The sequence below is a fragment of the Oncorhynchus clarkii genome, chromosome 2 (genome assembly GCF_045791955.1).
Source record: "Oncorhynchus clarkii lewisi isolate Uvic-CL-2024 chromosome 2, UVic_Ocla_1.0, whole genome shotgun sequence".
In the NCBI taxonomy this organism is placed as follows: domain Eukaryota; kingdom Metazoa; phylum Chordata; class Actinopteri; order Salmoniformes; family Salmonidae; genus Oncorhynchus; species Oncorhynchus clarkii.
In genome coordinates, this window is record NC_092148.1 from 78,576,114 (window position 1) to 78,864,471 (window position 288,358).

A 288,358-nucleotide genomic window follows, 5' to 3' on the forward strand; every position below is an offset into this window, starting at 1 on the left:
ATTTGTCAAGGGGCCCTTTTCACCCCCTCTAGCTATAGGAATATGGCCATGTCTATGAACTGTACATGCAGTATGCATCTTCCCAACTTGGCCCACAGCCAACTGACATACTTCTCTCTTCTGTGTTTCAGGAGACCAATGAACAGAAGCTGCACAAGATTGCCAAGGAGCTCCTGAAGACGGAGAGAGCCTACGTCACACGGCTCAACCTGCTGGACCAGGTGAGTGTGTCCCACTGTCCGTCCAGGGTTCTGTCATTTCAGGGTTCTGTTCAGTAGGTAGAAAACGTTTTGATACTGTGAGAAACAGGGAGGTTTTACCTTAACTTATCACACCGACATTCTGTTGTTGGACATGGTGTGTCCTACTGAACACTGACCCGGGTCTACCTCAGCATGAATAGAAGGCAGTGTTCATTATTATGATCAATTCAATGTGTTTAACTCACCTGGCCATGTTGTGCCACCATGCAGGTGTTCTGTGCCAAGCTGATGGAGGAGGCTCTGAAGGGCACGTTCCCTGTTGACGTGGTGAAGAACATCTTCTCCAACATCTCCTCCATCAACACCTTCCACAGCCAGTTCCTGCTGCCTGACCTGGAGAAACGCATGGGAGAATGGTAAGCTCCTCATGACTGACTGGCCACACAGTTATAGACTCTGAACACAGACCCTTTCAAGTGCATGCGCTCACAGATTTCACCCCTGAGAATGCATGAAAATACGATAAAAAATAATATTACTAAGATGAGTAACAATTCAGCCTGTGACTCATTCAGATTCACTCAGACACAGATGTAATAAAGGGAAGTTGTGGTTTTGAAATGGTCTGTCCATTGAAAAATCATGGTTGAGTCATCCTCCACTTGGAGTTTCAGGGTTAAGGGATGGTTACCTTGAGGTCCCTATCTAACGGTCACCCCTCCCTACAGGGAGTCCACCCCTCGCTTGGGGGACATCCTGCAGAAGCTCACACCCTTCCTGAAGATGTACGCAGAGTACGTGAAGAACTTTGACAAGGCCATGGAGCTGCTTAAACAGTGGACGGACCGCTCTCCACAGTTTAAAGCCATCATCCAGGACATACAGGTACGAGTGTAGATTCTAAACACAAGGCCTGATTCAAAAGTGCACAGGTCTGCTGTTGTGGATTAACCATATATAGGAATTATATAACTCCATAGCAATTCTAGGAATTATATGATCTGAGTTTGGGACTACAGCGCTGCGATAATTTACCTGTGTATATACAGATTTCTGCTGCAAGGGGTCTCATTTGGTTTGCAAGGAGAAAGAAATCTATTGATATCTCACTATTGATTTGTACTATGAATAGTCATCATGGAATGGAACAATTGAATCATTTATGGTTGTGTCAACTGGTCCTGTTTGATGGATATTCATCTAACAATTTGTGTGGTTTTACTTTTAAGCCTTGAACCTTGAAGTGACAGTGGACTGTTTTATTTTGTGTGTTTCAGAGTCAGGAGGCATGTGGTTGTTTGACGTTGCAGCACCACATGTTGGAGCCGGTACAGAGAGTTCCCCGTTACGAGATGCTGCTCAAAGACTACCTGAAGAAACTGCCTCAGGACGACCCCGACCACCGAGACGCAGAGAGTGAGTACACTGGAGTGCTTTTACTAGTCCTAATCTGAACACTATAGAGCAGGAGTACATAGAATTTGACAAGACTTTCTTGTGATTATAATCATGTAATTACTTCACACACACATTTTTTTTTTTAAAGTAGAAACATTTGCCTTACATTGAAAACACACAAAACTGTTTATAGTTATAGAACATTTTTATTACACCATTAATTTCATTTTCATAAGGTCAAAGTTCATCATTCCTTCTTTCCATGTTCCTCAGAGTCATTGAACATCATCGCCATGGCAGCCACACACTCCAACAGTGCCATACGAAAATCTGTGAGTATCTGCAGCACACCACTCTTAAAATCTTAAATAAAATCTGGACCCGTATTCAAAAAGTTTCTCAGAGTAGGAGTGCTAATCTAGGATCAATTATGCCTCTATGATTTTTACGAATAAGACAATATGGACGAGGGGGACCTGATCCTAGATCAGCATTTCTACTCATTTGCTTTTTGGCTAGTGCTTGAACCCAACCAAGATTTTTGAATACAACTAAAACCCCTTCCCTGCTCAGGAGAATATGAAGAAGCTGCTGGAGATCTATGAGATGTTAGGGGAGGAAGAGGATATTGTCAATGCCTCCAATGAGTTCATCAAGGAGGGACACATCCTGAAGCTGGCTGCCAGGAACACCTCGGCTATGGAGAGATACCTCTTCCTGGTGAGAAATCCACACACACATTTCACTTTCTCTGTACTCAACCAAGTCTGGAGCAATATATTAGCAAAACAAGCATTAATCATGGGTCTTTCTTTGTTCCCCGTCAGTTCAACAACATGCTGTTGTACTGCGTGCCCAAGTTCAGCCTGGGAGGGCCCAAGTACACAGTACGCACCCGCATCGGCATCGAGGGCATGAAGGTTCTAGGGACAACCAACGAGGACTACCCCCACACCTTCCAGGTGTCTGGCAAGGAGAGGACCCTGGAGCTGCAGGCCAGGTAAGCTGTTACATCCACACTTAATGCACCCTATAGAGCCATACATCCAGGTAACTGCCAAAATAAAGGAAACACCAACATAACAAGCGTCTTAATAGGGTGTTGAGCCACCACAAGCCACCAGAACAGCTTCACGGCACCTTGGTATAGATTCTACGTGTCTGGAACTCTATTGGAGGGATGCGACACAATTTTTACACAATAAATTCTATAATTGGTGATTTGTTGATGGTGATGGAAAACGCTGTTTCAGGCACCACTCCAGAATCTCCCATAAGTGTTCAATTGTGTTGAGATCTGGTGACTGAGACACACACGGTATTTTGAAACCCCTCTTTCAAAGTCACTGATCTCTTCTTCTGGCCATGGTAGGCGACTGGGTGTTAATCAAGCATGTTCATTGCTTAATTAACTCAGGGACCACACCTGTGTGGAACCACATGCTTTTAATATACTTTGTATCCCTCATTTACTCAAGTGTTATTTTGGTAGTTAGCTGTAGATAACAGCCCTAGGTTTACTCCACCCTATAGCCAAATGTATTAAAGAAAAACATTTGTTGCCATGATTCTCAAAATAACGGTTAACTGTATACTACAGTCCCACACCCTATTGCTAACTATTTTCACTTTGCACAACCAGAACAGGACGGCCACCTCTCAGAGCCTGGTTCCTGCCTTGTTAGGGAGTTTTTCCTGCATTGCTTGCTCTCTGGGGTTTTAGGCTGGATTTCTGTATAAGCATTTTGTAACAACTGCTGTTGTAAAAAGGGCTTTCTAAGTACATTTGATTGATTTGATTGACTATGGATAACCGGCCTCCCGGGTGGCGCAGTGGTTAAGGGCGCTGTACTGCAGCGCCAGCTGTGCCATCAGAGTCCCTGGGTTCGCGCCCAGGCTCTGTCGTAACCGGCCGCGACTGGGAGGTCTTTGGGGCGTCGCACAATTGGCCTAGCGTCGTCCGGGTTAGGGTCGGTAGGGATCTCCTTGTCTCATCGTGCACCAGCGACTCCTGTGGCGGGCCGGGCGCAGTGCGCGCTAGCCAAGGTTGCCAGGTGCACGGTGTAGCCTCCGACACATTGGTGCGGCTGGCTTCCGGGTTGGATGCGCGCTGTGTTAAGAAGCAGTACGGCTGGTTGGGTTGTGTATCGGAGGACGCAGCCTTCGTCTCTCCCGAGCCCGTACGGGAGTTGTAGCAATGAGACAAGATAGTAGCTACTACAACAATTGGATACCACGAAATTGGGGAGAAAAAGGGGTAAATTTTTTTAACAAAAAATAAAAAATAAAAATGGATAACCAACCAAATTCTTATGATAATTTGACCACATCCTTCTACTAATCCTATGGGGGTTTAAGTACACTACTACAGCTCATCATAGTCCCGTGTGACTCAGTTGGTAGAGCATGGTGCTTGTGGTTTCGATTCCTATGGGGGACCAGTACAAAAAAAAGTATGAAAATGATTGCACCCACTGCTGTAGTTTGCTCTGGATAAGAGCGTCTGCTAAATGGCGTAAATGTAAATGATAAACAGTAGTGTAACATTCCATACAGATATAGGATCTTCATTTGCACCGCAGGAACTGCAGATGAGCTTTGTGATGTACATACATTTCCTGAAAACCCACACGGTTATATTAGTGTTACACTTTTCATGTAGCCTACTTTTGGCCAGCTAATAGCCTAACCATGTTTTTCATTTTTCAGCTCTGAACCAGACAAGGATAATTGGATAAAGGTACATAAACACGTTCTTATTGATTTACACTTATTTCCTGTATGTTCAGCAGATTTGGGTGTGTATTGCTGACCATGTTTCTGTCTGTATATGTGTTCTGTCTGTGTTTGTGTTACTGGTTGTGTTTGTGTTACTGGTTGTGTTTGTGTTACTGTCTGTATGTGTTTCTGTCTGTGTATGTGTTTCTGTCTGTGTTTGTGTTACTGGTTGTGTTTGTGTTACTGGTTGTGTTTGTGTTACTGTCTGTGTATGTGTTTCTGTCTGTGTTTGTGTTACTGGTTGTGTTTGTGTTACTGGTTGTGTTTGTGTTACTGTCTGTGTTGGTGTTACTGTCTGTGTATGTGTTTCTGTCTGTGTATGTGTTTCTGTCTGTGTATGTGTGGCCTACAGGCTTTTCAGAAGACCATTGAGATCTTCCATCAGAAGAATGAGACGTTCAAGTCAGCCTCCAAAGACGTGTTGGTGAGTGTCATCACAGTGAACATGACCGCTGACTCTTCTTGTGCACTGTATGTGTCTAAGACCCTCCTGTGTCTGAGCTACGTGCGTCGATGTGTATTGTTCTCTAGACGGCAGAGCTGGGGAAACGTGCCCCTCGCTGGATACGGGACAATGAGGTGACAATGTGTATGAAGTGTAAAGAGTCCTTCAATGCTCTGACACGACGGAGACACCATTGTCGAGCCTGTGGCTATGTGAGTGAAACGTCCGCTCGACACCATGCTCTCCCTCCCTCTAATCCAGCACCCATTATAACATGTTAATTCTATTTGTGATGCTCAACCCATTTGACTGTTGGCTGTTTGTAAACTAGCCACTGTGTTGTTCGTTCAGTGTTAGACTGATGTCTTCTGTTCCTGTATCAGGTTGTGTGTTGGAAGTGCTCAGACAACAAGGTGGCCCTGGAGTACGACAGCAACAAGATCAACAAGGTCTGTAAGGACTGCTACTCCATCCTGACTGGAGAGGAGAAGTCCGAGGGCAAGAAGAAGGGTATTCTGGAGGTGAGGGACACACACACACACACACACACCTGCATCGGCATGTCTTCTGTGTCTAAACAGCACTCCTCTGTCCCCAGATCGAGGCGGCCCAGTTCTCCGGCAGCAGCATCATGTGTGGCTTCCTGCAGTACTGTGAGAAGAACAAGCCCTGGGGGAAGGTGTGGTGTCTCATCCCAGAGAAGGAGGCATTAGTTCTCTACCTCTACGGAGCGCCACAGGTCAGTCAAGCACCATGTGGACGGCTCATAATAGTGGCTGGAACGACATAACACCATGTTGTTTGATGTATTTGATACCATTCCACTCATTACGCTCCAGCCATTACCACGAGCCCATCCTCCCCAATTAAGGTGCCACCAACCTCCTGTGATGTGGACATTCTCTATAACCACATTTGTTATGAATGAGGACAGGATTTCCTTCACCCTGTGACCTGATTAGCTGAATAGGAGAAACTCCTCTCCCGAGTTCCGATATAAATGATCTCTACCTTTGCATCTCCCCCTCCTCTCAGGATGTGAAGGCCCAGTCCACTATCCCTCTGCTGGGTTACTCTGTGGAAGACAGCCCCCGGCCTGCTGACCTTCCAGCCAGCTTCCGTTTGTCACAGTCCAAATCAGTCCACAGCTTCGCGGCTGAGAGCGACGAGCTGAAACAGCGCTGGCTCAAGGTGATCCGGGTGGCCGTGACTGGGGAGGTGCCCGAGTGCCCCCCTCCCAACGATGCCAACACCATGGCCATGGATGGCGCCCAGGAGATGAGCTCAGACAGCTGAAGATTGCCAGAGACCTATGTGCATTTATGCACACACCACTCCCATGCTACCCTCATGGACACACAGTGTGGAAACTCAGTGCTAGATAAGCTGCCTTCCCTTGCCAATCCACACCTCTCTTCATTCCCTGAGTGGATTCTACCAATCGAGCTGTGCATTCCAATCATCATTAGAGTGGAGCAGGGAGGAGGGGACCTCAGGACGGTCTCTGCTTCACTCAGACAGACAGGCACTATTCAGGACAACCTGCCTGGGGCATCTTGTACACTGAGGACACTAAGGTCCCCAGGCTTTACTGGGGATGCCTGCAGGCCCAACAGATATCCTCCAGCTTCATAGACATGAGTCTAATGATGTGAATCAAGAGACTGGCTGTCTGGACCAGGGTTGGGGTCAATTCCAGAAGTACACTGAAATTCCATTAGGGAATATTTGGAATTGGACGAACCCTGGTCGGTACATTGCATCAGCCCTGTGTACCTGTACATATGTGTTACTCAGTTTTCCCTGACAGGGGCAAATGCATTTGTATGTACAGAGAAGCAATGCTCTCCATATGTTTTGATATCTGAGATGTTGATCCTGTACAATGTGTACATTGAAGTATTTGCAGTGTTTATGCTTTTCATTTTTTTTAATTTAACTTAGAGACATGGGTTAAGTGTTTCAAACTAAAAAGGGTCCTTGGACAGTATCACTAGGAAAGTTATCAGTCCTCACTTCTCCAATCATGTAGTTTCACATCACAGTAGCCAGGAGCCATGTTCTACTGGCAAGAATAGAATGAGTTCCTCTAGAGCCTGGGTCAATGTCCCAGAAAGACTTCAGCAATTAGCCAGAATAGCAATCGAGAGGATCACTCTACACTTTAATTGCTGTAAGTAACCCCATAAGCAAACAGGAAATGATGCAGAAGTGCTCACCCATCCAGAACAGGCTTCAATCCAAACAGGCTGAGGGATGGCCTCTCCAGCCAGGCTAGGCAGTCGGGGTACTCTGCTGCACTCATTCTAAGCTGGATCAACCTTCCTCGCCTTGGAATCCAAGAGAGTCACAAAGTAACCTCTTAAGCAACCACATCCTGGTCACAATAATGTGTTGAAAAGTGAAAAGTGAAGTTGAAAACTTTTACTACTGCTGTGATCATTAGAGGGGCCTTTCTACTCTAATGCTGTATAGTATGAATGAAGACCGACATACACACACCCATAGGGCAGTATTGCGGATGAGAATTAATGGTTGTACAGCTGTAGTTACCTAGCCCCACAGCCCTTTTGTAGACATGTATATATCGGAATATAGAATATACGGTGGGGTTTTCTATGTAACTGACCCATAGGGATGACAGACTACCACTGACCCAGATCCTGTCTTCTACATAGGGAAATCACCCCTCGAAGCGGCACAGAGGTAAACATTATGACCAGGTGGGGAAAGAAATGGAAATGTTTTAAATACTGTACCTAATTTTATTTAAAAAAGTAATTTATCAAATATGCACATGATGATTTAAAATAATTAGCACAAAAGTAATATCCCTCAAATTTCCATGTGTTCTGTCCGACACAGCCAAGCCAGGTAGACTAACAGATTCACTAAGGTTTTCTGTCTTGTCCCTCAATGCAAACCATAGATAGCTGTCCCTCACTCTAGTAAGGTGTCACTCACTCCATCCTGTGATTGCAGAATCCTTTGTATAGAATGGAAGCGGGTAATGTGCCTATAACCTCTGTTCATAGGTTCTACTGTTCCAATTCTCTATTCATGGTCTGAGTGTGACATGGCCTCACTGCACCTCTCCAATCGCAGTTCTGATACAGACAATGCAGAAGAGCACAACAATCCTGTCTTATGAGATCTGAACGTAAAACCAGGTTTTGGACATTTGTCCACTCTCCCGATCCCCCTCCAAGGTTTGAGAATCTACGCACTTTAACGGTCTTAATATAAAGTGTACCTTGTAAGAAAATAAAGTAAGTTTAAGTATTATGGAAGTGTGTCACTGGTTGCTTTGTGAACCAATTCTACTTTCACTACTGGGCATGTTGACCTTTGCAGAAAGTGCAGAGGCCTGTTTTGGTTACCTTTCCTGCTTCCTCTGATCATAAGTCACTCAAATGAGTCCTGTTACAAAAGATGAGACGAACCCTTTGACCTCAAAGCCAGTTCCACTTTTTTTATCGTTCCCCTCTAATCATGGACTGATTTACACCAGGTGGGTGCAATTAAGTATCAGGGAGAACAAAACAAAAAAACAGGCTCCAGACCACGAAGAGTTGAATAGCCCTGCAATAAAATCAATAAATCATTGGAAAATCATTACATTATAGAAAAAAAATCCATTATACCAAAAGGTGTGTTTTGTGAAGAAAATTTAAAAATATTGGGCAAACTACATCAGTCAGACTAACATTGCACAGCGCCCGTCTTAGGAGAGACGGAGGACAGTAGAGGCCAGTAGAATAGACTGTGAATAGGGGAAGTCGAGTTTGGTTTAAATAGAATTCTCAAGATCAGGTGTGTCTGGTTCTGGAATGTCCATATCCTTGGCCTGGTGTACTCTTTAGGTGAACATTGTTCCACAGGTTTTTAGGTCTTGTTCATTGTATTGGTCGTTGACTGTTTCAGCTCTTGGGCTGGTGGAACAGGCCTTGTATCCTGCGTACCAGGGCCTGGATGAAGGTGGAATGGGAGCGGACCTGGCTGTTCAGTCCCTCCACCTCCTGCAGCTTCCTCTGTAGAGCCTGCCCCCATGTCACTCTGCAGCTTCCTCTGTAGAGCCTGCCCCCATGTCACTCTGCAGCTTCCTCTGTAGAGCCTCCCCAAAGCCGGACCCCCATGTCACTCTGCAGCTGGAGACACAGGGTCTTACTGAAAACGAACTCACACATATACAACAATTAAACGGTTTGCCACTGAGGCTAACACAAATCCTACCCTTATAAACTAATCCCTGCAGATTTTCAAAGAACTGTCTTTCTCCCCACTGTTAGTGTAATCTAGTCTCTTACCTGCTCTTGCTGGCTGACTGGCCAGACCCAGGGCACGTCCAAATGAGTCTGGGGAATTCGAGAAACACCACTAACATCACATTTCCTGCAGTCATCTGGAGTTGGACGATGCCCACTGAAACAGGGTCAGATTTTTAATTCCCCTCATGATCAAGGTTAGGCTAGAGGGTAGCGTTATCGCATTCTAGATCTGTGATTAAGGGTGACTTCTACCAAAAGCCAGTCCGATCTCAATCTCCAGACAGGGTTAGCCTGGGGAGAACCTCGCTGGCTCCAGGCATCAGGGAGTCCTTGGGGTCGGTGGGGGTGCAGTACAACAGGTCGAACTCCAGGTGACGCCAAAGTACAAACAGGCAGGTCTCAATCACATCGGAGGTGTGGTTAGGTCAAGGTATTTCTCATTCTCACATGAACTAGCTACAGCTCAGGGCACGTCATTAATCATACATACCCAACAGCACATCATCATCCTACAAAATCCCTAAAATCAAAACCACCCTGAGATGAACCCTAAACCATTAGATCAGTCCCTTTACCTAACCCCTGCACAGAAGTCTGGTGTGACTTCATCTGGTTTATTTTAATATGGTAGGATACAGGAGCAGAAGGTCAGCAGCTTGGCCCTGTTGTTGATAAGCTGGATCAGGAGGCTCCTCTGGACCAAAGAGATTCTCTACTCCAGTACCAGACACAGACACAGCTACACACCAAACAGAGAGACAGGGATAGAGGAGGGTTAGGGCTGAGGCACTATCACCTTGTCAATAGGTTGACTGTGTGTTTCCTCTTTGAGCTCCTCAGGGGTGGCTGCTCCAGGCACTGCAGCTTTCCCAGAGCTTGTCTGGCTCTGGTGGAAGAAGTATGCAGCAATGTTCTTCAGTAGGAACAGCACCAGGCCCAGGCTGGGCACACGAGAGTACAGGCCCGAGGGCAGGGACAGGTCTTGAGTCAGGGCAGGAGAGGGGCTCTAAGCTTTTGCAACTGCTAATACAGAGGCTCTGTAGCCCTCAAACTCAACTCCAGTTCCCCTGCATTTTCTCATTATTCCCCTCTAATATCAGGGACCGATTTAGACCTGGAACCCTAGGTGTGTGCAATTAATGATCAGGTAGAAGAGAAAACCAGCAGGCTCCTGACCTCGAAGGGTCCGAGATGAGTACCCCTGCTCTATTGTCACAGAATGCATATGATTCATACCAGGATTATTACAGACAGAATGACAGAACGCATTATGATTCACAAATATGTGAAGACTGAAGAACTAGACATAACCTTTGAGGACTGTGTCAAAGTTCAGGAATCAGCTGACAGATTTGGACTCCTCCTCCATGCCCATCTCCTCATCAGCTAATCAAAGAGACTAACTGTAAAGGATTTTGCTTTTTGCACATTTCCTCGTATCCCATTTACATTAGTGAATGACAATACATCCAATGCATCCAACTTTCATAGTGTGTGGGTGCATAGTGAGTGAGTAGTAGGTCTTATCTGCGTGCCGAGTGTGAGGCTAGTCGTCCAGCAGAAGGTGGAGGAGGCGCTGGGTGTGTGAGTGCTGGCGGTTGAGTGATGTCACTCTGAGCTCGATGCCCGTTGTCTTCATAAGCCAGGATATCTGGGACAGGGTGGAGATCTCATCACATGAGAGCGTAGGGGGAGAGACACGGTTTAGAGAGAAGATTGACACCCGGAGTAGTTTCCATTCTCTCTGGCAGGTCTGTTAAAAAAGACGACTGGGTTTTTGTAGGAGTATAAATGCTCTGGTTGGCATCTGCCATATTTCTACCACCTATCCTGTGTTTTCAGATCAGTGCAGATGACGGAGAGAAGACCAGGATAGGAGCACACTGTATCGATATGACAGTGAAGAGCTCACTTGGTAGAATGAAGGGCAGGTGCTGCAGATGAGAACAGGAAGTCTTGGCTGGTCCTCAGGTATCGCATGGTGGGGCCTGATGTGTCCGAGCACGCACACAGCTGGTAGATGACCTGGTAACAGCGCTCAGCCAGGTGTGGTGCCTGGATGGTGAGCACGGAACCCAAGCGTATCTCACTGCCTCTTTGCAGCAGACTCAGGATGGCATGCAGGCAGCTTTGTGGGCACCTCAGCACACCTGACAGAGAGAGAAGATTTCCTTAGCATCACACAGCCAAATATCAATTAAAAATTCTGTTTCACAGGGGCAAGTTGAAGGAGTCATGAAAGCCACCAAACAGAAGAAAATTAACTGAAACAGGGAGGGACTACCTGAACCTGTCCAAAAACTAACGCTTGTTTTCATTTTCCATTGCAAAAAGTTTTGCTCAGGGCCAGTCCTGGCTGTTCTGCCACCTTAGGCAAGACAATAATAGAATAGTCCCAGTAAGCAAATACGTATTTTCCAGATGTTGAAGTTCAATTTAGGTTCTGAATGAAAAGTGAAGAGATGCCTTTTTGGCCTCCAGTGTGGCACAGCGGTCTAAGGCACTGCATCAGTGTGGCAGCGTCACTACAGCCTGGGGTTCGATCCCAGGCTGTGTCATTACCAGCCGTGACCGGGAGTCCCATAGGGAGGCACACAATTGAGCCAGCATCGTCCGGGTTAGGAGAGGGTTTGGCCAGTGGGGCTTTACTTGGCTCATTGCGCTCTTGTGACTCCTTGTGGCGGGCCAGGCGCCTGCAGGCTGACTTCGGTCGTCAGTTGAGCAATGTTTCCTCCGACACATTGGTGTAACTGGCTTCCGGATTAAGCGAGCAGGTGTTAAGAAGCGCGGTTAGGCGGGTCATGTTTCGGAGGACGCATAACTCGACCCTAGCCACTCCCCAAGCCTGTTAGGGAGTTACAGCTAATCACAAAATTGTGGTCGAAAAATAAATCAAGTTAATTTTTCTTGTTATGAATGAAAGTTTAAAATATGTATTTTCTGGACGGTGAAATCAGGTTCATTTTCGGTTCTGAATGAAAGTTGAAAGGACTTAATTTATATGTTTGGACCAAATCAAAGCCGGTCCCGAATGGTCCGGAGAGGACTAAAAACCAACGTCTGTGGAAATGAAAGCCAGTCCGGACTACACCATCAGCGTTGGTCCATGCTTACTGATGTGTAACCTAGTGTCACCTAAAGTGACATTTTATGAATGTCCATCTATGTGGTAGGCCTACCATTTGTAAAACACACAAAAAAAGACGTCAGGTCCGGAAAGGAGTGGGGTGGGGTGTACCCTACCATGTCGTCCCGCAATGGAATTTTATGAATGCCCATACATGTGGTAGGCCCACCATTAGTCCTGTGACTAATCAATTTGGTAATTTAAGCTCTGAATATCAGCCAATCAACATTGTCAGGAGTTATCCTGAACCTATTTGCAATGGGAAATCATAAGTATTATATTTTTTGCCATGATCAGATTGTCAATATTTTACAGCTACAAACTTGAAACTGCTAATCATGACAATTTACCCCACGGGGTGCAACTCCTGGACAGCAGTTGTGAGTAGCCTGATGTCCATTCCATATTGCCCATTTTACTTTTACCTGTCCTGTTTTTAGGATATGTCAGCGCATTTTTTATTTGATTGGGAGCCATTTAGGTTTGGATATTTGTGCCGAGAAACCTGCATGATGTAAAATATAATACTTCTGATTTGTTTGTTTTTGCTACTGTGAATGCCCTAATGAATACAACCCAGCATGTAAGAGAAGGAGCAGCTGGTGCCAACCTGCAGGTTGGTGGAGGAGATGGGCTTCTTGACCTCGTAGCCCACCAGATAGATGGCCAGGTTGGGGGCCTTTAGCTCCAGGGAAGTGATCAGAAGGTTCAGGATCTGGGTCTCGTGGCGGATCCTCGCCTCCTTCTTAGCCAGCTGAAAGTCTGGCAGGCAGCGAATGAAAGGAGTGGTGGTGAGTTGGAGTGACTAGCCTGGTCATGTGTGAAGTCTCCCACCAGCCAGTTGTAGATGTTGGGGTAGCGGGCGACGCGTCAGAGGATCTTAGTGCTCTGGAAGGCCGCCTCTGGATTGGTGCTGCTGTGATACAGGTACCTGCCAGGGACAAACACAACCAGGGAATAGGAAGTGGAGGTTTAGGAGGTGTATGCCCTGAATTTAACCTCTTGAAGCTAGGGGGCACTAGTTTTATGTTTGGAAAAATAACATTCCCAAAGTAAACTGCCTATTTCTCAGGACCAGATGCTAGAATATGCATATAATTGACAGATTAGGATAGAAAACTCTAAAGTTTCCAAAACTGTCCAAATTTTGTCTGTGAGTTAAACAGAACTGATATTGCAGGCTAAAACCTGAGGAAAATCCAATCAGGAAGTGCCCCTGTTTTTGAAACCTCTCTGTTGTTATGCATCCCTATTGCCTATTTAAAGGGATATCAACCTTTTTCTATGGCTTCCCTAAGGTGTCAACAGTCTTTAGACATAGTTTCAGGCTTTTATTTTGAAGAATGAGCGTGAACGACCACATTGCGTAAGTGGATAGGTGGGGGCTCTCAGAGTGAGTTGTGCTCAAAAGAGAAAGGCGGCCATTGTTACTCCCGGTACTAGTGAAAAGCTAACTGTCCCGGTTGATATACACTGCTCAAAAAAATAAAGGGAACACTAAAATAACACATCCTAGATCTGAATGAATGAAATATTCTTATTAAATACTTTTTTCTTTACATAGTTGAATGTGCTGACAACAAAATCACACAAAAATTATCAATGGAAATCAAATTTATCAACCCATGGAGGTCTGGATTTGGAGTCACACTCAAAATTAAAGTGGAAAACCACACTACAGGCTGATCCAACTTTGATGTAATGTCCTTAAAAAACAAGTCAAAATGAGGCTCAGTAGTGTGTGTGGCCTCCACGTGCCTGTATGACCTCCCTACAACGCCTGGGCATGCTCCTGATGAGGTGGCGGATGGTCTCCTGAGGGATCTCCTCCCAAACCTGGACTAAAGCATCCGCCAACTCCTGGACAATCTGTGGTCCAATGTGACGTTGGTGGATGGAGCGAGACATAATGTCCCAGATGTGCTCAATTGGATTCAGGTCTGGGGAACGGGCGGGCCAGTCCATAGCATCAATGCCTTCCTCTTGCAGGAACTGCTGACACACTCCAGCCACATGAGGTCTAGCATTGTCTTGCATTAGGAGGAACCCAGGGCCAACCGCACCAGCATATGGTCTCACAAGGAGTATGAGGATCTCATCTCGGTACCTAATGGCAGTCAGGCTACCTCTGGCGAGCACATGGAGGGCTGTGCGGCCCCCCAAAGAAATGCCACCCCACACCATGACTGACCCACCGCCAAACGGGTCATGCTGGAGGATGTTGCAGGCAGCAGAACGTTCTCCACGGCGTCTCCAGACTGTCACGTCTGTCACATGTGCTCAGTGTGAACCTGCTTTCGTCTGTGAAGAGCACAGGGCGCCAGTGGCGAATTTGCCAATCTTGGTGTTCTCTGGCAAATGAAAAACGTCCTGCACGGTGTTGGGCTGTAAGCACAACCCCCACCTGTGGACGTCGGGTCCTCATACCACCCTCATGGAGTCTGTTTCTGACCGTTTGAGCAGACACATGCACATTTGTGGCCTGCTGGAGGTAATTTTGCAGGGCTCTGGCAGTGCTCCTCCTGCTCCTCCTTGCACAAAGGCGGAGGTAGCGGTCCTGCTGCTGGGTTGTTGCCCTCCTACGGCCTCCTCCACGTCTCCTGATGTACTGGTCTGTTTCCTGGTAGCGCCTCCATGCTCTGGACACTACCCTGACAGACACAGCAAACCTTCTTGCCACAGCTCGCATTGATGTGCCATCCTGGATGAGCTGCACTACCTGAGCCACTTGTGTGGGTTGTAGACTCCGTCTCATGCTACCACTAGAGTGAAAGCACCGCCAGCATTCAAAAGTGACCAAAACATCAGCCAGGAAGCATAGGAACTGAGAAGTGGTCTGTGGTCCCCACCTGCAGAACCACTCCTTTATTGGGGGTGTCTTGCTAATTGCCTATAATTTCCACCTGTTGTCTATTCCATTTGCACAACAGCATGTGAAATGTATTGTCAATGTTGCTTCCTAAGTGGACAGTTTGATTTCACAGAAGTGTGATTGACTTGGAGTTACATTGTGTTGTTTAAGTGTTCCCTTTATTTTTTGAGCAGTGTATTATCTAATAGATATTTGAAAAACACCCTGAGGATTGATTATAAAAAACGTTTGACATTTTTCTGTGGACATTATGGATATAATTTGGAATTTTTGTCTGCGTTGTCATGAACGCTCTTTCCGGTGGATTCCTGGGCATAACGCACCAAACTAACGGAGGTATTTGGATATAAAAAATATCTTTATGGAACAAAAGGAACATTTGTTGTCTAACTGGGAGTCTCGTGAGTTAAAACATCCGAAGATCAAAGGTAAACTATTAATTTGAATGCTTTTCTGATTTTCGTGACCAAGTTACCTGATGCTAAGTGTACTTATTGTTTTGTCGAGCGATCGATAAACTTACACAAACGCTTGTATTGCTTTCGCTGTAAAGCATAATTTCAAAATCTGAGACGACAGGTGGATTAACAAAAGGCTAAGCTGTGTTTTGCAATATTCCACTTGTGATTTCATGAATATTAATATTTTCTAGTAATATTATTTGACTCTGGTGCTATGCTATTCAGCGTTGCTGATGACAATTATACCGGATCCGGGATGGGTGGTTCAGAGGTTAAATCAGTGAATGAATGCTGCATTTATCTTTAGCTAGAGAACAAGAGAGGACCTTGTACCGAGCCCTGGAGAGCACCATTAGTGAGAACATGAGAAAATTCCTTTGTATATTTACAGATTCCTACAGGGCATTGCAGGTGAGAGTATGTATAGTAACCGTGTGAGGACCCGTTGGTCTTTAGCAGGCTGACGCAGTAGTGGGCACACTGGTGGCCGTTAGCCAGGCCCTTCAGCATGTGTAGGTAGGTATGGGATGTACAGGGTGGGGGCCGGCAGATCCCCCATCTGATGCACAAACTTAAACAGCACCACCTGTGGTACATCACACAAGCGGTTACAAAATGTCCTATTGAAGGATGAATTAAGTATCATGTTAGAGCTGGGCGATAGAGACAAAAATCTACATTGTAATAAATTGATAGCAATAAATCTGGGGGAGCGCTAGAGCTGGGCGAGCAATATGAACAAAGGGGCATATCGTGATGAATGTAACTATTTTGCTTGATAAATACAATGATTTAAAAAATGGCTTAACTTTACATTAGCAGCAGGGCTCTAGACAATTTTCCAGTGTCAAGTAAGACAATTGAGATGGTAGCCTATGATTAAAGTCAGCTATTTCATATAACATATCCAGGGAATGCATGATTGATATTTTGATGTGCAACCTGTCAAAATAGGATCCAGTATTACCAGCTTTATTTTTGGCTCTTCAGAGAATTTGCCCACATCTTTGTGCATATTGGCCTATAGTAGGGTTTACATTAGCCGGTAATAGCAGACTTTTGTTAGATAAAAAAAATTGAAAAGAAATAAAATTGCCCGCCGGCCAATTGTTGGGGAGAACAAGAAATCCCATTGTGAAATAATAATTTTTAGCCTATTCATTGATGGAAATACATTTGACTGGTCATGACAGCCTGACAGAGAGATCATCATAATATTTTTTTTTACAAAAGGATAGATTTGGAGTTAGATAAACTTGGACTTTCTGGCAGGTACATACAGTGCCTTGCGAAAGTATTCGGCCCCCTTGAACTTTGCGACCTTTTGCCACATTTCAGGCTTCAAACATAAAGATATAAAACTGTATTTTTTGTGAAGAATCAACAACAAGTGGGACACAATCATGAAGTGGAACGACATTTATTGGATATTTCAAACTTTAACAAATCGAAAACTGAAAAATTGGGCGTGCAAAATTATTCAGCCCCCTTAAGTTAATACTTTGTAGCGCCACCTTTTGCTGCGATTACAGCTGTAAGTCGCGTGGGTATGTCTCTATCAGTTTTGCACATCGAGAGACTGACATTTTTCCCATTCCTCCTTGCAAAACAGCTCGAGCTCAGTGAGGTTGGATGGAGAGCATTTGTGAACAGCAGTTTTCAGTTCTTTCCACAGATTCTCGATTGGAGAAAGTCTGGACTTTGACTTGGCCATTCTAACACCTGGATATGTTTATTTTTGAACCATTCCATTGTAGATTTTGCTTTATGTTTTGGATCATTGTCTTGTTGGAAGACAAATCTCTGTCCCAGTCTCAGATCTTTTGCAGACTCCATCAGGTTTTCTTCCAGAGTGGTCCTGTATTTGGCTCCATCCATCTTCCCATCAATTTTAACCATCTTCCCTGTCCCTGCTGAAGAAAAGCAGGCCCAAACCATGATGCTGCCACCACCATGTTTGACAGTGGGGATGGTGTGTTCAGCTGTGTTGCTTTTACGCCAAACATAACGTTTTGCATTGTTGCCAAAAAGTTCAATTTTGGTTTCATCTGACCAGAGCACCTTCTTCCACATGTTTGGTGTGTCTCCCAGGTGGCTTGTGGCAAACTTTAAACAACACTTTTTATGGATATCTTTAAGAAATGGCTTTCTTCTTGCCACTCTTCCATAAAGGCCAGATTTGTGCAATATACGACTGATTGTTGTCCTATGGACAGAGTCTCCCACCTCAGCTGTAGATCTCTGCAGTTCATCCAGAGTGATCATGGGCCTCTTGGCTGCATCTCTGATCAGTCTTCTCCTTGTATGAGCTGAAAGTTTAGAGGGACGGCCAGGTCTTTGCAGTGGTCTGATACTCCTTCCATTTCAATATTATCGCTTGCACAGTGCTCCTTGGGATGTTTAAAGCTTGGGAAATCTTTTTGTATCCAAATCCGGCTTTAAACTTCTTCACAACAGTATCTCGGACCTGTCTGGTGTGTTCCTTGTTCTTCATGATGCTCTCTGCGCTTTTAACGGACCGCTGAGACTATCACAGTGCAGGTGCATTTATACGGAGACTTGATTACACACAGGTGGATTGTATTTATCCTCATTAGTCATTTAGGTCAACATTGGATCATTCAGAGATCCTCACTGAACTTCTGGAGAGAGTTTGCTGCACTGAAAGTAAAGGGGCTGAATAATTTTGCACGCCCAATTTTTCAGTTTTTGATTTGTTAAAAAAGTTTGAAATATCCAATAAATGTTGTTCCACTTCATGATTGTGTCCCACTTGTTGTTGATTCTTCACAAAAAAATACAGTTTTATATCTTTATGTTTGAAGCCTGAAATGTGGCAAAAGGTCGCAAAGTTCAAGGGGGCCGAATACTTTCGCAAGGCACTGTATGCAGGATGCTAACCTGCACAGCATGGCCTTAGCTCCAGATCAAAACTCTAAACCTACAACCTAATTTTGACCAAAATTAACCAGAGAGATTACTGCTTTCAAGGTTTCCTTTTTCCAGGCTATACAGAGGATGCTCTAGCAAACAAACAGCTGAGGACACCATTCCAACCTGGAACTGAGTGAGTAGTGTTTGGTATGATGCTATTGTGAACGCCATAAAGAAAATAATAAATAAATAAAGTACATTACAATGATATATTTTTCTTTATGGGGACTGAATGCTGAGTTAAGGCTCCCATCTGGAGAGACCAGATACAAATTCAAATTGCTGGTTTTAAGCATTAAACTTTCAAATAGCTCTTTGTTGACTGTTGCTGGGTGCTATCGTACTCCATCAGCACCAGCCTGTTCCCTACCTGCTCTAAGCTCTCTCCTGGCCCTTTACACTAAATCTGAATTTGTCCTGCTAGGTGACCTAAACTTGGACATGCTTAAACCACCTGACCAAGTCCTAAAGCAGTGAGACTCCCTAAATCTCTCAGATTATTACCAATCCCACAAGGCATGACTCCAAACACCCAGAAAAGGCTACTCTCCTCAATGTTATCCTCCCAAATAATCCTGATAGGTATCAGTCCGGTGCTTTGTGTAATGACCTTAGTGATCACGGTTTTACAGCCTGTGTTCGTAATGGCTGCTCAGTGAAATGACCTGTCCTGATGTCATAGACACTTGCTAAAAAACTTTCATGAGCAAGCCTTCCTTCATGAACTGGCCTCTAAAATGGTATAGAATCAGCTTGATCCCCTCTGTCAAAGAAGCTTGGACCTTCTTTTTTTATATTTTCAGTGGTATTTTTAACAAACATGCCCCATAAAGAAAATGAGAATTAAAAACAGGTTCAGGCCCTGGTTCGACCGCGATCTTGCAGAGTTACTTTACCTCAAGAATTGCATTCGCCGAAAGGCTCGGCACACGCATACTCAGGCTGACTGGCTATCGTTCAGGCAAATGAAAAATATGTGCACTTGGGCTATCCGGAAGGCCAAAGTTAGTTACTTTAAGGAGCAGTTCTCTCTCTGTGGGTCTAACCCCAAGAAGTTCTGGAAAACGGTTAAAGACCTGGAGAATAAACCCTCCTCGCTACCCATGTCCCTTAAAGTTGATGATGTGGTTGTTACTGACTAGAAGCACATGGCTGAGCTCTTCAATCACCACTTCATTAAGTCAGGATTCCTATTTGACTCAGGCATGCCTCCTTGACGGTCCAACATTTCCTCATCTCCCACCGCTTCTAATGCGACTATTCTAAGCAATATTGTGCTGCTATTTTTTTTTTTACTTGGCCAAAGCTTTTGATATGATAGACCATTCCATTCTTGTGGGCCGGCTAAGGAGTATTGGTGTCTCCGAGGGGTCTTTGGCCTGGTTTGCTAACTACCTCTCTCAAAGGGTGTAGTGTATAAAGTCAGAAAATCTGCTGTCTTAGCCACTGCCTGTCACCAAGGGAGTACCCCATGGCGCGATCCTAGGCTCCACGCACTCCTCAATTTACATCAACAACATAGCTTCCTACTGCCTGAGCTATCTCATCCATTTATATGCAGATGATAGTATGGCTGGGCGGTATTCCGTATTTTATGATATACCGGTATTGATGCAGGGACTGGTTTGGTTTTTCACTTTACCTTCTATACCGGTATTTGAATGTTTGGTTTGTTAAAATGTGATAAGCCATGTGTAATGTCAATTTTTATAGTTTACTTCACTACTTGAGTCATCTCCCTCCGCTCTTTCTCTCCGTGCCACTTTCCACACAAACCTAGCCACGCCCCATCACTCGAAGAGCGCATTTGATGTTCCTCAACCAGGAGACACTCGCATTCAGTCTGCATGGTCAATGCAGCACATGCAACAATGTTGATGACAACAATGCTGTTTTCACTTTGTTTTCACTTTGCTTCTTAATATAAATCCACTACAGTTCTATAATGACACTATTAGTTTGTGTTTCTTACATCAGCAAACAAACTAGCAAACAGCTAGTTTGTATTTTCTTAGCAAGTTGCCCTAAATCTAGTGAGACGCTAATTGTTAGCTGCTAATGCTAATATCTAGTGTCACGGGAATTTCTATCCCAATGTTCTAACTGAACTATTTTATATCTATGTCTAATTCCTGAAGGTTGTGAATCTTCAGAGCAAATCGTTTATACACACACAAAAACAAGTAGAGGTCGACCGATTAATCGGAATGGCCGATTTCAAGTTTTCATAACAATCGCAAATCAGTATTTTTGCCAATTTTTTTTTTTTACACCTTTATTTAATCTTTATTTAACTTGGCAAGTCAGTTAAGAACAAATTCTTATTTTCAATGACGGCCTAGAAACGGTGGGTTAATTGCCTCGCTCAGGGGCAGAATGACAGATTTTCACCTTGTCAGCTCGGGGGATCCAATCTTGCAACCTTACAGTTAACTAGTCCAACGCAATAACGACCTGCCTCTCTCTCGTTGCACTCCACAAGGAGACTGCCTGTTACGCAAATGCAGTAAGCCAAGGTAAGTTGCTAGCTAGCATTAAACTTACCTTATAAAAAAACAATCAATCATAATCAGTAGTTAACTACACATGGTTGATGATATTACTAGATATTATCTAGCGTGTCCTGCATTGCATATAATCTGACTGAGCATACAAGTATCTAAGTATCTGACTGAGCGGTGGAAGGCAGAAGCAGGCGCGTAAACATTAATTCAAACAGCACTCTCGTGCATTTTGCCAGCAGCTCTTCGTTGTGCGTCAAGCATTGCACTGTTTATGACTTCAAGCCTATCAACTCCCAAGATGAGGCTGGTGTAACCGAAGTGAAATGCCTGGCTAGTTAGCGCGCAATAATAGCGTTTCAAACTTCACTCGCTCTGAGCCTTGGGGTGGTTGTTTCCCTTGCTCTGCATGGGTAACCCTGCTTCGATGTGGTGGCTGTTGTCGTTGTGTTGCTGGTTTGAGCCCAGGGAGGAGCGAGGAGAGGGACGGAAGCTATACTGTTACACTGGCAATACTAAAGTGACTATAAGAACATCCAATAGTCAACGGTTAATTAAATACAAATGGTATAGAGGGAAATAGTCCTATAATTCCTATAATAACTACAACCTAAAACTTCTTACCTGGGAATATTGAAGACTCATGTTAAAAGGAAGCACCAGCTTTCATATGTTCTCATGTTCTGAGCAAGGAACTGAAACGTTAGCTTTCTTACAAAGCACATATTGCACTTTTACTTTCTTCTCCAACACTTTTTTTTTGCATTATTTAAACCAAATTGAACATGTTTCATTATTTACTTGAGGCTAAATTGATTTTATTGATGTATTCTATTAAGTTAAAATAAGTGTTAATTCAGTATTGTTGTAATTGTCATTATTACAAATACATTTTATTTTATTATTTTAATATCGGCCGATTAAATCGGTATCGGCTTTTTTGGTCCTCAAATAATCGGTATCGGCGTTGAAAAATCATAATCGGTCGACCTCTACAAACAAGTTCAAATCTTAAATTACGCCTTGCTCAGACAGTTACTTTTCCACTACACACATATATTGTTTATCATATTCTGCAACATGTTTCATAATTTTCATAAATTTCTCACCTCCTCCTTTCTCACATATCTTATCTTATCTGTCGATAGCTCCTCTTATCCTTTGTTTCACACTTGCACCCTGCTTACATTTTTATTTTATTTTTTATTTTACCTTTATTTCACCAGGCAAGTCAGTTAAGAACAAATTCTTATTTTCAATGACGGCCTAGCCTGGGTTGTTCTGCCCCTGCCTGTTCAGGGGCAGAACGACAGCTTGGGGGTTTGAACTTGCAACCTTCCGGTTACTAGTCCAACGCTCTAACCACTAGGCTACCCTGCCGCCCCGGCAGCTAAACAGGAACAAAATGTCCTGGTTCTAAATCTGACAAACTACACACATCATCAGATTATAGTTTTATGATTCTAATACATTTCACAGAATTATATGGTTTCAGAGTGGAACACTTTAGGCATGATCTTAAACATACAAATTATTCTATCACTAGCTAACTAGCTAATAAATGTACTGAGGAAGAGCAAATGTAGCTAGCTAATACGGCCTGATAATACCAGTGATGGTGGAGACCTAAATCAGCATGTTGTTTGTGTGATGATACAATTCCTCTGAGAAGGGCTTCCTCTCACCTCTTTCCTATGTTTCTCGTTTCCCAGGCCACGCTCTTACTGAAAGCGCTCAAACTCCCGCATCACATTGATCTCTGATACCAGCGTCAGTAGGCACGTCGTCAGGCCCTGGCTCATCAGCTCATCTGTGAAATGTGTGGTGAGGGCCAACAGCTCCTCACTGAGGGAGAACACACATAACCAAGTCAACAGAGTGCACAAGAGAACACACAGTCCTCTGCGGTTTAATCATCAAGGCACAGAAATAAGAAAAATGAAAGCAGGAAGTAGATTATACCTTAGTTCCAAGGTGAAGGTCTTGCAGTGGAGGCACTGGATGAGCGAGCGCAGGGAGATGGCCACACAAAGCTTTCCATCCCAGTAGAGCAGCACTGCAACCAGCCCCCAACTCAGACCTGGGAAGTGGTGTTGCTGGTTCTCACCTGAATAAAAATACATATTTAGAAGCAAACATTCTACCAGTGTTTATCTCCATTGGTAACGTGATCCTCGACTTCGGCGATGTCATCTACAAAATAGCTTCCAATACTCTACTCAGCAAATTGGATGCAGTTTATCACAGTGCCATCCATTTTGTTACTAAAGCACCTTATACCACCCACCACTGCGACCTGTATGCTCTAGTCGGCTGGCCCTGGTTACATATTCGTCGCCAGACCCACTGGCTCCAGGTCATCTACAAGGCCATGCTAGGTAAAGCTCCGCCTTATCTCAGTTCACTGGTCACGATGGCAACACCCACCCGTAGCACGCGCTCCAGCAGGTGGATCTCACTGATCATCCCTAAAGCCAACACCTCATTTGGCCGCCTTTCCTTCCAGTTATCTGCTGCCTGTGACTGGAACGAATTGCAAAAAAAAAAAAAAAATTAAACATCTGCTAACTTTAAACATCTGCTATCTGAGCAGCTAACGATCGCTGCAGCTGTACATTGTCCATCGGTATATAGCCCACCCAATTTACCTACCTCATCCCCATTCTGTTTTTATTTATTTACTTTTCTGCTCTTTTGTACACCAGTATCTCTACCTGCACATGACCATCTGATCATTTATCACTCCAGTGTTAATCTGCAAAATTGTAATTATTCGCCTACCCCCTCATGCCTTTTGCACACAATGTATATAGACTCTTTTTTCTTTTTTTCTACTGTGTTATTGACTTGTTTATTGTTTACTCCATGTGTAACTGTGTTGTTGTCTGTTCACACTGCTATGCTTTATCTTGGCCAGGTCGCAGTTGTAAATGAGAACTTGTTCTCAACTAGCTTACCTGGTTAAATAAAGGTGAAATAAATAAAAACGTACGTTATTGTAACGATTGGCTAACATTGGCTAGCGTTCCTCCTGTCTGAACTTGACACAGTGTTATATAGAATTAAAGTGCTCTAGTAAACAAATATGGATTGTGTTGTAAATAGCCATAAACAACCTCTCACTGCTGTATTATTTGAAATGAAACCCATACCCGAATTTCCCGCCATCTGCGCCACCATGTTGATGTCGAATTCTAGAGAATTGGCCCTGGCTTAGCGCCAGAGTAAAAATACAATAATTAACGTTTAAAAAAATATTTGATTACATATCTCTTCTGTTCACCAGCCATTATACTATTCAGTATATAATGTGACCATTGATATTTTAAAAATGAAGTGACAAAGTAATAAAACATATATCTTTTTTTTAGACTATTCTTCGGGCGAGGTGTTCTTTTTAGACCTCAGCTAGTGTATGGGAAATGTAGTGTTTCGTCAATAAGCTCTGAGCTAATGACGATTACTTGTTTCTTGAAATTGTGTACCATTATCAATTAGTAAATTTCCCTTATTTTTGTTATTGTTGGTATGTTACGGGAGAACTTATTTCATAACATGTTTAATGAAACTCAACCGGAACTAATACTGAAAGTGTTTGTTTCATAAGACTATTAAGATAGCTGCACCAATGTGTCACATGCAAAATGCTTCTGACAGGGAAAGGACATTAATTGTTATGCTTACACAGATGATACATAGCGTTTTTAAACGGATATTCTGATAGTGTCGATAATGGCTCGGGTTGTGAAAGTATTTGTAACTCTGCGGAATCATTGGAAGAAGTCCACAGTCGCTGCGTGTGCCCTATCATACGGTGGACACTGGCTGTATGGTAAACACTGGTGCGTAACGTTTCCTTCAGAATTACCGGTATGGTTGTTAGATCAAGTACAGATCATCACTAGCATTAATATCATTGAGCACGCACACAGGAATTGGTAGCCATTGAGAAATCATCAAGGTCTTACAGAACGGTTTTTGTGATTTGAAATCCAACAACATTGAATAATAGGAGGATGTATTTTAATCAGTTGTTTTCTTTGTCAATTATTTTTTTTTATTTTGTATTTTATTCACAGCGATAATCTGCTACGAAGAGATGCTTGCCTGGCTGCAAGGGTGAGACATGGCTTATTGTGTACAATATGTGTCTGCATTCAAGGATTCTGCACTTGAATTTACTGTTTTCCTCTCTAATACAAAATACTCCATTCTCAATTGCAGGAATTTGGACGTCAGCAGATATCACCCCAGGAACAGCTGAAGAAAGCCACAGTCATTCTAAACCCAGCAGCTTGTAGTGGGTAAGTAAGAGATAATCGTCACATTCTCTAAAGTTAAGCAAAGAGAATAAGCATGAGATCCTGCTTATTGCACCACAGCCATTTCCCTTTTATATTGTAATTTGTGTTTGACTAATTTGTCTTGCTGTAATTTTGCAATTCTCTCTGATCATAGGAAAGCCAACAACTTATTTGAGAAGAATGCTGCGCCTATATTACACCTGGCTGGTATGGAGGTAACACTAGTAAAGGTAGGCTTACAATTTTGTTTCCCCATGGCATCTAAGGCCTTATATTTTATAGTTCTACACAGTGTAACCCTGTACATGTGTCTTCTCTCTTACAGACAGACTATGAGGGCCAAGCAAAGAAATTGATGGAGCTGATGGAGCAAACAGACATGCTGATTGTGGCTGGAGGGGATGGCACTCTGCAGGAGGTTATCACTGGCTTGCTGCGGAGGGCTGATCATGTAAGTTGTGTAGCATTGACTGTTGTATAATCCTTGTTTTACTAATTGTATGTTATAAGTGTTGTGTAATACTGTTTTAGCTAAGCTGTCTCTAACTACCCAGTCCTATGGGTGTTTCTCAAACCCAGGAGTCGTTCAGTAAAACCCCCATAGGATTTATCCCACTGGGCTCCCACAATTCCCTGAGTGAGAGTCTGCACATCCTCAGTGACAATCAGGTGAAGTAAGTATCCCATTGAAACACGGCACTCTTGTTCATCAGATACAAACCTATACCATCATCTTGTCGTTAGTGTCCTAAAATATCCTCCAATCTTTTTGTCATCCATATTGCTTCTTGTTTTTAGACACATCACATCAGCGACATTGTCTATCCTGCAAGGAGAAACGGTACCTCTGGATGTGCTGCAAATCAAGGTGAGACTAGAAGGGTCTGGGATTCAGGGAGGGGTCAAGATGACACAAACTGATATTACCTTAAATCGACATTGAATAACCATAACTCCATTGAGAGCAAGATAAAAAATGGTATTGTGTTTCTGGTTTTATGTATCCAGGGAGAGAAAGAACAGCCAGTGTTTGCCCTGATTGGTCTACGGTGGGGGGCCTTCAGAGATGTGGCTTCCACCATCAAAAAGTAAGAACCTCACAATTACTAGTCAAACTTCAGAGCTTATGGTAAACACGTTTCCCACATATTATACTTTTACGTGCATTACATTATAATAATATGAAGTTGTGTTTCTTCTCTAAAAATACATTTCTCATATTGCTGTGCTTTCTATCTTAGATATTGGTACCTTGGCCCATTGAAGATAAAAGCAGCTCATTGGTTCAGTACGTTACGGGTGAGAAACATGACTGTTTCCATTCAAAGTCCATGGTCTGCCGTTCCTCCATGCATTTGTACCATGTTGTCTTCTTGTATCTGCCAGGAATGGCCCCAGGTTCACGAGGCATCTGTGTCCTACATAGCCCCGACCCTTCGCCCTCCTGACCTGCCGGAACAAAAGCCCCAGCGCCCCAACCTAATGTACCGCATTGCCCGCAGATTGAAAAATTACTGGTACCCACCTATTCCAGGTAACACTATATTTGTGTTAGTGTTTGTTTGTTTGTCTGTCTACATAACACCCTTTTAAATGTCCTTGTGTATCTTCTATTTAACAAAGCATGATTGGCATTGGTTTTCTGTTTGTGCAGAGTCTCCCAAAGTGGAGGAGCCAGAGAGGTGGGATGAGAGAACGCTGTCTACTTTGGAGCTGTCAATCCAAACTCAGAACAAAAACCCTGTCCAGACGGTCAGCACATTTTATTTATTTTTTAATATATATACAGTGGGGCAAAAAAGTATTTAGTCAGCCACCAATTGTGCAAGTTCTCCCACTTAAAAAGATGAGAGGCCTGTAATTTTCATCATAGGTACACTTCAACTATGACATACAAAATGAGGGGGAAAAATCCAGAAAATCACATTGTAGGATTTTTAATGAATTTATTTGCAAATTATGGTGGAAAATAAGTATTTGGTCAATAACAAAAGTTAATCTCAATGCTTTGTTATATACCCTTTGCTGGTAATGACAGAGGTCAAATGACAGAGATTTTCACACACTGTTGCTGGTATTTTGGCCCATTCCTCCATGCAGATCTCCTCTAGAGCAGTGATGTTTTGGGGCTGTTGCTGGGCAACACGGACTTTCAACTCCCTCCAAAGATTTTCTATGGGGTTGAGATCTGGAGACTGGCTAGACCACTCCAGGACCTTGAAATGCTTCTTACGAAGCCACTCCTTCGTTGCCCGGGCGGTGTGTTTGGGATCATTGTCATGCTGAAAGACCCAGCCACGTTTCATCTTCAATGCCCTTGCTGATGGAAGGAGGTTTTCACTCAAAATCTCACGATACATGGCCCCATTCATTCTTTCCTTTACACGGATCAGTCGTCCTGGTCCCTTTGCAGAAAAACAGCCCCAAAGCATTATGTTTCCACCCCCCTGCTTCACAGTAGGTATGGTGTTCTTTGGATGCAACTCAGCATTCTTTGTCCTCCAAACACGACGAGTTGAGTTTTTACCAAAAAGTTATATTTTGGTTTCATCTGACCATATGACATTCTCCCAATCTTCTTCTGGATCATCCAAATGCTCTCTAGCAAACTTCAGACGGGCCTGGACATGTACTGGCTTAAGCAGGGGGACACGTCTGGCACTGCAGGATTTGAGTCCCTGGCGGCGTAGTGTGTTACTGATGGTAGGCTTTGTTACTTTGGTCCCAGCTCTCTGCAGGTCATTCACTAGGTCCCCCCCCCCCCCGTGTGGTTCTGGGATTTTTGCTCACCGTTCTTGTGATCATTTTGACCCCACAGGGTGAGATCTTGCGTGGAGCCCCAGATCGAGGGAGATTATCAGTGGTCTTGTATGTCTTCCATTTCCTAATAATTGCTCCCACAGTTGATTTCTTCAAACCAAGCTGCTTACCTATTGCAGATTCAGTCTTCCCAGCCTGATGCAGGTCTACAATTTTGTTTCTGGTGTCCTTTGACAGCTCTTTGACCAATTCCTTTTTTCCACCATAATTTGCAAATAAATTCATTAAAAATCCTACAATGTAATTTTCTGGATATTTTTTTTCTTCTCATTCTGTCTGTCATAGTTGAAGTGTACCTATGATGAAAATGGCAGGCCTCTCGTATTTTTAAGTGGGAGAACTTGCACAATTGGTGGCTGACTAAATACTTTTTTGCCCCACTGTATATATAGATTTTTATTTTTTTTACCTAGTAACTACTAAAACAAAAGTGACAGGATGTTTAAACTGCCTGTTGTCTTGTTTGTCCTTCAGCGTATTGATGACTCCCTGCTGGTGTGTGTGGAGCCGGACTCCTTCACTGTGGGAGATTTTATCACTGTTGGGTAAGTTGTGGAGATTTACAGTACCAGTCAACATTTGGACACCTACTCATTCAAGGGTTTTTCTTTATTTTTTACTATTTTCTACATTGTAGAATAATAGTGAAGACATCAAAACTATGAAATAACACACATGGAATCATGCAGTAACCAAAAATGTGTTAAACAAATTAAACTATAGATTCTTCAAATAGCCACCCTTTGCCTTGATGACAGCTTTGCACACGCTTGGCATTCTCTCAGCCAGCTTCACCTGGAATGCTTTTCCAAGCGTCATGAAGGAGTTCCCACATTTGCTGAGCTCTTGTTGGCTGCTTTTCTTTCACTCTGCGGTCCAACTCATCCCAAACCATCTCAATTGGGTTGAGGTCAGGTGATCGTTTAGGCCAGGTCATCTGATGCAGCACTCCATCACTCTCCTTGGTCAAATGCCCTTAAACAGCCTGGAGATGTTTTGGGTCATTGTCCGGTTGAAAAACAAATGATAGTTCCACTAATCCCAAACCAGATGGGATGGTGTATCGCTGCAGAAAGCTGTGGTAGCCATGCTGTTCTTGTCATAATATGGACTTGGTCTTTTACCAAATAGGGCTATCATCTGTATACCACCCCAACATAACTGATTGGCTCAAACGCATTAAGAAGAAAATAAATTCCACAAATTAACTTTTAACAAGGCACACCTGCTAATTGGAATGTATTCCAGGTGACTACCTCATGAAGCTGGGTGAGAGAAGCTGTCATCAAGGCAAAGTGTGGCTACTTGGAAGAATCTCATATAAAATATATTTTGATTTGTTTGGCACTTTTTTTGGTTACTACATGATTCCATATGTGTTATTTCATAGTTTTGATGTCTTCTCACATTATTAGTGTAATACCTGAGTAAAATTAATTATTGCTTACTCATGTAGCATGTGTCAAGGCTGTTGCATTTTCTGCATTGCAGAGAGAAGAAAGCGGCGGACTCAACTGCATTCACAAGACAATCACTGAAGCTGGAGGCTAGTGCATGTCGACTCAATCTGCCCGAGGTCTAATACTCCCTCATCTGTCTTAAGCCTATACATTTCAGAGACGAGACCAATGAGCCACCGTGCATCCATCTTGGCACTTCCCCACCGTTATGAAAAGATTTTGGAAGCTATGGAAATGCATTTCTTAATGTCTGCATATCTTTTTGCCACATGTATTTTTTTACAGACACCTTCATTTAGAAGAATGCATTATATTGTGAGCTAAACATAAAAATGAACAATTATTTTAAACAAAATTCCTTAAACTATAATTTCTGTCACCACTACAACAAAAAATACTTAAATATCTTGAAACATTTAATTTAAATACTGTAGAATTCCATTCATTCTTATTCTTACTGTGGAGTGTCAATATGGCCGACAATATGGCTTCAAAGCCTATCAATGACCAAAACATTGCATCAGCTATCCAAGGTTTACATAAATCATTGGACAAGATGCATTACGGTCTTTGATAATTACAACCTTTAAACAAATGACATGTATTCTTGTATAAATTGGTTTATTTTAGTATGTGTGCGATATTCTTTTTGCTCCATGACCTCTCCCTACTGTCCTGTCCCATTTCCTCTCCCACAGGAAGGTGCTGGCTTCTACAACATCGACAACGAGGAGTACGAGGCTATGTCGGTGGAGGTGAGGCTGTTGCCACGGAAACTGCGCTTCTTCTGCAGCGCTGAACGCAGAGAGCAGCTCCTCACACAAGTCCTGTAAGGGAAGCGCTGCAGTGACCATATGCAGGACACAGAAATAGGGAGGAGGGTCAAGGCTAGGGGTCATTAGTGGCTGTACTGGGACTATACCTCTACTGTATCTGGGTGTGTTTTTCTTTATTTCTGGAGTATGTCCTTAAACAGCCATAACACACAGCTGGACCAGTCTACAGTGAGGTCTCATTGTTACAGTACATTGACATGTTCAGTTGAAATATTTTCACAATTATGGAAGATGACAATATGATGCAGTAACAAGGACCAAGCATTTTGGTTGCTATTTTCAAACCAATTAGCTTATAGAAGTCTGCTCGGCAGGACTATTGGTGTAACTGACTGGTTTACTATTGTATATTGTCATGTGTTGCTAAATGTGTAATAAGAGTCTTATTCAATAATTCAGTTATGATGCACACAGTTCTGTCACTTTTTAATACCAATGAAAAGTGCAGACTGTCCTCCATGTACAGTACTCTATGATAAGATGATACATTGGTATGAGAATCACTCTCCCTTGGCAACACTTATCACAAATACAATCCAACAAGTATCAGAGAAAACCAATGTTTTATTGTTTTACAGTGGCAGTACTGTGTAATGTCACCAGCTTGAAAACAAGAGTGGCTCATGCGATCAAGTTACTAAATGTGTATTCATCACTAAAGTCTCTTTCCTTGTTTAATAGTAGTACAGGTACTGGATGTAGCTGTGTAGTTAACCAATGTTTTAAATATAGGTTTACATTACAGTTGCTGTGATCAAGGATTAACAGTTAGCTATATGAGTTGTTAAAGTACTTGAAGCATATTAGTGCCTCAGTAATACAGATTAAGCTTTCTGTTGACATTCAGTGGGGTGACATACTGTACAAATAAATTCAAATGAGCCAATGCTGGTACAGGTCTGAACAATTTCCACAAAGAAGGCATTTGATACATTTATTTGTGTGTCGTGTGCATTTTCTACTACGTTTACATGATACACCTGTAAAACAAACAGTTGCATGCCCAGGATGTGCTGAAAAGAACAGGGTGGGACAGGTCAAAACAAACAGAAGGGATAAGGGGCTAAGTCAACATGGGTGTGAACTACATTTAATCAGATTACCAAACACCAATATCAGTAGTGTCAATTGACATGTTGATAAAGTAGTTGGAAGTGTTTAAAATCTAAAACATTTCATCTATGCCTCTTCCTGTTGACAGGTATAATAATCCTGTGGTCTTAATTGAGTGCCTGCACTTAACACAAAGATTACCCACTAATTAGGCTTTATAACCCACACTGTAGGACAGAACTGTCCCCAGCTAAACCTCAATGAACAGTGCCACTATTGCCGACATCTACTGACCAGTCGAACCCAATGAAAGCAGTTCGCAATCTTCATACAAACTATTTGATGCGTCATTGAACTCACATCTATTGGATGACTGCTTCATACATTGATTTAAATCAGTCACCCAGGACTATTGAACAAAATAACATCTCCAGGGCCTGTTTTCAAAAAGGGTCTCACAGTAGGAGTGCTGATCTATGATCAAGTTCCCCTGTCCATGTTATCTTATTTTGATAAAAATCTAAATTTATCCTATATCAGGGTCTGTCTGTCTGTGCAGAGAGGGGAGTATTCCCTCTGTGAACCTCAAGCATACAAATGGAGTCATTGTAACAGTGACGGGCACAACGATCTCCTTCCTGCAGCTGACAAGCTCCAACAAGAAAGAAAGTTGTATCTGCCCTCTCATAGACCACCCGTGGATCTAATTAATCTGCAACAAATCTCATTGATAAATGGGCTGTACAGTTTGAAGTACACAACACACAAAGCTTCCTGCTGGCTCCGAGGCAGACAGACTGTTACATCACTGACTGCACTTTTAGTAATAGTGTCTCTGCTGACATTGGGCCATTAAATCAGAACACAAACAAGTTGACCCATAATCATGTGGTCATAAAACAAGAGTACAGAGGTTGTGGTGTGGTGCAGCATTCATGATAAGTTAGTGTCATAGAAACACATTAATTTAAGTTTCAGGTTCACAATTTTAAAACGTCTAAATTTGATAAAAAACTACACAAAACATTATCCAAAAGTCACCATACACATGTGCAATGTGACCAGGGAACAAGAAAAACATAAGTGACTGGAGTCTGCCTGTATGGGTGTCAGCATTGGACCAAGTCAGACAAACATGTGCAGTCTAATGAAATGTTACAGTATTTAACAAATATTCAACCTCAGCTCCATAATAAATACCTCCTTGGATGAGGGCATTATATCAAATAAATACATCTGGCATGACTCATCTTTCCCTTTTAATGTGTATGATTAGCTGACATCATGAAAAACACTGTATTCCTATTTGAACCAAAAGAGGTCTTCTTGTTTATGTGAAGCAGATTCATGGAATTAGTCTTGATGTGTGAATCTTTCTTGATTATTGACTTTTATCAAACACACAAATATTCACATTGCTCCCCTTTTTCATTCTGAAAAATACAAGTTTGATCAACTTCAGCACAATTTGCTTTTTAAGAGGAAATCCGAGTGAAAACACTTTACTCTCAGCTCTAGCAAACCTGATGTAGAAGTTTGGGAAACAACATCATGGTAAAGTTATTCAGCAGAAGGATTTAGATCCATAAAATAAAAGCCCTGACAATCACATGAATATTTAGTATTACACTATACATGGTTAGGTAGAATCCTCTGTAAAGACGTAAGAAAAAAGGGTTTGGTGCCATGGCTGAATTTGGAGTTAAGGTTCCAAGTGAGAGGAACAATCGATTATCCATCCCCAAACAGGATGCTACTGTAGATACATGGCGCTGTTGGTCAAAGTCAGCAGTGCTCCATAGTATTGGGAGCAGTACAACGAGGCACATTGATCAAAGGTTCCGTGGAACTTCCACTTCCAGTGACTAGGGCTGGTGATCCAAGCAGAAATCCAAGTGAGAAGAGAACAGATGCCAAGCGAAAAGACAAACAAGACGAGTGGTTGTTGAATGTGAAACGGACTTTAGCGAGAGAACTGCAGAGTCCAGGCAGTGTCTATTATCGTGGCCCAATTGGCCAAGTGAGCTGTCTCTAAGTTAACACTGGCCAAAGATGGCTGTATCCCGGAGCATGACGAGAGACCAAGATAAATCTGCAGGCATTTGACTGGGCAGGAGGCCAGGGGACGAAGAGTAGGAGGCAGTGTATTCAGGGGACAAGGAGAGAGGAGCACAGGCCACACAGGGCTCAGGGGCAGCAGGGGTTATCGATGACCAGCATGGCATCAATGCCATAGAGCTCCAGCAGGTCCACCAGGAAAGTGCGGTCTGCCTGAGGGTCCAGCCCCATGGCCCTCACGTGCTCTGCCGTCAGGGTGGGGTCCGCACTCGCCGCCACCTCCGATAGAGTCTGGAAAATACGGTTATTCTGCTCCATGAAAAATCTAGCGGAGAGAACAGAGGACATTCTGTAAGAAAGTTTGATAAACACTCCAGACTGAGCCCAACCAAAAGATACTGTTGTGTAAACAAACTCACAGGATAAAGAGGTCCTCCTCATTTGATGTGCAGTCTCCATCCACCTCCTGAGTGTAAAGTAGCAGTTGCCTGAAAAGACAGTAACATAATCATCATCATCATCATCTCTTCAAAATGGCTTCCACCATTTATCAGTTTCTGTGTACCTCTGTTCGCTGAGTTTCCTATACTTCTCCCGGTCCACCCCATTCAGCCGGAGTAGTGGCTGAAGGCTATCTCTGTGTGTCTTCACATTCTGGTTGTCAACATACACATCATACAGCTCCTTCTTCTCCTCAAAGATCTTCTCTGTCGTACCTAAACACACACACACGCCCCTTTATCAATCTTAGCATAATGTATTGTGAACCAAAATATAAACGCAACATGCAATCATTTCAAAGATTGTACTGAGTTACAGTTCATACAAATTCATTAGGCCTTAATCTATGGATTTCACATGACTAGGAATACAGATATGCATCTGTTGGTCACAGATGGGGAGTAACGGATTACATGTAATCCGCTACATGTAAGGGAATACAAAAACCGGTAACTGTAATCCGTTACCAGCAACAATATTGTAATCAGATTACAGATACTTTTGAAAAACTAGATGATTACTTTTAAATTCAGAAAGGATGCTCAAGAAGAAAAATACATGTTTGACACTTCTGTTCTCAATGACATCCAAATAAGCATTGAAAAAAGGCACAAGTTTAAATTTGTTGCACCTGAGCGTCTGACCACAAGTCAGAGACCACTATGATGACACACCAAATGTGTTTGATGGATCGCGGGAAAAGAGCAGGAATAGGGTTTTGTCGGCTACAGTCTAAGCTTTGTCTTCCAATGGTGCCACTGCTGTCGGCATCCAAAGATTATCCAACTTGAATAAACACTTGGAGGTAAGGATGCCGGCAGTGGTCTAGTTTACGGCTACACGGATATCACGTATTATTGATATCCACAAAGCGCATTGATGTGAATCACACTGCTGCTCTCTCATTTAGCTATTTGTGCCTTATGGATTGTGGTTGTTGTGGATGGCTGTTCACAAATCTAAATGTGTATTTGAATCCAATAATGGTTGAATTCAAGAAGTTTAAACTGCCTATCAATCATTGTTTTTGAAACAGCCAGTGAAAAATGTGCTCTTGCAACAGCTGCATAGTGCGGATCCCAGCCTATGGAATAAAAGTGGGGCATTTATTGCTCAGTCTAATTTGTGCTGATAAAAAATAAATAAAAACATAGGCCTAATGGACACATGCTCAAACTCTCACACTTTTGATAGACTTAAAGAGGAAATCTGTAGTTGCTACATCCATTTTTGGACTTGTTTTTTCTTGTTTTTTCCCAACGTTTGTAAACATTGTAAATGTAAAACACTGTAAAGCCTCTAACATGGTTAAAACAATAATGTTGATATCATGGATGGTCAGTCCTTGCATCCATAGCTCTGTCTATTTATCTGAGAGTGGTTACATTTCTCCAGGCCCATCCCTCAGCTTTTTTACCAAAACAGGGGTGGGGTGACCATTTTATCTGTGGATTTGCCTTTAAAAACCATTGCATATTATCAAGATATCAAAGTGTCACCAATAACAAAGTAAACAATAGGCCTATAGCAAATGCCGCATATGGCATTCATTTTTAACATGTAAATAGCACTTTTCAGTAGTGCTCAAAGCATGCCATTCAATGAGCACAGCATTTATTTTTCAACTCGAATCAATGAGCCCACTCAGTCCTTATTGACTCACAAACAAAGTAGGGCTGGCTAATAAGTGCTTCATTTTGGGGTTATGCTCAGGTAAAACAATTTGGCTAATCTATTCTTCCATATTTCCTATTCTTGAAGATCAATGGGTGTATCATTTATTGGAATTCTGATACACTTTGGTTTTTAATGTAAAGATATAATTTTATCGTATTATATGTAGTAGAAAGCGATGGGTTAGAAGAAGCCTACATAACCAACCCATAAAGTCACATTTGACATCCATATACAGTCAGCTATGTAAACTTTAACATTAATTTATCCTGCAATAGATGTTATTTAATTGGTAACATACATTTTTATATTCTTCTAATGCATCTTAAGGGGAAAGTAATCTAAAAGTAACTGAAAGTAATCAAATTATGTTACTGAGTTTGGGTAATCCAAAAGTTACGTTACTGATTACAAATTTGGGAAGGTAACTAGTAACTGTAACGGATTGCTTTTAGGAAGTAACCTACCCTGACTATATATACAAAGGTATGTGGAGACCACTTCAAATTAGTGGATTCGGCTACTTCAGCCACACCCATTGCTGACATGTGTATAAAATCGAGCACACAGCCATGCAATCTCCATAGACAAAAATTGGCAGTAGAATGGCCTTAAGAGCTCAGTGACTTTCAATGTGGAGTTCCAAACTGCCTCTGCAAGCAACGTCAGCACAAAAACTGTTAATCGGGAGCATAATAAGCAGCTGCACAAAAGCCTAAGTTCACCATGCGCAGTGTCAAGCAACGGCTGGAGTGGTGTGAAGCTCGCCGCCATTGGACTCTGGAGCAGTGGAAATGTGTTCTCTGGATTGATGAATCACGCTTCACCATCTGGCAGTCCGACAGATGAATCTGTATTTGGCGGATGCCAGGAGAATGCTACCTGCCCCAATGCATAGTGCCAACTGTAAAGTTTGGTGTAGGAGGAATAATGGTCTGGGGCTGTTTTTCATGGTTTGGGCTAGGCCCCTTAGTTCCAGTGAAGGGGAATCTTAATGCTACAGCATACAATGACATTCTAGACGATTCTGTGTTTCCAACTTTGTGGCAACAGTTTCAGGAAGGCCCTTTCCTGTTCCAGCATGACAATGCCCCGTGCACAAAGCGAGGTCCATACAGAAATGGATTGTTGAGATCGGTGTGGAAGAACTTGACTGGCCTACACAGTGCCCTGACCACAACCCAATCGAACATCTTTGGGATGAATTGGAACGCCGACTGCGAGCCAGGCCTAATCATCCAACATCAGTGCCCAATCTCACTAATGCTCTTGTGGCTGAATGGAATCACAATGTTCCAACATCTAGTAGACGGCCTTCAAAGAGTGGAGACTGTTATAACGCGAAAAGGGGGGACCAAATCCATATCAATGCCCATGATTTTGAAATGAGATGTTCGACGAGCAGGTGTCAACATACTTTTTGTCATGTAGTGTACCTTAAAAAAAAAAAGTAGGGGCATGGATCAGAAAACCAGTCAGTATCTAGTGTGACTACCATTTGCCTCATGCAGCATGACACATAGTCCTTTGCAAAGAGTTGATCAGGCTGTTGATTGTGGCTTGTGGAATGTTGTCCCACTCCTCTTCAATAACTGTGTGAAGTTGCTGGATATTGGCGTGAACTGGAACACACTGTCATACACGTTGATCCAGAGCATACCAAACATGCTCAATGGGTGACATGTCTGGTGAATATGGAGGCCATGGAAAAATTGGGACATTTTCAGCTTCCTGGAATTGTGTACAGATCCTTGCAACATGGGGCTATGCATTATCATAATGAAACATAAGGTGATGGCGGCAAATGAATGGCACGACAATGGGTCTCAGGATCTCGTTATTGTATCTCTAGGCATTCAAATTGCCATCGATATAATGCAATTGTGTTCGTTGTCCATAGCTTATGCCTGTCCATACCATAACCTAAGCATGGGACACTCTGTTCACATCAGCAAACCGCTTGCCCACATAACGCCATACACGTGGTTAGACGTACTGCCAAATTCTCTAAAACGGCGTTGGAGGTGGCTTATTGTAGAGAAATGAAATCTGGCAACAGGTGGACATTCCTGCAGTCAGCATGCCAATTGCACGCTCCATCAAAACTTGAGACATCTGTGGCATTGTGTTGTGTGACAAAATTGCACATTTCAGTTTAACGATCATGCTGTTTAAAATCAGTTTCTTGATATGCCACATTTTGTCAAGTGGATGGATTATCTTGGCAAAGGAGAAATTCTCAGTAACAGAGATGTAAACATATTTGTGCACACAATGAGAGAAATATGCTTTTTGTGCGTATGGAAAATGTATGGGATATTTTATTTCAGCTCATGAAACCAACACTTTACATGTTGCATTTATATTTTTGTTCAGTGTATTAACTGTGGATTCAAAAGCCCCAGGTCAACACTCACAAGCCACGTATGACATCTCTGTTGCCAGGGCAGCAATGTCTGCCACATTGATGTAGAAGAAGGGGCGGAACTCAGGCACAGACACACCTATCCCAGGTATAGAGATGTTGGCCAGAGAGCAACAGCAGTACACTGTGGGGAGTACAGAGCAACATGAAAAACCACTACAGAGACAGGAGTACTCAGTGACAGAATTCTGTAATAAAATCTGAAAAACAAATATGTGGGGGTTTGTAAAGGTGACTGTGTGTGGGTGTGTGTCAGCTGCTCTCTCTCACCCCTGTAGCACACGACACCCACAGGTGGTGGGGAGAAGATAAGGATTCGTTTTCGGAGCAGGGCAAACTTCCACAGCACCATGATCTGCTCCCCAAAGAAGTGGATGAACTGGGACATGCAGCCGGCTGGGTGGGTGATCTGGAGGGGACAGAGATAGACTGTCAGGCTGTCTGATACGGTAAAGCATTTTCAGTCTGGATAAGCTTGCTCAGCATGGACCAAAAACAAACTTTTGCCCAAAATCTCTCCTTGACATCAGGAGTCTGAGTTACATGGACATACAGCACCTCGTCTTACCAGAAGCTACGTCTGGTAAGACGAAGGGTGGGGGTGTGTGTCTATTTGTCAATAACAGCTGGTGCTAATATTGTCTCATATTAAAGAGGTATTGCTCGCCTGAGGTAGTGTATCTTATGATAAGCTGTAGACCACACTATCTATATTATTCGTAGCCGTCTATTTACCACCATAGACCGATGCTGGCATTAAGACCGCACTCAACCAACTCGATAAGGCCATAAGCAAACAAGAAAATGCTCATCCAGAAGCGGCGCTCCTAGTGGCTGAGGACTTAAATGCAGGAAAACTTAAATCAGAAATAACCAAAGTTTTACCAGCTTGTCACATGTGCAACCAGAGGGGGAAAAACCTCTAGACCACCTTTAATCCACACACAGAGATGAATACAAAGCTCTCCCCCCACACTCCCTTTGGCAAATCTGACCATAATTATATCCTCCTGATTCCTGCTTATAAGCTAAATCTAAAGCAGGAAGTACCAGTGACTCGCTCAATATGCAACTGGTCAGATGACCCGGATGCTACGCAACAGGACTGTTTTGCTAGCACAGACTGGAATATGTTCCGGGATTCATCCAATGGCATTGAGGAGTATACCACTTCAGTCATTGGCTTCATCAATAAGTGCAACGACGGCATTGTACCTACAGTGACCGTACGTAGAGTGCCTTGCGAAAGTATTCGGCCCCCTTGAACTTTGCGACCTTTTGCCACATTTCAGGCTTCAAACATAAAGATATAAAACTGTATTTTTTTGTGAAGAATCAACAACAAGTGGGACACAATCATGAAGTGGAACGACATTTATTGGATATTTCAAACTTTTTTAACAAATCAAAAACTGAAAAATTGGGTGTGCAAAATTATTCAGCCCCCTTAAGTTAATACTTTGTAGCGCCACCTTTTGCTGCGATTACAGCTGTAAGTCGCTTGGGGTATGTCTCTATCAGTTTTGCACATCGAGAGACTGACATTTTTTCCCATTCCTCCTTGCAAAACAGCTCGAGCTCAGTGAGGTTGGATGGAGAGCATTTGTGAACAGCAGTTTTCAGTTCTTTCCACAGATTCTCGATTGAATTCATGTCTGGACTTTGACTTGGCCATTCTAACACCTGGATATGTTTATTTTTGAACCATTCCATTGTAGATTTAGCTTTATGTTTTGGATCATTGTCTTGTTGGAAGACAAATCTCCGTCCCAGTCTCAGGTCTTTTGCAGACTCCATCAGGTTTTCTTCCAGATGGTCCTGTATTTGGCTCCATCCATCTTCCCATCAATTTTAACCATCTTCCCTGTCCATGCTGAAGAAAAGCAGGCCCAAACCATGATGCTGCCACCACCATGTTTGACAGTGGGGATGGTGTGTTCAGCTGTGTTGCTTTTATGCCAAACATAACGTTTTGCATTGTTGCCAAAAAGTTCAATTTTGGTTTCATCTGACCAGAGCACCTTCTTCCACATGTTTGGTGTGTCTCCCAGGTGGCTTGTGGCAAACTTTAAACGACACTTTTTATGGATATCTTTAAGAAATGGCTTTCTTCTTGCCACTCTTCCATAAAGGCCAGATTTAATATATGACTGATTGTTGTCCTATGGACAGAGTCTCCCACCTCAGCTGTAGATCACTGCAGTTCATCCAGAGTGATCATGGGCCTCTTGGCTGCATCTCTGATCAGTCTTCCTTCTCCTTGTATGAGCTGAAAGTTTAGAGGGACGGCCAGGTCTTGGTAGATTTGCAGTGGTCTGATACTCCTTCCATTTCAATATTATCGCTTGCACAGTGCTCCTTGGGATGTTTAAAGCTTGGGAAATATTTTTGTATCCAAATCCGGCTTTAAACTTCTTCACAACAGTATCTCGGACCTGCCTGGTGTGTTCCTTGTTCTTCCTGATGCTCTCTGCGCTTTTAACAGACCTCTGAGACTATCACAGTGCAGGTGCATTTATACGGAGACTTGATTACACACAGGTGAATTGTATTTATCATCATTAGTCATTTAGGTCAACATTGGATCATTCAGAGATCCTCACTGAACTTCTGGAGAGAGTTTGCTGCACTGAAAGTAAAGGGGCTGAATAATTTTGCATGCCCAATTTTTCAGTTTTTGATTTGTTAAAAAAGTTTGAAATATCCAATAAATGTCGTTCCACTTCATGATTGTGTCCCACTTGTTGTTGATTCTTCACAAAAAAATACAGTTTTATATCTTTATGTTTGAAGCCTGAAATGTGGCAAAAGGTCGCAAAGTTCAAGGGGGCTGAATACTTTCGCAAGGCACCGTATATCCCAACCAGAAGCCATGGATTAAAGGCAACATCCGCATCGAGCTAAAAGGCTAGAGCTGCCACTTTCAAGGAGCGGGACATTAATCCAGACGCTTATAAGAAATCCCATTATGCCCTCTAGAGAACCATCAAACAAGCAAAGCGTCAATATAGGATTATGATTGAATCCCACCACACCTGCTCTGATGCTTGTCGGATGTGGCAGGGCTTGAAAACTATTACAGACAACAAAGGGAAACCCAGACGCAAGCTGCCCAGTGACACGAGCCTACCAGACAAGCCAAATGCCTTTTATGCTAGCTTTGAGGCAAGCAACACTGAAGCATGCACGAGAGCACCAGCAGTTCTGGATGACTGTGTTATTACGCTCTCGGTAGCCGATGTGAGCAAGACCTTTAAACAGGTCAACATTCACAAAGCCGCGGGCCCAGACGGATTACCAGGACGTGTACTCAAAGAATATGTGGACCAACTGACAAGTGTCTTCACTGACAATTTCAACCTGTCCCTGACTGAGTCTGTAACACCAACATGTTTCAAGCAGACCACCCTAATCCCTGTGCCCAAGTAAGCGAAGGTAACCCGCCTAAGTGATTACTGCCCCATAGCACTCACGTCAGTAGCCTTGAAGTGCTTTGAAAGGCTGGTCATGGCTCACATCAACAGCATCCTCCCTGATACCCTAGACCCACTCCAATTCACATACCGCCAACAGATCCACAGCTGATGCAATCTCAATCGCACTCCACACTGCCCATTCCCACCTGGACAAAAGGAACACCTATGTGAGAATGCTGTTCATTGACTACAGTTCAGCGTTCAAGACCATAGTGCCCACGAAGCTCATCACTAAGCTAAGGACCCTGGGACTAAACACCTCCCTCTGCAAATGGATCCCGGACTTCCTGATGGGCCGCCCCCAAGTGATCCTCAACACTGGGGCCCCTCAGGGGTGTGTACTGGGGCCCCTCAGGGGTGTGTACTTAGTCCCCTCCTGTACTCCCTGTTCACCCACGACTGCTTGTGGGTGAACTCCAACACCATCATTAAGTATGCTGACGACTACAGTGGTAGGCCTGATCGCCGACAACGATAAGACAGCCTATAGGGAGGAGGTCAGAGAACTGGAAGTGTGGTGCCAGGACAACAACCTCTCCCTCAATGTGAGCAAGACAAAGGAGCTGAGGGTGGACGACAGGAAAAAGTGGGCCAAACAGGCCCGCATTAGCATCGACAGGGCTGTAGTGGAGCAGGTCGAGAGTTAAGTTCCTTGGTGTCTACATCCCCAACGAACTATCATGGTCCAAACACACCAAGACAGCCGTTAAGAGGACACGACAAAACCTATTCCCCCTTAGGAGACTAAAAAGATTTGGTCTGACCGTAAGGCGCTACAGAGGGTAGTGCGTATGGCCCAGTACATCACTGGGGCCAAGCTTCCTGCCATCCAGGACATATAAAATAGACAGTGTCAGAGGAAAGCCCATAAAATTGACACCCCCATCCCCACATTGGTTTTGTACACCGGTGCTACTTCCTGTTTATTATCTATGCATAGTCACTTCACCCCTACCTACATGTACAAATTACCTCAACTAACCTGTACGCCCGCACACTGACTTGGTACCGGTACCCCCTGTATATAGCCTCGTTATTGAATTGTGCTACCATTTCGTAAATATATTCTTAACCTCTTCTTGAACTGCACTGTTAGTTAACGGCTAGTAAGTAAGCATTTCACAGTAAGGTCTACACTTGTTGTATTCGGCACATGTGACAAATAAAGTTTGATTTGAAGTTATCACATATCTCAAAATGAACAAACACACTTAAACCAAAACATTTAATTGCCAATTATCCACAACTAACACAAACAACAGCCACACAGTAACATTAGTGACTGGTGCAGGTGGCCATAGGTGCTCACCTTCATCTCTGGGTGCATGCAGCGGTTGATGGCTGGGACCCAAGCACTGGTCGGACAAGCAGTGACAAGGCCGTTCCCTGCTGGGGGCAGCACAGCTTTCTTATCTTCATAGAAGGCCTCCAGAGGAGAATACGAGCCAGGGCACTGGAGCTGGTGTCTGCATGGAGAGACACTATACACTTTCTATATGCTGACTGCAGTTGGCATCTCAGTGATAACACTGGTAAGAAAGAGACTGTTATCGAAGACTCATTACAGCATAGTTTGATTGGATTAAACCTGGGATAATCCCTCCCTGGGAACTGGAAGTGGAGTAGTACTTTCAATGGATCCACATAAAGTAGCTGTACTGTATACAGTCAAGATTAACCCCCCAAGCATACACCTCTACCATGAGCTGGATGTGTCAGTTCTTTATGCATAGTTAATGAGATAAGAGATAAGGCTCTGTTTGAAGATTCAAGCATAAAGACAAGATTTACTGAGGGAAACTGTTTGGGTTTCTTCAATTCCAATGATTACATACAAAAACTTAATGTGATATAAATGGCTTCTAGTGACGGTGGTGGCACTGACTCAGGGCTTATTTTTAATAGATGAGGAGACTGAAAATACAGACGAAGGAGAGGAGGAAGGAAATAAGGGGAGAAATGTGAAACAGGACGGAAAAGAAAGAGAGTGACAAAGAGAGAGAATGGACAGACCGTGACACAGACAGTGAGAGCGAGCGACAGACAGACCAGACAGTAGGGTTGAGTGGTATCCAGATATTCATATCGTCGTAACGTTTCTGTACCATACCAAGGTATACAATATTACCGAATGTGCACAGAAGGGGCACCATTTCTAAAATGTATATATTTAATGATTATTATTTATTTATTTACGCACAAAACAATTTAGGCAACAGGGATCTTGATCCAGGAGGGAATTGAATGGCTCTTCTGTAACCAAGAAGCTTGATCTTGACATCTTGCCATCGGGCCGATGCTAGCAAGTTAGCGAACCAAATGCATAGCTGGAGCCCTGAGCTGGATATAATTTATTTGGCATCTTAGATTTTTTTATAGTTGTACTTAACCTATGTAGGTAGAAGCAGTGGCATAGCTACCGTTAAATATATATATATATTTTTTTTAAATACTGTATTCAAAATCATACTGTCGGTATTTCAAAATATACCATTTATACCTGTGATGCACCGATATGACATGTTTGGTCAATACCGATATCCTATATTTTCCTTGCCAAAAAACAGATATCGATAACCAATATTTAACATTTTAGCAGCCTTTTAAGCATTCAAGTACAGTTAAATAGTTAACGCACGCACGGATGCAGAGGTCTAAGGCACTGCATCTCAGTGCAAGAGGCATCACTACAGTCCCTGGTTCGAATCCAGGCTGTATCACACACACACACACACACACACACACACATTATTTTGTTGGCATTTACGTATGTCCCCATTACCAGTAAAACATCATCAAAACCTATTTCTATCACTTACTTGCTGTGCTGTTTCGTTCATTTGTTCAGTCGTTCCATTCTCAACCAGGATTTCATCATACATATCAAGCAGTGAAGTTTCAGCTCTGTCTGCCCGTGGCCTCTCTTCCTCGGTGCGCACTGTCACTGTGTCTGTCACTGTGTACGTCACTGTGTCCATCTGTCTATGTAACATTTTACGTAAACCCTGTTTCTTGTCTGCATAGAAGTAGCGGTCCTTGTACTTAGCATCAAGCATGGCGGCGACACAGTAGAGAGAATGCCACCGAATCGCTTGTTCACAGTCTGTGTTGGCAGTTCTGTTGAGCAGGCGTTTCAATGCCATGACAAAGGGTATCACATCTGCTGCAGGCGCAGTTGATGAGCTTATTTCTCGAGCCAGTTGTTTGAATGGAGCTAGCATGTTCATGTTTCCAAGTTTCAAACATGTTCTCAAAAGCCATTGAAATGGCAGCAGCAGTATGGCAACCAGCATATTCATGAGCACGCAATACAACTTTCTTCAGTAAGAAATCCTTGACGACCCACTGTGCTGTCAGAGTCAGCATGCTCCTGGGGCTGATATCGCCGGTACAAATGTCAGTCGTGAAGCTAATAGCAGTGACGCTATTACTGTGTAACTCCGGTAGGGCAACATCTGAAAAATAGCTCACTTGGTAGTGTGTACCGGTGCTCGACCAGTCGGCGATGGCCAACATCACCTACGACAGAAAACGTTTGATTGTCAAGGGCAATGAATTCCATTATCTTGGCGTTAATGGATTTTGACTTGTTCTTACTCTTTCAAATGACTGCTCGACTTGTTGACTGCTCGATCCACACAGCAGACATTGGTATGCGCGTCAGCTTTGACATCAGTTTTGCACATCGGCGTTAAACTAGAAAATCGGGCCAATGCCGATGTCGGCATTTTTAGCTAATATCGTCCGATTCCGATATGTTCACCGATATATTGTGCATCCTTAGGGTATTGCCCAAGCCTAACTAACAAACAGACAAACAGACAGCCAGACAAGTACTTACCTAACCTGGTTCTCCAGGAAGTGCATGTAGCGATATAGGAGGGTGTAAGAGGGAGACAGAATACCCACAGATTTCATCCGCGCCCCTCTCTCCGATTCACTCTCAACAGGCATGTTAGCAAAACAAGCCAGCCCAAAGTAGCAGCCTTTACGGAAATATCTGCAAAAATGAAAGACATGGATGAATCTAGTGAATGTATACAACATCGTACATATTATTGATAGGGTTCTGATGGTCCTCTGCCAATAACACTGTGCATTCAGTTGGGGGAATAGTCTTACATGAAGTCCTTGGCGATTCTGTGTGATCCGCTCGCCATTGACTTGAATTCCACTCCGTCAAGATTCACGTCTTGGGGTAAGCACCATTCCACCATGTTACCTGCCATTGACACACACAAACACATACACTTGATTTTCCATACTGTTCACTTCACTGTGAGAGAATTAAATTCATCCACCATGTCCCTAGTTTTTTCCTTACACATTCTATCTTACTATAAAACTCTGCGTACCATAAAAGGGAAGTTGAGGAGGGTAAGTATTAACACTGGTTTTCCAGGACTCTCAGAAAGCTTTCCCTTCTTAGTGATACTGGTGTAACAGAGGAACACACAAACTGCCCCAGGTCAAGAGATGCTTGCAGTAACCAGAATATTATCCAAGCTGTACAAGGGGGGGGGGGGGGGGGGGGGTGGGGGTTGAATTATCAAATTAGAAAGTAATGTAACAGTAGGTTACTGCATTACTCTTATTATTCACATATAAAGAGAGCTTATTGAACCTTGCGATGGCAGAAGAAATTAATAATTTGACGAACTGCTTTCCCTGCTCAACAAATGCTTACCACAAATGATTTGGGTCTCTACATATTGGTTCATATTTTAATAGCGTAGATAAGCAATGCTAGCGGGAAGAAAAGAACAGTAGACATTTCTTGCAACGTCATCTTTCAGTGTGTGCGCACTTCCATGGAATGAGTCAGTCCCCCACTGTGCCCAGTAAGGTAAATGACACGGTCTCCATACTGTATTGCTCTTGCTCACCTGATCTTGTGTCAAAGGTTACCACAAACACAGCCACTATTTGGTCCTTTTCCTCCCATCCCAGTCGTTCTTTCAGAGATATTCTAGAGTCGGCATGGATTGGGCTGGGAACACCCCATGGGCCAGGGTGGTCAAGGTGAGGGCTCCTGTTCAAGCTGGGAATGGTTGTTACACTTACTGGACCCCCAGAGCTAGTGTTCCACTCGATGGCGAGCGCGGTGCTGCCCAGAGAGCGGCCGTCTGGCGGATTTGATTCCGATCCATTTTCTTTTGCTGGAGCGGGAACCGCCTGGGTCAGTTCGTTTGGTGGAATCTCCTCCCAGTCGAGCAGTGGAGCGCGATCCGACTGCTCGACCATATTGCTTCCTAAATAGAGATGAACAACGCGGAACTATGGATAAAATAATTCCACTAGATAAAGTCAGTAGGCTACTGCTTCAACAGACCCTTATGTGTTTCACTCCTCCCTGCCGTTGTCTTGCTATTTGTAAGCGTGTCACATGCGCCGATAAATAGTCTTCTGCCAGCTCCAGTGCCAGCGCACACAGTGTTTTGGTGATGATGTCACACACTTCCGCTCACGTGGATTGATCAATATTTGATAGGTGGCCTATTTACATACCGGTATTTGTGATAAAGTGTGTTCATAAAGCTCCCTTGCTTTTCATGAATGTTATATTTGTAATCTAATGATAGACTGGCCAGAAGTTGTGTTGTTGATGAGTCCATAAATCATTTTAATCGTTGAGAAATATGTTCATTAATAGGACACAGACATTATGTCATTATATGCATTATTTAGAATCATAAAATACATTGTTTACGCTAAAAATGTTCATGTGCCTTTAAAATAAGGTGTGTTTATTTATGACATACATTACATTCAGCCAATAGGATGCAGAGGTCAATTTGATAGATGACGTTTCTAATTAGTTTAAATATAATCTGCTTATTAACATACTCAGCTAAATTCAAACCTGGTGTTCTGGTAGGCAACTTGATCGTAAGTAATTCAGAAGTGTATTAATTCAAACTTTCAAAGCATTGGAAAATATTTAAAAGTAAGGAATACATTATACATTTAGTGCTAATGGAACTTTGTATGATCCAAGCGCCTGTCTCCCATTCCCAAACATTAATTTGTTAGTAGTCCATGCGTGTAACCATGTGAGAACTACAAGGGATTCGGGTGTTTTAGTTAAATTATCCCTTTAACAGAAATGAACACATTTTCAAAAAATAAATGTGTTACCTTGAAAGCAGCCTCCTCCATATTGCTTTCAAGGTAAGGAACAAGTCATTTTCACTAGGCTATCCCTTTATTGACCCTTTGTTTCATCATGGAAGAATCACTTTACTATCAATGCCTGTCTTCTAGAACTCCTTGAGTCAGGGATGGCCATGGGAAGTGACTGGACGGTGCAAAACTTGGACTTCTCAAGCTGTGGCGAGGAAGAGGGTAGTGACAGCAGTTTGGATGAATGGAGCTCCAGAAATCCTCAGATCTTAAGTCCCAACTCTGTGTGCAGGACACCCATAGTGCAGCGTCATTGCACCAGGAGCTTCACCATATCCCCATCCATCCCAGTTTCACCGACCACCCCCATTCCCTATGCCGCCTGGAGGAAACTGAGGCTCTGTGACTCCCCCAGTACTCCCAAGGTGTGTGGACATTTATCATATGTATAATATATGCCATTTAGCAGATGCTTTTATCCAAAGCGACTTAGTCATGTGTGCATACATTTTACGTCTGGGTATTCCAAGAATCAAACCTGCTATCCTGACGTTGCAAACGCCATGCTCTATCAACTTAGCTACAGAGGACCATGCCCTCGTGGATCACTTTCTTGATTTCTTTCATCTGAAACTATTCAAATCATCACACATTACAATGTGTAGCTACCTCCAATGTAAAATCCTGGAATTCAGTGCATTTTTACATGTCAGAAGGATTTATTTCTCCACATCCCCTCTTCACCCAAGAGTCTGCTGTCCAAGTCAGCTCTGCCCAGTTCCAGCACCAAGATATGCCGCAGTCAGAGGGCTCTGCGTTTCGCCACTTCCACTGACCCTGCCCAGTGCAGCCGCATGCCCTCTGTCAATGTGAACCCCTTCACCCCCGACACGTTCCGCAGGACCAGGGAGCACTACAAGAGGAAGAGTCGGAAGAGTGACGATGACGAATATGGATGCAGGTAACCCAACTAAGGGTTTGGTTGTGATTGTAAATGGTATTGTTTTCTGCGTTTTGGTGATTGTGTAATAGCACATGGTAGCAAGGCCATCTGAGTCTCTACAGTGTTTTGAGACTGAGTGGGTTTTGTGAAGTTATCATCTCATCTTTTAGAATGAAACCGAGCCATACGTCATCAGAGGAGGATGATGATGCATTTCTCCCGTCCAAGGTACAAACTATCTTTGTCCATTGAACAGTTGGCTCTCCCTCTCCCCTGCCTGTCCACGGCTCATTTAGTCACTAAGCTCATCTCTTTTGGCCGTTTCCTCTGTCCCTCCTAATTCTGCCATTCACACTCCCACTTCCTGCTTTTGTCCTCCGTCTGTCTGTGCAGAGGCAGGCTGTCCAGGCTTTCATGCTGTCTAGGTATGAGAGTGAATTTCTGGAGCTTGGACACATCGGTGCGGGGGAGTTTGGAGTGGTGTGCAAGTGTGTGAAGAGGCTGGACGGCTGCTTGTACGCCATCAAGCGCTCTCGCCGACCACTTGCCGGGTCTGCCAATGAGTGAGTCAGCACCAGCGGCCTCACACTGTTTAAGAATAGCCTGGGCCTTATGATCAGCGTGAGAATAGGAAAACGATAATCTACAACACATGTCAAACTCATTCCACGGAGGGCCGAGTGTCTGCAGGATTTCGCTCCTCCCTTGTACTTGATTGATGAATTTAAGGTCAATAATTAGTGAAGATCTCCCCTCACCTGGTTGTTTAAGTCTCTTAATTGAAAGGCGGAAAAACCTGCAGACGCTAGGCCCTCTATGGAATGAGTTTCAAACCCCTGATCTCAAATGTTGAGGGTCGTTGAGATGTTGTATTTTATTATTTGCAGTATGTAATGATGAAGTTTGTAAATGATGTCTCCTTTTGTCCCCAGGCAGCTGGCCTTAAAGGAGGTGTATGCACATGCTGTACTTGGGCATCACCCCCATGTCGTCCGCTATTACTCAGCATGGGCTGAAGATGATCACATGATCATACAGAATGAGTATTGTGATGGTAGACTGGATATTATTTTTTTTAAGTTTTGTTTCATTCTCACCTGCACAATTGGTGCATAAGTATTTCACTGTACACTGTAACTACATTTATGACCCTGTGCATGTGATTAAATAAATCTAATCTAAATGACTGAATATTGGCAGGGGGAAGGAACACTGACTTTTTGGTTGAATAAGTGTTTGTCAGTAAGATGGCTGGATTGATGTATGAGACTTTTTGTTTGTGCGCGCATCTCGATGTACTGTGTTGTAAACACTGCAGGTGGGAGTCTCCACGATGTCATATTAGAGAAGGAGGCAAGTGGAGAGCTGTTTCCAGAGCTGGAGTTGAGGGATCTACTTCTGCACGTTTCCATGGGTCTCAAGTATATTCACAGCTCTGGCCTTGTGCACCTAGACATTAAACCCAGTGAGTCTCCTCTTTATTTCTTCTCATTCTCAGCAATGTATACTCCTCACTTCCACCGTTTCTCACTCTGCTCTTATTTGTAGGTAATATCTTCATATGCCAATGCTCGAGCGCAGGTGGAGCGGGTGAGAGTGAGGAGGAAGAGGACGGAGGCCCTTCAACAGGGGTGGTTTATAAAATTGGTAGTAGTTTTTCACTAAATATCACATTTTCTCTCCTAGCTTTGGTGCACTGCGTTATTGAGATGCCATCTATGATTCCTGTTTGTTTTTGCAGGCGACCTGGGCCATGTGACGTCCAGCAGCAGTCCACAAGTAGAGGAGGGGGACAGCCGCTTCCTCGCCAGCGAGGTCCTGCATGAGGTACGGTAAAAGTTCTCTCTATTGACTACTTATGTTTGTTTGAATGTACACCTTGTATCCCCTGCTTCTCCCTGCTGCCCAGGACTACAGCAATCTGCCTAAGGCGGACATATTTGCACTAGGCCTGACTGTGCTGCTGGCAGCAGGGTCGCCCCCTCTCCCTCAGAATGGAGATGAATGGCACAGTCTCAGACGGGCACAGTTACCCAGCCTGCCCCAGGAGCTCTCCCCTGCTTTCAGAAGTCTCATTCAGGTACCACATATACCCATAATTTACTTAACTGTACTTGTTTTGGTCATGTCTGCACTCTTCTACCTTTTTCTTTTACACCATCTTGTTTTGTTTTTCTCCTTGGTGTGCTTTGTATGTGATCTATGGAGCTTCTTATGAAATGTCAGCTGAATATATTTTTTTGTAATCCAAATTAAATCACATTTTATTGATCATGTGCTGAATGCAGCTGGTGTAGACTTTATAGTGAAATAATTGCTTATGAACCTTTCCCAATAATGCAGAGTCTTTAAAATAGTAACTAACATGATGAATAAAATACAGAAGAATGGAGCTATGTACAGGGAGTACCAGATCAATGTAGGCCATCATTGTAAATAAGAAATTGTTCTTAATTGACTTGCCTAGTTAAAATAAATATGCAGAGGTATTCACAGTTTAGGAAGGGACAGATATTAACCAGTACCACACAAAGCTAAGTCAACACTGATTTTGCTTTTCATTCTAGATCGACAAATGTTCCAAGGTTTATCTCTTGCCTTTGCTACATTAACAGCTGTTTGGGATAAGCTGTCTTTGTGTATCTGTCAGACTCTGCTGGATCCGGAGCCATCTCAACGACCCTCTGCGTCAGCGCTATGCAGACAACCTGTTTTGAGGAAGGAGAGGACTGGGAAGCTTGCTGCTCAACTGCGCAGAGAGCTCAATGTGGAGAGGTTCAGGACAGCCACGCTGGAAAAGTGAGGGCAGAGATGTCGTTTGCATAGAAGTTGGTTGAACTCTCCATTAGGGGGCGCAGTTAATATGAAACAGAAAAAAATGTATTTCTCCCCTGTGGCACAAAAGCAGTGGAGGAAAAAGTACCCAATTGTCATACATTAGTAAAAGTAAAGATGGTTTAACAGAAAATTACTCAAGTAAAACTCACCCAGTAAAATACTACCTGAGTAAAAGTATTTGATTTTGAAATACATTTAAGTACCAAAAGTGTAAATAATTTCAAATTCCTTATGGCAAACCAGATGGCATGATTTTGTTTTTTGTTCACGGATAGTCTGGGGCACACTCCTACACGTGTTTAATGAGTGCCAAATCAGAGGCAGTAGGGATGATCAGGGATGTTCTCTTGATACGTATGTGAATTGGACCATTTTTCCTGTCCTGCTTAGTATTCAAAAAAGTACTTCTGGGTGTCAGGGGAAAATGTATGGAATAAAAATAATTTATTTTCTTTAGGAATGTAATGGCGTTAAGTTGTCAAATGTAAAGTATTGAACCCCAAAATGACTTAAGTAGTATTTGAAGTTCTTTACACCACTGCACAAAATTCCTGCTGGTTGTTTATATAATGACTTGATCAGTAAGGCTGGGGTACATAAAGTATGAGACTGAAGAAATTATTTATGCTTTCAAACTATTAAAGTGACTTATTCCATGTACATAAACACCCTCTCTCGATTCCTCCACAGAGAGCTGCAGGAGGCTCGTTTGTCAACACTGTCCCCACAGCAGGCTTTTCCCCCTAGTCTACAGCATCCCATTAATACAGGGTCTTTGCCCAAAGCTGGGCGGAGGCTGGTCGGTAGGAATGCTGCCCGGTCCATGAGCTTTGGATGCCCAGGGTATGGAGTGTGAAAGGTGATCACATGCTGGGCCTTATTGGAAGTACCAGAACACTGATTCTCCTTGCTGCAAAGTCTTGGACTTTCCCCTGACTCAAGGGACTTCTTAGACTGGCTCAATGTAACTTGGTGAGCAGCAGGGTAAAAAGTTACCTAGAAGAGCCTGTGGTGGTTTTATTTTGTGCATCAGTGTCGTAGAATCGCAGTATGTTGGACTAATTTATATCAAAGCGGGAAGGATTTGATGCAGAACTCCATTAATTCCTTGTGTAGCACTTCTGCCGTTCAGTGTTTAACTTTTGTGGAGAAGTAGGTTTTACTTTGCAATAATTTGGGCCATTGAGAACTGCTGCAGACACCAGTGAGTGCAATGCCAAGTCAGCAATGTTTTATTAACATCAGTGATTTGTTGCTTTTTACAATGTAAATAAACTTTTAAGGTCTTATGAAATGGCCCTCAGGCTTGAGTTCTTTGTAGTATGTTTGGCTTTGAAAGTGTAGACCACTGAAACATCTAAAGAGTATTTCATCATAAGGACACTAGAAACAAATGCAGTTTAGCTGCTTTACATGTTTGTCTTTCATTAAAGTCACACTTTAATTGTTTATCAAAGGGCATCGGAATTACAGAAACCACATTAACTGTGGGACTTTCCAGAGGATTAGAGGAGTTTATCTATTGGTACAGAACTGTGTTAATATAACTGGTGGAAGGACAGATTTTATTTCAAGGGGTAGCCACTTGCATGTTTATTACTCATATGCATGTTCATTTCTCTGACCGTAAACCACCATAGAGTTAACAATTTATATGATCAGACCTAAACCAATACCCTTGTTTGGGGTTAGTATTTTACATTTGACCTAAAATGTCGTTCAACATTAAATGCAAGGATAAAGCAGTCACTCATCACACTTAACCATATTTGCAATTGCTTTTTTTTTTTTGCGTAATTTTACAATTGAGACCAATGTTTTGCTCAGTAAAAAGTTTGGTCCCGACTCCTAGCATGACTTTACTTCCTTATCTTGCAGTCACAGGACTGGGTTGAAGGGAAAACCCCACAAGTATATCACGTGTGCGTATGGAAGATTCAAAACAATTTGGGTTACATCATCCTTCCATTAAAATCGAGTTTTTGTTAATTGGTCAGCGCTGGTCATGAAATGGGAGAAGTATGCTACTGTAAATCCTTGTTTTTGGACCAGCTATTTCGTGTGGTTAGGGCATGTCACTTTTTTATAACAGCATGCAAACTCGCGTATTTTTCTTGTTGAAAGAAACCTGGTATTATTGATCTGAGGATAGCCTGTATGTATGCAATCTGGTTTAGGATTTAGAAAACGTTGTCAGCAGGGCTGGAATGGTTCACAATCACGTTTTGCCCTATTTAATAAGTAGCCCATTTCAATGGAGTCTTCAAAAATTAGCTTCGCAATTAGTTTGGATCTTCCGAGAAATGGCGCACACACACTATAGTAGTTACAATGACGGAGTTCGGTTAATCCCGCCTGGACGCCGGTGTAGGCGTGTTTTGCATCGAAACTGAGGGTATTCGATTTGGAACCGGTTAGCCTCCCGGGGTAAATCAGTTGCCCCGTTTAAAGCCCACGGTGGCGTCGGCATAAAACAAAAGTGACTTAATTAAGCACATGTAATTAGTAGGATTCGGTGTTTTCCAATGCAAAAGTGATAACGCTTTATCTGCCTTCCCAATTAAAATAAAACATGTATTTAATAGAAAATAGATGTTTCTGGATAATGCACCATGCTTTGACAAATGACCAAGCGGCGCAGATAGTGTTATATTTGAGAAAGAGCGCCTCCCTCACCGTTTTTGATCTCATGTCACGGGCCATTGGCGGTACTCCACGACCCAGCGTAATCGAATCAACCCAATGTAGCCACACATGTAGTAAAAACCAGTCCGCGGCGGGGGGGGGGGGGATGTCCCAAACCCCCAATTTTCCCAAACTGATGGGGTGCGTGTGTGTTGTCTGGAAAGCAAGGCGAACAGCTCTGACTCGGCGGTGTCAATCAGCGTGTGTTGTTAGCTATTTCAAGTTGTAATAAGCAAGCTGAACTGTACCAGCTAATATATTTACTGTTTTTAGACGGTGAGTGAACAGAGAAAATGTTAGTATTGAGTGTATTGCTATTTGCTAGCATCAGCACGGGCAAACGTTACGTTAAATAGCTAGCTAACGTTAGCTATCTTGACTTGTTTTGTTCGCACACCATTGAATCGAATGTAGCGCGCTTCTACAGGTTAACTACTTAGCTGCTGACTGTGTCCTCATGGTAACGTTCAGCTAGCTAGTAAATACTTTGGTGAAAATGCATTCGTAGGAAACTCTAACTTTAGAGCTAGTTTATATCTGATGAAATTGCAATGGATATATTATGTTATGCTTTTCCCTGTAGAAGAACAGCGATGGACTGTGGGGATGTTCAGTGCACTCCCCTGGTCTTTCTGACTTTCCTTCAACAGCAGAGCTGCAGCAGTGCGGAGCTCCGCATAGAGTTGGACTCATTGGCCCGGGAGCTGAAGCTAACCCAGGACATAAACGGCAATGGTCTGGGTCTTAACATCCACGAGGAGGGCGAGCTTCAGACAGATGGACACTTCTGCAGCAGCAGTAGTATCTTACTGGAGGGGCTTGAGCCTCAGGCTGCGCCGGCATGGCCCGGTGAGTTGGTTTGTCTTCGTTTTTCTTTTTATAGTATGATTGAAATTCCATCAGTCACATTCACTTAGTTTTGACAAGTCAAGACCTGCAGACTGTAAGGTTCTGACATTTCTGTCAAAAAATAGTTAGTCACATATATTTGAACTTCATATGTATGTGAAGTAACTTTTAAAGCTGCGATATGTAACTGTCAGGCGGCTAGACCAAATTCACATAGAACAGTCTGTTATAGAGCTGTTATTCTCATTGAAAGCAAGTCTTAGAAGCGGTAAATCTGTTTTAGGTGTGCTATTTCTATACTTCCCGTTGTCAAGTTTCGTTTTTGCTTCTTTTACTTTTGTTTTTGTACTTTTGTAACAACTGAAAATACTATTTTTGGTTATGGGTAAGATCTCACAGCAGTTTAGATGGTACAATGATTCTCTACGCCAGGAAATGGCGGAGTGATTTCTGCATAGTACATCGTAAAGTGAAAAAAAACGGAAAGCTCTTTCTGTATAAACCAAGTTGAACTTGGTGCTTTTAGGTTCTATCTTTAATCACAAGCCTGTACAAATACACATGTATTTGCCATCTCTCTCTCTATGTATGGTCTAGGGCAGGCTAGTCAAGCCAGCAATAATGCCACTCAAGCAAAAAACAGTCAGTAATCTTAAAGTAAATGATGTTGTCACATCATTGTTCAGTGACCGTAATTCAGCTGATGATCATAATACATTTCTTAATGTATTTAATAGTGTTATTCTATTTTACTAAGATATACCACTATCATTTATGTATTCAAATAGCTATAGTTTTCTTAACTCAACATGTCTAATTCAGAAGTGTCAGAACCTCAAACCCAGACTGACATTTCAGAACCATAAGGTTCTATCTACAATTGCATCCCCTAAAAAACAGATTTACAAATGTCTCAGGATTTTGATACTCTGCACTTTAGGTAGTATCTTTTTAAAGTAAGGACCTTAATGGGTTATGAACAAGAAATTCTCTACAAAACAGTTCTGAGATGTGGGATGTGAAATCTTTGATGCTCAATATCTCAGAACTATGCTATGTGCAGATTGAACCTTAATCCCAAGGTCACAAAGTGTCTTTCTGAATGAATGACACTACTGGTGACAGGTTTCAAATGCACCTTGGTAAATGAGTTACCTTAACATGACTCAGGGAATAAGTATGGGCTTGATTGACCCATACAAGTTTGATTCTATATTGTTTTGTGCTTAAATCCAGATTAAACAAGCAGAATATAGGTAACTGGAAGGTCATGAGTTGTTGGTCTGTGTGCTTTGCAAACATGGTAGCAGAATTAATCCCTAGCTGGGTGCCTTACACTAATTTCAGACAGACGATGTAAGACAATGTTTTTATGACCCCCTACAAACAGACCCTTATTGATCACGTATTTGCTGGTATACCCCTTTTATACATTAAGTGCGTAACTGGCAAATTGGGAGGTTTGGCGGGTGTTGTTAAACGATGGGGTCTGTTTGCATTACAAATTAGGGAGGGGTTAAAGGCCCAATGCCGCTGTTTTTATATACATATCAAAACATTTATGGGTAACAATTGAGTACCTTACTATAATACATTAGCAGAGAGCTTAGGAACTCTTTTTGTTATTGGTCTATTAACCAATTTACCACATGGTGATGTCACCATGGAAAGCCAAAACTTCCGCCCATGCGAACCTGCTGATTAGAAGGTCCTGTGTAGATTGTATTTTCAACCAGCAACTATCAGGAAATAACACTGATACATTTATTTCACAATTTTATAGCTTTAGTTTAATCAGCTGTTGTACAATATGATACAAAACACGGGGAAACCTAATTTTGACTACACTGGACCTTTAAAAAATTGTATGTTAATGAGTTTACCTACAAAAAAGCAGAGAACCATTCACACAGACCTGATACCTGTATTTGGTTACAGGGCCTGTGAAAATGCAGATCATGACTAGATCTTTATGTGGGTTTTATTTTACCATGGGGCAATTTCATGGTAAAATAATGATTCCCGAGACTATGCCAAAAAAAAACAATGATTACAAAGTTCAACAAACCATACAACTCTATGCACAAGGATGACTTGTATGGTTTGTTTAACTTTGCAATCATTAGTTTTTGTTTGGCATACATTTTAAAGTGAAACATCTGAGTTCCAGCATTCTGTTACTGTGGAATTGCCCCATGGTTTTTGCCCCCTACCCCTTTCAGATATGGAAAAAATCTGGCATGGTAAAATAGTGGGATTTTTGTCTGTATATGAAAAGGATATTAGAAAAGGGGCAGTATATATACTGCTGTACATCTTAGCTTTATTGTACTATGTGACAGGGATCTGGCACATCTGGGTTGAACTGTTGTGTAAGTGATTGAAAATGATACGGTGTTGACATCAAATTGTGGATACTTTAGCTGTTCATATTCAATATGATTTTGACTAACATGCTCTTTGCCCTCCAGATAACCCTGCCAATGAAGAAGCCCTGAGAGGTGTCGCCGCAGGGCTGATTGAAATAGCTGATCAGCTTGAGCGTAGTGTGATGGCCCAGGCTGCTGAGAATCTGACCAAGAAACTGCAGAAGTATTCCATTGGGGTAAGTTTCTGGAATCCTTGTTGCTTGGATTGCTCAGAACTTTATTGAACAAAAATATAAGGGCAACATGTAAAGTGTTGGTTCCATGTTTCATGAGCTGAAATAAAAGATCCTAGATTTTTTCCATATGCACAGAAGGCTTATTTCTCTCACATTTTGTGCACAAATTTGATTACATTTTTGTTAGTGAGCATTTCTCATTTTCCAAGACAATCCATCCACCTAACAGGTATGGCATATCAAGAAGCTGGCTTACACCACCCCCCACCACCCCCCCTCAAAGGCTAACTTTCTAGCTAACCCGGTCTGCCAACTGCTAAACTGCCGGGCCCTGGTCTGCTAACTGCTAGCTTGCCTGCCCGGTCTGCTAACTGCTAGCCCTTGCTAAATGCTTGCTTGCTAACCCGGCCTGCTAACTGCCAGGCCCTGGTCTGCTAACTGCTAGCTTGCCTGCCCGGTCTGCTAACTGCTAGCCCTTGCTAAATGCTTGCTTGCTAACCCGGTCTGCTAACTGCTAGCTTGCCCTGGTCTACTAACTGCTAGCTTGCCCTGGTCTACTAACTGCTAGCTTGCCCTGGTCTACTAACTGCTAGCTTGCCCTGGTCTACTAACTGCTAGCCCATGCTAACTGCTTGCTTGCTAACCCGGCCTGCTAACTGCTAGCTTGTCCTGGTCTACTAGCTGCTAGCTTGTTTAGCTCCGGCCTACTAACTGTCAATTGCCGTGTCCCCAGCCAGCCCAACCACTCACTGGACCCATATGTTCACTTGCCTACGCATGCTTCTCTCTAATTAATATGCCTTATCCATTACTGTCCTGGTTAGCGATTGTTGTCTTATTTCACTGTAGAGCCTCTAGCCCTGCTCAATATGCCTTAACCAACCATGTTGTTCCACCTCCTACATATGCGATGACATTAAACATCTCTAGAGACTATCTCTCTTCATTACTCAATGCCTAGGTAATGTACTCACATCCTACCATACCTTTGTCTGTACACTATGCCTTGAATCTATGCTATCCTGCCCAGAACCCCAAACTCTCTGTTCTGAACGTGCTAGACGGCCAGTTCGTATAGACTTTAGCCGTACCCATATCCTACTTCTCCTCTGGTGATGTGGAGGTTAATCCAGGTCCTGCAGTGCCTAGCTCCACTCCCACCCCCCAGGTGCCCTCATTTGTTGACTTCTGTAAATGTAAAAGCCTTGGTTTCATGCATGTTAACATTAGAAGCCTACTCCCTAAGTTTGTTTTACTCTCTGCTTTAGAGCACTCTGCCAACCCAGATGTCTTAGCCGTGTCTGAATCCTGGCTTAGGAAAACCACCAAAAACCCTGAACTCCATTGCTAACTATAAGGTTTTCCGCCAAGATAGAACTGCAAAGATGTTCTGTATTACTTTCTAAGTCTGTACCCAAACAATTTGAGCTTCTACTTCTAAAAATTCACCTTTCCAAAAACACGTCTCTCACTGTTGCCGCTTGCTATAGACCTCCCTCTGCCCCCAGCTGTGCCCTCGATACTATATGTGAACTGATTGCCCCCCATCTATCTTCTGAGCTCGTGCTACTAGGTGACCTAAACTGGGACATGCTTAACACCCCGGCCATCCTACAAACTAAGCTTGATACCCTCAATCTCATACAAATTATCAATGAACCTACGAGGTACAACCCCAAATCAGTAAACACGGGCACCCTCATAGATGTCATCTTAACTAATTCGCCCTCCAAATACACCTCTGCTGTTTTCAATGAAGTCTCAGCGATCACTGCCTCATTGCCTGCATCCGTAATGGGTCTGCGACCAAACGACCACCCCTCATCACTGTCAAACACTCCCTGAAACACTTCTGCGAGCAGGCCTTTCTAATCAACCTGGCCGGGGTATCCTGGAATGACATTGATCTCATCCCGTCAGAAGATGATGCCTGGCTATTCTTTAAAAGTGCCTTCCTCACCATCTTAAATAAGCATGCCCCTCTCAAAAAATGTAGAACTAGGAATAGATAAAGTCCTTGGTTCACGCCAGACCTGTCTGCCCTTGACCAGCACAAAAACATCCTGTGGCGTTCTGCATTAGCATCGAATAGCCCCCGTGATATGCAACTTTTCAGGGAAGTTAGGAACAAATATACACCGGCAGTTAGAAAAGCTAAGGCAAGCTTTTTCAAACAAATTTGCATCCTGTAGTACTAACTCAAAAAAGTTCTGGGACACTAAAGTCCATGGAGAATAAGAGCACCTCCTCCCAGCTGCCCACTGCTCTGAGGCTAGGAAACATTGTCACCACCGATAAATCTACTATAAATGAAAATTTCAATAAGCATTTCTCTACGGCTGGCCATGCTTTCCACATGGCTACCCCTACCCTGGTCAACTGCCCGGGCACCCTCCACAGCAACCCGCCAAAGCCCCCACCATTTCTCCTTTACCCAAATCCAGATAGCCGATGTTCTGAAAGAGCTGCAAAATCTGGACCCCTACAAATCAGCCGGGCTAGACAATCTGGACCCTCTCTTTCTAAAATTATCTGCTGAAATTGTTGCAACCCCTATTACTAGCCTGTTCAACCTCTCTTTCGTATCTTCTGAGATTCCCAAAGATTGGAAAGCTGCCGCGGTCATCCCCCTTTTCAAAGGGGGTGACACTCTAAACCCAAACTGCTACATACCTATATCTATCCTACCCTGTCTTTCTAAGGTCTTCGAAAGCCAAGTTAACAGATTACTGACCATTTCGAATCCCACCATACCTTCTCCGCTATGCAATCTGGTTTCAGAGCTGGTCATGGGTGCACCTCAGCCACGCTCAAGGTTCTAAACGACATCATAACTGCCATCGATAAGAGACATTACTGTGCAGCCGTATTCATCGACCTGGCCACAACATTCTTATTGGCAGACTCGACAGCCTTGGTTTCTCAAATGATTGCCTCGCCTGGTTTACCAACTACTTCTCTGATAGAGTTCAGTGTGTCAAATCGGAGGGCCTGTTGTCTGGACCTCTGACAGTCTATGGGTGTGCCACAGGGTTCAATTCTCGGGCCGACTCTCTTTTCTGTATACATCAATGATGTTGCTCTTGCTGCTGGTGATTCTCTGATCCACCTATACGCAGACGACACCATTCTGTATACTTCTGGCCCCTCCTTGGACACTGTGTTAACTAACCTCCAGACGAGCTTCAATGCCATACAACTCTCCTTCCGTGGCCTCCAACTGCTCTTAAACGCAAGTAAAACTAAATGCATGCTTTTCAATCGATCGCTGCCCGCACCTGCTCGCCCGTCCAGCATCACTACCCTGGACGGCTCTGACTTAGAATACGTGGATAACTACAAACACTTGGGTGTCTGGTTAGACTGTAAACTCTCCTTCCAGACTCACATTAAGCATCTCCAATCCAAAATTAAATCTAGAATCGGCTTCCTAAGCATCCTTCACTCATGCTGCCAAACATACCCTCGTAAAACTGACCATCCTACCGATTCTCGACTTCGGTGATGTCATCTATAAAATAGCCTCCAACACTCTACTCAACAAACTGGATGCAGTCTATCACAGTGCCATCCGTTTTGTCACCAAAGCCCCATACACTACCCACCATTGCGACCTGTATGCTCTAGTTGGTAAAGCACCGCCTTATCTCAGCTCACTGGTCACCATAGCGGCACCCACTCGTAGCACGCGCTCCAGCAGGTATATCTCACTGGTCACCCCCAAAGCCAATTCCTCCTTTGGTCGTCTTTCCTTCCAGTTCTCTGCTGCCCATGACTGGAACGAATTGCAAAAATCTCTGAAGCTGGAGACTCACATCTCCCTCACTAGCTTTAAGCACCAGCTGTCAGAGCAGTTTACAGATCACTGCACCTGTACTTAGCCTATCTGTAAACAGCCCATTTATTTACCTCATCCCCATACTGGTATTTATTTATTTTGCTCCTTTGCACCCCAGTATCTCTACCTGCACATTCATCTTCTGCCGATCTACCATTCCAGTGTTTAATTGCTATATTGTAATTACTTCGCCACCATGGCCTATTTATTTCCTTAACTTGCCTCATTTGCACTCACTGTATATAGACTTTTTGTTTTCTTTTGTTCTACTGTATTATTGACTGTGTGTTTTGTTTATTCCATGTGTAACTCTGTGTTGTGTCGAATTGCTACGCTTTATCTTGGCCAGGTCACAGTTGCAAATGAGAACTTGTTCTCAACTAGCCTACCTGGTTAAATAAAGGTGAAATAAATACAATTTTAAAAATCCATTATTAAAGAATATGGCACCACAACAAACCTGCCAAGAGAGGGCCGCCCACCAAAACTCACAGACCAGGCACAGAGGGCATTAATCAGAGGCAACAAAGAGACCGAAGATAACCCTGAAGGAGCTCCACAGTGGAGATTGGAGTATCTGTACATAGGACCACTTTAAGCCATACACTCCACAGAGCTGGGCTTTACGGAAGAGTGGCCAGAAAAGCCATTGCTTGAAGAAAAAAATAAGCAAACATGTTTGGTGTTCACCAAAATACATGTGGGAGACTCCCCAAACATATGGAAGAAGGTACTCTGGTTAGATGAGCCTAAAATTTATATTTTTGGACATCAAGGAAAACGCTATGTCTGGCGCAAACCCAACACCTCTCATCACCCCAAGAACACCATCATGATGTGGGGATGTTTTTCATCGGCAGGGACTGGGAAACTGGTCAGAACTGAAGGAATGATGGATGGTGCTAAATACAGGAAAATTCTTTAGGGAAACCTATTTCAGTCTTCCAGAGATTTGAGACTGGGACGGACGGAGGTTCATCTTCCAGCAGGACAATGACCTTAAGCATACTGCTAAAGCAACACTCGAGTGGTTTAAGGGGAAACGTTTAAATGTCTTGGAATGGCCTAGTAAAAGCCCAGACCTCAGTCCAATTGAGAATCTGTGGTATGACTTAAAGATTGCTGTACACCAGCGGAACCAATCCAACTTGAAGGTGCCGGAGCAGTTTCGCTTTGAAGAATGGACAAAAATCCCAGTGGCTAGATGTGCCAAGCTTCTATTGACATACCTCAAGATACTTGCAGCTGTAATTGCTGCAAAAATTGGCTCAACAAAGTACTGACTTGGGGGGGGGGGGGGTCAGTACTTTTATAAGAGAGCGTGCAATTGGCATGCTGACTGCAGGAACGTCCACTAGAGCTGTTGCCAGAGAACTTAATGTTAATTTATCTACAATAAGCTACCTCCAATGTCATTTTTAGAGAATTTGGCAGTACATCCAACCATCTCAGACTACGTGTAACCATGCCAGCCCAGGATCTCAACATCCGGCTTCTTCTTGGGATTGTCTGAGACCAGCCACCTGGGCAGCTGATGAAACTGGAGTATTTCTGTCTGTAATAAAGCCCTTTTTGTGAGGGAATAACACATTGGCTGGGCCTGGCTCCCCAGTGGGTGACTGCTCCCGGCTCCCCTGCCTGGTCATGTGAAATCCAATTGACTGATTTCCTTATGAACTGTAACTCAGTAAAACCATTAATTTTTGCATGTTGCATTTAGATTTTTGTTCAGTGTAGATATATAATGTTTGTGTCTAGGAATGTATGTCAAAATCATGGTGTTGCTGCTGTGAATTGAAACCACAGGGGTTATAAAATATAAATCTAGTAACGGGTATAAATTCAATCCATAAGTATGTCACGAGTCTGTCTGTGTTTCCCCAGCTATGGAAGCACCACCTAGCCCTGGAAGTGGAGTGGGTGAAGAAGCAGGGCCTGGGCCCCGTGCTAGACTATCTACCCCAGGAGAAAGTGATCATGGCCCTCACTCTGACCCTGGTGAAGGGGGTGTGTGAGCACGCCCCCCTACTGCTCCGTAATCTGTTCAGCACAGCAGTTCAGTTCATAAACCCGACCGTGGCCAGGTGACTTCAAAACAGACCCCAAACTCTACGGACTCCCCACTCAGGACGTACACTGAGCCTGATGCTTGATTACCAATCAGTAGTGAGTGGGCCATTTAGTTTAGTTCAGGGGCACATTCATTTTCTTAACAAGCTGCTCCGTAAATGTATAACTTTCAATCATTTTTGTGAAAAGATGGTGTTTGCCGCTGGATTTGGAAACTTCAGTGCTTTATTTTACCAGTTCTGATACTGAAAGGGGTGTAGAAGTGTCATGCATCGTCTGCTGTTTTCACTTCCACATTGTGCTTGAAAATGATTTCTGTAACAAGTTTTTTTCTCGCCCAACAGTTTTGTAACAATACATGGCTTCCTCAAAGGGGATGAATCCCCTTTTGTTTCAAAGTCCATGTTAGTGTTTGTTAAATGCCTTTGTTTGTTGTATGCATAGAGATCCATTTAAAAATAAACTTAAGAGTAATAAAATGTAAGGGAGAACCATTTTATTAACTTGTTCATGTGTCCAAAACCACAATGCAGTTTACATGATGTATTCTGGTCTCGAACTGCACATATGGGGATTTGACATCCATACTGTACTTTCCAAATACATTTCAGACAATTTGCATACCTATTATCTAACTGACGTACATTTGCATTCAATGGAACGAGGAACAAAACCATTTATGGTCATTTGTCTCTCCCACACAACTACCCCAAACCCCACATGGTTGTATTTACACTTGGCTAAACAGAAGTGAGTTGTGTGCATCTTTAGTTTTGACATTGACCAAGTTAGCTGTGGGAATCCACTGACCAGTGAACACAAAGCTGGAACCACTACTACTTTTTAACTTGGATCAAGTGTTCGCATTTCATGCTCCAGACCTGAGTGCCCAGTAAAAAAATGTTATTTTTTGTACTCTTGACACCTGAGGCCTACAGTGTAGATTTTATTTTTAGATTCACATTGTACCCAACTAACAGGAAGATATGTTTCCCTTAGTGGGAATGTTGCATATGTTGATTGTCTGTGGCAGGGCTGGCATGTGTCATTCCTACTCTTCAAGTTGTGGACAGACCTCCACTCTGACTTGAGAAATGGAGGGACCCTTTAAGAAAAGGTTAGGTAGTAGTGGGAAGAAGCCAGCACACGCAGCTGTTAAGCTTTGTAAGTCTCTGTACTGTACAAGGTAGGCACGCTATGGGGTTACAGCGGAATGGGAAGGCAGTGCTGGGTGGGCCGTTTGGGCCAGCCGAGGGGACAAACGGTACCTGGCAAAACATAGGGGTCTGACAGGGTAGCTGAATAAAGGCAGTCCCTGTGAAGTTGGGAATGAGAGCATAAATTGATTCAAGCTTAAACTAATTTCTACTTTTGATTTGTCTCACAACATCAGATGAAAGATGACTAGTTGATTTCAAGTTTTATATTTAAATCTTGTATCCGTGTTGAACAAATTAATATAAAATTCTGTCTTGCTGCAGTCATTCCGAATCCTCCATTCCCTGTCACAGAACATGGGACAGTACATGGAACATGGTGCTATCATGGTTAAGCTGGCTTTAATTTCACTCACACAAACACAATAGTTAACACACACAAGGTTGATAGTGACCATTGACAGTTCTATACCAGATAATCTAAATGCCTATTTTCAAGGAGATAGTAATCAAACGCAACAGTGTATGCCACTGGCTGTGAACTGCGGTAGTCTTTATCCTCTTTTTTTACATTCAAAATCAATTGATTGACAAATCGTAACTGAGACACAGGAGTCTGTTTACTAAATGACTGAAATTAGTTAGTGAAAAATGAATTGAGTTATGGAATCCCTCAATTTCCAAAAACGTAACAAAATAACTTCGGTGATGTAAGTGACTGGAAAGAAGTAGATAAACATACACCATGTGGATTCGGGCACATCCGTTGCAATGCTAAGCGTTGGCTGGAGTGGTGTAAAGCTCGACGCCATTGGACACGAGCGATGAATCACGGTTCATCATCTGGCAGTCCTGACAGACAAATCTGGGTTTGGTTGATGGCAGGAGAACGCTACCTGCCCCAATGCATAGTGCCAACTGTAAAGTTAGGTGGAAGAGGAATAATGATCTGGGGCTGTATTTCATGGTTCGGACTAGGCCCCTTAGTTCCAGTGAAGCGAAATCTTAATGATAAAGCATACAATGACATTCTAGACAATTCTGTGTTTCTAACTTTGTGGCAACAGTTTGGGGAAGGCCCTTTCCTGTCTCAGCATGACCCCCGTGCACAAAGCAAGGTCCAAACAGAAATGGTTTGTCGAGATCGTTGTGGAAAAACTTGACTGGCTTGCACAGAGCCCTGAACTCAATCCCATCGAACACCTTTGGGATGTATTGGAACGCTGACTGCGAGCCAGGTCTAATCGCCCAACATCAGTGTCTGACCTCACAAATGCTCTTGTGACTGAATGGACGCATATCCTTGCAGCAATGTTCCAACATCTAGTGGAAAGCCTTCCCAGAAGAGTAGAGGCTGTTATAGCAGCAAAGAGGGGACCAACTCCATATTAATGCCCTTGATTTTGGAATGAGATGTTCGACAAGCATGTGTCCACATACTTTTGGTCATGTGTATCTACTTTCCATTTAAGTGCGATATTATTAATCCCTATCAAGTGCTCTATGAAAAATAGTCTCTTTATGGGGCTCAATTCTGCAGACAAATGTTATAGATACACAGTAGTGTCTCCAGTACAGTGAATTCTAAAAACAAATCAAGTCTAATCATGATTAGTTAATTGCCATAAAAAACAAACATGCTCATCTAATCCTTGAAGACAGGTTTGCTTTTCAGAGGACATAATGTAAATCAGAACTTACATTTTTGTATATGAAAATATTGGAATAGCTTCCCTTTTCCCTGCAATAGAACAGGGAATTCTGAGAGGTACCCCGAGCTCCAGCCGAGAGAGTAACATACAAACAGGGTGTGTCTGTGACGTGCATCCGCATGGCATCGAACAGAACCAAGCACCCGGAAAACATAGAAACCGCTAGAAAATTATACAAATGTCCTTTCCAGTTTGAGACGTGATGGGTTGGAGGAAACAACTGAAGAAAAACATATCAAATTGCCAGATGAGCAGAGAGGAGATTGGGGGAAAACAAAAATGGAGAGAAGGAAAATAAGTAATTGTTCACATGGTGTGTCCACCTGGTAATGGCAGGCCCAGCAGCCCAGACTAGCAGCAGGGACCAGGGAGGTGGTGAGGTCTGCAACCCGGTTCAGGAGCACTGCTAGCAGCAGGGACCAGGGAGGAGGTGAGGTCTGCAACCCGGTTCAGGAGCACTGCTAGGCTACTTCTTCCGGTGGGTCATGACTCCCCAGGTCACCACAGCAGCTAGAGCCACCAGAGCAGCTCCACCATACAGCAGCACTGGGATCTCTGACTTGGGTTCTGGTTCCGGGGGCTCCTCGGCTGGGGCCACAGGAGCTGGGAGTGCCTCCAGGAGGGGCGCTGCAGCCGTCTCCAGCACAGTCTCTGACTGAGGTTCAGGCTGGGACTCCTCTGGCTCTGGCGGTGCTGCGACTGGCTCTGGAACAGGCTCTGGTTCTAGAACTGGCTTTGCTGATGGGGGAGTAGAGGGTGCCTTGGCGGGGGATGGTGGTGCTGCCTCCACAACAGGGGCAGGCTCAGGCTCAATCATAGGGTCTGGAGCAGAGGGCTCGGGCTCTGACACGGGGACAGATGAATGCAGCTCTGATAGAACCGCCGACAGGGGAGCAGGCGTCTCTATGATGACCGGCTCCTCCAGATATACCACCACCGGCACTGGGGCTGCTGGGACAGGAAGAGGGGTGTCATCCCTAAACTCCGCCCTCAGCTCAGCCAGCTCGCTCTCCGTCCCCAGCACACTCAGCATGCTCTCCTGCAACTCGGCCCCGGCCTCACCCTCCTCTGCGTCCTCTCGCTCCACGTGCACAATGTCAGAGTTGGAGGAGTTGTTCTCACTGCGCTCCTCAGCCAGGGTGCCCTCGTTGCTGTCCAGACTCTTGACATCTTCGGGGTGGTCCATCATGCTCACCTGTGCCCAGGAATCGTTGCCTGCCAGAGACACGGGTAAGCTCTCTGTCTGCCAGCTGCCCGGCCCACTGCTGTCTCCGGTGCCCAGCAGCGACGCGGGGGGACTGAGCTGGCCAGGAAGCTGTTCTCCAGACAGGATGTAGATGTCGTTGCTGTCCTCGGCTATGGTCACGCCCTGCTCCTCCTCTTCCTCCAGGCTAAACACTGTACCCTAAAGAGAGGAGAGAGGTCAGTGTGGAACCAAACAATTACAAGTTAGTGCTTTATTAAAAGTGAAAATGGCTAATGGGTTATAATAAGCATATTACATTTCAATTAGTAAAAAAACGTATGCCAGTGGCACTACATAGCCCACTATTTAAAAAATAAAGTGTCAATCAAAATTCTACAATTTGTTGTAAATTTCCAAGCAACATTACAAAAAGGTGTGACGCACATCTGAGAAACATCCGTCACCACCTGAAACCCCAACATCAGCTCATCGGAGGCTACTGTACAGTTCTCTTGAAACTACAGAAGTAGCCAAACTGCATTATCGTAATTACCAAAGACCTGCTGTGTTGACTTCCTGCTGATCATTCTCAGGAAGACACAGAGGATATCACAACACTTCTTGTATATTTCTGTGGTTTCTTGTCAACTGCTTTGTGAAGAGGTAGAGTGTTACCCTCCCCTTGATGAATACAACTCCCATAAATAAAATACACACCCATGACAAGTTACATACATCAAACATACACCACTGACAAAGGGCCATAGCCCATGGGAGTGATCGACTAGTGTAAAACCTCAAGAGCAGCTGCATCTATTATTCACTGTGGCATAAATAATTCTGACAGTGGTGAAACAGACTTCTAAAAAGGTCTCAGAGAGGTGCAGGTCTGTAGCTGTTCTTGGGTGACTGACTATAGGGCAATGGAAACAAGCTAGAAGACAATCAAACCAAGCTTGTGTGTAGATATATATTTAAAAAAGAAACCCTTGGACCGCTGATGCTATGTATGGTTCAATTAGTACTCCCTTTAAATAAATAACCAGTCAAAAGTTTGGACACACCTACTCATGCAAGGGTTTTTCTTTATTTTTCCTATTTTCTACATTGTAGAATAAAAGTGAAGACATCAAAACTATTAAGTAACACATATGGAATCATGTAGCAAGCAAAAGTGTTAAACAAATCAAAATATATTTTATATTTGAGATTCTTCAAAGTAGCCACCCTTTGCCTTGATGACAGCTTTGCACACGCTTTGCATTCTCTCAACCAACTTCATGAGGTAGTCACCTGGAATGCATTTCAATTAACAGTAGTGCCTTGTTAAACGATTGTTTGTGGAATTTCTTTCCTCAATGAGTTTGAGCTAAATCAGATGTGTTGTGACAAGGTAGGGTGAGGGGTATACAGAAGATGGTCTTTTACCAAATAAGGCTAAGTCCATATTATGGCAAGAACAGCTCAAATAAGCAAGGAGAAATGACAGTCCATCATTACTTTAAGACACGGAGGTCAGTCAATCCGGAACATGTCAAGAAACTTGAATGTTTCTTCAAGTGCAGTCGCAAAAACCCATCAAGTACTATGAAACTGGCTCTCATGAAGACCGCCACAGGAAAGGAAGACCCAGAGTTACCTCTGCTGCAGAGGATAAGGTATTTAACAGACACGTCAACATCAACTGTTCAGAGGAGACTGTGTGAATCAGGCCTTCATGATTGCTGCAATTCAAAGAAACCACTACTAAAGGACACCAATAAGCAGAAGAGACTTGCTTGGGCCAACAACACGAACAAATGGACATTAGACCGGTGGAAATCTGTCCTTTGGTCTGATGAGTCCAAATTTGATAGTGAGACGCAGAGTAGGTGAACAGATGATCTCAGCATGTGTGGTTCCCACCATGAAGCAGGAGCTGTGATGGTACGAGGGTGCTTTGCTGGTGACACTGTCAGTGATTTATTTTAGAATTCAAGGCACACAACCAGCATGGCTACCACAGCATTCTGCAGCGATACACCATCACATCTGGTTTGCGCTTAGTGGGACTATCATTTGTTTTCAACAGGACAATAACGCAACACACCTCCAGGCTGTGTAAGGGCTATTTGACCAAGAAGGAGAGTGATGGAGTGCTGCATCAGATGACCTGACCTCAACCCAATTGAGATGGTTTGGGATGAGTTGGACAGCAGAGTGAAGGAAAAGCAGCCAACAAGTGCTCAGCATATGTGGAAACTCCTTCAAGACTGTTGGAAAAGCATTCCAGGTGAAGCTGGTTGAGAGAATGCCAAGTGTGCAAAGCTGTCATCAAGGCAAAGGATGGCTACTTTGAAGAATCTCAAATATAAAATATTTTGATTTGTTTAACACTGTTTTGGTTACTACATTATTGCATATATGTTATTTCATAGTTTTAATGTCTTCACTGTTATTCTACAATAGAATATAGTAAAAAATAAAGAAAAATCCTGGAATGAGTAGGTGTCCCCAAACTTTGACAACTACTGTATATATTTGTATGTTCAGTTCACATATAATTTATAAGTATGCATTAAGGTGACTGTAATAGAATATACTTTCTAAAAACTCATGTTGATGTTAAATTTCTATAGCTTCCGAAATATATTTTACAATGCAGGAGTACCAAAATGGCTGTGCGGTCACTTCAATACAGCACCCCCTGTCAGTCATCCAAGGTTTATACACATCATTGATGTGACAAGTATGTGTTTGTATGCACAACAACTCTATGGTTCATGCCACCTAGTGGTATGGATGAGAACTAACAGGGTCAAAAGCCTGACATTATGTAATCTGACACTCATATGGCTGTTGAGTGAATCTGGATATTAAAAATGTGTCATGGCTGTCCTGTGAGGATCAGAATGCATCAGATCAGACGGGTGGGGGGGCTGCTGGACCCGGTCGTGTAGAGACAGAGACACTCCCTCTTGCTCTTTAGTATCAACCAAACGCAGGCCTGGGAACCTCCAGCCCTCGGGGGCCTGATTGGTGTCACACTTTTGCTCCAGCTAACAAACCTAAACTAAATCATGATCTTCAGTTAAAAATGCTATTAGTTTAAAATCAGGTGAGTTTGCTAGGGATGGGGGGGAAAGTGCGACACCAATCAGGCCCCCGAGGACTGGAATTGCCCAGGCCTGAAGCAAAGGAATGACATTGTTCACAGACACTTTTGTCCGCCCAAAAAGTGAATAATAGAACAATATTTCTAACGTAACGATGTGGGAAATGGTCAGTGGGGAGATGTAGAAAACAAATGTCATATTGTTTTTCATTTTGTGATGTTATTAAACTGTGGACCAAATACTGTAACTTGGAAAGGATACCCCCTTTATCTGTCAAGTTTTCATCCAATATGTTGTGAATACAAAATGAAAAGTGATGAAGACGTGTGATTTTAGTTTTCTAATTAGATAGTTTTTGATATCCTTTGCACATTAAGTAGCCACGCCCCGAGTGAGGTCAGAGCTTGTCAGCATGACAGAACACCCCTTTTGACCAAGAGTGTATAAAGGCTTGGAAGAGGAATCAACCTTTAGACCAGGAAATGTGAGGCGAGAGCGATATGTTTTAAATGGTTGAAACTCTGAACCTCAGCACGAGGTGAAGAAATAAACTCACCTTCTTTTAGACCAGAGAGACGAAGAGCTGCAGCTCATGTCCATCATGGTCCGAATCCTGAAATACCAACACGAGGAAGAGGCGAGAAGCTCACTTCAGACCATCACTGGTACAGCTGATTAGCCGTCTTAAGTCAAGATATCGAGAAAAGCTAATCTAAGTGAGACTATCCTACTACGCTCATCACCGAATGGGAACCGTTGACATGGCTGGTTATCTTCCAGAGTGAACAACATTAGACAGGAAAGGGGAGACCCCTTTTGGACAATTAAAGCCAGCTGGAAGGACAACAACTTTCCGAGAAGGCTTGGTTCCGACCAAGATAAACGACGAACGAAGGCATTTCACACAAATACATTTTTGCAGATCCAAGGTTACGATCGTTCAGAATGAGTATTTGATAAGAGGTAATGATTAATAAGATGACTGTTTATTGATTAAATACATAAAAGACCTTAGAGTTTAATTCGGGAGATGGTAACTCTCTAAACAACTTCTTCAGTGATGCCCTAAAATACTAATGAGTGAATTGTTACATGATTAATACATTTTTTTTTTTAAAATCAGTTGGGTAACAATTTAACATAGTGGATTAAATAAATAAGTCACCAGATTAATGAAAGTAAAGTCACGACAAAGGGTATGAATGCCTACTACTCCACTAACACAGATCTACTCCAACTAGTCTACTCCAACTGAAACAAAATAAAACACTCCAACTCCTGCAGGCTAAAAACGTCCCTGAACGGTGTCTGTGTCTCAGTGCCAGTATTCCCATCTCCCCTTTCAACAAAATGATGCTCCCTCATTCCTACAGCCCCATAGGATCCCATATAGGAGAATTTAAGGTTAGGGAACTATGGCACATCCTTGGCATTCACACAACAGTACACCAGACTGCAAACTTCTACTTTAAAACACTTTCTGTAAGTTTCCTAGTATTAATCCATGAGTTCCCCTCTAGCGTCTCTCCAAGCCTCCCATCCTTTAATCCCAGTCATATCTGCCCTCAGATTTGAGCAAGCAGATGCAAAGAGATTAATATTTCAAATCTGTAATCCGCCAGGGCTTACTTGGATCCCTGTTCACATGTCATCCACGCTCAGATCCAGAGATCAGGGCAGAACAGTTGGATCTTCCATAGCTGCAGCTAGCACAGCAGAAGTGGCTAGGATCGGGTTGGGCTGGGTTGGGCTGGGTTAGGGTGGCTGGCTGCATCACATGTCAGATGGTGTGAAAATGGCTGCCTCAGGGATCAGACTGAACTCTTTCAGTAGGGGCAGCAGGTAGCCCTGGACCTGACAGCACTTGCTGACACAGCCTAAATCGCATCTCCCCCATGAAAAGAAAAAAGGTTAGACTTTTACAGTTCATTCAGGTAGGCTACATAACTGCTCTGGTTGACTCCTCTTCCATTCAAACATGGAAATGACTACTTATTTGCATCAGACTCACAGCCCATTTTCCTAACTAATGGGGCCCCTACTGTATCCATGTAAAATAGTTGTTTACCCTATTGGCCTACGGCGTCACTGAAGGTTATGTTCTCCTTACAAGGACATTCTGTCAGAGAGGCCAGGCTGCATCCCCGGAGGCCAGGCAGGGGATTAAAACGAACGCCAGCCCTTTGTAGCATTTACTCTGGCTGGCTATAAGCTGATTTGCGTGTGGGACAGTGGTTTAAATACATTTTCTAAAAACCCTCCTCTCTGGGTAGAGGTTGCAGTGGTTTGATAAAGCAGCCATGTTGTGTGAGAACCAAGGGGAAAGGTCTCGATCTGTTGGGAGTAACATCCGTTGGTTTTATACGCGAGTCAAGTCAATATGCATCTTAGGTTATAATATGTAGTAGACCCTCACTGGAGTTACTGAAGCCATACAACTCTTTTCATTCTACATCTATTTTCTCAAAATAACATATGGTAAAGCACTAATAAAAGCCATCTCCAGCATCAGGCTAAGTAGATCACCTTCAGAAGCTAGCAGCTAAAACACCTTGAAACGTTGTCATAAGACTAAGTGCATGACCAAAAGTGAACAGTGATTTCTGCAACTCACAAGAACAGAGCATCAGCAGACAACACTGAAATAGATATTTCTAGTCTAAATATTTAGGCTACTTCATATAAAAATACAAAAACACCAAACCTGAGACACCAAACTGTCCAAACCTGTAGTTCTCACCTTCACTCCCTGTGTGAAAACCGAAAACACCAATTTATCCTGTAGAGACCAGATCTCCCCAATAACCTGCACCCGTCACGTTGAAACTAAGACCATAGCTGTAGAGCTTTGAGGTGTTGTGATCTGTTGTCAGGCGTGTTATATAGCTCTTCACCCTCACCGCAGGACAAACACACCAACAGACACACCCACATTCCTCTGAGGGGAAGGCAGGCCTCCCCTCCTCACAGGAAAAGGGTGGAAAAGGTAGAACAGCTATTTAGCAACCCTTCCCTCTAGGTAGTTCCCATTATGCACTCAACAATGCGGTGCTAAAACCCCTGAACAAACCAAGAGGTAAGTGATACCACCACACCCACTGGGCTCCCTAGTGGCGTATCGGTCTAAGACACTGCATCTCAGTGCTAGAGGCGTCACTACAGACCCTGGTTCGATAAATACCTCTAACAGTGTCAGGTAGAGATGAGATCCTTCAGAAACGGAATCATGCATTTCTTGGACCAAGCTCGTACACTAGTGTAAAACACACATCTCTTCTTCTCCCTGCAGAGTCTCAGTCAAATGTGACTTGCTGCCACCCAACATTGTCTGTAGAGGTCAACATGACACAGCTCTTTGCCAATACAAATACTAGAACTAGGAACTCAAGTCATGTCACAGGCTGGCTGACTTTGCTTCATTTGTCTTTTTAGCGCCATAAAAGTGAAAGAATAATTGTTTTTTGTCCTCTTATCCAAAGTTAACGCTTTGCATAAATGTATGCACTGGCCTGTACAGATTTTCCAATATGTCCATGGACACTGGACTGGGTGTTCTGCAGATAGCCTAATAATGTAAAGTCTGCTTATGAAACATTAACAGAGAAGTTCCTGGTAGTCAAACACTGAAGGGTTCACACTGACATCAGGCTCCATGCTGAGCCAGCCAGCCCAGAGCTGCCTGAGGGATTGAGCCAGTTAATGACATTACTATTCATCACCTCTCCATTACCAAATGAAAAAGTCCTTCCTGACAAGAGAAAGACATTTACAGAAATCTGATGCATTTAGATTGTCACATTGAAAGTCTGTACGTAGAACACGTACTGTAGTAGTGTTACAGTTCTAATGTTCATCTAACCTTCCTCAGTCTACTCATTAGTTTCTGAAAAACAGAAGCTGACCTATAAAAAAAGAACACCTGCACTTTCCATGACCTATACTGACCAGGTAAATGCAATCATCTTGAACATATTGCACACACACATCACTTCCTGTTGAACGTGTGAGAGCTCGGTTTGTTGTTTTGGAAAGTTTTGAGTCTATTGAAACAGCTTAGTTAATAGCCAACTACCTTTTGAATTTGGTTACCGCGACGCGGTTGGTATCAGTTGCTGGGATCGCTACCATCTATCCAGTGATCCTGCTGACCAAAGCCGGGTCTGAGGAGCTGTTTGGCGTAGCAGCTAGCATAGCTGCGTTTTCTTGAGGGCTTGAATGCAGCCTGCGACACAGTTAGGCATTGTAGCTGGGACAGTGGATTGCCACGGGCTTGAGGCTGGCTGTCTAGATCCCTGCCATTTGTTGTTTCCAATTTTCCAGTGACCTTCCCTGTCTGGAACTATGAGGAGTAACAGCGTAACATACGTTGCTACCATGACAATGACCAAAGCAGGCGGGAGTAGCGGTGAGGACAGTGGCGTCTCACAGGTGAAGGATCTTTTTAAAAACAAAAATAGTTGCTGGTGACACTGTCAGTGATTTATTTAGAATTCAAGGCACTGTTAACCAGCATGGCAACCACAGCCTTCTGCAGTGATAGTCCCACTAAGCCTAAACCAGATGGAATGGCCTATCATTTGTTTATCAACAGGACAATGACCCAACACACCTCCAGGCTGTGTACGGGCTATTTGACCAAGAAGGATAGTGATGTAGTGCTGCATCAGATGACCTGGCCTCCACAATCACCCAACCTATACCCAATTGAGATGGTTTGTGATGAGTCGGACTGCAGATTGAAGGAAAAGCAGCCAACAAGTGCTCAGCATATGTGGGAACTCCTTCAAGACTGTTGGAAAAGCATTCCTGGTGAAGTTGGTTGAGAGAATGTCAAGAGTGTGCAAAGCTGTCATCAAGGCAAAGTGTGGCTACTTTGAAGAATCTCATGTATTTTGATTTGTTTAACTCTTTTTGATTACTACAGGATTCCATACGTGTTATTTCATATTTTTGTTATTCTACAATGTAGAAAATAGTTAAAATAAAGAAAAAGCCTTGAATGAGTAGGTGTCCAAACATTTGACTGGTTAACCTGCAAGTAGCAGGTAGCCTAGTGGTTAGAGCATTGGGCTAGTAACCGAAAGTTTCTAGATCGAATCCTCGGGCGAACAAGGTAAAAATCTGTCATTCTGCCCCTGAACAAGGCAGTTAGCACACTGTTCCCTGGTAGGCTGTCATTGTAAATAAGAATTTGTTCTTAACTTGCCTAGTTAGATAAAGGTTACATTTAAAAATATATATATAATTTTTTTTTTTTTTTTAAACACACCATACTTCAATAACACTTGACATAATATCTCCTCTAAGCATTACAGGGATAGTGCAAACAGTCCGTATCTAAATAATGTGTGAAATTCTTGATAGTGTATGTGATGTAAACAGAGGTCTACTTTCTTGGGGACCTGAATATTTACTTTTTTTAACTTTTTTTTTATCAAACTGTCCCCTCAAGAGGAAACTTCTCACTGTAACCCTATCGACATCGATGAGACTGCTGTAGAGAAGGTGGAAAGCTTCAAGTTCCTCGGTGTACACATCACGGACGATCTGAAATGGTCCACCACACAGACAGTGTGGTGAAGAAGGCACAACAGGAGGCTGAAGAAATTTGGCTTGGCCTCTAAGACCTTCAGAAACTTTTACAGATGCACAATTGTGGGTATCCTGTCGGGCTGAACAACCGCCTGGAACAGCAACTGCACCACGCGCAAGGCACTCCAGAGGGCGGTACGGTCTGCTCACATTTTTACTAATACTGTAACTTTGTTGTTAAGCTGTATCCGTATCCATTGGATGCAGTGGTCACAATAGAGTGGCTATATCCAAGAAATCCAAAGTTCTAAAAGCTGGGCCTAAAATAAGAATAAATACAAAAGATTTTGCTGTGACTTATGTGGATGATGTAAAAAAATATTTGTTGGTCTGATGTGATTAATGAGCATCCAGATGCTGTACTTGATGAATTTATGAAATTGCTTCTTCCAATTATTGATAAACATGCACATGTTAAGAAACTGACTGTTAAGGCTCCATGTATTGATAAAGAATTGAAAAACTATTGTTGAAAGATGGTGCAAAAGGAGTGGCTAATAAGACTGGCTGTAAATTGAGAAATGTGACTAAACTCAACAAAAAAATGAACTGTATTATGAAGCTGAGAAATTATATATTTTTTTTTTAAATGGGAAAAAATTTATTTTAAAGTATTGAAGTTATGGGCAGAAAGACAAATTTAACTCCATCTTTCATCGAATCAGATGGCTTATTGATCCCAAAACTGTTGCCAATTATTTTAATGATTCCTTCATTGGCAAAGTGGGCAAACTTAGGCAGGAAATGCAGACAATGAACAGTGAGCCATCATACTCATGCATTAAAAAAACAAATAAAGAAAAGCATTTTAAGTTTACATTTTGTGAAGTTAGTGTGGGCGACGTGGAAACATTATTGTTACCGATCAATAATGACAAACCTACTGGCATTAACAACTTAGATGGAAAGCTACTGAGGATGGTAGCTGACCTTTGCCACTCCCATCTGTCATATCTTTAATCTGAGCCTAGAGGAAAGTCTTTGTCCACAGGCCTGAAACCAAAGTCATTCCGCTACCCAAGAGCTGTAATGCGGCCTTTACTGGTTCTAACAGCAGACATATCAGCTTGTTCCCAGCGCTTTGCAAACTGTTGGGAAAAAATTGTGTTTGACCAAATTCAATGCTATTTCTCTGAACAAATTGACAGACTTTCAGCATGCTTATAGAGAAGGACACTATGTACTGCACCGACACAAATGACTGCTGATTGGTTGAAAGAAATTGATAAGAAGAATGTGGAAGCTGTACTGTTAGATTTCAGTGCAGCCTTTGATATTATTGACCATAACCGGTTGTTGAAAAAACGTGCGTTATGGCTTTTCAACTTCTGCCATATCGTGGATTCAGAGCTATCATTAATGGAAGCTTCTCTAATGTCAAACATGTAAAGTGTGGTGTACCACAAGGAAGCTCTCTAGGCACTCTTTTCTATTTTTACCAATGACCTGCCACTGGAATTAAACAAAGCATCTGTGTCTATATACAGTGCCTTGCGAAAGTATTCGGCCCCCTTGAACTTTGCGACCTTTTGCCACATTTCAGGCTTCAAACATAAAGATATAAAACTGTATTTTTTTGTGAAGAATCAACAACAAGTGGGACACAATCATGAAGTGGAACGACATTTATTGGATATTTCAAACTTTTTTAACAAATCAAAAACTGAAAAATTGGGCGTGCAAAATTATTCAGCCCCTTTACTTTCAGTGCAGCAAACTCTCTCCAGAAGTTCAGTGAGGATCTCTGAATGATCCAATGTTGACCTAAATGACTAATGATGATAAATACAATCCACCTGTGTGTAATCAAGTCTCCGTATAAATGCACCTGCACTGTGATAGTCTCAGAGGTCTGTTAAAAGCGCAGAGAGCATCATGAAGAACAAGGAACACACCAGGCAGGTCCGAGATACTGTTGTGAAGAAGTTTAAAGCCGGATTTGGATACAAAAAGATTTCCCAAGCTTTAAACATCCCAAGGAGCACTGTGCAAGCGATAATATTGAAATGGAAGGAGTATCAGACCACTGCAAATCTACCAAGACCTGGCCGTCCCTCTAAACTTTCAGCTCATACAAGGAGAAGACTGATCAGAGATGCAGCCAAGAGGCCCATGATCACTCTGGATGAACTGCAGAGATCTACAGCTGAGGTGGGAGACTCTGTCCATAGGACAACAATCAGTCGTATATTGCACAAATCTGGCCTTTATGGAAGAGTGGCAAGAAGAAAGCCATTTCTTAAAGATATCCATAAAAAGTGTTGTTTAAAGTTTGCCACAAGCCAACTGGGAGACACACCAAACATGTGGAAGAAGGTGCTCTGGTCAGATTAAACCAAAATTGAACTTTTTGGCAACAATGCAAAACGTTATGTTTGGCGTAAAAGCAACACACCATCCCCACTGTCAAACATGGTGGTGGCAGCATCATGGTTTGGGCCTGCTTTTCTTCAGCAGGGACAGGGAAGATGGTTAAAATTGATGGGAAGATGGATGGTGCCAAATACAGGACCATTCTGGAAGAAAACCTGATGGAGTCTGCAAAAGACCTGAGACTGGGACGGAGATTTGTCTTCCAACAAGACAATGATCCAAAACATAAAGCAAAATGGAATGGTTCAAAAATAAACATATCCAGGTGTTAGAATGGCCAAGTCAAAGTCCAGACCTGAATCCAATCGAGAATCTGTGGAAAGAACTGAAAACTGCTGTTCACAAATGCTCTCCATCCAACCTCACTGAGCTCGAGCTGTTTTGCAAGGAGGAATGGGGAAAAATTTCAGTCTCTCAATGTGCAAAACTGATAGAGACATACCCCAAGCGACTTACAGCTGTAATCGCAGCAAAAGGTGGCGCTACAAAGTATTAACTTAAGGGGGCTGAATAATTTTGCACGCCCAATTTTTCAGTTTTTGATTTGTTAAAAAAGTTTGAAATATCCAATAAAATGTCGTTCCACTTCATGATTGTGTCCCACTTGTTGTTGATTCTTCACAAAAAAATACAGTTTTATATCTTTATGTTTGAAGCCTGGAATGTGGCAAAAGGTTGCAAGGTTCAAGGGGGCCAAACACTTTCGCAAGGCACTGTATGTTGATGATTCAACCACATAAGCATCAGCAAATGAAGTCCCTGAAACCCTTAAAGAATTGCAGTCGGTTTTGGAATGGATGGCCTGTAATAAACTGGTCCTGAACATCTCTAAATCTAACTGCATTGTATTTGGTACAAATCATTCCCTAAGTTCTAGACCTCAGCTGAATCTGGTTGTTGAACAAGTTGAGGAGACTAAATTACTTGGTGTTACCTTAGATTGTAAACTGTCATGGTCAAAATATATAGATTCAATGGTTGTAAAGATGGGGAGAGGTCTGTCCGAAATAAAGATATGCTCTGCTTTTTTGACACCACACAAGTCCTGAAGGCTCTAGTTTTAACCCATCCAGTCATATGGTAAAGTGCTGCAGAGAAATACTTAGCTAAGCTGCAGCTGGCCCAGAAAAGAGCGGCACATTTGCTCTTCATTGTAATCAGAGGGCTAATATAAATACTCTGTATGCCTGTCTCTCTTGGCTAAGAGTTAAGGAAAGACTGACTGGCACTTCCTGTTTTTATAAGAAACATGGTGTTGGAAATTCCAAAATGTTTGCACAGTCAACTTACACACAGCACTCACATACACTTACCCCACCAGACATGCCACCTCGCCATCTTTTCATAGTCCCCAGGTCCAGAACAAATTCAAGGAAACACATTATAATACAGAGACATGAGTACATGGAACTTCACTTAAACACTGCACCTGCACATAGCCCATCTGTAAACAGCCCATCTACCTACCTCATCCCCATACTGGTATTTATTTATTTTGCTCCTTTGCACCCCAGTATCTCAACCGGCACATTCATCTTCTGCCGATCTACCATTCCAGTGTTTAATTCCTATATTGTAATTACTTCGCCACCATGGCCTATATATTTCCTTAACATCTCATTTGCACTCACTGTATATAGACTTTTTGTTTTCTTTTGTTCTACTGTATTATTGACAGTATGTTTTGTTTATTCCATGTGTAACTCTGTGTTGTTGTATGTGTTGAATTGCTACGCTTTATCTTGGCCAGGTCGCAGTTGCAAATGAGAACTTGTTCTCAACTAGCCTACCTGGTTAAATAAAGGTGAAATAAATAAAATAAATAAAGCAACAACAATAAGACCTCTCCCCATGTGATATACTTGTGTGTGTGTGTGTACTGACAAGTATGTGTAACAGATATGCACACACTACAATGTTAATGTTTTAAAATGTATGTAAATATATTTTTTGTTAAGTGTCGGATCACAGTAAGACTAGCTGTCGCCATAAATCAAATTGCCATAATAGTGAGTCTGGCTGAAACAGAGGAGCCCCATCCAAACAATACCTCTCATTTGGTGCCGTGTGATGAGGTGCAGACTGGGATTGACAAGAGTGCCTCACTGCCTGGAGTGACAATGGCCCACAGTAACACAACGACCATTCACTAATCAATGGATTAACCAATACGGTCGCAGAGAGAAGTGCAGGCTCCATGAGGACCAAACCCAGTGGTGAGACAGTTGTCAGTGACATAAGATCTCCCAGTCAGTATTCCCCCATTTCCTCCCTCATCCAATTCATCCACTACTGCTGAAGAGCAACAATGCAATTCTAATCTAAAGGAATAAGACCGTTTAAATGTAGTTTTCATTCAAATGTATAAAAAGGATCCAGATAGCGGGACTGTGCTTGGCCCTGAAGCATCTTACAGAGGTACTTCAGACCAGGCATCCAAAAGGTGTCCCGCACCAAAGGTAGTGTTACTCTGTCAGTGTATGTGACGCAGGTTGCATCAGACAGCAGCGGTAGACACTGACCTGGGTTCAGCCATTAGCAGCGACACCACAGAAGACTGACGCAGGGATGATATTGTAACCGTCTCTTTCCTCCACTGGGGGATCTGATCTGGGTTTAGTTTTTAGCAGGGGACAGAGGTGGCACTGCTCTGGGAGGCTATAAGTAGGCCAGTCTGGCCTCCGGTGATTTTTCAGAGGATTTATGAGGTTTATTTCAGGGCTTCCTCTGCTCTGCCGCACAGCCAGTCACTGTAGGACGAAGAGATGCACGCAGCATTCCAACACAACAGAAGAAAAACGTCTCTTACATAACATGGCGGAGGGCTGTCAAGCCTGACGTGTCCCGACTAAGACCAGAATGCTCTCAGCACCCCCACCCCCCGAATAGGGTTGCAAAATGACTTTCCTTAAATTCCCCAGTTTTCCAAAAATCCTGGTTGGCGTATTCCGGATTTCCAGTTTATTTCATCCCGATTCCGGGAAACTCCAAGCGAGATTTCTAGAAAACCAGGACATTTGGGGAAAGTTACCAGAATTTTGCAACCCTACCCCCAAATATGATTTGTGCCTGTGTTTCTATGCAAATTCTTACCAACATCAAACAGTAAAATGTGAAATTATATGGGCTTTAGCCTGACTGAGTTGCCCAGTTTGAGCATATTTGGCAAGCAACTTTACAATTGTGTGCTGTAACTAAGGTGTCAAGCACTATTTGGGTGAGCAACATAAAGAAACTAGTCATACTAGTCACATGAGCAGTTTGAGGTAGACACACCAAAATAAAAATACAACTTTAATATTACTGCATTCAGTGTCTGACCATTTTAGCCCCCGACAACCTTTTTTTGTCTTGTCACTTCCTAGCGACAGTTATATTAAACCGACGACAAGGTATGTAATACAACATGGCTGAAGTGCACCGTCAGAACACACACAGCAGTTTTCATTGTGCCCTGAAGGACAGCAGTTAGTGTAGTCTGAAGAACAGGACTGTGTCAGACAGAAGAGAACAAGAGAGACTGGGAGAGAGAGGGTAGGTGTGGGGTGGGGGGGGGTTCTCAAGGGCAAAGTTCAGATAGCGACCTTTCCACCAGCCAAGTTTAATACAGAAACACCCCCTCACTCTTTGACCAGCTACATAGGGTATTAAGCTCTCACACAGTCACAGCATGTCCCAGACTCAAACCCTTCATAGGGAACAGCTTCAAATGCAGTCATACCATGCTAGTTAATTTTGTGTTGGAAGCTGTCTTTATTCAAAATGTCTCCCTAGTGTATTGCATTTCCCTTACTTACTCAATCTTCCCCTCCCCCTCACATGGCTGGGTCAGATTTATGAGATGCTGGTGTTGTTGCCCAATGAAGTGAACACAACATAATCCTTTTTGTTTCCTCATGTAATTAAACAGAAGGCATGGTCAAGGTCAGAGACACCAATCACAGCAGGAGGGGCAACTGTCACAAGGAGGGCATGACGTACCTGTCCTCTATATCAAATCTACCTCCTATCAGATTTAGTGATAACTTCGACCAATCAATCGCTCAATAAGACTCAAGAGGCAGTTTGAGTTAGAGATGATTTCCTCTGAGTTATAAAAAGGTGCAAGATTGATGATTTTTTCCTCCATCTTTCGGACACTTTCTGTTCCAAGTACTCCGTCAGAGGACAGTGGATGGTTCTCGTGTTCTAGGCGCTGTGCTCAAAATGTCAACTCCGATGTCCACACACCCTTCACGGTCAAGCGAGCTGAAACCAGATCCAGAAACGGGAGCCCTTCTCTGCGGTCCAGAGTTCATCAATCCTCTGGACCACCTCTTACTATGATCAAATGTTCTATACAAACATGCACCACCAAAAACCACAAGATAAATGTCCTACCTGAAAGTGACTCAGCTCACGCAGCAACTACACAAGGACTGCTTCCCTGAGCACGGTAGAAGCGCAGACAGGGTCCAAAAGAGAGGAGAGAAAGAAGAGAAGGGAGGACCCAGCTGTCGAGAAGTGGACCCACACACCGCTGTCAGAGTAATGAAGCTTTATCTGCGCTGCACAGGAGATCTCACTGGCGTGTCATACAAACCCCCACCCCCCCCCCCCTCTTTTTCACTCCCCCTCTCCCTTGCTGCTGTCCCAGCCAATGGTCTATCCTTGACGTAACATTTCAATCATTTAGCAGATGCTCTTATCTAGAGCAACTTACAGGAGCAATTAGGATTGCGTGCCTTGCTCGAGGGGATTCGGCTCGGGGATTCGAACCAGCGACCTTTTCGGTTACTGGCCCAATGCTCTTAACCGCTAGGCAGACTGAACCCATATGGAAACAAGAGATAATGGTTACCCTAGCAGTTTATCATCATCAGGTCATGTGACCTTGCCACGGTGCCCTCATTCATGGTGGTAGAACGAAGCCATCTGTGGCGCAGTAGTGCTCTACTATAAGACACAAGCTCAGGCCTCCACAATATATAAACAGAAAATGTCTGTAAAACATATTTTTCCCCCCTTTCTGCTTCCTGATATTATGTTCAAATGATTACAATGAGGATGTCTTCAATTTCTTTCTTAAAGGAGATCGGTTCTACCAACCTTAGGTATTAGTATTGTTTACGATAGGACATCAAGAAATTAAATTTACTGTTGTTGACAGTACAATATGGAGAAAAACAGAGGGACATAGATAGGAAAGTGGCCAAGACTACTCAAACCCCCATCGCCAGGGGGATGTGGTCTGGAGTCGGGAGCTTTGTCTGCCACACAAGACTCTGGCACACGCTCTAAGGGTTTCTTAAAAGCCTGCACACGTCGCACTGAATGTGGATCTAGCGTTTATCTGTCGATCGTTTAGCGCGCTGTTTTAGGGACCACCCGCTGTAGACGTCTGAATTTAGACATTTTTAAAGCCATTCTACATGTAAAATCAGTGCGCACTCGGTTTGAAAATTATTAGGTGCTAAGTATTCTCAGATAGCAAACCCTATTGATGTGTAAGCCCTTAGATCTCAGTCAGCAAGTAAGACCGCCTAACACACACAATTACATTGTATTAACACAAAACTATGCATTTCTCCTGACAAATCATTACTCAGACTGGAAATGCTGCCATGTAGTCAAGTCATCAAAGGGTGTTTGAGTGAATGTTTATTTTCTGAGCAGAGTTGAGTCGGTATTGTAGTTAGAACTTTATCATCTTAGTTAACTACATTACCGACTCAACTGCCCTGTGTGTGACAAAAGCAAAGTGTTATTCATACACATAACGTTGACCGCAGTCATTTGGCTGACCAATAACAGTCATTCAAAATTCCATGACTGTCACAGCCCAAGTAAATCATCACACACACAGCTATTTGTATTGACAGCATAACTACTTTCTACAGGACTGGTCAGACTTCTGGGTTGTTTCATTTCATTCACTTTTTGACGGCACCCTTGATTTCGAACAAAACTTTTCATACATACACTACATAGCCAAAAGTATGTGGGCACCTGCTTGTAGAACATCTCATTTCAAAATCATTGGCATTAATATAGAGTTGGTCCCCTCTTTGCTGCGATCGCCTCTCAATCTTCTGGGAAGGTGTTCCACTAGATGTTGGAGCATTGCTGCGGGGACGTGGCTCGCAGTCTGCATTCCAATTCACCCCAAAGGTGTTCGATGGGGTTGAGGTCAGGCCTCTGTGCAGGCCAGTCAAGTTCGTGAGAATATTTCAAAGATAAATACACAACGCAGAGGACGAGAGTTCAATAGAGTACTAACGATTAATGGAAAGTGTTTTTTCTGTAATAGAGGATTCATGATCAATGGGTCAGAGACATAGGGGGAATTTCAGTCCAGGACTCATTGCAAGTTCTCCTTGGTCCAAATTGTTTATACATTGAACCTGAAATAGGATACTTGTTATTTGGCCAGTGGCCCAGTTCTATTGCAAGGAATTCTAATTGGTCACCCACAGGCTAGGGCTGGGTTATAAAGCACATCCTGTCCCTTTGTTCTGAGAGAGAATCACAGAAGAGAATCACTGAGGACAGGGAAGAATGGACATCTACCTCCCTGCATGATTTGTTCTCTTTGAATAAACCTATTTTCCTCCCCCTGATTTGCATTGGGGTTATTGAAGAGTAACATCAACTGCTAACAAGTTCTTCCATACCGATCTCAACAAACCATTTCTCTATGGACCTCGCTTGTGCATCGGGGCATTGTCATGTAAAACCGCAAAGGGACTTCCCCAACCTGTTGCCACAAAGATGGAATCACAGAATTGTGTTGAATGTTGTATGCTGTAGCGTGAAGATTTACCTTCACTGGAACTAAGGGGCGTAGCCCAAACCATAAAAAACAGCAGTCAGGCACCACTATGCAGTCGGGCAGGTAGTCTTCTCCTGGCTTCTCCAGAGTCCAATGGCAGCGAACTTCACACCACTGCAGCTGATGCTTGGTATGTTGCATGATGATCTTAGGCTTGTGTGCGGCTGCTCTGCCATGGAAACCTATTTCATGAAGCTCTCAACGAACAGTTGTTGTGCCGACGTTGCTTCCAGAGACAGTTTGGAACTCGGTAGTGAGTGTTGCAACTGAGGACAGGCGCTTCAGCAATCCCGTTCTGTGAGCTTGTGTGGCCTACCACTTCGCGGCTGAACCGCTGTTGCTCCTAGACGTTTCCACTTCACAATAACAGCACTTACAGTTACCCGGGAAACTAGCAGGGCAGAAATTTGGAGAACTGACTTGATGGAATGGTGCCATTCAATGATGGTGTTACATTCAAAGAAACAGAAAACTTCAGTAAGGCCAAAATTTAACTATGGAGATTCCGTCGCTGTGTGCTCTATTTTATACACCTGTCTGCAAAGGATGTGGCTGACACAGCCGAAATCCACCAATTTGAAAGGGTGTCCACATCCTTTTGGCCATGTATTGCATGGTCAGAAACTGAGTTTTTGGACCTGAATGCCAAAACATTTAGGAGATAGAGGGGCTTAAAGTCGATGCATTTTGCATACCTCACCCAACAATGAGACATCTATGTTTTCCCTCACTGGAAAAGATAAACGGTTGAGTTTAATATCATTTTAAAGTTTACAAAAGCAGGGTTGTCAAACCACTTAATTTCTTGGAGAATTTTATTTTATTTTCTTAATGTTGATCAGATATGTTGTAGTTTAGACCCTACTATACATAATCTGAGTTTTCCCGCCATCAGTTGAGACACAGCATACTCTTGAAATGCAGGGTGGGTGGCATTTCAAGCATAAAAATAGAATTCGTAGACTAGCCATATCCCTTCAGACCATAGTGTTAACTTCATATTACAGCCACAAAGATGGCCGCTGGTCCACCCAGCGTCGAATGTCAACTTAAATGGGGAAAGTATATTCCATCTATACTTCTATGATTTCAATAGATTTCCTATGTAAGATTTACAGAATAATTTAAAACTGATATTCCCATTAATGTCAACATTCTCTGATGTGTGTAACCATGTGAAAAATGGACATTTCAATTTTATGCCAAAACATGACACCCACCCTGTTTTCAAGAGTATTCTGAACAGCAGTTAAAACTGATGGGGGGTAGAACACAAAAACCTACGATTATGTAAAATAGGGTCTAAGTTTCAACATGTGCAAAAATACAAAAGTCGGATGACGTTTTTAGATAATGACTATTTGAGATCCCCATTTGTAAACTTTTAAAATGACAACTCAAACAGTTTATATTTCTATTGATAAAGACATGTCTCATAGTAGGGTATGTAAAATGGGTCAATTTTGAGAACCTCCATCTCCTAAATGTTTTGGCATTCTGACCACTTCTACCATGGGTGAATATGTATAGACCGTTTCGTTCAGAATATAAATGAAAGGGTGCATGCGGTCAAAAAGTGATTGAAATCAAATGGAACGACCCTTCTATCAGTTCAATTTACATAATGAGAAAATCTGGTGCATTTACAGAGGCAGCAATTATTACCTCGTCTTTTGACCAATCAGATAATATCTCTTGCCCATAATTGGGCAAAAGATGAGAATTGGGCTGCCTGTCTAAACACTGCATATTTAGACTACATTTCACTTACACTAGGTTCACTTAGGATTGCCGGAGTTTTAAATGAGTCCCGGGTTTATTAAATGCTGGGTGGATTAGAGGACAGGTGTCAAGCAGCCTCTCAGCACAGGGGCACTTCACAATTGTGAGCCCAATCTACACTGAACAAAAATATAAAAAAACACAACAATTTCAAAGATTTTACTGAGTTACAGTTCATATAAGGAAATCAGTCAATTTAAATAAATTCATTAGACCCTAATCTATGGATTTCACGACTGGGAATACAGACATGCATCCAATGGTCCCAGTCACATAGGGCGACGCACAATTGGCCCACTGTCGGCCGGGTTTGGCTGGGGTAGGCATTCATTGTCAATAAGAATTTTGTCTTAACGGACTTGCCTAGTTAAATAAAAAAAAGAAGGTAAAAAACAAATACGATTGCAAAAACATTTTCAAAGTAGGGCCGTGGATCAGAAACCCAGTCAGTATCTGGTGTTACCACCATTTGACTCATGCAGCGCAACATCTCCTTCACATAGAGTTGATCAGGCTGTTGATTGTGGCCTGTGGAACGTTGTCCCACTCCTCTTCAATGGCTGCGTGAAGTTGCTGGATATTGGCAGGAACTGGAACACGCTGTTGAACACGTCGATCCAGAGCATCCCAAACATGCTCAATGGGTGACATGTCTGGAAGAACTGGGGCATTTTCAGCTTCCAGGAATTGTGTACAGATCCTTGCAACATGCGGCCATGCATTATCATGCTGAAACATGACGTGATGGGCAGTGGATGAATGGCACGACAATGGGTCTCAGGATCTCGTCATGGTATCTCTGTGCAGTCAAATTGCCATCGATAAAATGCAATGGTGTTCGATGTCCGTAGCTTATGCCTGCCCATACCATAACCCCACCGTGGGACACTCTGTTCACAAAGTTGATATCAGCAAACCACTCACCCACATGATGTGTCCCCAGCACAAGGTGCACCTGTCTAATGATCTTGCGGTTTAATCAGCTTCTTTATATACCACACCTGTCAGGTGGATGGATTATCTTGGCAAAGGAGAAAATGCTCACTAACAGGGATGTAAACTAATTTGAGCACAATATTTGAGAGAAATAACCTATTTGTGCCAACCTTTTTTCTGGGATCTTTTATTTCAGCTCATGAAACATGGGACCAACACTTTACATGTTGCGTTTATATTTTTGTTCAGTGTAGAATGGTGATAAACCAAGCACCTTTACAACAATTCTTTACCTACAAGAACATTCACGTTAACATATTATGCACTTAGGTTTTATCGTTATGTTCTAGTTTATCAAAATTCATTACCAACAAAGACTAAATGTACAGTGCATATCTGGCGCCCTACTCTGGCTATACTGTGTACAGCAGCCAACAGGTCAAGGCTGAAACATTTATCTGCTTGAACTTCGTATGAGAAATTAATAAGTGGTTCATTCTTGGTCCGTCCCCTGTCCCATCCTACCAATATGTACCACCCATCCCCAGTCCAGTGTCCACTCACCCATCCTCCCTGCTGGATGATGTAGTCTGCCTCAGCCTCCTCCAGGAAACGGACCCCCAGAGGTAGCAGGTGGGCCAGGATCTGTCCTTCTCCCTGGAGGGCCTGCAGCAGCACCAATGGCACCAGCACCTGGGGACAGGGGAAGGCAGTGTCCCGTTCAAGACACTGTCCAAAAGCAACCAGGATAGGTAGCCACAAAGGTTTCCCGAGTGGCACAGCGGCACTGCATCTCAGTGCAAGAGGCATCACTATAGTCCCTGGTTCGAATCCAGGCTGTATCACATCCGGTCGTGATTGAGAGTCCCATAGTGCGGCGCACAATTGGCCCAGTGTCGTCCGGGTTTGGCCGGGGTAGACCGTCATTGTAAATAAGAATTTGTTCTTAACTGACTTTCCTGGTTAAATAAAATAATTTTAAATTTTAAAAAACAGGCAAAGGGGAGCTTCCACCATAACGTTTACACCTATCAGATTCTTCAGATCGGTAAATTCCATAGGCCAAAGAGCTAGGGGGAAAATCGTATGGGTTGTTTCTGAGCTAGACCTCATAGGTTGTTAGTCAGAGTCAGTAACTGCAGGTGAACAGTAGAGAGATCCCTCACCTTGCTCCAGCCACTCTGCGTGTGGCAGGAGATGTCTTGTACTGCTTCTCTGAAATGCTCGTAGTCCAGCGGGCTGTCAAACAAACACACAGGGGCTCAGGCTGGAAACATAACAGGGTTGGTTTATACAAGTTCACAACCTGCACGCACACAGAAACACCCCTCAGTGATCATTCACCAGTGACCTTGAAAGTAATTTGAGAAATTGAAATGCATGTGCCATTGAGAGCTGGTTTATAAATAAGACTAACCTAGATTAGACACACACCTAGCCTACGTGATATATGAGTAACGTCCTTGCATTTCTGTAACTTGAGAAAATGAATGGTAGCCTAGCCTATCTAATGGTTGTGTGCCATTGACTAAACCTATTTTAGGGATTCTTGGAATCGAATGTCATCATTAAAAAGATTGAAAATAAACCTCGGAGTAGTCATGCAATACAACCTTTCATAAGGTCTGTGTGCTGTTCTGAACTTGCTACACAGGAACATTTTCCCTACGGCGGTATGAAAGACACAATCAACCTTGAGTTTGACTTCAGGCCTACAGTACAGGTGAGCCACCCAGGACCTGCTGAGCAGACTGTATTTCAAGGACTGAAAGGGACTGAAACATATACCCTTTCACAACTCAGACATACACCGAGTTTACAAATTTGTTATCTTTTTAAAAGGGTGAATAGTGAACAACACTACAACTGGCTGCTCATTGACTGACACACACACACAATATTAGGCTGGGTGTACACTGCTGAACAGATACTCACGCACTGAGGAGTGTGTGTACAGTAGAGGCCAGGTGTGTGTCCAGGTCTCTGGCCACCCGGTCACCCAGAACAGCCAGGCAGTCCTCGATGGAGCTCTCTGGGTTGGCTGGGCTAAACACTGGAGACGTATGGCAGTCGAAGCCTGTACTGGAGAAGGCTGCACACAAACACACATATTTATTTGACAGTCCCAGACCCAGTTGTACAAGAACAGAGACCCAACTATTAGCATGGTCAGACTTGTCGGTGTTGTGATGGCATACAATATATGGTATGTATTTTTATTTTATTTTTAATTATTGCAGAAAAATACAAGAAGTATACAAACAGACTATATGGTATATGTGTTTGTGCTTCCTCTTACAGTCTGAGACCTCATCTTCCAGTTGCTTCAGCTCTTCCTCTATCTGTGCCTTCATTACTCTGTTCCTCTCTCTGTCCACAGCATAATGGCCATCTCCTGGAAGGGAACACAACATCCCATGATGCTCAGCTAACAGTCACACATGACATATTTAGAATCAATGACAATGTTTAAGTGGCTTTACAACTTTGAAGTGGATCAATTAGTGATTCACACAAGCATGAATAGCCTACACATTCTAAAGGGCTAGGTCATGACGACGAGGTGTGTAACCTACAGGGAAGATCACACATGACAAACTGGGGCGGCATAATTATTGTGTTTTATATTTTAAACTCTTAATTGATCGACACATTAGAACCAAGCCTCTTTAGCTCTAAGCTTCTTGACCAAAACATAATAGCTTCAACTTGGCAACCAGACAAGGCATTTCCCCTGAAGTAATCTCTAGGGACTCAGTCTAGTAATTCTCTGATCAGTACTAAATGAGAAGTAAAATCAACAGTTACACTATAAACCACGTTGGCAAATGTATTTCTAAATCAATTCTCCCAAAAGTGTCTTTACCTCTGATGTAACTGACTGTATGATGTAATAACTACAGGTCACAAATTTACACATACTGTATGTAAAGGTTTACAGGGAGGTTAGGTTAAGAAGGTAACAAAAAAAATAAAGTAAAGTGTGTAGCAGCCTTTAGAAGTCAAAGCAGCAGTAATGCACCCCAATTCCCGAGTGTAGGCCCCTCTTTTAATTTGCATTTACCCGGCATTCAGAAAGTATTTAGACCCCTTGACTACCTCCACATTGTTACTTTACAGCCTTATTCTAAAATGGATTAAATATTACACACTCAAATGTTTTATGTAATTATATTTAAAAAATAAATAAAAATGAAATATGACATTTACATAAGTATTCAGACCCTTTACTCAGTACTTTGTTGAAGCACCTTTGGCAGCGATTACAGCCTCAAGTCTTCTTGGGTATGACGCTACAAGCTTGGCACACCTGTATTTGTGGAGTTTCTCCAATTCTTCTCTGCAGATCCTATCAAGATCTGTCAGGTTGGATGGGGAGCGTCGCTGCACAGCTATTTTCAGGTCTTCAGAGATGTTTGATCGGGATCAAGTCCGGGCTCTGCCTGGGACACTCAATGACATTCAGAGACTTGTTGCGAAGCTACTCCTGCATTTTCTTGGCTGTGTGCTTAGGGTTGTTGTCCTGTTGGAAGGTGAAGCAGTGCCCAAGTCTGAGGTCCTGATTGCTCTGGAACAATTTATTTTATATCAAGGATCTCCCTGTACTTTGCTCCGTTTATCTTTCCCTTGATCCTGACTAGTCTCCCAGTCTCTGCCACTGAAAACTATTCCCACAGCATGATGCTGCCACCACAATGCTTAACCGTAGGGATGGTGCCAGATTTCCTCCAGACGTGACGCTTGGCATTCAGGCCAAAGAGTTTAATCTTGGCTTCATCAGACCAGAAAACTTTGTTTCCCATGGTCTAAGAGTCCTTTAGGTGACTTTTGGCAAACTACAAGCGGGCTGTCATGTGCCTTTTACTGAGGAGTGGCTTCCGTCTGGCTACTCTACCATAAAGGCCTGATTGGTGGAGTGCTGTAGAGATGGTTGTCCTTCTGGAAGGGTCTCCCATCTCCACAGAGAAACTCTGGAGCTCTATCAGAGTGACCATTGGGTTCTTGATCACCTCCCTGACCATGGCCCTTCTCCCTCGATTGCTCAGTTTGGCCGGGCGGCCAGCTCTAGGAAGAGTCTTGGTGGTTCCAAACTTCTTCCATTTAAAAATGATGGAGGCCACTGTGTTCATGGGGGACCTTCAGTGCTGCCAATATTTTTTGGTACCCTTCCCCAGATCTGTGCCTCGGCACAATCCTGTCTCAGAGCTCTACGGACAATTCCTTCAACCTCATGGCTTGGTTTTTGTTCTGACATGCACGGTCAACTGTGGGACCTTATATAGACAGTTATGTGCCTTCCAAATCATGTCCAAACAATTGAATTTGCCACAGGTGGACTCCAAGTTGAAGAAACATCTCAAGGATGATCAATGGACAGCATGCACCTGAGCTCAATTTTGAGCCTCATAGCAAAGGGTCTGAATATTTATGTCAATAAGGTATTTCAGTTTTTTTTATATCCACATTTGCAAACATTTCTAAAAACCTGTTTGTGCTTTGTCGTTATGGGGTAATGTGTGTCAATTGATGAGGGGAAAACTATATCTAATCAATTTTTGAATAAGGCTGTAACGTAACAAAATGTGGAAAAAGTCAAAGGGTCTGAATACTTTCCCAAAGCACTGTAACCTTTAGTTAACTAGGCAAGTCAATTAAGATACAATTCTTATTTACAAGGACGGCCTACCAAGAGGCAATAGGCCTCCTGCTGGAACGGGGGTTAGGATAATAATTATTATTTTTTGAATAGGAAAAAACACAAATCACAACAACAGGGTCACCAACACTACATAAAGAGAGACCTAAGACAACAACACAGCATGGTAGCAATACAATATGGCAGCAGCACAGCATGGTAGCAGCACAAACAAAGTGTCAATAAAACTGTCCAGTTTTTTTTGAGCGACCCAGGGATGTGTTTGCTTTGGGGATCTTTAACAGAATGTGACTGGCAGAACGGGTGTTGTATGTGGAGGATAAGGGCTGCAGTAGGTATCTCAGATAGGGGGAGTTAGGTTTAAGAGGGTTTTTATAAATAAACATCAACCAGTGGGCCTAGTGCCGGGTTTTCAGAAATGGCCAGTTTACAGAGGAGTAGAGTGCAGTGATGTGTCCTATAAGGAGCATTGGTGGCAAATCTGATGGCCGAATGGTAAAGAACATCTAGCCCCTCGACAGCAACAGAGGGATGGACTAATCTGTACCCAGGTAACGCCTAGTACAACAGCCAATTTCCACACATCAATCGCCTCACCCATAGACCCTCTCCTGGTCGTTCACACATTAACTCACTCAGTGAGACACAGTGAGGCTCAGTGCTGGTTCAGCAGGCTGTCCAGCCTGCCTGCGCCTGTCTTTGCTCTGGCCCAGTAACGTGTGAGTAATCCTACAGTGATTGCACACGACAGGCTGTCAGAACGAGGAGTGGGCCAAGCGGAAAGCAGGGATCAGGCATTTGTCTTTACTAGGGCTGTGACGATACCAGCGCCACAATATTTCAATATTTTTTCCATGGTAAAAATGAAAACACGAAGCAGATCAAACTATTTAGTCCTTTAAAAACCTGCTGTATGGAAAATATTGTGCTATAGCTTGGAAAAGAAATACATGTGACAACATGATGTTCATTTCCAACATTAGGGTTGTTTTCCTAATGAAGTTAAATCCTTTGCCTGCTTTGTATCTTTGCCACAATTCTAACAAGTTTTGTGACACTGGTCTCTACTCCCTTCACTTATCCCTTCACCCATTCCGGACCTACCCGATGGCAAAACAGTCTTGCTCTTCCTGTCTGAAAGCCAAAAGGCATTTTCCTTTCAAAAGCGGACAGTCAAAATCATTCATAGTCCATGGAAATCACATGGGACACATGTCAGACCTTGGAGAACCCCGGACTACTGCTCATACAAGACGGTCATGACCTCTCTAGTTAGGAGAGCAGGTCAGGCCATGCTAACATGAACTAGCTGGACTCCCTGGCATGGTGAGACACTGATAACCCTAAACCAATATAGGCTAGTGAATGGAGTCGTCCGGGTTAGGGTTGCCAGGTAGCCAAGGTTGCCAGGTGCACGGTGTTTCCTCCGACACATTGGTGCGGCTGGCTTCCGGGTTGGATGCGCGCTGTGTTAAGAAGCAGTGCGGCTTGGTTGGGTTGTGTATCGGAGGACACATCTACTTTCAACCTTCGTCTCTCCCGAGCCCGTACGGGAGTTGTAGAGATGAGACAAGATAGTAGCTACTAAAACAATTGGATACCACGAAATTGGGGAGAAAAAGGGGTAAAAAAATAAATTAAAACACACAAAAAACATTACTAGGCGCTGTTCAGCCTCTGCACAACTAGGTTAGAGATACCAACGCGCTTGGAGGTAGAGGGCTGCATTCCAGCGCGGTCTGCATTTTTCATGTTGCGATTGGGAGCAGGGGGTTAGACAGACAACTTTGGAATGAAAATATTTGTTGTCCTGCAGATTATTTGGAAACTGTCGTCTTTCTGATTTGCATGTATTAGCCTACATTTTGTATTAAAAGGACATCTGTCACATTACTCACACACTCTCATAATTCACTGCTTCAACTTAAGTAGCCTACTTCTCTTCTAGTTGGGCGTGTCAGATCAAGTGTGCCTAGTATGTGTGGTCTCATTGAAATAGAGTAGGCTGCCTATGCATGGGCGGAGAATCAGTTATCTTTCCAAGGAAATGGACTTCCTAAATAGGATATAGTTTACTACTTTGCCTTGAAATAAATATTGACCACCCATATTTGTCTCGGTCAGAAAATCGTCCCAGTCCTAAAAAGGTAGGCTATAAAAATAGCTCAAGAGAAAGTCTCTCCAACGCTGCTCTCTTCCACTACATTTTGGCTGATATAGCCCGTTAATACCACGTGAGAATCTCTGGCAATGTAACCTAGGCTATTTCTTTGGTTATTTTTGCGCATTTTGATATTGCCTATAGGGAGCAACATTGCTGGAACCATGGCTGGCAAGTGAGCTGCGTCACATACTCTTAAAATAACATTGCGGGACTGCGGTTGGGTTTGGGACCAGTTCTTGCGGTAGTTGGACAGAAAGCCAGCGGGTGCGGCATGTAAAGCTGAAGAAATCAGTCCACCGCAGACCTCTACTTGGAGGGGGTGCCAGCACAAGCTGCCCATACATTCTTTGATTGACACGTGGTTCTCACCATTTGCGTGAGAGCTTCCAGAAGTAGGAAAAGAAAAGACAAACAGTGCACTAGCTCAACCCAGGAACAACACAAAACAGCCTCTGGACTGCACTAAACCTACTGGGCAGGTTTTCATGCCAGGGACAAATACACTGCTCAAAAAAATAAAGGGAACACTTAAACAACACAATATAACTCCAAGTCAATCACACTTCTGTGAAATCAAACTGTCCACTTAGGAAGCAACACTGATTGACAATAAATTTCACATGCTGTTGTGCAAATGGAATAGACAACAGGTGGAAATTATAGGAAATTAGCAAGAGACCCCCAATAAAGGAGTGGTTCTGCAGGTGGTGACCACAGACCACTTCTCAGTTCCTATGCTTCCTGGCTGATGTTTTGGTCACTTTTGAATGCTGGCGGTGCTTTCACTCTAGTGGTAGCATGAGACGGAGTCTACAACCCACACAAGTGGCTCAGGTAGTGCAGCTCATCCAGGATGGAACATCAATGCGAGCTGTGGCAAGAAGGTTTGCTGTGTCTGTCAGGGTAGTGTCCAGAGCATGGAGGCGCTACCAGGAAACAGGCCAGTACATCAGGAGACGTGGAGGAGGCCGTAGGAGGGCAACAACCCAGCAGCAGGACCGCTACCTCCGACCTTTGTGCAAGGAGGAGCAGGAGGAGCACTGCCAGAGCCCTGCAAAATTACCTCCAGCAGGCCACAAATGTGCATGTGTCTGCTCAAACGGTCAGAAACAGACTCCATGAGGGTGGTATGAGGGCCCGACGTGCAGGACGTTTGGCATTTTCCAGAGAACACCAAGATTGGGAAATTCGCCACTGGCGCCCTGTGCTCTTCATAGGTGAAAGCAGGTTCACACTGAGCACATGTGACAGACGTGACAGTCTGGAGACGCCGTGGAGAACGTTCTGCTGCCTGCAACATCCTCCAGTATGACCGGTTTGGCGATGGGTCAGTCATGGTGTGGGGTGGCATTTCTTTGGGGGGCCGCACAACCCTCCATGTGCTCGCCAGAGGTAGCCTGACTACCATTAGGTACCGAGATGAGATCCTCAAACCCCTTGTGAGACCATATTCTGGTGCGGTAGGCCCTGGGTTCCTCCTAATGCAAGACAATGCTAGACCTCATGTGGCTGGAGTGTGTCAGCAGTTCCTGCAAGAGGAAGGCATTGATACTATGGACTGGCCCGCCCGTTCCCCAGACCTGAATCCAATTGAGCACATCTGGGACATCATGTCTCGCTCCATCCACCAACGCCACGTTGCAACACAGACTGTCCAGGAGTTCACCTCATCAGGAGCATGCCCAGGCATTGTAGGGAGGTCATATAGGCACGTGGAGGCCACACACACTACTGAGCCTCATTTTGACTTGTTTTAAGGACATTACATCAAAGTTGGATCAGCCTGTAGTGTGGTTTTCCACTTTAATTTTGAGTGTGACTCCAAATCCATACCTCCGTGGGTTGATAAATTTGATTTCCATTGATAATTTGTGTGATTTTGTTGTCAGCACATTCAACTATGTAAAGAAAAAAGTATTTAATAAGAATATTTCATTCATTCAGATCTAGGATGTGTTATTTTAGTGTTCCCTTTATTTTTTTGAGCAGTGTAGTAATCACAGCATAGTTCTATTGAGAGACGATGAAAGGGAGGATAGGCACCGGCAGGCAATCTGCCTAGACGCTGTCTGCACCCCAATTCTTTACCCTTAACCAGAAGTGTGCACCGGTACACTCTCGCATGGATTTAACTCTGTCCAGGCAATGGTTAAACCATTGGTGAGGAGTGTGCAGTGCTAGTGCTGACTTGGATGAGGGTGGAGAATCAGGAAAGGGAAGTGGCCGCTCTCTCCTCTCCATCTTCCTCCATCTCCATTTAGTGTGAGTTAAGGGGGTGCAGTTTCCCTTACCTCCGCCAGCGGTGGCCTGCAGCCGGGAGGGGGGCAGGAGTCCCAGGTAGTTGAGGACGATGTACTTGGTCTCGTAGTGGAAACCCTCAGGCACAGAGGTGGAGGAAGAGCCCGAGGCAGCCATTGAAGAGATGCAGCGTCAGACTCTCAGGCACATGCAGTCAAATGTGGAAAAAGTTCAAACTCCTGAAAGTATAAAGGAAAGCACACTGGTTATTACAGTTATCAAAGTACCTAGTAAGAGCATTGATGTGTGTACAGTGAGAAACAAAGTGTGAAATGTATGCTGAATACAAGCCTTACACACATTTATGCCATTTATGAACAGCACAGTCTGGCCACATTATCTCATCATTCCATTCATATCATGGTGCAATAGCAATGATGCACTGCAACTGCAAACTCTGTGGCAGCTGTTTCCATGAGTGATATCATAGCCAGCTACATTTTCAGTAGAGCATTTGAATAGAAAGCCATGTGCTAGTGGAAGGAGCAAGCCCCTTTTCACACAGGGTTGCCATGTTCACGGTTTTCCAGAAAAATTGGGCTACTTTGAAAATATTTTGAGTTGCAAGGTTTTTGGGCTACTTCTAAGTTGCACTGCGGCCACCATGCCTTTCCTCTTAAAAAAAAAATGCATGCATTTCACTATGACCTGTTGCTGACTATCAGGAAATGAGGCGGGCTTGTTGCTGAGTGAGTGAGTGGTGGGAAGGGCCAGAGGGGGAGTGTGTGAGTGTGTGTTGAGAAAGCACTGCCGCATGCAGTTTAGTCCACTATTGGCTTAGTCAAGTGAGTGAGGAGACAGAGCAGCACACATGCACATCGTGACATCTTTTAACCAGTTGTAGTAAGACTATTTAAATTGTCATTATGCAAGAGTGGAAATTTGAAATGGAAGTTATGGAACTCCCTCGCATGCTTCTGTTATGGGGGGGGGAAGTACTCAATGAAACTGACAAAATGTGGAGAATGATACATTTGCATCTGTTGGTCATCAAGTAGCCTATTAATGTATATGCCATTGTAGGCTACCATTTGGTACAATTAATATGTTGAAATTACTATCACTGGAGTCATTTCAAATAAATTTGTGCCAGTTGTGTAGCCTACCTGGAGCTGGCAAACGTATTTAATAAATAGCCTATAACTTCAGTGTAGTGTTGTTGCAGCCTTGTGTTATTATGCAATTATTATATGGCCATGTTTAGTTAATTAAATTTGAAGTTATCAAAGCTCTATAGCAATTGCCGATCAGTTGTTAGAACGCATTATATTGATGGTAACCGTCAGTCACATTAGGCTACAGTTAAAATAAACTTTCTGTTGTTGACAAGCATATTCAGTTAATACAAATATGATTCATATTTAATTCAGTGATTGAAATCCATCCTCAGTAGCCTATTCCAGCAGGCTATGGGGAAACAAGCACTTCTTACCTCGAAATCGCCAAACTATTCATGATGAATAAATTAGTCTTAATTTGAACTAAGCAAGTTGCTAAATTGTTCAATTTACATCTTGTCCACATTTAGCCTAGGCTACTGTAGACTATCTGAAATAAGATGTAGGCCTATCAGGGGCTATAGACTACCTGCATCTAGTGCCTTCGGAAAGTATTCAGACTAGAGGTCGACCGATTATGATTTTTCAACGCCGATACTGATTATTGGAGGACCAAAACAAGCAGATACCGATTAAATAAATAAATGTTTTAAAAAAAATGTTATATATATATATAAAATGACAAATACAACAATACTGAATGAACAATGAACACTTATTTTAACTTAATATAATACAGAACTAAAATCTATTTAGTCTCAAATAAATAATGAAACATGTTCAATTTGATTTAAATAATGCAAAAACAGTGTTGGAGAAGAAAGTAAAAGTGCAATATGTGCCATGTAAAAAAGCTAACGTTTAAGTTCCTTGCTCAGAACATGAGAACATATGAAAGCTGGTGGTTCAATATTCCCAGTTCGTCAATATTCCCAGTTAAGAAGTTTTAGGTTGTAGTTATTATAGGAATTATGACGCGTCGACTATTTCTCTCTATACCATTTGAATTTCATATACCTTTGACTATTGGATGTTCTTATAGGCACTTTAGTATTTCCAGCCTAATCTCGGGAGTTGATAGGCTTGAAGTCATAAAAAGCGCTGTGTTTCAAGCATTGCTAAGAGCTGCTGGCAAACACAGTAAAGTGCTGTTTGAATGAATGCTTACGAGCCAGCTGCTGCCTACCACCACTCAGTCAGACTGCTCTATCAAATCATAGACTTAATTATAATAAACAGACAGAAATACGAGCCTTTGATCATTTATATGGTCAAATCCGGAAAATATAATTTTGAAAACAAAACGTTAATTATTTCATTGAAATACGGAACCGTTCTGTATTTTATCGAATGGGTGGCAACCCGAAGTCTAAATATTGCTGTTACATTGCACAACCTTCAATGTTATGTCATAATTATGTAAAAATCTGGAAAATGAATTAGTCTTTGTTAGGAAGAAATGGTCTTAACACAGTTCGTACTGAGCTAGGTGGGCCAAACTGTTGAATATACCTTGACTGCTTGCACTGAACGCAAGATAAGTGACACAATTTTCCTAGTTAAAAGAAATTCATGTTAGCAGGCGATATTAACTAAATATGCAGGTTTAAAAATATATATACTTCTGTGTATTGATTTTAAGAAAGGCATTGAGGTTTATGGTTAGGTACATTTGTGCAACGATTGTGCTTTTTTCGCAAATGCGATTCTGTTAAATCATCACCCATATGGCAAAGTTGAAGTAGGCTGTGATTCGATGATAAATTAGCAGGCACAGCATTGATTATATGCAAACTCAGGACAAGCTAGTTAACATAGTAATATCATCAACCATGTGTAGTTAACTAGTGATTATGTGAAGATTGTTTTTTAGAAGATAAGTTTAATGCTAGCTAGCAACTTACCTTGGCTCCTTGCAGCCACAAGGTCCTATTGATGCTGCACTCGCATAACAGGTGGTTAGCCTGCCACCCAGTTTCCTCGTGGATTGCAATGTAATCGACCATAATCGGCATCCAAAAAGGACGATTACAGATTGTTACGAAAACTTGAAATCGGCCCTAATTAAATCGGCCATGCCGATTAATCGGTCGACCTCTAATTCAGACCCCTTGACTTTTTCCAAATTTCGTTATGTTACAGCCTTATCCTAAAATTGATTAAATATTATTATTTTTCAGCAATCTACACACAATACCCCATAATGATGTTAGTTTTTTGTATGTTTTTTTATTTAGAACCTAACGGACAACTATGAAAAACACAAACCAAGTTCATTCACCTAATGGGTCAGACAGCTGAACAGACAAAGACTTGTTCCCACCTGCACAAGTATATATGCCCTACTTTAGGTGAAGTCTCCTCCTTTTCCCAAACATTACATCTTTATTGCTAGGCAGGAAATTAAGTGATGTGGGTAATAAACTGTTCCTTCTCCCTTAATGTGACCTGACCTCGGCCCCCATTCCTCACTAATCCACAGCTCTCCTCACTAATCCACAGCTCTCCGCCCTTATCAGTGACTGCAACCATGAGATTGCCTTTCCCTTACTCAGTAACATTCCAAGCTTTCGGCTCATATTCAACCTTAATTGACTGATAACTCGTACTTGGCTGCCAAATGTATAGGTCTCCCCATAATTGTAAATATTATGAAGAGTGATCATAATCATTATTTTAGCAATTCATCCATGGTACAGATCCTTCCTAATAACAATGCCCCACATCCTGCTGATTTGAGCTGCTGAACTGTATTTGCACTTGATTGTGTTTATTATGGATGAGAAAGTAAACTTGCCATTTCCAAAAAGTTTAATGGGGATGCTGGTTTGCTATCTGTTGCCTAGGACAGGGCTTTCTTCGTGGAGAGCTACCATCCTGTAGGTTTTCACTCCTATAGGAACAGGGTTGGAGAGCCCTAACCTATGACATCAACAGCCAGCCAGGGTTTCATTAAATAAACTATAAGCAATACGTTTTATTGCACATTTAGGCCTAATTAAAATTATGCATTTGGCGATGTTCAACGAAATTCACTGGCACTATGAAGAACAGATTAGCCATACTCATACTCCTTACGCAATTTGCACACACTGTATACAGATTTTTATATTGTGTTATTGACTGTACTTTTGTTTATCCCACGTGTAACTCTGTGTTTTTTTTTTTGTCGCACTGCTTTGCTTTATCTTGGCCAGGTCGCAGTTGTAAATGAGAACTTGTTCTCAACTGGCCTACCGGGTTAAATAAAGGTGAAATAAAATTGCTTAATATATAGCCTACTTTTATATAATGTTGGTAAATTTACGAGGCATTACTAGATTACCAAAATATAGCCTATACGCACGGTTCTGACTGTCTCTCTGCCTGCAACGATCCTCCCTCGCCTGCTCCCCTTTCACTTCGCTATGAAAAACGCTAGTGTGTTTGCTCTTCGGTCTGTACTCACAGATAGCCCTTAATTTAGTGAACCTGCGAGAGACATTGCAAGACAGGAAATTGCGAAATCTAGTATTGCGATAGCCTACACATTTTGATTACCGATTAACGGTTCTGTCTGACTGGTGGCCGACATGCCTACCTATGGCTGGTTGTGCCCCTCCCATCTCTCTCACTGCTGTGAAAGATGCGAGAGTTTGTGTTCTCGAAGTAGACTACGGGAAATTGTTTGCTCCATTGCAAAAATACAGAATCTTAGGAGTCGATTCCGCAACCTTGACACCCAAAAATAGGAGTCGACATGCAAAGAGTCGAGGAATCGATTATTTTGGAGTCGACTCCACACCACTACATCCACTGATGTTAAATGATCTGGCGAGTTTAATAAGGGAGAATTATATTTTATATAGCGACATATCCAAATGTATTTAAGTAATCGCATAGTTCGCAATAATAATTGATGCTTCTAACGTAGTTAGTTACAAGTTACTCGATATTCCTTAATTGTGTTGATAACATTATCTCATGGGGGGTGGGGGTATTGTATAAATGTGGCAACTCCTTTCTTGGGCTAGTTTTCAGGCATTTTGTTCGGGTTTTGAGTTGTCATTGAACTAGACCTGGCAACCCTGCTTTCACCACATTATTACATAACACATCATCGGCATGAACCATGAAGTTGTTGGAGTAATCAACCAACATTTGAGTACTGTAACGTTAGTACTAACAGTGTACTAAACCACACAGGAAAATAGCGTCCGTTCATGATCAATATGCCACTACAACCGGAGAAACCAAGTTCATAACCGTAGAGATCCACATTGTTCAGTGGCATTACGCCATTGTACGCGATGTATTAACGTAGCTAGTTCAGTACAAGCTAGATCGATGAGATTGTCTAGCGTACACACCCCCTCAACTGTCCCTTTCGCCTCTACGATAAACGTTATAACTAGCTAGCCTGCTAACTCGTGCTACTAAATACTGTTAAGATAGTAATATTGGCTCATCCTGAAGATCGATTGTCAAATAGCAGCTAGCTAAGTGTAGGACACATGACGTACCCGTTTCCAGAGGCAAATTCGGTCCGGACGACGTTTTGCTGCGTGTTGAGAAGCAACACGTGAAACACGCTCCCCACACTAGTACCAGCAGCCGCAAACCAGTTGTCAGCAGGGTACCGTGTGTGTTTTATATCGACCCTTTCCAACCAAAGCCCACAAAACGTGTCCAATGTAGGGACTGGGCAGCCATCATGCGGAAGACATGCACCTCAGTTAGAGGAGTTTAAAGGACATTTTCATTTATTTAGCTAATTAATTAATTGCATAAGCACACCCACATCAAGGTGTAAAACGAATTGCATGTTGCATTTATATTATGTAATAAAAATGAGTATCATGCATTTTGATAACTGCTTGAATTCTAATTGTTTATTAATTTCGCAGTTAAAATTAAATTAAATTGTGCAAAACTACTAAATATAAAAAAAAATACAAATAATGTAGCTTGACAAATACAACATAAAGAACAATAGCAAGATACAGTTAACATCAATGAAACAATGCACGTGCTGCCACCACGCGGAGAAAAATAGTTGATTTAAAGACATTATATTGTGGTAATAATGTTTGGAAGAAGCAAGCAATCATAAACTATTATCATCTTAAACTGTTTATACATTAAGAAAACAAGTCAAACATCACAAATCGCATGCTTTCAAGGTCACGGGCACGTCCATTGACTGTATAGGGCACATCGGACACAAATTGGATGTACACTTATCACATGACGGGAAACACTATTTAAACGCCACTTGGATTACCGAAGTGACATTTACGCAGCAGGTTAGGAGACTGAGGTTAAGGTTATGAAAAGAGGTAGGGTTAGCGAAAATGCCCTTCTAACCTGCTAAGAAAATCACTTTGCATCGAAGTCGCGTGAAGAGTCTGTTCCATTACAGGTCTGTGCATGGTCATCGTGGTCAGCCCATGGCGCTGCACACATCTGATGTATATTTAAATCTGGTTACTATGGCTGCGTTTAGACAGCCTGTCCAATTCTAATAATTGTCTTTTGTCCAATCAGATCAGCTCTGATGTGAATTTTTTTTTTTTTTTTTGAAAAATAATTTTTATTTTCATTTCACATTCAAATACAAATTCAGTGCATAACGTTGTACATAACATGGATACTTACAAACAGTATCAACAAGTACCGTAACAATATAAGAATATCAAAACTCCTAAAAAAAGTGCTGTTCTGCAGAACCTGAGCAGTATTATTGGCCTATATTCAAGATTAACATGCCTCTAACAATCTCCAAAAACAATACAAACAATTCTATAAATAAAAATATATACATATGCCAAAATGCACTCTGGAAAAAACTGTGTATATCAAATATCTACAAAGGCTTAGATTACATTTCAATTGTACCTATGTAATACAATTATATATCGGTTATAAACACATTTACAATGACGGGTAAATCCCTTTCCATCTCTGTCTTACTGATGCAATGCCCCCCTTATCTATTTCAAATTGTATTCTTTTCCAAACTTCCTGTTTTATAAATTGAACCAATCCCGTCGGTGACCACTTGAGGGTGTCATTAACTGCACCACATCTGGCCTCCCAAAGTTTGGTCTTGATAAGGGACACCAGAGTCACTAATGCTAATAATTGCACCCTTTCCACATTTTTTATTTCAAGTTTGACAACCCCTTCATAATCAATGTTTTTTAAAATCTCAAAAAATTGTTTACTTTTTCCCCCAAACTGATTGAGCAAAGGAACATTCCCATAAAACATGTGGAATTGTTTCGATTGCGAAACAATTGTCCCTGGGACAGAATTTATTTAGGGTCAAATTATGATCGTATAAAGTTGAACGGACCGGAAGACGTCTGTGTAAAACAAGCCAATTAAAATCTTTCAGTCTGTTGTCTAACCCTTTTAATTGTGTCCGTATCCAGGTGGAAGGCGATATTGGTAATCCGTCTCTAGGACGACAATTTTCTATTAATTTGGCGTATAGCAATCTGTGGTTGATTACATTTTCCTTTACTTTGCAGACAGGGGTTTTCCTTGCCCATTCCACTATTTTCTTAAAATGTAACGGGATAATTTCAGCTTTTGGCTTACTATTATCCCACTTCACCATGAACCTTAACGGTACAGACAGCCAGAATTTTATTAAAATGTGACATTTGTGTACAGAAGACGACAAAAGACAACAAATGTTTGAGTAGAACAACGCATCTAGCTTGAGAGGAATATGAGGGAAATCCCTTCCACCAGCCTCTATAGGCTGGTACATCCGATCTCTACGGATGTACTCATATCCCCCCCAAAAGAAATTAAACAGTACCCGTATAAAAGTTTTTCTTAGTGACACCGGCATGGGAAACACATATGCAAGGTGAAGTAATGAAGGCAGAATGTCCGCCTTCAGCACTAACACCTTCCCACTAAAATATAGTCGCCTGACTTTCCACAGTCCCAATCTTTTATTAATTGATAATAGTTTTTCTTTCCAATTGAACATGTCATCTTTAATTTCATTTCCGAAAGATATGCCGAGCACAACCATTGGTCCTGTGCACACAGTCAAACCACATAACTGGTCCGTTCTCCTTTTCCACTGTCCCAAATATTTTATTTCTGTTTTATTCTTGTTTATCTTCGACCCAGACGCAACAGAGAATTCATCAATGACTTTGATAGACTCTTTCAAGCTCAGGTCGTCTTGTAAATATAAAACTGTGTCGTCCGCATATTGCGATATTTTTAGCATATCCCCTCCAGGTAAAATGATGCCTTTGATGTTGTAATTTTTCCTAATTGCGCATGCGAAAGGTTCAATATATAAAACATACAATAGAGCAGATAGAGGGTCACCCTGTCTGACACCTCGTAATTGCTTGATAACATTTCCAATATTCCCATTAATATTTACCCTGCTACCCACATTACTATACAGAATTTTTACCCATTTCATAAAATTATTTCCAAACCCAAATTTCCCCATAATTCTAAACAAAAACTCATGGTTTACCATGTCAAAGGCTTTTTCCTGGTCCAAATTCACAGTAATAGCTTGCAGGTGCCTTTCCTCTAAATAGGCTTGAACGTCTCTGTGCAATTGCAAGTTCCAGGTTAATCTTCTCCCCACCACACCACATGTTTGGTCTAAACCAACAACATATGCCATGGCAGAAGATAGGCGATTAGTTACGGCTTTGCTTAATAATTTATAGTCAACACACAACATTGTTAAAGGTCTCCAATTTGCTAATGTCTTGGGGTCTCCCTTTTTATACAGTAGTGAGATTACCCCCTCACACATCGAACCTCCCATATGCTCTAAACCAAATATAGCTCTAAACACTTCCAACAGATGACATCCAATTATATCCCAAAAAACTATGTAGAACTCTTTAGAGAGCCCATCCACTCCTGGTACTTTGTTATCTTTCATGCTCTTCAGTGCCATATAAATTTAATCTAATTTCAATTCCCCTTCTAATTGGTCTCTAATATCCAAAGGTATTTGCACATCCACGCATTTTAAAAATGTAGTCCCTTTCTCATAATCAATTGTTTGTTTTTGAAATAGCTGAGAAAAGTGGTGTGTAGCGACACCAAGCATGCCATCTCTATCCTCAACCATCTCCCCATCTTGGTCCAATAAAGCCGAAATAGTCCTCCTCTTTCCCCGTGATTTAATTTGCTTGAAAAAATATGCCGAGCACTTCTCATCATTTTCCCATTTATCTTGCTGACTTTTAAAAATGAAGTCTCGAGCTTTCTTTTCGAATAATGTGTGTTGCTTTTTCATTAGGATACCCAATTTGTCTTTATCTAACCCACCACCATTTACATTTCTGATGTGAAAATACCCGACGTGATTGGTCAAAATACCAATTAGTGGGGAAAATATCATAATTGGGCTGCCTGTGTAAACACGGGTTTATGGTTTTTTATTATGGTTTTCACAAAGTCATAATTATTGCTAAAACCCGACTATTTCTACACTTTATCTTCTTAAAAACGGGGTTTAAAACTAACCCTAACCTTAAATGAAGACCAAAAAGCTCATTTTTGTTTAGAAAAATGTTGACGATATAGCCTATTTTGACTGTGGCTATAGAATCTACTAGAAACCCAGGTTTACTTGTGGGGGCGAGACAACATATTTGAATAACATGTATTTCATGTGATGTAATAAATTATTTTTACAATGTGTGATGAAATAATAGAAAATACAATTTGTTCATGTAACAGAATGTTTGATCATTTTGAGACTACAGAAACAGACCTAAGATGTAGCGTTGACATCCTCGTCATCAAACACAGACACCAGGCTTTGGCAAGCTTTACTATGTGCTGCAGTGTGTGTGAGGGTGTACATTGTTTGTGTTTCAGACTACGTGTGTGCCTTCTTGGAGAAACAGAAGGCTATAGCAGAGAAGTGGACCTCCCCCTCCTCTCTCTCCACAAACTCCTGACAAACACGAGCCGCATCCCAGATGAAGGAGTTGTCCTGGGTGTCTCCATGGTTTACTGGCCATCCTAGGATCCAGCTCATAAAGTATTCTGTTCACCTTGACAAAGGTAGTTAAATGGAAGTTGACGTGATCTGCTTCGACCCGGCATTGGCCCTGTGCTGCCACGTCATAATAGGCCTCTCTGGCGGCCTGGTTCATCTCTAGGTGGGCAGCTTTGTTAAGGGGGGTCATCCAATATGTCTCGTTCAACTTCTTCACAGGCGAGTCACCATGGTACTACCATGTGGGTGGAGTTTTCGGCAAATGCGTGCAGCAGAGCTACGATGCCACAGGAGTTGACCACTTTGTTTCTCAGGAAGAAAACAGTCAGACCCCCAAACACCAGCTCTCCTTCCTCTTCCCGGAACAACTCATGCTGTTCCGTTAGCAGGAACCGCAGAATGACGGTGACGCATGGAATCGGTACAGACGACAAATCGTCCTCGTCCAGACCTAACATGTCCATGAAACGCCAGCTACCACACACACCCAGCTTAGTAAGCAGTTTGTTGAACATCAAGGGGTTCATCTTCATAGGTTTCCACTACAGCCTACTCGACTCGTTTAGGTCCCAACTGTTGGTAAATGTTGCAGCCTGTGAACAGCCCAACTTTGCCCTGAAGTTGATAAATATATTGATAAAAGTCACCTTGTCAGATAGAGATTTACAGTTATCAAAATGTCACGCCAGGGTAAGCCTACACGAAACACAGACCTTATTTTAAGTGTTTCTAAAATCCCCTATGGAAAAAATGAATGTTGGGAAAATTATTTCCATGTTTGACCTCTACGTTTTATAGGTTATATGACTTATACTGTGGTACTCTATATGGCGACCGGAGTATGGGCAAGTGGGTGTGTCAAAAAGAAAGTAGTGGGCGTGTGGAAAGGAGTGGATGTCGTAGCTGGCACTAAGACCGCAATCAACGAGCTGTATAAAGCCATAAGCAAACAAGAAAATGCTCATCCAGAGGTGGTGCTCCTAGTGGCCGGGGACTTTAATGCAGGGAAACTTAAATATGTTTTACCTCATTTCCAGCATGTTACATGTGCAACAGAGGAAGAAAAAAACTCTAGACCATCTTTACTCCACACACAGAGACGCATACAAAGCTCTCCCTCGCCCTCATTTTGACAAATCTGACCATACTTCAATCCTTCTGATTCCTGCTTACAAGCTAAAACTAAAGCAGGAAGTACCAGTCACTCGCTCAATATGGAAGTGGTCAGATGATGCAGATGCTAAGCTACAGGACCGTTTTCCTAGCACAGACTGGAATACGTTCCCGGGGCTCATCCGATGGCAATGAGGATTATACCACATCAGTTACCGGCTTCATCAATAAGTGCATCGATGACGTTGTCCCCACATTGACCTTACGTACAACCCCAATCAGACGCCATGGATTACAGGCAACATCTGCACTGAGCTAAAGGGTAGAGCTGCCACTTTCAAGGAGCGGGACACTAACCCGGACGCTTATAAGAAATTCTGCTATGCCCTCAGACGAACCATCAAACAGGCAAAGTGTTAATACAGGACTAAGATTGAATCCTACTACACGGGCTCCGACGCTCGTCGAGTGTGGCATGGCTTGCAAACTATTACGGACTACAAAGGGAAGCCCAGCCGCGAGCTGCCCAGTGACACAAGCCTACCAGACGAGCTAAATTACTTTGATGCACGCTTCGAGGTATGCAACACTGAATAATGTATGAGAGCACCAGTTGTTCTGGACGACAGTGTGATCAGTGTAGCCGATGTGAATAAGACCTTTAAACAGGTCAACATTCACAAGGCAGCAGGGCCAGATGGATTACCAGGACATGTACTCAGAGCATGCGCTGACCAATTGGCAAGTGTCTTCACTGATATTTTCAACCTGTCCCTGGCCGTCTGTAATACCTACATATTTCATGCAGATCACCATAGTCCCTGTGCCCAAGAACACCAAGGTAACCTACCTAAATGACTACCGAACCGTAGCACTCACATCTATAGCCATGAAGTGCTTTGAAAGGCTGGTCATGGCTCACAACAACACCATCATCCCAGAAACCCTAGACCCACTCCAATTTGCATACCGCCCCAACAGATCCACAGATGGCACAATCTCTATTGCACTCAACACTGCCCTTTCCCACATGGACAGAAGGAACACCTAGGTGAGAATGCTGTTTATTGACTACAGCTCAGCGTTCAACACCATAGTGGCCTCAAAGCTCATCACTAACCTAAGGACCCTGGGACTAATCACCTCCCTCTGCAACTGGATCCTGGACTTCCTGAGGGCCGCCCCCAGGTGGTAAGGGTAGGCAACAACATGTCTGCCACACTGATCCTCAACACGGGTGCCCCTCAGGAGTGCGTGCTTAATATCATCCTGTACTCCCTGTTCACCCGTGACTGCGTGGCCAAGCACGACTCCAACACCATCATTAAGTTTGTCAACAACACAACGGTGGTAGGCCTGATCACCCACAACGATGAGTCCTATAAGGAGGTCAGAGGCCTGGTTTTGCCCTTGCACTATACAGTTGATTAAAATAATCAACTAATCATCAAGTTTTGATCACCTGTGTAGTGTTAGGGGGGGAAAAAAAAATCAAAATGTGCACAGAGTTTGGGAAACCCTGTGTTAGACGGTTTTGATTGAGCAGTGTTTAATTTTTTTTACCACGCTACTACCGTACATTGACCTACATTGACCATACGCCGAGAGTTTGAACTTCTGTTTTTAAGCCATAGAATAAGTCTGAGTGTGTCACGTTCGTCATAACAAGGAGACCAAGGCGCAGTGTGAGATGAATACATTCTTCTTTATTTAAACGAAGAACACTAAACAAACTAACAAAAACGTGACGCTATAAACACGAGTGGTGACATGCAACTACACATAGACAATAACCCACAAACTATCCAAGGCATATGGCTACCTAAATATGGTGCCCAATCAGAGACAACGATAAACAGCTGCCTCTGATTGAGAACCAATCTAGGCAACCATAGACATAAAAACACCTAGACTGGAAAAACCCCATAAACATACAAAAACCCTAGACAGACAAAAAACACATCCCCCTCGTCACACCCTGACCTAACCAAAATAATAAATAAAACAAAGATAACTAAGGTCAGGGCGTGACAGTACCAGAACATAGAGCAGGCACAATGCGTCCTGGCTGGATGCCCATTCTAGCCCCGCAAATGCGAGAAGTTGGAATAGAGCGCACCGGACTAGAATAGCGCACTGGAGACACGCATATTGCGCATCTTTGAATAACAAGGTGCCTGGCTCAGGTCTCCTACCTGACTCAGCCAATCTCCTCGTGCCCCCCCCCCCCCAAAAAAAAATCTTGGGGCTGCCTCTCAGGCTTCCGTGCCAGCCGTGTACCTTCGTATAGTCACTGTTCCTCTATTCTCCTGTATTTCCCCTCGTAGTATCACTGTTCCGCTTTCGCTGCCTCTAACTCCTCCTTAGGACAGCGATACGCTCCCGGCTGTGTCCAGGGTCCTACTCCATCTAATACCTCCTCCATTTCCCCATTAATCGCTGTTCCTCCTTTTCACGCTGCTTGGTCCTGGTTTGGTGGGTTATTCTTTCACGTTCGCCATAACAAGGAGACCAAGGCGCAGCGTGAGATGAATACATTCTTCTTTATTTAAAACGAAGAACACTAAACAAACTAACACAAATAACAAAAATGACCGTGAAGCTATAAACTCGAGTGCTGACATGCAACTACACAGACAATAACCCACAAACTGTCCAAGGCATATGGCTACCTAAATATGGTCCCCAATCAGAGACAACGATAAACAGCTGCCTCTGATTGAGAACCAACCTAGGCAACCATAGACATAAAAACACCTAGACTGGAAAAACCCACATATCACCCTCATCACACCCTGACCTAACCAAAATAATAAATAAAACAAAGATAACTAAGGTCAGGGGGTGACAGTCGTATTTCACTGTTAGTTTTACACACAAAAAAAATACATTTTAGGTTATAAAATGGACCATTATTTATTCATTTATTCAGGTAAGAGATGATGGGTGTACTTCATGCGTTGTATGCATGTGCAGCTTTCACCTTGATATTCACTCAACCACCTACTTCCGGCACCGACAGAGATGGCCGCCTCGCTTCACGTTCCTAGGAAACTATGCAGTATTTTGTTTTTTTACGTGTTGTTTCTTACATTGGTACCCCAGGTAATCTTAGGTTTCATTACATACAGTCGGGAGAAACTACTGAATATAAGAGCAACGTCAACTCACCATCATTACGACCAGGAATATGACTCTCCCGAAGCGGATCCTGTGTTTTGCCTTCCACCCGGGACAATGGATCGGTTCCCAGCCGACGACCCTAAACAACGACGCCGTAAAAGGGGCAAACAAAGCGGTCTTTTGGTCAGGCTCCGGAGACGGGCACATCGAGGACCACTCCCTAGCATACTACTCGGCAATGTCCAGTCTCTTGACAACAAGGTTGATGAAATCCGAGCAAGGGTAGCATTCCAGAGAGACATCAGAGACTGTAACATTCTTTGCTTCACGGAAACATGGCTCACTCGAGAGACGCTAACAGAGTCGGTGCAGCCAGCTGGTTTCTTCACGCTTCGCGCCGACAGAAACAAGCATATTTCTGGTAAGAAGAGGGGCGGTATGCCTTATGATTAACGAGACGTGGTGTGATCATAACAACATACAGGAACTCAAGTCCTTCTGTTCACCGGACTTAGAAATCCTCACAATCAAATGTCGACCACATTATCTACCAAGGGAATTCTCGTCGATTATAATCACAGCCGTATATATATTCCCCCCCAAGCAGACACATCGATGGCCCTGAACAAACTTATTTATTTATTTATTTAAGTCTAGGTAAACTGGAAACCACATATCCTGAGGCTGTATTCATTGTAGCTGGGGATTTTAACAAGGCTAATCTGAAAACAAGACTCCCTAAATTCTATCAGCATATCGATTGTGCTACCAGGGCTGGTAAAACCCTGGATCATTGTTATTCTAACTTCCGCAACGCATATAAGGCCCTCCCCTGCCCTCCTTTCGGAAAAGCTGACCATGACTCCATTTGGTTGCTTCCAGCCTACAGACAGAAACTAAAACAAGAAGCTCCCGCGCTCAGGTCGGTTCAACGCTGGTCCGACCAATTTGATTCCACGCTTCAAGACTGCTTCGATCACGTGGATTGGGATATGTTCGCATTGCGTCCAACAACAACATTGACGAATACGCTGATTCGGTAAGCGAGTTCATTAGAAAGTGCATCGGCGATGCTATACCCACAGCAACGATTAAAACATTCCCAAACCAGAAACCGTGGATTGATGGCAGCATTCGCGCGAAACTGAAAGCGCAAACCACTGCTTTTAACCAGGGCAAGGTGACCGGAAACATAACCGAATACAAACAGTATAGCTATTCCTTCCACAAGGCAATCAAACAAGATAAGTGTCAGTATAGAGACAAAGTAGAGTCGCAATTCATCGGCTCAGACACAAGAGGTATGTGGCAGGGTCTACAGTCAATCACGGATTACAAAAAGAAAACTAGCCCCGTCGCGGACCAGGATGTCTTGCTCCCAGACAGACTAAATCACTTTTTTTGCTCTCTTTGAGGACAATGCAGTGCCACTGACACGGCCCACTACCAAAACCTGCGGGCTCTCCTTCACTGCAGCCTACGTGAGTAAGTGCCCTGTGCAACTGGGTACTCGACTTAATGACGGGCCGCCCCCAGGTGGTGAGGGTAGGTAACAACATCTCCACCCCGCTGATCCTCAACACTGGGGCTCCACAAGGGTGCGTTCTGAGCCCTCTCCTGTACCCCCTGTTCACCCATGATTGCGTGGCCATGCACGCCTCCAACTCAATCATCAAGTTTGCCGACGACACTACAGTGGTAGGCTTGATTACCAACAACGACGAGACAGCCTACAGGGAGGAGGTGAGGGCCCTCGGAGTGTGGTGTCAGGAAAATAACCTCACACTCAACGTCAAACAAAATAAAGGAGATGATTGTGGACTTCAGGAAACAGCAGAGGGAGCACCCCCCTATCCACATCGTTGGTACAGTAGTGGAGAAGGTGGAAAGTTTTAAGTTCCTTGGTGTACACATCACGGACAAACTGAATTGGTCCACCCACACAGACAGCGTTGTGAAGAAGGCGCAGCAGCGCCTCTTCAACCTCAGGAGGCTGAAGAAATTTGGCTTGTCACCAAAAGCACTCACAAACTTCTAAAGATGCACAATCGAGAGCATCCTGTCGGGCTGTATTACCGCCTGGTACGGCAACTGCTCCGCCCACAACCGTAAGGCTCTCCAGAGGGTAGTGAGATCTGCACAACGCATCACCGGGGGCAAACTACCTGCCCTCCAGGACACCTACACCACCCGATGTCACAGGAAGGCCATAAAGATCATCAAGGACAACAACCACCCGAGCCACTGCCTGTTCACCCCGCTATCATCCAGAAGGCAAGGTCAGTACAGGTTCATCAAAGCAGGGACTGAGAGACTGAAAAACAGCTTCTATCTCAAGGCCATCAGACTGTTAAACAGCCACCACTAACATTGAGTGGCTGCTGCCAACATACTGACTCAACTCCAGCCACTTTAATAAGGGAATTGAAATTGGAAATTGATGTAAAAAATGTATCACTAAACACTTTAAACAATGCCACTTAATATAATGTTTACATAACCTACATTACTCATCTCATATGTATAGGTTTATACTGTACTCATTTAAAATGCTGCATCTTGCTGCATCTACTGCATCTTGCCCTCTTTATGTAACACATGTATCACTAGCTACTTTAAACTATGCCACTTTATGTTTATATACCCTACATTACTCATCTCATATGTATATACTGTACTCTATACCATCTACTGCATCTTGCCTATGCCGTTCTGTACCATCACTCATTCATATATCTTTATGTACATATTCTTTATCCCTTTACACTTGTGTGTATAAGGTAGTAGTTGTGGAATTGTTAGGTTAGATTACTCGTTGGTTATTACTGCATTGTCGGAACTAGAAGCACAAGCATTTCGCTACACTCGCATTAACATCTGCTAACCATGTGTATGTGACAAATAAAAATTTGATTTGATTTGATATTGGCTAAGAGGTAGATACTTCCCACTCCGTTGACGAGGCAGCGAATGGCACTGTGTCCCATTGTTGTCCTACTTTAAATAAAATAATGTGAGAGAAAAAAACTTGGCCACGTTAGCTACTACCAACAACATGACCATGATACTGAGTAGAAAACACTTCCATGTTGGCAGGCACATCGACTTACCACCCATTGGTCACCGTAGCATAACCGGCTTATCAACAGGTCAAATATATACTATATATATATTTTTTTATTGAACCTTTATTTAACTAAGCAATGGAGCCCAATCAGCCATGCAAAACGGTCTTAAGTGGCAACAAATCTGCCCAATTAGCTGATTCGCTTTCCATACAACCACTCCTTTCAAGACTCACTCACTTGGTCATACTCTGGTCACGCTATAGGAGTGCCTGCAACTACTCATACTTGCCATTGCTTGTTGGCCAAAGCCTATGTGGAAATTAATGTCGTTTTTGGAGGGTTTCTGGATAAACGCAGAAAATAAGGTCGGTGGTAACCACAGGTTTAGGAGATCTTATACGTTTTGTTCTATGAGATAATCTTCTTTAGCTAATGTCAGTTTAATGTCAAAACAAGCACAGAAAGGCGTCATAATTCATGAATGCCATGTTAACTGACTTATATTATCTCATTTTATTCACTGCTTTAGCACACTCTGCCAACCCGGATGTCCTAGCCGTGTCTGAATCCTGGCTTAGGAAGACAACCAAAAACCCTGAAATTTCCATCCTTAACTATAACATTTTCCGACAAGATAGAACTACCAAAGGGGGCGTTGTTGAAATCTACTGATCTACTAATCTTCTACTACGATCACCCCTCATCACTGTCAAACGCTCCCTAAAACACTTCAGTGAGCAGGCCTTCCTAACCAACCTGGCCCGGGTATCCTGGATGGATATTGACCTCATTCTGTCAGTTGAGGATGCCTGCTTATTCTTTAAAAGTGCTTTCCTCACCATCTTAAATAAGCATGCCCAATTCAAAAAATGTAGAACCAGCAACAGATATAGCCCTTGGTTCTCTACAGACCTGACTGCCCTTGACCAGCACAAAAACACCCTGTGGTGTTCTGCATTAGCATCGAATAGCCCCCGTGATATGCAACTTTTCAGGGAAGTTAAGAACCAATATATACAGGCAGTTAGGAAAGCTAAGGCTAGCTTTAACAAATAGAAATCTGAATCCTGTAGCAAAAAATCTAAAAAGTTCTGGGACACTGTAAAGTCCATGGAGAATAAGAGCACTTCCTCCCAGCTGCCCACTGCACTGAGGCTAGGAAACACTGTCATCACCGATAAATCCACTATAATTGAGAATTTCAATAAGCATTTTTCTACGGCTGGCCATGCTTTCCACCTGGCTACCCCTAACCTGGTCAACAGCCCTGGACCCCCCACAGCAACTCACCCAAGCCTCCCCCATTTCTCCTTCACCCAAATCCAGATAGCTGATGTTCTGAAAGAGCTGCAAAATCTGGACCCCTACAAATTAGCCGGGCTAGACAACCTGGACCCTCTCTTTCTAAAATGATCTGCAGAAATTGTTGCAACCCCTATTACTAGCCTGTTCAACCTCTCTTTCGTATCGTCTGAGATTCCCAAAGATTGGAAAGCTGCCGCGGTCATCCCCCTCTTCAAAGGGCGGAGACACTCTAGACCCAAACTGCTACAGACCTATATCTATCCTACCCTGCCTTTCTAAGGTCTTCGAAAGCCAAGTCAACAAACAGATTACCAACCATTTCGAATCCCACCGTTCCTTCTCCGCTATGCAATCTGGTTTCAGAGCTGGTCATGGGTGCACTTCAGCCACGCTCAAGGTCCTAAACGATATCATAACAGCCATCGATAAGAGACATTACTGTGCAGCCGTATTCATCGACCTGGCCAAGGCTTTATAGAGTTCAGTGTGTCAAATCGTAGGGCCTGTTGTCCGGACCTCTGGCAGTCTCTATGGGGGTGCCACAGGGTTCAATTCTCGGGCCGACTCTCTTCTTTGTATACAGCCGTGGCCAAAGGTTTTGAGAATGGCACAAATATTCATCTTCACAAAGTCTGCTGCCTCAGTTTGTATGATGGAAATTTGCATATACTCCAGAATGTTATGAAGAGTGATCAGATGAATTGCAATTAATTGCAAACTCCCTCTTTGCCATGCAAATGAACTGAATCTCCCAAAAAAAAACATTTCCACTGCATTTCAGCCCTTTCCACAAAAGGACCGGCAGACATCATGTCAGTGATTCTCTCGTTAACACAGGTGTGAGTGTTGACGAGGACAAGGCTGGAGATCACTCTGTCATACTGATCGTAATAACAGACTGGAAGCTTCAAAAGGAGGGTGGTGCTTTGAATCATTGTTCTTCCTCTGTCACCCATGGTTACCTGCAAGGAAACACGGACCGTCATCATTGCTTTGCACAAAAAGGGCTTCACAGACAAGGATATTGCTGCCAGTAAGATTGCACCTAAATCAACCATTTATCGGATCATCAAAAACTTCAAGGAGAGCAGTTCAATTGTTGTGATGAAGGCTTCAGGGCGCCCAAGAAAGGTTGATTCAGCTGCGGGATCGGGGCACCACCAGTACAGAGCTTGCTCAGGAATGGCAGCAGGCAGGTGTGAGTGCATCTGCACGCACAGTGAGGCAAAGACTTTTGGAGGATGGCCTGCTGTCAAGAAGGGCAGCAAAGAAGTCACTTCTCTCCAGGAAAAATATCAGGGACAGACTGATATTCTGCAAAAGGTACAGGGATTGGACTGCTGAGGACTGGGGTAAAGTCATTTTCTCTGATGAATCCCGTTTCCGATTGTTTGGGGCATCCGGAAAAAAGCTTGTCTGGTGAGCGCTACCATCAGTCCTGTGTCATGCCAACAGTAAAGCATCCTGAGACCATTCATGTGCGGAGTTGCTTCTCAGCCAAGGGAGTGGGCTCACTCACAATTTTGCCTAAAAACAGTCATTAAAAAGGAATGGTACCAACACATCCTCCGAGAGCAACTTCTCCCAACCATCCAGGAACAGTTTGGTGACGAACAATGCCTTTTCCAGCATGATGGAGCACCTTGCCATAAGGCAAAAGTGATAACTAAGTGGCTCGGGGACCAAAATATTGATATTTTGGGTCCATGGCCAGGAAATACCCCAGACCTTAATCCTATTGAGAACTTGTGGTCAATCCTCAAGAGGCGGGTGGACAAACAAAACAAATTCCAAACATTGATTATACAAGAATGGGCTGCCATTAGTCAGGATGTGGCCCAGAAGTTAATTGACAGCACGCCAGGGCGGATTGCAGAGGTCTTGAATAAGAAGGGTCTACACAGCAAATATTGACTCTTAGCATCAACTTCATATAATTGTCAATAAAAGCCTTTGACACTTATTAAATGCTTGTAATTATACTTCAGTATTCCATAGTAACATCTGACAAAAATATCTAGACACTGAAGCAGCAAACTTAGTGTAAATTAATTTTTGTGTCATTCTCAAAACTTTTGGCCACGACTGTACATCAATGATGTCGCTCTTGCTGCTGGTGATTTTCTGATCCACCTCTACGCAGATGACACCATTCTATATACCTCTGGCCCTTCTTTGGATACTGTGTTAACTAACCTCCAGACGAGCTTCAATGCCATACAACTCTCATTCCATGGCCTCCAACTGCTCTTAAATGCAAGTAAAACTAAATGCATGCTCTTCAACCGATCGCTGCCCGCACCTGCCCGTCCGTCCAGCATCACTACTAGGGACGATTCTGACTTAGAATGTGGACAACTACAAATGCCTAGGTGTCTGGTTAGACTGTAAACTCTCCTTCCAGACTCACATTAAACATCTCCAATCCAAAATTAAATCTAGAATCAGCTTCCTATTTCGCAAAACAAAGCATCCTTCACTCATTTTGCCAAACATACCCTCGTAAAACTGACCATCCTACTGATCCTCGACTTCGGCGATGCCATTTACAAAATAGCCTCCAACACTCTACTCAACAAATTTGATGCAGTCTATCACAGTGCCATCCGTTTTGTCATCAAAGCCCCATATAATACCCACCACTGCGACCTTTACCCTCTCATTGGCTGGCCCACGCTTCATACTCATTACCAAACCCACTGGCTCCAGGTCATCTACAAGTCTCTGCTAGATAAAGCCCCGCCTTATCTCAGTTCACTGGTCACCATAGCAGCACCCACCAGTAGCACGCGCTCCAGCATTTATATCTCACTGGTCACCCCCAAAGCCAATTCTTCCTTTGGCCGCCTTTCCTTACAGTTCTCTGCTGCCAATGACTGGAACGAAATGCAAAAACCACTGAAGCTGGAGACTCATATCTCCCTCAGTAGATTTAAGCACCAGCGGTCAGAGCAGCTCACAGATCACTGCACATAGCCCATCTGTAAACAGCCCATCCAACTACCTCATCCTCATACTTTATTTATTTTGCTCCTTTGCACCCCAGTATCTCTACTTGCACATTCATCTTCTGCACATCTACCATTCCAGTGTTTAATTGCTATATTGTAATTACTTTGCCACCATGGCCTATTTATTGCCTTACCTCCCTTATCCTACCTCATTTGCACACACTGTATATATACTTTTTCTACTGTATTATTGACTGTATGTTTGTTTATTCCATGTGTAACTCTGTGTTGTTGTATGTGTCGAACTGCTTTGCTTTATCTTGGCCAGGTCGAAGTTGTAAATGAGAACTTGTTCTTAACTAGCCTACCTGGTTAAATAAAGGTGAAATAAAAATAAATTAATTAAATGTATAACATCTCCTAAGCCTGTGTTAACCTCAGACCTTATTTTAAGGGTTTATCCCCAAACCCCATTCTTTCCCCCATAGGAATGGCTGAAAGATCAGAGGTAACTTATTTCTGTTTTTTAGGACTACAAGATGGCGAACTCTCTAACGTTATCGGGATTCAGTTTCTATGACAATCACGTTATCGTTGGGGGACCCATTTATGGCTATGATGACGTCTACGTGGTTTTGGCTAGAAGGGATACAGTTTGTCAGACTTTACTTTTCCCATTAGTTTATGAGTATAAACGTAACAGGTTATGAGAATAAGGTCATGAGACGGTTTAGGGTTAACTGAAACATTCAACTTTTGAAGTCAATTTGGCATAAACTGTATCCCATCCAGCCAATACCCAAATGCGTCCATGCTGTCTAAACTGCGCCGTCTAAATCAATTTACACTAAAAGACTATTTGAGTAACCAAATACAATTAGTTCGTTAACTAGCTAGCTTACATTGGTGTGTTCCTGCGAGCTAATTGTACCGGTATTTACGAACTGTGCCATGTCTGTAAGCTAAGTTAGCAAGCAAAACAAAACTTAAAAATAAAATTGTCAAGTGACAAAACTACAACCTTAACGATAAACTCAAGTTGGGGACGGTGTTGAAAAGGTGTATTGTTATAACGTTAGCTGCTGGCTGGAACAAATAATACCTATATTATATTAGCTATAATAATATGTCAGATGTATGACAAAGATCTAGAGGGGTCCTGCTGAAGCAAGTCACACAAAAAAAGTCTGAAATCGGTGCAATATTTAAAAGTCACAAAAAACGAACTTGTCTGAGATTCTTATGGAAAATAAGCCAAATATGCGCGGCACTTCATAAACTGACCCTTGAAAAGAAATGGTGATGGCATGAAGCGAGACGGTGGTTGGAAGAGCACGCTTGTTTGAAATGGAAAAGCGTTGCGGTAGCTTTTGATAAAGACGAACATCAGTACGAAGCAGCAGCTTTATAAGTGGGATGCTACTTCCGGGCTACTTCCGGAGGGGTTCTGCTAATTGCATGGAGATTGTGACTGCCGGTTAAATGGTGTCCCTTGAGAAGGCAAGAACAAGATGTACAGTGGGGCAAAAAAGTATTTAGTCAGCCACCAATTGTGCAAGTTATCCTACTTTAAAAGATGAGAGAGGCCTGTAATTTTCATCATAGGTACACTTCAACTATGACAGAAAAAATGAGGAAAACAAATCCAGAAAATCACATTGTAGGATTTTTAATGAATTTATTTGCAAATTATGGTGGAAAATAAGTATTTGGTCAATAACAAAAGTTTCTCAATACTTTGTTATATACCCTTTGTTGGCAATGACAGAGGTCAAACGTTTTCTGTAAGTCTTCACAAGGTTTTCACACACTGTTGCTGGTATTTTGGCCCATTCCTCCATGCAGATCTCCTCTAGAGCAGTGATGTTTTGGGGCTGTTGCTGGGCAACACGGACTTTCAAATTTTTAAGTGGGATAACTTGCACAATTGGTGGCTGACTAAATACTTTTTTGCCCCACTGTATGTCAGGAGAAGTGCAGTATTATCATAAGGAGAAATGCTTGGAATACGGAGGAGGAATGGAGGGGAAAAGTGAGGCAGAGGAGGTCTAAGAGAGAGAGGCAGGAAGAGGGTGTGCTTGAGTCGGTTAAAAATGGCGGGGCAAAAGCGAGACGTTTGTGAAATTATAATGGTAGAAAGTGTAAGCAGAGTGAGCTGAAGACAGGAGGAGAAATGGAAGTGAATGAGGTTGAAGTATCGGAGGTGGTAGGTTTGATGAAGTTCTTGGAGCCTGAGGCTTGCACGAGGGTCAGGATAAAGAAGAGTCTGACAGTAGGAGTGAAGTTTTTGGAAAACGTGGACCCTTGCTTTTTGGCTGATCCATTTGTGGTTTCAGGATGGGTGAAAACAGAGTTGGGTGCTGTGGAATCAGTGAGGTTAACCAGAAGTGGTCTTGTGATAATTGTTTGTGTTTCTGCTGCTCAGAGGGAGAAGGCTCTCCGAGTTAAACGAATGGGGGAGCAAGACGTGAATTGTTTTGCTCTCAAGAAAAGGGCGTCATTGAAAGGAGTAATTACTGACGTAGCAGAAAATGTCAAAGTTGACCGACTGAAGGGGAAGATTCTCTGTGTTTGTGATGCTTGTCGTTTGGTGCGACGCAGACAGGGTGAGGTGAGTGGTGAAACAGAAGAATCATTGTCTGTTCTTTTGAGTTTTGATGTTGAGTCTTTGCCTGATAAAGTGATATTCGGATATATAAGTTATCTTGCACAAGATTTTGTGCCGAATACATTACGTTGTTACAGGTGTCAAACATATGGGCATGTGGCAGCAGAGTGTAGGAGGGAGGTTCATAGGTGTGAGAAGTGTGCAGAAGGGCATGACACAAAGGAATGTGTAGCATTGGGGAAAGTAGTGGTATATGCTAATTGTAGGGGTGTCCATGGGGCTGGAGATCAGAAATGTCCCGTGCGAGATAGGCAGGTTGAGGGTTCCAGGGTTAGAGAAGTGCAGAAGTTGTCATATGCTGAGGCAGTGGAGAAAGTAGAGGAAGATGGAACGTAAGGGATGGAACGTAAGTTGCAGAAAATGGAGGTTGTGGTGGCAGCTGCAGAGAGGAAGCAGAATAGTTACAGGGTGTGTTAAGTGGTTGTGTCCAGTGGCGGTTTTAGCATGTAAATCTTGGTGGGGCAAAAAAGTATAAAAGTGGGACGCATGCCAGCAAAGCCACTATACAACATAACACAACACTAAACAATACATTAATTGCACTATAACGTTGACAAACGGTGCCCACAAACTGTTAGGGCCTACATAAAGCTGTCCCAACAGCAGTCCCATCTTACCACTGCTGCACCTGGCTATCAGCAAAGCCTTGTCTGGCAATGAAACAGTTAATTCAACTTTTTTTTTAAACATAGCTGATATGGCTGACTTGCTTAACAAATGTGGTTTCTAATGATAATTGAGATGTACAAACTATTGCATAAGGGGAGGGAGGACAAGCTGATAAGAGGCAAGCCATAATTTCGATTAAGACATTAATGAGCGAGCTAGGACGGATTTAGTCAATATAACTATTTGTATAGCACTTTTGAAATGTACGGCGACAGATTTCAGAACATGGGCCGTTCTTACAGTGTTCTCCCTGTACACCAAGTCAGAACCGTAGGATAAATAAAGGGGGCATGAAGCAAAAATGAAAGTTCTTACAATATTTGATGATTACATTTCTCTAAAACAGGTTATGGGCTACATGTGCACCACCAAGTCAGAACAATAGGTGAAATTAAGAGGGGTAAAGAGACCAAATTATTAGGGTGAGGCACATGGGCTACTAACATCTTACTACACAACATACACTTAGTATTACTTTCTTAGCTACAGTATACATATCTCCCTGGCATATTACATAATTTATGCAGCAGCATACAAGACATTTTTGGACTCACCTTGTTGTGCTGTGCTCACTTGAACAGGAAGGTGGCGCTGCGGTCCTTCGTAGGCAAATTTTGTCATTCTCTGGATGTATGGTGCTTTCAAAACAAATGGGAACTCTGGAAAAAAAACATGTTGAATCATGATGATGTCATTGATCTTCACGTCGTAGCTCTAGAAAGAGGCCGGATTTACAATTCCAAGTTCGATGACCGTTCAAAGCGTATTTTCCCAGTCGGAGCTCGTTTATTCCGAATTTACCAGTTGTCTTGAACTTGTTGAAGTCAAGTTTTCGCAGTTCCGAGTTAACAATTGTTTTGAGCATGGCACAAATCATGCTTCATTGACAGCTTGGCCAATGTTGAACGTTTATAATTTAAACTTGGAAAAGAGCCCCCTAATCCCAGATTTGGGACCACACAGCCGCTGTCACTGATTCCTTCCAAACCACTCATTGTTGAATTTGTGATTCCCAACTTGCTGTGTAATGTTTATGTCCAATGGCTGATGAGCATCTGTAATTTCTCTTCATTATTTATCTTCATATGACAAGGATTAAAAAGGATTTGCCAGTAGATTGTCGATGATGTTGACAGTCCAATCAAGGCTACTGTACATATAACGTGATTTGACATCAATTTATCTGCGTTTTCTGCTGGCTTGCACCACCACCACAGAAAGCACTGAGCTAGGCTGAAACACCTGCATTTTGGAGCTGCCTTACTCAAGAAAACAAAAAAGAAACCATGTTTGTATGCAGCTTATTAACTCAATTATGTCTTTTTTTTTTTTACATTGTTTGCAAACTGATATGTGAATACGTATTAATTTCAAAATAACATGCAAAACAGGCAAGCATTTGCTAAAAATGTGGGGCTCAATCCCTGAATAACGGGTCGCCACTGGTGGTGTCCCATCCTTTCAGGTTGTTGGTCTGAGATAGGACTAATAGATTGAAATAGTGGAGTAGGATGGGGTTATTTTTTTATTTTATTTTTAAAACAAGTTCTGAGTGTCGTGTTAGATGGTAGGGTATTTGTTTATTTATTTTTTCAAGCTAGGTATAAGGGAGTTGTACTCCAGTCTAGTAGGTGGCGGTAATGCAACATTTATTGGATGCCAACCGCCGTTAAACCTCATCAAAGAAGAAGTAAACCGACCCTTGTTGTGAACGCGCAGTTCTCTGTCACCCAGTCAGCTGACATTCAGTGCCAGTTTGTTGCTTGTCATTAGGCCCATGTTTTTACGTCGTGTATGAGCAACTGAAAAATCTATTTAGTCAAAACAAGTATCTGATTATTTTTAGTCAGTTGTTTTCTAGCTACCTTTATTAGTAAGCAAAAAACAACAACTGAAGAACCAGCCATGGCGCTCAGCGATGCCGACGTACAGAAACAGGTAACATTATCTTGCTTGCTAAAGCTAGCTAAATTTTGCTAACACAAACTATTATAAAGTAGAAAAGTTAATCTGTGTGCTTTCTTTTTAGTTGGCTATGCTAACATGTCTGCTTTGTGGGATATACAGTTAGCTATATATTTGTCAGCTCTCACCAGATGTCAAAAGAGCTACCATAGTTCGATGCATCATGGCACTTCCCCTTATGATTCAAAATGTATCTAACTGTCCAGTGTTTCCAGATTTCTATGAAATATGATCTATAATTAATTACAATATGAGTGAAATAGTTTTCCTTCACAAATGTATTTAGTATGTTAAAAATCAGCTTTTATGTGTGGGCATAACGTTACTCCAACAACAGAATGATGTGTGCTTATACTTTACATTTAAAAAAAAAAATGGATATGTAGACCGTTGATTGGCAGCTCATCATCTATGAGGAAATAACTTTTTGAAACGGTCTATTTAGATACAAGTTAGAGTTTTTTTTTTCTTCTCCCAATTCATGCTTTGGCCACATACGAGTATAGGATGAGTCAAACATTATTTGGATATGAGTTAACAGAATATTCACCTCTAAAAGTGAGATTTTCACTGGACAATTAGGCCTAGTTTAATTTAGCAAGTTAGAGAACAAGCAAATTAATTGGTGCTTTCTATGCATATCAACCCACTCTAATCCATGAGTAGATTGGTTTGCCATGCCAGTAATTTGCTTTGCCTTGATATATTGTGCCTCTGGGTTTTTGTGTTGGAAAGGCACTTTGGGAATCAATAATGCCCCCCTGCCTAATGTTTTAGAGTGCATTATATGAAAGATGGCATACAGGCAACAATGTACTGCGTCTAGGCATAGCTAGTTAAAAAATGTGCCTTTGGGACCTATGACGGTGGATTCCTCACTTGTTCATGAGAAAATTAGTTCTACACACTTCTTCATCCCCTGTTTCTCCTTGGACAGATCAAGCATATGATGGCCTTCATTGAACAGGAAGCCAATGAGAAAGCAGAAGAAATTGATGCAAAGGTAATGCTCTCCCATCTAGCCTGCAAGTCTGGTAAAGGTACTGTTCAAAATATTCAAAAATGTGTGTCTGCTCCTAAAGGCAGAAGAGGAGTTCAACATTGAGAAGGGCCGTCTGGTGCAGACACAAAGGCTCAAGATCATGGAGTACTATGAGAAAAAAGAAAAGCAGATAGACCAGCAGAAGAAAATGTGAGTTTTTTTTCCCCCGTTATATCCCAGCAGTTGAAGTGAATTCTTCTCAGCTGAATGGGACATACTCTTCATAATGATATCTTTTCTGGAGGCAGATCCTAATTTAAACAGTGTGACATTTTGGCAATTACTACTTCTTCTTACCCAGAGTCAGATGAACTCATTGATATGTCTCTGCGTGCAGTTTGAAAGTGTTTGCGCGATGACTGGAAGTCTACAGGAACAGCTAGCATGCTAGTATGCTAACTTCAAAATGACACCGTAACATCACTATTCTGCCCTACCAAGCAAAAATCAGTGGTGGAAAAAGTACCCAATTGTCATACTCGAGTAAAAGTAAAGATAGCTTAACAGAAAATTACTCAAGTGAAAGTCATCCAGTAATATACTTCCTGAGTAAAAGTATTTGATTTTAAATATACTTAAGTATCAAAAGTAAATGTAATTTCAAAAATATACTAAAGTACCAAAAGGTCAAGTATAAAAATAAATAAAAAATCTTTATGGCAAACCAGATTTCTTGATTTTTAAAAAAATTCACGGATAGTCAGGGGCACACTCCAACACTCAGACATAGTGTTAAAATGAAGCGTTTGTGTTTAATGAGTCCATCAAATCAGAGGCAATAGGAATGAGCCAGGATGTTCTCTTGAAAAGTGTGTGAATTTGACAATTTTCCTGTCCTGTTAAGCATTCAAAAGTACTTTTGGGTGTCAGGGAAAATGTATGGAGTAAGAATAACATTATTTTCTTTAGGAATGTAGTGGAGTAAAAGTTGTCAAAATATAAATAGTAAATTACAGATACCCCCAAAAAATGACTTAAGTAGTACTTGAAGTATTTTCACTTATTTGCCTTGGTTTCACAGTAACTTTATGCAGTTAGGGCTAACATGACCCCCATTTTCTTCAAAACACAATACAATATAGGCAGGATACTTGTCCACATGATTAAGCATGTATTTAATGTAGCAAAAATGATATTAACTAATTTTCAACCAAATGAGCAGTTTTTTTACCTTCTTGGTAGAGCAGTATTCTTCCCTTTTGCACCATCATTTGTTCTCTCCATGTTGTCCTGTCCAAACCATGTGCTGTGCCTCTCATTGATAAGAGTACTTGACTGCCAGTCTGCCACTTAATATTTGGCTTCTCCACACAGTCAGATGTCCAACCTGATGAACCTGGCTCGACTGAAGGTGCTGAAAGCTCGTGATGACATGATTTCGGTTAGTGGCGGCTTTCCTGCAATTATCTGACCACATTAAATGTTTCGCCTATCAACAACATTTTAGATTTCTTGTTGCTAGTGATGTCTGACTCTTTCTTTCTGTGTGTCAGGATCTGCTAACTGAGGCTCGTCAGAGGCTGGCTAACATTGCCAAGGACCCGGCGAGGTACCCTGCGTTGTTGGAGGGGCTAGTTCTGCAGGTAGTCTTTCTGTGCGCTCAGGATTAATCCGACTCATGTAGGCTGACAGAAGTTTGCCGTGCCGCTAATACTCACTGTCATGCAATGAACCATGGCTACTATATGTGGTCTAATTATGTCCGGACTTCAATTTCAGGGATTCTACCAACTGCTGGAGCCCAAAGTTATAATTCGCTGCCGGCAGCAGGACATTGCCATGGTGCAGGTCAGTGTTATGTTATTTGCCATTGTCTGTGTATCATGACTGATTTCAGCTTGTATTATGACTTGAATTGGCCTACTTGTGTTTGAGAATTTGGATTCATTCACAATTTGGTTTTCACCATACAGGCTGCTGTTCAGAAAAATATCCCCATCTATAAAGCTGCTGTGAAGAGCAAGATTGAAGTTGGCATTGACCAAGACCGGCACCTTTCACCAGACATGTATGAGATTCCTTTTCATTTCACATTAATTGTTGCTAAACAAAGAGCACATCAATGACTAAGAGGTACAATAACAACCCAACAACCAGGATGCTAAAATGGGAGTCAGGTAGCCTAGCAGTTAAGAGCGTTGGGCCAATAAAAGAAAGGTCGCTGGTTCGAATCCCCGAGCCGGCAAGGTGGAAAAAATCTGCCGTTTTGCCCTTGAGCAAGGCAGTTAACCACCAACAACAACTGCTCCCGGGTGCCGACGATGCCGAAGTTGATTAAGGCCGCCCCCTGCACCTCTCTGATTAAAGTGTTGGGTAAAATGCGGAAGACACATTTCAGTTGAATGCATTGTTGTTCAACTGACTAGATATCCCCATTCCCTAAAATAGAGTGCATGTATTTGTATTCGGCACATTAGCAATGCAAAGGAATGGGAGAGATTACATCTACTTTACTGTTATGTTAAAATGGTTTTACATCTGTTTTTGAACGTTAACTTTATCACACTGTGCAAATTAGGTCTATCCATGTGATTGATTGAGATAATAGGACATGAGCAAGCTATAGTGGTCCTTCAGCGAGTGACTGTGACCTGTATGATTCTGGTGTCCACAGCTCTGGAGGTATTGAGATGTACAACGCTAATGGGAAGATCAAGGTAGCCAACACCCTGGAGAGCAGGCTAGACCTCATGGCCCAGCAGGTACAGTTAGGAATCACAATAGAAATACCCCAAACACTAACCCAAGTATGTCACATGTACTCCTCCAACAGGATGAGGTTGATTTGAATCTGCTTGATCTTATCTACCTTAATATCCTTTGTAAGCTCGGTTGATGAGTACTCTGTATCCTGAGTAGTACCGGGACAGCTAGGTATTCACTCTGACCTCTGTTTGTTCTCTGACAGATGATGCCTGAGGTCAGAACGGCTCTGTTCGGTGCCAACCCGAACCGTAAGTTTTTGGACTAAAAGATGGTGATGCTGTTGGGGACAAAGGTTAAGGGATCATTGGAAGTGTTACTGCGAACAAGCCTCTCATTTGGGCTGGATATGTTGAAAGTTGAGCACAGCCTAAGAACACCCTTTCTCTGATCTTCCCAACTTTAAGCACTTATCTATATGATCTTCCAAAGTAAGAACCTGTTTTATGAGACACGATGTGAGGGAGAATGTGTGTTGTCTGGTGTTAAGGGTAGGTGGCTTTCACAAGTGTTTTATACTACCTCCTCAGTTTACCACTGCTCCCCTCCCATCACTAAGGGTTGTCTGATTGTCCCCTTACTTTCCCTTGAGGAATAATCAAGTTATTTTTGTTTACTGTAAGGTGTCCAAACACCTAACAGGGTGGCTGCCGCTGTATTCCTTTTGATGTTTGTGTGTATTTTGTGTGTTGAGTGGGAACATATTGGATTGGAGAATGAATGTCTTTTGTTGTTACTTACCCATGTGATTAACAATACATATGCAACAAAGAAACATGAATATTCACTGTTTGTACACAGATTGTTCATTCAATTCAGATGTTCTCCAATGAAGAATAAAATGGTTATTCCAACCCTATCATAAAATGTATAAAACAAAATGCTTTCATTGCCACCTAGTGGACTTAATCCAAAGTGCGTTGGCAAGAACCTGGTACTTTTTTTAATGGATCTTATCATAGGCTATACTAAGTTGTACATCAAACTAACTTCTGCTGAATTCCAAAATGTGTAAGATAAATGCAAGATGTTTAGGACGAGACTCCATCAGCAGAAATAAGGCTTTATTTGCATAATTGTTATTGTTTGCATGACATGTAATTCAAAGATGCATTAAAAAACAAGCTAACAGTTACAGTTGTGGAGAACAGGAAGGTAAGACTTCTGAGTGCAGGCCCAACAGTCTTAACCTGTAGGAGAGGAGCCTGGCTGTTCAGTGGGTTACAGTACAGAGACTAGGATTAAAGCATTAACTGGAGGAGTCCAAGATTACAACTCTGGACTCACGGATGGGAAAGAAACTCACTGGGGAGGAAAGCCAATGTGGAGGTTGTCCTTTTTCATGAAACGAAAAGGATCTCTGTGAAAGGTGGACCAATTGCTTTGAATTGCCGGACACATTTTAGACTTCTCATGGCAGTGTAGTCAGCATTATACAACATTAGTAAATAAAATGTTTGATCGTTTAAAAACAAATGTTGATGGATTTGTCACTTACATATAAAGTGCTTTTGTCAAACCATGATAGCTTGGTAACTTCCTTAGTGATGGCAAAGTCAAGGAGCCTTTGCATAAGAACCATGGAGAGTAATCTCTCCCTCAATTCACTGCTGAATGAAGCAGTATGTTTTGTACTGTAAGGGACACTGACACATGCTGCTGCTATCCCAGTAGCCCTAGCAACTGCTCTCCTACACCCAGGAAGTAGACCCCCTGTGCGATGCCAAAGAGGGGGTCGATGACCAGTGCGCGACTAGTTGCCCCCTTGAGGAATGTTGCTGGGCCCTTTACTCCAGATCCTCCTATGGAAGTGTGAGAAACCTGCTGTCAACCAAAGGTTAGCACATACATATTGGAGAAATGTGTGTTTTATGGTCCAAGCCTTACCGTGTGCAGTCAACAATGCCACGGTATGTGTCCTCCCCCTTCTGCAAGGTCTGTATGACTGCCAACAAACACACACACACTGAAACCAATGTAAACTCAATTGCCCTTAAAGTACAGACAATGTGGATATCATGCTCTGGGATTGCAGAGTTATTGATAATGTATTTCATACCATTGCAAATTAAATAGCCTTTGCAATCCCAACCCAACACAGGAATCAGCCCTTACAAACTGCTCCTGTATGACATCTACAGATTAGATGGTCTTATTGTGGACATTAACGTTTAGGACTGAATGACATGCACTGCTACTGAATACAGTGGTTTATCTCCTTTATGGGGCTCCCCCAGCCCTTCCCTGCCTCTGTCTCTCTCACCGTCAAGTGGTGTGACAGCTACAGCTGCCACTGATCCGGCTGTGCAGCCTGCTGTGAAGGACTGCAGGAATGGGGCCCGCTCCTGCAAGTCTCCATGACTACTCGGCCCATCCCAGCGTGTTCAGGTTGGTGAACAGCGGGAAGTAGATCATAGAGAAAGGAAAATCCCTGGAATACGAAAAGAACGCAGGCATGTTTCAGTCGGTCCACAGCTAGATTCAGCCTGCCAGACATACAATAACTGCAGTAACCTATTGATTTATGTTGGCCTTGATTAGCCAGGGTGCCAGACCACACATACAGTAAGTACTGTACATATGTAAAAGACAAACGTATCAACAGAAATACAAAATATTGAACGGAGCGATGCAATATGTGGTATATGTAAATCAGGCAGCCTTTACAAGAAGTAAATCAAAGTCTTTGCCACAAACTAATCACCAGTAATGAGTCAAATCAGGCCTGACAGTGAGTCTAGCAGGTTACCTCAGTTCAGTCAGTTCAGGATTACGTCATTCCGAACTGAACAAGAGAAATGTGTGTGTGTGTGCTTCACAGGAGGCTGCTGAGGGGAGGACGGGTCATATTGATGTACGGAACGGTGCGAATGGAATGGCATCTAACACCTGGAACCATGTGTTTAATGTACAGTATTTGATACCGTTCCACTGATTCCGCTCCAGCCATTAACACGAGCCCATCCTCCCCAATTACGGGGCCTCAACCTCCTGTTGTGTGCTTGTACCACAGAGAGTGAGTGATTGAGTGTGTGCGTTTGTTTGACACGTACAATTTGTATAATATCATTATTTCCTTTAGCTTTTCACTTTCTATGCTATTTGCCTATGTGGATTTGTCAGAGGCAGAGAGAGAGACAGAGAGAGTGTCACACCTCATCAGTGTGGCTCCTGCTCCCCGGTAGAGGCCTGGCAGGCCGCGTGTCTTCAGTAGCTCCAGGGTAATACGGACGGCAGGGGTCCGAGGTGGAGGGGCAGGCTGGGCTGGAGGAGATGGACCAGAAGCTGCAGTGTGTGCTTGGACCACTCTGCTTATGTCAGCTGTCACACACACACACATCACATCAGTGCAAAAAAACTTCAGCAGCAGTCTGAGATGTGGTTGGCCTAAGGACAAACGGTTCACAGAACTCAAACAACCTTTCTGCGTCCTGCAAATGGATCTTGAGCATCTCCATGGGTGTGGTCACTGTCATCTGGCAGGTCCCCGCCCCACATCCTGCCAGTATCTCCCCCCACAGGGGCAACTTCCTGTGGGCCAAATGACAGGGTTAACAGACTAATAAATAGACACATAGCAATAATAACAATAATGGCACCACCCCTGATAAAATGAGACAGTTTACTGTAACAATAGCACCTTAGTTCGTCTGACTTCATTACATGAATGTTATGTTAACTTGATGGATAAAAAAGTACTCTAAGGTATGTAAATGTATGTTTCAGTTAAATAGTTAAAAGTGTAAGTGCTGTGCTAGGACAAAAAGTTAGTTTCCCGTCCTTGGAGAGCTTCTGTCTGAAGATATCATTTGCTGCCAGTTTAATGGCATTCTCTGGTGTGACGAGTGAGATTCACTGCTGCACCTGCGGAAAAAATAGTAATGGATTATAACAACACAATCTACAGTTAACGTCATTAAAAAAACGTCCCCTGCACTTTCATATGATTAGCTCTAGGCTAGTTAATAACTCTAGGTGCTCAGTACTTTCAAAGGGTATAATACATGATTTATAGCAGTTATTTCAATTTAGGCCGTGTCAGCTACACTCAACACAGAATTGTACATTACATTAATCCAGGGAAATAGTACCTCGATATATCCCAAAGTAGCCTTCCATCTTTACTGTCTTCGTCAAACAGTCCAGCCTTCACATCAAAAGGAGAAGTATTCAGGTAAAAATCAGTTTGGGTGAACTTTCTGATATATTCATGATATATCTTATAAATCAAATCAAACTTTATTTGTCACATGCACCAAATACAACAAGTGTAGCCTTTACTGTGAAATGCTTACTTACAAGCCCTTGACCAACAGTGCAGCTTAAGAGGAAGAAAATATTTACCATGTAGACTAATATAAAAAGTAACACAATAAGAATAACAGTAACGAGGCTATATACAGGGGGCACCGGTACCAAGTCAGTGTGCGGGGGGTACAGGCTTGTTCAGGTAATCTGTACATGTAGGTGGGGGAAAAGTGACTATGCATAGATAACAAACAAACAGCGAGTAGCAGCAGTGTACAAAAGGGGGGGGTCAAGGTAAATTGTCTGGTGGTGATTTTATGAATTGTTCAGCAGTCTAATGGCTTGGGGGTAGAAGCTTTTGAGGAGCCTTTTGGTCCTAGACTTGGTGCTCTGGTACCGCTTGCCATGCGATAGCAGAGAAAAACAGTCTATAACTTGGGTGACTGGAGGGCTTTGGGCTTTCCTCTGACACCGCCTAGTATATAGGTCCTGGATGGCAGGAAGCTTGGCCCCAGTGATGTACTGGGCTGCTTGCACTAACCTCTGTAGCGCCTTATGGTCAGATGTCGAGCAGTGATGCAACCGGTCAGGATGCTCTTAATGGTGCAGCTGTAGAAACTTTTGAGGATCTGGGGACCCATGCCAAATATTTTCAGTCTCCTGAGGGGAAAAGGTTTTGTTGTGCCCTCTTCACGACATTTAACTGATGCTTATTGACCATGCATAAACAATGAATAGCATTTAGTAATTTGCTTTTCCTTACAATACAGTGTCTTGTCGATCTTAACAAAACCCTACATCATAGAATGTTGGTTGTTCAGCATCACTTAAACACAGCTACACACTACAAACATAATTGATGGACACTTTCCTTTAAAGTTAGAATCATTAATTGAATCAATAAACTGGGCCAAGGTACTATTTCCCTGGATTAATGTAATGTACAATTCTGTGTTGAGTGTAGCTGACACGGCCTAAATTGAAATAACTGCTATAAACCATGTATTATACCCTTTGAAAGTATTGAGCACCTAGAGTTATTAACTAGCCTAGAGCTAATCATATGAAAGTGCAGGGAACGTTTTTTTAATGACGTTAACTGTAGATTGTGTTGTTATAATCCATTACTATTTTTTCCGCAGGTGCAGCCTGTAGAAATGTAACCACTCTTAATAGAATAGACAGCACTATGGATGCAAGGACTGACCATCCATGATATTGTTTACATTGTTTACAAACAGAGTAAAACAGGTTTATATATTTGGGTTCTGATGGGGTACAACAGTTGAACTAAGCTCATGAGGCATTTATAAGTTATATTCTCCAAGAATCAATAGGTATATATCATTCATTTATAAGTCCAAAAATAGATGTATCAACTAAGGATTCTAACTTGAATTGGTTCACATTTGGTTCACAGTTTGATTTTCCATTGATTTGATTAAACTTCATTAGCAGCTACTAGATTGTTACTTAATTAAAAGACCATGAGTAGTCAGGATGCCAAAGGATCACTCCTGTGCCAACCAGTAACTCACTTCACCAATGTAAATATAGGCTCAATGCCCACTCAACGCTATGATGCCATAGTGTGTACAGATGTATAGAGATAGACAGTTGTAGAGCCAAGCATGTCAATAACTAGTACTAGAGTCAAGAATTGATTATTTTCCCTGTCTGATTTCTTGTGGAAGCCACTCAGTATTGTAGCGCTCACCAAAACAGCACCAAACACTTGTTTTGAATGCAAATGTTCAAAAACACATTTGACCTAATCTGCCCTCAGCTTAGTCTGATTACTTGAAAACAATTACTGTGTGCATGAGTCAAAACAGAACTATTCTCTCTTTCATCCAGTTCAATAAACTGTACTTTATTTACTTTTTTTATTTACTTTTTTATTTTATTGTGTGAACAAAGTAAAAGAGGAACCAAGCCAAGGCAGTATGTCATCACCACTTACCACACTCACAAAGTAATAAACAATTTATCTTCCTAAAATGTGAATTTAAACCTAACCTTAACACTAACCTTAACTACACTGCTAATGTTATGCCTAACCTTAAATATAATTTTACAAAAGCTCATTTTGGTTTTCATTCATTTTTACGAAATAGCCAATTTGGACTTTTTGGCTACGGGAAAACAAGGCAGTACTCACATTCCGGTGTGGACTCGGGCACCCTGCTGGTTCTGTAGGCAGGTCTTGGCCTGATCATTACGAAACACACAGCTCACACCCACCAGCCCTGTCACGCCCCCATTAATCAGCTTAGCAGGGAGGCTGCGGAGGAGGGAAACACGCACATACACCCACGAAAGCAGCCCAAGTGACACAAATCCATGCATAAACACAGAGGAACACAGGCACACACACAAACAGACACACACCCACACACACACACATGGAAAAACACAGACATAAACACTTTGTAAATGGAAATGCTGGCATAGGGCAACACAAAATGTTTCCTCCTTTCACATTATTGTTAGATTGAATCCTCCAGGTTCTAGGTGAAGAGATATATTGCAATGGGGGTTACCTAACTTTCTGCTCAGCCATCCTGTCTCTCATTGGGCTCCAGGCCCACTTCGGTTTCCTTCCTCCTCCTTCTCCCATCGGCACAGCAGCTCAGCCCAAAGGTGTTATCACCACTACCGTACCCTTACCGACCCATCTGTCTCCAGCACAAATGCAACTTGCCACCTCTATGGTATCAATGTGGTGTCTGTTCTTCCACGGTGGGGAACCAATAGGGTTCCTCTCCCCTGTATTTTGTGGCACCCACCACCTGAGCTTAACCGGTGTCCTCTGGCCAGTATTCCTGCTCTGCTGTGCCTCACAGGAATACCAGTGGTATCTGTCTGTTCCAATAGAGCAAGGCCACACCAATGACAAGGGTCAGGATACCTTTTCTCATACCTCAGTATCATACAGAGGTCCTATTTATCTTGTTGTAAACTCTCTGAACTGCAGGGACAACTCTTTATGGCAATAGTTGTTCAGAGTATTGCAGAGGATTGAACGTCCACACACTGAATAATAATTTTGACCATAGATCTTATGATTGAAGGCCATCTTGGTCATTCATTAGCCGGGTCCCAGATCTGTTTGCGCCATCATGCCACTCCATTCCACTCCTTGTCATGTTGGCATAGGACAAGGAGCAGCAAGGAGTGGAAGGTCAGCACAAATACATCCGGTACCCAAGTAGGTCATTCATAATTCTGAGGCAGAATGTCCTGTGGCTCCCACACAGAAAAATAACATCTTTAGTCTCTCTAATCTTATTGCTAAAAGGGATAAGATGATTTGAGCTACCAAGGAGGGCAAAACTGAAAGATGAGAAGCTTACCAGTTTCCTTTAGCTGTGTTTGAGATCCACCATTTCCAAAGGACTGAAAAGAGATTCAATGTGAACTTGTAACATTGGTTTGATAAATGTTTTCTGCTAACAATAATTGTCAGAAGCTGGTCTGTTATTATGCACAATATTACCCAAGCCGTAAAATCGACATCAGGTGTTCCCACCTACCCTCTTCTCCTCTTGTCCCCTTTCTTCCATTCTTATTTTTTTCTCTCCTTATTTCCTTCTCAGCTCCCTAATTAATCTCTCTTAATCTCCCCACCTTCCTTCCCCTTCTGTCTTTTTTTACCACTGTAAACCATCTCTCTACCCTCGCTTCTCTCCTCCTTTGAAAAAAGAATGAATTCGCCTTTCTCCATCTCTCACCTTTGTTTTGACACCATTCTCTTGATTTCTCCTCAGTTCTTATCTTCCACCACAACCATCCTCCTAACCGTTCCTCTGGATCCCTTTCATCTTACAGCTCAGTCTTTTCTAGTGCCCAGTCAGTCACATTCTGCACATGCCTTTCACTGAGCCGCTCTGTGAAACTTTCTTTCAGCTCCGTTCCATTCACACTAGTCCCCTGCCAAAAACGCAGACAAGAGTCTTTACCCCATGCCAACTTCAACCCCCCCCAAACCCCAACTGCTTCAAACTGCACCAGATCATCCAGCTCAGACAACATAGCTCATTTTTTGTCTGAAAAATAGGTTTTTATCATGAGAAAGACAGCAGTGGGGAACTTACCCCTGTCAGTGCATCCCACAAGCAGGATCAAGCTGTCCACTTTCCTTTCACTTCAACAATGTGTGCAGCAATGGTAGTCAAGCAGCACAAGCTCCACCCTGCTTTGCTCCAACTATCTGATTTATATGAGTATTGATTTTTAGTATTGATTTATGTTAATGGGACTACAACTTCTGACATTGATAATTAGTCACAACAATGGCAAATACTTGCATCCCAGCAGTAGTTTTTCATAAAAGTAAATATCACTTTTACACAAACATTTCTTATTTTGTGTTACAATCTGTTGTCACATTACAGTACAAAGAAAATGTAAAAAGGGCATAACTTGCAAGAGAAAAATCTAAACTGATAGAATAATTGTTCTTATCTTTTGGAGTGGTACAAAGGTCAGAGTGACTGTAAAACAGGTGGAAACAGGTGTACATTCTACATGCAGAGACAGACTGGACTAAATGTTTACTGCCATAACAACACAGGGCTTACCAACCCTGTTATTGCCTGTCTTTATGTTTGCTATCTCATTATCTAGGCCTATTGTGTTTATTTTCTTCCACAATGAAAAGGTTGTTTTACAAAGAGTGGAAGCATTATGGATGGTATTTTTGTGGAGAGGAGGACTTTCAGAAAGCACCAATGAGAGAGCGGCTCTCACACCCCAGTTGTTGAAGTGGGTAAATGTGGCCCCCAGACTACCTGGTGTCAGGTTACAAACCCTGGACTCCCCTTAACTCCAGATGGAGAGGATTTTGTAGTCTGTGATTATGTAAGGTATTTGTATTCCAAATATCCTCTGTTAGGCCATATTGAGTCAATGAGTCCTGTCTCAAAAACTTGCCAAGTGTTTCCAGAGGATCAATGGAAAAAAATCAACACTGACAATGTTGTGGGTATGATATTGACCAACCTAGGGTTGGATGCATAATCCATCCAAACTTTTGCTATTGCCTTAGATTCACAAAGTCCTATAAGAGCACCCTTCCAGACAGTACTCAGAATAGTCTAATACAGTACTTACACACTAATGTCCCTTGCCACTAGAGTGCTTCCACAATCATCTATGTATATATTATATTTATGTATATTCTTTATTATTAATTGTATTATTTTCATTTCACTTTGACCAGCGTTGTTGGAGCTTAATTACCCTGTAATTACACCTGCAACCCTTTACATGTGACTATTAAACTTCTAATCTAACCTAATTGCGCAAAGAAATGTGTGATGACAAAGATCATGCTCACTGAGGTGACTCATTGATTTTCATCATACATGGTCTTTTAATCTCAAAATGATGGTCAACCTCTGTTAGGACAAAGCTAGTGGGCTGCATGAAATGGTATTGGATAGTCTTTATGAGGCACACACATTGGAGTTGTGAATGGATGTTCTGAAATAGTCTGGAGCCTGGATCATTGAACAACCTCCATGTTCTAAAATGAGTAAGGCTACCTAAACTCGACCACAGCCACACTGGACAACAGGCAGTCGGGATTTGTCTGTCTCCTAGCAACATGGCAGCACTGAAGGGGCACAGCAGCTCCCAGGGGACCTAAGCCTATCAAAATATCGACAGCACTGTGATAGCTGTCCACCGACTAGCCCTGAGGTGCCTGCTCAATCAACCCCAGCCCTAATAGAATACAGATAGGTTCAATCAAAGGGCAGTTTCCATTTGCTAGTGAATATGTCAATATAGAAAATGTTGATAAACAGAATGTTGTAGTCCGGGAAATTGCATGATTGCTGTTTCTCTTCTTTCCATTGTCAAGCTTTTACGAATTGTGTAGCCTACATAAATGGTGAATTATAGTATGTTATTTTGGTAGTCCATTAAGATAGCCGCCCGTTAATGACAGTTCAGAGAAACAAAATGACAGTGTCTAAGGCCAGTTGTCATCACCGCACACAACCTCTCTCCTGTTCATGCGCTTTCCTCTTTCTGCGATGGGGGGAGCCACAGCTTTACATATTAAACTTAAACCCTTGTTGGAGATTGCCGTTACAAAACAAATATATTCTAAACATTTTCCTCGCTTTTCAAGCTAATACAGCTACACTTAACTGTGGTTTTATATAAACTACAAGTTTAAATATAAAGGCTAATTGCTAGCCTTTAATAAGAGTTCAATAAGGATATTATTACCTAACTCATCATAACTGATCCAGGGAGGAAAAAAGAAAAGAAACATCCAACAAACAGTGATCACGTTTAATCCAGTGTAAATGCCCTGCACTTACTTTCTTCAACTCTTGAAGACGCGCAACAGAAGAAGCGCACACAATTTTTAGGTAGATACCGTAGAAGCGCTTTTGCAAGACCGTTCTGAATTCACGAGCATTCCCTTTAAATGGGGACTGGTCTATCAGTCGAGGTGGTGGTGATGGCCGCATCGTAAACAAAACAAAGAAACCGGCTAATCAAATGTTCGTATCAATATACTTTAATTTGAGTATAATTACATGTAAACAAATAGGTTGATGGGTACCATAAATGCTTAGTGACTAAGCATTTATGATACCCAGGATTTTGTATATTTAAATACACGGCGTAAGTAGCTAACTGAACACCCCTCCTCGAGCCACGCTGGTAGCGCCACCCCATCTGTTCAGCGCTTGTGAAATTCTGATTGAAACAGATTGTAGCAAGCGCTCTCCGACCTGGGTTGCAATGGCAACTGACTGGATGGAACATCAACAGCAACTTTTGTCCTATTTTTTAAGGAATTAACGAGATTTTACACTGATACCTTGAGGAAATTATTTCTAATGTGAGAAACAAAGTTATACAATTTAAGGTCCGAAAATGTTCCAGGGATGTACAATTTCTGTGGAAGAGATCCAGTCTTGGTGGGAAGTCCCCGCCATAGCTCATTTCTGTTCGCTGTTCAGGACGGCATTCAACCTACCAGACTTTGAAATTGAGGTAAAGAAGTTCTCGAAATAACATGTAGATATTTGGGAGATTTTCTTTTCTATTTTTGGACTGCTACATTTCAATTTCCTTCGTATTTGGCTCATATAATTGGTTTTGTAGGGTAGTTGAGAACTAGCTAGCTCACGTTAGCTAGCTAGCTAATCTATTCAGAACTTATCTGTGTTTATCTAACGCTAGCCAAGTTAGCTGCTAACTAGTTAGCTAGTAAGCTACTAGCTAAGCTAGAACGTTTGAAAAACAGTTAAGTCCCAGTTGAAGTAAACGGTAGTTTAATTTCATGATATAAATACGATTACTTTGTTGCTATAACAAGCAATGCAGTTAACGTCAGCTAACAAGTTAGACCAATGCCATTGGCAATGGTCGTGTGTTGTATTTTGATAGTTCTTGCCAGCCCAAACAGAACCATGTGGTGTGAACCATTTGTTTTCATTTGGTGAAATCTTCGCTCGTGTTTACAACCATCCAGTCATAGTAAATCGCACGTCTTTGTCCAAATGTTACCTAGCTAACTTACGGTTTATAGTTTGAAACAACATGTTAATTATATCACCATAAATAGCTCGAAGTTACAACGTTAGCTAGTTCTGTAACTTATAACGTTAATTGATTAGAGCGTTGACGTTACTCACAATTTCAAAAGAAATCACACGTGAATAAAGACTGCTTGTAGTTTTATCTTGCTCCCCTTTGATCCACTGATGCCATGTTTTTATCAAGTACAGTCAAGTTCATGACGAGAGTTTCGAATTAATTGTCTAGCATGCTATCTGGACGGGGTAGTCAGGGTAACATTTGCCATTCTGGCATTTTCATTCGCTCGAATGTTTTAACGTTACTCTGATGAAGCAGTCGTTCAAATGCTTGTTTTATGTGAAGCTAAAATAAATTCGTCTCTAGAGCGTCAGTGTACATTGGAGTCGGTGCATGGGGGGCTGGCTAAGCTTCACCTCTAGTTTATAGTAAAGATGGTATTGTGTTTATTTTTTTCCGCGAGCGATATCATGACGCAAACGTCTCGATTCTGTAGAACTCGGGTTTGATCGATCTGCACCGTTTAGTTTTACGCGGGTGCGCGTGAATTATTGTATCAATCTTTAACCGGGTCACTAGACACAGATCACATGTGCTGCCACTGTATCTGATTTCAAGAAACATTTTATTTGATGGATTGCCTAATCCGTGACGCATATCAGTAACGAAATCTATGATAATGAGGTTTAATAGCATATTGGTCATGCGCAAATGCTCACCATAAACCCACCGATTTGACGTCTTAATCGGGCGCACTCTTGGTTGTCCAAGGTCACACTTCTATTGTGCTCTAGTCAATAATAAAGTAGAAGGTAGGCTATATATCTGAATAAATGTTAAACCCCTTCAATTTATTGATATAGCCAATGACTTCTACATCTGTAAATATAATTTGAAGTGGTGAAAATACTATTGGGATTATGTAAGAGGTAGAGTGTACATACTGAAATCTGTAATTTTGTCACTCTTAATTGCTAGAGGACAATCTCTTGTTTCCCAGTCTATAAAGAATCAAGCTCTCTCTAGTGTAATTATGCAATGGATGATGATAATACAAATCTAAGCCTAGACTGATCAAATGTCATTGTCACATCTTCATGGACCAGGGTAGTATAAGCCTTGGACTACATGATCTCACTCAACCGAACCAATTTTCATTGCATCACGTTACATTATGTTTAGGGGCTCTGACATTTGGACATTACGAATAGCATTTTTCTTTATTGAACCTCTGTTCAAGCAAGGTTAGTCTGAAAATCTTACACAGGTAAGCTATTTATACACTGGCCCAAATGGAACTGAGCTGAAAGGTTGCCAGTTTTCCTCACTATTTGGGACAGACTAAGCCCTATCAGTGAATTGTGGCCCTGGATGATCTTATGTGCTTCATTACCTGGCCTGTAATGGAACAGAGCTTAGTGGATGGCTCTGTTGTTCCTCGTTTGGTTTGTGCTTAGCCCTAATGTGTGCTCTTAACGACTGCTGAAAAAATCAGATGGCTTGTTAGTAAATAGCACACAAATCCAGGTCTAAGAGGATCTAGTGTCTTTGATGTGGCCTTGCCTGGGATGTGATCGTATGACCGCGCCAGAGTAAATGATCAGCTCAGATGAAGGCCTGTGTTTCACTGGACAGAGAACGAAAGCGCTTTAGGAGATCACCTCAAGCTCTTTCTGTAGTCACCAGCATGTGTATACATACATATGTAGCCTAAATCAACTGTTGCTCAGACCATACTTTAAGGAGCTAATTATATATATTTTAGCCTTTAGGGCCATTTCTTTGATGCAAGATCTAGTTTATAAGGCTCATTATATCTATGTGAAGCCATGAGGATATGTGGCTATACAGCTAGGATGTTCTAACCATGTTTGTTCCAACCACCTGTTTGGATCAACTCCATAGTTCACAGTAGGTTTGAGGAGAGAGGGGTTCCTCTGAATGATTCCTCCTGGGGCTCAGTGAACACTGGTGCTCTGTGTTTAGGCAGGAGGGGGGACTCTTGTCAAACATTTTTATTTTGCATTCATGCTGCATATCATGAGATACCATGGTTTCACCAAGCAGACCTACAGTGACATGGATTCAGAACACCATTGTCTCAATAAGTAGTCTAACACACCTCTATTTAGGATTGAAATAGCCTATTTCTCTGAAATTCAATATTGGCCATTCTCACCAAACTTCTAGAAGTTGATTAACATTATTTTATATAGAAGATGTAACCAGACTGTTTCTTTGAACTCTACCACCAAAAATCTTAGATACTGATTTCCTGTGTTTGTACTTGTGCTCTGTCTGTGTCTTGGTGGCACTTAGCTCTGTGCAGTGTGAGCATTGAGGTTGGGTTTCCTAAGAGTTGGGTTGGAGCGATGCTGGAAGTGGCTGTCATTCCCCTGACAGAATGGTCTTTCCTCTGGTATCGAGCGCCTAGGTGATTTGGGTTGAGCCTGGTCGCAGTGTCAACATTACATGACATTCTCTCCGTCCAGCATTGTGGACACAGCGATGCATGTCTCACTGGATGGACAGGAGGGTCAACATTGTGGCCACTGAGAGCTTCAACCAGCTGTCCCTGACACATTCATTGGGTGTTGTTAATCTTCTATTCTGGTTTTGTCCCCAGGTGTCAGAATTGGCAGATGGGAGGAAAGGGTATGCTAGCCTCTGAGTAATGCACTTCTTGTGTAGAGAGGATATAAAGAACAGTTTTATTTGTTACCAGTGTCATCTCTTCAGAGGAAATTATCAGCATGCTAGAGCGGCAAACATGTAAGGATTGACTTGAAGAATGTATGTTACGCCCTTTGCTTTAGCTCTGCATGGCTCTAATATCTTGTCTCTTGGTCATAAAGCTGTTGGTAGCGAGAGCTCAGGATGGAGGGAATGGTTCAGTGGGCAGAGTTCACTGTGGCTTTTTTTCAGGAGCCCCTTTATGAATGTCACAGAGCCAAACTTTTGTACTTTGTGAAACCGCTACCAACTGGATATTAACAAACCCAGTGATCCAGTGGGAAGGTGGTGTTGTCGAGCGGCTCTTTTCTTTTTCGGCCACTGTTCCGGTGGCTGATAATGGAGATTTTCTTGGCAAGTTCACACAACGGCTCCTTGCACATTGTTCCCCTGTTACACTTCGCTGTCGCTCCCAGTCTCCCCTGGCCGGAGGGAGAGGGACTCTGCAGGAAGAGGCCCCAGCCGACCTGGCCGTCCCCCTGCTTCTGTCTCCATGGAGGCACACTTGATTTCCTGCCAATGTGGCTGTGAAATGAGCCCTGAAGTCCCAGACTCCAGGCATTCTGAGCCTCCTCTGAAACCTCCAGAATGTGCCCTCCACCCCCAGAACTGCCAACCTGAGCCTAACATTCTACTTGAGATATGTGTCGTGCTGGTGTTTAGTGCAGCTTGTCTGATTCCATACATCTTCATCTGTGTCTGATATCTGGAGAGCGGCAGAGAAATTGGGCTCTTTCTGGGGCCATTTATTATACTTAAGACAGGCATAATGACCGGGTACTAATATGCATTGAGGGTGACTCTATTTAAGAGCTGGGTTGACGAAGCCAGTCTGCAGGGCTGGATGCGGATGTAATGTAAATCTGGTGCTATCTGCACTGATGATGCACTGAAACAGGTCCTGGTCACTATGGAGTCAACCTACCTACTGTAGAGAAGATCCCTCAGCACTCGACCTGGCAGTTCTCAACAAACTGAAATGAACAGGGAACCTAGTATGTTGCTTATTGTCCTGAAGCCATTGAAAGTATTTCACTCCAATGACTTCCAACGCCTACTTTTAATCCAACTCCCGCCTCCATATTGTACTGATTGCTCATCACGTCCCTGTTACAGCCAGCCCTCCTCTCGTTCTTAGGGAGTCTCCCTGACCAACTTGGGTTGTGATGTTCAGTGTGCCAGTGCTGAATAGCCTTTATTCATCCAGCCCCCAGAGCGGTGCTACTCCAGCCCTGGCATCACCATGACTAAATCCCAGATGGTGGCTCTTTCTTTGCCTTCCCCCTGGAGGGTGGAGGTGCTGCTGACTGGGTGATGCTGCCTGCTGCAGCCTTTCTGGACTGGGGGGGGGGACTTCTATTCTTCCCAGGCCTGCGCCTGATTTGTAAAAGAAGATTTAGTCCTATTAGATCTGGCAGAATGGGGAGCTGAGTGAGCAAGGCCTCTTGACTAAAAGTAAATGGATTAGGGAGAAGGATCTATAGTGGTTTGGGATGTTCCCCAAGTTTAGACAGGGCCCTCTGGTACCCACTAATTCACTGTGTGGGTTATATGTCAGAGACGGGCAGCACGCTTTAGCTAAATCCTGCTGTGTCTGTGTTGAATTGGGGGCATTGATCTGAAAGGGGCCGTCCTCAGCGGAGCTCCTGTGGTTTTTGGGAGGAAGTGAACGTTGGCTGTGGGATCTGCGTTGTCAATAAAGGAAGGGTCAGTGGGCCATGTTGCAGCCAGCGCAACGCTGCATCTTGAAAAGGATAAGTGGTTGCTGCGTTCATCCTGAATATCTTTACCTTTTAACCCTGGCCTGCACAACTCTTTTGTCAGCCCCAAAAGGAGAAAGGACCCCCCACACACACAACAACAATGAGCCTTTCATCAGCCCAGTTTGTTTTATAATATTATATCGCCGAATCCTCCACCCGGAGTTCTCCCTTAGCTCTGCTGCGCTACACACCACAAACTCTCCCAGCACAACCCTCCACTGCTCATCCTATCAGTGTCACACATGCGAACCTCACATGGCCATGTCGGCTAACCCCAAGCCCAATCCTTTTCACACCCTGCTGTCACCCCTCAAGGTTGTGGATCCCTCATAAATACACACATTCTTAGTCCTTCACATGCACTATGTCTCTATAACTACCAAACCCAGGCACATTGTAAGAGCTGACTCTCCCCTCCCCCATCTGTGATTGACAAGTGAAGCAGCAGTACATGCATCAGATGGTTTCACATGGGGAGCTGGGGGGTGGGGGGCACATACACTGGGGTTTGTTTCAGCCAACTCTATTGTTGCTGCTCCCCATGGCTCCCTCTCTCTGTCTCCAGTCTGGGGACGGCCTCTACCCTAACTGGTCTGCTCTTTCAAGGGCTCACCTTATTTTGGCTTGTAGAGAAGAACGGACAGAGTAGAGGGTACTTTCTTATGAGCTTCTGAGAATCAGGTCTTGTCTAGGGGGATTCCTTGAAAGCCAGCTAACAACCTAAGGCAAACTAATATGTATTTAGTGCGGCTGGCAGACGTGTTTACATCCCAGTCTCAGTACAGTGTGATGCAACATAACACTTTGAGCAGGTAAGAGCGGGGTGGGAAATATGGTGTTCTGAGCATTGGGGAGTGTGTGTGCAATGGGAGAGTATGTGAGGAGGGGGGGCATTAACCAGCGGGAGTGTCACCACTCAGACTGGGAGAGGGGGGTTACTGTTTGTGTGGGATGTGCAGATTGGGTGAGACTTGAGGGACCTGAGGCTAAGGGAGGAGGATATGGGCAAAAGCTCGAGTGCTTAGAGGGTGTAGTCAGTCTGAAACAAAGACTCAGTCAGATACACCTGTTGGGTCTTAGCAGTTGTTAGTTGGAGTACTTATTGCCTGCTTTGTAAAGGGCTCTTCGAAATGGTTCTGTCAAGCATGCTGTGATATGTTTTGAATAGTCAGTGTTCCCCTGTCTTTAGTAGGCAACATAATGTTCCTTATGCAAGTTTTTTTTCTGTACTGTTGTTTTTAGTTTCTCATTCCTGCTCTCCTGTCTCACCGTTCTGTTGTCTCTGCTTTTGTGCGTTCTCTGTGCCAAACTCATGTTGCTGCACTTCTAGTCCCACCCCTGCTCTCCCATTTGCCTCGTGGTGTTTTCCCCAGCTCATTGCGCACTCGGGTTATAGCTATCAGGGATCCTTGGGACGTACCTAATCGTAACCATTTTAAATTTCAATGAGGTGACATCAGTTGGATGTCCCAAGGGTCCCTCCTCCAACCACCACATTGGTCAAACAGTTTTTTCCTCTGTAGGGCCAGCAGGCTAAATGTTAATGGGCCATGTGTGTTGGTGTAGGATGTGTGATATGGTTGGGAAATGAGACCACTGGGTTGTCAGCGTAAAGCAGGAAACTCTAGCTCTGAGAGGAAGTGTATGTGTTTACCCGTGTGGCTGTGGAGGAATGAGGCTGCTCGCCTCCCATCTCCTGTGCTTAATGATCCTCACCCAGGGGGCTCTTGTGTCTGCACGGCAGTGAGCTCAGCCCGGGAAGGATCTGTCGAACTTCAGTCTCCCAAGCCCAGCCCCCTCTCTCCCCTCGCCAGCACAGCCAACTGTCACACCTGGCCGACTGGCCGTGACATTGAGACTGCAATGACATTGAGACTGCAATGAAACACAGCTGGCTCTCCTACTTGAGTGACCATGGGAATCAGCAGTTGCTATGTGTGTGCCTCCTTGTTTTCCCTGTGTTGTATGACGCTGTAGATTACCAATGGCAAAGTGGTAGAAGATGGGTCCTTTACTAGGTGTCGCCTAATGGGAATCCTAATAAATACAATCAAGATTCACATGTAAACAGTTTTGTCGAGTTGTTGTTGTTTTCAGGGGCCAAATGGAGACCATAACCAGGTAGCACAGAGGCAATCATGTTTTGAATGTGTCAGAATGTGGCCCCAGGGTTTCACAGCAGTAAGTGCGAGATGGGCGGTCCTATCACCAGAGCTCCAACCAACTCACTATGCATCCAGATAGGTGGTATGCAGGCATCCAACTTATTTATCGATCTTTGGTTCTTCTCAAGGTCAGGTATGAGACTGTATCTCAATGCTCTCTGGAGCGAATGCATGGCACATCCTGAGGATGCGAGGGCGTCTTCCTGTGTTACGGTGTGCCTTGCTACGTGTCGCGTGGGAGGGGAGGTTTGAGTGTTGTCAATTGATGGCTCCTGTAGGAGCCATGTAAGAGGAGGAGCGAGAATAGCCTTCACACAATGAAGGCAGGCCTCCCAACCCCCTCCCTCTAACTGCCTGCTTGAACCCCTCCTGGAGCTGTTAACGGCATTGGCATGGAAAGTATCTGCAGTGAGGCTCTGCAGAGAAGCCAGCCCTGATAACATGGCCTTATGGGTCTGCTGGAGCTCTGGAGCCATCAGATACAGCCCCAGTGGCAGGACTTATCACACAAGGCCACACATTGTCGTTGGGACACGAGCATTGATTGGGAGAACTGGGCGCTTTTCTTATATCTTCAAATGCATCCGCCAGTCTACTCAGACTCTTCTGTTGACTGTCTTGTAGAATCACTGACTGAGCATGTGTTCTGTTTTCTTTGTAGCGTGGCCCTATGGTGAATGCTTTAAATGAGCAGTGGCCTTTGACACTGGGCCTCCCTGGCTCTACCTGGGGTATCTGCCGGCCTGCGGAGCGAGGAGCTCTGGGACCTTTGTGCACACATTCAATCAAACTGCTGTGTTAACCCACCACAGAGGCTCTGTTTACGTAATCATCAGCAAATGTTTGTGAATTGTGTGGGTGTTTTTTCTCTTGACGTAAGAGGCTCATGGCTGCAGCACACAAACTGAAGTCCATTCCTTTGAATGGTATTGGCCCATCGTTGAGTGAAAATATGTCCTGTGTTAGTCAGAGCCACTGACATTGTGTAACAAAGGACATGTCAATGGCTCTGCTGACTGTAACACGGGACATATTTTCAGTCAACAATGGGCCAATCCCATATTATGGCAGTTTTGACACCAGTGATTTGCTCATGGCAGAGCTTAGGGGTTCCTCTGCTGTGGGTCATAATGCCAGAAGCCAACCTCTGACACTGTATTCCAAGTGTGACGCTGCAAGCGACACCTGAGGCATAGCCACACACACACACACTGGCCAGCTACCCTACCGTAGAAAGCTACAGCAAAGCCTTTGACAGTGCTAAAGGGGTTGAAGGTGCACTTTAGAGGATGTGACACACCCTTGACTGAGCATTGACTCACCTTCCAATCATCCTTCAAGCATTTGACTCTCCTAAGGAGTGTTTACCAGGCTGCTTTGTCAAGTTTTAGTTCCTTGGTGATAAGTCTGTCAACCCTTTGATTTGGATTGTTGACATGGACAGGCATATCTTTGTCTTATCCATGTTCTATCTGTACCATGTGCAGATCATCGGGTTGACCTAGTGTAAGTGGTTCCTTGGGGTGTAGAGCGTGTTTTTGCTGTGTGTTTGATCCCGGCAGTTTGAGCTCCTTGCAGGAGAGCTCCAGCTGCAGTGAGTGTCCCTCATCACAGCCCTTAAAACACACTCTGCTTGATTAACGGTGAGCCCACAGAGGGATCGCCGTCACACTGAAGAAAGGGCACACACCCCACACTAATTCCCTTTCCTTTGCCATCTGAGCTGCCGAGTGGTACTTCAAAGGTGGAGTGGGATGGTGTTAATCCAGGACTGCTCTGCTGGGCTGGGCCCTGGCTCCCCCGGACGGCCCCAGGTTTGAAGTGTGATCAAAGTGCAGTCTGCCACTAATAGATGGGGCCCAGGGGCTTGCTGTCATGGGACCAGGAAGTGCCAGGGAGCGTGACACAGGATCTGTGTCCCCCTGTTGACGGAAGGAGGGGGACCAGATTAGAACCAAAAGTCCTCATGATAACCTACATTACACACACGGACACAGACTTACATTCACAACAAGCTTACACACTCATACCCTCCCTCTCTCTCTCGTTTCCAAGGCTACACATACAGATATGTTTTTGTTATCCTACATGTACATATGTACAGTGGGGCAAAAAAGTAATTAGTCAGCCACCAATTGTGCAAGTTCTCCCACTTAAAAAGATGAGAGGCCTGTAATTTTCATCATAGGTACACTTCAACTATGACAGACCAAATGAGGGAAAAAAATCCAGAAATTCACATTGTAGGATTTTTTTAAATGAATTTATTAGCTAATTATGGTGGAAAATAAGTATTTGGTCACCTACAAACAAGCAATATTTCTGGCTCTCACAGACCTGTAACTTCTTCTTTAAGAGGCTCCTCTGTCCTCCACTCGTTACCTGTATTAATCGCACCTGTTGGAACTTGTTATCAGTATAAAAGACACCTGTCCACAACCTCAAACAGTCACACTCCAAACTCCACTATGGCCAAGACCAAAGAGCTGTCAAAGGACACCAGAAACAAAATTGTAGACCTGCACCAGGCTGGGAAGACTGAATCTGCAATAGGTAAGCAGCTTGGTTTGAAGAAATCAACTGTGGGAGCAATTATTAGGAAATGGAAGACATACAAGACCACTGCTAATCTCCCTCGATCTGGGGCTCCACGCAAGATCTCACCCCTTGGGGTCAAAATTATCACAAAAACGGTGAGCAAAAATCCCAGAACCACACGGGGGGACCTAGTGAATGACCTGCAGAGAGCTGGGACCAAAATAACAAAGCCTACCATCAGTAACACACTACGCTGCCAGGGACTCAAATCCTGCAGTGCCAGACGTGTCCCCCTGCTCAAGCCAGTACATGTCCAGACCCGTCTGAAGTTTGCTAGAGAGCATTTGGATGATTCAGAAGAAGATTGGGAGAATGTCATATGGTCAGATGAAACCAAAATATTACTTTTTGGTAAAAACTCAACTCGTCGTGTTTGGAGGACAAAGAATGCTGAGTTGCATCAAAAGAACACCATACCTACTGTGAAGCATGGGGGTGGAAACATCATGCTTAGGGGCTGTTTTTCTGCAAAGGGACCAGAATGAATGGGGCCATGTATCATGAGATTTTGAGTGGAAACCTCCTTCCATCAGCAAGGGCATTGAAGATGAAACGTGGCTGGGTCTTTCAGCATGACAATGATCCCAAACACACCGCCCGGGCAACGAAGGAGTGGCTTCGTAAGAAGCATTTCAAGGTCCTGGAGTGGCCGAGCCAGTCTCCAGATCTCAACCCCATAGAAAATCTTTGGAGGGAGTTGAAAGTCTGCGTTGCCCAGCAACAGCCCCAAAACCTCACTGCTCTAGAGGAGATCTGCATGGAGGAATGGGCCAAAATACCAGCAACAGTGTGTGAAAACCTTGTGAAGACTTACAGAAAACGTTTGACCTCTGTTATTGCCAACAAAGGGTATATAACAAAGTATTGAGATAACAAAAGTTTATTGACCAAATACTTATTTTCCACCATAATTTGCAAATAAATTCATTAAAAATCCTACAATGTGAATTTCTAGATTTTTTCCCCCTCATTTTGTCTGTCATAGTTGAAGTGTACCTATTATGAAAATTACAGGCCTCATCTTTTGAAGTGGGAGAACTTGCACAATTGGTGGCTGACTAAATACTTTTTTGCCCCATTGTATATTGTACATGTGCTATCATAACACTGAGCATAGCTCTTGAAAGAGCCACATGTTCTAAGATGGAACTAAAATCATAGGCATAGCACTGAGGCTAGCTAGATGGGGTAATTCATAGTAACAGAATTGCGCTGTCTCAGATTTGTCAACTTAAAATGTATGCCAAACAAAAATCATGCGCAAGGGCTACTTTTAACTGTTCACATGGAACATTACAAACACACATTTACTGTGCAGATGTGAAGTTTGATAACAGAATTTCAGTCAAATCTTTGTCTACGTTTTCCAAAAGCTCAGTTAAATATCTGCTCTGAATTAAGATTCAACGATGTCTGCAGAAAGAATAGGGTGTCTGCTATGACGGCACATATTGACTTTTAAATAATTTATTTGGGTTATTGAACTACATTAAGTGAAGTGGATTTACACCCGTTAAAGGTATTTCATCATGGGTCCCTGATCTGTACTACACAGAAATGCAAATTGTGACCCACCATCTCTCTTCGGTCTTATGTTCCAAAATTTGAGTCTGTTTTTTTTATTTTTACATTGGATAAGAGTACAGACTCAGAGCTTCAAAATTGTATATCATACACTGTAGTCGTAGAACAATGAGAAAGTAATGCTGCTTTGAAAGTTGATCAACTTGTAACCCCACTCTTGAGAAAATGGCCCTTGAATGTTTTGGTACACCTACTAGAGAGCTTTTCTTTGTTTACATTGAGCATTGTTCACACCCTCTTAAGCCTCACCCATCCCTTTGATTCACATGAGGCAATGTGCTAAACAGAGTGTTTTGAACACTACTGTACTCAATCAAAGATTAAGACTAAAGGCTGGTTTATACTATGTCTATCGACATGACTGTAGACAGTGAACACTATTTTGTTGTCTGACAAACTTGTCATTATTGTGTATGTAGAAGAACCATACCAATAACGATGACAGTTATACTGGTGCGGCAGGGTAGCCTAGTGGTTAGAGCATTGGACTAGTAACTGGAAGGTTGCCAGTTCAAACCCCTGAGCTGTCGTTCTGCCCCTGAACAGGCAGTTAACCCACTGTTCCTAGGCCGTCATTGAAAATAAGAATTTGTTCTTAACTGACTTGCCTAGTTAAATAAAGGTAAAATAAATAAAAAGATAAGGTAGTGTGTGTGTGTGACTGTCTGTAATCGCCCCCAGACACATCTGGCTAATTAGATGGGCCATGTAAAAGAGAGGCTGGATGGATGGGTCATGTAATCATCTTACGAAGTGGAGTCTGTTGTTTAGAAATCTAGCGAGCTAAACAATGAACCATAATCCCAACCCACACAGATTGTCATAGCTAGCCACCATGCATGAGATATTGTATGAATCTCTGCAGGTAGGAAAAGATAACCAACTACCTTCAATGGTAGCTCGCTAACAGTAGGCTATAGCTAGCAATGAAAATGGCTTTCTGATATATGAATAATATTACTAGAAAGATCATACACCTAGCTAGCCAGCCAGCTAACAGTAGACTTTAGCTTGCAATGAATACTTTGACAAAATTTGAAACTTAATATCTGAAAATGTAGCTAGACTCTGAAAGTACTCTTGTTTGTGTTTTGTATAGCTAGTTAAGTCACTCCAGTTCAAACTGACAGTGTTCCATGCCATAAGAATCATCCGATCGTTCTCCCTCTGTCAGGGATGCCATGGTTGATTTCAAAACTCTGTCAACTTCCATGACAAGGGCCACCCGGGTGGGGCAGCGGTCTAAGGGACTGCATCGCTACAGTGCCGGGTTTGACCCCGGGCTGTGTCGCAGCCGGCTGCAACTGCGAGACCCATGAGACGGCACACAATTGGCCCAGCGTCTGTCGGGTTTGGCTGGCCGGGATGTCCTTGTCCCATGGCGGTCTAGCGACTCCTGTGTCGGGCCGGGTGCATGTTGCGGCTGACTTCCGGGTTAACCGAGCAGTGTGTCAAGAAGCAGTGCTGTTTGGCAGGGTTGTGTTTCGAAGGACGCATGGCTCTCGACCTTCGCCTTGCTCTCTCTCTCTGTCTCAAAAATATACACTACTGTTCAAAAGTTTGGGGTCACTTAGAAATTGGTCCATTTAAAATTACATCAAATTGATCAGAAATGCATTAATGTTGTAAAAAATGATTATTGTAGCTGGAAACGGCTGACTTTTAATGGAATATCTACATAGGCGTACAGAGGCCCATTATCAGCAACCATCACTCCTGCGTTCCACTGGCACGTTGTTAGCTAATCCAAGTATATCATTTTAAGACTAATTGATCATTATAGAACCCTTTTGCAATTATGTTAGCACAGCTGAAAACTGTTGTGCTGGCCTTCTTTAATTAAACTAGTTGAGTATCTGGAGCATCAGCATTTGTGGGTTCGATTACAGGCTCAAAACATCCAGAAACAAATACTTTCTTCTGAAACTCATCAGTCTATTCTTGTTCTGAGAAATTATGGCTATTTCATGGCTATTCCAAATTGCCAAGAAACTGAAGATCTCATACAGCGCTGTGTACTACACCCTTCACAGAACAGCGCAAACTGGCTCTAACCAGAATAGAAAGAGTGGGAGGCCCGGTGCACAACTGAGCAAGAGGACAAGTACATTAGTGTTTAGTTTGAGAAACAGACTCCTCACAAGTCCTCAACTGGCAGCTTCATTAAATAGTACCCGCAAAACACTAGTCTCAACGTCAACAGTGAAGAGGCGACTCCGGGATGCTGGCCTTCTAGGCAGAGTTCCTCTGTCCAGTGTCTGTGTTTGGCCCATTTTAATATTTTATTTTTATTGGCCTGTCTGCTATATAGCTTTTTCTTTGCAGCTCTGCCTAGAAGGTCAGCATCCAAGAGTCGCCCCTTCACTGTTGATGTTGAGACTGGTGTTTTGCGGGTAATGTTGCTATAAAACGGCATATTTTTCCGCTTATACGTTTCTAATTTTGTCGTTTTCATTGCAAGTTAAATCGTACTGTTCGCTAGCTAATGTTAGCTGGCTGGCTCGCTAACATTACGTGTATGATCTGTGTACTATATTATTCGTATCTCAGCCTTTTGCATTGCTAGTTATAGCCTAATGTTAGCTAACATTGAACCTAGTTGGCAGATTGATTCAGGGTAGTAATGTTATGATTTGGGATTATGGGTCATTGTTTAGCTAGCTAGCCATATGTCAAAAGACTCCACTTTACAAGTAACCATTTTCACTGTACTGTTTACACTTTCTGTATCCTGTGCATGTGACAAATACATTTGAGATTTTATTTGATATAGTGTTTACCGGAGACGGTATTGTGACGAACAAAATGACCTTCACCAAAGTCAAATTAGGATTAGGAACATTAGGCCAACAAGAAGGGGGCCACGTTCTAAAATTCCTCAGTAGAATGCCCTGCTTTTATTTTGTCACTCAGAACCGTAAGTTATTTTCTGTAATTAGCTTGCCATTAACTAGTAAATAAGGATCTTGTAGTGAGTTTTATTATTATTTTATTTTTTTCTCTCTGTAGTAATGAATACAAATTAGTTCAATTTTAAAAAGTTGTCAGCTATGACATGGTCATTATTTGAACTGACCAGCTAGCTAACAAGCTTGAAACTAACCTAAACATTGTTTTGAAAGTTGCTTTTAGTTGCCTGGTTTGCTAGATTGATATATACTAAATTAATTTATGCTAATTTAATTCATCCAGTTATGCTATTTTGGACGACCAGGCTGCTGATGTCATGGAGCCTGTCGTTTTCTGTTTTATACTTTTTAATAATGACAACAACAAGTTTGTCAGACAACAATAGACAACAGACATGTCGATAGATGTAGTATAAACCAGCCTTTAGTCTTAATCTTTGATTGTTTTGAACACTACTGTACTCACTCTGTTTAGCACATGCCTCATTTGAATCAAAGAGATGGGTGAGGCTTAACCTCTAGCGTCGAGCAATCCTGTATCCGGGAGCGTAATCATAGCCTCAAGCTCATTACCATAACGCAACGTTTCCTATTCACGAAAATCGCAAATGAAATGAAATAAATTCAAACACAAGCTTAGCCTTTTGTTAACAACACTGTCATCTCAGATTTTCAAAATATGCTTTTCAACCAAAGCTACACAAGCATTTGTGTAAGAGTATTGATAGCCTAGCATAGCATTAAGCCTAGCATTTAGCAGGCAACATTTTCACAAAAACAAGAAAAGCATTCAAATAAAATAATTTACCTTTTGAAGAACTTCGGATGTTTTCAATGACGAGACTCTTAGTTAGATAGCAAATGTTCATTTTTTCCAAAAATATTATTTGTGTAGACGAAATAGCTCCGTTTTGTTCATCGTGTTTGGCTAAGAAAAAGACCGGAAAATGCAGTCACTTACAACGCCAAACCTCTTTCCAAATTAGCTCCATAATATCGACATGGCAAACGTTGTTTAGAATCAATCCGCAAGGTGTTTTTCACATAGATTATCGAATAGATATCAGTGGTGGCAGTTGGCTTCTCATCAGAAGCAAACGGAAAAATACTGCAGCTGGAGATTACGCAATAATTGCAACGGAGGACACCAAGCGACCACCTGGTAGATGTAGTCTCTTATGGTCAATCTTCCAATGATATGCCTACAGATACGTCACAATGCTGTAGACACCTTGGGGAAAACGTGGAAAACGTAAGCTGACTCCTAGCGCCTTCACAGCCATATAAGGAGTCATTTGCATGAGGCGGTTTCAAAAAATGCGGCACTTCCTGATTGGATTTTTATCTGGGTTTCGCCTGTAACATCAGTTCTGTGGCACTCACAGACAATATCTTTGCAGTTTTGGAAACGTCAGTGTTTTCTTTCCAAAGCTGTCAATTATATGCATAGTCGAGCATCTTTGTGACAAAATATCTTGTTTAAAACGGGAACGTTTTTCATCCAAAAATGTAAAATAGTGACCCCTATATCCAAGAAGTTAAGAGGGTGTGAACAATGCTCAATGGGTGTAAACAAAGAAAAGCTCTCTAGTAGGTGTACCAAAACATTCAAGGGCCATCAAATGACACTCATAGGACTTCATGTTACACAATACATGTATGTTTTGTTCAATAAAGTATGTTTATATCCAAAAATTCTTCCCCTGACGTCGATCAGTCTTAAGAATAGACAAGGACAGCAGCGACTGTGAACAAAGACTGTATTGAGTGACTGATCTGGTCAGTAAAGAACATAGATACAAAGGCAGTTGTCCCATCAATGCTTTGTACACAAGTGTGCCAGTGCCTTAGCCTCCTGGTGGAGAGAGGGGTCCGTTGCACCATAGTATACAAATCACAGTGATGGGTGAGTGATCCAGCATTTGTAATACATTTTAAAGCTCCATGATACAGTGTCCAGAATGTAAGGTACTTGCTGAGCCCTGCATATAGACAATATCACCACAATCCAGCACTGATAGTGCTTTGAACAAGATCCTTTCTGACTAACATTGGAAAGCAAGATGTTTTTCCTGAAATAGAAACCCAATTTCAACTTAAAGTTTGTCACATGCACAGGATACAGAATATGTAAATGGTACAGTGAAATGGCTACTTGAATTGTAACAATATCAAAAACTGAAAGTGTCCAGACAAGTATTTTATAATTATTAGATGATGCTTACCCAGACACACTTGTCTAAATTGATGGGTCATGTGAAATAAATGCTATACCTCTTCCCCACCAGCCACATCCAGCTTAGTGGAGGGGTCACTGTTGTTTAGACGTGTACACATAGATGGCTGTATTCACCCCCCAGACACACCTGGTTAACTTGATGGGTCCTGTAATCATCTGGCAAAATGGAGTCTTTGTTTTTGACATTTAGCTAGTTAGCTAAACAATAAACCAGGATTATGCCAATTTATGCTACTACCACCAATACAAACTGATTGTCATAGCTGTTGTATGAATCTGCATCTAGTTCAAACTAACCAACTTGGTTCAATGTTAGCTAGCTAGTGAACATTAGGCTATAACTAGCCATGCAAATGGATTTCTGATAATAATACTACACAGATCATATACATAATGTTAGCAAGCCAGCAAGCTAACATTCGCTAGTTGGTTAACAGTATTCTTTAGCTTGCAATGAAATTGACTTTCTGACATTTGAAACGTTTATATCTGAATGTAGCTATACTCTTACTTGTATACATGGATGAACGCTTCACGGCAGACTGGAACCATTTAACTCCATTTCGTTTGTAGCTACATCTTGTTTAGCCAGCGTTGTCAAGTCATTATGGTTCATACTGACTGTGGCATGTGCAGAAAGTAGCCCATCACAACTTTTTCCAACTGATCTGTCAATAGCGCCTGCTAAATTCAGGGCCTCAATATTGATAAGAAAAGTAGAAACCTCTCAAGGGCTAATCTTATACTGCATCTTTCAAAAAAGACTACAAAGGATTGTCAGCACATTCTGAGCAGCTCACGTTGTAGACAGAAGCATGCTACATAGCAGACCATGCTACATAGCAGACCAATCTAAACTTATCTCCCGGCATGTCCTGCCCACCATTATCTTAGCCAATCAGGAACCTTCCTGCTAGCCATGTTTATTTCCGTGTCTAAACCATCTAGGCTCTTAATTTTAATCATTTTATTTGTATTTACAGATGGAGTAAAAGTTGGTTAAGGCACATGAAAGTTTGCATTTCTGACAAGTGCATTACGATAAATAAAAGTTAAAATGTGCCTTCTGTCAAGTGATGTACGACGTATGCCTAGATTCCTAAAACGGGTCAGGTGTAGAGATGCAGGAAATTAGCTTTAAAAATATACATTTCTCTCAGCCTCATTCCAAAACATGTAGATTAGCTATAAAACTACAGATGTTTATATTTGCTCATGGCAAAATGTATAGATTTGTAGGAAGCAGTTTTTCCCATAAACAATTTTTCTTAGGGGGGGGGGCATTCTCAGACCATGTGGGTCTCCGAAACTGCGGTACGCTACTGGTAGCTAGTGCTGAGTGAGTAATCACATTTTTTGGGGGGGTCGGTTATCAAATTTGTATTTGAACAATGCAGTTCAAGAAATAGAGTTGTAGCATAACAGTCTTGTATCATAGCATCCGGGCGAGGGAGCGCTTTGAATGCGTCTCTGTATGTGGAGTAAAGGTGGTCTAGAGTTTAAAAATATATATATATATTTCCTCTAGTTGCACATGTGACACGCTGGTAGATATTAGTTCAAACGGATTTAAGTGTGCCTGCATTAATGTCCCCGGCCACTAGGAGCGCAACTTCTGGATCTGCATTTTCTTGTTTGCTTATGGCCTTACACAGCTCGTTGAGTGCAGTCTAGTGCCAGCATCATTTGTGGTGGTAGATGGACAGCTACGAATAATATATGAGAACTCTCTTGGCAATTAGTGTGGTCTACAGCTTATAATGAGGTACTTTTTCTCAGGCTAGCAGTACCTCGAGACTTCCTTAATATTAGACATTGGACCAGCTGTTATTGAGATATATATATATATATATATATATATATCCACACACACAACACACCCCCTCGTCTTACCAGACGTAGCTGTCCTGCCAATGCATGGAAAACCCAGCCAACTGTATATTATCCCTGTCGCAACGACTGTAAAACATAAGATATTACAGTTTTTAATGTCCTGTTGGTAGGATAGTCTTGAACAGAGTGATTTGGTTGACAGCCGTATACCACGGGTATGACAACATATTATTTTTACTGCTGTAATTACATTGGCAACCAGTTTATAGTAGCAGTAAGGCACCTCAGGGGTTTGTGGTATATGGCCAATGTACCACTCTGTGTTGCGTCATGCCTAGGAACAGCCCTTAGCCAGGGTATATAGGCCATATCCCACACCCCCTCGGGCCTAATTGCTTCAATAGAATGGATGGTAGAGGTGGGTTACCCAGTTGCCAACATATTCTCACAAGGCACCCTGATCTCCACCCCCTGTATTTCCATATTTTCTACATGCAAATTATGGGAATTTGGGCCTGGTTTAGGAGAAGCAGTACATCCTTCACGTCAGACTCATTAAGGACAAGATCTTTGTCCAGTTCGAGGTGAGTAATCGCTGTTCTGATATCCAGAAGCTCTTTTCGGTCATAAGAGACTGTAGCAGCAACATTATGTACAAAATAGGTTAGAAACAATGTGAATAAAACACAAAATAGCACAGTTGGTTAGGAGACCGTAAAACTGCAGCCATCCTCTCCGGCGCCATTATTGACCGATGTCAGGGTCACGGCCTGTCACGGACACCGACGGCCCGCTTTGAGGATAATACAGTGCTACCGACGCAGCCCGTTACCAAGGACTGTGAGCTCTCCTTCTCCGTGGCCGATGTAAGACATTTAAACGTGCTAACCCTCACAAGGCTGCCGGCCCAGAAGTCATCCCTAGCTGTGTCCTCAGAGCATGCGCAGACCAGCTGGCTGGTGTGTTTACGGACATATTTAATTTGTCCCTATACCGGTCTGCTGTCCCCCACATGCTTCAAGATGGCCACCATTATTCCTGTTCCCAAGAAGGCAAAGGTAACTGAACAAAATGACTATCGCACTGTAGCAGTCACTTTTGTCATCATGAAGTGCTTGGAGAGACCAAGGATAATATCACCTCAACCTTACATTCACCCTAGACTCACTTTAAGTTTCTTATCGCCCCAATAGGTCCACAGACGACGCAATCGCCATCACACTGCCCTATTCCATCTGGACAAGAGGAATACCAATGTAAGAATGCTGTTCATTGCCTACAGCTCAGCATTCAACACCATAGTACCCTCCAAGGTTGAGGCCCTGGGTCTCAACCCCGCCCTGTGCAATTGGGTCCTGGACTTTCTGACAGACCGCCCCCAGGTGGTGAAGGTAGGAAACAACATCTCCACTTGCTGACCCTCAACACTAGGGCCCCACAGGGGTGCGTGCTCAGCCCCCTCCTGTACTCCCTGTTCACCCATGACTGCGTGGCAATGCACGCCTACAACTCAATTATCAAGTTTGCAGATGTTTCAACAGTAGAGGCTTGATTACCAACAATGACGAGACAGCCTACAGGGACGAAGTGAGGGCACTCGGGGTGTGGTGTCAGGAAAACAACCTCTCACTCAACGTCAACCAAACCAAAGGGGATGATCGTGGACTTCAGGAAACAGCAGAGGAAGCACTCCCCTATCCACATCGACGGGACAGCAGTGGAGAAGGTGGAACGTTTTAAGTTCCCCGACGTCGATATCACTGACAAACTGAAATGGTCCACGCACACAGACAGTGTGGTCAAGGAGCAACAGTGCTTCTTCAACATCAACTAAAATCGTCACAAACTTTTACAGATGCACAATTGAGCATAAAAAAACAACTTCCTCTCTAAGCCATCAGACTTTTAAACAGCCAGAGGCTGCTGCCTAAATACAGACATGAAATCATTGTCCACTTTTAATAAACAGTTCACTAGTCATTTTAATAATGCCAATTTAATCATGTTTACATATCTTGCATCACTCATCTCATGTATGTATAAACTGCATTTTAAACCATCTATTGCATCTTGTCTATGCTGCTCTGTCATTGTGCATCCATATATTTATGTGTGTATATTTTTATTCCTTTACTTAGAATTGTGTGTGTTTTAGGTAGTTGTTGTGGAATTGATAGATATTTCTGCACTGTTGGAAGTAGAAGCACACGCATTTCACTACACTTTCAGTAACATCTGCTAACGATGTGTATGTGACCAGTAAAATTTTATTTGATGTCTGTTCAATTACTTGAATAGTATTTAGTTTCTTGTGTGAGCCCATCGCATCGTTTTCTCTAAAGAGAGAAATCAAGTTAATAACTGTGGGACACTGGGCTGAAGGGAGTTTTCATTAATCAAATATTCAACCTACATTGAACAAAAAATATAAACGCACCATGTAAAGCGTGGGTCCTATGTGTCATGAGCTGAAACAAAATATCCCAGAAATGTTCCATATTCACAAAAAGATCATTTCTGTCATTTTGTGCACAAATTTGTTTACATCTCTGTGAGTGAACATTTCTCCTTTGCCGAGGTAATTCATCCACCTGACAGGTGTGGCATATCAAAAAGCAGATTAAACAGCATGATCATTACACAGGTGCACCTTGTGCTGGGGACAATTAAAGGCCGACTCCTTAAGCTGACTCCAACGTCATTTTAGAGAAATTTCTAGTGCATCCACCCGGCCTCACAACTGCAGACCACTTGTAACTACGCCAGCCCAGGACCTCAACATCTGGCTTCTTCACCTACAGGATCGTCTATTGGAGAGGGGGTGCAGAGGAGTATTTATGTCTAATAAATCCCTTTTGTTTGTAAAACTCATTCTGAGTGGCTGGGCCTGCCTCCGCAGCGGGTGGGCCTGGCTGCATATTGGCCGATGCCCTCCCCGGCCTACCCATGGCTGCGCCCCTGCCCAGTCATGTGAAATCCACAGAGTAGGGCCTAATGAATGTATTTAAATTGACTGATTTCCTTTATATGAACTGTATCTCAGTAAAATCTTTATTGCACATGGCGGCGGTTATACACTGCTCAAAAAAATAAAGGGAACACTTAAACAACACAATGTAACCCCAAGTCAATCACACTTCTGTGAAATCAAACTGTCCACCTAGGAAGCGACACTGATTGACAATAAATTTCACATGCTGTTGTGCAAATGGAATAGACAACAGGTGGAAATTATAGGCAATTAGCAAGACACCCCCAATAAAGGAGTGGTTCTGCAGGTGTTGACCACAGACCACTTCTCAGTTCCTATGCTTCCTTGCTGATGTTTTGGTCACTTTTGAATGCTGGCGGTGCGTTCACTCTAGTGGTAGCATGAGACGGAGTCTACAACCCTCACAAGTGGCTCAGGTAGTGCAGCTCATCCAGGATGGCACATCAATGCGAGCTGTGGCAAGAAGGTTTGCTGTGTCTGTCAGCGTAGTGTCCAGAGCATGGAGGCGCTACCAGGAGACAGGCCAGTACATCAGGAGACGTGGAGGAGGCCGTAGGAGGGCAACAACCCAGCAGCAGGACCGCTACCTCCGCCTTTGTGCAAGGAGGAGCAGGAGGAGCACTGCCAGAGCCCTGCAAAATGACCTCCAGCAGGCCACAAATGTGCATGTGTCTGCTCAAACGGTCATAAACAGACTCCATGAGAGTGGTATGAGGGCCCGACGTCCACAGGTGGGGGTTGTGCTTACAGGCCAACACCGTGCAGGACGTTTGGCATTTGCCAGAGAACACCAAGATTGGCAAATTCGCCACTGGCGCCCTGTGCTCTACACAGATGAAAGCAGGTTCACACTGAGCACGTGACAGACGTGACAGTCTGGAGACGCCTTGGAGAATGTTCTGCTGTCTGCAACATCCTCCAGCATGACCGATTTTGGCGGTGGGTCAGTCAGGGTGTGGGGTGGCATTTCTTTGGGGGGGCCGCACACCTCCATGTGCTCGCCATAGGTAGCCTGACTGCCATTAGGTACCGAGATGAGATCCTCAGACCCCTTGTGAGACCATATGCTGGGGTGGTTTGCCCTGGGTTCCTCCTAATGCAAGACAATGCTAGACCTCATGTGGCTGGAGTGTGTCAGCAGTTCCTGCAAGAGGAAGGCATTGATGCTATGGACTGGCCCGCCCGTTCCCCAGACCTGAATCCAATTGAGCACATCTGGGACATCATGTCTCGCTCCATCCACCAACGCTGCACCACAGACTGTCTAGGAGTTGGCGGATGCTTTAGTCCAGGTCTGGAGATCCCTCAGGAGACCATCCACCACCTCATCAGGAGCATGCCCAGGCGTTGTAGGGAGGTCATACAGGCACGTGGAGGCCACACACACTACTGAGCCTCATTTTGACTCGTTTTAAGGACATTATATCAACGTTGGATCAGCCTGTAGTGTGTTTTTCCACTTTAATTTTGAGTGTGACTCCAAATCCAGACCGCCATGGGTTGATAAATTTGATTTCCATTGATAATCTTTGTGTGATTTTGTTGTCAGCACATTCAACTATGTAAAGAAAAAAGTATTTAATAAGAATATTTCATTCATTCAGATCTAGGATGTGTTATTTTAGTGTTCCCTTTATTTTTTTGAGCAGTGCATATGTTATTCCTTCGGTATAGTTCAGCGCAGAAACATGTTAATGAACTACAATGACCATAATCCATTGCACCTGTTCTTTCCGCCTCTAACAGAGATGGATACATTTTCTTTACGCCTGCTACTTTAGGTTAGATACACACAGACTGGATGAGAGCGGAATGTACACAGCGAGGAGAGAGTGGGATAGACAGTTCGTGACAGTATGCCTTATTTACTTTGAAGAACTAGTCAAATGATTGTCATAACTTTAAGGAATGAAAAATGGAAAAGTCGGCAGATAAAAACTAGTTTTTTTACACAACTGACATTTCATAGTCTTCTTTTTTTTTGTATTGATGTCTACCCAATGTGGACAATGGAATATTTTTAATGTTTTGACAATTGAATTGAACTTTTTGCCTTTGGTAATGTGAATTAAAAAGCTCAAATTTGTGTGATTTTTGTTTCATAATGCATTTAATGTTTTAAAAATGATCAAAACCCAAATTGAAAAAGGTGATATTTTTTATTTAAAAAAAATATATATATATTTTTTATAATGGAACCAATATTGAGTCAGCTTCAAAAAACACTAATCACTCAGCATTACTGGTAGCTAACTACGCTAATGGTCAAAAGTTTTAGAACACCTACTCATTAAGGCTTTTCTTTATTTTTACTATTTTTTACATTGTAGAATAATAGTGAAGACTTCAAAACTAATGAAATGACACATGGAATCATGTAGTAACCAAAAAAGTTTTAAACAAATTAAAATATACAGCTGAAGTCAGAAGTTTACATGCACTTAGGCTGGAGTCACTAAAACCCTTTTTCAACCACTCCACAAATGTCTTGTTAACAAACTGTAGTTTTGGCAAGTCATTTAGGACATCTACTTTGCATGACTCAATTTAATTTTCCCAACAATTGTTTGAAGAAAGATCAATTTCACTTCCAGTGGGTTAGAAGTTTACGTATACTAAGTTGACTGTGCCTTTTTAAACAGCTTGGGAAAATTCAAGAAAATGATGCTATGGCTTTAGATGCTTCTGATTAGGCTAATTGATGTAATTTGAGTCAATTGGAGGTGTACCTGTGGATGTATTTCAAGGCCTACCTTCAAACTCATTGCCGCTCTGCTTGACATCATGGGAAAATCAAAAGAAATCAGCCAAGACCTCAGAAAAACAAATGTAGACCTTCACAAGTCTGGTTCATCCTTGGGAGCAATTTCCAAATGCCTGAAGGTACCATGTTCATCTGTACAAACAATAGTACGCAAGTATAAACACCATGGGACCACACAGCTGTCATACCGCTGAGGAATCAGACGTGTTCTGTCTCCTAGAGAACGTACTTTGGTGCAAAAAGTGCAAATCAATCCCAGAACAACAGCAAAGGACCTTGTGAAGATGCTAGAGGAACCGGGTACAAAACGATCTATATCCACAGTAAAACAAGTCCTATATCGACATAACCTAGGCCGCTCAGCAAGGAAGAAGCCACTGCTCCAAAACCGCCATAAAAAAGCCGGACTATGGTTTGCAACTGCACACGGGGACAAAGATCATACTTTTTGGAGAAATGTCCTCTGGTCTGATGAAGCAAAAATACAACTGTTTGACCATAATGACCATTGTTATGTTTGGAGGAAAAAGGGGGAGGCTTGCAAGCCGAAGAACACCATCCCAACCGTGAAGCACGGGTGTGGCAGCATCATGTTGTGAGGGTGCTTTGCTGCAGGAGGGACTGGTGCACTTCACAAAATAGATGGCGTCATGAGGCAGGAAAATTTATGTGGATATATTGAAGCAACATCTCAAGACATCAGTCAGGAAGTTAAAGCTTGGTCACACGTGGGTTTTCCAAATGGATTTGACCCCAAGCATACTTCCAAAGTTGTGGTAAACTGGCTTAAGGACAACAAAGTCAAGGTATTGGAGTGGCCATCACAAAGCCCTGACCCCAATCCTATAGAAAATTTGTGGGCAGAACTGAAAAAGCATGTGAGTTAGGAGGCCTACAAACCTGACTCTGTTACACCAGCTCTGTCAGGAGGAATGGGCCAAAATTCACCCAACTTATTGTGGGAAGCTTGTGGAAGGCTACACAAAACATTTGATCGTTAAACAATTTAAAGTCAATGCTACCAAATACTAATTGAGTGTAGGTAAACTTGTGACCCACTGGGAATGTGATAAAAGGAAAGCTGAAATAAATCATTCTCTCTACTATTATTCTGACATTTCACATTCTTAAAATAAAGTGGTGATCCTAACTAAGACAGGGAATTTTTGCTAGGATTCAAATGTCAGGAATTGTGAAAAACGGAGTTTAAATGTATGTGAGCTTCCGACTTCAACTGTAAATTCTTCAAACTCTTGGCATTCTATCAACCAAAGTTTTTTCATTACATTTTTTTTTTAACTAGGCAAGTCAGTTCAAAACAAATTCTTATTTACAATGACGGCCAAACCTGGACGACGCTACGCCAATTGTGCACCAACCAATCACGGCTGGATTTGAACCAGGGAATGTAATGACTCTTCTTGCACTGAGATGCAGTGTCTTAGACCACGGTGCCAATCGGGAGCCCAAAGCCTCAAGATGGAGTCACATGGAATGCATGTCAATTAACAGGTGTGCCTTAAGTTAATTTATGGAATTTCTTTCCTCAACGCGTTTGAGCAAATCAGTGATGTTGTGACAATAGTTACGATAGTCCATATTATGGCAAGAACAGCTCAAAACACTTTTTTTGGTTACTACATGATTCCATATGTGTTATTTCATAGTTTTGATGTCTTCACTCTTATTCTACAATGTAGAAAATAGTAAAAATAAAGAAACACTTAATGTGTAGGTGTTCTAAAACTTTTTACCCTAGTGTATGTTATTGTGGTTTCTGGCACCCCAGTTCCAGGCCCTCCCAAGGTTGTGAGCTTCCCTCCTCCCAGGCTCTTCATATTTAATTATTCTTTAGATCCATTAGAATCTGTCTAATTTTCCACCATGATCAATAGGTTTTTAAATTGGTCATTTGAAATGTGCTCAAGCAGTTTAATGAACTCTGCTTTTTTAAATAATAGGACTTGGAGATAAAGAATCAGCCCAGCCAGCTCTGGCATGTTTCTGTTGCACCACCAACCAGTCCTGAGTAGCTATCTGATTTTTTTTATTTTTTATCCCATAGCAGAAACATCCAACTTATCCTGTTTTTAAAGCACTCTCTCTCCCTCCCCCATGTTTTTCATCCTGCTGATGGTTGACTCCTAGCTTCCTTGCTTCTCCACAGCCAAGAGGTGTGGAGGCTGACCCCCCAGTGACCCCAGCACTTAGATGGGTTTTATCTAGAGAGAGGCAGCAATCTGCAGGCTGTGGCTGCACAATGAAATGGGCCTCCTCACCCTTCAGTTAATTCTGGACTGTCACCGTGCTTTTTCTTTGGGGAGGTTTGTTGGTGGAGGGGAGATGTGTTTTATGCAGAGAATTTAGAAGTGAATTCTGTAGATGGAGACAGAAGGGAGTGGTGGGGAGGTCAGCTGCAGACGGATTACTTTTTAAGTGGAATAGCCAATTCTGAAGGGTGGCTTTGCATCCTAGGAAAGTGGGAAGAAAGGTTAAGTAAAATGGAGACTTGGCTGATAGAGCAATTTGCATTAGTGTTTTTTGCCCTCAGCCTCCCTTGTCTCTGCCCAGCCTCTGCTCTGTAGCTGAGGGCCGTTGGGTATCCCGGGGAGAGAGCAAGCATGCTGGGTAACAGTGGAGGAGAGGGGGGCCGATCTGTACGGTGGCCTTAGGCTCCTGCTGCCGTCTCTCCTTGGCTCTTTCAGGGCCTTTAGAGTTTGCTCTCCTGGTTACTGCCGCTTCATAAACCCTCAATAGTGGCCACACAATGCCAGGCAGGAGAGGGGTCAGGGTTGAACTTGAACCTCCCATCCAACCGCTGGCAGAAAGGACTCCTCTGAGAACCTGTGAGCTAGTCCCGTCCCGTCCCCCCCTCCCCACAGCAACTCAATCACCCTAACCAGTCCCTACACGCAGCCTATCTAGTATGGTTGTTTGTCATGATGAAGCGTATTCGACTCGAGGTGAAATACTGCCTGATTCTGGTCCCCTATGGCTCTGACAATTTACTAGTTCCAATATCCACACTTCAACAAAGTTTTGCTACGAGAGCTCCTGTTTCATTGAAAATGTCAAACGGTGTCTTGGAAACCCTAAATTCTCATCACCTCCTACCGTTTTACTCCAGGGCATCCGTATCACTTTGGAATCACACAGATTTTTTTTTTACGTGCCTACCTGTGACTAATACCAACCATAAAATGTTATATGCTGACTTTAAAACAAATATTTTTGCGTACCTTAAAAAGAGGATCTCCATATAACTCATTGGCTGACCTCTTCTCCCTGCTGTGTGTGTCTGTGTGGTAGGAGCTGGAAGAGGCACTACAGAAGCAGGACATAGACTTTCTGGCTGACCTCCTCGTCTCACTGCTGCAAGGATGCTACCAGCGCACAGACATCACGTAAGTAGTACCCCCAGCCTTCCCACATCCTTTATTTCATTTTTATTATTTTAAGATTGACTAGGTCTACCTTTTTTCGCTCACTAGCACACAGCAGCATTTACAGTGCCTTGCGAAAGTATTCGGCTCCCTTGAACTTTGCGACCTTTTGCCACATTTCAGGCTTCAAACATAAAGATATAAAACTGTATTTTTTTTGTGAAGAATCAACAACAAGTGGGACACAATCATGAAGTGGAACGACATTTATTGGATATTTCAAGCTTTTTTAACAAATCAAAAACTGAAAAATTGGGCGTGCAAAATTATTCAGCCCCCTTAAGTTAATACTTTGTAGCGCCACCTTTTGCTGCGATTACAGCTGTAAGTCGCTTGGGGTATGTCTCTATCAGTTTTGCACATCGAGAGACTGAATTTTTTTCCCATTCCTCCTTGCAAAACAGCTCGAGCTCAGTGAGGTTGGATGGAGAGCATTTGTGAACAGCAGTTTTCAGTTCTTTCCACAGATTCTCGATTGGATTCAGGTCTGGACTTTGACTTAGCCATTCTAACACCTGGATATGTTTATTTTTGAACCATTCCACTGTAGATTTTGCTTTATGTTTTGGATCATTGTCTTGTTGGAAGACAAATCTCCGTCCCAGTCTCAGGTCTTTTGCAGACTCCATCAGGTTTTCTTCCAGAATGGTCCTGTATTTGGCACCATCCATCTTCCCATCAATTTTAACCATCTTCCCTGTCCCTGCTGAAGAAAAGCAGGCCCAAACCATGATGCTGCCACTACCATGTTTGACAGTGGGGATGGTGTGTTCAGGTTGATGAGCTGTGTTGCTTTTACGCCAAACATAACGTTTTGCATTGTTGCCAAAAAGTTCAATTTTGGTTTTATCTGACAAGAGCACCTTCTTCCACATGTTTGGTGTGTCTTCCAGGTGGCTTGTGGCAAACTTTAAACAACACTTTTTATGGATATCTTTAAGAAATGGCTTTCTTCTTGCCACTCTTCCATAAAGGCCAGATTTGTGCAATATACGACTGATTGTTGTCCTATGGACAGAGTCTCCCACCTCAGCTGTAGATCTCTGCAGTTCATCCAGAGTGATCATGGGCCTCTTGGCTGCATCTCTGATCAGTCTTCTCCTTGTATGAGCTGAAAGTTTAGAGGGACGGCCAGGTCTTGGTAGATTTGCAGTGGTCTGATACTCCTTCCATTTCAATATTATCGCTTGCACAGTGCTCCTTGGGATGTTTAAAGCTTGGGAAATCTTTTTGTATCCAAATCCGGCTTTAAACTTCTTCACAACAGTATCTCGGACCTGCCTGGTGTGTTCTTTGTTCTTCATGATGCTCTCTGCGCCTTTAACGGACCTCTGAGACTATCACAGTACAGGTGCATTTATACGGAGACTTGATTACACACAGGTGGATTGTATTTATCATCATTAGTCATTTAGGTCAACATTGGATCATTCAGAGATCCTCACTGAACTTCTGGAGAAAGTTTGCTGCACTGAAAGTAAAGGGGCTGAATAATTTTGCACGCCCAATTTTTCAGTTTTTGATTTGTTAAAAAAGTTTGAAATATCCAATAAATGTCGTTCCACTTCATGATTGTGTCCCACTTGTTGTTGATTCTTCACAAAACAATACAGTTTTATATCTTTATGTTTGAAGCCTGAAATGTGGCAAAAGGTCGCAAAGTTCAAGGGGGCCGAATACTTTCGCAAGGCACTGTACCTTTCTTGTAACTCAATGTTGGTCTGTTATCTTCCCCATCTTGGTGACAACATCCAGGGGCCCGTATGGGCCTACACTAGAGGTCGAAACGTTTATCATTTTTCAACGCCGATACCGATTACTGGAGGACCCAAAAAAAAGCCGATACCGATTTAATACATTTTTGTTGTTTGTTTTTTGTTGTTGTAATAATGACAATTACAACAATACTGAATGAACACTTATTTTTATTTAATATAATACATTGATAAAATCAATTTAGCCTCAAATAAATTGTGAAGCATGTTTAAATAATGCAAAAACAAAGTGTTGGAGAAGAAAGTAAAAGTGCAATATGTGCCATGTAAGAAAGCTAACATTTTAAGTTCCTTCCTTGCTCAGAACATGAGAACATATGAAAGCTGGTGGTTCCTTTTAACAAGAGTCTTCAATATTCCCGGGTAAGAAGATTTAGGTTGTAGTTATTATAGGAATTATAGGACTATTTCTCTCTATACCATTTGTATTTCATATACCTTTGACTATTGGATGTTCTTATAGGCACTTTAGTATTGCCAGTGTAACAGTATAGCTTCCGTACCTCTCCTCGCTCCTACCTGGGCTCGAACCAGGAACACAACGACAACAGCCACCCTCGAAGCAGCGTTACCCATGCAGAGCAAGGGGAACAACTACTCCAAGTCTCAGAGCGAGTGACGTTTGAAACGCTATTGGCGCGCACCTCGCTAACTAGCTAGCCATTTCACATCACATCGTTACACCATCCTAATCTCGGAGGTTGATAGGCTTGAAGTCATAAACAGCGTAATGCTTGACGCACAACGAAGAGCTGCTGGCAAAACGCACGAAAGTGCTGTTTGAATGAATGCTTACGAGCCTGCTGCTGCCTACCACCGCTCGGTCAAACTGCTCTATCAAATCATAGACTTAGTTATAACATAATAACACACAGAAATACGAGCCTTAGGTCTTTAATATGGTAGAATCTGGAAACTATCATCTTGAAAACAAGACGTTTATTCTTTCAGTGAAATACGGAACCATTCCGTATTTTATCTAACGGCTGGCATCCATAAATCTAAATATTCCTGTTACATTGCACAACCTTCAATGTTATGTCATAATTATGTAAAATTCTGGCAAAATAGGTGGCCCAAACGGTGGCATATACACAGACTCTGCAAGCAATGAACGCAAGAGAAGTGACACAATTTCACCTGGTTAATATTGCCTGCTAACCTGGATTTCTTTTAGCAAAATATGCAGGTTTAGAAATATATACGTCTGTGTATTGATTTTAAGAAAGGCATTGATGTTCATGGTTAGGTACACATTGGAGCAACAATACGCACCGCATCGATTATATGCAACGCAGGACACGCTAGATAAACTAGTAATATCATCAACCATGTGTAGTTAACTAGTGATTTATGATTGATTGATATTTTTTTTTATAAGATAAGTTTAATGCTAGCTAGCAACTTACCTTGGCTTACTACATTCACGTAACAGGCAGTCTCCTCGTGGAGTGCAATGAGAGGCAGGTGGTTAGCACGTTGGACTAGTTAACTGTAAGGTTGCAAGATTGGATCCCCCGAGCTGATAATGTGAAGTTCTGCCCCTGAACGAGGCAGTTAACCCACCGTTCCTAGGCCGCCATTGAAAATAAGAATGTGTTCTTAACTGACTTGCCTAGTTAAATAAAGATTAAATAACGGTGTAAAAAAATCGGTGTCCAAAAATACTGATTTCCGATTGTTATGGAAACTTGAAATCGGCCCTAATTAATCGGCCATTCCGATTAATCGGTCGACCTCTAGCCTGCACACAGTGAAACACAGGAAGTTTGAGTCACAAACCCTGTTAGTAGTGAGCACATCAGAATGGGAACAGCTTGTGTTGAAATCAGCCTTTACAACTGAGTGAGAGTTCTCACGAAGGAAGCTAGGTTTAGGAAGATTTTTCCCTGGTGGGGGATAGTTCATTTGATGAGTATGTGTGAGATAGGGAGTGGGAAGAGCACAGGAAAGTAAAATGAATGTTCTAGTCCAAAAGTGTCCTCCACCCACTACCACCACCTCTTCTGGGTCCTCATTGATCAAAGGTGTGTGCACACAAAAAATACTCAAAACCTTTGCTTGTGCCAGTTTTTCTGCAAAGGTTGGTATTCAAATTTTGAGCTTGATGAGAGTGCATATATTCACGCTACTCTCAAGCCATGTGTGCACACAACTTCTAGAAGGTTGATCAACTGTATTGCAAGCAAATAGGATTATTGTTTTTTTGAAGTGTTTGCTCAAATTGCAGTAATGGTAAGCTAATAGAAACACAATCATGTATTGAGAAACAAAATATTGAACGAACAATTTGTCTTTTGCATAGATGTGTGGGTTTAACATTTTACTTTTAAATTGTTCGAAAGGACAATCAGTCTTGTAAGAATGCGCGGCTCGCTAGGCGGCATGCATTTTGGGGGGGGGGGGGGGGGGGGGGGGTCACTGTACCATTCTGCCCACACCTGTACAGAAATGTTGATAAAAATTTGCCATGGCACTGTCTTTTAGGAACTATCATGGCCCAGTTCCAACAGGGTGTTTATACTTATTTTCCACCATAATTTGCAAATAAATTCATAAAAAATCCTACAATGTGATTTTCTGGAATTTTTTTTCTCATTTTGTCTGTCATAGTTGAAGTGTACCTATGATGAAAATTACAGGCCTCTCATCTTTTTAAGTGGGAGAACTTGCACAATTGGTGGCTGACTGAATACTTTTTGCCCCACTGTATATGTTGCGTGTGACAGTTTGATCAATACCAATAATTTGTGGCGCATGCACATCCTAGAATCTCCACGTACACCAGAATTTAGTAAGACATTTACTCACTGTTGATAAGTGAGCGCCCTGCTCTTGCTCCATCAGCACTAGCGGGCCAGGCACCAGTCTGCCTGTGATTGGGGAGAGAGGTTAGGACTGATCCAGTTTCCGCACCCGGGCTGGCCTTATTGGGCTGGACAGCCACTGGCATCTCGGGGGTGGCTGTTTGGCTCTGGCCTTTCACGGAGCTGCACTTTTCATCCGCACTCGTTAAACGCTCCGGTGCAGCTGGAGAGGGGGGTGGTGGTGTGTTAGCAGAGAATGGGGGGGGGGGGGGGGGGGGGGGGGGGGGGGGGGGGGGCTGCAGCTGTCTGAACGTGCACACTGCTCTTTCAAGATAAGCTATTTTCTTTCTCTTTTTCGCTTGTTGCGTTGGCACTCACCCCTGCCCTGACTCCTTGTTTCTATGCAACTGAGCGGGATCTGAAGAGTTCCAGATTATTCAGACAAGTCTGGCCCAGAACCAACATTTTATTTACCAGCATCCAACTTAGAACAATGATACAAACTAGGGATCCACCGATATATCGTTGAACATATTAGAATCGGCCTGATATCTAGTTTAACGGCGGTGTGCAAAACCGATGTCAAAACTGACGTGCATACCTATATAACACAGATTAGAACATCTTTGTATATAATGAAGGTACATGACGTAATGACGCTACGTAAAATTCTGCGCTTACTCGTGCAACACAGCATTCTTAACCTAGCCCACAATGTCTGCTGTATGGATCGAGCAGTCAACAAGTTGAGCAGTCATTTGAATGAGTAAGATCATTTCAGCGAGACAACTCAAAGGCGAAATCCATAGCCCTTGACAATCAACTGTTCTCTATCATGGGTGATGTTGGCTTTCGCCGACTGGTTGAGCACCAGTACACTTTTTTTGGGAGGGGGCACATTTTTTCAGATGTTTCACGACTGGAGTTACACAGTAATAGCATCACTGCTATTAGCTTCACGACTGACATTTGGACCAGTGATATCAGCCCCATGAGCATGCTGAGTCTGACAGCACAGTGGGTCATCGAGGATTAAGGAAAGTCTTATTGCATGCTCATCAATATGCTGGTTGTCATACCGCTGCTGCAATTTCAATGGCTTTTGCGAACATGTTTGAAACTTGGAAACATGAACATGCTAGTTCCATTCAAACAACTGACTGGAGAAATCAGCTCATCAACTGTGCCTGCAGCAGATGTGATACCCTCTGTCAATGCATTGAAACGCCTGCTCAACAAAACTAACAGGGATGTAATCAAATGTGCACAAAATTTGAGAAGCTTTATGTTTATATGGAACATTTCTGGGATCTTTTTTCCAGCGCATGAAACATGGGACAAACACTTTACATGTTGCGTTTTATATCATTGTTTAGTGTAGTATTTGTATTCTAATGAATGAATGAAACAGTTGCCCTTGACAGTTTGCCCCGGCAACAAAACTGCCCACACAGGCTGTGAACAAGCGATTCGGTGGCATTTTCTCTTTGCTGTGTCGCCACCATGCTCAACGCTATGTACAAGGACCGCTACTTCGATGCAGACAAGAAACAGGGTTTTTGTGAAATGTTACATACACAGCTGGACAAGATGGAAACAGTGACAGACACAGTGACAGTGCGCACGGAGGAAGAGAGGCCACGGACAGAGAGCTGAAACTTCACTGCTTGATATGTATGATGAAATCCTGGTTGAGAATGAAACGACTGAACAAATGAACAACGAAACAGCACAGCAAGTAAGTGATAGAAATTGGTTTTGATTATGTTTTACTGGTAATGGGGACATACGTAAATGCCAACAAAATAACTTTTTGGTGTGTGTGTGTAACCTTTTAATTAACTAGGCACGTCATTAAGAACAAAATCATATTTACAATGACGTCCTACCCAGCCAAACCCGGATGACGCTGGGCCAATTGTGCGCCTCCCTATGGAACTCCCAATCACTGCCGGATGTGATACAGCCTGGATTCGAACCAGGGACTGTGGTGATGCCTCTTGCACTGAGATGCAGTGCCTTCGACCGCTGCGTGTGTGTGTTAACTATTTAACTGTACTAGAATGCTTAAAAGGCCGCTAAAATGTTTAATATCAGTTATCAGTATCAGGTTTTTTTGGCAAGGAAAATATAGGATATCGATATTGGTGCGTCACTAATACAAACCCACTCAAATGCAAACAAAATGGCTTTCTTTTCACATTCCTTTTTCCTCGAACTACTACGGTATGGCAGCTTGAATTATTTCATGATTATCACAATGGACAGCCTACTTTTCTTAACTTTAAGGACAAGGATTTGGAAGTGAGTGAATAATGGTGCTGCTATTGTCAGATCCCAATGGTCTCTTCGAAGGTCTTTATATTAGGGGGATTATTGTGTTGTAATTTCTGTCCAACCATCGCCCAATCAGTATTCATTTTAACTGCCTAGATTGGTATCAATACAAAGTACATGTTCCAAGTTTTGACCTTTTGACACTATAAGAACAGTAGGCATTTGAGAATTAATGACTTCTAGTTGAAGATATTAAGTATGTGACATGAATGGGTTAGAAACAACAAAATTATCCTTGACTAGTTTGCTCCAACTAAATTCACTGCAGTAGATCTCAATATGGTTTTGTTAATACCCAGCCCTCCTTACTATTGTATTGTCATACTAGCATGTCATTGTCTCAGAGATTAATGGCGACACTTTACTAGGTGTGGGAAAACATATGGGACTAATCACTCCTCTCCCCTTCAGCCCCCAGGCATTCAGCGATTACCTGGACGACATCATCAACTACCGCTGGGAGTTGGAGGAGGGGAAGCCTAACCCGCTGCGCCAGGGGCCCTTTGAGGAGCTGGCCCCACGCACACAGGTGGAACTGCTGCACAGGCTGTGTGACTACCGCCTGGACGCTGCCGATGTCTTCGACCTGCTCAAGGTACTGCGCGCGCGCGCACACACACACACACACACACAGAGAGTACACCGGTTACCGCAAGTCTGCGCCTTGTTTAACTCCTGTTATGACTGTGTCAGAGTTAGCATGGGGAAAACGGTAAAAAAAAACTGGATAAACACTTTTTTTTGTTGTAGTTAGCTGTAGTTATGGTGAATTATTGTGATGCCATTTATGGTGACTGTCTGAAGAAGTGCTATCTAACCTGATGAAGTGAATTATGTACAGTACCAGTCATAAGTTTGGACACACCTACTCATTCCAGGGTTTTTCTTTATTTTTACTATTTTCCACATTGTAGAATAATAGTGAAGATATCAAATCTATGAAATAACGTAGTAACCAAAAGTGTTAAACAAATCAAAATATATTTGAGATTCTTCAAAGTAGCCACCCTTTGCCTTGATGACAGCTTTGCACACTGTTGGCATTCTCTCAACCAGCTTCATGAGGTAGTCACCTGGAATGCATTTCAATTAACAGGTGTGCCTTGTTAAAAGTTCATTTGTGCAATTTCTTTCCTTCTTAATGCGTTTGCGCCAATCAGTTGTTGTGACAAGGTAGGGGTGGTATACAGAAGATAGCCCTATCAGGTAAAAGACCAAGTCCATATTATGGCAAGAACAGCTCAAATATGCAAAGAGAAACGACAGTCCATCATTACTTTAAGACATGAAGGTCAGTCGATGCCAAAAAAAAAAAAATGTATGTGCAGTCGCAAAAACCATCATGGTGATGAAACTGGCTCTCATGAGGACCATCACTGGAATGGAAGACCCAGAGTTACATCTGCTGCAGAGGATAAATTCATAAGTTACCAGCCCAGATAAATGCTTGACAGAGTTCAAGTAAGACACATCTCAACATCAACTGTTTTTTTATGTTTTATTTTATTTAACCTTTTTTATTTTACTAGTCAGTTAAGAACAAATTCTTATTTTACAATGACAGCCTAGGAACAGTGGGTGAACTGCCTCGTTCAGGGGCAGAACAACAAAGTTTTACCTGGTCAGCTCGGTGATTCGATCTAGCAACCTTTCGGTTACTGGACCAACGCTCTAACCACTAGGCTACCTGCCGCCTCCTGTTCAGAGGAGACTGTGTGAATCAGGCCTTCATGGTCAAATTGCTGCAAAGAAAACACTAAAGGACACCAATAAGAAGTGACTTGCTTGTCCTAAAGAACACGAGCAATTAGACCGTGGAAATCTGTCCGATGAGTCCAAATTTGCGATTTTTGGTTCCAACCGCCATGTCTTTGTGAGACACAGAGTATGTGAATGGATGATCTCCGCGTGTGTGGTTCCCACCGTGAAGCATGGAGGAGGAGGTGTAATGGTGTGGGGGTGCTTTGCTGGTGACACTGACAGTGATTTTATTTAGAATTCAAGGCACACTTAACCAGCATGACTACCACAGCATTCTGCAGCGATACGCCATCCCATCTGGTTTGGGCTTAGTTGGGACTATCATTTGTTTTTAAACAGGACAATGATCCAAAACACACCACCAGGCTGTGTAAGTGCTATTTGACCAAGAAGGAGAGTGATGGAGTGCTGCATCAGATGACCTGGCCTCCACAATCACCCGACCTCAACCCAATTGAGATGATTTGGACTGCGAAGTGAAGGAAAAGCAGCCAACAAGTGCTCAGCATATGTGGAAAGCATTCCTCTTGAAGCTGGTTGAGAATGCCAAGAGTGTGCAAAGCTGTCATCAAGGCAAAGGGTGGCTACTTGGAAGAAACTCAAATATAAAATATATTTAGATTTGTTTTACTTTTTTTTTTTTTTGGTTACTACATGATTCCATACGTGTTATTTCGTAGTTTTGATGTCTTCCCTATTAAAAAATAGAAAAAAAATAAAAACGCTTGTAGGTTTGTCCAAACTGTTGACTGGTACTGTACATTATTAATCCATGCAATGTTTGATCCCAGGGCTTGGATGCGGACAGCCTGCGCGTGGAGCCGTTGGGTCAAGATGGGAACGGTACCCTCTATTGGTACTTCTATGGTACCCGCATGTACAAAGAGGACCCGGTCAAGAGGAAAGCAGAGCAGCTCCGGTAAGGGTTGCGCCATAGGACATCAGTTGTAGACGTTGAATGGTTTTGCTTGCCCATAATTCACCAATAGAGGTCGCAGTATGTGAGCACAATGCTAGCGTATATAACCATGTTTTCTATTTTTTGGATTCTCTGATACTTTACTGTGTGTGTGTGTGTGTGTGTGTGTGCGCATTTATATATGCGTTCTGGTTTTTGTAATGCAATGACCTATGTAAACAGTAGCACTTCCTACTGCAAATTATGTTTTCTAAGGAAGGACAAAGTGGGCACCAACATAGTTAGTTATTCTCCGTAACTACATGTACTTGTTAGCCTGTTAGAGGTTAATTACACGGTTAATTACACTCCGGTAATAGCTACACAGGAAAAAGGCCTGTGTAATTTAAAGTGTGGGCGGATATTTGTTTTTCATGATTTTGTCCCCCCACAGTGAAGCCCTTGTGATCAAACCAGCAGAGAAGAGGAAAAGAGGAAGACCACCAAAGAAGAAAGTGGAGGAGATCCAGCTAAGGTGACCAGCAGCAGGGTCTCTCCTTTGTGGTCTCAGTTCTCTCCGCTCTCAAACAAAATGTCTCCAGAGAAACAAATATTTTCACCAGCTTTGTTCCCCAGTCCTTGTTCATGCAATGCTTTGGAGTGCATGGTAAATACCTAACGGGCTGTCCTTTTGTTTCAGTGAGGTGGAGAGCGAAGTGAAGAAGGAGAATGGACTGGAAGGTCTGCACTCAGGCACAGGTGAGAGCAAAAAGACAAAGCTATCAAACATGGTCGACTTCTACTTCTGACTAGAGATGTATATTGATGCTGACGATTGGGACTCATGTTGACCATGATGTGTCTGTCCGTCCAGACCGCGAGCGTGGCACCTGGTCCCTGGTGTGTGACACAGAGGAGCAGTGGGCCAGTCTGGCTGAGAGCATCAAGGACAAAACGTCCCCCCAGGACCGCCACCTCTACCGCATCATCAGCCAGAACTTCCTCCCTGAGATCAGCAGCATGATCGAGCTCAAGGTCAGACAGCTCTCTTCTCTCCTCACTCTTCATTCAGACATTGACTCCAGGAGGCGTTGGGAAGTGGAGGCTGGGAGGGAGGCTGTGTGATGTACCTACAGGTGTGGAGGCGGACTGGTCTCTGCTTGCCCAGAACACCAGCTTCTAAACCCTACAGAGCCTTGGGCCCAAAGCATGTCTGTCTTTCACTGTGGACCAGTTGCCCTGTGTGCAGCTGCTGCTGGCGTGACAGTCGGGGCTGGGGATGCTCATTTATCACTCGTTTTTCTTCTGGGGAATGAGACTCGCCTTGGGAGATTGACGCCATGTTTTAACTGTTCAAACGCTGCCCTTTTAAGACATTGCATACTCATTTATCTTTGAGGATACGTAGTTGGACAGTATATCTGTTGCGAGACGAGCACATTCTGATTGGTGGTGGCTGCTATCCCTAGCCCACCATTTCCTAGTGTCCTCTTGTCTGATAACACATACTGGCCCTGTTGCTATAGAAACCCAACACAGCCTGCCCGTCTGTGCCGGTCTAAAGCCCTTTGGCCATTCTGTCGGCATGGGGTCATTCTCTAATGATCACCCGATGGTGACCTGTCCTTCACGGCCAGCATGCCTGGCTGGTATCTTTCTGGACATATTCACAGTTCTCAAGCTGCTGAACATTCCCTTCCCACCGGGTGCAGGCTCTGGCAGTACAGAGTATGTGTAGCGTGTGTGAGCGCACACTAGCGTGGATTCCTCCAGTTCCCGTCCACAGCCCTGGCCATCACAGCCATTTGTTGGGGGCGCTGACGGGAGGCAGGCGCTCACCTTGAGGTGGGATGGAGCCTCTTGATTGACGGCCCTATGCGCTGCAGAATTGACGACCACTTAAGTGGCGACACCAGAGGCACTCCATCTCCTGTGTGGTATTAAGTGCTGTGGGTAATGCAGAGCAGAGGAGCCCCGGGACATGCTGGTGCTGCGGTGCAGAGAGAGAAGACTGGAGGATGGGAGCTGTAGCTTATTCAGCACTTTGACACCCCCTCTAGTTGTGGTGGCGGCGGCCATAAGCACCAGTGGAGCTACCTGCCTTGCTCAAACATGTTCACATGCTGCTGGCAGGCAGAACTCTAAAAGGGGAAAGGGGCTAGCCCTGGTGGTGTTCACAGGCCCGGTCATCTGATGGGCTCTGACAGGAAGCACCAAGCCAATTCCCTGACAGATATAGAAACTCCTCGCTTCCTTCTGTAGTTTTTTTCTTCCATGTTGTAGTCTGTGTATAAATGTTAACGGGTTGTATTCTGCAACCAATTTTAAAACTCATGGACAGGATTTGGGAACAAAAAAATAATGTAACTTACTTAGTAATTGCTGCAATATAGGCTTTTTCATGAAGTGGCAATGCTACGATCTGTTTGCAAATGAACACACACAAGAAACAGCCCACCCCCACTCCCCTGGCTTTTAGTGGTAATTGTTACATTTGATTATTAATATCATGGGGAGCATGGAGGAGTTTGGTTAGTCAGAGACCCCCTGGGTGGTGGGTAGTGCGGTGGGTGTGGTTTAAAGTGGGGTAGTTAGGGGGTGGGGAGGAACAGAGCCTGAATTGCCAAAGGGCATGTGACCCCTCTCCTCACAGCTCTGCAGGAAGAGCAAAGAGGATTCCCCAGGGTCTGCTTGGGTTTTGGCTCCCGTGGAAGCATTACTTGATCAATGCGACTGCGTGTGATTTATTTTTTTACAAGTGTGAATAACGAACCCACTTATTTGTGTTTTAATCTTGATTATTTTGCCTCTCCAGGAGAATGAGCAGAAGCAGAGGCTGCTGGACCCCACCCCAGTACGCAGCTCTTACCGGCTCTCTGAGAAACGCATGAGCCAAGAGGAGGAGGTGAGACCAGCTGTGTGTTTGTGTATAGATGGTTCTTGGTGTTCTTAGTGTGTCCTGTCTCCTGTGAGACCCAGTGGACTGATAGTTTCCTGTGTGACCCAGGACACGCTGCAAGCCATAGCTGACGTGGAGCAGCAGAAACAGAGGGATGTGGACATGGACAGGCAGGCCCTGCTGGCAGAGCAGAAACGAGAGGAGGAGATGCTGCTTCAGGAGGAGCGTCAGAGAGAGGAGCAGGAGAGAGTCAAAGCTGTGGAGGGTGAGTAGTGGAGCTGGGAGGGGTAGACGGGGTGAGGCTCGGAGTGTTACACTAATAGACTCCGGGATCAAAGACAACATGATGGATTCTAAAGGACAGCCAAACTCGCGCACACCTCTGCATTTTTATTGCCGGTACCGTTGCCACTGCCCCTGGTTGTGAATTATACCGGGGTAGGATCTTAATTTGACCTATATTGTCACAGCAAAATAATCCTGCAGCAACAGGATTTTAACATTTAGTCCATAATGTTGCTTGATCGGCAGTTAGGTTATTAGCTGGCTAAAAGTAAGCTACATGAAAAGTGTACTACTCTTAATTAATATAACATGCTGACCACACCGCTCGCGTGCGCGGGTGTTGCAAAATAAATGTACACGCACGTTATTCAATCATTGCACCCGCGTCAACAAGCATCTTTGTAGCCTGTGGTAAAATAGAACTTAGTTATATTTGTGACACTTGACGTGCTGCAAGTCCTGCCTCTAATCTCATTGTTTTTTAGGAGCATATACCTACGTGGGTAATTGAAAGGTCCACACTCCAATCCAGTTGGTGGTGATAATGCACTTTAAAGTTGGTTGCCAACCACCATATAAAGTCAGATGAAGCCTGCAGGAGGAGCAACTACTAGATACGTCCTTGTTGTACCCTTTTATCTGTGGATTACTTGTCCGGTACAATAACCACCTAATGTTTATATCCCAATACAAATTAGCTATCAACACAAGCTAGCTAGCTAAATTGCCATAAATATTTCATGCTTTTCGACCTGTCCCCAAATTAATATAGTTGGCTCTCATTTTGATATTTCTACCTGCGTGTCATGATCGCGTCTGGTGTGGGTGGACAAAATCATCATGCACGCGCGGTGTGGTCCGCATGTAACAGTGTGTTGCTGTGGCTTTTCAGCCAATTTATGTACATCAAGAAGCTCATCTGCATCTGCATTTCTTGCGGTGCAGGAAAATTCTGAGTAGCATAAGTCATACATTTTTAGATCCTACATCTGTGCCGCATTGGGCAAAGAGTGGGAATGTTGAGCCCTTTGAATCACAGGAGTCTCTTCCTCCGTCTGATATCATCTGTCAACGGTTAATTAACTGCTGAACGACCCTCATGAATGTATTATAGATGAACAGCAGGACCGGCTGAGCTGCCTGGTCTCGGGTGGATTGGAGCCTCAACCCTCCATCTTTTAATCCGCACAGCAGGGGGCGGCCTTTCATGTTGAAAGATAAAGCAATATGTGCTCCTCTGTCTCATCTTTTGATCAGCTATGCCTGCAAGAAGATGGTTGATGAATCACTCTTCCCCGAACTCCTTCAGTCTCTCGTGATGTTATGCCTGGTTTTTATGGACTCTGCGAACCAGCAGATGGCCGGATGGGCAACAAGTGCCCTTGAAACTGTAAGGAGGCTAGGAAGTACCACTAGCGTTGGTGCACTATTCTTTATGCTGTTGTGTGTAATTCATTGTGGTTCCCGTGTTCTGCTCTGTCCCCTAGAGCGAGCGCGGCGGCGGAAGCTGCGTGAGGAGAAGGCCTGGTTGATATCCCAGGGGAAGGACCTGCCCCCCGAACTGCTGCACCTGGAGCCCCACTCACCCATCCAACGTGCCCGCAGGACGAAAGCGTTGTAAGAGCACACTACCACTCAACACTAGAGTACTGGTCATTTATGGAGAGTGTGGATTTGTTTTGAAAATGTTCAATCTTTTATTGCAGATATGAAATTGATGATGATTATACAGCGTTGTACAAAGGTAAAGTAAAATAATATGCCCTGTTGTCTATGCAATCATCATTGTAGACACATACAGACATATCTGTATGTGTGAAGCATATTGACCTGCTGCAGATTCTTCTGGACAGTTAGCCAGGATGATGCTTCTATTTTGACTACAACTGTTCTCCACAGTGTTGGAGGCCCTGAAAGCCCACAAAGACTCCTGGCCTTTCTTGGAGCCTGTGGATGAATCCTATGCCCCCAACTATAATGAGATCATTCAGGTGAGCGAAATCACAGTGAAAAAGACGGGTCCAAACTTTGTCAAATGAAGGTTAGATGCCTCGGTTATGAGTTTTTTTTCACATTTTAATTTGATGTCATCCATTCCACAAGTAGCAATTTACGTTAGCCCTGATTTCTCCTCAGACTCCGATGGACCTGTCCACCATCGAGAGGAAGCTGAATGAAGGGGAGTACATCGCCAAGGAGGAGTTTGTGTCTGACGTGAAGCTCATGTTTGAGAATTGCATGGAGTACAATGGGGAAGACAGTGGTAAATACACACTTCATTTTGACCTTAACCTCACGCATGATGTCCCTCAAATGCCTCTAGCATGTGAAAAACGTTTTTTGGGGATTGACTTTGGACTTCAATTATGAATGTGAAATAGATAAATTTGATTAAGTGGAGGAGGAGAGAATTTTGGGGGAGAGCTGGGCTGTAATGTGGCTCTGGCCTTAACAGATTTGACAGTGATGAATTGGGAGGGATTGAGTTGTGCTCCAGTGCACCAGACCCTGCCTGCCAGAGAGACATTCCAGCCCCTAGCTAAGACCCCTGTCTGGAGTCATCCATCTGTCTGAATGCTCACCCCAGGGAGAGGCACTGGGACCAGGGGTCAACCACACTACGGCCCTCTGGGTTGGTCAGCCTGTCGCCCAACGCTGGGGTGTGTCTATGCAATGGCATTCAGATGATACTCTGATATTTGTGTCTGTGTTTAACTGGCCAGATGAATGAGCCCTGTGTGCCTGTCTGTGTTTTTTGGCAGAGTACAGCATCATGGCGGAGTCCCTGGAGCGCTGTTTCAGCCGAGCCCTGCTCAAGCACTTGCCGTCGGAGGACGGTGACACGGACGAAGAGTTCCACGTGTGTGGTGAGGACCGTGAGAAAGACCGCAAGGAGAAGAGGCGGAGCAAAGGCCCCAAACAGGCGGGGCCAGAGTGCTTGGGCCGAGCCACTGAGCATGCCTCGCGCAAACGGACACATCCAGGGGGCAAGGGCAGCACCGCCATGGAGGAGGGGAACAAGGTGGCCCAGCCCCCCCCTCCCACCCACTGGGCCAACAGACACCCACACCCCCACAGCATGCCACATGGACAACCCCACCCTGGGAATCTATACCACCCAGCACAGCAGGTAGCTAGGAACGCTTATTTGATATGTAGTTATTTTTTAGGCTTAAAGGGAGGCCAGGCATGTCAAACAATATTTCACATAGGAGATAGTGCTTTAGTACTTCAGTAGGAGTTAATAAAGAGAAACAGTTAAAAGAGTAATTTTAGATAAAGGACAGATAAATGCATGACATTTTAGACATGAGATATTGAACTGTCATCCATTCTGCAGCAGCTCCAGCACCCCCCTGGTCCACACATGTATGGTCAGAGGATGGCCATGGACCCCCGCTACGCCTACCCTCACCCTGGACAGGGACACATGCCCCGGCCTGGAGACCCCAATGCTCACCACATGCCTCAACATTACAACATGCAGGTGAGATCAGCTAAGAAAACGATCCCATGGAGTTTTCACATATCTGATGAGGAATTATCTTGTTATCTGCTGTGCTCACAGTGTGCTCAAGCTGAACAATATTTTGTGTGTTACTGCTCTGTCACCGTTGGTTGGTTATATTTGCTGCTATGCAGACATACTGATAGACGTCCTTGTATTCCAGCCACACCTGGGGGATGGTCACCACATTGGCCCTAGATACCAGGTGGGGCCTGATGGCCGGCCTCTCCATCCCCAGCACCACCAGCAGCAGCACCCCTACATGGGTCCCACCCACGGCCCCTCACTGGGCCCCCGCCCTGTGGCCCTCCAGTCTGGGGGCCTCTGCACCCCCACGCCCGAAGGCAACATGTACCCGTCCCGCCAGCGCACCGACGGCCACCCCATGCACCCCGGTGGGAACCGTTACCCTGGGCCTGACGTCCCACTACAACACAACTACCCTGCCTTTCGTCCAGGCATGGGCGTGCCTCCTAGCATGTGGTCAGGGATGAACCACCAAGGCCAGCAGAGGCCCAGTGGACCTGGGATGCAGGAGCAGAATATGGCTAACCATCAGCAGCACCCCTATTTTCATGGGGGTCCACGTCCCATGGGCCCCAAACCCTGGCCAGAGCAGCCTGGTGGCCCTGGAGGGTACCCCCCACCCCCAAATAGCCAGTACAGGATGCCCTGTGGCATCAGCACCTCCCCGGGGCCCATGGCCCTGCGGCCTCCCATGCCTCATCAGGACTCACGGCAGCGTCTGGCCTCCATGCTGGAGAGCCCAGAGATGATTGCCCTGCAGCAGCTGTCTGCTTCCTCCACCGGACTCCCTGCTGGCTCCTCGCGCCAGCTCATGGGCAACCTTCAGCAGCAGCCCCCACAGGGAGTTGGCAGCGCACCAACTCAAGCTCAGTCCTCGCAGCACCCACCTCCCTCTGAAATTCAGCTGCTGCGTCCTGCCAGAGACAATGGCCCAGATAGCCAGCCTGCCCATCACGCAGACATGCAGCCCAAAGGTAGGAATGATCTTCTTTGATTTACAACTCTCCCTCTAAGCTTTATGAAAATCAACTTGGATCCTCGTCTACCTCCAAAAAAAATCATATTCAGACTTGTCTGAAGTTCTGACTATTTCATAAGCAAACTGTCTCTTTGCAATGTGATGTTAATAATTTTTCACAGTAAGTGACTAAGTATTCATCACTTCAATGAAGTCTCGCGGCTTGCTTTGAGGGTGGAACTGAGATGACATGTCATCACACTGCAGCTACACAAGCAAGAATATGTTTTATATAAAGGACAAACCCTAAACATTTCTTGAACAAATATAATCAAAGATGGTGTTCATTTTGAGTCTGTGCCTTGAAAAGTAATAGAACATGTTCTCCGTCTGTAGAGGAAAACTCAGATGTTCAACAAATGGATCCTTTGTGTTCACTGTAACATCCTTCCTCTATATTCTCTGTCCTAACAGAGTTCACATCAGATCACAAAACGACCAACAACAACCATGCAGGAACACGGATAACCCCCGTCCAGTCTGATCAGGATAGTTCCACAGAGCCTCCCAGTCACCCCACTGGGGGTATGCAGAGCCCCTCGGCTCCAAACTTGGGCAGATCACAGGAGAGGGGTAGCGGGACCGGGGAGCAGGCTGCGTCTGGGCCAGGACACCCACAGAGCTCAGAGACAACCGGCAACCAGGAGGGGGAGAGAAGAGGACAGTCTGTCTGCCAGACTCCCACTCAACAGAACAACCCTTCCATTGTTCCTCCTCCACACCCCCACAATTCACCTCCCTCCCAGAACTCTCCGCACTCCCAGAATGCTCCACAGCATATAACCCAGATCCCCACTCGGCAAATCCCAGAAAATGCCCCTCACCCTAAGAACGCCCATCAACACATGATCCAGAATGCACAGCAACAAAACATCCTTCAACATATCAGTCAGAAAGCCCCACAGCAAGGATCCCAAAACCCTCAGAACACACCTCCACATGTGGCTCAGAATCCCCTTCAACGTGGTCCACAGCCAAGCCCCATGCATGGAATGCCAAAATGCGCCCCCCAAGGGGCCCAGCCTGGCCCTGGTCCACCACAGCCAGCCCCTTTCACCTCCCTGCCCCCCAGCCACCCTGTGTCCCAGCTGCCTCCCCAGCCCAGCCCAGCCGACCATGGAGACCAGAGGCCCAGCGAGCCCACTAGCAGAAGGGATTCTGGAGGCAGCTCTGGTAACCCCAGCATGATGAAGTCTGGACCTCCCAACAGCATCTATAAACAACAGTCGTTCAGTCCCAATGTGCAACAGACACAGTTGGGTAACCAGGGCAGTCTGGGGCCAAGGGGACCAGCACCTGGTCACATCCCAGCCATGCCTCCCCACTCTCCGGGCCAGGTTGCTGGAGCCATGGGCAGCCCAACACATCCACACTATGGTCAACCTATGGGCAGGCCCATGCCCCCTTCAAATCGGCAGCCTTACCCAAACCAAGCTATGCCCCAGACCATGAACCCAAACCATAACCCTGCCGGCTACCCCACCTACCACCAGCAAGGAGCTTCCTATCCATACCACATGGCCCAGCAGCAGCATCTCCAGGGCCACACCAACATGTACCCCCAGTACCAGCAGCAACACTTATACCCCCAGCCCCAGGGCAACAGCCGGGGGGGCTACCCACCTGAGGAGTGGCATAGGCAGCAGCAATACCAGCCTCGCCACCCCATGCCCTCCAACACCTACCTGCCTGCAGCCAGTGCCAAGGTCAATGGGTGCCTGAAGGAGGGCAGCAGCATGGGCTCCCCCCTGGGCTCTGAGGGCTCCGGGGTCAGCTTGATGTCCCCAAGTCTCCTGCCCGAGGGCCTCCATGGAGGCTCTGCGGGGAAGGAGAGCAGGGAGGCTGGCAGCCCAATGAAGCCTCAGCATGCTCGGGTGGAGGAGACCTCAGAGCGGCCAGAGAGCCCTAAAGAGATCCTGGACCTGGACAGCCACAACGCTGCTGCACGCCGCTGGAGTTCCCAGCCCCTGCCTCAAGTGGCCAACTTCCTGTACGACCCCCGAGCAGTGCATCCTGGGATGCAGCAGGGTGGGGCCCCACCCCCCCACATGATTTCTCGGCCTCCATACCCTAGCCAGCCTGGCTTTCCTAGTGGACACTACACTCCCCAGAGACCCCACCCTCACCTCATGGAGGCCCTGCAGCGGCCCCAGCACCTGCCCTTTCACCCGGGACAGACCCGCATGGCCATTTACAGACACCCCCAGACTGAAGGCCACTTCCAAGGCATGACGGTCCAGCAGAGAGGCCTGGGACCTGAACACTTCCTTCACCCAGGGTAAGAAAGAGCTACGCTGAAGATTCTAATTGTTCATTCCTTTGCAGGGCTCCCTTGCAGGGCTTTTTTGCAAAAGAGACCTTGATCTCAATTGGGGACTCCCTGCTAAAAATATGGTTGAAAATAGGTTATTGATGTTTTATCTTATGTCATCTTGTAGGCAACAGATGATGTCTCCCAGTGGTCCCAGCAGTAAACAAGGAGTTTAAGCAACTCTGTGGAAGCAGGGTAAGTGACTATTCAAGGGTGTATTTTGTATTTATTATGGATCCCCGTTAGCTGCTGACAAGACAGGAGCTACTCTTCCTGGGGTCCAGCAAAATTAAGGCAGTTGTACATTTTAAAAACATTACAATACATTCATAACAGATTTCACCAATCAATATTTCAATAAATCACGTCATGTTTCAGTTAGGGCTGTTATGGTGACCGTATTACTGATAAACTGGCGGTCACGAGACATGACCGCAGTTAAATTCCACGTAACTGTTTAGTCACGGTAACTAGGCTTCTCCAAGAGCTGATGCTGCTGATGGTCATTAGTAGACTACCAAACTTGCTAACTGCCTGGTACTCAGCACTCTATTGTCCCTCTAATCACTCTGACCCCAAGCAAATGTAATTTGAAAATCAAACAATTTATGAGCCCATGAGCTCATCTTGTGCAACATTTCTATAGGCTATGCAATTGCGTGAGAACTTAGTTTTGGTGGCCTCTATTAAAAAGAGGAGGATCCCATTAGCTTTCTAAAGGCTAGGCCTACTATATTTTCTCAACTTTACTAATATTAAGGACATTGCTTCGCTTTACAACAAGAGTATAGCCTACCTAGCATGAAAATGAACCCCTGCCCCAACAGGTGCATGATAATGGTCCATTTTAAATCAAAACAAATTTCACACATATTATTTAGTATATGTAAAGACAAGATTGTTCTTGAATTAATCTGATGGGTGACCAATATTAGCCTATCGCTTGTGAATGATATATTATCACTTGTGAATCGATATCAAAATCAAATCAAACTTTATTTGTCACATGCGCCGAATACAACAAGTGTAGACTTTACCGTGAAATGCTTACTTACAAGCCCTTAACTCTTCTTGAAATGCACTGTTGGTTAAGAAAATATTTACCAAGTAGACTAAAATAAAAAGTAACACAATAAGAATAACAATATCGAGGCTATATACAGGGGGCACCTGTACCAAGTCCGTGTGCGGGGGTACAGGTTAGTTGAGGTAATTTGTACATGTAGGTGGGGGTGAAGTGCCTATGCATAGATAATTAACAGCGAGTAGCAGCAGTGTACAAAATGGGGGGGGTCCATCAATGTAAATTGTCCAGTGGCGATTTTATTAATTGTTCAGCAGTCTTATGGCTTGGTGATAGAAGCTGTTGAGGAGCCTTTTGGTCTTAGACTTGGCTCTCCGGTTACCGCTTGCCGTGCGGTAGCCTATCCGGATTGGTATTTTCCCGCTGATTGATTGGATTTTGGAACATTCACTCTTGTAGCCTACTGCCATGTGCCCATTGCTGCACTTATAATGTGAAGAAATAGCCTAATAGTTTATCAACATTTTAAGCTAACCGTTCTGATCTGTTGCATTAGCCTCATTGCCTTTGAAAGGTTTTTTGATGCTAGTGGTTGTATTAATTTAGGATCTATCGCAGCCTGGGACATTCGAGGGATATGTTTGGAATATTTATTTTTCGCACAGAAGGACAAATTGACCAATAGAATAGGCCAACTTTTGTACTATGGGGGATAGTAGATTGACATAGCCTAGTGCTTTTGCTTTCATTAGGCCTACTCATCTTGTTGGCTGACAAAAAGTAAATATGGACAGTTCTTCCAACGTCTTCAATATGCTCCACGGCATTTGATAAGAACACGTGCAGTTGCGTCCCCGATGTGTGTCTTCACTTGTAGACTGTGAGAAGGACCTGGGATGCTGTGAGAAGGACCCGATCACGTGACGGGCATTGTCTAAGATTTGAGGTGAGTGAGAGGTGCTTCGGAGCACGCAGCCTGGAGAAGGGAATTATAATGATTATATTCCGCCCAAGGACACAACGGCCACTGGCCATAAAAGGCATGGATTATTTTAGAGGGCATTACGGTCACACAAAGGGGATGCATCCAGGAAACTCAAGGCAATATCAAGTGCTTGTCAAATTGTGAATGAGAGACTCATCATCAATCAGATCATCATTAGTCGCATCATGCAGCCTTATGTATTAAAAATCAAAAGTTGCATAAATAACTCTAAATTAACCGTATAGGGGCACCTGTTTCTTTGTTAACCGCTCAACACAGAATAGCCGCTTGTGCGCCCTCCCTCAAATCATTTGGAGAAAATATCCTTTCTATTGTATTCTTCATACTATAAAATAATGCCACGGAATTCTAAGCAAATATTGTCTGCTGTATCAGGGCCTAACATAAGGACAACTCTGTATGCTATTCTGTTCTTTTGAAATAGACTACATTTTCTTCATATCATGTTTCTTTAGACCCGTCTAAAATAAATAATGGATTTATTGTGATGGTGTAGGCTGTATTAAATAGATTTGTTAGACTTTTTAAAATGTAGATGTTCGAAAGGTCCACATCAGACTGTGTGGAAGCCAGGAGATACTAAATGTGTTTGTTAATTAACGGTCAATTACTATGAGACGGGCAGTTATTTGCTTGAAAATCACCGGCTGACAAAATGTCATGGCCGCCACAGTCCTAGTTTCAATGATTGATATTCTTGTTTCATTTCTTTTCTCCACAATTCAGGTAAAGGACAAATGCAACAAAACCTTTACACAAATTGGTGCCTGCATATCATCCATGACGACAACCTGTGTGCTTGCCTGTGTCTCTCCTGTCTTAAGACTTTAAATGTGACTGCTGTCGGAACAATGATGTTCTCTGCTGCGGAGCGGTTCAAAATGGACTCTGTCCTCTTTCTGTGTTCGAGGGCACCAGTAAGTAGGGCTCCCTCTGCATCGGACAGGAGATGTGAAGAGTGATACAGGCAATGGAGACACATTTATTGGAGTCTCTTTAGGGAATGAGTTCTTTGCCCCTGGGGATGTCTGTCTGCTTTGTGTGGAACCCTCACTGAGACTGCCTCTGCAGAGACATGGCCCTGTCTGTCTTCATGCCTGTGGACTCCCAGTCAAGTTCAGACTGTACAGCTGGTCCCTCCCTCTAGGCCTGGCCAGCAAGAACATCTGGAGACCCTGCTTCTCTGTCTGCAGGCTGGTTGCCTGTGTAAACGCAGGCTTTAAGTGGTCTATTGACATGGTCTGATTGTGGTGCTCTGTTTGACCTTTTTTAAATTATTTTCTCACACACTGGATTTGTCTGGAGAAGGCTCTCCCCCTTGTCTATAGCTCTCTATGGACCTCCAGCCTGGTCTTCTCAGAGCCTCTCTATGGACAAAAGGAGCTGGTGTGGTAAGAGGAGAGCACTGGTGTTACTTTGTGTTTTTTCGTTTTCGTCTCCAAATGTTTTTAGACTCAGGTGTAGAAAAGGAGGTACTTTGAGACTGTAGAGAAGCCGTCATCAGAACCCTGTCGACAGACACACACACACACATGCCTTGCAGTTGCCTTTGTTTCCTTCATGTTGAATGTATGTGTGAATGAGTTCGATATATGTAGATAGATGAACAGCACAGGAGCCCCGCCATGTGACGGGACAGAAGATGATGGAGGATTGCCTTTCAGGAAAAAGGAACCCGTTCTGAAAAGGGGAGCTTTCTGTCCATTTCCACCTCGACTAAAACACAGCTTCTTTTTTTTTGCTGTTCCGGTGTAATTTTATGCATCCTTCAAGACTGCCTTCACTATGAGAATGTATGTTATTTCAGACCTGCAGAGAGCCTTCTCTGCTATGCACTAGGGATAGTCTACAACTACTGGAATTTAGTGGCCTTGGATTCTTTGTTGGTGCTTGTTACCATGTGTATATATGAACATATATTAAGTATAACTCTTCACTGTAGGTGTCCTCTGTCACAAAAATTGGGGTCTTTTGTGGGTTGGTTCACCACACTTCCATGTGCCCAGCTGGTTGGCATATGCACATACACACAAAGTGAATAAGAGTTAGAATCAACAATTGATGTATTTGTTTTTCTATATTCATGTTGTCACCCTTCCAGCCCAATTCTTTTTTATTTGTTTCAATGTCATGTATTGCATTCCATACATTTTGTTGAAAAATGTCATCTAAAATGGTAATCCTATTGTAGCTCATTTATTTGTGGTGTTTATTTTATTTGGAACGGTAAAGATTGTCCACAATCACACCCATGCGTGATTATTTCTTTACGTTAGTGCTTCCTCCTCCCCAATTCAATGAACTTAATATGTCCTCAGGGTGTACAGTTCTATACGGGTATTTTAATGAATTATTTGAAGAAGAAGCAACACAAGAAAACATGACTGGAATAGCGAAAAATTAATTAACCTAATTTTGTGACAACTGATAAACCAACATTGTTTTTGCAAGATTCTGTTATTTTTGGTCCTCTTTGTGACAATGGCGGTCTTGCTTACTGTCAACCCATTTGATTTCTGTTTGGGTTTTGTTTTTCATTTTAATATTGTAGCTTTTGTCATTGCCACCATGCATCGGCGAGTGATGCGTCTATCAACAATTTATCTGTGTGAATTGAACTCTTCCCCATCTTAAATCCATGTTGCACCTGTGAACCCCACAGGTATAGCGATGACAACAAATTAATCTACCTCATAGCCAGTCCTCTGGCATCCACTAAGTCCCTCTACTCAGTCATTCACTCACTCAGACCCCAGCACACACATGGCCTTGTACTACTTTGCTACAAAAGCTCATGACTATGTATACTTTTCCCTTCCATGAGACCTTTGATTGTAAGGTTACTTGTGTCACTAGGGGGTGTGGTGAATGATTGGGCATATGTCTGAGGTCGACAGAAAAGGGCTCTTTTTATATATGATCTCGTCTTACCAGCTGTATAGATTGCATGCCTTCCTGCCACAGGTGAGTCTAGACAACCTGAGCCCTGTGCTTCTATTGAATACGTGTTGGACAGCATAGAGCTGGCAGCATAGTCCCCTCATTGATAGACATCTATGGCATTAAAAGGAAATGTGCTCAAGGAGGGATGAATATAGGAAAATACTAGCTGTGAGACAAAATGTGTCCCACGATTCTGTACAAGGATGTATTGCCGTTTTACTTACTAGGGAATTTTCATTTTTAGTATTAGCTAGATGAGGTCTTCTCGGAGGTAGTGTGTTCACTTGCGCTGTCCATGTATGAAGGACAGTGTAGTTGTAAATGGTCTGTGAGGTTGTGATACTGTTATGCAGCTTTGTTGTCTCTGATTGTGTTGACTGCACAAGACATGGAAGTCTGTATGCCTCTACTCTGCTGTCATCCAGTTTGTCTGCACTAGTAAAATGTCTAGATTGGATTAAATGTGAATCATATTTATTTGTTCTTTTACATTTTGTACATGTTTTAACTTGTTTTTAATATACATGTGATGTCTGGTTGTTTTAAGCAGTAGACATTTACCTCCGTAGCATGGCGGCATCAAAAAGGCCCCGTATGTTCCAGTTTTATATTCACAAGTTTTTAAGACATAGATTATTTTGGAAATAGATAACGTATTTTCTATACTGTACATTTCTTAGAATAAATAACTTTTCCTGATTTTAAGTATGTTGCTTGTTCTCTTTTCTTTGGTACGGATTGGTGAGCTGGGGGTTAGGTGATGTCACTGATAGATGCTTAGGCCTTTTCAAAGTAAGTTTCTTGTCAAGGAGCAGCCAAACTGTCTGCTTGATGGAGCTATTATTCCCAATGTCGTTTGTCATCTGACGTCCAACTGTAATCTGCACAGCCAGTAATATACACTTGTGTTCTCCGGCGTCCGGCTCGGACGAAGTATGGGAAACTCTGCTTTGGAGGACTGCTTCTTCTGGGGAGTGCCAATATGGCCAACCGGTGCCTTCAAAGCCTCTCATTGGCCAATGCATAGCATCAGCATAATTGGTCTCAATGCTGTGTGCAATGTCTGGAAGTAGCATTAGCCACTAGCATGGAACCTGTATGTAGGCCTACACTGGACATCGCTGAAGAAATGGCCTTTCCACCTGCCACTATACCTGCTTGTCATATCACATGAAGTATAAACTCAGCAAAAAAAGAAACGTCCTCTCACTGTCAACTGTGTTTATTTTCAGCAAACTTAACGTGTAAATATTTGTATGAACATAAGATTCAACAATTTGATACATAAACTGAACAAGTTCCACAGACGTGACTAACAGAAATGGAATAATGTGTCCCTGAACAAAGGGGGGGATCAAAATCAAAAGTGACAGTCAGTATCTGGTGTGGCCACCAGCTGCATTAAGTAATGCAATGCATCTCCTCATGGACTGCACCAGATTTGCCAGTTCTTGCTGTGAGATGTTACCCCACTCTTCCACCAAGGCACCTGCAAGTTCCTGGACATTTCTGGGGGGAATGGCCCTAGCTCTAACCCTCCGATCCAACAGGTCCCAGACATGCTCAATGGGATTGAGATCCGGGCTCTTCGCTGGCCATGGCAGAACACTGACATTCCTGTCTTGCAGGAAATCACGCACAGAACGAGCAGTATCGCTGGTGGCATTGTCATGCTGGAGGGTCATGTCAGGATGAGCCTGCAGGAAGGGTACCACACGAGGGAGGAGGATGTCTTCCCTGTAACGCACAGCGTTGAGATTTCCTGCTGTGACACACCGCCCCAGAACATGACGGACCCTCCACCTCCAAATCGATCCCTCTTCAGAGTACAGGCCTCGGTGTAACGCTCATTCCTTCGACGATAAACGCAAATCCGACCATCACGCCTGGTGAGACAAAACCGCGACTCGTCAGTGAAGAGCACTTTTTGCCAGTCCTGTCTGGTCCAGCGACAGTGGGTTTGTGCCCATAGGCAATATTGTTGCCGGTGATATCTGGTGAGGACCTGCCTTACAACAGGCCTACAAGCCCTCAGTCCAGCCTCTCTCAGCCTATTGCGGACAGTCTGGGCACTGATGGAGGGATTGTGCGTTCCTGGTGTAACTCAGGCAGTTGTTGCCATCCTGTACCTGTCCCGCACATGTGATGTTCGCATGTACCGATCCTGTGCAGGTGTTACACGTGGTCTGCCACTGCAAGGATGATCAGCTGTCCGTCCTGTCTCGCTGTCTTAGGCTTTCACAGTACAGACATTGCAATTTATTGCCCTGGCCACATCTGAGCAGGGACCCTGGGATTCTTTCTTTTGGTGTTTTTCAGAGTCAGTAGAAAGGCCTCTTTTTAGTGTCCTAAGTTTTCATAACTGTGGCCTTAATTGCCTACCGTCTGTAAGCTGTTAGTGTCTTAACGACCGTTCCACAGGTGCATTAATTGTTTATGGCATGGGAAATAGTGTTTAAACCCTTTACAATGAAGACCTGTGAAGTTATTTGGATTTTTACAAATTATCTCAGAAGACAGGGTCCTGATATTTAAAATTAAAAAAAAATATATATATACACACACACACCCACAAGCTGATCCAATTGAATAGGTAAGCTATGGGGTAGTCTGATTTTGCTGTTGGTTAAAAGTGCTTTTTGGCTTAGCAAAATTTTATCTGGACAATTTTTCATTGGATATTGTTGTTGGTGAAATTTGTATAACCAAAAGTACTGGGCTCAGCTCTGCCTGGCTCTCATTTGGCAGCCTAATTTAACACCTGCTAAGTCACATACGAGAACTGGCATGTGTAGTGTCAGCAGAGATGAAAGGAGGAAGCAAGACACTCCAATCTTAAAAAAGAACAAAAACCATTTGAGTAGAGGGAAAGTCCATGAACTAAGTAGACCAAACCCAGCAGCAATAGAGCTCATCAGCATGTAGGCTGAAAAAAACGGAAAAATTGGGGGTGGGGAAAATCAGCTTTAATATTGCAAATTGTGTGGCTTCCATCAATGTAATTGTCTGCATCATTTCCAAACCTCATATTTATTTTGTAAATACAGTGCATTTGGGAAGTATTCAGACCCTTGACTTTTTCCACATTTTGTTACTTTACGGCCTTATTCTAAAATGGATTAAATTGTATTTTTCCCTCAATCTACACACAATACTCCATAATAACAAAGCAAAAACAGGTTTTTAGAATTTTTTGCTAATGTATAAACACAAAACATTTGCATAAATATTTAGACCATTTACTCAGTAGTTTATTGAAGCAACTTTAGCAGCGATTACAGCCTTGAGTATTCTTGGGGATGAAACTACAAGCTTTGCACACCGGTATTTGGGGATTTTCTCCCAATTTTTCTCTGCAGATCCTTTCAAGAGCTGTCAGGATGGATGGGGACTGTTGCTGCACAGCTATTTTCAGGTTTGATCAGGTTCAATCCGGACTCTGGCTAGGCCACTCAAGGACATTCAGAGACTTGTCCCAAAGCCACGTTTGTGCTGTCTTAGCTGTGTGCTTAGAGTCGTTGTCCTGTTGGAAGGTGAACCTACGCCCCAGTCTGAGGTCCTGAGCGCTCTGGAGCAGGTTTTCATCAAGAATCTCTGTACTTTGCTCTGATTTGCCTCGATCCTGACTAGTCTCCAAGTCCCTGCCACTGAAAACATCCCCACAGCATGATGCTGCCACCACCATGCTTCACCGTAGGGATGGTGCCAGATTTCCTCCAGATGTGAAGCTTGGCTTTTAGGCCAAGAGTTCAATCTTGGTTTCATCAGACAAGAAAACAATTTTTCTCATGGTCTGACTGATGTCTTGAGATGTTGCTTCAATATATCCACATAATTTTCCCGCCTCATGATGCCATCTATTTTGTGAAGTGCACCAGTCCCTCTTGCAATAAAGCACCTCCACAACATGATGCTGCTATCCCCGTGCTTCACGGTTGGGATGGTGTTCTTCGGCTTGCAAGCCTCCCCATTTTTCCTCCAAACATAACGATGGTCATTATGGCCAAACAGTTCTATTTTTGTTTCATCAGACCAGAGGACATTTCTCCAAAAGTACAATCTTTGTCCCCATGTGCAGTTACAAACCGTAGTCTGGCATTTTATGGCGGTTTTGGAGCAGTGGCTTCTTCCTTGCTGAGCGGCCTTTCATGTAATGTCGATATAGGACTCGTTTTACTGTGGATATAGATAGTTTTGTACCTGTTTCCTCCAGCATCTTCACAAGGTCCTTTGCTGTTGTTCTGGGATTGATTTGCACTTTTTGCACCAAAGTACGTTCTCTAGGAGACACGCGTCTCCTTACTGAGCTGTATGACGGCTGCGTGGTCCCATGGTGTTTATACTTGCATAATATTGTTTGTACAGATGAACATGGTACCTGGAAATTTGCCACCAAGGATGAACCAGACTTGTGGAGGTCTACAATTTTTTTCTGAGGCCTTGGCTGATTTCTTTTGATATTCCCATGATGTCAAGCAAAGAGGCACTGAGTTTGAAGGTAGGCCTTGAAATACACTGCTCAAAAAATAAAGGGAACACTTAAACAACACAATGTAACCCCAAGTCAATCACACTTCTGTAAAATCAAACTGTCCACTTAGGAAGCAACACTGATTGACAATAAATTTCACATGCTGTTGTGCAAATGGAATAGACAACAGGTGTAAATTATAGGCAATTAGCAAGACACCCCCAATAAAGGAGTGGTTCTGCAGGTGGGGACCACAGACCACTTCTCAGTTCCTATGCTTCCTGGCTGATGTTTTGGTCACTTTTGAATGCTGGCGGTGCTTTCACTCTAGTGGTAGCATGAGACGGAGTCTACAACCCACACAAGTGGCTCAGGTAGTGCAGCTAATCCAGGATGGCACATCAATGCGAGCTGTGGCAAGAAGGTTTGCTGTGTCTGTCAGCGTAGTGTCCAGAGCATGGAGACACTACCAGGAGACAGGCCAGTACATCAGGAGACGTGGAAGAGGCTGTAGGAGGGCAACAACCCAGCAGCAGGACCGCTACCTCCGCCTTTGTGCAAGGAGGAGCAGGAGGAGCACTGCCAGAGCCCTGCAAAATGACCTCTAGCAGGTCACAAATGTGCATGTGTCTGCTCAAACGGTCAGAAACAGACTCCATGAGGGTGGTATGAGGGCCCGACGTCCACAGGTGGGGGTTGTGCTTACAGCCCAACACCGTGCAGGACGTTTTGGCATTTGCCAGAGAACACCAAGATTGGCAAATTCGCCACTGGCGCCCTGTGCTCTTCACAGATGAAAGCAGGTTCACACTGAGCACGTGACAGACGTGACAGTCTGGAGACGCCGTGGAGAACGTTCTGCTGCCTGCAACATCCTCCAGCATGACCGGTTTGGCGGTGCGTCAGTCATGGTGTGGGGTGGCATTTCCATGTGCTCGCCAGAGGTAGCCTGACTGCCATTAGGAACCGAGATGAGATCCTCAGACCCCTTGTGAGACCATATGCTGGTGCGGTTGGCCCTGGGTTCCTCCTGGGTTCCTCCTAGTGCAAGACAATGCTAGACCTCGTGGCTGGAGTGTGTCAGCAGTTCCTGCAAGAGGAAGGCATTGATGCTATGGACTGGCCCGCCCGTTCCCCAGGCCTGAATCCAATTGAGCACATCTGGGACATCATGTCTCGCTCCATCCACCAACGCCACGTTGCACCACAGACTGTCCAGGAGTTAGCGGATGCTTTAGTCCAGGTCTGGGAGGAGATCCCTTAGGAGACCATCCGCCACCTCATCAGGAGCATGCCCAGGCGTTGTAGGGAGGTCATACAGGCACGTGGAGGCCACACACACTGCTGAGCCTCATTTTGACTTGTTTTAAGGACATTACATCAAAGTTGGATCAGCCTGTAGTGTGGTTTTCCACTTTAATTTTGAGTGTGACTCCAAATCCAGACCTCCATGGGTTGATACATTTGATTTCCATTGATCATTTTTGTGTGATTTTGTTGTCAGCACATTCAACTATGTAAAGAAAAAAGTATTTAATAAGAATATTTCATTCATTCAGATCTAGGATGTGTTATTTTAGTGTTTCCTTTATTTTTTGAGCAGTGTACATCCACAGTTACACCTCCAATTGACTCAAATGATGGCAATTAGCCTAACAGAAGCTTATAAAGCCATGACATCATTTTCTGTCATTTTCCAAGCTGTTTAAAGGCACAGTCAACTTAATGTATGTGAACTTCTGACCCATTGGAATTGTGATACAGTGAATTATAAGTGAAATAATCTGTCTGTAAACAATTGTTGGAAAAATGACTTGTGTCATGCACAAAGTAGATGTCCTAACCGACTTGCCAAAACTAGTTTATTAACAAGAAATTTGTGTAGTGGTTGAAAAATGAGTTTTAATGACGCCAACCTAAGTGTATGTGAACTTCCGACTTCAACTGTATGTCAATTGCTATTGGTATGTTATGCAGATCACATTTACCATCCTCCTCCCTTACCTCTTCAATGAATATCCCATAAGCCTCTACATTATGGACAAGGTATGTGTATGAAAACCATTATCAAAACAGTTTTTTACATTCACCACAAAAACCAAGGTATGAATACTGTTGTGTGCATATTTTGTTAATCATCTGTAGAATTACATTTTTTGGGGATTCACAGACTTCGCCCTCCCTACACTTCTGATGAATATAACAGGAAACCTGTTCGATCACCATGCACTGCAAAATCATTATGGCTATGGATACGGAGAATATCAACACATTAATGTCAACATGACAGAGGATATACCCATTGGACTTAGGGCTCTGCTCAGAGTTAACCTCATATTTTGATTATTTTATTCTGCTTTGCCACTAAAATCATAATAAACACTGAGAACTAAAATATTAGGGTTATTGTTATTAATAGGGGAGGGGGGTAGTTAATGTAACCCAGAAAGGTTATTCAAAAGGTTCTTTGAGGACGCATTAAAATGGGTTCTTTGAAGAACTTACAGGGGTTCCCCCACAGTTTCAATTTGAAGAACCCCTAAAGGATACTCCAGGAACCTTTCCTTTTTAGTGTATGGGACTCCCAATCACGTCCGGATGTGATACAGTCTGGATTCGAACCAGGGACTGTAGTGACGCTTCTTGCACTGAGATGCAGTGCCTTAGATCGCTGCGTCACTCGTGAGCTATGCCTTCAGTGCATGTCTATGGTGCTGTGTGTGTGCGCCAGTGCGAGTGGGCCGTTGCCCGAGGAGAGAGAACGTGACATTTCAGCAGCAGGTATAAAATAATAACAGACAAACTACATCACCAATTCTAAACATAATTTGTAGCAGGTAGCTCGCTCGTTAACTGTAGCTAACTAAGCATTCATTTCGTTGTTGCCTTTCCACCGGCACTGTAAAGTTGAAATAAATCTGCACCCGTTGGAAAGATGCGATTCCCCTCTATTAAACAGCAGCCATGGAATTGCGACATTTGAACTCTGATTTATTGAATGAAGGAATAATTGTATAAAGACAAAAGTATTTGGTTGAAAACGCCATGCCTGCACACCCAGGAGGTCTCCAGGTGGAGAGTTGACAACCGGTGACAAAGTGCGGTTCTATGTGGGGGGCTAAATGCCTTGATCAAGGGCACAACAGGCGGTAGGTCTACATGGGATCAGACACAGCAGCTTTCCAGTGTCAATAAGGCTTACTTTCAAGTAGGCAAAAAAAAATAGTAATGAAAATTTGGTTAAAAGTAATGGAAAATGTATACAAACCGTTAACATCGAATAATCAGAAGTCTCTATGGCATAATGTCACTTGTGAACATAGTCTAATGGACCGACTTGGAGAACAGGTCCTGCACTTCTTCCATCCCAAGTAAACCACTGGGGGGATATGACGTGTACCACTGTTTTAGGAAGTGAGTAAGAGTAATGCTGCGTTCACGTGATACTCGGAAATGTCAGACTTGCTAACTGGTCCTGCGTACATTTTGTTAGCAAGTCGGACATTTTCGAGTTTCCTATTTCCGATTAATACATGAACGCGGCATTACACTTTCAGGCTACAGAACTGATTTTGTTGTTGTTTTTGTAACAGTTGTTGTTATAGTATAGAGCAGTATAGGAGTACCCATTCATCACTTCACTTTCACGGACAGGTTTGTTCAGTGGTGAGATACTCGTTCTAATAACAATTAATGTTCATAACACTGGCTAAACATGTATGCTATTATCAATGTATCCAGCGTTCAGTGTGACCGTGCAGCTGTTACTTTGTTACACTTTAGAATTGCAGGCTTGAGGCACACCACACCACTTTAACGTTTACCAAATGTTACATTGTTAGATACATTGTTGTTACATTGTTGTTACATTGTAGATATATTGAAATTGCCAATGCGTCAAACGTTCGCGTAGCCCTTTAAACTGAACAACATAATAGGCGACCGGCTGAAGCAGGCAATATGTCAGGTTTATAAAAAGTCTGTATTCGTTTAAATATCTTGATCATAACTGTAAACTAACAAAAACACTATTAGGCATCAAACGTATTCACAGCAAGTAAACTACATAATCCGTGAATCACAAAGCGGGTTTGTTGACACCGACAGCTGGTGGTGGTGCTACTCTCTTTGTCCACGTCCACCATGGTGCACTAAACTAGCCTACTTACAGATAAATACTGAAATTGCGGACAAAACTATATCAAATAAATGAATTGTGCATTTATGTATCAAATTCAGATCTAAATGCAACCTGTCAGTATGACATCCTGAAGATCCTATCCTCTAAATATACATATTAAATCATATTCATAGAAAATATGGGAAATATCTCTTAAGGTATTGTCTGAACTGGATATTTTTGGTTTGTTTCAAGAGAAACTAAATTTCCGAGGAAGCAAACATAAGAAAGTAATAATGAGGAAGTGGAAAGACCATTTGATTTATGTCCTATGTTCTGTAAACAGGTGCAGTAGGCTTACACTAAACACCAAGCTCTGATGAACCTATTTTCCCACTAGATGAGTTTGTCTTATCACGTTTCTTTCTCCTTCAAGCCTATCTATTCAGTGTTGACCAACATTGATTAGCCACACCTTCCCCATGTTGCACTGGCCAGAGAGCCACCAGGTGGCTATGGTGTCAGTCCTACTGTGCTGGTTGACCCTGTGCTGGTGCAGCCCCGACCCTAGGCTCAGAGAGTCTCTGATGCACCAGGAGGCCTCCCGGCAGACAGGGGGCAGACTGCTGCTGACAGAGGCAGAGCTGCGGCTCAGTGCACAGCTGCACAAACTGAAGGAGCAGGAGATGAAGAGCTCGGACTTCCCTCCTGCCTTGCACTTCTTCAAGGCAAAGCCACTCATCCAGCGCAGCCTCATCTACAGCCTACTGCAGAGGATGCCCAAAGGTACACCGGATCCCAAATGGACCCGTACCCCCGTCCCCTTTGCATTTGTGATAAACTGAGAGGATACTTGTAAGCGAATATGGCACATATATAATGTACTTCATTGTAAGCCACACAGCATTGGAGGCTGCTGAGGGGATAATGATTCATAATAATGGCCGGAACGGAGCAAATGTAATGGCATCAAACACCTGGAAACCATGTTTTTGATGTATTTGATACCATTCCACTGATTCCGCTTCAGTCATTACCACAAGCCCGTTCTGCCCAATAAAGGTGCCACCAACCTCCTGTGTCACACAGGTTACGAACATCTCCTCCTCTGATCTGTTTTAGGAGCAGCACTTCATGTCCATGACTTCTCCATGGTGGGAGTGGAGTGGCTGGTAAGGAATGTGACGTACCGGCCACATTGCTACATGTGCATTACAGAGGACCAGTCAGTTCGATTACTCTTCTCCTCTGGTCAGCCCAAACCAAAACCTCAGTGCTCTTCTTGGATGTTGCTGGAGACCCTGAGGGCCAAAACAGGCAATACCACTGACCTTGACAATAGGTAGGAAGTAGGAACATATGTCATTATATACAGTGCATTTGGAAAGTATTCAGACCCCTTGACTTTTTCCACATTTTGTTAGGTTACAGCCTTATTCTAAAATGTTTTTTTTTTCCCCTACACACAATCTACACACAATAACCCATAATGACAAAGCAAAAACAGGTTACGTTTTGTTGTTGCTAATTTATACAAATAAAATAAATATTAAATGTACATAATTATTCAGACCCTTTACTCAGTACTTTGTTAAAGCACCTTTGGCAGTGATTAAAGCCTCGGATCTTCTTGGGGATGACGCTACAAGCTTGGCACACCTTTACTTGGGGAGTTTCTCCCATTATTCTCTGCAGATCCTCTCAAGCTCTGTCAGGTTGGATGGGGAGTGTTGCTGCACAGCTATTTTCAGGTCTCCAAAGATGTTAGATCAGGTTCAAGTCCGGGCTCTGGCCACTCAAGGACATTCAGAGACTTGTCCTGAAGCCACTCCTGCTTTGTCTTGGCTGTGTGCTTAGGGTTGTTGTCCTGTTGGAAGGTGAACCCCAGTCTGAAGTCCTGTTTTCTTCAAGGATCTCTGTACTTTGCTCCGTTCATCTTTCCCTCGATCCCGACAAGTCTCCAAGTCCCTGCCGCTGAAAAACATCCCCACAGGATGATGCTGCCACCACCATGCTTCACCGTAGGTAGGTGCCAGATTTTCTCCAGACGTGACACTTTGCATTCAGGCCAAAGAGTTTAATATTGGTTTCATCAGACCAGAGAATCTTGTTTCTCATGGTCTGAGAATCTTTAGGTGCCTTTTGGCAAACTCCAAGCGGGCTGTCATGTGCCTTTTACTGAGGAGTGGCCTTCGTCTGGCCACTGTAGCATAAAGGCCTGATTGGTGGAGTGCTGCAGAGATGGTTGTCCTTCTGGAAGGTTCTCCCATCTCCACAGAGGAACTCTAGAGCTCTGTTAGAGTGACCATCGGGTTCTTGGTCACCTCCCTGACCAAGGCCCTTCTACCCCGATTACTCAGTTTGGCCGGGCGGCCAGCTCTAGGAAGAGTCTTGGTGGTTCCAAACTTCTCCCATTTAAGAATGATGGAGGCCACTGTTTTCTTGGGGCCTTCAATGCTGCAGAAATGTACCCTTCCTCAGATCTGTGCCTCGATACAATCCCTTCTCGGCATTCTACGGACAATTCCTTCGACCTCATGACTTGGTTTTCACTCTGACATGCACTGTCAACTGTGGGACCTTATATACAGTTGTGTGCCTTTTCAAATCATGTCAAACCAATTGAATTTACCACAGGTGGACTCCAGTCAAGTTGTAGAAACATCTCAAGGATGATCAATAAAAACAGGATGCACCTGAGTTAAATTTCGAGTCTCATTGCAAAGGGTCTGAATACTTATGTAAATAAGGTATTTCTGTTTTCTATTTTTAATAATTTGTGCAAAAACTTAAACAAATCTGTTTTCACTTGGTTATGATGGGGTATTGTGTGTAGATTACTGAGGATTTCTTTAAAAAAAAATCAATTTTAGAGTAAGTCTGTAGAATAAGGCTGTAGTAACAAAATGTGGAAAAAGTGAAGGGGTCTGAATACTTTCCGAAGGCAATGTATGTCATTCACTATGTCAAATGACATGTGTATGTCAATAAATTTCATTATATATTATGTAATTTATATGTCATGGTCATACATCACACAAGTATCTCCCTGGGGGAATACAGACAAAATTAGATTTTCTATTTGACTCATCTCTTTAAAATTGTATGCACTCTCCAACAACCTGTGCAGCCTCATCCGCAACCTCACACTTTTCACTGAGGACCCAGAGGCTGCCTATCCCAGCCAAGATGTCGTTTGGAAAAGGTTTGAGCAGGCGTTCACTTCGGCTTGGGGACTAGTCACCTACGCTCCTGTATTCAAGGACTATTACTATGAGGGCCTGAGGCAGTTCTACATGGATAGTATCATGTATCTGGAGCTGAGGGCTTTGCTTCCAGAGGTAAACAACACATACAGATACTTGTTTCTTCCAACCGTGTGATATGAGTTCAGTTGTGTGATTAAGTTGTTGAGATTATTCCATACACAGTAGTTTGAGTTGACCAGTAATTTTCAAGGTGTAACCAGGATGTATTGTCTATACATAAGAGGTTGTATAATTCTTACATGTTTGTTACTGATACACAGACATACGAGCTGGATGGGAGCACACATGACAGTGCCTGGGGCCTCAAGACCTATCAGGACGTGACCAGGCAGTTTGTGTCAGAGCACCCAGACTTCCTGGGAGCTCGTGTCATCTTCACTGTGCACAGGTGACTATGCAGGAGATGCACATGATCAGTGTAAAGATGGAATTATAATCATGGGCCCTCTAACAGTTTTACAAGGATTAGTTTGTTTAAAAACTATACAGAATATAAAGAAGAATAAGAAAAACAAAACACGTCATATTAATGTTGAGATTGAATGTACTTTGGGAATCTGTTTGTCTAAGGCGGCTGAATGCGTCAATGGCATGGAAGGCAGTGGAGGAGGCAATGAACCTACAGAAAGTCTTTCCAGAGATCATGGCTGGATTTGACCTAGTAGGTAGATCCTTAGTCACAAGACTCCTTAAAACTGTCTAATTTCTCTCAGGAAATTACCTAAAGTTGATATGGACTTGATTTATTTATTACTAGATAGGTTTATTAAAAAATAGGTATAGGCTGTGCAGGGTGATGTTGACATGTCTGATGTTTTCGTCTGGTACTAGGTGGGTCGGGAAGATAGTGGAAGACCCCTCTGGTACTTCAAGGAGGCCTTGTCTCTGCCAGGCGAGAGAGGAGTCAACCTTCCATTCTTCTTCCACGCAGGAGAGACTGGTGAGCACATGAACCCTTCCACCTTATCTGAAGTGTTCATATTTAGTCTATGATCATGGAATGGGCCTATGATTTCCTAATCTGGCCCTGGTTAGGGGCCCGGATAGCACTACCTTTGATGGAATGAGACTTTATAGCCAATACTCCCTATTTTGTGTTGTTGAGAATTAAGTTTGTACAGTACAGATAAGAGTTTACTACACTCTACATTGATGGCATCATTGATTGACTGTCATTTGCAGATGAAGAGGGCACTGATGTGGATGGGAACCTACTGGATGCTTTACTGTTCAACACGTCTCGCATCGGCCATGGCTTTGCCCTGCTGCGCCACCCCGTGGCCAAGGCCCTCTCTAGGAGGAAAGGGGTGGCTGTAGAGGTGTGCCCCATCTCCAACCAGGTAGGGCATTATCGCTGTCACCACACTCACATGTTGATGAATGATTAAGACGGCTGCCCATCCACAGATCGAGGTAGATTGTATCTTCATTGAAACTCTTCATTTGGGGCTCCCGAGTGGCGCAGAGGTCTAAGGCACTGCAGCTCAGTGCTAGAGGCATCACCACAGACCCTGGCTCGATTCCAGGCTGTATCACAACTGGCAGTGATTGGGAGTCCCATAGGGCGGCGCACAATTGGCCGAGCGTCGTCCTGGTTAGGGTTTGGTCGGGGTAGGCAGTCATTGTAAACAATAATTTGTTCTTAACTGACTTGCAGAGTTAAAGGTCAAATATAATCATTTAAAATGTTTCTCCAGGTACTGAAACTGGTCTCAGACCTGCGGAATCACCCAGCTGCTGTTCTGATGTCAGAGGGCCATCCCCTGGTGATCAGTTCAGACGACCCTGCCATGTTTGGAGCTTCTGGCCTCTCCCATGATTTTTACGAGGCGTTTGTGGGTTTAGGTGGAATGAACTCTCACATAGGAACTCTCAAGGAACTGGCCATGAACTCCATCAGGTGAGGCCAAGCTAGCAGGTCCAGGCACCGTACAATATTGGTGGAATAACCTGGACTAGCTTAGCTACTTGCAACCGTTTATGCCATTGTATGGTAGGGTAAGGATTCTGACTTTCACATTTTTTTATGTTCCAGGTACAGCTCTCTGTCGCCACAGCTGAAGGAGAAAGCATTGGATTTGTGGCAGAGAAAATGGGACAAGTTTGTCTCAGAGAACTCACAATAGAGTCCTGCTGGAGCAGAGGAGTGGTCATTCGGATGCTAACTGTGACAGTGGGATCACCCCAGTCTGTGAGCCTGTTACTTGTGCCCCATAGGAAGGGAATGATATTTGGAAATGTTGTTCAAAATTCAGACAAGGGAAAGGATGTAGGTGTTATTGAAACATCATTTTTGGTATTTTCCTTTGCCTATGATGCTGTAGACAGTTTGGCAAATTAGGGTTGAGAAGGAAAAAGAGAACAAGTTCATATCGCCCTCACGTGGATAGGGTGTGTATAACACTCCTGTAAGAAATCAATCAGGAGACCACACTGCTGTCACCTCCTACAAAATGGAGGCCCCTGACAGAAGTTGAGTTCACTAGTCAAGGAGTCATGAAGGAAGCTGTTTTTTTACACAAAGGCATTTGATCATTATTATTTCAGTTGCAGAGAATTGTATTTGCACTGTAATTGTGAATTCAAGGAGACTCTACATGGTAATAGAGCACAGTGAGAAAAAGATTACACCGAATGAACTGACTAGCTAGTCTTTAATAGCATTTTATGCTGGTAATGTGATTTTAATGGAGAACATGTGCATTTGTTTTGTACAGATTTAATTAATTATACGGACAAGTTATGACAAATGCATGCAGAACAGTAGGCAATGCCTTATTCATAGACACACTTTTCTATGAAGACTTTTTTGATTGTATTTTTTTAGTTGTGAAATAGTTTTGAATTAAGGGAAGGAAAACATCAGATTTGTTCGTTTTTGTTACAAATCATTTATCTACATTTTCACTGTTTAATACAAGAAACATTTCTCCATAATAGTCTAATAATGCATGGCATAGTAAGTAAGGCCCTGTCATCCTTTATCGACTGCTGGTGTTGAACTGGGAGAAGTAACTGTCATCTGGGATGTTAGTGTACACCTTCTCCAAATACTTTGTCCTGAAAAGAGAAGAATGCATTGGTCTAGAACTGATATCAAGAACAAAACTGTAGGCATTTGATATGTCGTCTATGCAATGCTATGGGCAGGTCAACAAGCTCTAGGGCTGGATTCAATCCGTATCGCGGAATATCACGGTAAATATTGCATATGTCTGCTCAATCGCAAATTACCTTTACATTTTAACGCTGAATGCAGTCTCTGAACTAGGGAACATTGTCTTTAAATTTCAATCAAACGACAACGCGGATTTTCCGCAAAATGGATTGAATTGAGCTCCTAGTTGATCATTTGTGTGTCCATTAAGTGTGCTAATCTTGTTGATCAGGTTCTTCTGCACAATTGAATTATTTCTGAGCACAGAAGTGTTAAAGAAAATATTTTCAAAAAAATGTGACAAACAATGATGCTGTATGGTAATGAAGCCCAACAGTACAACATCAAACAAAGTGAAAGGTATACAGCTGCGTCCATGTGTCTAAACCTTAACATATGGAAAGTGTCTTACTGTTCATGGTGGGCCTCAGCCAGCTGTGCGTTGGTGTTATCCTGGGTGCGACGGAGCTGCTTGTTGATGCGGGCCTGCTGTCTCTCCATTAGTAGGGCGGTTCGAGCCGAGGCCACACGGAACCGGTCCTGCTGGAGCTCCTCCTGCTGCTGCTCCGCCTGAATTCTCTGCACAACCAAACATGAAGAGAAGGTTAACACTATTTATGGGTGTTGCGATCTACTCTCGCTTTTGGTCCTTTTTCAGAAGATAGAGAGTGCAACATACTGCAATAAAAACATCTCTGCTGAAGGTAAACAATGTAGATGTACCCTCTTCTCATCTATCTGTTGCTGCTGGCAGTTGATGATGTGCTGCAGCTGCTCGTCTGCGAGACCCTTGTAGCTGTTGGGACTGAGGCGGGGCAGACCCAGCACACTGATGCCCTGCTCCTGGCTCTCACTCAGCAGCTCCCCCTGCAGCTGGTTCAGGATGTCTGTCCTGTTGTCCTCCTCCTGCTGCTGCCACTCCTTCCACCGCTTCTCTGCATTCTCTGCTGCCTGGGAACAGACAAACAAAATATCACACAGTTGACATGTTGACAGAATTACATTCTGTTCCCCCATATACAAATCACAGGAATCACACCACACATGGTGAGATTCAGTGCCAGATTGTACTATCAATCCTAATAACTTACCTTTGTCAGTGTGACAACCACACCTGGTTAAGCACCAGGTAAAATATGACTCACCTTTGTCAAATTGAAATTCTTTGTAGCGAGGGCTACGGTTCTTCTCCTCTCCTCCTCAATTGTTTGGAGCTGGAGAGCTTTGTTGTCCAGGTCCACTCTGTCCTGGTCATACTGCTGCTCTGCAAGGGTGAGGCAGGGGCAGATATTATTTTGAGAGGAGGCAGTGAGTGTATCAGTGTCTAGCATCAGGACAGGTTGTAGCCTACCTTCCTGTCTCTGCTGGTGTCGCGCTGTGGCCAACTCATGCTGCTGCTGGAAGGACCACTCTCTGAGCTGCTCCTGCTGCTTCTTCAGCCTCCCCTGGCTGTCTGGGTCCTCACCCACCAGCCCCGGCAGCATCTGGATCTTCTCCTGACCTCTAATTTTGTCTGGGTTGCTCAAGTCATACTCTCGTCGACTCCACCGCGGCTGGAAGTTCAATCGGAAGTCCTCTATGGCTCCCTGCAGCAGACGCTCATCCTTAAGTTGGCATTGATCAAGTAGACAAGCGGCCTTGTCGTTGCGCACTGCATCTGCAGCTAGAGAGCATGCATTCCAGAGACATATGACACTAGCTAACAGCTAACATCAATAAAACCTTAGTTGCATTGAAGCTTACTGTATGTATGGAAGCTTATATAGAGCTGTCAGGACTCCCATTCTGTATTTTATTGCACTTACCATATGCTTTAAGTGACTCTGCCTCTGCCTGTTCTTTTTTCTTTCTTTCATTCACTTGGGAATCAAGAGCCTCTTTATCTATCTGTGAGGAACAGAAAAGTGTGACAAACATGTCTTCACAACTGAATTAACGTGAGTGTTGTGATGGCTTTCGACTCTGTCAATCACCACATCCTCATCGGCAGACTCAACAGCCTTGGTTTCTCAAATGATTGCCTCGCCTGGTTCACCAACTACTTCTCTGATAGAGTTCAGTGTGTCAAATCTGAGGGCCTGTTGTCCGGTCCTCTGGCAGTCTCTATGGGGGTGCCACAGGGTTCAATTCTTGGGCCGACTCTCTTCTCTGTATACATCAATGATGTCGCTCTTGCTGCTGGTGAGTCTCTGATCCACCTCTACGCAGACGACACCATTCTGTATACCTCTGGCCCTTCTTTGGACACTGTGTTAACAACCCTCCAGACGAGCTTCAATGCCATACAACTCTCCTTCCGTGGCCTTCAACTGCTCTTAAATACAAGTAAAACTAAATGCATGCTCTTCAACCAATCGCTGCCTGCACCTGCCCGCCCAGCATCACTACTCTGGACGGTTCTGACTTAGAATATGTGGACAACTACAAATACCTTGGTGTCTGATTAGACTGTAATCTCTCCTTCCAGGCTCACAGAAAACATCTCCAATCCAAAGTTAAATCTAGAATTGCCTTCCTATTTCGCAACAAAGCATCCTTCACCAATGCTGCCAAACATACCCTCGTAAAACTGACCATCTTATCGATCCTCGACGATGTAATTTACAAAATAGCCTCAAACACCTTACTCAACAAATTGGATGCAGTCTATCACAGTGGCATCTGTTTTGTCACCAAAGCCCCACCCACCACTGCAACCTGTACGCTCTCGTTGACTGGCCCTCGCTTTATACTCATCGCCAAACCCACTGGCTCCAGGTCATCTACAAGACCCGCTAGGTAAAGTCCAGCCTTATCGCTTCTTGCTGGTCACCATAGCTGCACCCACCCGTAGCATGCGTTCCAGCAGGTATATCTCACTTGTCACCCCGAAAGCCAATTCCTCCTTTGGCTGCCTCACCTTCCAGTTCTCTGCTGCCAATGACTGGAAGGAACTACAAAAATCTCTGAAACTGGAAACACTTATCTCCCTCACTAGCTTTAAGCAGCTCACAGATCACTGCACCTGTACATAGCCCCTCTATAAATAGCCCAAACAACTACCTCTTCCCCTACTGTATTTATTTAGCTCCTTTACCTCCCTAGTGGTGTGGGGGCTGTGCTTTGGCAAAGTGGGTGGGGTTATATCCTTCCTGTTTGGCCCTGTCCGGGGGTGTCCTCGGATGGGGCCACAGGGTCTCCTGACCCCTCCTGTCTCAGCCTCCAGTATTTATGCTGCAGTAGTTTGTGTCGGGGGGCTAGGGTCAGTTTGTTATATCTGGAGTACTTCTCCTGTCCTATTCAGTGTCCTGTGTGAATTTAAGTGTGCCCTCTCTAATTCTCTCTTTCTTTCTTTCTCTCTCTCGGAGGACCTGAAGCCCTAAGACCATGCCTCAGGACTAACTGACATGATGACTCCTTGCTGTCCCCAGTCCACCTGGCCGTGCTGCTGCTCCAGTTTCAACTGTTCTGCCTGTGATTATTGTTATTTGACCATGCTGGTCATTTATGAACATTTGAACATCTTGGCCATGTTCTGTTATAATCTCCACCCGGCACAGCCAGAAGAGGACTGGCCATCCCACATAGTCTGGTTCCTCTCTAGGTTTCTTCCTAGGTTTTGGCCTTTCTAGGGAGTTTTTCCTAGCCACCGTGCTTCTACACCTGCATTGCTTGTTGTTTGGGGTTTTAGGCTGGGTTTCTGTACAGCACTTTGAGATATCAGCTGATGTACAAAGGGCTATATAAATTGATTTGATTTGCACCCCAGTATTTCTACTTTGCACACTCATCTGTCAAATCTACCATTCCAGTGTTTTAAATTGCTATATTGTATTTACTTCGCCACCATGGCCTATTTATTGCCTTTACCTCCCTTCTCACCTCGTTTGCTCGCATTGTATATAGACTTATTTTTCTACTGTATTATTGACTGTTTGTTTTACTCCATGTGTAACTCTGTGTTGTTATGTGTCGAACTGCTTTGCTTTATCTTGGCCAGGTCGCAGTTGTAAATGATAACTTGTTCTCAACTTGCCTACCTGCAAATAAGCCATTACATTTCTTGTTGACCAAATTCGACCCTCATATGACCATACAACAACGAAACGCCAATTGCTGGAGAAGACAGAAACTTACCCCAATCGTTCTAACTTTAGCATTGAAAATCCTATCTTGACGTTGCATCTCTCGATTACGCCTCCTCTCCAAACTAGCCGCAGCAATGCGGTCCGAAAGTAATTCAGCATTGTACATTTTCCAATCTTCCCTTAGTCTCGCTGTGGTGAGAATCAAATGACCAGGGCTAGAATGCACTCTGCAAACATATCCGTTGCTAAGCTACCCGACATTCGGATACCTATGCTGCTGTTCACAACCAAGTGGGAGAGGTTGAATGCCAGTTGAATGCATTCATGTGCATTGAACTCGTTGAAGAAATCCGATTGGCTAATGGCCAACAAGCTGTGTCGGTCTCCCATGAACTAAACGTGCAGCCATCATGCTTGTGAACAAAATAATATTAAGAATGTTTTGTTAAACTGCCGAATATGCTGTTAGAGGTAATTTCCTAAAGTGGTGAGGTCAGCATGTGGGCGAAGTCGGAGCTCAGGGACTATAGACTAGTAATTACCAGTTCGAGGGGCGTTCAAGTGGATGTTTCACAGGTTAATTGCTCATGGAAGTCGCTCTGGATATAAGCGTCTGCTAAAGGGACTAAAATGTATATGGTAAATACCATCTTCCCTCTTGGTTATGAACATAGCATTATATATATATATATATATATATATATATATCCCTCTTCTGTCTCAGCATGCATGGATTGATCAGTCTTGCAGACAGACATTTTGACTACAACAATATTTTTTTTTTACAACTAATTTTATTTATGGCAATCCAAATCAAGGACAGAAAGGCACATTTCCCTTTCAACAAAATTAAATAAGCACTGTTATATCAATGCATAGGCATATGCCACATTTAGGTTAGTAGTCCAACGTGACCCATAGAACAGAATAGCAAACATAAAATGTGGTTTAGTCTAGAGGCAAACATGAATCTCCTCTATGCTGGTCCATTAGAAGGGCTTGATGATGTTTTGGATTTCCCATTTCTGGCCAGTGCATTTCTGGACCACAAGTTTCTGGTTTTGTATTTCTAAGCATCTTTTTGTTTGTCTGTTCTTGAGTTCCTTGCCCTGGAAAAGTATACATATTTTAATGATTTTAAACAGTGGACCTCTTTGGCAAAAAGGAAATAATTTAGGGGTGCATACAGTATAGGAAAGAACTGCCTATATACGTATTAGGAGTGTATTGAGTTCAGTGTCAACTGTGATATGCACCTGCGTGAAGTCCCAGTGAATGCCCATGCCCTTCTGCACGGCCTCGTTACAGTCGTACAGATCAGGAAAAGTGTCTTCTCCACTGTCAGCCAAACACCTGTTGTCATTGTACTTGTGGGACTTTAGGCCACCAACGTAAAGCTCCCCATTACTGTGGTAGTATGTGTGCTGAACGATCAAACAAATAAAGATAGGACATTAGATTTTTCCTTGAATACAGAGCAAAGTTAATTAACTGTAACAGTAGGAGACAGTATTGTAATGAGTTACCTGTGGGCCATAGTTGAAGCAGTCGAAGGCTATAGGTGTATGACCAGGAAAAAGTCCTTGATCTATACATATGTTTGCATCCAAGTTCTTCATCTACAAGTAGAAGGGTCAAATATTAAGCAAGGGATGACATACTTTATCAAACATGTGGATAAATAGCCAGGCATTCAAACCTTCAATTTAAAAACTAGTTTAAAACCACACACAAAAGTACTGTAAAAAACATACCCCTCCATAGGCCAGTATATTGTCCCATGTGTCCAACTGAGGATAAATATTTTCCAGGTACCACTTGAAGGGCTTACATTTCAGCTTTTCTCTGAGCTCCTTTCTCTCTGACACATCACCGATATCTATTCCATGATCCTATTGTTGAGAGTGTGATTATGGATTATTTGTTGTATCCCGCAAAACTCTTGTATTATCAACATATGTAATAAATCAAAAGCTTGCAAAACGTCCGTTTTATGAGTCTCATGAAGGTAGAATTCATGGGTAAACATTTTTTTTTATGTTATCATAAGCTCATACCTTAATTGGAATGTTCCAGGCAATATTGACATTATGTTTGTACTCATCCATCCAGATCTCTGCTGCCCTCAGTGCATTCCTCTTCATGGACATGCTCAGGTCAGGTGCGTAAGGCTTGTGGTTCCTCTCAATGTGGGCGATCTTAGAACAAGGCACTACCTCTATGCTTCCTCCACACAGCCACACCTGAAACATTTACATTATTTGTGGAAGACATTGACACCATTTAATGACCACAGAAAACAATGTTATCGAAAATATCAGATGTTCACAGAATCTGGTAAAAAAAATAATGGTGTATAATATTGTTGCTTCTCACCCGCACACCTAGCTCGACATTTTCGCCTCCATACACTTTCATTCCACCATCTAGGGCACCGATTTCACCCAGGAATTTCCTGTCCACCACCATGATTCCCATGACAGAGGGACTCCTGATGACAGAGACAAAGCGTTAAAATAAACACTATACTCGCTGTCACCACCACAACCACAAAGATGTGGGTTTGACAGTATGAGTGATTCCATTTGCCTGGTCAACTTACTTTCCTGGCAATGACGTGTCGTTGAGATGGTACCACTCCGGCCTGAAGGACTCATACATACACCATAGAGCCCAGTCAAAAGCATGGGCCGCTGGGACGTAATGGACAACATCCAGGTCGTAGTAATTCACCCTGTCAAACACAGGGGAGACCACCACTGTCCGGTCTGCCTTGATACGAGTCAACAGAGGCTCCGCCCTGCAAGCACAGAGAGCAGAGTCATGGAAAACAACACACTGGCCCTGTTCCTATAGTTCAAAGACTTGGCTGAACTGTACAAGGTGAGGGACAAGTTATACAGATATTTAACATGATGTGCAATATGGCAACTACTAGCACAGTAGCTATTTCAGAGACACTGTACATTCCTAAATACTCTTACCACTCCTTGTGGACCTCAATGTGAGCGTCTAGAATGGCAACCACATCCGCAGTAGCAGCTCTCCACCCAGAGATGCGAGCTTGAGTTAAACCCAGTGATTCAATATGTCTCACTCTGACCATGCGAAACAAAGGATTCTGCGCCTCAATGGATTTGACATAGACATCCAGGTCCCCCTTCAGATCATCTGATTGGGTAAAAAAAAAAGGGTAGTAAATTAATATTATCATACAAAAGCTGTCAGTATAGTTTGGTGAGACGTACCATTGGAGCTGTGGTCGTCCACCAGAATGATTTCTCTCAGCAGGTGTTCAGGGGTTCGGTCGATGATGCTGCGGATGGCCCGTTTAATGATAGACAGGGCCTCGTCCAGGTAGATCAATACCACAGCAATACTAGGAAGGTCCGTGGGGTATCTCTTCTGCAAACATCTGTTGAAGGAAACTAACCATCAGTTACACTCCTCTCATAGGTATGTTAAAAAGGGATACATCAGGATTTTGGCAATGAAACTCTTGATCTACTTCCCCAGAGTCCGATGAACTCATGGACACCATTTATGTTTCTGCATCCAGTATGAAGGAAGTAAGAGGTAGATTTGCAGCCCAACGCTAACTAGCGCTAGTTATCAACTTCCTTCAAACTGCATGCAGACACACAAAAATGGTATCCATGAGTTCATCCGACTCTGGGGATGTAGATAAAGGGCTTCATTGCCAAAATCCTGAAGTAATCCTTTCATACAAATTCTGTCTTGATCTTGAAGTTCAGTAACATGCAAAACTGTAGCCACATCGCCTTCCCATTGAAGATAGATTCTGTACATTATTATTCCTTTCTGGTTTACAGCTGAATAATCATTACGTGCATGAAAGAAGGAATGTAACAACAGACAAGCGATAGTGTGAGTGAGGGAGAGAAACCTTAAAAGGGTGAGGGAAAAACAGCGCCAGAGAATCGTTACTTTACTTGGATTCACGTGTCTCTGGTAGCTCTCGGTTGAGAGGCAGACGATCGCTGAGGAAAACATTGTAGCCATATTTCTCAAACAAAGCCTGTGCCTCCTCCTGATCCTCATCCGATAGATTCTCTCCCCAGCCCTGAAACAATGGAGATTGCTGGGCCTTGAGCTTCTGTTCATCTTGTCCTCTCTGAGATTTGACCGGAGCTGCCACACCTTTCTGGTCTTTAAATCTCTCTCTCTCATCCACAAGCATTTTCTGAATGGCATCCTGCTTTTGTTCAAAGTTTTTGAACAAATCGTCTGAGATGAATAAAATAAAGTGTTGGTGGTTTTATCCCAATTTAAGACAGAAATAGCTCTTAATTTGAATTGTGAAAAATAAAAAAGTTGTCAGAATATCTTCATCATACATACACATATTTAATCTGCCAGTGCGTGACAGATAATAGCATAGTCTTCCAATCAATGCATATTAAAAGCAGTCACACGTTTAAGTGAATTAGACATGTAAATTAATAACAAAAAGTCACACTTTAATAACTCATGAATATGTATTCATAAATAATTGAACTATGAATAAATAAGTATGTCATTATTTATATAAAACTTATTGCGGTATATTTTGCCCTATGAGTTCGATCAGTAGAATTTTATTCAAAATGTTTCACAACTGTAATGGCCGCCAAAGGTTTACAGCAGTGTTAAGTATTAACTCTGGGGTGTAAAGACATACGCAAGCAACACATATTTTTGGAACATTTTCTATCATTTTCTTTCACTTTGAAAATGCAGAGTAGGTTGTGTAGATCTTTATGGGGGAGGGGGGGGGGGGGGGATTGTGCATTCCTGATGTAACTTGGGCTGTTGTTGATGCCATCTTGTACCTGTCCCGCAGGTGTGAGTTTCGGATGTACCGATCCTGTGCAGGTGTTGTTACACGTGGTCGGTCACTGCGAGGACTATCAGATGTCTGTCCTGTCTCACAGTAGGACATTGCAATTTATTGCCCTGGCCACATCTGCAGTCCTCATGCCTCCTTGCAGCATGCCTAAGACACGTTCACACAGATGAGCAGGGACCCTGGGCATCTTTCTTTTGGTGTTTTTCCAGAGTCAGTAGAAAGGCATCTTTAGTGTCCTAAGTTTTCATAACTGGGACATTAATCGCCTACCGTCTGTAAGATGTTAGTGTCTTAAGACCTTTCCACAGGTGCATGTTCAGTAATTGTTTATGGTTCATTGAACAAACATGGGAAACAGTATTTAAACCCTTTACAATGAAGATCTGTTTAGTTATTTGGATTTTTACGAATTATCTTTGAAAGACAGGGTGCTGAAAAAGGGATGTTTCTTTTTTTGCTGAGTTTATAAGCCCCTTGGTCTCTCCCAGGACCGCAATTGGCAATTACAACCAATAAACTGGTTCTATGACATAAAAGTCAATTTCCACATCCATTGTTACATTAGCAAATTCTAGTTAATCAGACATAGTCATTACATTTCATCACCATTCATAAATAGACTCCAAAGCCTGGCGTGCAGGCCACGTATCTTATTTCTATGCGCACTCCTATTACGCACAACCAGAATGACAGACAAGTAGCTATGACACAACGCGGGAAATATGAACAAAGGAAAACATTAATTTAACGAAATAAATAGCACTTCCATCTCGTGAATGTTGCCATGAATCTGTGCACCGAAACAACGAGTCACTTGAGTAGAGACAACGGTAAATGACCGCATGTCTTGTGGAACAGAAAGCCTACGGAAATTTCCAAACAAACATTTCTTCGACACTTGGTTAGGCGTAGGCACAGTAAATGATGATACTTGTAAAACAGCAATATATACATTTTGTAAAAAGTATTTACTACCTATAGCCTTTGGGGAAGCACACGCTCGAAACAAATAAACAATGCGCTTTCGTGACGAGAGTTTCCTAACTATTATTTAATAAAGAGCAAGCGACACAAGAAACAGATTTAGGGTGCGTTCGTAAATTCACTCTGGCCATCTACTCCAATTTTAGAGCACGCTCGTCTGAGTGCCAGAGCGCAGAATAACTGATGCATTTACAAACCCACCCCGTCTCAATGTGGAACTAAAGAATTTAGCGCCGAAAACGTGTAAACCTATACGTCCGCACAGCAGTGTTCTAGAATATAAATAAAGACATGTCATGTGTTCCCTATAAAGTGTAACCAAATTATTTTCTTGAGTTTATACGTTATCCAAAAGGCACATCTTGAATTGAATCAACATTCAAGAAAGTTGACTTACTCACAGACTTTGTTGATGTTGCTTTCCAAGTCAGAAAATCTTCTATCAATATCAATAGTTTGGGCCTCAGTAGGCCTCTCATCTGTCTTTTTGTCGGTTTCATTCCTCAAAATCAATGATATATAGCTGAGGAATAAAATACATCCTAAAACTAATAGACGTTTCACCCACATAGACCTAATATATATTATTTGCATGATTCCGTTTTTAATGGCATAGTCAAGTGTCAAAGCAACAGAACCGGTGTGATGATAACTCGAGACGTTGGTATTATTAAGACAACACAAGCATTTATTTCAAAGAGTGGTCCGTAAGCCACGCCCCAGTGGGCAGAGCTAGGCATGATGCACTGGACACGTTTGGAACACCTTCAGCTATATATACATAAATATACATATATATATATATATATATATATATATATATATATATATATATATATATATATATATATATATATATAGATAGATAGATAAAATATTGATTTTGCCGCATTGAAACACCAAAAGGACAGTAAAAAGAATCATCATAAGAAACAAGGTTTTTAAGTGTCTGTCCTAAATCTAATATATATTTCCTGAGTTTTTATATATAATAAATATATATATATATAAATATATATATATATATATACATATTATATATTAGTTATGCTAATATAGTTGAGACCAGTTTACCTGCAGTTAATTTCGTATTTGACTAAATAAGTAAAATATCTTTGAGTAGTAAATTGGGAATCAACTTGTCCCAGATAACAGAACATACCATTTATTGGGATCATCTGGTTGAGCTTGTTGACAAAACAGACCATGTTATGCCTTTTCATACTGAGATTTAATTGTCAAAGGTCTGCGGTGAATCTGTGTAAACTATTCGATTATATTGGAGACAGGTTTATATCAGTGAATGCCATCTATAAATGTACTGTTATAGTATGTCTAAGTAACAGCCATATAGCAGCCAGGGAAACTTTTTGTTCTCACTGTATAATAGAATATTCTGAATTTTCTGCCTGACTGTGGCGCACTTCACCTTAATTGTTAGGATTTTCATGTGATCACAACAAAACTACTTATTTTGATCAAATGGAGATGGAATAAACGTGTGTTTTTTTGAAGAGATGGGCCTGGTTGTGAATAGAACATTTTTCTGCCTGGGTGTTGCGCTGTTTACCGCAATTTTCTGTATGACTTTGACCAGAACAAAACGATTTATTTTACTCAACTAGAGTTTGAAATAAATTGTGTTTCTTTGAAAAGATGTGCCTGGTTGACATGAAAAATACATTAAGAGGAAATTATCCACAGAGGCTGATTATTTTTCTGCACATGGGCAATTTCATGGTAACGGAATTGTGCTGAGACTAGATTTTTCACAAAAAATGTATGCCAAACAAAGACCATTGATTTCAAAGTTTAACAAACCATATGTACAAGGACTCATTTTAAGTGATAATGGCTAGCTAGTTAGCGGTGGTGCGCGCTAATAGCGATGGGTAACGATGCTTCCTGGGTGACTGTTGTCTGTGTGCAGAGGGTCCCTGGTTCGAGCCCGGGTAGGGGCGAGGGAACGGACTAAAGTTATACTGTTACATATTGGCACGGGTGTTTGTCTTGGCCGGCAAACCGTGCCAATATATCATCCAAACACCGTCTTTGAGGGCATTATCCCTTTTATACAACGGGTTACCAACATATTCAAAGAATGATTGACATATTTTCATTAAACGTTTATTTTTATTCCACAAGATATAGTCCCGAAACAAATCTAGGATTGTGCTACCCAAGCAGGCTGATCATTCGTTCTACTGGTTTGGTTGCCAGAGACGCGACCCAGTCGTTCAGTATTTTTGTTCTGTATCTATGGACGCGACCCAGTCGTTCGTTCTAAATGTTCCGTTGCCAGCCTTATCTCTTGCTTGCTATCCAACTACAGCTAACGTACAGTAACGTCAAACAGTGCAAACCTGTTTACTAGCGACATTTATTTGGATACATCCATAACAATGAGCGAATGAGGCACGATTTCGCCTGGCATAGAAAGTGTGCTTGCTTGTTAATTAAGACATTGTTGTTCAGAGGAGCTAGCCAACAACACACCCCTGAGGTGCCTTATTGCTATTATAAACTGGTTACTAACTTATTTAGAGCAGTAAAAATAAATGTTTTGTCATACCCGTGGTATACCACGGCTGTCAGCCAATCAGCATTCAGGGTTCGAACCACCCAGCGGTCTATGGCACTGCATCACAGTGCTTGAGGCGTCACTACAGCCCTAGGTTTGATCCCAGGCCGTGTCACAGCCGGCAGTGACGGGGAGACCCATGAGGCGGCGCACAATTGGCCCAGCGTCGTCCAGGTTAGGGAGGGTTTGGCTGGCTGGGTTTTTCTTGTCTAGCGGCTCCTTGTGGCAGGCCGGTTGCCAGCTGTACAGTGTTGCCTCCGATACATTGATGCAACTGGCTGCACGGGGTAAGCTAGCATTGTGTCAAGAAGCGAGCTCAGTCATTGAAGTCTATTTTCTTTTCTTTAATATTTTATTTTGGCAGTAACCCTCCAAAAAGTAATTCATAAACCTTTTTAATTTCCATATGTATAGAAAGCTAGGTTTTTGCTCTAGCACTACACAGCTGACTCATAACCAACTCATCATCAAGATTTGATTATTTGAATCAGATGTGTAGTGCTAGGGCAAAAACCAAACGTGCACATAGGATGGGCCCCAGGACTGAGTTTGGAAAAATGTTCCAGATAGTTTGGAAAAATCTTCCACATATCCTGCCTAAGCTGTTTACATGCACCTTTGATATCCCTCTCACAAGTATCCCTGCAACTATGAATAAACATAATATTCCTAATTTAAATTCAAATGGAATAGTAACTGAAATCTGGACACTGACTGCAGGTAGGCCTAGAACCTCTCACATGTAGCCTAAAAGAATATGAACTCCTGCAGAATGATGCATTTCTTGCGGTAAAATTATAAAATGCATGTTATTTTTCTCTGGAAAAAAATTATAAAACCGGTCCATTTTCTCTGCAGTTGTTGAACAAATCGACTGATGTCAGTAAGGAAGCCCAGTTCATTCCGTTTGTGCGATACAGAGACATTTTGGAAATTAATGATCACTTTCTGTTATGCAAGAATCTAACGGGGAGAACTACAGGTGAGGATGTGTTTCACATTATTGACAGCTTTTTCTCAGAGCACAATCTGGATTGGAAATCCTGTGTTCGTGTGCACACCTGGGAGAGTGAAAGGATTTTAATTGCCATTAAATCCAGGCCTCTGAATCACCTACTGTTTGAAAAGCTCTGTGATGACAGTGGGACTGAGCACCAGCAGCTACTGCTTAACACGGACGGCAGTTGGCTATCTAGTAGAAAAACGCTACAGAGGCTTTTTGAGCTGCGATCTGAAGTAATGATTTTCTGTCTGAGCACTCACACACCCTCTTGTGGCTGTGATCAAGGACATAGACTTGGGTGCCCGCCATGCCTATCTTGCTGATGTGTTTATCAAACTGAACAACCTGAATCTAACTCTGCAAGTTAGACACACATTCTAAACATGTATGACAAAGTGTGTTGATTCATTAAGAAGATCAAACTTTGGGAGTGGAAATGTGAAGATGGGGATATAAGTTGTTTTCAGCAGCTTGACACCTACAGTGGGCTATAATTCTACAAGTGATGTTGAAAGAGCTCATATGGTGCAAATAGTGAGCTCACATTTATCCAAAATCATTGAGTACAATTTCTACTTCCCTGACATTGAAAACAAGTCTGCCAAACTCGACTGGGTGTGTCATTTGTTATTTTTTAACATCTAATTTAGTAATCATGCCGGTTGCACGTACTTGAGGGGGTACTTCAGTCAGGTCAAAGGGTTTTAGTGGTACAGTACCCCACAAAGTATGGATACCACCGTTCTAGGGCACACTGGCATAATGCAGTTTCACTAGATACCTGCAAGGTCAGAGTTCGCGCTCTCTCCCAGCTTGGATAGAAAGTTGTCGTAAAACCAGTCTATTAATGCTCAATAATAGGATACAATCAGTCCACCCTCATAACACTGGTGGGCTGCAACACTAATTTACTAGGGAGTGTTTCATTATGCAGTGTAGGCCTACAATCAATTGCTGTATACCATATTTGGCTGCTATTTATACACTTTAAAAAAAACGAGACATCAAATAGCCTAATGCTGCGTTTAGACGAGGGACGTATAAACCGTCATACCAGTCGGTTCCAAGATGGCATAGCAGTTCAGACGTCTTTTGTCCTAGTCTTGTTGTGTCCCGTATATATACAGTGGGGCAAAAAAGTATTTAGTCAGCCACCAATTGTGCAAGTTCTCCCAATTAAAAAGATGAGAGAGGCCTGTAATTGTCATCATAGGTACACTTCAACTATGACAGACAAAATGAGAAGAAAAAATCCAGAAAATCACATTGTAGGATTTTTAATGAATATATTTGCAAATTATGGTGGAAAATAAGTATTTGGTCAATAACAAAAGTTTATCTCAATACTTTGTTTGGCAATGACAGAGGTCAAACGTTTTCTGTAAGTCTTCACAAGGTTTTCACACACTGTTGCTGGTATTTTGGCCCATTCCTCCATGCAGATCTCCTCTAGAGCAGTGATGTTTTGGGGCTGTTGCTGGGCAACACGGACTTTCAACTACCTCTAAAGATTTTCTATGGGGACGGGCTAGGCCACTCCAGGACCTTGAAATGCTTCTTACGAAGCCACTCCTTCGTTGCCCGGGCGGTGTGTTTGGGATCATTGCCATGCTGAAAGACCCAGCCACATTTGATCTTCAATGCCCTTCCTGATGGAAGGAGGTTTTCACTCAAAATCTCACGATACATGGCCCCATTCATTCTTTCCTTTACACGGATCAGTCGTCCTGGTCCCTTTACAGCCCCAAAGCATGATGTTTCCACCCCCATGCTTCACAGTAGGTATGGTGTTCTTTGGATGCAACTCAGCATTCTTTGTCCTCCAAACACGACGAGTTGAGTTTTTACCAAAAAGTTATATTTTGGTTTCATCTGACCATATGACATACTCCCAATCTTCTTCTGGATCATCCAAATGCTCTCTAGCAAACTTCAGACGGGCCTGGACATGTACTGGCTTAAGCAGGGGGACACGTCTGGCACTGCAGGATTTGAGTCCCTGGCGGCGTAGTGTGTTACTGATGACATTCTTACTTTGGTCCCAGCTCTCTGCAGGTCATTCACTAGGTCCCCCCGTGTGGTTCTGGGATTTTTGCTCACCGTTCTTGTGATCATGTTGACCCCCACGGGGTGAGATCTTGCGTGGAGCCCCAGATCGAGGGAGATTATCAGTGGTCTTCCATTTCCTAATAATTGCTCCTGGAAGGATATTGATCTCATCCCGTCAGTAGAGAATGCCTGGTTATTTTTTTTAAATGCCTTCCTAACCATCTTAAATAAGCATGCCCCATTCAAGAAATGTAGAACCAGGAACAGATATAGCCCTTGGTTCTCCACAGACCTGACTGCCCTTAACCAACACAAAAACATCCTATGGCGTTCTGCATTAGCATCGAACAGCCCCCGTGATATGCAGCTGTTCAGGGAAGCTAGAAACCATTATACACAGGCAGTTAGAAAAGCCAAGGCTAGCTTTTTCAAGCAGAAATTTTCTTCCTGCAACACTAACTCAAAAAAGTTCTGGGACACTGTAAAGTCCATGGAGAATAAAAACACCTCCTCCCAGCTGCCCACTGCACTGAAGATAGGAAATACTGTCACCACTGATAAAACCACTATAATTGAGAATTTCAATAAGCATTTTTCTACGGCTGGCCATGCTTTCCACCTGGCTACTCCTACCCCGGTCAACAGCACTGCACCCCCCACAGCAACTCGCCCAAGCCTTCCCCATTTCTCCTTCTCCCAAATCCAGTCAGCTGATGTTCTGAAAGAGCTGCAAAATCTGGACCCCTACAAATCAGCCGGGCTAGACAATCTGGAGCCCCTTCTGTCTAAAATGATCTGCCGAAATTGTTGCCACCCCTATTACTAGCCTGTTCAACCTCTCTTTCGTGTCGTCTGAGATTCCCAAAGATTGGAAAGCAGCTGCGGTCATCCCCCTCTTCAAAGGGGGGGACACTCTTGACCCAAACTGCTACAGACCTATATCTATCCTACCCTGCGACCTATCCTATCCTACCCCCGGTCTTCGAAAGCCAAGTCAACAAACAGATTACCGACCATTTCAAATCTCACCATACCTTCTCTGCTATGCAATCTGGTTTCAGAGCCGGTCATTGGTGCACCTCAGCCACGCTCAAGCTCCTAAACGATATCTTAACCGCCATCGATAAGAAACATTACTGTGCAGCCGTATTCATTGATCTGGCCAAGGCTTTCGACTCTGTCAATCACCACATCCTCATTGGCAGACTCGACAGCCTTGGTTTCTCAAATGATTGCCTCGCCTGGTTCACCAACTACTTCTCTGATAGAGTTCAGTGTGTCAAATCGGAGGGTCTGCTGTCCGGACCTCTGGCAGTCTCTATGGGGGTGCCACAGGGTTCAATTCTTGGACCGACTCTCTTTTCTGTATACATCAATGATGTCGCTCTTGCTGCTGGTGAGTCTCTGATCCACCTCTACGCAGACGACACCATTCTGTATACTTCTGGCCCTTCTTTGGACACTCCAGGCGAGCTTCAATGCCATACAACTCTCCTTTCGTGGCCTCCAATTGCTCTTAAATACAAGTAAAACTAAATGCATGCTCTTCAACCCATCGCTGCCTGCACCTGCCCGCCTGTCCAACATCACTACTCTGGACGGCTCTGACTTAGAATACGTGGACAACTACAAATATCTGGGTGTCTGGTTAGACTGTAAACTCTCCTTCCAGACCCATATCAAACATCTCCAATCCAAAGTTAAATCTAGAATTGGCTTCCTATTTCGCAACAAAGCATCCTTCACTCATGCTGCCAAACATACCCTTGTAAAACTGACCATCCTACCAATCCTCGACTTTGGCGATGACATTTACAAAATAGCCTCCAATACCCTACTCAACAAATTGGATGCAGTCTATCACAGTGCAATCCGTTTTGTCACCAAAGCCCCATATACTACCCACCATTGCGACCTGTACGCTCTCGTTGGCTGGCCCTCGCTTCATACTCGTCGCCAAACCCACTGGCTCCATGTCATCTACAAGACCCTGCTAGGTAAAGTCCCACCTTATCTCAGCTCGCTGGTCACCATAGCATCTCCCATCTGTAGCACACGCTCCAGCAGGTATATCTCTCTAGTCACCCCCAAAACCAATTATTTCTTTGGCCGCCTCTCCTTCCAGTTCTCTGCTGCCAATGACTGGAACGAACTACAAAAATCTCTGAAACTGGAAACACTTATCTCCCTCACTAGCTTTAAGCACCAACTGTCAGAGCAGCTCACAGATTACTGCACCTGTACATAGCCCACCTATAATTTAGCCCAAACAACTACCTCTTTCCCTACTGTATTTATTTATTTTGCTCCTTCGCACCCCATTATTTTTATTTCTACTTTGCACATTCTTCCACTGCAAATCTACCATTCCAGTGTTTTACTTGCTATATTGTATTTACTTTGCCACCATGGCCTTTTTGCCTTTACCTCCCTTATCTCACCTCATTTGCTCACATCGTATATAGACTTGTTTATACTGTATTATTGACTGTATGTTTGTTTTACTCCATGTGTAACTCTGTGTCGTTGTATGTGTTGAACTGCTTTGCTTTATCTTGGCCAGGTCGCAATTGTAAATGAGAACTTGTTCTCAACTTGCCTACCTGGTTAAATAAAGGTGAAATAAATAAATAAAAATAGCAGGGCTAGAAAGATGGTCATGGCAAAAGCAAGCCAGCGCAATGATTCTCACGCATTGAAAAGCAATGCTTTTATTTTTCTAATTAGTCCGTTGAATAGTCAGCACGTTAACTTTTCAACTGTGCTCCAAATCGTTTTGAAAATCGGAGCATCTGCACCTACAATTTAACATCATGAGCTGAACCTCTATCATTGTCTTGTCTTTCCGCAGTACTGTAAATCGCAGCACATTGAAGAAAATGATTGGTCTAGTTATGTAAGGTATCAAAGGGAATGGGTGCATGTTTTTTTTTACTTCTTAGGGATCGGCGTCCCGTCAACCGGACAGTTGTAAATCATGCAGCGCCTTGTGTCACGATCGCAGATTTTCGAGAAACAACAAATGTCGGTACATATAAGTGTCTTATATTGTCTGAAAGCTTAAATTCTTATTAATATAACTGCACTGTCCAATTTACAGTAGCTATTACTGTGAAAAAATGCCATGCTATTGTTTTGGGGCGAGCTCCTAACAACAAAACACTTTTTTTCAGCACGAAAGGTTTGATAAATTCACCTCTGAAGGTGAAATGTGTACTTATATTCGGAAATCTTGCTCTGATTTATCATCCAAGGGGTCCCAGAGATAACATGAAGTGTCGTTTTGTTAGATAAAATCCCTTTTCATATCCTAAAAAGGTCCATATAGCATGCACGATCGATTTTGTATTTCCACTTATTCTATTTGCAAAGAAAGGAATCTGTGAAAATCTAACCCTAAAAGTTGTTTCAACCAGTCAAATCACATTTGTATGTATTCCTCAGAGATCCTAGAATGTAACCTGACTTCACTATATCATTAGGTGTGTAGTATATCCGATAGGACACCAAAGTTGTTCAGAGAGCGACGCCTTCATGGCACGCCGATGACGCAGCCGGTCTTCATTTAATCAACTGTATCTTCGTCAAATAAGCACCAATCGTGGTCAAACAAAGCTAGCTAGATAGCCAATGAGCTGGGCTTTACGGGAGTATCCAGAAACCCTGTACCTGTCGCAAAATGTAGGTGCCAACCTTTTGCGACAGCATGCTTTTTCCTTTTGGACAAAAGTTCTAAGAATATTCAGAGTTATGAAGTTATGAAAACTGGTTGTTTTGCAAATGTTGAACTTATAATATGGCTACTAATAATGGAAAAGCTAAATTAAAGTCCAAGTGTACAGATTTGACGATATTCTTGCAGAAAAATTTAATATGAATGCAAATGTCTCCTTCACGATTTGATCAAATGTACCTGGGTGACTTCACACTAAATGTCACGAAGTTCGCTCATACTTCAAGTTATCTGTCTGAAACTTTGCACATACACTGCTGCCATCTCGTGGACACCATCGGAATTACAACCAGAGTGATGGCTAGAACTGGGACCTTTCTCTTGCATTACAAAGATGGTGGTAGAAAACATCTGGTTGTTTTTTTTCTTTGTATTTTCTTCTACCAGATCTATTGTGATATATTCTCCTACATTCAATTCACCTTTTCACAAACTTCAAAGTGTTTCCTTTAAAATGGTACAAAGAATATGCATATCCTTGCTTCAGGGCCTGAGCTACAGGCAGTTAGATTTGGTATGCCATTTTAGGTGAAAATTGAAAAAAAGGGGGCTATCTGTTAAGATATTTTTATCAAGGTTTAACATCAATGATTAAATAATTCTACTCAGAAACTTAACCATTAGGGATTAGAGGTTATGTAGCATGAATAAGGAGTAATTAAAAATAATAAACATCGCTCCAACTAGGTTGGATAGAATGCATGTGTGTGTGTCTAAAGTAAGCAAAGAGTATCATTAACCTATGTTTGAACCGACCCGGCTATAACTCTGTGGACATAAAATAAGACAGCGGGAGCCCCTCCAGGTTTTCCGTATCTGAGGGGGACTGGAACTGTCTGCTCAGTGGTAATAAACTGTGGTGAGACTTCAGGAGATAATCCAGATATATTGTGTGTCATGTATGTGCGCTAGTGAGTTGGAATGAACTTTTGAAGCTTTTGAATGCTTTGTCCTGGTCGGAGAGGAGGAGGGACATTTTAAAACCTATGACGTCATATGTAATATATAAACTGAGGTACATGGTACTATGAGCAGCGCTCGAGAATAAATGCTATTGGCTAATTTTGGTAGACTGGTCTCTGTCCATTTTATGCAAATAAGGATCTTACAAATTCTTAGAAACAGACAGAGTGATTTAAATTGAATTGGTTACTGAATACATAATAGGAATTGTTATATTCCTTTAACATTATCCCTAGAAACACCCCTCAAGATTAGAGCGGAGTTGAATGGAGCGAGAGAATGATCTGTTGAGTTTAGAAAACTAAAAAGAGTAGAACGGTAGCGCTGTTTTATGTACAATGTTGTAAACAAATTTAGGTTGCTAATACTACAATCCCTATTGCAGAATGCAGCCTTTTGACAGCATGTACTAAAGTCGATTTAATCCACTTGCATTAGTCCCCTCATTTGGTGATTGGAATTTAGACTGTGACAACTAAAAGGCTGCAGACAGACCTACATACAGTACGTTTTAGCAAAGATGTTTGGTAGGGTGACCTGATATGTAACTGAAAATAATTTTGTCAAACAGATTGTGAACCGAAAAGTGCAAGTTAGATTCTAGAGGAGGGACATTAATAGAAACGTAATTTGATTAGGGTGTAGGGGCCGATTTGTAATTTTGTCTTCAAGAGATTTAATTATTTATTTACTTTATTTAGTCTGATCAGTAGAACAATTCTCATTCTTAATGGGCTATAGGGTCATTAGTGTGCTTGCCAGCAAGAACTGTTATTCCTTATTTTATTATTCCACTTCTTCCCAATTTTGCCAGTATAATCACATATTTGAAATCTAATATGCCTACTTGACTTTGAAAATGAATTATAAGACTATGTATTATTGCAGCCATTCATGAACAGTTTTGAATATTTCATACAAATAAGCATTGGATATTAAATGCTCCAGGAATCAAGTATCATTTCACATTTTAGTATTGTGCACAACCTAGGCAGAGATGATAGGGGGACTCAACTTGTAAACACATTAGATTTTGTCTATGTAGTGTAAAATGATGGCAATGATCTTCAACTAATAGGCATAAACCACTTGCATATTTATATTCATAATTTTTTTCTTGAAGATTAGGTGATTTTGAGAAGTTATTGTTATAACAATAACAGTTTCAAACACCCAGCACGTGGGAAACATAGATCAGGGGTGGCCAACCCTCCTGGGGAGGAAGCAAGAGTTTCTCTCCAGCCCTAATTTAAAGAGATAGCTCACCCAAATTACAAAATGATTGTGTCCTTACCTTGAAAGTAGTCTATGGACAAGTAGACTGCAATCTGATTTAGTTACCCACTGTCATCAAGCATTAATATGATTATTTCCTGTGCAGGGCCTTGGTGTAGTGGTAACACTCCACGGCACGTGTTGCATACAACTTTCCACCAGAGAACAGGAATCCATCCCTTCTTCCAACCTTCCCACTGTTTCTAGCATTTGCCTGTCTCCTCATCTCATTACTGTCTGAATAAAGTGTCAAACAAGGTAGTTTTTTTATAGCATTCTTTAAATTACGTCCCCCAAACAAAGTTGTCGAATTTTGAGTTAATTTAATGTTCACAATACCCTGAATACACCTGACCTGTTTTTTTAATCATTTTTTTATTCCAAGGTCATACGCCTAAGCCATGTCAAAATATGTAGAATTGTTGGTAATTAGCTTTAAAACGGTACCATTTTCCATTTAGGAGTTGTGCCAGGGGACAATGAAATTCACATAGAAAATTTCACTCCAAGCTTTCTTCAAAAGTTGGCGGCCCTTCGTCATTACCTCGTACCATCGAAACGTGGCATAACAATGAGGAAAAAAATAAGTCAGCTTGAGGATAAATTCACACTCTATTTATAGTTGAACTCAGCAGGATTTGTCTGGCTAATAGCCTGCACAAAATTGGTTGTAATATTCAAGGTAAATTAAATCTAATTAAATCCAATTTGAGAGACTCCCCTGGTGTCGAAGTCAAATCAAATGTTTTGTCACATGCTTAATACAAGCCCTTAAACCAAAAATGCGGTTAATAAAAAATAAGTATTTACTAAATAAACTGAAGTATACAATAAATAAATAAAAAAAATTGTTGTTGAAAATAACATAATTAAAGGGCAACAATAAAATAACAGTAACGAGGCTATATACAGGGGCTACCAGTACAGAGTCAATGTGCAGGGGCACAGGTTAGTCGAGGTAATTGAGGTAATATGTACGTAAAGGTAAAGTGACTATGCATAGATAATAAAAATGCAAATAGTCCGGGTAGCCATTTGGTTACCTTGAGGGAGAGATTGTTATCCTGGCACCACACTGCCAGGTCTCTGACCTCCGTATAGGCTGTCTCATCATTGTCAGTGATCAGGCCTGTTGTCGGTAAACTTCATGATGGTGTTGGAGTCGTGCTTGGCCAAGCAGTCATGGGTGAACACTGAGTACAGGAGGGGACTGGGCTTGCCCCCTTGAGGGGCCCACGTGTTGAGGATCAATGTGGCAGATGTGTTGTTACCTACCTTTAGCACCTGGGGGTGGCCCATCAGGAAGTTCAGTTGCAGAGGGAGGTGTTTAGTCCCAGGGTCCTTAGATTTGAGGGCACTATGGTGTTGAATGCTGAGCTGTAGTCAATGAATAGCATTCTCACATAGGTGTTTCTGTTGTCCAGTTGGGAAAGGGCAGTGTGGAGTGCAATAGAAATTGCATAATCTGTGGACCTGTTAGGGTGGTATGCAAATTGGAGTGGGTCTAGGATTTCTGGGATAATGGTGTTGATGTGAGCCATGGTGTTGATGTGACCAGCCTTTCAAAGCACTTCATGGCTACAGACGTGAGTGCTATGGGTCGGCAGTCATTTAGGCAGGTTACCTTGGTGTTCTTGGGCACACGGACTAAGATGGTATGCTTGAAACATGTTGGTATTACAGATTCGGTCAGGGACAGGTTGAAAGTATCAGTGAAAACACTTGCCAGTTGGTCAACGCATGCACGGAGTTCACGTCCTGGTAATCCATCTGGCCCAGCAGCCTTGTGAATGTTGACCTGTTTAAAGGTCTTGCTCACATTGGCTATGGAGAGGGAGATCACACAGTCATCTGGAACAGCTGGTGCTCTCATGCATGCTTCAGTATTGTTTGCCTCGATGCGCATATAGAAGTAATTTAGCTTGTCTGGTAGGCTCGTGTCACTGGCCAGCTCGCGGCTGTGCTTCCCTTTGTAGTCTGTAATAGTTTGTAAGTCGTGACACATCTGACGAGAGACGGAGCAGGTGTAATAGGAATCAATCTTAGTCCTGTATTGACGCTTTGCCTGTTTGATGATTCGACGGAGGGCATAGCAGGATTTCTTATAAGTGTCCGGGTTAGAGTCCCGCTCCTTGAAAGAGGCAGCTCTGTACCCTTTAGCTCAGTGTGAATGTTGTCTTTAATCCATGGCTTCTGGTTGGGGTATGTACGTACGGTCAATGTGGGGATGAAGTCAGATGCACTTATTGTTGAAGCCAGTGACTGAAGTGGTGAACTCCTCAATGCCATCGGATGAATCTCTGAACATATTCCAGTCTGTGCTAGCTTAACAGTCCTGTAGCTTAGCATCTGCGTCATCTGACCACTTCCGTATTGAGCGAATCAATAGTACTTCTTGCTTTAGCTTTTGCTTGTAGGCAGGAATCAGGAGGATAGAGTTGTGGTAAGATTTGCCAAATGGAGTGCGAGGGAGAGCTTTATATGCATCTCTGTGTGCGGAGAAAAGGTGGTCTAGATTTTTTTTCCCTTGGTTGCACAAGGTACATGCTGGTAGAAATGAGGTAAATCAGATTTAAGTTTCCCTGCATTACAGTCCCCGGCCCTTAGATTAGAATTTTCTTGTTTTCTTGTGGCCTTACGCAACCCGATGAGTGCGGTTTTGGTGCCAGCATCGGTTTGTGATGGTAAATAGACAGCTACGAAACATATAGAATGAAACTCTTGGTAAATAGTCTGGTCTACAGCTTATCTTGAGATGCTCTACCTCAGGCGAGCAAAACCTCGAGACTTCACAAATAGACACAGACCGCCACCCCTCTTACCGGAGGCAGTTGTTCTATCTTGCCTATGCACGGAAAACCCAGCCAGCTGTATTTTATCCATGTCGTCGTTCAGCCACTACTCTGTAAAAAATAAGTTATTACAGTTTTTAATGTCCTGTTGGTAGGATCGTCTTGATTGGAGCTCATACAGTTTATTATCCAATGATTTCACGTTGGCTTATATGACTGATGGTAAAGGCGGGTTAACCACTCGCCGTCGGATTCTTACAAGGCACCCCAACCTATGACCCTTTTATCTCAATCTCTTCTTCATGCGAATGAGGGGGATTTGGGGCTTGTCTGGTGTCTAAAGTAAATCCTTCGTGTCCGACAACTCAAATGCCGGTTCACCAGTACGCTATGAACGAAATTGCAAACAGCTTGTATGCTGAAGAAGATAATCTGCTTACCTCTGACAATTTATTGGCTGTCCAGTATGCAGACAACCATTCCCGACTACATAGAGCTTCCTTCCTATATAGTTAATCTCTTTCCGTAATGTGTTGAGGGTCAATTAAAGATGTTACAGAACTGCTGTAGATTGAGTACTGCTAGTGAGACACTTTCTGAAAATGTGCTTTCCGGAACACTTTACAGAATCATCCCATTGTCTTTACCCCCAATATGTTACAGGATTAGGGAATTATAATGGCGGATCTAACTGTGCCGGTCGCCTATTTTTTTTTGCAGGTAACCTAATTTCTCAAGTGATTTGTTTGACAATCAGATGAAAACATCACACAACAACCATGATATATAAAACTGAGCCTGTGAAGGCAGCAAAAAAAAGCAGTACATGTTTACATACCACAGTATCCGGTCTAAAATCAGCATGTCCTCTGTGTTTTTATGTGTATGACTCACATCGGAGAGTTTGTAAAGTTCAAGCATAATCCTTTACTCAGGTATAACAAGTTACACATCCCAATCAGACACTCATAATGCACCTGTTTATATATCCTAGATAGGTGCTCCACTAGAGCAATTTCTGGGTTGGCATTATGCCCATTATTTGAACATTTGGCATCTTATCTGGGTTTCTCATAACCGGGATATAAGCTTTTTCGGGTTATTGTAAACGGGATATTTTATTTTTATTTAACCTTTATTTAACTAGGCAAGTCAGTTAAGAACAAATTCTTATTTACAATGACGGCCTAGGAACAGTGCCTTGTTCAGGGGCAGAACGACAGATATTTACCTTGTCAGCTCAGAGATTTGATCCACCAACCTTTCAGTTACTGGCCCAATGCTCTAACCACTAGGCTACCTGCCGCCCCATTTATATGCTTCAACTAACTTAACATCTTCCTTTTCATATAGAATTAGCTTGAGTACTTCATACCACTGCGAAAATACCTATTTACATTATCAACACTTTTTTTTAAAGATAATAATTGTCCATCTCTTAAGGGACATAGTATGGGGCGGTCTTATGTTAGCCCTTGTCCTAGTGTGTTGCACTGGTAACATATTGGGCACCTCCTGGATCCTCAGGTCTTCTCCTTCCTCTTTCACAGCTTCTTGAAATTGTGGAGGCACAGTCGGCAGAGATAACTGCCCTGGTAGGGGATATTCCCAGTCTTCCCATGTGTCCCTCCTGTGCCCTACGCTCTCCTGAACTGTGCGTATATCCTTCTGATTTCTTCAATACTTTTGGCTCTTTACTTCCACTTCATATGACCTTGCACTGATGTGACCTATGCATGTGCCAAGACTCCATGTGGCATCTCTGGCGTGAGGTGATAGGAGCACTCTGACAGCTTGGCCTTGTTTTATTACAGGCAGATTGTTTTGCATGCTGGTCATAGTAATGTTTTGCTTGTCCTGACGTGTACGTTTGTGTGCCTGAACATCCCCAATGAGGAGCTTGTGCGTCTAGAGCGTCTAGAGCTTGGGAGTTGTTGGCAACAGAGAGCATGTGCATGTAGACATTAAGCGCTGTACAGGACTGATGCTGAAGCCCTCTGTGGGAGTATTTCTCCATGCCAAAATGGCTTGCCACTCATCTGTGCCTTTCTGCATTGCCTTTGTGATGAGTCTGCTATTTTCACTGCTGACTCCGCCTTACCATTACTCTGACTGTGGTATGGTGAAGAGGTCACATGATGGAATTCACAGGCTTTTGCAAACAAAGTCTTGACTCCTGAACTGGGGCCCATTATCCGTAACTACACCACTGTCAGGTATGCCATATCTGCTAAACTGCTGCTTACAACCGTCGATGATGCAACTGGCTGTTGTGTCAATCACTTTCTCCACCTTCCAAAAATCTGAATAGTAGTCCACTATAATCAGAAAAGGGACATTCTTTACGGTGAACAGATCCATTCCCACTTTAGACCAGGGACATGCTGGTATACCATGTGGCTGCAGCGTTTCCTTTTGCTGCTTAGGTAGATTAGCATTCCATATGCTGCACATAGCCACAAAATGTTTAATTTCTTGGGTCATGTTGGGCCAGAATACTGAGTCTCTGGCTTTCCTGAGACTGGCTTTGATCCCTGAGTGCCCTGCATCGATACGAGAGAGAATCATTGGGAGCAGAGTTTCTGGCACTACCACCTTGCTGCCTTTGTAGACAACCTCTTCCTGCATTGTGAGTTTGTCTCTGTATGTCCAGTATTCCCTCACCAGAATGAGCATATTCTTTCCTCTGTCCGGCCAGCCTCTTAGGATAAAATACTGACGCATTTGAGAAGTCTTGTCCTCTGCTGAATGAGCTTTAATAACATCCTGTGTCTGCGGGGAGATGTTTTTATCAGTAGCATGGTTCACATCTTCAACCTCAGCCTGTAGAGCATATATGGACTCATTTGTCCGATATTGCAGGTGACTAGTTGTTGGTATTGCTGGTCTAGACAAGAAATCTGCAATGTGAAGCTCTATTCCTTTCTTGTATACTACCTGTAGTTGATAACGCTGAAGCTTCAGCATCATCCTGTGAAATAGCTTCGGGGCAGACAGAATTGTTTTTTTGAAGATAACCTCAAGCGTCTTGTGATCAGTCTGCACCGTGATAAAGTCCCTACCAAGAAGGTATTGATCAAAACGGTCACAGGCGAACACTATGACTAGGCACTCCTTTTCAATTTGGGCATATCCTTGCTCCGTGAGTGTCAATGTCCTTGAAGCAAATGCAATGGGCTGCCTCTTCTGCAAGAGCACTGCCCCTAGGCCTTTGTCACTTGCATCACATTGTAGGGTCACTTCTTCAGAGAGGTCATAGTACCTCAGTATTGGCTGGTTGCTTACCACTTTCTTGATTTGCTCCAATACATCATCATGTTGAGGAAGCCATGCCCATAGCACATCTTTATTGGTCAGCCGATGCAATGGCTCACATACGTCAGACAGATGAGGTAGGATTTTGGTAATTGGTAATAAGTAATTTACAAAACCAAGCAGTTGCTGCACTGCTTTTGCTTCTGTAGGTGGTGGCGTTTGCTATACTGCCTCCACCTTCTTGGGGTCTGGCTTCAGGTCTTCAGCTGTCAAGATGTCCCATGTATGTAATACTTGTGAGCCTGAGCTTAACCTTGTCTTTTTTCAGCTTTAGATTCATCTCCCTTCTCTTTGTAAGAGCTGAGTCAGGTTGTGGTCATGGTCCTGCACTACTTCTTCCATTAAAGCACCACAGCCATATACCAGGATGTCATCAGATATGATGCTTATTCCTGGTAGTCCCTGAAGTGCATCATGTTGCCTTCACTGATATTCCTCTGCAGCTGGTTTCACTCCAAAAGGTAACTTTGTCCACCGGTATCTACCATTGGGGGTCCAAAATGTGGTGAGGTAACTACTATCTTCAATTATTATTTCACTCTCCCAGGTGTGCACACGAACACAGGATTTCCAATCCAGATTGTGCTCTTAGAAAAAGCTGTCAATAATGTGAAATACATCCTCACCTGTAGTTCTCCCCATTAGCTTCTTGCAGAACAGAATGTGCTCATTAATTTCCTAAATGTCTCTGTATCGCACAAACGGAATGAACTGGGCTTCCTTACTGACATCAGTCGATTCGTTCAACAACTGCAGAGAAAATGGACCGGAATTATTATAATTTTTTCACCACTCAACAATATTAACTTCATCGATCCTGCGGCACACCATATTATTTGACAATGGAACAGTCTTTCGTGCATCAGCTGCTGTCTTATAAATCATAGTTTCTGTGAGTACAACAGAAGCATGCACTCTGGCGCACAGAGCAAAGGATCAAGTGTACTTGGCACAAGCAGAGGATCAACCATTGAGCCAACGGGTAGACAGAGCAATGCAGATGCATCGAAACGAAACTAAAGAAGTAGGCCTATACAAATAAAATAACTAGAGATTTCACACCAGTTGCCTCAGTAAATGTTTTCCTGCCTATTATGATTTGTAATAACTTTAACATGTTTTTTGGGGTAATATTTTTCCCTTCACATTTAAAAAAAATCATCCCACCTACCCCCTGGGGACTGCCGAAGTACCCCTAGGGGTACGCTTACTCCCGGTTGGGAAACACTGCTCTAGAAGACTAAATGAAATAGTGCTCACAAGAATGTCTTACATGGATAGAATGCAGGGGCGCAACTTTGGTTTTAGAAGTGTGGGGGACATATATTAAACACTCCAAACAGCCTGCCTGACCGCTCGGAGGCGTCCTCCTGGTCCTAAAGCACACAGTTGCCTTGTTTTGTATCACATTCCAGTGATAAAAATAGGGGGGACAAAAATGCAATTTTTGTGGGGGGGACATGTCCCCAGTGAAAGTTGCGCCCCTGATAGAATGAATGCATTGGTAATGTAGTTATCACCGGTAAAGTTGTCTGCTTTGTTTAGGGGCCCAGGTGAAAACGCAGTAACTCCAAAATATTGGAAAGATTGTTCCCTTGCAAAACGGTAACATTTTTCCCAATATTTATTTTCAATTTTTTTTTTTTACTCTTCCCACCTACCCCCTGGGGACCCCCGACATACCCCTGGTTGGGAAATATTGAGATAGAGGACTCATCTTTGTATCTGTGCCTTTATAGAGTCTGTGACAACATGGGCAGTTATAGCATCTTCTTAATTGGATGATTGTTCCCAACTCATAGGAATCCCCACCCAGTTTACTTCTTTAATATGGTGGAAACCCTCAATGGCAATGCCAAAATAGAGGGCACATGGATATAACCTGTCTCTCTATGACAACAGGCACAACTCAGCTATAAAGTTTTTTTTATATATATCCAAAGTTGGCGAAATGCCACATGCATCCACTTATAGCAGTGCATTCGTAAGAACATAACCATTACGAAACTTAAATTCGATTAAATAAGCCCCATGTAGGAAATTAGCAATGCAATTTTTTTGTTGACCAAATTCAACACTCATTGAACTCCATACCAAAATCCCTTACTTTGTGGGCGTACAGTGCCTTGCACAATTATTCACCCCCCTTGGCGTTTTTCCTATTTTGTTGCATTACAACCTGTAATTTAAATTGATTTTAATTTGGATTTCATGTAATGGACATACACATAATAGTCCAAATTGGTGAAGTGAAAAAAACGACTTGTTTCTAAAAATAAAATAAAAAGTGGTGTGTGCATATGTATTCACCCCCTTTGCCATGAAACCCCTAGATAAGATCTGGTGCAACCAATTACCCTCAGAAGTCACATAATTAGTTAGATTGCACACAGATGGACTTTATTTAAGTGTCACATGATCTCAGTATATATACACCTGTTCTGAAAGGCCCCAGAGTCTGCAACACCACTAAGCAAGTGGCACCACCAAGCAAGCGGCACCATGAAGACCAAGGAGCTCTCCAAACAGGTCAGGGACAAAGATGTGAAGTACAGATCAGGGTTGGGTTATAAAAAAATATTCAAAACTTTGAACATCCCACGGAGCACCATTAAATCCATTTAAAAAAAATGGAAGGAACATGACACCACAACAAACCTGCCAAGAGAAGGCCGCCCACCAAAACTCACAGACCAGGCAAAGATGGCATTAATCAGAGAGGCAACAAAGAGACCAAAGATAACCCTGAAGGAGCTGCAAAGCTCCACAGCAGAGATTGGGGTATCTGTCCATAGGACCACTTTAAGCCGTACAATCCACAGAGCTGGGCTTTACGGAAGAGTGGCCTGAAAAAAAGCCATTGCTTAAAGATAAAAATAAGCAAACATGTTTGGTGTTTGACAAAAGGCATGTGGGAGACTCCCCAAACATATGAAAGAAGATACTCTTGTCAGATGAGACTAAAATTGAGCTTTTTGGTCATCAAGGAAAACGCTATGTCTGGCGCAACCCAACACCTCACATCACCCCGGGAACATCATCCCCACAGTAAAGAGAGGTGGCAGCAAACTGGTCAGAATTGAAGGAATGATGGATGGCGCTAAATACAGGGAAATTCTTTAGGGAAACCTGTTTCCGTCTTCCAGATATTTGAGACTGGGACGGAGGTTCACCCTCCAGCAGGACAAGGGCCCTAAGCATACTGCTAAAGCAACACTTGAGTGGTTTAAGGATAAACATTTAAATGTATTGGAATGACCTAGTCAAAGCCCAGACCTCAATCCAATTGAAAATCTGTGGTATGACTTAAAGATTGCTGTATACCAGCGGAACTCTTCCAACTTGAAGGAGTTGGAGCAGTTTTGCCTTGAAGAATGGGGAAACATCCCAGTGGCTAGATGTGCCAAGCTTCTAGAGACATACCCAAAAAGACTTGCAGCTGTAATTGCTGCAAAAGGTGGCTCTGGGGGTGAATAGTTATGCACGCTCAAGTTTTCTGTCTTTTTTTCAACAAAAAAAATTTCAAAGTGGTGTTGTTGTGTAAATCAAATGATACAAAGCCCCAGAAAATCCATTTGACTTCCAGGTTGTAAGGCAACAAAATAGGAAAAATGCTAAGGGGGAGAATAGTTTCGTTAGCCACTGTATTTTTTTGAATGACAAAACATGTGCAACACTGACAAGAAAGCAATGCTAAGACCCCCCAAAATATTTTTGTGTGTATGCATTCAATATACAGTGCATGGTACATGTTAGTTTATTATGTACACATTGGTAGCTAAAAGTTGATAATCAGAACCACCATCAACAAGATTATTTTACAATGCAATCTTTTATTCTGTCTGTTTGTGTCATGTTTTTCAGAGAAAGAGAATAATGCAATTGTCTACATTGGATGTTTGTTGTCAATACCCTGAATACAATTCATTTTGTTTTTTCTTTTGGCAAGATATTGTTTGAAACAGTTATGATAGATAACACAAATGTCAAATCTAGAATTTCAGGAATGTGACCCCAACAACTTGTCCATGGGGGTGTTTTAGAACTCTCTTATGACATGTTGAATTCTCCAGTTTTGCCCAGTGCATTGTTGGATGACCAGCATATAGTATGAATTTTGTCCCTGGGCAATCTCAAGACACCTATTTGTGTGTGTGTTCCTGATGGCTTGACCCTGCAAAAACAAATGCATATATACAATAACTTTGGATGAACTTTGCATGCTTGTTAAGTGAATGCTGTTATGAATAAGGCTTTGATGGAACTGTGTTTGGGTGTGGTGCATAGACCACTGTTCTAGAGCACGTTTTGGACAGGACCGAGTTAAGGAAACCCTGCTCCAGAAGATAGCTCTAAAATGTATGATCTAGACCCACAGGTCTGATTACAGGCTACCTGTTGGAAGTCCCAGTGCTTGTGTAGTCCTCTCTCCGCTGCCAGTTTACAATCATGCAGCGTTGGTATATTTCCAGTGCCAGGATCCACTAGACACCGGTTGTTGTTGTACTTGTGAGACTTAATCCCACCCACGTAGATCTCCCCATCAGTGTTGTAATAACATTGCTGTGGATAAGAAGCTGTCAACAGACGGGGAGAACGGATTTTGTGGCACAAAATGATATAATACACAGACACATACACAGAATACAAACATACCTGTGGTTGATAGAAATGACATCCATAAAGAAGGGGTATATTCCCAGGGACAGTCCCCTCATCAATACAATGGCTCTGCAGGAGGTCATTCTGCAGCTGGAGGTGCAAGAAGAAGGTATGTTTAGGCAAGAATATTTGGTGGTACACTAATTCCCTCTTACACTATCGTGCCCAGCCAAACCAAACTGTACCGGCTCTTGATATTTTCTTTTCACATTGCCCTTTAAACCATGGTGGATGTGTAACCAGGCCTTCTCAATACAGGTAGGTTTGGCTCCATAGTTTGAAACAGTAGACAGTATGCTATGCGTTCACTAAGAAGATCTGTTTCCATGACTCTGCTGCGTTTAGACTGGCAGCTCAATACTGATTTGTAACTTTTTTTGCTAATTGTTTTTTGTTGTTGTTGACAAATCAGCTCTGAAAAAGATCTGATGTGATTGGTCAAAAGATCAATTAGTGGGAAAAATATCAGAATTGGGTTGCCTGTCTAAACGCAGCCCGATTGTTTAGTTTTATGACTGCTTAATAAATATCCACCATCAAATTAGAACATTTGATTGTTACAACTGTTTGTCATAGTGTGTCTTTGTTTTAGTGTGCAACCATGAACATAATGAACCATGAACATAATGGAATGGAATTATATACCACTAGACCTTAAAACTCATTTGGTTAAACATTGTTTGGCATTTACCTAGCAAATTTCAGAGTTATAAAAAGTTGTCAAAGTTATAATTCTGTACATTGTATTAATCTGGTGAGGGACTTAGTAATAATGTAACCCTTACTCCTCCATAGGCCACTAGCTCCTCCCAGGTGGCCAGTGTAGGATACACGTTATCCAGGTACCACTTGAAGGGCTTACATTCAAGCTTTTCTCTGAGCTTCTTCCTCTCTGACACATCGCCGATATCAATCCCATGATCCTAGGAGGCATACATCACAAAAATAATACAGTTAGAAAAACATCTAATCAAAATGATTTCCACAGGCTATTTATAGGAAAGAAAGATTGTCTTGTTTTTTTATGGGCAATTCCAATCAGTGTATTCCGTTTCCATGGAATTGCCCTCATCTCAATTTCCCTACCTTCAACGGAAGATTCCAAGCAATGTTCACATTACTTTTGTAGTCATCCATCCAGATCGCAGCTACCCTCAGTGCATTCCTTCTCATGATGTAACTCAGGTCAGGTGCGTACGGTTTGTGTGCCCTCTCAATGTGTGCGATCTTAGAACAAGGCACTACCTCTATGCTTCCTCCACACAGCCACACCTGGAATAAAACAGACCAGATCACCGCAAAATGTTATTGAAGATATGAGACAAAACACTCTGATATGTGCTTGTAAAATGACACAAATCTAATACAGACCCAACTAAGGACAATTTCCTTAGCTACTTGACATCAGATATTGTAATTTGTGCAGCCATTATGCCATGGTAACCAGCTCAACCTACCCTGATCCCCAGCTCAACATTCTCTCCTCCATAGATTTTCATTCCACCATCAAGTACCCCAATCTCTCCAAGGAAAAGTCGATGTGCCACAAAAATACCCATGACAGAAGGACTCCTATAAAAATAAGTCAGCGAGTGATTATGTGGAACCAACCAGCAAGTAAAAGCACTGCTACAAGAAGTAGGAGCTACAACAGACACACAATACACATAATTGAAAAAACATGCAACAATTTCAACGATTTTACGGAGTTACAGTTCATATAAGGAAATCAAGCCAATTGTTCGCTGTAACTTATTCCTGCCCATACCAAAACCACACCGCCACCATTGGGCACTGTTCACAATGTTGACATCAGCAAACCGCTCAACCCACACGACACCATACACACTGTCTGCCATCTGCCCGGTACAGTTGAAACCGGTATTCATCCATGAAGAGCACACTTCTCCAGCTTGCAAGTGGTCATCAAAGGTGAGCATTTGCCCACTGAAATCGGTTACGATGCCGAACTCAAGGCCCTGGTGAGGACGACGAGCACGCAGATGAGCTTCCCTGAGACAGTTTCTGACAGTTTGTGCAGAAATGTTTTGGATTGTGCAAACCCACAGTTTCATCAGCTATCTGGGTAGCTGGTCTCAGACAAATCCGCAGGTGAAGAAGCCAGATGTGGAGGTAATGGGCTGGCATGGTTACATGTGGTCTGTGGTTGTGAGGCTGGTTGGATGTACTGCCAAATTCTCTAAAACGATGTTGGAGGTGGCTTATGGTAGAGAAATTAACATTCAATTATCTGGCAACAGCTCTGGTGGAAATTCCTGCAGTCAACATGCCAATTTCACACTGCCTCAAAACTTGAGACATCTGTGGCATTGTCTTGTTTGACAAACTGCACATTTTAGAGTGGTCTTTTATTGTCCCCAGCACAAGGAGCACCCGTGTAATGATCATACTGTTTAATCAGATTCTTGATATGCCACACCTGTCAGGTGGATGGAATATCTTGGCAAATGAGAAATGCTCACTAACAGGAATGTAAAGAAATGTGTGTCCAAAATTTAAGAGAAATAAGCTTTTTTGTGTGTATGGAAAATTTCTGGGATCTTTTATTTCAGCTCATGAAACATGGGACCAACACATTACATGTTGCATTTATATTTTTGTTCAGTGTACATGGTATTCTTCTGCAATTCCTATTGACTGCTACTAATCAATACAGAACATGTGAGACAATAAGTCTCATAGTGATGGGGCTGGATGCTACATAGTGGACGTCACTTACTTCCCTGGTTGTGATTCATCATGGAGCTCGTTCCACTCTGGTTTGAAGGACTCGTACATGCACCACAGGGGCCAGTCAAAACCGTGTGCATTGGCCCAGTAATGCTCCACCTGCAGGTCATCAAAACCGACCTTGTCAAACACCGGAGTCACCACAGTGGTCCTGTCTGCTTTGATCCTGGCCAGCAGTGGCTCTGCCCTGTAAGCGTGGACAACAAAAGTCAATCAATCAAAGATAAGCAGACAGATGCTGCCCAAGTAATGTATGGGAAACACCATACACACATGGCACTTACCACCCCACGTTGACTTCAATGTGGGCATCCAGAATGGCCACTGTTTCAGCGGTGGCATGCTCCCACCCTGAGATGCGGGCTTGAGTCAGTCCCATCTGCTGCTTGTGTCTCACCCTTTTTATAAGGCCCGGCCTTTCCTTGTGGATGAGCTCTATGTAGGCAGCTAGCTTTTCTCCCAGGTCTTCTGTGGAGAGAAGAGATTCATAATCAAGACTATAGACAAATACTTACTCCACTAGTAATGGAATGGTGTCTGTGAGATGCACCATTGGAGCTGTGGTCATCCACCAGAATGATTTCTCTCAGCAGGTGTTCAGGGGTTCGGTCGATGATGCTGCGGATGGCCCGTTTAATGATAGACAGGGCCTCGTCCAGGTAGATCAGTACCACAGCAATACTAGGAAGGTCCTTGGGGTATTTCTTCTGCAAGCATCTGAGTGTTGAGAGATTATTTAGAAGGCATACCACCACCTGTGCTTTGTGTCTTACCATTTATCAGACAGTAATAATTAAATGTCCTCCTCATTTCATCAAGTCATGACCAAGCAGCGTAGTTACGGTCATGACCATAGCAAAGTTACAGTCCTGATTACAGTTGGTTTAACCTGTTGTCTCGTGTATCTGGCAGCTCTCTGTTGAGTGGCAGTTGGTCACTCAAGAAGACGTTGTATCCATATCTCTGGAACAGGGCCTCGGCCTCTCTCTGCTCCTCCTCTGAGAGGTCATCACCCCACTTTGTAAACAGGTAGGAGTTGGGATACAACATGGGCACCACCATCTTCTTTGCCTCTGTTACCACAACTTCTTCCCTTGTTGGGGGGTCTTTCTGATATTTAGATTCTATTAATTCGGCTGTGGACAAAATGCTCACAGGTATTACTGATGCCACTGAGGAAAACTATGTGACAATGTTATTGACATGAGTGTCATCTATCAGTAGAAGACTAACAACAATACGAACCAATTCCCTTTTGTTCTTAAGTAACACTTGATTTTACAGTATTTCTGAGTCACTGGCAGATTAATTTAATGATTGACTGACAATGACTGGATTATTTTAGCTCATATTCAGAAGCATATTACCCATGCAACATAACATAAATATTGCAGAAGTGCATTCCAAGAGTCACAATCCCCCCAAAAATCACTGTGCATTTTGTCATGTACTTCAGTAAAGAATACTGAAATGCAAAGAATGTATGTCAAGATGGCGATTGAGAACACTTACATAGAAACACTTACATAGTTTGTTGAGGTTCTTTTCAATTCTCTCCAGTCTCGTCATCAGCACAGTCCTGGCAGTCTCTTTTTCGTGAAGCCTTTTTGTATTGGAAGTGGAACTCACTGCCTGTTTCATATAGACAATATACATGATGAGTGGAATAATGGCTCCAAACGTGATTCCCACTCTCCGCAGGACGTTGAGCTTCATTGCTACCTGTCGACAACCAGCCTGGTTATGTCCCTTTGTCATATACATTGATTCAGGAACTGTGCCCTCTAAAGACGTTACAACTCCCTCCATGTAATGCCATAAAATACTTCTTATCTAATCAACAAAGAATACATGTGCCTATAAAAAAAGAAAGCAAATCACCATTGATTCACTTAACAGTTATGGAGAGTTGACAAGGTAGATCAACTGTTAACATAACACATTACAAAGAAAAGGCACAATAATTTAATACCAAGATTTCAACAGCCACGCTGTCTTCATCAGGTTATAATGACAAACACTGCGGGTCACTAGTTTATATAGTGTCAAAGGACACAGAGATGTCTGTAATCATGGCCGGCTGTGGTTTGATTTCATTGTTTGATTTACAAATATCAATAGTACATATACAAAAGCATGAATGGATAACATACATTCATAAACAATTAGGCTACATCATATAGGCCTACAAACACAAGCATGATTACACAAACACACATGTTAAGACCAGATATGTGATGTAGAACATCATTGATAATTGCTGAGGGAAACGTGGACATAACAGTTGAAATCGTATCAGTTGGTGTGGAGGTGGAGACTTGGTGTGTAGTGGGACTGTGGGAGGGGCTCCATAAAAACAGATAGTGAGTTACTGGAGGAAAGAATAGATTGCTGAACCTTGCTGACTCAAAGTCCTAAAGCACCGCCCAGATGGTGGTTTCAAAGTACATCTCCTTAATAAATAGTGATGCACATGTTACGTTACATGGAAGTGTGTTAAGGTGACTGATTATTTAGACTTATAGATTTTTTGCTACACAATGAATGCTGTTTTAATGGATCCATGGAATCATAACGACAAAATAGATTTAGACGATCATCTGTTATTTATTTATGTACAGAGTATTTGTAAAAGAAGACAGCACAGTTGTATAGGAGGATCAGCCTGTGGCTATGGTGGTGGTGTTGGGCGGTCAGACAAGACGGGCTACTCAATAGTTGACTGTCTTGGCTGGCTTGGTATCGGCCAACTCAGCCTCCAAGAAGCGGAAGCGGCGATGGCGACGCAGGACCTCGATAGCTTTCTGCTCTATGGAGGCAGGGATAATGCCTAGGTCCTCTAAGCCAGGAAGCCCTGGATACTTCATATCTGTGGTATGGAACTGGAACAAACACATTCAGGTCATTACACAAATCCAAGAGAAAGTTTAAACATATTTCCTTCATTCACATTTCTTCAACATGTGGCCAACAACATGAAAGAAAATTCCAATTTACCTTCATTTGTATAAAATGTGCTTTTTACAAAGATGCTTATAATATGCTGTTTATGTTGCATTTTCTTACTCGATCTACTTTGTCAGGAGTTGTCCAAGGCTCGAATGGGTTCATTGCAAAGAAACGTGCAACAAGACTGAAACCAGAGATAAAGGTAAGACATGTTAATCATACCGTATCTGATAGTATTGCATTTAAACAAACCAACAGGTTCCTTGTTCCTTGCCACCTCACATCCACTGGTCAAACTTGAGGCTTTTTGTGTTCTAAACATACTAACAGCTTGGCACACCACTTCGTCACTCAGCCTATAATAGTACGTACACAGTTCATTTTCCTCCCGAGGACCATTTAAGATACCATGCAGAACCAGAAGCTGGTGCATACTCACTGATAGAGAGGGCGTGGGAGAGGGTAGGGCACAAAGGGCCTGTGTGCCACAGCATACACGTACTCCACCAGGTCATGAAGGAGATAACGGTTTGGTCTGTGTGGCAGGAAAACAAAACTAACCAAAAGGCTGACAAACATTTTGGTTGCTACATCTCTCAATTCTGGTGGTTGACGTTTCTAAATAATGTACTGCATGTGTGAACATGAAACTGCCATCACACAATTATATATTTTATTCCACACCCTGGGTGAGTACAAGATACAGACCCATGCAATAAATCAAATCAAATCAAATCAAATTTTATTTGTCACATACACATGGTTAGCAGATGTTAATGCGAGTGTAGCGAAATGCTTGTGCTTCTAGTTCCGACAATGCAGTAATAACAAGTAATCTAACTAACAATTCCAAAACTACTGTCTTGTACACAGTGTAAGGGGATAAAGAATATGTACATAAGGATATATGAATGAGTGATGGTACAGAGCAGCATAGGCAAGATACAGTAGATGGTATCGGGTACAGTATGTACAAATGAGATGAGTATGTAAACAAAGTGGCATAGTATAGTATAAAGTGGCTAGTGATACATGTATTACATAAGGATACCGTCGATGATATAGAGTACAGTATATACGTATGCGTATGAGATGAATAATGTAGGGTAAGTAACATTTATATAAGGTAGCATTGTTTAATGTGGCTAGTGATATATTTACATCATTTCCCATCAATTCCCATTATTAAAGTGGCTGGAGTTGAGTCAGTGTCAGTGTGTTGGCAGCAGCCACTCAGTGTTAGTGGTGGCTGTTTAACAGTCTGATGGCCTTGAGATAGAAGCTGTTTTTCAGTCTCTCGGTCCCAGCTTTGATGCACCTGTACTGACCTCGCCTTCTGGATGATAGCGGGGTGAACAGGCAGTGGCTCGGGTGGTTGATGTCCTTGATGATCTTTATGGCCTTCCTGTGACATCGGGTGGTGTAGGTGTCCTGGAGGGCAGGTAGTTTGCCCCCGGTGATGCGTTGTGCAGACCTCACTACCCTCTGGAGAGCCTTACGGTTGAGGGCGGTGCAGTTGCCATACCAGGCGGTGATACAGCCCGCCAGGATGCTCTCGATTGTGCATCTGTAGAAGTTTGTGAGTGCTTTTGGTGACAAGCCGAATTTCTTCAGCCTCCTGAGGTTGAAGAGGCGCTGCTGCGCCTTCTTCACGATGCTGTCTGTGTGAGTGGACCAATTCAGTTTGTCTGTGATGTGTATGCCGAGGAACTTAAAACTTGCTACCCTCTCCACTACTGTTCCATCGATGTGGATAGGGGGGTGTTCCCTCTGCTGTTTCCTGAAGTCCACAATCATCTCCTTAGTTTTGTTGACGTTGAGTGTGAGGTTGTTTTCCTGACACCACACTCCGAGGGCCCTCACCTCCTCCCTGTAGGCCGTCTCATCGTTGTTGGTAATCAAGCCTACCACTGTTGTGTCGTCCGCAAACTTGATGATTGAGTTGGAGGCGTGCGTGGCCACGCAGTCGTGGGTGAACAGGGAGTACAGGAGAGGGCTCAGAACGCAACCTTGTGGGGCCCCAGTGTTGAGGATCAGCGGGGAGGAGATGTTGTTGCCTACCCTCACCACCTGGGGGCGGCCCGTCAGGAAGTCCAGTACCCAGTTGCACAGGGCGGGGTCGAGACCCAGGGTCTCGAGCTTGATGACGAGCTTGGAGGGTACTATGGTGTTGAATGCCGAGCTGTAGTCGATGAACAGCATTCTCACATAGGTATTCCTCTTGTCCAGATGGGTTAGGGCAGTGTGCAGTGTGGTTGAGATTGCATCGTCTGTGGACCTATTTGGGCGGTAAGCAAATTGGAGTGGGTCTAGGGTGTCAGGTAGGGTGGAGGTGATATGGTCCTTGACTAGTCTCTCAAAGCACTTCATGATGACGGATGTGAGTGCTACGGGGCGGTAGTCATTTAGCTCAGTTACCTTAGCTTTCTTGGGAACAGGAACAATGGTGGCCCTCTTGAAGCATGTGGGAACAGCAGACTGGTATAGGGATTGATTGAATATGTCCGTAAACACACCGGCCAGCTGGTCTGCGCATGCTCTGAGGGCGCGGCTGGGGATGCCATCTGGGCCTGCAGCCTTGCGAGGGTTAACACGTTTAAATGTCTTACTCACCTCGGCTGCAGTGAAGGAGAGACCGCATGTTTTCGTTGCAGGCCGTGTCAGTGGCACTGTATTGTCCTCAAAGCGGGCAAAAAAGTTATTTAGTCTGCCTGGGAGCAAGACATCCTGGTCCGTGACTGGGCTGGGTTTCTTCCTGTAGTCCGTGATTGACTGTAGACCCTGCCACATGCCTCTTGTGTCTGAGCCGTTGAATTGAGATTCTACTTTGTCTCTGTACTGGCGCTTAGCTTGTTTGATAGCCTTGCGGAGGGAATAGCTGCACTGTTTGTATTCGGTCATGTTACCAGACACCTTGCCCTGATTAAAAGCAGTGGTTCGCGCTTTCAGTTTCACACGAATGCTGCCATCAATCCACGGTTTCTGGTTAGGGAATGTTTTAATCGTTGCTATGGGAACGACATCTTCAACGCACGTTCTAATGAACTCGCACACCGAATCAGCGTATTCGTCAATGTTGTTATCTGACGCAATACGAAACATCTCCCAGTCCACGTGATGGAAGCAGTCTTGGAGTGTGGAGTCAGCTTGGTCGGACCAGCGTTGGACAGACCTCAGCGTGGGAGCCTCTTGTTTTAGTTTCTGTCTGTAGGCAGGGATCAACAAAATGGAGTCGTGGTCAGCTTTTCCGAAAGGGGGGCGGGGCAGGGCCTTATATGCGTCGTGGAAGTTAGAGTAACAATGGTCCAAGGTCTTTCCTCCCCTGGTTGCGCAATCGATATGCTGATAAAATTTGGGGAGTCTTGTTTTCAGATTAGCCTTGTTAAAATCCCCAGCTACAATGAATGCAGCCTCCGGATAAATTGTTTCCAGTTTGCAGAGAGTTAAATAAAGTTCGTTCAGAGCCATCGATGTGTCTGCTTGGGGGGGGATATATACGGCTGTGATTATAATCGAAGAGAATTCTCTTGGTAGATAATGCGGTCTACATTTGATTGTGAGGAATTCTAAATCAGGTGAACAGAACAGAAGGATTTGAGTTCCTGTATGTAAAGCAACTAATCTAGTCGATGAACAATTGTTTTTATGATTTATACTAGGTTCACCTAGTTGTTGAAAATGAGCAGTTTCAAATGAATGGATAGAATTTTACTTCATTTCCTGAACTGACTGGAAACGCAATTGACATCCCTAAAAAACAGCCAAAAGTCAAGCCCATTTCAAGTCCTTACCCAACTAGTGCATATGTCTTGCCATTGGCATCAGGGTCCTTGATGGCGTTGATGATAGCCTTGGCCACATCTACCACCTAAAAAGAGCAGACAGAGTGAGTCTTGAGTAACAGACATGGCTGACATCATGAGATCAGACACACTCACATGAACAGGCTGCTTCACCGTCTTCTTCCCCATGGAGATGAGAGGCACAGCTTTCCCAAACCAGCGCATGTCTGTGCAACAAAGGAAAAACAAACATTCAAACAATGACTGAACTCATCCCCTTTTAAACAATAATAGCATTGCATCAAGACCAATTGGAGCCGATACATCACCTTACAAAATCATTATTTTGGTTTGTTTTGCCAATACACTGAAAATTCAAGTGTTCAACTATGCAACAGCCCCCTCAACAGTTTGCAGGCCTATACAGTCAACAGAGGCTGTGTAATTATGTCAACATATTCCCACAAATTCAGACACTGTCTACTTAAGAGTTCACAATCTTATTCAACTTTTTAACAATTTTTACTCTGGGCCACACAGAAATGAACTACGCTCTGCTTATTTACTGGCAAAATGGTTGAAGAATCTGTCCTCCCTTCCAAACATCTCAGCAGGCTTCATGATGATGGCATCAGGGAATTCATCTCTCACAGCTGTCTCACCTACTGCCTACAAGGTTACATCACACACATTACATGATATTTCTGCACAATGACATGCCAGAAAGAAATATGTCCAAGAAAGAGAGTTCAACAGAGCTCTGCATTAGCCAGTACCTTATTCCTAAGGTATTTGGAGGGGCTGCGGATGTCAGCGTTGAGGTGAGATATATGGATCAGCTTTGTGATGCCTGCCTCCCGGGTGGCTATGGCAATCTGCTGAGGGATGCTCACGTAGGTGTCCTCAAAGGGATAGTTCCTTTATACAGATAGAAAGAGGAAGAACAGAACACTGAGTAAAGCCAAGTACAACAAACGTTTCGCAGAAGGTCATAATATAAGTGTTCCTAATGGTGGAAGCAGGGTTGAGGTTCTTTGCTCCACTAAGAAGTAATTCAAGCCTCTGGTGTAGTTAAAAGTAGGTTGATTCATATAGTGATGGAGTGATGGAGCAACTCTTTAGGTGAATGTTCACCACCAGTGGGTTCTTTTTAGCAACCAAGTACTTTTCTAAAATATGTTTGTGTATACAGTCAGTTGGGCCATACTTGGTTTCCCACTCTCGTCCCACCAGGTTGATGACCACATTGGAGTGAGCCAATGCTTTTCTGATAGAATCCTTGTTCCTGGCATCCCACTCCTGAAATATAGCAAGGTGGAGTGCACATGAGGCTTGAGGGTAACCTGGCATGAGAAAAAACAACACTTAGCTAACAAATGAAGAGATTTGAAAGTGAAGTGATTAATGATGTCACATCTGATAAATAGTATTTTTCTCACCATAAAGATGACCTGTCCTAGATCCCCCATGGGCCTGAGATACATGAGGTCATACTGGTCACACCGGTGAGGAATCACAATCTGAGAACCCATACGACCTACAAAACCACCAGACAGGTCAACAAACACATAACTGCCCCGTAGGAAAGACAAGTATGCAGTCACTGCAGTGTAAACAAAGAGGATTGTCACAAAACCAAAGAAATGAATGCATCCCTCACAAGCACATATAAACATAAGAAATAAGTTGAAGAAGACCACAGAGCGGCCATGTTTTTATTTAACCTTTATTTAACTAGGCAAGTCAGTTAAGAACAAATTCTTAGTTACAATGATGTTCTACCAAAAGGTAAAATACCTCCTGCGGGTATGGGGGCTGAGATAAAAAATAAATAAAAAAACATAAATATAGGACAAAACACACATCACGACAAGAGAGACAACACTACATAAAGAGAAACCTAAGACAACAACATGGTGTAAAAGTATAACTTTAGTCGGTCCCCTCGCCCATACCCGGGCTCGAACCAGGGACCCTCTGCACACATCAACAACTGACACCCACGAAGCATCATTACCCATCGCTCCACAAAAGCCGCGGCCCTTGCAGTGCAAGGGGGACCACTAGCTAGCCATTTCACATCCGTTACAATAGCAAGGCAGCAACACATGAGAATAACATGGTAGTAACACTTGACAACAACATAACATGGCAACAACATGGTAGGTACACAACATGGTAAATTAAAAGGTTATCATCTGAAGGCTTCGGGACTGATGATGGTGAAACTCACCCAGGCGGTTGACAACATATCTTCCCAGGAAGCCGGTGGCTCCGAAGACTGTGGCTGCTACCCCACGGGAGGAGGAGCGCCCCCCTTTCCCTCTGGGGATGACAGCATGGTGGACCGTTCTCTGCTGGACTGTCACAGGGATGGCTGATAGCACCACAGGGGAGCAGGAACCTGCAGGGGGAGAAGTACAAGCAGAGGGGGTGGGGAATCTCTGATGGTTGTACTGTATTCAAACTGCCAACATCACAAATGATCAACCAACCAAAAACATAGGCCTTCTTAGCAAAAATGTCTGTGGCAGAAACTGATATCTTATATATGACATGGTGCTAGAAATTAGACAACTTGTCGTATTCGTAAGCAAGAGCTAGCTAACCGGTTAACTTAGGTCATATCACAAAAAGGGTCACAGAGGGTAGCAATGTCGCTTAAAAACTATTCTGTGTTCAGATGAAACATTCTTTCAACTATCTCTCAACAGTGCAGTTATCGGTGCATGTCTATGATCTAAAAGTGCATGTCTTGTGTTACTCACTTGAAAACCTGGGAAGGACACTCGCAGGACGGCTAACGAGCGCAGCGGCCGCCATGTTTCTTCTGGCGCTTCTTGGTACGGCAAGTCAGAAGGGTCTAGGTTTTGCGTGAGTAAATGGATTCGTTTGTTTGAGAGGGTTAAAATTTCAACATGTTGGTAATGTAACAGTATTTTTCTATATTGTAATCACTATTCTGAAATATAACCAGCCAGCCAGGGACTAACCTAACATATCAGGCGTAAACTATATATACTGTATATATATATTGTTTCCACTTATATTCTCATTCAATAGTGTAACTATTTAATATTTTGTGACTAAGCTAGGTTTCCATCCCATTGGCGACAGATTTTCAATCGAATATTCTAAAATCCATATAAAAATAATATGCTCATTTTCCCACCAGAGATGTGTTTCCATCAATTTGACGGGTTGGGGATAAAAGCTGTGAGTGATGACGTAGTCCACATACAAATACCTTTCGCGGTAAAATTCCCATGTAACGAATAAAAAACACAAGTTAAATGGGTTTCCATCGCACTTCCAACTCTACTGATGGTTTTCTCACCAAAAAGTGTTGCGTGATATAGAGAGTGTGCCCACTCTGGTATTTGCACGTGCTCTCTAGTCTAGCCAACATCTCGGTAGGTCAAAGCCTATAATGAGATTATTATGGACTAAAAAGTGAGTTTGTTTTTATTTGTCAAACGGCAGCCAAGCATCGATGTTCATGTAACCAGAATAAGACCCTCGATGTTTATTGGAAAGGAGCATCAAGCTCATCATCTTCAGCTTTGTGTGTAAAATCATAGGGGAAGCCAGGAAAGAAAAAAGACATAGGCTATTACAATCTATGTGTTGTGATTGTTTGCTCTATAATGTGTTAGTTCATATGCCCTGACACCGTGATATATGCATATAGGAATAAGTTTGAGACAAGAAGAAGACACAGTGGCAGAATAAATTCAACTACATCTTTGTTTCATCACAAAACCGGAGAGCAACTTCTGTCCGGTGAAGTCCACAAAACATATTGCATGTAACAAGCAATTACCTACAGCATATTCAAGTGAGGTAATGTTTCCGAAATGTTCGGTCTACTTAACAACTATTGATTTAAAACAACGCAGAGTTATCGAAGTCGCAAAGAAAACAGGCGCTGCCTCCACTATTCCAGCACCATTACAACTTCAACATTTCAACACCATCTAATCACCTATGCTTAGTCTAATACAGTGACAACTAAAATATACCAAAAACGATTTAGTCCAATCAATTTAAGCTAAATATGATGTGGCTGTCCATGGTACTGATTTATCTGTGTGTGTTGTGTGCGTGTGTGCGTGAGTGCTTGCTTGTAGAAAAAAATCAGGTTGACTCACCCTACCTGTACAGACATGCCAATGCCATCCTCTTTCATGTTACCGACTCTGTTACCGACTAAACCGACTCTGTCATCACCTTGCACTTTCACCACCCTGTGAAGTCCACCATCATTTATTCAATCTGTAGCCTAGTAAACTGCATGCTTTCGGACCACACAAAATGTCATCGCGTGACTCCAAGTGTTATTACGTTAATATTTGCGCATAAAAGCGTTTCCACTGACATTTCTCGCATATTACATTTTACCGACACAAAAAGACTCACCTTGCCCAGCGTATTTCGTTTTGTCGACTTTTGTAATGTATACCAACAGATGTTGTTTCCATCTGGCCTGTCATTTATCCGACATGTACTTTACCCACATAAATTTGGATAGAAACCTGGTTACAGTCAATTCATTTAGTTGTCTCCCCCATTAAGATACATACAGATTATGGTGACTCTCCCTGTAAACTTGTGTAGCCAGGTCATTTATCAGATGCAAGGAAAATGACAGCATACATTTCACAAAACACCTCATCATTACAGCTACAAAGAGCTTATGTCACCAATACCAGGATGTTCTGGTCTATATGCTCTATTTTCTTTGTCATTATGTTGACTTCTAGAAACTGCCATGGGATAACACAAAATTATGCAATTCCCTCACTGAATGTTTCCTGGCAAGCTACAGTATATCATTGATTACACAACTCTCACTTGATTACTTTTTGGGTAACTTTTTTATGTGGAGAATCTGTCTTTTATCCCAGATAAATACAGAGCTAAAGTGCAAGGATTATAACACTGCAAGGATTATAACACTGCAAGGCACAAACTATTAATAAAATGATTGTCTCTCAGTGTCTAATCGTAAAAAACATGTTTACAAACACAAACATAATCGAGTATAAAATGATTATTTCATACATAGATAATACAAGTAAAACCTGACCAAGTAAAACCTTGTCTACACTTTACAATAACCTGTAACATACACCGTACATAGTGCTCTGTATTACATACATCAACAATCACAGCAGGTACATATGTACAGGGAAAACAAGCCATTAAACATCATTTCTATGTCTGGATAATCATCACCATCATCACCATTATAACTAGGTAATATCATTCCAATAGCATTATTCAATCTAGTAAAGATGCAGGACATAAAGGTTTGAATAGAACATGTTTCTTACAGGGCACAGCTGAGCTGAAAGATCAGCAGTGACAAAAATACTTTCTTTGGCTCAGCTAATATTGCAAACGCTCCTTCAGAAACTAATAACCATTTTACAAGGAAGAACATTTTTTTTTGAAGCCATGTAAAATATTGCACAACGTAGCTGCTTTGGTTTGGAATATCTACACAAAGTACAGCAGTAAAAGAGTAAACCTAAAATATAAATAATATACTTTAAGAAGTCAATGAACGGAAAGAAGAAGGCCATTGAAGGCCGAAACGTTAATCTTTTTAACTTGTTTAAATAAAACAATACATTTTTAATGGTGAGCGAGCATTGCATCTTTTCCTTTTCAAAGAATGTACAACAATGTACAATTCAATGTACAACAGGTAACACTAGCTGGGGTTGAGTATTGTGATCTGGGCCACAAAAGATGCACATAACAAAAGCATAATGCTGTCGTACCACGGTATTCCTGAATTGTAACTTTAACTGATCCTGTCACTGTCTCTGTGCCTCCTTTAAACAGTAAACGAACCATCAACAATAACGAATGTTTGAATCAGGATTGGTAGCTTGCCAAACTATGAATCTTTGCTCTTCTCCATGACACATAGACAGTGCATTCAGTGGGATACTCAGAACAGCTAAAGTAACTCTATAGATTGTATAGAATTAATCTCATAGCCACAGGAATATCACAAAACAGGAGGTCCCCTGTACATGACAACAGTATGCATTATCTTCTGTGTCTGGTTAATGATGTTTAAGTTCATAATGCCTAGTGGTGCCCTCCTGCCCCCTCCCTTGTGCTGCTACATGATAGGGGGCAGACACTGGGACAACTCCTAATCTCTGTCAGTGCCCACGTCTAGTTGAGGCTTGATGATGATATGCACGGACCTCTCCCCACTCGCCTCCTGATTGGTGTCCCTGTTGACCTTGGCCACGCCCTCACACAACTCCACCTCTGCAGACGCTCCAATGGGATGCAGTCGCTCAGTGGTCACCATCTTGCCCCCTGCCTTGGCGGAGAGGTCTCTTTTCAGCTTGTCGTTGCTATCGGACCCAATCTTCTCAGCTGCAAAGTACAGAATGATGTGGTTTAATCCATAAATTGTTTTGACACACTGTGAAGATTTATTTTGAGAGATAAAAGAGAGTGAGAGGCCTGGTCTTACCTGTCCTGTTAGTAATTACTTTGCGGTAAGTAGCCTCGTAGTTATTTTCTGGGCTTTCCCTGGGCTTCCAAATCATGGGTCGTGTTTTGGGCCGGGGCTTGTTGAGACGAGCCTCCTGGATCCACTCATGTTGCATCGCTTCGTCTGGTGTCATACGCTTGGTTGGATCCCACCTAGATAGCACAGGAATATACCCTGAGTGTGCGTGGAGAAGATGAAGCAAGCTAATAATAATACGTTTCTGGGGGAGACTATATTTGCCCTGCTACACACAAGTGTGTAATGGAAATGTTTTTCTTGCATATCCCAACTCCTCCCGAGACACCTGCAGGGAGTGGGGTCACTACCAGAAATCTCATGACAAAAGTTTTCATGACCCTGAAACCACAGAGTAATAATCCTGTGCTGAATTCTAGATTTCTAGTGTGTCAGTGTTGACGTACGCGAGGCAGTGTTGAAGGAAGTCCAGGAACAGAGGATCGTCGGTCTTCAAAACACTGGCCAGGTCTTTGGAGTTGGGTCGCCTCTTCCGCCCTTTGCTGTTTGTGATGTTTCTGGGGTTTCCTTTGGAGTCTGCAACAAGTCATCAAACACACTCGTTAGAGACTTACCAAACCTCATGGTTCAAACACAACCCAGAGATTCATCTGATTAATTCTAGACCTAATACTTTCTTAAGATGTTTCGTTGCTCCTAATTGTATACATATTTTTATTTATTTAACTATGTAACTCAGTTAAGACCAAAATCTTATTTACAATGACGGCCTACCAAAAGGCCTCCTGCAGGGCCTGGGACTGGGAGTAAAAATAAATATAAAATCACGACAAACACACATCATGACAAGAAAGACACCACAGCACTACACAAAGAGAGACCTAAGACAACAACATAACATAGCAACAACACATGACAACAACTTGGTAGCAACACAACATGGCAGCAGCACAACATGGTAGCAGCACAAAACATGATACAAACATTATTGGGCACAGACAACAGTACAGACAACAGACAACATTATGTATACAACAACCTTATATATATTTCCGAAGTAAAGAAACACATTCTTACTGTACAAATCATAGAAAGTTCTTACCGAAAAACAACCTTCTCCTGGATGCTATCTGCACAAAATCATTGGGAGGCATTCCAAGTACCTATGAAATAAAATAACAGAATGTTCTTGAATGGTGATGGATAAATGGATTCCTAAAAACATTTAACATCAGATACTCCAATTGGCTAGCGCTGGGGTCTGAGACTGTATGTCTGCAGGTGATTGGTTGTGTACCTCCATGATGCACGCAATCTGCTCCATCTCGCTCTCCCCAGGAAATAGGGGGAAGCCGGTGTAGAGCTCAGCCATGATGCAGCCCAGACTCCACATGTCGATGGCCATGCTGTAAGGGTGGCCCAGGATAACCTCTGGGGAGCGATAGAAACGACTCTGGATGTAGGTGTAGACTACAAGGGCAGGCAAGGAGAAAGGGAGGGAGCGGAGTTCATGTTCAAATTCTGTTATTGTATATGACTGCTGTGGCTTTGGAGATTTTAACATAAGACTTTTAAATCGGGTATTTAATCAGGTGAGACACACCTCTCTGCTGCTCATAACAGCTGGACCCAAAGTCAACCACCTTTATATTTCCTTGTCCTTTCTGAGACAGAAGTATGTTCTCCTTTTGTGAAAAAAAAGAGAAACAATGTCAATTTGACATTTTCCAAGTTACCAAACAAAGTGCAACCAACTTATTTCCTCTGCAGTGCACTGGTACTGTGCATTAGCATGTCTGACTTCTCAGCTGGGTATTCTTTGTGTTGTTACTGTTCCATGCAGAGCCATTACAATGTATGGGGATTTGTGGAACCTTACCGGTTTGAGGTCACAGTGAATGATCTTCTCCTTATACAGCATCTGTAGGCACTTGAGCAGGGAGCGGGTGAAATGACGGATGAGGGCCAGACTGAAGCCCTGGAAGTTGTTCTTCTTGATCAGCTCATACAGGTTGACTCTACACAGAAAGACAAGAATTTATAGAACTGGTCAAATTATAACATGTCTGTCACTATTCCCAGTCTTTCTTTGCGTTTTCTTTTTCCCACCACTGCATAGAGGGTTTCGCCTCAAATGTAATAGTTTATTAGTCCTCTAGAGGCCAGCACTATACTGCATTTTGATATCATGGTAAATCTAGCAAGACCATGCAGTTTAGTAATAAGATATTTAAAAAAGGAAGTGGACACCATTATGTTGCATGCTGAATCAGATTACTTAACAGTCTTGAATGTCTTAACATTAAGAAGAGAGTCTCTCAGAGTTATTCTTTGTATTTCTAGATACTTCTGGGATGTACACACTTCTCTGTCCAGTGTAACCGGAGCCTTCACATCCTGAGCAGCCAGAGAAAAGTGATAGAGCCCTAATCAAGGCGTTAACTAAGGGACTGGGTGACGGTAATGTTAGACAGGGTGGCAGTCCAAGACGTCTACTAAAGGTCAGCCAGCCTGGAATAGAAGACTATTTTGTCTCAGAGGGAACCTAACGCTAGTTGAGGCAGATTGTTCTAGGAGGGATGCTCACTTTGCTCAAGTAGTGTAGCATTTTAAGTGACTAGTGACAAACGAGCTGTGTATGTAATAGGGGAGTTGTACCTTGGGAGAAGTGCCTAACCTTGAATACCTTTGATTAACACATTAATTACTCAGGGTTCCATTTATCTTTTACTGGGACTATTTTGATTGTGTGTGTGTGTATGTTTGTGCGTGTGATTGTTTTACTCATCTTTCCAGGTGTCTTATCATAGTGTTATACATACCACACACTACACTCACCCTAGCAGCTCGAAGGTGATGCAGAGATGGTTGCGGAAGTAGAAGTATTCTTTCATATGGATGACATTGTGGCACTTTTCCCTGTCTTTCCTCCTCACAGCATCCAGGATCTTCAGTTCCACCAGGGCCTGGTGGTGAAACCTACAGTCCAATGTAAGAGTTAGTTAGAGTTAGTCATAACTCCATTCTGGATTTAACCATTAAAAATCAGAAATGGAAAATCTCCTAGCAAATATTTTTCAATTCCAGTTTTAATTTACTTTGGTGTGAAAAATTATGACAGCTGCAAAGAAGGGAGAATCTCCTCTCCCAGGAGAAACAGGATCTTTGAGAGGGTTTAGTTCAAGACAAGGCCCAAGTGGCGAGACCAAGGCAGCCCTATGGCGGTAAGCACCCATTTTGTTTTCTGCATTATTGAAAAGCATTAAGCCCTGATGACATTCGTATCAATCAAAGTCAAAGAGGAGGAGGCGGACTTCCATTGACACACAGAGTGCATTGGATCACCTGAGAGAGGACTGGTAAAGCAATACCGAGGTAACTCCTTTGGAACACTGACCTGACGACCTGTCGGTACTGACCTCACACAAGAAGGTCAGTTTCAGAGTCTTTGAGCGTTGGATGCGTATTCAAGAGCATGTAGCAAAATGTTTTGTTTGTACCTTTTCTTGTTGCGAATGACCTTGATGGCGACCAGCTCTTGGGTCTTGTGGTCCAGACATTTCAGAACCTGTCCAAATGATCCTTTCCCAATCACCTCCAGCACCTCGAAGCGGAAGCCAATGTGGTCGTGCAGAATCTGGATACAGAACAGAGAACATTCAATTGGAAATGTTTGTGTACTGTGTGTATGGTATGTTGGACAATACTTTTGAATACAAGAGCCTCACTGCATGTACTTAAATGGTAGTTCATGATACAATGACATCCTTCATTATGGTTTTCTATAATGACTACTATAATGACTAATGTTAAACACTAGTTCATTTACATTGACATTTTAGTAATTTAGCAGATGCTCTTATCCAGAGCGACTTACAGTTAGTGCATTCATCTTAAGATATTTGTATTTATTTATTTAATTTAAACTTTATTTAACTAGGCAAGTCAGTTAAGAACAATTTCTTATTTACAATGACGGCCTACCAAAAGGCTAAATGTCTCCTGCGGGGACGGGGGCTGGGATTTCAAATTAAAATAAATTAAATCAAAATATAGGCCAAAACACACATCACGACAAGAGAGACAACATAACACTACATAAAGAGAGACCTAAGACAACAACATAGCATGGTAGCAACACAACATGGCAGCAGCACAAAACAGGGTACAAACATTATTGAGCACAGACAACAGCACACAGGGCAAGAAGGTAGAGACAACAATATATCACGCAAAGCAGCCACAACTGTCAGTAAGAGTGTCCATGATTGAGTCTTTGAATGAAGAGATTGCGATAAAACTGTCCAGTTTGAGTGTTTGTTGCAGCTCGTTCCAGTCGCTAGCTGCAGCGAATAGCAAGGTGATAGCTAGGTAGCAAGGTGAGACAGTATATCACAGTCGTAGCAAGAACATTTTTCCTCAATAAAGTAATTATCAGCAAAGTCAGTGCTAGTAGGAAAAGTTAGTTAGTTCAAAAGTTAGTTAAAATTAGGTCAAGTTAGTTAGTTAAAAAGTTAAAGTGAGTTAGTTAACAGTTAGGTAAAGTTAGTTAGTTAGTTAGTTAAAAGTTAGTTAAAGTTAAGAAAAGTAAGTTCCATTTAGGTAAAGTTAGTTTAAAGTTAGTTCATAATAATACTGCTCCTGTGTTATTTAATTTGGTTATTTAGCTGAGCATCTGTCATGACCTAACTAGTTTTGTGTGACCTAGAGGTTACCATGAATGGGGCATAGGGCCATGAGTCTAAACAATGTTCACAGTCAGTCTCCCTGTAACAGCACAGCCATACAGGATGGAATAAGACACTAACTGCCTGTGGATAGTCAGTTAGACTCACATGGCAGTTTGGCTAGCGTGCATGGGACTTAACATAATTTCACTGCAGATTATTGTGAAGTTGAGAGAAAGGTCAGTTGGATGGTCTGACTGGTCATATCACAGCAAACAAACAAACAAACACACTTTCTTACACCTTACCCCAAGGAACCACAATAATAATTTCAATTAAAATCATTGACGTAACTGTACCTTGTTGTAGCTGCCGTGCTCGTCGTCGTAGCCGGCATTCTGAGGAATTCCGTGAGAGGCCTTGATCTTCTTAGTCTCCAGACCCAGGAACCAGATCTCTGAGTAGTCCATGATCTCCTGCTGCTCAAACTCTGTCAGACGCCCTTGGAAGTGCCTCAGTGCCTCTGTGGGAGACATGGGCAGCCTCTGTCCTTTATAAAGCTTTGCCTCCTCCAGCTTGTTGCTGAGACCCTTGGTGGTGATAGAGTCAGACAGGTTCTCCACTGAAGAGCCAAACCATGTGGAGAACTGGGAGGAGGGCTTTGGTCTCTCATCCTGCAAATCACAAAAGGGATCAAGAGGTCAGTTGATCTGTCGTTTCAACCCTTTGGCTCCATCACTAAGCGTAACCCTGATGAAACTTGCTCTCACTTCCTTTTACATTACTGGGAAATTGCATGTCAACTGAGCGGTTTCACCTGAAGATGTATAAACTACCAAGGACTTACTATCATGTACAATTTACATGTGCATTTACAATCGACAACTGGAGTCAAGTTAACTACTTTTGGAGGCCAACAGTATAGTGTGACACAGTGTGAAATGTAGCCTCACCTGGTAGTTGTTCTGCACCCCCTTGTTGGCGATGTGGGGCAGGATGCTATCGGACTGCTGGTGGTGGAGTTTGGCATTGCTGACAACAACCTGTATAACCGCGGGCTCCAGCTGGGGTAAGGTCACTACGCCCGAGTTCAATTTCTTCAAGAGAGAGAGAAGGGTTCAAATAAATAAAGGGTTTTTAAAATATGCAGATGAAAACATTAAAAGTATAATAACATTTTGTATCGTCATAACTAGTCTCACTTGCCAGACCCATGGTGCTCTAACCCCAGTTGTGTCCGAGCTACAGCGACTGTTGGAAGAGACTATGTGATCACATACTCTATGGACAAGGTTGGGGAAAAGGAGGGAGAGAGGGAGTTGGAGGGAGAAATAAAGGGAGGTAGAGAGTCCTACATCCGTTCTAATTGTGGTGGCTCAGGTAACCAGGACCCCCAGGGTTGAGGATGGAATTACTCAGCAGGGTGAGTGTGAGGCGGGAACAAAAGCCTGGAGACTGGGCCATGACAGTCTGTCATCGTAGCTGCTGCTGTGGGGGACCTAAACTGGAGCAGGCCTTTCTCTAGCTGCCATGCTGCTTGCTGTAGGAGCACGTTTACATATGTCACTGGCTGCCTTGCAGGCATAGCTAAACAAATGATGGGGAAAGGAGACCTCTTACCTAGGCTACGACAGGGATCATGACTTATATTGAATGACTTCCTACATGGTAATGGCAATGTATCTGCCGATATAACTAACATGTAAATACATAGGTGTTATTATGGACAGTTATTGTAAAGTGGAACCAGTAGTTCTTTATCCCTTTACTTTGGTAACAGCAAGCACAGAAGCACAAAACACCAGCCCAGTCTATACATAGCAGTGATATTTAATCGCACGTGCACAGGCTGCTGCAGTAGCGTCCAACTTAGTTATGACGCATAGAGACACAGGCTAAATATAGTTTCAAGCACCTGCTACAACAAGCACATGGTAAATACAGTATTATACCAGCACACAACTGGTATCAGGGCAGGCTGATTAGGTAATCAAAAGAGAACCATCATGTTCTCCCAGAAGCTTAGCTGGTGCGTAAAACTCGCAAATTCAGCCAAAGAAAGAGGTGGAATGGGTTTGCACTCCCAAAGATGTCACATAAAGCTTACTTTATAATTTTTTACTGCATCAAGGATAGTGTACACAGACGTTTCGAGTTTACAGCATTCTTCAGTGTGTAGGTGCAATTTCCTTTAATTCAAAACAGCATTTGTAAAGAACAACAGATGACCAGCAGGCTCATTAGATATACACTTAGAAAAAAAGGTGCTATCTAGAACCTAAAATAGTTTTTTGGGTGTCCCCTTTGAATAACCCGTTTTGGTTCCAGGTAGAACCCTTTTAAGTTCCATGTAAAATCCCTTCCAGAGAGTTCTACATGGAACCCAAAATAGCTCTACCTGGAACCAAAAAGGGTTATTCTATTGGGACAACCGAAGACCCTTTTGGAACCCTTTTTCTAAGAGTGTAGGCTACTACACCGTTTTCTTAAACACATCGTGTTTTATTGACAGTGAGGACTGCTTTAAATTCATCACTGTAAATGGAAGGCCAAAGTTATCCCCTTGAGTTGTCATTCACCAACAACATTAAACATTTACTCCAATAGCATGAGTTAGCTAGGGTAGTGACGTTTGGTGGAGTGAAGGGAGAGGGCACTGCACAGACAGAAAGATACAGGATTGAAAGAGAGTGGGTCTGTAGGGGCTCAAATGCTCTACAGGTCACCAGTGAGTAAAGGCTCACCTGTGAATAGGGTCGATTGGTTCCCTGTTGGGTCTGGAGCCTGTGTGAGTGTGGGAAAGCCTCTCCTCTAGAAGACTGTGGAGGAAACGAATATGGGAGACTTCACTTAACATTACATTTACACACAGAACTTCTCTGCACCTGTATAAGTCAGTGTGTGGGCGTTGGATGCAGCATTGCCAAGGGAGTCTCCCCCAAATCAGATTCAGTTTTAGTTAAATAGATTCAATATGACTCATAACAAGTCATTGAGGTCTGAATCTGCATTATGAATCGCATATTTTTAATAACTGAAACTGATGAACTTCAAAGTATCTCTGTGAATGAGGAGAATAAATAGCCTGATTGTTGCTGGTGGGTGTTTCAGGCCCAGCACAGCGGTGGGTCTCACAGATAGATACAGTAGTGAAGTAGGATTACTACCATGCAAGCAAAGATGATGCACACTCTCCAAAATTAGAGTATCTTATGCAATTAGCTACCACAGTAGCAATGGTCTCTTTATGATCGGGTTTTCCACAAGATGCATTCCTTTCCTGGAGCATAGGCTTGTTAACCCTCTGATGTTCTATGAAGAGTGTAAGGGTGTGGTAATGATGGTGTAAGGGTGTGGTAATGCTGGTAATGCTGGTGAGAGTAGAGGGCTGTTTTAACCTGGCACCAGAGAGATCCTTCACTTCCTTTCACAAAGCCCAATTCAGTCGGATGCTAGTCTTCATGGGGTCATATCAGTCACTGAGTTTATATTATCTCTTGTGCCAATGTGACGGAATAGCTAGTTTTACACATGCCTTAATCAGAGGGGAGTGTGTTAACTAACACAGTGTGTTGAATGAGAGACACCATATGGGTGGACTGAAACATCCAGCCCAGATGAGCACAGGCAAAACTCAGAGAGCCAGAGAGGGTTAGACAACGGCTGGCTGGTTAGCAGAGCAGATTGAGAATGGACTTGACCTAAATAACACTATTGGATTAAAAGGTCAGAAGAATAAAACAGTGGAAAAATATACTGTTTCTCATGAGTTCACTAAATAAACATCCATATGCTTCATATTCTTTATGAAATGACCAATTGCCTCTTACTGACCCATATGTGTTCCTTGACGAGAATATGACCGTATTTTGATTCCCATACATACCCAGGGCAATGTATAAAATGATTTGGCATGGGAAAACTTAGAGTAGTGGAACACCAATGCCCACCTAGGATTGCCTTCACATTGGCTTGGTTTGGAATCGGAACAAGTCAGCAAACACTCATTCAAATATGAACACATGCAGGATTCACGTGTAAAACAACCAATCCCCTGGGAGGATTGTGAGAGTGAAGGTTGTACTGCGATGTCGGCCACTGTGGTAGGGCACTAAACAGGTACTGTACATCTGCTTACTGTAAGCAGATACAAAACCGCTCATCCATTTGAAATGGGCACTCAGCAGACGGGGATTCAAACCAGCGATCTTTCAATTACTGGCCCAAAGCTCTGAAGAGCTAGGCTACCTGCCACCAATTCTAAGCATGCAATACCTCTGTGTTCAAAGGGCAATGATTTGTCTTATATAGGCCTACTGTAGTATTACAATAGTCCAGCATCTGATAACTGAAGTCACTTTTTTTCTGAGGTCACTTGTAGTGTTATGATATGTGTTACCCTGTATTTCTACTTGGGTTGTGGTCATGAGAGGGAGGTGTGCTGGGGGTGTGCTCATCCCCTGAGGGAGGTGTGCTGGGAGTGGGGTCATCCCCTGAAATGTTATCAAGGGTCTGGGTGGGTCAGTATAGAGCAATGATGCACAGAGCAACAAAGAAGCTGCCACTAGTTGCAGTGCACATCTCACTGGATACTGGAAAGAGCTTTTGGATTGTTGATATCATGCAGGTCCTTGAAAGGGAACACATTATTCCTAATATGTATTTTCTGAGACTCGCACGACACCAGTTACAGAACAGCATGAGGAAAGTAAAGCTTTAGCTCCAATGGTAAGGAACGTATTGCAAATATTGAATTGGCAGCGAATGGAAACAACTGTCTAAGAGTTGATAGCATCAACAACGGATGAAGTTTCAGTAGCTATACAGAAACGTACACATTTTTTGCTCATGAAAAGTAGAGCATCAATCCCACCCAGAAAAGCTGACTGAGAGTTTCAAACTTGATACAGAGAAAATACACTGACTGATTTATAGATGGCTGCTGATCAATGTGACAATGATATTGCAAATAATAAATGACAGATGTCAACAAGGCTAATGTTATTTGTAAAAAGTGGATGAAAGAGTTGCTGTTTTCCTGTCCTTGGTCATTTGGGATACTGTTTATAGTAAAGCTATAGAGCTTCTGTCAACACCATGAATCTAGCCATAAAGTAAGTGTAGACTAAAATAGTTATGGATCATGTCTATCTTGAATACCTTCTCAGATAACCCATAAGCAAACTACTAAATGGGTCATAATATTTAGCTCCTACTACTGTTTACTTATCATACTATTCTGTAATTGAAATCAGTTTGTTAACGTTCAGTGGAAAAGAAAAGTGAATCTTCATACAATTTCAACTGCAAAAGTAATGTTATATCAGACTTCAGTGGCATAAAAAATACATAACTGTCTGATGTTCAAGCAAACGATAAAATAGAATACAATAAGTTATAATGTTGTAAAAAACTGCATTGTCAATATATGTAGCCTAAAGATTGAAATAAATAACGGATTTTATGGATATAGATACTCAAAATGGATTATTGACCTCACCTTGTTATTAATTTCGGGAAACATACCGCTTTGAATGTAGCCTACGACTGTAAGTAACTACTGTAAATTCCAGGTAAATGCAAGTCGCGAGCACATCTTCAAAAGTCCAGGCGGCTTGTCACGTTGAGATTCTCTTTAACTTCAGCAGCCCAAGTCAAACCGAAGAGCGATTGTCTCTTGAATCAGCACAAACTGACCGGGTCCTGAAACTCAAACTGCAACAGTCATAATTTTAAACATAGAGTCAGTATTGCTGTCGTCAGGAGGAGATTAGAGAAAGAAGCAAGCTTTAAACTGTCTATTCATCTGACGCGTGAGTCTCTGGAGAGGCTGCCTATTTAGGTTTCTGCAGCTGACAGCTGGGTCTACCCGAAATATGTTTTTTTTTCCCGGTTAGGCTGCATATCGTCACCTACATTGGACTAGCACTCCTAAAATTCAGTAGTGGCCGGTGAGTGTGCGCCATTGCGCGCACAGTAGCCAATAGTCTACCGCAGAGGCTGCATCCCTGTGGATAGCCTACACAGACTCGACGTAGCTACTGAGTTTCTCACATTGCAGTCTTGATGTTTTCAGAGATGCTGATGTCGCTCATATTTTCTCACCTCACAATTTACCATTCACAGACCATTTCACACATTGCTATAACATTTATTGGGTCAGACTATTGCAATAAAAACTCTGTATTGAGGCATAATCACAGTTGACCCGAGATGGGGCAGACACTATTTTTGTAAACACTGTGAATCATACATTAACCCCTATAAAGCTTTCCCCTATTTCGACCCTCACACGTGTTAAAGATTTTATGAAATTGTAGGTTTGCACTGGCAGACACAAACAGTAAAGGCGTACTGAATTTCATCTCTCCCTGTCTGTCACGCACGCACACATGTACACAAAATAAACCAAATGACAATGCAAAGCCTGTTTCATAATAGGTTATACAGCTTGATAATATGTCAAAGGTTTTAGAACACCTACTCATTCAAGGATTTTTCTTATTTAAAAAAAAATATTTTCTACTTTGTTGAATAATACTGAAGACATAAAAACTATGAAATAGCACATATGTAATTGTGTAGTAACAAAAAAAGTGTTAAACAAATCAAAGTATATTTTATATTTGAAATTCTTCAAATAGCCACCCCTTGCCTTGATGACAGCTTTGCACATTATTGGCATTCTCTCAACCAGCTTCACCTGGAATGCTTTTCCAACAGTATTGAAGGCCAGCATCCCAGAGTTGCCTCTTCACTGTGGACGTTGAGAGTGGTGTTTTGCAGGTACTATTTAATGAAGCTGCCAGTTGAGGACTTGTGAGGCGTCCGTTTCTCAAACTAGACACTAATGTACTTAGTTGTGCACCGGGGCCTCCCACTCCTCTTTCTATTCTGGTTAGAGCCAGTTTGCGCTGTTCTGTGAAGGGAGTAGTACACAGCGTTGAACAAGATCTTCAGTTTCTTGACAATTTCTTGCATGGAATAGCCTTAATTTCTCAGAACAAGAATAGACTGACGAGTTGTGGAAGAAAGCTGTGCTAACATAATTGCAAAAGGGTTTTCTAATGATCAATTAGCCTTTTAAAATGATACACTTGGATTAGCTAACACAACGTGCCTTTGGAACACAGGAGTGATGGTTTCTGATAATGGGCCTTTGTACGCCTATCTAGATATTCCGTAATAAATCTGCCATTTCCAGCTACAATAGTCATTTACAACAAGGCTAGGCGTCCTGTTAGCGGGACACCTGTCGACAACATCTGGTTGAAATTGGAGGGCGCGCAATTCAAATACATAATCGTAATATTAAACATTTATGAACATACAAGTATCTTATATTGTTTAAAAGCTTAAAATCTTGTTAATCTACCTGCATTATCTGATTTACAATAGGCTTTACAGCGAAAGCATACCATGCAATTGTTTGAGGACTGTGCCCCACATCAACATATTTTTCAACCAGCACAGGCTTCATAAAATCACAAATAGCGATTAAATAAATCACTTACTTTTGAAAATCTTCCCCTGTTTGCAATCCCAAGGGTCCCTTGCTACAACATGAATGGTTGTTTTGTTAGATAAAATTATTCTTTATATCCCAAAAAGTCTGTTTAGTTGGCGCCATTGATTTGAGTAATCCACTCATTCAACATGCAGAGAAAGGAATCCAAAAAGCTACCCCTAACTTTGTTCAAATAAGTCACACTACGTTTCTATTCAAACGTCTGGTATCCTAAAATGTAAATAAACTATAATATTTAATACGGAAAGAAGTATGTTCAATAGAAAAGTAAAATTACGCGCCAACAGACTGATATTGTACCGGGACTCTTTCTACAAAAACTTAAAATTCTTGCTTGTTTTTGAAGAAACAAGCCTGAAACAAAGAACAAAGACTGTTTACATCTAGTGTAAGCCATAGGAATTGCAATATGGGAGCTGGAATTACATAGAACCCATAGATTTCCATTATAAGAGCCTGGGAGCTAAAAAAAAAAAACCTTTCCAGTTGATTTGTTTGTTTGATGTTCGCCTGCCATATTAATTGTGTTATAGTCTCATACACCATTTTAACATTTCTACAAACTGTTCTCTATACAATGCTACCAATTATATGCATATACTGGCTTCTGGGCCTGAGTAACAGGCAGTTTACTTTGGGCACGTCAGGCGGAAATATCCCTAACAACAATGTCTACACTGTATTTCTGATCAATTTGATGTTATTTTAATGGACAAAATGTTTACTTTTCTTTTCAAGCGCAGGGCGCAGCAGGTGTTTATTGCAAAGGACCACAGGAGAAGGCAGGTAGCTGGGTCCAGGGACAGACAGAAGGTCATACACAGGAGGTCCAAAAGGGCAACAGTACAGGCAGGGAAAAGGCTAGTAACATAGTCCGGGAGATCAGGCAATAGGTAGATAACAGGAAATCCGATAGGCTAATGTACAGGCAGGGAATAGGCAAAAGGCGTCATTAGTGAGGCAGGCAAAAACTATTATACACGGGAGGAGTAAATCACGGGAAACCCAGGGCTCCGAAAGACATGTGTCACCAAACAAACAATACCTCACAGTGATGGGGTGCAAAGAAATGAACTAAATATTCCTAATGTTCCCATAGCAACGATTAAAACATTCCCTAACCAGAAACCGTGGATTGATGGCAGCATTCGTGTGAAACTGAAAGCGCGAACAACTGCTTTTAATCAGGGCAAGGTGTCTGGTAACATGACCGAATACAAACAGTGCAGCTATTCCCTCCGCAAGGCTATCAAACAAGCTAAGCGCCAGTACAGAGACAAAGTAGAATCTCAATTCAACGGCTCAGACACAAGAGGCATGTGGCAGGGTCTACAGTCAATCACGGACTACAGGAAGAAATCCAGCCCAGTCACGGACCAGGATGTCTTGCTCCCAGGCAGACTAAATAACTTTTTTGCAACGAAAACATGCGGTCTCTCCTTCACTGCAGCCGAGGTGAGTAAGACATTTAAACGTGTTAACCCTCGCAAGGCTGCAGGCCCAGACGGCATCCCCAGCCGCGCCCTCAGAGCATGCGCAGACCAGCTGGCCGGTGTGTTTACGGACATATTCAATCAATCCCTATACCAGTCTGCTGTTCCCACATGCTTCAAGAGGGCCACCATTGTTCCTGTTCCCAAGAAAGCTAAGGTAACTGAGCTAAACGACTACCGCCCCGTAGCACTCACATCCGTCATCATGAAGTGCTTTGAGAGACTAGTCAAGGACCATATCACCTCCACCCTACCTGACACCCTAGACCCACTCCAATTTGCTTACCGCCCAAATAGGTCCACAGACGATGCAATCTCAACCACACTGCACACTGCCCTAACCCATCTGGACAAGAGGAATACCTATGTGAGAATGCTGTTCATCGACTACAGCTCGGCATTCAACACCATAGTACCCTCCAAGCTCGTCATCAAGCTCGAGACCCTGGGTCTCGACCCCGCCCTGTGCAACTGGGTACTGGACTTCCTGACAGGCCGCCCCCAGGTGGTGAAGGTAGGCAACAACATCTCCTCCCCGCTGATCCTCAACACTGGGGCCCCACAAGGGTGCGTTCTGAGCCCTCTCCTGTACTCCCTGTTCACCCACGACTGCGTGGCCACGCACGCCTCCAACTCAATCATCAAGTTTGCGGACGACACAACAGTGGTAGGCTTGATTACAAACAACGACGAGACGGCCTACAGGGAGGAGGTGAGGGCCCTCGGAGTGTGGTGTCAGGAAAATAACCTCACACTCAACGTCAACAAAACTAAGGAGATGATTGTGGACTTCAGGAAACAGCAGAGGGAACACCCCCCTATCCACATCGATGGAACAGTAGTGGAGAGGGTAGCAAGTTTTAAGATCCTCGGCATACACATCACAGACAAACTGAATTGGTCCACTCACACAGACAGCATCGTGAAGAAGGCGCAGCAGCGCCTCTTCAACCTCAGGAGGCTGAAGAAATTCGGCTTGTCACCAAAAGCACTCACTAACTTCTACAGATGCACAATCGAGAGCATCCTGGCGGGCTGTATCACCGCCTGGTATGGCAACTGCACCGCCCTCAACCGTAAGGCTCTCCAGAGGGTAGTGAGGTCTGCACAATGCATCACCGGGGGAAAACTACCTGCCCTCCAGGACACCTACACCACCCGATGTCACAGGAAGGCCATAAAGATCATCAAGGACATCAACCACCCGAGCCACTGCCTGTTCACCCCGCTATCATCCAGAAGGCGAGGTCAGTACAGGTGCATCAAAGCTGGGACCGAGAGACTGAAAAACAGCTTCTATCTCAAGGCCATCAGACTGTTAAACAGCCACCACTAACACTGAGTGGCTGCTGCCAACACACTGACACTGACTCAACTCCAGCCACTTTAATAATGGGAATTGATGGGAAATGATGTAAATATATCACTAGCCACTTTAAACAATGCTACCTTATATAATGTTACTTACCCTACATTATTCATCTCATATGCATACGTATATACTGTACTCTATATCATCGACTGTATCCTTATGTAATACATGTATCACTAGCCACTTTAAACTATGCCACTTTGTTTACATACTCATCTCATTTGTACATACTGTACTCGATACCATCTACTGTATCTTGCCTATGCTGCTCTGTACCATCACTCATTCATATATCCTTATGTACATATTCTTTATCCCCTTACACTGTGTACAAGACAGTAGTTTTGGAATTGTTAGTTAGATTACTTGTTATTACTGCATTGTCGGAACTAGAAGCACAAGCATTTCGCTACACTCGCATTAACATCTGCTAACCATGTGTATGTGACAAATAAAATTTGATTTGATTTGATTTGAACATTGTGTGATAATGACATACAGGTGTGTGAACAGATGATCAGAATTCAGGTGATTGGGATCTGGAGAGTGAACTGCGTTCAGTGGATGTAGGTGTTTGAGAGTGTGAGCTGGAAAGTGGACTGAAAAGTGAGATGCGTTCAGGGGATCTACGTGTTTAGGGGTGTGAGTTGGAAGCTGTCACGAGTCCGACCGAGGGTGGTTCCCCTTCCCGGGCGGGTGGCGCTCGGCGGTCGTCGTCACCGGCCTATTAGCTGCCACTGATTGTTTTTCCTCCCCCTCCTTGTATGTTTATTGGTAGCACCTGTTTATGTATAATTAGTTTGTCTTTATTAGACAGCCGGCCCGGCCCGCCTGGTTGTTGTGCGGGATTATTTCAGTGTAACCTTCGGCTCTGTTGTAGAGGTACGTGTTAGTGCCTGGTCGTGATTTTTCCGTTGTACATTTTGATTCCCTGTGTTTGGGAACGTAACTATTGTGAGCACCCTGTGGTGCGTTGGTGCTATTAAAGACGCACAGCATTGCACTCTCTGTCTCCTGCGTTTGACTCCACACCCACGACACCCGGAGCATTACAGAAGCAGATGTTACAATGATAATCAGTATGAGTTGTCCTATGCTGGAAATGAACTGCAATGGAGGCTTATTATGTACCAGCACATAAATGCTTTTAGGTGCACAATAAAAGCACCCCATCTCTTATACTGACCCTGGAAACAGCATGTTTTATTGGCGTAATGGGAGACAACATAACTCGGTGTCCTTCACACCCAAACTTCAATGATATAAGTGTAAGATGTTTTTCCATTGTGACATAGGGCCAAGACTGAGTCACTAATCACAGATGGGGTGAGGCAGGTCAAAACCAAATCCATCCCCTTACACAATGAGGAAAGCTGCAGATAAATATGATTGTAGATGTTATACAACACAAGGGCTCTCCAGAAATCAGACAGGGCTAAGAGGATGATCTGTCCCTGCTGGAGAGTGCTCTGACCTTCAGCACAATTGGGCTCAGTAATTTCGTAGGTCTACTACTCAGTCCCCTGTACCCTTTGTCAGACCTGTTGGAAAAGGGCAGCTCTCAAGCTCCTCCTGATTTAAAACTTCCAGAACCACCATGCGCTGCATTAGCAGGCTTCATTTACACTGGAGAACATTTAATTGAGCCAAGGATGATCAATTCTGGTGTGGAGAGTGAGGGACTTAAAATAATGCAGATTGATATGGGGTTAATTTGGGATGTTGTAGTTGGTTGTTGCTTTTCCATTATCCTTTTTGACATGTACAGTCCCAGTCAAATGTTTGGACAAACCTACTCATTCAAGGTTTTTCTTTATTTTATTTTTTACTGTTTTCTACTTTGTAGAATAATAGTGAAGACATCAAAACTATGAAATAACACATATGGAATCATGTAGTAACCAATAAAATGTCAAACAAATATTTAATATTTTAGATTGTTCAAAGTAGGCACCCTTTGCCTTGATGACAGCTTTGCACACTCTTGGCATTCCCTCAACCAGCTTCACGAGGAATGCTTTTCCAACAGTCTTGAAGGAGTTCCCACACATGCTGAGCACTTGTTGGCCGCTTTTCCTTCACTCTGCTGTCCAACTCATCCCAAACCATCTCAATTGGGTTGAGGTCGCGTGATTGTGGAAGCCAGGTCATCTGATCCAGCACTCCATCACTCTCCTTCTTGGTCAAATAGCCCTTAAACAGCCTGGAGATATATTTTGGGTCATTGCCCTGTTGAAAAACAAATGATAGTCCCACTAAGCCCAAACTAGATGGGATGGTGTATCGCTGCAGAATGCTGTGGTAGTGTGTGCCTTGAATTCTAAATAAATCACTGACAGTGTCACCAGCAAAGCACCCCCACATCATCACACCTCCTCCTCCATGCTTCACGGTGGGAACCACACATGCGGAGATCTTCCATTCACCTACTCTGCGTCTCACAAAGACACGGATGTTGGAACCAAAAATATCCAATTTGGATTCATCAGACCAAAGGACAGATTTCCACCGGTTTAATGTCCATTGCTCGTGTTTCTTGGCTCAAGCAAGCCTCTTCTTCTAATTGAGGTTCCTTAGTAGTGGTCTCTTTGCAGCAATTCGACCTGATTAACGCAGTCTCCTCTGAACAGTTGATGTTGAGATGTGTCTGTTACTTGAACTCTGTGAAGCATTTATTTGGGCTGCAATCTGAGGTGCAGTTAACTCTAATGAACTTATCCTCTGCAGCAGAGGTAACTCTGGGTCTTCCTTTCCTGTGGCGGTCCTCATGAGAGCCAGTTTCATCATAGCACTTGATGGTTTTTGCAACTGCACTTGAAAAAACGTTCAAAGTTCTTGACATTTTCCGCATCGACTGACCTTCATATCTTAAAGTAATGATGGACTGTCGTTTCTCTTTGCTTATTTGAGTTGTACTTGGTCTTTTACCAAATGGCTATCTTCTGTATACCACCCCTACTTTGTCACAACACAACTGATTGGCTCAAACATATTAAGAAGGAAAGAAATTCCACAAATTAACAAGGCACACCTGTTAATTGAAATACATTCCAGGTGACTACTTCATGAAGCTGGTTGAGATAATGCCAAGAGTGTGCAAAGCTGTCATCAAGGCAAAGGGTGGCTACTTTGAAGAATTTGTTTAATACTTTTTGGTTACTACAGGATTCCATATATGTTATTTCATAGTTTTGGTATCTTCATTATTATTCTACAATGTGGAAAATAGTAAAAAATAAAGAAAAACCCTTAAATGAGTAAGTGTGTCCAAACTTTTGACTGGTACTGTACATCTATTCAAACCCCAATGTATGGTTTCTCCCATCATACAGTGACTTCCCCCTGAATACGCCAGCATAATCCCAGAAATCTTGTCCTCCAGAGATATTATTACATTTATGACATTCTGTTCGCTCCAAGATGGCATAGCAGTTCAGACGTATTTTGTCCTCGCCTTGCCGTGTCCCGTATATATATATATTTACAACTTTCTTTGCATACCTTTTTATATATATTTTTTATTTTCCAGAAACTCATCTTCAAAACACTCTCCTGCAACCCGCCTCACCAATTTATATATTTTTTAAAATAAAGTATTATTTACCTCAAATCTGTAATCCTCCATAGAAGCTAACCAGAAGCTAGCCAGAAGTTGGCCTGAAGCTAATCAGAAGTTAGTTAGCTTCTTTACTGGCTAATCGTTAGTATTCAGCTAACCACGGTTTGTGGTCATCAGCTATCCTTTAGCTTGAAAATCTATCGCCAGTTTTGTACGGCGCGGCTCAGACCGGAACATACCGGACCTATTTTTCTCTCCATGTCCCCGGATTTCAACGGCTAACTCTGGACATTTATACCTGGATCTCGCAGCTAGCTAGCTGCTATCCGTGTGACTATCGGCTTTCGTTGATTCCAGAGCAAACATCAATTATTCCGGAGCTAGCCAGCTGAAGAGTTCCATCAGTCACTCCTGGGCTACAATCACCTATCCGGACCCGTTTTACTGCCAACGCGGAGCCCCACCGGGCCTTCACAACTGGACTACCAACGTTATCTACCCGAGGGAGTTATCCGGCTGGCTCCTCCATCGCGACGTTACCTGAACGCCCATCTGCGGTCCGCTAACCGTTAGCTGTCTTATCGGCTGCTATCTGAATAGACCTATCGGACAATTTATTTTTTCAATTTTATTTAATTTTTTCTTAGGCCTCTATAACTATATCTATTGTTTTTCTTTTGCGAATGGATTCATCCCCTCTACCACACGGAACCCCACTAATCCTACCGACGGAAACGCACGAGGTGGCTAATAACAAACCTCCATCCTATGCTAGCTTGGTACTGATGGCCCGGCTAGCTGTCTAAATCGCAGTGACCCAACCAACCTCACTACTCGCTGGACCCTTTTGATCACTCGATTAAGCATGCCTCTCCTTAATGTCAATATGCCTTGTCCATTGCTGTTCTGGTTAGTGTTTATTGGCTTATTTCACTGTAGAGCTTCTAGTCCTGCTCACTATACCTTATCCAACCTATTAGTTCCACCACCCACACATGCGATGACATCTCCTGGTTTCATTGATGTTTCTAGAGACAATATCTCTCTAATCATCACTCAATACGTAGGTTTACCTCCACTGTATTCACATCCTACCATACCTTTGTCTGTACATTATATCTTGAAGCTATTTTATCGCCCCCAGAAACCTCCTTTTACTCTCTGTTCCAGACGACCAATTCTTATTGCTTTTAGCCATACCCTTATCCTACTCCTCCTCTGTTCCTCTGGCGATGTAGAGGTGAATCCAGGCCTTGCAGTGCCTAGCTCCACTCCTATTCCCCAGGCGCTCTCTTTTGATGACTTCTGTAACCGTAATAGCCTTGGTTTCATGCATGTTAACATTAGAAGCCTCCTCCCTAAGTTTGTTTTATTCACTGCTTTAGCACACTCTGCCAACCCGGATGTTCTAGGTGTGTCTGAATCCTGGCTTAGGAAGACCACCAAAAATTCTGAAATGTTCATCCCAAACTACAACATTTTCAGACAAGATAGAACTGCCAAAGGGGGCGGTGTTGCAATCTAATGCAAAGATAGCCTGCAGAGTTCTGTCCTACTATCCAGGTCTGTACCCAAACAATTTGAACTTCTACTTTTAAAAATCCACCTCTCTAAAAACAAGTCTCTCACCGTTGCCGCCTGCTATAGACCACCCTCTGCCCCCAGCTGTGCTCTGGACACCATATGTGAACTGATTGCCCCCCATCTATCTTCAGAGCTCGTTCTGCTAGGCGACCTAAACTGGAACATGCTTAACACCCCAGCCATCCTACAATCTAAACTTGATGCCCTCAATCTCACACAAATTATCAATGAACCTACCAGGTACCTCACCAAAGCCTTAAACACGGGCACCCTCATAGATATCATCCTAACCAACTTGCCCTCTAAATACACCTCTGCTGTCTTCAACCAAGATCTCAGCGATCACTGCCTCATTGCCTGCATCCATAATGGGTCAGCGGTCAAACGACTTCCACTCATCACTGTCAAACGCTCCCTGAAACACTTCAGCGAGCAGGCCTTTCTAATCGACCTGGCCGGGGTATCCTGGAAGGATATTGATCTCATCCCGTCAGTAGAGGATGCCTGGATATTTTTTTTAATGCATTCCTAACCATCTTAAATAAGCTTGCCCCATTCAAGAAATGTAGAACCAGGAACAGATATAGCCCTTAGTTCTCCCCAGACCTGACTGCCCTTAACCAACACAAAAACATCCTATGGCGTTCTGCATTAGCATCGAACAGCCCCCGTGATATGTAGCTGTTCAGGGAAGCTAGAAACCATTATACACAGGCAGTTAGAAAAGCCAAGGCTAGCTTTTTCAAGCAGAAATTTGCTTCCTGCAACACTAACTCAAAAAAGTTCTGGGCACTGTAAAGTCCATGGAGAATAAGAACACCTCCTCCCAGCTGCCCACTGCACTGAAGATAGGAAATGCTGTCACCACTGATAAATCCACTATAATTAATAATTTCAATAAGCATTTTTCTACGGCTGGCCATGCTTTCCACCTGGCTACTCCTACCCCGGTCAACAGCACTGCACCCCCCACAGCAACTCGCCCAAGCCTTCCCCATTTATCCTTCTCCCAAATCCAGTCAGCTGATGTTCTGAAAGAGCTGCAAAATCTGGACCCCTACAAATCAGCCGGGCTAGACAATCTGGACCCTTTCTTTCTAAAATTATCTGCCGAAATTGTTGCCACCCCTATTACTAGCCTGTTCAACCTCTCTTTCGTGTCGTCTGAGATTCCCAAAGATTGGAAAGCAGCTGCGGTCATCCCCCTCTTCAAAGGGGGGGACCCTCTTGACCCAAACTGCTACAGACCTATATCTATCCTACCCTGCCTTTCTAAGGTCTCCGAATGCAAAGTCAACAAACATATTACCGACCATTTCGAATCTCACCATACCTTCTCTGCTATGCAATCTGGTTTCAGAGCTGGTCATGGGTGCACCTCAGCCACGCTCAAGGTCCTAAGCGATATCTTAACCGCCATCGATAAGAAACATTACTGTGCAGCCGTATTCATTGATCTGGCCAAGGCTTTCGACTCTGTCAATCACCACATCCTCATCGGCAGACTCGACAGCCTTGGTTTCTCAGATGATTGCTTCGCCTGGTTCACCAACTACTTCTCTGATAGAGTTCAGTGTGTCAAATCGGAGGGTCTGCTGTCCGGACCTCTGCCAGTCTCTATGGGGGTGCCACAGGGTTCAATTCTTGGACCGACTCTCTTCTCTGTATACATCAATGATGTCGCTCTTGCTGCTGGTGAGTCTCTGATCCACCTCTAAGCAGACAACACCATTCTGTATACTTCTGGCCCTTCTTTGGACACTGATTTAACAACCCTCCAGGCAAGCTTCAATGCCATACAACTCTCCTTCCGTGGCCTCCAATTGCTCTTAAATACAAGTAAAACTAAATGCATGCTCTTCAACTGATCGCTGCCTGCACCTGCCCTGTCCAACATCACTACTCTGGACGGCTCTGACTTAGAATACGTGGACAACTACAAATACCTAGGTGTCTGGTTAGACTGTAAACTCTCCTTCCAGACCCACATCAAACATCTCCAATCCAAAGTTAAATCTAGAATTGCCTTCCTATTTCGCAAAAAAAGCATCCTTCACTCATGCTGCCAAACTTACCCTTGTAAAGCTGACCATCCTACCAATCCTCGACTTCGGCGATGTCATTTACAAAGTGGCCTCCAATACCCTACTCAGCAAATTGGATGCAGTCTATCACAGTGCAATCCGTTTTGTCACCAAAGCCCCATATACTACCCACCATTGCGACCTGTACGCTCTCGTTGGCTGGCCCTCGCTTCATACTCGTCGCCAAACCCACTGGCTCCATGTCATCTACAAGACCCTGCTAGGTAAAGTCCCCCCTTATCTCAGCTCGCTGGTCACCATTGCATCACCCACCTGTAGCACGCGCTCCAGCAGGTATATCTCTATGGTCACCCCCAAAACCAATTATTTCTTTGGCCGCCTCTCCTTCCAGTTCTCTGCTGCCAATGACTGGAATGAACTACAAAAATCTCTGAAACTGGAAACACTTATCTCCCTCACTAGCTTTAAGCACCAACTGTCAGAGCAGCTCACAGATTACTGCAACTGTACATAGCCCACCTATAATTTAGCCCAAACAACTACCTCTTTCCTTACTGTATTTATTTATTTATTTTGCTCCTTTGCACCCCATTATTTTTATTTCTAATTTGCACATTCTTCCACTGCAAATCTACCATTCCAGTGTTTTACTTATTGTATTTACTTTGCCACCATGGCCTTTTTTTTGCCTTTACCTCCCTTATCTCACCTCATTTGCTCACATCGTATATAGACTTGTTTATACTGTATTATTGACTGTATGTTTGTTTTACTCCATGTGTAACTCTGTGTCGTTGTATGTTTCAAACTGCTTTGCTTTATCTTGGCCAGGTCGCAATTGTAAATGAGAACTTGTTCTCAACTTGCCTACCTGGTTAAATAAAGGTGAAATAAACAACAACAAAAAAATAATAATATTACTACTGTTCTGTCAAAATATGCTTCCTAGACATCTAAAACTAAACTTTAATCTCCTATCAGTAGAACACCTTATAACAGCACAGTTATCTGATCAATAGGACTGGAAAGTATAAATCTCACATATTGCTTATGATGAGACAGATTGATATTGGTTATAATTACACATCTTACACATCAGACAATAATCATTTGACCAAGATCCTTGCACAGCACCTGGTGTCAACCAAATAATAAAACAATACTTGAATCACAGCACAGCACAAAAAATCTGCACTGGTATATAATGATGAGATAAACTAAACCAAGGCAGCAGTGTCTCCTAATACTTCAGCACTGTGGTCGTTATCTCCTGTAATTAAACACCCTTGTTCAAGCACTTCGACCATCAACACTTCCCCCCCCATCCCCCTCGTCAGCTCAGTCTCTTCCTTTGCCCAGTTCATAAAATCCTTATTCACATTGCTTGACAATTAGTAGACAAATGTAGTCCATAAAGGAAGTCAAATTCGAAACTTCGGTTCATTCGCAACGTTTAGAGCTGAAGCGTTACAATGGTCTAGTAAGAAAACGTATTTCTCAACAACGTGAAAAAAATCCACTGAACAACAGACGAGTCTGTTAATGTGTCAGATAGTAACAGAGGATGTTGTTAATGATCAAACACCAAGTACATAAGCCACAGAGCTGCCAGAGTTCACAGGGGAGAGAGACACAGTCATTACGCAGTGTGTCTTCTATCACCCAGGTGACTAAGTATAGTTTACTGAAGTATAGCTAGCTGAAGCAGAACAAGTCACTGTGCAATTTCATGGAATCTGCATTTACCTATCGTAATCACTGGAAATTCACCAGATGTATAACATAATGTATGATTAACATTTACCAGAGTTTAATTTACTTTTGTTGCTAATCAAATGACCACCAGTGCATCGACTGAAAATAGCTCCATATCAAAACAGAGAGCAAGCGAGAGAGAAGAGATAGTGATAAAGATGAAGTGATTGAGGATAAGAGAGCCTAAGTTTACCCTCTATATTAAACCCATCTATGTAACGCCCTCTGTGCCATGAATTACCTCATGTACCTCAGGCTGGACCCTCCTGTTCCTGCGTCCCTGGCTGCCCCAGCAGCCCTGGAGGAGGTTAAAGCCACAGCAGGCAAGCGAGGTCCTGTCTCCCCTCATTATGAAGCTCCTCCATGCTGCCACGCCCCTGCCACACCTCAGCCCCACCACACCCAACTGGAGAGGGCTCTTTTAGAGATTAGGGTCTGATCACCACAGATGCTGTTCCTTAAGACCCATTTTACAAAAACCTTCCTTATCTTCGCCACACTGGTAATGTAGATATTCTTGTAGCACTCCTAAACAGGACTTCTTCTGGTAGTTCACATGGTGGAACTGGTTGAACAGAAGCTGGTCTGTGCCATCTGTATCAGCCCTGGGCTTCCTCATCAATTTCCTAACTTCTTCTCTCTGGTCCAGGAGACAGGCAGGCAGGCAGGCAGGCAGGGAGGGGAGGCTGCCACTGTGCTTGGTGAGGGAGGAGGACGCTGACGTGTGGAGGGGGCTCAACGAGGGACCCATTCTGAACCGGAGATGCAGCAGCAGGGCCTGGCGCTGGCTTCCTGTGAGAGGGGCCTCTTGGGGAGGAGGAGTGCAGGTGACAGACCCCTCTGCCTCCCAGGTGGGCTCTCCATGGGGCTGTGGAGTCAGACGGGCGCAGACAGAGCACTAATAGGCTTCCCACTAGAGCTGTCCTATTCCCCCCCTCCCCTTGGAGACAGAACCACTAGAGCTGTCCTATTCCCCCCTCCTCCTGGAGACAGAACCACTAGACCTGTCCTATTCCCCCCCTCCTCCTGGAGAGAGAACCACTAGAGCTGTCCTATTCCCCCCTCCTCCTGGAGAGAGAACCACTAGAGCTGTCCTATTTCCCCCCTCCTCCTGGAGACAGAATCACTAGAGCTGTCCTATCCCCCCCCTCCCCTTGGAGACAGAACCACTAGAACTGTCCTATTCCCCCCTCCTCCTGGAGACAGAACCACTAGAGCTGTCCTATTCCCCCCTCCTCCTGGAGAGAGAACCACTAGAGCTGTCCTATTCCCCCTCTCCTCTTGAAGACAGAACCACTAGAGCTGTCCTATTCCCCCCTCCTCCTGGAGACAGAACCACTTGAGCTGTCCTATTCCCCCCCTCCCCTTGGAGACAGAACCACTAGTGCTGTCCTATTCCCTCCTCCTCCTGGAGACAGAACCACTTGATCTGTCCTATTCCCCCCCTCCTCTTGAAGACAGAACCACTAGAGCTGTCCTATTCCCCCCTCCTCCTGGAGACAGAACCACTTGAGCTGTCCTATTCCCCCCCTCCTCTTGGAGACAGAACCACTAGAGCTGTCCTATTCCCTCCTCCTCCTGGAGACAGAACCACTTGAGCTGTCCTATTCCCCCCCTCCTCTTGAAGACAGAACCACTAGAGCTGTCCTAAGCACTTGCAATGAGTAATGTGTCTACCATGGTCAAAATCTACTGTATGTCTGTGACTATGTCAATCAAAACATAGCTATTGTTTATTGTTGCTTGAAAAAGCTGATATTCTCTACTAAAGTCATCAGGCTTACTGGAGCATTGCCGAAGTGTCACCCAAGGCTGCCACTCAGTCTTTGTTCCTCCTCACACAGCCTCACACAGCTTTACTAAATCAAAAACACTTGAACAGACTGCTGAATTCCTAGGGCCGGGGTGGGAACTGAACTCTCTGGGGCTTATAGGTGGGAACTCACAAGTCAGTCAGTCAGTCAATCAGTTAGTCAGTCAGTAAGTCAAGCAGGGATGGAACTCATGGGAGGGGAGGGAGTGAACAGCAGGCAGGGAGGGCCTAGTTGGCCTCCTCTCAAACTCAGAGCCAGAGGCCCTAACCGGCAGCCTGCAGCCTGTTGTGGCTCCCTTACGGGAGCCAGGCACCGTCAGGTGACACAGCACAGACAGTATACAGTGCAGGAAACACAGCACAGACAGTATACAGTGCAGGAGACACAACACAGACAGTATACAGTGCAGGAGACACAGCACAGACAGTATACAGTGCTTTCGAAAGTATTCAGACGCCTTGACTTTTTACACATTTTGTTACGTTACAGCCTTATTCTAAAATTGATAAAATAAAAATGTTCCTCGTCAATTTCCACACAATAACCCATATTTACAAAGCGAAAACAAGTTTTAGATTTGTTTGCAAATGTGTTACATATAAAAAATGAAATACCTTATTTACATAAACTACCGTTAAAAAGTTTGGGGTCACTTAGAAATGTCCTTGTTGTTGAAAGAAAAGCACATTTTATGTCCATTAAAATAACATCAATTTGATCAGAAATACAGTGTAAACATTGTTAATGTTGTAAATAGTGTGACCCCAAACCCAATATATATACAATATATATATTTTCTTTTTAATAAAAAATAAAAAATCTTCCCATTTTCAAACAACGGGTGAGGTTTTTTTCTCGCCTGAGTAGCCTCGTTTCACTGCCAAAAATAAAATTAAACCATCTAGCGTTCAGCGAAATAACAACACAATGTCAAATACAGGTAGCCTAGTCAAATAATTAACATCCATTCACATTAACCGTTACACTCTTGCGGGAATTCCACTAACGGTCCGCATGTAGCCAAACTTAGCCGCTGCTCATGCTGGTATCTGTACTGATGGCGCAAAAGCCATGACAGGGAAACATAGTGGAGTAGTAACACACATGCAAGCAGTTGCTCCCAACACCACTTGGGTACACCGCAGCATCCACCGAGAGGCTCTTGCTGCCAAGGGAATGCCTGACTGACAGCGTGAAATACTGTACGTTTTTGACACTACAGTAAAAATTGGTCACTTTGTTAAAGCAAGGTCCCTGAACTCTTATGTACACTCATGGCAAAAAACAACATTTGAGATTGCGCTGACTCTGGTGCTTGAGGGGATACGCAGCTGGAGGTTGAATGTTTGAAGGGGTACGGGACTATAAAAAGTTTGGGAATCACTGCCGTACATGATCACAATGAGCAGTGTGTTAGATTATCTATGGTCTGACCCTGAACAGGAGAAAGAGAGAGAGAGAGAGAGAGAGCGAGAGAGAGCGAGAGAGAAATCGAGAGAGCATTCTCATCATGTTATAAATGAGTCACTTCCTTAGTGCAGCATCCGTGCTGTTTACAGTCATCATCATGACTATATTCTGCATAATTCCAACTTGCTTTTTGATGACCCTTGGCAATGCAATCAAAACTCAGTATCAATAATATATATACTAGACAGACAGATATGGTACAGAAACCATATCCATACCCTTGCTCTGAGCAGAGAAGCTGCAGCAGTACTGTGATAGCCAATCGATATCAGCAACATTGTGCAGGACAAATGTGAACGATACAGCAGATTTAGTCCATTCGTTCAACTCTCCTGTCTTTGCCATGCTCCTGCTAAGCTGCGCTCTTAAAATACACCTGAATACAATGGGAGTTTTTCCATGCAGGGAAAATGACCTCCAGCTGAGTGTAATTAGGAAAGGATGTTAATGTAATGGGGTTATGGTAGGTGGACGGCTGTGATCTCAAGGGGAGTCCTACAGTAAGCAGTAGACTGTTGTGAAGGGGGAAATGCCAGTCTCTATGGGGGTGCCACAGTGTTCAATTCTCGGGCCGACTCTCTTCTCTGTATACATCAATGATGTCGCTCTTGCTGCTGGAGATTCTCTGATCCACCTCTACGCAGACAACACCATTCTGTATACCTCTGGCCCTTCTTTGGACACTGTGTTAACTAACCTCCAGACGACCTTCAATGCCATACAACTCTCCTTCCGTGGCCTCCAACTGCTCTTAAATGCAAGTAAAAATAAATGTATGCTATTCAACTGATCGCTGCCCGCACCTGCCCGCCCGTCCGGCATCACTACTCTGTACGGTTCTGACTTAGAATATGTGGACAACCACAAATACCTAGATGTCTGGTTAGACTGTAAACTCTCCTTCCAGACTCACATTAAGCATCTCCAATCAAAAATTAAATCTAGGATCGGCTTCCTATTTCGCAACAAAGCATCCTTCACTCATGCTGCCAAACATACCCTCGTAAAACTGACCATCCTACCGATCCTCGACTTCGGCGATGTCATTTACAAAATAGCCTCCAACACTCTACTCAACAAATTGGATGCAGTCTATCACAGTGCCATCCGTTTTGTCACCAAAGCCCCATATACTACCCATCACCGCTCCAGCAGGTATATTTCACTGGTCATCCCCAAAGCCAATTCTTACTTTGGCCACCTTTCTTTGCAGTTCTCTGCTGCCAATGACTGGAATGAACTGCAAAAATCACCGAAGCTGGAGACTCATATCTCCCTCACTAGCTTTAAGCACCAGTTGTCAGAGCAGCTCACAGATCACTGCACCTGTACATAACCCATCTGTAAATAGCCCATCCAACTACCTCATCCCATACTGTATTTATATCTTCTGCACATCTACCATTCCAGTGTTTAGTTGCTATATTGTAATTACTTCGCCACTATGGCCTATTTATTGCCTTACCTCCCTTATCCTACCTCATTTCCACACACTGTATATAGACTTTTTCTACTGTATTATTGACTGTATGTTTGTTTATTCCATGTTTAACTCTGTGTTGTTGTATATGTCAAACGGCTTTGCTTTATCTTGGCCAGGTCGCATTTGTAAATGAGAACTTGTTCTTAACTAGCCTACCTGGTTAAATAAAGGTTAAATAAAAAAATTGGACACTCTCCATGGTCCTGGACAGGTGACAAGCAGAGGAGCAATGTGTCACCCAGGTAAGATGAGCATCATGATGTCATCATGATGTCACCACCAGCCCTTCTTTCATGTGTTAGAACTCACACACCTGTCACCTTTCACAACAGACTCTGCAAATTACATCAAAGTTGATTGGTCGCGTATACATATTTGCAGATGTTATCACATGTACAGCGAAATGCTTATGTTTCTAGCTCCAACAGTGCAGCAATACTTAACAATACAAAACAACACACATCATCCAGAAAAATACTCAAATAAGGTTTATAGGATGAGCCCCGATATAACGATCGATGGTGGAAGGATTGGACAAAGGTGCAGTGTGGAAGGCGTCCATCATATTTATTAATGTGAACCAGCAACAAAACAAATAAAGAGTATCAACTTGTCCAGCTTTGTAGGGCTCAAAAGCAACAACACAAAATCAAGATCCCAAACAACAGGTGGGAAAAGGCTGCCTAAATATGATCCCCAATCAGAAACAACGAATGACAGCTGCCTCTGATTGGGAACCATACTAGGCCAACCTAGAAACGAAAAAACTAGAATGACCACCCTAGTCACACCCTGACCTACCCAAATAGAGAAATAAAAGGATCTCTAAGGTTAGGGTGTGACAGTACCCCCCCCCCCCCCCCAAAGGTGCGGACTCCGGCCACAAAACCTGACTCTATAGGGGAGGGTCCGGGTGGGCATCCAGCCTCGGTGGCAGCTCCGGTGCGGGACGCCGACCCCACTCCGCTCGCGGATCCGCCAGCGTTGGTGACGCCTCTGGTGCGGGGATTGTTGCCGGAAGCGCTGGACCGTGGATCGCCGTCGGAAGCGCCGGACCGTGGATCGTCGTCGAAGGCTCCGGACCGTGGATCATCGCCGGGGACTCCGGACCGTAGATCATCGCCGGGGACTCCGGACCGTAGATTGTCGCCGGGGACTCCGGACCGTAGATCTTCGCCGGAGACTCTGGACCGGGAACCCTCGCTGGAGGCGCCGGACTTTGGATCGTCTCTGCAGGCTCCGGGCCATGGATCATTACTGGAGGCTTCGGGCCATGGATCATCACTGGAGGCTCTGGGCCATGGATCATCACTGGAGGCTCCGGACCATGGATCATCACTGGAGACTCTGGGCCATGGATCATCACTGGAGGCTCTGGGCCTTGGATCATCACTGGAGGTTCCGGGCCATGGATCATCACTGGAGGCTCTGGGCCATGGATCATCACTGGAGGCTCCGGGCCATGGATCATCACTGGAGGTCTAGAGCGTAGAGCTGGCACAACGCGTCCTGGACAAATGACCACCTTCGCACAGTAAGTGCGGGGAGCTGGCACAGGACGCACTGGCCTGTGAGGGCGCACTGGAGACAAGGTGGATAGAGCCGGAACAGGATGTACTGGACCGTGGAGGCACACTGGAGTTCTGGAGCATAGAGCTGGCACAACGCGTCCTGGACAAATGACCACCTTCGCACGGAAATTGCGGGGAGCTAGAACAGGACGCACTGGGCTGTGAAGGCGCACTGGAGACACAGTGCGTAGAACCGGAAAACATGGCACCTGTACGGTGACCAACTCCACACGGTGAGTACAGGGAGTTGGTTCTGGTTCCCACCTTGGCTCCGCCAACCACACCGTGTGCCCCCCAATTTTTTTTTGAGGCTGCCTCTTGGGCTTCCGTTGTGGCCGCGAACCCCAGTGTCGTCATTGTTTTTCCTTCGCTGCCTCCGTCTGCTCCCATGGAAGGCGATCCTTTCCAGCTAGGATTTCCTCCCACGTCCAGGATCCCTTCCTGTCCAATATATCCTCCCACGTCCAGGATGTCTGCTCCTCCTGGGCACGCTGCTTGGTCCGTTGTTGGTGTGATCTTCTATAACGATCATTGTTGGAAGGATTGGACTGGTGCAGTGTGGAAGGCGTTCATCATATTTATTAATGTGAACCAGCAACAAAACAAATAAAGAGTAACAAAACAAAACGTCCAGCTTTGTAGGGCTCAAAAACAACAATACAAAATCAAGATCCCACAAACAACAGGTGGGAAAAGGCTGCCTAAATATGATCCCCAATCAGAGACAATGAATGACAGCTGCCTCTGATTGGGAACCATACTAGGGCAACCTAGAAACGAAAAAACTAGAATGCCCACCCTAGTCACATCTTGACCTAACCAAATAGAGAAATAAAATGATCTCTAAGGTCAGGGCGTGACACCCGACTAGAATACAGTATATCAAATCAAATCAAATGTTATTGGTCACACACATACAGTACCAGTCAAAAGTTTGGACACACCTACTCATTTGAGGGTTTTTGTTTATTTTGACTATTTTCTACATTGTAGAATAATAGTGAAGACATCAAAACTAGGAAATAACACATATGGTATCATGTAGTAACCAAAAAAAGTGTTAAACAAATCTAAATATATGTTATATCTGAGATACTTCAAAGTAGCCACCATTTGCCTTGACGACAGCTTTTCACAGTCTTGGCATTCTCTCAACCAGCTTCATGATGTAATCACCTGGAATGCACTTACATTTACAGGTGTACCTTGTTAAAAGTTCATTTGTGGAATTTCTTTCCTTCTTAATATGTTTGAGCCAATCAGTTGTGTTGTGACAAGGTGGGGTGGTATACAGAAGATAGCCCTAAAAACCAAGTCCATATTATGGCAAGAACAGCTCAAATATGCAAAGAGAAACGACAGTCCATCATTACTTTAAGACATGAAGGTCAGTCAATGCGGAAAATGTCAAGAACTTTGAAAGTGTCTTCAAGTGCAGTCGCAAAAACCATCAAGCGCTATGATGAAACTGGCTCTCATGAGGACTGCCACAGGAAAGGAAGACCCAGAGTTACCTCTGCTGCAGAGGATAAGTTCAGTAGAGTTAACTGCACCTCAGAAATTGCAGCCCAAATAAATGCCTCACAGAGTTCAAGTGACAGACACATCTCAACATCAACTGTTCAGAGGAGACTGCGTGAATCAGTTCTTCATGGTCGAATTGCTGCAAAGAAATAACTACTAAAGGACACCAATAAGAAGAAGAGACTTGCTTGGGCCGAGAAACACGAGCAATGGATATTAGACCGGTGGAAATCAGTCCTTTGGTCTGATGAGTCCAAATATGAGATTTTTGGTTCCAAACGCTGTGTCTTTGTGAGACGCAGAGTAGGTGAATGGATGATCTCTGCATGTGTGGTTTCCACCGTGAAGCATGGAGGAGGAGGTGTGGTGGTGCTTTGCTGGTAACACTGTCAGTGATTTATTTAGAATTCAAGGCATACTTAACCAGCATGGCTACCACAGCATTCTGCAGCGACACGCCCATCCCATTTGGTTAGCTCTTATGATGCATTTTTCAACAGGACAATGATCCAACACACCTCCAGGCTGTGTAAGGGCTATTTGACCAAGAAGGAGAGTGATGGAGTGCTGCATCAGATGACCTGGCCTCCATAATCACCTGACCTCAACCCAATTGAGATGGTTTGGGATGATTTGGACCGCAGAGTGAAGGTAAAGCATAAAAACCCTTGAATGAGTAGGTGTGTCCAAACTCTTGACTGGTACTGTATTTAGCAGATGTTATTGCGGGTGTAGTGAAATGTTTGTGTTCCTAGCTACAACAGCACAGTAGTATCTAACAATTCACAACAATACACAACTCTAAAAGTAAAATCAAATTAAGACATATATAAATAATAGGACGAGCAATGTAAGAGTGGCATTGGACTAAAATACAGTAGAATAGAATATAGTCTATACATATGAGATTAGTAAAGCAGTATGTAAACATTATTAAAGTGACTAGAGTTCCATTATTAAAGTGTCCAGTGATTCCATGTTTATGTATATGGGGAAGCAGCCTTTAAGGTGCAGGGTTGAGTACCGGGTGGTAGCCGGCTAGTGATGGCTATGTAACAGTCTGATGGCGTTGAGATAGAAGCTGTTTTTCAGTCTCTCGGTCCCAGCTTTGATGCACCTGTACTGACCATAGCCTTCTAGATGATAGCGGGGTGAACAGGCCGTCACTCGGGTGGCTGAGGTCCTTGATGATCTTCTTGGACTTCCTGTGACATTTAATGCTCTAGATATCCTGCAGGGCAGGCAGTGTGCCCCCAGTAATGCATTGGGCTGACTGCACCACCCTCTGGAGAGCCCTGCGGTTGTGGATGGTGCAAGGTGATACCCTTAACCCCTTTAGTCACAGACTGGACACAAAGGTGTTGTCCAAAACCAGTGAGACACGAACAATAAGCTCCTTTCAAATAGGAACAATTACCACAGATGGGGGAATTAACCCGATGACATCATGTGCCAATGTACAATGGGAATGTACATTTGTTTTTTTCATGGGCCAAAAGCCGTCAAATACAAGGGCTGTTCCAAAGCGTGTAATCAAATCACATCGATAGCTGGGTCTTTGATAGAGATAGCTTCTCAGAGACACTATGGCTGTAATCAAGTAAGGCTCCATTCAGGCCTGGCTCATTCAAAAGGCAAACATTTTTTTTACCTTTATTTAACTAGGATAGTCAGTTAAGAACAAATTCTTATTTTCAATGACGGCCTAGGAACAGTGGGTTAACTGCCTCGTTCAGGGGCAGAACGACAGATTTGTACCTTGTCAGCTCAGGCATTTGATCTTGCAACCTTTCGGTTACAAGTCCAACGCTCTAA

General features: G+C 43.2%; 14 protein-coding genes and 2 pseudogenes across 22 annotated transcripts in view; 7 read left to right on the plus strand and 9 right to left on the minus strand.

Moving 5' to 3' along the window:
* LOC139374228 (FYVE, RhoGEF and PH domain-containing protein 4-like) overlaps positions 1 to 8,109 on the plus strand; it is a 101,282-nt gene extending 93,173 nt beyond the window's left edge. For all 6 annotated transcript variants that reach the window (XM_071115264.1, XM_071115257.1, XM_071115277.1 and 3 more), the window contains 13 exons: positions 132 to 221; positions 474 to 619; positions 932 to 1,088; positions 1,481 to 1,619; positions 1,875 to 1,933; positions 2,175 to 2,321; positions 2,429 to 2,601; positions 4,311 to 4,341; positions 4,732 to 4,803; positions 4,911 to 5,036; positions 5,208 to 5,345; positions 5,423 to 5,563; positions 5,860 to 8,109. In XM_071115264.1, the coding sequence (XP_070971365.1) occupies positions 132 to 221; positions 474 to 619; positions 932 to 1,088; positions 1,481 to 1,619; positions 1,875 to 1,933; positions 2,175 to 2,321; positions 2,429 to 2,601; positions 4,311 to 4,341; positions 4,732 to 4,803; positions 4,911 to 5,036; positions 5,208 to 5,345; positions 5,423 to 5,563; positions 5,860 to 6,120 (1,680 nt within the window). In that variant the 3' untranslated portion in view covers positions 6,121 to 8,109. The remainder of the gene's footprint in view (positions 1 to 131; positions 222 to 473; positions 620 to 931; positions 1,089 to 1,480; positions 1,620 to 1,874; positions 1,934 to 2,174; positions 2,322 to 2,428; positions 2,602 to 4,310; positions 4,342 to 4,731; positions 4,804 to 4,910; positions 5,037 to 5,207; positions 5,346 to 5,422; positions 5,564 to 5,859) is intronic.
* Positions 8,110 to 24,600: 16,491 nt separating this feature from the next.
* LOC139374279 (acylglycerol kinase) lies at positions 24,601 to 31,324 on the plus strand. Its single transcript, XM_071115315.1, has 14 exons — positions 24,601 to 24,829; positions 25,067 to 25,106; positions 25,212 to 25,291; positions 25,446 to 25,521; positions 25,617 to 25,742; positions 25,871 to 25,965; positions 26,090 to 26,159; positions 26,300 to 26,379; positions 26,533 to 26,590; positions 26,678 to 26,825; positions 26,946 to 27,043; positions 28,586 to 28,656; positions 29,603 to 29,687; positions 30,270 to 31,324. The coding sequence occupies exons 1-14, from the start codon at positions 24,720 to 24,722 to the stop codon at positions 30,402 to 30,404; spliced, it is 1,272 nt and encodes a 423-aa protein (XP_070971416.1). The 5' UTR covers positions 24,601 to 24,719; the 3' UTR covers positions 30,405 to 31,324.
* On the minus strand, positions 30,954 to 47,059 carry LOC139374269 (DENN domain containing 11). The gene is made up of 9 exons (XM_071115304.1): positions 46,481 to 47,059; positions 45,717 to 45,816; positions 45,436 to 45,594; positions 42,904 to 43,060; positions 38,389 to 38,527; positions 38,111 to 38,242; positions 34,084 to 34,234; positions 33,938 to 34,006; positions 30,954 to 33,843 (listed from the first exon to the last, which is right to left on the minus strand). Exons 1-9 carry the CDS (start codon positions 46,836 to 46,838, stop codon positions 33,648 to 33,650), a joined length of 1,461 nt encoding a protein of 486 aa, XP_070971405.1. The 5' UTR covers positions 46,839 to 47,059; the 3' UTR covers positions 30,954 to 33,647.
* Positions 47,060 to 47,524: 465 nt separating this feature from the next.
* Positions 47,525 to 52,354, plus strand: LOC139382623 (WEE2 oocyte meiosis inhibiting kinase). The gene is made up of 12 exons (XM_071126724.1): positions 47,525 to 47,541; positions 47,859 to 48,142; positions 48,467 to 48,678; positions 48,831 to 48,888; positions 49,054 to 49,223; positions 49,593 to 49,714; positions 49,979 to 50,125; positions 50,209 to 50,307; positions 50,402 to 50,487; positions 50,570 to 50,740; positions 51,311 to 51,459; positions 52,189 to 52,354. Exons 2-12 carry the CDS (start codon positions 47,876 to 47,878, stop codon positions 52,352 to 52,354), a joined length of 1,647 nt encoding a protein of 548 aa, XP_070982825.1. The 5' UTR covers positions 47,525 to 47,541; positions 47,859 to 47,875.
* A 1,866-nt stretch (positions 52,355 to 54,220) lies between these two features.
* Positions 54,221 to 64,024, plus strand: LOC139374305 (BH3 interacting domain death agonist). Its single transcript, XM_071115341.1, has 4 exons — positions 54,221 to 54,459; positions 54,767 to 55,032; positions 57,504 to 57,637; positions 63,360 to 64,024. The coding sequence occupies exons 2-4, from the start codon at positions 54,777 to 54,779 to the stop codon at positions 63,561 to 63,563; spliced, it is 594 nt and encodes a 197-aa protein (XP_070971442.1). The 5' UTR covers positions 54,221 to 54,459; positions 54,767 to 54,776; the 3' UTR covers positions 63,564 to 64,024.
* Positions 64,025 to 64,026: 2 nt separating this feature from the next.
* Positions 64,027 to 103,063, minus strand: LOC139374289 (BCL2 like 13). 2 transcript variants are annotated; one of them, XM_071115326.1, is made up of 7 exons: positions 102,869 to 103,063; positions 97,302 to 97,487; positions 90,489 to 90,584; positions 90,125 to 90,281; positions 89,356 to 89,428; positions 88,754 to 88,882; positions 64,027 to 67,819 (listed from the first exon to the last, which is right to left on the minus strand). In XM_071115326.1, exons 2-7 carry the CDS (start codon positions 97,423 to 97,425, stop codon positions 66,881 to 66,883), a joined length of 1,518 nt encoding a protein of 505 aa, XP_070971427.1. In that variant the 5' UTR covers positions 97,426 to 97,487; positions 102,869 to 103,063; the 3' UTR covers positions 64,027 to 66,880. The 2 variants fall into 2 exon arrangements, with proteins under 2 accessions (XP_070971427.1, XP_070971433.1); XM_071115332.1 differs by having other exon boundaries at positions 100,271 to 102,990.
* A 4,172-nt stretch (positions 103,064 to 107,235) lies between these two features.
* On the minus strand, positions 107,236 to 108,696 carry LOC139378213 (ubiquitin carboxyl-terminal hydrolase isozyme L1-like; annotated as a pseudogene).
* A 15,247-nt stretch (positions 108,697 to 123,943) lies between these two features.
* LOC139374316 (V-type proton ATPase subunit E 1-like) lies at positions 123,944 to 128,832 on the plus strand. The gene is made up of 9 exons (XM_071115349.1): positions 123,944 to 124,193; positions 125,158 to 125,223; positions 125,303 to 125,412; positions 126,577 to 126,643; positions 126,756 to 126,845; positions 126,982 to 127,050; positions 127,176 to 127,270; positions 127,877 to 127,964; positions 128,171 to 128,832. The coding sequence occupies exons 1-9, from the start codon at positions 124,161 to 124,163 to the stop codon at positions 128,231 to 128,233; spliced, it is 681 nt and encodes a 226-aa protein (XP_070971450.1). The 5' UTR covers positions 123,944 to 124,160; the 3' UTR covers positions 128,234 to 128,832.
* Positions 128,833 to 129,117: 285 nt separating this feature from the next.
* LOC139378229 (mitochondrial glutamate carrier 1-like) lies at positions 129,118 to 134,833 on the minus strand (annotated as a pseudogene).
* Positions 134,834 to 138,952: 4,119 nt separating this feature from the next.
* On the plus strand, positions 138,953 to 192,109 carry LOC139374326 (chromatin remodeling regulator CECR2-like). 2 transcript variants are annotated; one of them, XM_071115360.1, is made up of 19 exons: positions 138,953 to 139,236; positions 166,672 to 166,766; positions 174,136 to 174,319; positions 176,277 to 176,404; positions 176,838 to 176,918; positions 177,084 to 177,142; positions 177,258 to 177,418; positions 179,199 to 179,288; positions 179,391 to 179,547; positions 181,055 to 181,184; positions 181,274 to 181,311; positions 181,467 to 181,558; positions 181,704 to 181,830; positions 182,330 to 182,697; positions 182,908 to 183,054; positions 183,239 to 184,076; positions 184,535 to 186,398; positions 186,559 to 186,626; positions 189,188 to 192,109. In XM_071115360.1, the coding sequence occupies exons 1-18, from the start codon at positions 139,117 to 139,119 to the stop codon at positions 186,605 to 186,607; spliced, it is 4,728 nt and encodes a 1,575-aa protein (XP_070971461.1). In that variant the 5' UTR covers positions 138,953 to 139,116; the 3' UTR covers positions 186,608 to 186,626; positions 189,188 to 192,109. The 2 variants fall into 2 exon arrangements, with proteins under 2 accessions (XP_070971461.1, XP_070971470.1); XM_071115369.1 differs by having other exon boundaries at positions 138,973 to 139,236; positions 182,911 to 183,054.
* A 7,275-nt stretch (positions 192,110 to 199,384) lies between these two features.
* LOC139374339 (adenosine deaminase 2-A-like) lies at positions 199,385 to 206,129 on the plus strand. Its single transcript, XM_071115381.1, has 10 exons — positions 199,385 to 199,541; positions 200,432 to 200,781; positions 201,118 to 201,337; positions 203,126 to 203,336; positions 203,525 to 203,652; positions 203,835 to 203,925; positions 204,096 to 204,204; positions 204,447 to 204,604; positions 204,962 to 205,164; positions 205,300 to 206,129. The coding sequence occupies exons 2-10, from the start codon at positions 200,478 to 200,480 to the stop codon at positions 205,388 to 205,390; spliced, it is 1,515 nt and encodes a 504-aa protein (XP_070971482.1). The 5' UTR covers positions 199,385 to 199,541; positions 200,432 to 200,477; the 3' UTR covers positions 205,391 to 206,129.
* Positions 206,130 to 206,197: 68 nt separating this feature from the next.
* On the minus strand, positions 206,198 to 210,784 carry LOC139374348 (RIB43A domain with coiled-coils 2). Of its 2 annotated transcripts, XM_071115397.1 has the most exons (7): positions 210,538 to 210,784; positions 208,227 to 208,308; positions 207,773 to 208,084; positions 207,567 to 207,685; positions 207,145 to 207,372; positions 206,834 to 207,000; positions 206,198 to 206,324 (listed from the first exon to the last, which is right to left on the minus strand). In XM_071115397.1, exons 1-7 carry the CDS (start codon positions 210,652 to 210,654, stop codon positions 206,246 to 206,248), a joined length of 1,104 nt encoding a protein of 367 aa, XP_070971498.1. In that variant the 5' UTR covers positions 210,655 to 210,784; the 3' UTR covers positions 206,198 to 206,245. The 2 variants fall into 2 exon arrangements, with proteins under 2 accessions (XP_070971498.1, XP_070971493.1); XM_071115392.1 differs by having other exon boundaries at positions 207,567 to 208,084.
* Positions 210,785 to 211,316: 532 nt separating this feature from the next.
* On the minus strand, positions 211,317 to 216,915 carry LOC139382633 (probable polypeptide N-acetylgalactosaminyltransferase 8). Its single transcript, XM_071126731.1, has 11 exons — positions 216,723 to 216,915; positions 214,442 to 214,736; positions 213,737 to 213,903; positions 213,473 to 213,659; positions 213,091 to 213,288; positions 212,865 to 212,979; positions 212,546 to 212,731; positions 212,243 to 212,380; positions 212,015 to 212,107; positions 211,745 to 211,912; positions 211,317 to 211,597 (listed from the first exon to the last, which is right to left on the minus strand). Exons 1-11 carry the CDS (start codon positions 216,913 to 216,915, stop codon positions 211,478 to 211,480), a joined length of 1,860 nt encoding a protein of 619 aa, XP_070982832.1. The 3' UTR covers positions 211,317 to 211,477.
* A 21,156-nt stretch (positions 216,916 to 238,071) lies between these two features.
* LOC139382644 (probable polypeptide N-acetylgalactosaminyltransferase 8) lies at positions 238,072 to 243,254 on the minus strand. The gene is made up of 11 exons (XM_071126739.1): positions 242,972 to 243,254; positions 242,335 to 242,581; positions 241,996 to 242,162; positions 241,730 to 241,913; positions 241,435 to 241,632; positions 240,152 to 240,266; positions 239,781 to 239,966; positions 239,480 to 239,617; positions 238,689 to 238,784; positions 238,428 to 238,595; positions 238,072 to 238,206 (listed from the first exon to the last, which is right to left on the minus strand). The coding sequence occupies exons 1-11, from the start codon at positions 243,252 to 243,254 to the stop codon at positions 238,072 to 238,074; spliced, it is 1,917 nt and encodes a 638-aa protein (XP_070982840.1).
* Positions 243,255 to 243,392: 138 nt separating this feature from the next.
* Positions 243,393 to 251,020, minus strand: LOC139382655 (NADH dehydrogenase [ubiquinone] 1 alpha subcomplex subunit 9, mitochondrial-like). The gene is made up of 11 exons (XM_071126748.1): positions 250,945 to 251,020; positions 250,410 to 250,580; positions 249,616 to 249,713; positions 249,384 to 249,475; positions 248,953 to 249,094; positions 248,743 to 248,845; positions 248,333 to 248,403; positions 248,186 to 248,262; positions 244,834 to 244,929; positions 244,512 to 244,578; positions 243,393 to 244,327 (listed from the first exon to the last, which is right to left on the minus strand). Exons 1-11 carry the CDS (start codon positions 250,997 to 250,999, stop codon positions 244,157 to 244,159), a joined length of 1,143 nt encoding a protein of 380 aa, XP_070982849.1. The 5' UTR covers positions 251,000 to 251,020; the 3' UTR covers positions 243,393 to 244,156.
* Positions 251,021 to 253,034: 2,014 nt separating this feature from the next.
* Positions 253,035 to 264,999, minus strand: LOC139382666 (dual specificity tyrosine-phosphorylation-regulated kinase 4-like). The gene is made up of 13 exons (XM_071126758.1): positions 264,846 to 264,999; positions 262,090 to 262,164; positions 260,299 to 260,442; positions 259,705 to 260,019; positions 258,179 to 258,315; positions 257,517 to 257,657; positions 256,558 to 256,696; positions 256,282 to 256,363; positions 255,976 to 256,148; positions 255,781 to 255,841; positions 255,125 to 255,254; positions 254,682 to 254,854; positions 253,035 to 254,581 (listed from the first exon to the last, which is right to left on the minus strand). Exons 1-13 carry the CDS (start codon positions 264,867 to 264,869, stop codon positions 254,349 to 254,351), a joined length of 1,827 nt encoding a protein of 608 aa, XP_070982859.1. The 5' UTR covers positions 264,870 to 264,999; the 3' UTR covers positions 253,035 to 254,348.
* Between the last annotated feature and the right edge of the window lie 23,359 nt (positions 265,000 to 288,358).

Bases quoted from the DNA above. Each gene is read 5' to 3' on its own strand.
- LOC139374326 (XM_071115360.1), top strand. From the start codon at position 139,117: ATGTTCCAGGGATGTACAATTTCTGTGGAAGAGATCCAGTCTTGGTGG. The intron at 176,919-177,083 runs GTGACCAGCAGC...CTTTTGTTTCAG, and splicing joins GTGGAGGAGATCCAGCTAAG to TGAGGTGGAGAGCGAAGTGA. The intron at 182,698-182,907 runs GTAGCTAGGAAC...TCCATTCTGCAG, and splicing joins TATACCACCCAGCACAGCAG to CAGCTCCAGCACCCCCCTGG.
- LOC139382666 (XM_071126758.1), bottom strand. From the start codon at position 264,869: ATGTTTCCCGAAATTAATAACAAG. The intron at 262,165-264,845 runs GTGAGGTCAATA...TTTCCTCCACAG, and splicing joins TTCCCGAAATTAATAACAAG to TCTTCTAGAGGAGAGGCTTT. The intron at 260,020-260,298 runs GTGAGGCTACAT...TGTGATTTGCAG, and splicing joins GGGTGCAGAACAACTACCAG to GATGAGAGACCAAAGCCCTC.
- LOC139382644 (XM_071126739.1), bottom strand. From the start codon at position 243,254: ATGGAGGGAGTTGTAACGTCTTTAGAGGGCACAGTTCCTGAATCAATG. The intron at 239,967-240,151 runs GTAGGTTGAGCT...GTTTTATTCCAG, and splicing joins ATGTTGAGCTGGGGATCAGG to GTGTGGCTGTGTGGAGGAAG. The intron at 238,785-239,479 runs GTAAGGGTTACA...TTGCACCTCCAG, and splicing joins AGCTAGTGGCCTATGGAGGA to CTGCAGAATGACCTCCTGCA.
- LOC139382623 (XM_071126724.1), top strand. From the start codon at position 47,876: ATGGCCATGGGAAGTGACTGGACGGTGCAAAACTTGGACTTCTCAAGC. The intron at 48,679-48,830 runs GTAACCCAACTA...CTCATCTTTTAG, and splicing joins GATGACGAATATGGATGCAG to AATGAAACCGAGCCATACGT. The intron at 48,889-49,053 runs GTACAAACTATC...CTGTCTGTGCAG, and splicing joins ATGCATTTCTCCCGTCCAAG to AGGCAGGCTGTCCAGGCTTT.
- LOC139382633 (XM_071126731.1), bottom strand. From the start codon at position 216,915: ATGCAAATAATATATATTAGGTCTATGTGGGTGAAACGTCTATTAGTT. The intron at 213,904-214,441 runs GTAAAGTAACGA...TTCCTTCAACAG, and splicing joins CCAGAGACACGTGAATCCAA to ATGTTTGCAGAAGAGATACC. The intron at 213,289-213,472 runs GTAAGAGTATTT...CTGTGCTTGCAG, and splicing joins ATTGAGGTCCACAAGGAGTG to GGCGGAGCCTCTGTTGACTC.
- LOC139374339 (XM_071115381.1), top strand. From the start codon at position 200,478: ATGTTGCACTGGCCAGAGAGCCACCAGGTGGCTATGGTGTCAGTCCTA. The intron at 200,782-201,117 runs GTACACCGGATC...GATCTGTTTTAG, and splicing joins ACTGCAGAGGATGCCCAAAG to GAGCAGCACTTCATGTCCAT. The intron at 203,926-204,095 runs GTAGGTAGATCC...GTCTGGTACTAG, and splicing joins TCATGGCTGGATTTGACCTA to GTGGGTCGGGAAGATAGTGG.
- LOC139374316 (XM_071115349.1), top strand. From the start codon at position 124,161: ATGGCGCTCAGCGATGCCGACGTACAGAAACAG. The intron at 125,413-126,576 runs GTGAGTTTTTTT...TTCTCCACACAG, and splicing joins ATAGACCAGCAGAAGAAAAT to TCAGATGTCCAACCTGATGA. The intron at 127,051-127,175 runs GTCAGTGTTATG...TTCACCATACAG, and splicing joins AGGACATTGCCATGGTGCAG to GCTGCTGTTCAGAAAAATAT.
- LOC139382655 (XM_071126748.1), bottom strand. From the start codon at position 250,999: ATGGCGGCCGCTGCGCTCGTTAGCCGTCCTGCGAGTGTCCTTCCCAGG. The intron at 248,263-248,332 runs GTGAGTGTGTCT...TGCTCTTTTTAG, and splicing joins CGGTGAAGCAGCCTGTTCAT to GTGGTAGATGTGGCCAAGGC. The intron at 244,930-248,185 runs GTAAGGACTTGA...CCTGCCACACAG, and splicing joins AAGACATATGCACTAGTTGG to ACCAAACCGTTATCTCCTTC.
- LOC139374269 (XM_071115304.1), bottom strand. From the start codon at position 46,838: ATGGTCGAGCAGTCGGATCGCGCTCCACTGCTCGACTGGGAGGAGATT. The intron at 45,817-46,480 runs GTGAGCAAGAGC...TGTCAATGGCAG, and splicing joins AACCTTTGACACAAGATCAG to GTAACATGGTGGAATGGTGC. The intron at 34,007-34,083 runs GTACACAGAAAC...CTGTCTTTTCAG, and splicing joins AGGAAACTCAGCGAACAGAG to GCAACTGCTACTTTACACTC.
- LOC139374279 (XM_071115315.1), top strand. From the start codon at position 24,720: ATGGCTCGGGTTGTGAAAGTATTTGTAACTCTGCGGAATCATTGGAAG. The intron at 25,292-25,445 runs GTAAGTAAGAGA...CTCTGATCATAG, and splicing joins AACCCAGCAGCTTGTAGTGG to GAAAGCCAACAACTTATTTG. The intron at 26,160-26,299 runs GTGAGACTAGAA...TTATGTATCCAG, and splicing joins TGGATGTGCTGCAAATCAAG to GGAGAGAAAGAACAGCCAGT.
- LOC139374305 (XM_071115341.1), top strand. From the start codon at position 54,777: ATGGACTGTGGGGATGTTCAGTGCACTCCCCTGGTCTTTCTGACTTTC. The intron at 55,033-57,503 runs GTGAGTTGGTTT...TTTGCCCTCCAG, and splicing joins GGCTGCGCCGGCATGGCCCG to ATAACCCTGCCAATGAAGAA. The intron at 57,638-63,359 runs GTAAGTTTCTGG...GTGTTTCCCCAG, and splicing joins TGCAGAAGTATTCCATTGGG to CTATGGAAGCACCACCTAGC.
- LOC139374348 (XM_071115392.1), bottom strand. From the start codon at position 210,654: ATGTACAATGCTGAATTACTTTCGGACCGCATTGCTGCGGCTAGTTTG. The intron at 208,309-210,537 runs GTAAGTTTCTGT...TGTTCCTCACAG, and splicing joins CTAAAGTTAGAACGATTGGG to ATAGATAAAGAGGCTCTTGA. The intron at 208,085-208,226 runs GTAAGTGCAATA...CATGCTCTCTAG, and splicing joins AGAGTCACTTAAAGCATATG to CTGCAGATGCAGTGCGCAAC.
- LOC139374289 (XM_071115326.1), bottom strand. From the start codon at position 97,425: ATGGCTGCCTCGGGCTCTTCCTCCACCTCTGTGCCTGAGGGTTTCCAC. The intron at 89,429-90,124 runs GTGAGTATCTGT...TTTGTTTGACAG, and splicing joins GTACACACACTCCTCAGTGC to CCCGCTGGACTACGAGCATT. The intron at 67,820-88,753 runs GTGAGTGGACAC...TCCTCTCTTTAG, and splicing joins TCATCCAGCAGGGAGGATGG to GGTACAGTGTTTAGCCTGGA.